The sequence below is a fragment of the Coregonus clupeaformis genome, chromosome 4, assembly GCF_020615455.1.
Source record: "Coregonus clupeaformis isolate EN_2021a chromosome 4, ASM2061545v1, whole genome shotgun sequence".
Lineage (NCBI taxonomy): Eukaryota > Metazoa > Chordata > Actinopteri > Salmoniformes > Salmonidae > Coregonus > Coregonus clupeaformis.
Window position 1 is genome coordinate 10,727,614 of NC_059195.1, and position 288,358 is coordinate 11,015,971.

The 288,358-nt window shown below is 44.2% G+C and overlaps 3 protein-coding genes across 4 annotated transcripts; 2 read left to right on the top strand and 1 right to left on the bottom strand.

The window, feature by feature from the left end:
* Window positions 1-66,026: 66,026 nt before the first annotated feature.
* Window positions 66,027-67,346, bottom strand: LOC121555983 (protein reprimo A-like). Its single transcript, XM_041869854.2, has one exon. It carries the CDS (start codon window positions 67,151-67,153, stop codon window positions 66,842-66,844), a length of 312 nt encoding a protein of 103 aa, XP_041725788.1. The 5' UTR covers window positions 67,154-67,346; the 3' UTR covers window positions 66,027-66,841.
* A 1,782-nt stretch (window positions 67,347-69,128) lies between these two features.
* LOC121551715 (polypeptide N-acetylgalactosaminyltransferase 13) lies at window positions 69,129-183,019 on the top strand. 2 transcript variants are annotated; one of them, XM_041864456.1, is made up of 13 exons: window positions 69,129-69,582; window positions 93,053-93,328; window positions 121,026-121,194; window positions 126,444-126,610; window positions 127,076-127,283; window positions 131,235-131,405; window positions 132,474-132,591; window positions 132,746-132,926; window positions 159,897-160,036; window positions 161,146-161,244; window positions 161,488-161,622; window positions 164,073-164,287; window positions 181,848-181,928. In XM_041864456.1, the coding sequence occupies exons 2-12, from the start codon at window positions 93,187-93,189 to the stop codon at window positions 164,256-164,258; spliced, it is 1,716 nt and encodes a 571-aa protein (XP_041720390.1). In that variant the 5' UTR covers window positions 69,129-69,582; window positions 93,053-93,186; the 3' UTR covers window positions 164,259-164,287; window positions 181,848-181,928. The 2 variants fall into 2 exon arrangements, with proteins under 2 accessions (XP_041720390.1, XP_041720398.1); XM_041864464.2 differs by lacking the exon at window positions 164,073-164,287 and having other exon boundaries at window positions 181,848-183,019.
* A 41,740-nt stretch (window positions 183,020-224,759) lies between these two features.
* On the top strand, window positions 224,760-247,584 carry LOC121551730 (G protein-activated inward rectifier potassium channel 1-like). Its single transcript, XM_041864471.1, has 3 exons — window positions 224,760-226,357; window positions 227,186-227,402; window positions 245,522-247,584. The coding sequence occupies exons 1-3, from the start codon at window positions 225,518-225,520 to the stop codon at window positions 246,157-246,159; spliced, it is 1,695 nt and encodes a 564-aa protein (XP_041720405.1). The 5' UTR covers window positions 224,760-225,517; the 3' UTR covers window positions 246,160-247,584.
* The last annotated feature ends 40,774 nt before the right edge of the window (window positions 247,585-288,358 follow it).

Consider the following 288,358-nt stretch of genomic DNA (forward strand, 5'->3'; position numbering starts at 1 on the left):
TGGTAGCAAAGTGAACTGTCTATGGCTTGGGTGGTGGAAGTCTGTCAATTGTTCGGGCCTTCCACTGACAATGCCTGATATAGAGGTCCTGGATGTCAGGGAGCTCGGCCCCAGTGATGTACGGGCCGTCTGCACCATACTCTGTAGTTCTTTTGGGTCGAGGGCGGTGCATTTGCCATACCAAGCTGTGATGCAGCCAGTCAAGATGCTCTCGATGGTGCAGCTGTAGAACGTTTTGAGGATCTGAGGGCCCATGCCACATTTTTTCAGCTTCCTGAGGGGGAAGAGGTGCTGTTGTGCCCTCTTCACGACCACGCGGGTGTGTGTGGACCATGGTTAAGTCCTTAGTGATGTGGATGCCAATGATCTTGAATCTTTCAACCCGCTCCACTACAGCCTCGTCGATGTGGGCGTGCTCTCCCCTCTTTCTCCTGTAGTCCACGATCAGCTCCTTGGTCTTACTGACTTCGAGGGAGAGGTTTTTGTCCTGGCACCACACTGCCAAGTCTCCGACCTCCCTGTAGGCTGTCTCATCGCCGTTGGTGATCAGGCCTACCACCGTGGTGTTGTCAGCAAACTTGATGGTGTTGGAGTCGTGCGTGGCCAACCAGGCGTGGGAGAACAGGGAGTACAGTAGGGGCCCCGTGTTGAGGGTCAGCATGGCGGAGGCGTTATTGCCTACCCTCACCACCTGGGGCCGGACCGTCAGGAAGTCCAGGAAGTCCAGGATCCAGTTGCAGAGGGAGGTGTTCAGTCCCAGGGTCCCGAGCTTGGTGATGATCCAGGAGGGGACTATGGTGTTGAACACTGAGCTATAGTCTATGAACAGCATAGTTCTCACATAGTTATTTCCCTTCTTGTCCAGGTGGGAGGGGGCAGTGTGGAGTGCAATAGAGATTGCGTCATCTGTGGAACTTTTGGGGCAGTATGCGAATTGGAGTGGGTCCAGGGTGTCTGGGATGATGGTGTTGATGTGTGTCATGACCAGCCTTTCAAAGCACTTAATAATTACAGATGTGAGTACTACAGGGCAATAGTCATTTAGACAGGTTACCTTGGAGTTCTTGGGAACAGGGACAATGGTGGTCATCTTGAAACATGTTGGGATTTCCGACGGACAAGGAGAGATTGAAAATGTCAGTGAAGACACTTGCCAGCTGGTCATCGCACACTGAGAACGTGCCCTGGTATTAACCTGTTGTAGGGACGTCGCGCTGACCGGCTGACGAAAGACCAGGCCAATTCTAAATGCCTGGCAGTTGGTAGACCGTACCCAAGACACATCTACTCGCCCATCGGCAGTACAACGGTAGAGATTAAAAGACGTGACAGAACCCGGCCACTCTTTTCCCCCTTTCCCAACAGACTCCGGATTACAAGATAATACTCCAGAGTGCCATTAAACAGCAGAACATCCAATTTGTACGTTCTATCCAGGACAGGATGACACCCTAACAGCAGGGGCCCACCAAATGGCTCACCCTGCTCTAAATGGACAGAATCCAGACCATTCTTATGGAATCAGGAGAACATTCTTGTTAACACCAAAATCCTTGCTTTTTTGGGAGAAATCATTAAATAAGGCTGGAAGGCAAGAAGTGTACTGATGCATTCTATGATCATTGTGTGCTGTAGAAATGTTAAATTATATTGTGTATTCTCCCCGTTGTGAATAACCTCAAGGAGAACATTCCATGTTTTGTATCATTATGTAGGGAACATTATGCACTGAACAATGACCCACCTTTCCCGGTTGTACAAAGGATTTATCCATCAATAACAGAACAATATTCAATTCCCTATGGAAAGGGACTCTCCTCCCTGGGGCTGGGTGCACCTCCTGGTAACCGAGACCATGGAACGTTTCAGCCAATCAGGCAAGGAGCCATGTTTCATGAGTTGAAATAAAAGATCCCAGACATTTTCCATATGCACAAAAAGCTTATTTCTCTTAATTTGGTGCACAACTTTGTTTACATCCCTGTTAGTGAGCATTTCTCCTTTGCCAAGATAATCCATCCACCTGACAGGTGTGGCATATCAAGAAGCTGATTAAACAGCATGATCATTACACAGGTGCACCTTGTGCTGGGGACAATAAAAGGACACTCCAAAATGTGCAGTTTTGTCACACAACACAATGCCACAGATGTCTCACGGGAGTGTGCAGTTGGCATGCTGACTGCAGGAATGTCCACCAGAGCTGTTGCCAGATAATTTTTTGTTAATTTCTCTTCCATAAGCCGCCTTTAGGGGGGGGGGGGGCTCACGCCCTGGACGACGGGGCAGCAGGAGGCCGGGATAGAGTGGTTCAGCGGGTTGGCAAAGGAGGCCGCCAGGTTACGGGAGTCACTGGTCACCAGGGGGAAGGAGAATGTAGAGGCACGGCGAGAGGTACTGGGGTGTGTTGCCAGTCCGGTCCGGCCCGTTCCTGATCCCCGCGTAGGGCCAGTGGTGTGTGTCCCCAGTACGGTCCGGCTTGTTCCTGTCCCTCGCACGAGCCTGTGGTGCGCGTCGCCAGCCCGGTCCGGCATGTTTCTGCCCCTCGCACCAAGCCTGTGGTGCGCGTCGTCAGCCCGGTCCGGCCTGTTCCTGCTCCCCGCACCAAGCCAGTGGTGCGCTTCGTCAGCCCGGTTCGGCCCGTCCCTGCTCCCCGCACCAAGCCAATGGTGCGCGTCGTCAGCCCGGTCCGGCCTGTTCCTGCTCCCCGCACCAAGCCAGTGGTGCGCCTCGTCAGCCCGGTTCGGCCCATCCCTGCTCCCCGCACCAAGCCAATGGTGCGCGTCGTCAGCCCGGTCCGGCCCGTCCCTGCTCCCCGCACCAAGCCTGTGGTGCGCGTCGTCAGTCCGGCACAGCCCGTGCCTGTTCCACCGGTGCCTGGTCCGGCACCGGTCAGCTGCTCCACTCCGGAGCTAGAGCAATCCGCTCCACCAGTGTTCAGTCCAGCTCCGGCCAGCAGGGCCAGACCGGACCAGGGGCGCTTTGGGGGGTTTGTTGGAGGGTGGGGGTCAAGCCCGGAGCCAGAACCGACTCCGAGGAGGAATGCCCACCCGGCCCTCCCCTGTTCGGTTTATGTATGGCGCGGTCGCAGTCCGAGCCTTTGGGGGGGGGGTACTGTCACGCCCTGGCTCTGGGACTCTGTTATGTTGATCCAGGGTGTGTGGTTTCTATGTGTTTTGTGTGCTAGGGTGATTATCTAGTTCATTTGTTTCTATGTTGGCCGGTGTGGTTCTCAATCAGAGGCAACGTGTATCAGCTGTTGCTTGTTGTCTCTGATTGGGAACCATACTTAGGCAGCCTGTTTTCCACAGTGTGTTGTGGGATCTTGTTCCGTGTTTGGTTAGTGTCTATTGCCAAGGACGTCACGTATCGTTTTGTTGTTTTGTTCGTGTGATCATTAAAAATAAAAGTATGTTCGCATTCCACGCTGCGCCTTGGTCCTCTGTGTTCGACGATCGTGACACGGCTTCTTCACCTGCTGGATCGTCTGAGACCAGCTACCCGGACAGCTGATAAAACTGTGGGTTTGCACAACCAAAGAATTTCTGTACAAACCGTCAAAACCGTCTCAGGGAAGCTAATCTGCGTGCTCGTCATCCTCACTAGGGTCTTTACCTGTACTGCAGTTTGGCGTTGTAACCGACTTCAGTGGGCAAATGCTCACCTTCGATTGCCACTGGCATGCTGGAGCAGTGTGCCCTTCACGGATGGATCCTGGTTTCAACTGTGTATGGCGTCGTGTGGGTGAGCAGTTTGCTGATGTCAACATTGTCAACAGAGTGCCCCATGGTGGCGGTGGGGTTATGGTATGGGCAGCCATAAGCTATGGACAACGACCACAATTGCATTTTATCGATGGCAATTTGAATGCACAGAGATACCGTGACGAGATCCTGAGGCCCATTCTCGTGCCATTCATACGCCGCCATCACCTCATGTTTCAGCATGATAATGCACGGCCCTATGTCACAAGGATCTGTACACAATTCCTGAAAGCTGAAAATGTCCAGTTCTTCCATGGACTGCATGCTCACCAGACATGTCACCCATTGAGCATGTTTGGGATGCTATGGATCGACGTGTATGACAGCGTGTTCCGATTCCCACCAATATCCAACAACTTCGCAAAGCCATTGAAGAGGAGTGGGACAACATTCCACAGGCCACAATCAACAGCCTGATCAACTCTATGCGAAGGAGATGTGTCGCACTGCATGAGGAAAATGGTGGTCACACCATATACTGACTGGTTTTCTGATCCACGCCTCTACCTTTTTTTAAAGGCATCTGTGACCAACAGATGCATATACAGTGGGGAGAACAAGTATTTGAAACACTGCCGATTTTGCAGGTTTTCCTACTTACAAAGCATGTAGAGGTCTGTAATTTTTATCATAGGTACACTTCAACTGTGAGAGACGGAATCTAAAACAAAAATCCAGAAAATCACATTGTATGATTTTTAAGTAATTAATTTGCATTTTATTGCATGACATAAGTATTTGATCACCTACCAACATTTACATTTTTACATTTACGTCATTTAGCAGACGCTCTTATCCAGAGCGACTTACAGTTAGTGCATACATTATTCTTTTTTATTTTCATACTGGCCCCCATGGGAATCGAACCCACAACCCTGGCGTTGCAAACACCATGCTCTACCAACTGAGCTACCTCCCTGCCGGCCATTCCCTCCCCTACCCTGGACCAATTGTGCGCCGCCCCATTGGTCTCCCGGTTGCGGCCGGCTACAGCAGAGCCTGGATTCGAACCAGGATCTCTAGTGGGACAGCCTTAGACCACTGCGCCACTCGGCCACTTAGACCCTCAGTAAGAGCATTGAAGATGGGTCGTGGCTGGGTCTTCCAGCATGACAACGACCCGAAACACACAGCCAGTGCAACTAAGGAGTGGCTCCGTAAGAAGCATCTCAAGGTCCTGGAGTGGCCTAGCCAGTCTCCAGACCTGAACCCAATAGAAAATCTTTGAGGGAGCTGAAAGTCCGTATTGCCCAGCGACAGCCCCGAAACCTGAAGCATCTGGAGAAGGTCTGTATGGAGGAGTGGGCCAAAATCCCTGCTGCAGTGTGTGCAAACCTGGTCAAGACCTACAGGAAACGTATGATCTCTGTAATTGCAAATAAAAGTTTCTGTACCAAATATTAAGTTCTGCTTTTCTGATGTATCAAATACTTATGTCATGCAATAAAATGCAAATTAATTACTTAAAAATCATGCAATGTGATTTTCTGGATTTTTGTTTTAGGTTCCGTCTCTCACAGTTGAAGTGTACCTATGATAAAAATTACAGACCTCTACATGCTTTGTAAGTAGAAAACCTGCAAAATCGGCAGTGTATCAAATACTTGTTCTCCCCACTGTATGTTTATTTATTTTATTTATTTTTATTTCACCTTTATTTAACCAGGTAAACCAGGAGAACAAGTTCTCATTTACAACTGCGACCTGGCCAAGATAAAGCAAAGCAGTGCGATAAAAACAACAACACAGAGTTACATATGGGGTAAAACAAAACAAAGTAAAAAATACAACAGAAATAAATATATATACAGTGTGTGCAAATGTAGCAAGTTATGGAGGTAAGGCAATAAATAGGCTATAGTGCAAAATAATTACAATTAGTATTAACACTGGAAAGATAGATGTGCAAAAGATGATGTGCAAATAGAGATACTGGGGTACAAATGTGCAAAATAAATAACAATATAGGGATGAGGTAGTTGGGCGGGCTAATTTCAGATGGGCTGTGTACAGGTGCAGTGATCGGTAAGGTGCTCTGACAACTGATGCTTAAAGTTAGTGAGGGAGATAAGTGTCTCCAGCTTCAGAGATTTTTGCAATTTGTTCCAGTCATTGGCAGCAGAGAACTGGAAGGAATGGCGGCCAAAGGAGGTGTTGGCTTTGGGGATGACCAGTGAGATATACCTGCTGGAGCGCAGACTACGGGTGGGTGTTGCTATGGTGACCAATGAGCTAAGATAAGGCGGGGATTTGCCTAGCAGTGATTTATAGATGGCCTGGAGTCAGTGGGTTTGGCGACGAATATGTAGTGAGGACCAGCCAACAAGAGCATACAGGTCACAGTGGTGGGTAGTATATGGGGCTTTGGAGACAAAACAGATGGCACTGTGATAGACTACATCCAATTAGCTGAGTAGAGTGTTGGAGGCTATTTTGTAAATGACATCGCCGAAGTCAAGGATCGGTAGGATAGTCAGTTTTACGAGGGCATGTTTGGCAGCATGAGTGAAGGAGGCTTTGTTGCAAAATAGGAAACCGATTCTAGATTTAACTTTGGATTGGAGATTCTTAATGTGAGTCTGGAAGGAGAGTTTACCCAGTTATGTGAAATCCATAGATTAGGGCCTAATGAATTTGTTTCAGTTTATCAAAGCGTGACACGAATAATAGCCACGACCGACCGAAATCCTTCTGCTGCTCAGAAGTCAGCATACTTGGTAACTGGAAAGCACCCTTACTTATTGATCCACCCCGATCTCAATGAGTGGAGGCCAAACACCAATATTGGAATTTGAACGATTGTCCTCTGCTCTCGCTTTGATCTCAGTTGGACGAAGACACCACCCTGGAACTGTTTGAACAGGGACCTTCTCCATTTTACGCACTGAAAGTACGTTTGGCAATCCAACCAGATATTGAGCTACTATGGAATTCCACGTGCGGCCTTTTCTCACTTCTTTAATTCCCATTGGTGTGAGCGTGTAAAACAGTGTGTACCTCAATACTGCTGAGGCTATCTCTCTCTTAAATTGTCTACTTTCTTGTTTAGAATCATCGTGAAATTATTGCTTGTCCTATTCTTGTGAGTTAAAAGAAACCATCCTCTTCTTTCCCCTCCCTTCCCTTTTTCTAACTACTTCATCATTGTTTATAATTTTCCCATAATCTGTCACTGATTCATTTATCCTGTACTGTCGTATTAAACTGTTTTTATAATAAATCTTCTTCATGTTATAAAATAATATCACTGTCTCTGAGATTTTGAACTCTACAAAACCTTCAGATTATAATTGTGACATGTAACGTTTATCCCTACTTGCTAAAAAAGTTTCCTATCAACTTAAATGATAGGTGGTACCCTGTTTACTGTAGAATATAGATACCTCCATATTCTATATTCCATAATTAATTATCCAATGAATCAGACATTATCATAACGTTAGGCCACTCTGCTACACTGTTTAAACGTTTTACTCACATCGGCCATGGAGAGCGAGAGCACACGGTCATCCGGAACAACAGCGGCTTTCATGCAGGACTCTGAGTTGTTTTCCTCTAAGCGAACATAAAAGGCATATAGCTCGTTTGCTAGTTCTGCATCACTGGGCATCTCACGGCTGGGTTTCCCATTGTAATCCGTTATCATCTGCAAGCCCTGCCACATACGACGAGTGTCAGAGCCGGTGTAATAGGATTCCACCTTCCGCCTATATTGTCCTTTTGAAGTCGAAATCGAGGTTACTAACTGTTGATCTTATGTCCAAAAGTTGGTCATATGTGATAATAGTATCAACTTTCTGTACAACAAAAGTAAAGATAAACACGAAAAAAAGTCACTAAATAGCAAAGTTGGGTTGGACCTCGTAAGATGTCGGCCTTCTCCGTCGGCGCTATCTTTCTTCAATGTTTGCTACTTTGCGTGACAGTTTGTACTGAACGACACGTATTTCCCAAAACAGTGCGTACCGTTCTTCAATAGCCTTTGAGGGACGTTTTCTCCATAGACGATAGACTGTATATGCATAGAGTTTCTAAACCCAGAGGTGCAACATCGCGAGACTGTTCCTGGAGAGCTATTGCCCTGTAGGTTTTTGCTCCAACCCTAATCTAGCACACCTGATTCTAATAATTAGCTGGTTGATTAGCTGAATCAGGTTAGTTACAACTGGGGTTGGATTGAAAACCTACAGGAGGGTAGCTCTCCAGGAACAGGGTTGGAGACCCCTGCTGTACATGTTACGGCCCTGTTACACTATAGCCGTCATCCATTGAGGAAATGCTTATTTTGAAATTAGTGAAAGCTGCTCGTGTTGCGTCACGTCCAATGGAAACGTCCAAGAACCGCCGAGGTTCAATGCTCGATGGCTGACGCATGCCATCATTCTATCTTGTGAATTAAAATAATGATAAATAATGTTGATTTTGGTTGCATATGGCCTCAACTATACACCACTGGTGATTTTACTAAGATTTATGAAGTCAAGAAGCTACTAGCTAGAAGAAACTCTACCTAGCTACATTGACTATGTTCACAAGCAAACGCTTACGTGGAATTCCATAGTAGCTCAATATCTGGTTCAAACAGTTCCAGGGTGGTGTCTTCGTCCAACTGAGATCAGTTGGACTAGCCGTTATACCTTGGCTAGTAGAAAGGGCCGGAAGCAATATTTCAACTAACCTGCACTTGCCGCTACTTTCTTAATTCTCAGTTCTATGGAAGAATTCACATGTCGCCGTTTTAATGTATAACTACACCAGACCTAGCCTGTGAAACCAACATCAGTCACCGTTGTCTAATCTTCTATCCAGTCTGTTAATTGTAAGTGTCCTGAATAACATGTGTCTGGTAGCTGTGTCGATAGCTAGCCACTTTCAGTATTTCAGACTCTTTTGATATTAATCCATATTGAATGCTGTAGTTGCTGTGTAACACTGTCTGAAATTATTTGCTGTGTTTGAGATACTTCTATTTGCTTGAATTGAAGATGGCAGACGTATGCTCAAGCCCCAAGGCCCCAGGCGGACACTGAGAGAAAACATTGGAAGACCCCACAACAGGACTAAAACAAACTGTGAGTAACTGCGTACTAGTGCGTAGGCGTTATCGGCTCTGTAAAGCAGAAGGCAGCGACCATGAAACGGCGTATGCGAACGTGAGTAGATTACGTTGAAAACAACGGTCGGCCATCTTGGATGCTGTCTCCAGTTCATAAATTATATACCTCAGTGGTTCAGACACAGCGGAATTACCTGCAGCAAGTGGTGATGATTTGAAGAACACGGAGCAATTTTCCTATAATTGGTTTTCATCATACACCTATAATCCTAGTGTCAGGGCAGAGATGGTTTCAAAGGGAGTGGGAAATTGGCAAGACGGTATAATAGAAGGCTATGTATTCCTTTATATGTCGTTGGTCCCAACTCTCTTGCACTTTTTCTGTATGGAATAGTGTTGAAAGCACAGTGAACCATCTATGTCATATTGACATAGGAATTCAATTATAAAATGTATCTTGAGCAATGGCATTATGTGCATGCAAATTTATTTAATCAATCCTCCTTTGTAATGGATTGTCACCACTAACTTTTTAAAATAACATAATATGGTAATTTAGCAGCTCACTTTTATCCATATGTATGTAACAAACTGACCATATTTTTCAGATGCAACTTCTGTGTTCATCCTGTATCCTGAAATATGTCAGCAGTGCACATGATGGTTTTTCACACAAAACAAGGTCAAGCAGCTCACCCATGTGCAATTTGTTGTTCAGACAGAAAATGTGTTAAATGACCTGATAAAAGCATGGATTTCTGAGAACAAATAAATATTTTTTCATTTGGTGGGTACCAACTGTCTTGAAAGGAAATCCATGGCTTTTCAAGTAAAGAAACATCCTCAACATACCCTGCACAAACATTCCAAAAGGATGTCAATAATAAGGCTGTACGTAACATATGTCTGTGACTAGGACTTAATGAAAATGGTGTTTATGTTCTTGGATGGTAATGGAGTGTAACTAAAGCATGCAACAGGATTGTTCTGAAACTGATGTCCCCACAAGTGAGGTAGATAACAATAGACTGATCCATTCAATGACATGTGACTCTGCAGCAGTTGCTATCCATTAGTTTACCAAGCTCAGAGCAGAGTAGTGGGCCAGGGTCATCATGCACCCATTATTTTAGAGGGGGCACGAAGTACGTGACAATGGAGGGGGGCTGATTGGAGAATATAGCATTTTTCTAACCCCTGAAATGCAATCTAGAGCATCATAATCAATGCATAATTAATGCACAAATATCATGATATTATCATAAGGTGCCAGATTAAATGTAAATATTTTTCTGAATATCTAACCACACCTCTTGAGCTGTCTGTATCTTCCTTACTGGTGGTTCTTTTTTTAAAGAAAGTAAATATGCTTCTCTGCATCTGGGTAAAATATTGAAAGGAATGTGAGTCTTATTCAGTACATTGCTTTTCTAAAGTCTAGCAACCTTGCCAGCAGGAATGCCAGCTAAGATAGTTAAACAGCCTACTCTAACCTGATTGACAGCCTGAGATGGCTTGGTAGCTAGTTATGAGGTTGGGAGATTGGGAACGTATCTAGCTGGCTAGCGAAAGCCAACTTCAGAAAAATGCTAGGGGGCTAGGATTACAGAGAAACAACAAAATATTTTTGTTTTATTTATTAATCAAGAAGGAATCAATAGGCTACATAGCTTGATCAAATTCATTTGCAAACATACCTCCTGTCCATCACTGGCAGCTAAAATCAAATCAAACACTGTGTGCAGTGGCGTCATGCCCGTAGGGGGCACAAAGGCAATGCCCCCTCATATATATATTTTTTTGTCAGATGTTAAATTAATTGCTAAACTTCATGTTTATGGGCATGGTAGACAGTGTACAGGATATGGGAGACTTTGTCCTAATTTACTCAGAAATAAAGGACACATTTGGGAAGAAAACCGTGTACCATACAAGTGTATACAATTGCACATTTCATTGCTTGGTTTCCAGCATTCAGTTACCTTTAGTTGTCACAAGCCCATAGGGACTTTTAGAGTGTGAGTGCATTGTTGCCACAGGATGCCACTTTGGAGCACATCAACCTGATGTAAGCTTTTCAGAGTGGTTTTGTAATTCATTCCATTTCTTGTCATACCCAGGTTACAGTTTGTCATCGTTTAACATCACTTTTTGGAACATATTTCTCCTTCAGTAATAAACTGGTAATACATTTGTTTTCTATATGAAACAAGGTTACTTTGCCAGGTTTCAAATGTGCCATTACGTACAAAGCTTTGTACAATGTATTCATAAAAGACTCCCTTATTCATGAGTGAATTCCAGCACAGTTCATGTGCACCTCACTGCTGAATATGGGATTGATTCACAAACAGTCAGCTGGTCAATGGCTGCCCTTGGCCTTTTTGACTCAATCAGCTTCGAGTCTCCCATGCCCTATCTGACATGCCTTGCAGGCACCTCTCTCTCTCTCGCTCTCTCTCTCATCTAACAACTAGCTTAACTTCCTCATTCCAATGTCACATTTGCCATTCAAGAACTCTCACAGCATTCTAATATACAAGCTCGTTTATCTTTAATGATGATGTCCCAGTTGGTGTGACTTTGTTCATAGATATTGTCAATGACACTGAATGCTGTTTTTACTGTTGATTCTTCCCACGGGACTAAGTAGGACTTCATAACATGGGAAATCCTTAAACGGTTCCAACACTCGCTCCCAGTTTGAAAAAGTATGACTTTAGGGCAGGGCTTATACATTTCTGGTTCACTCTACAGTGGGAGGAATAATAATAGCTCGCTGCTGCCATGGAGATGTTGCTTTAAAATTGGTGTGTCAGTCTAAAAGCGTATTTGTCCTGTGGGGAGATATTGACCTGTGCAAGATACGGGTCCATCGACCCACCAAAAGCATGGGCTCTATGTTGAAAACGTGAACGTCTGCCTAAATGCTTGAATGCATGCTTTAAGTTTTCTACATGGTGTAGAAACCACTATACTATTCAACTGAGAGAAAAGGCTTGATATTTACTCTGTGAAATTATATGTTGGGTTTTACCTACAGTTGTGCTAACAGTCTTTCAAAGAGCATTGTATGTGCATGGGAAACCTTTGACACATATCCAGGGAAGTTATTTTTAGTTGAATTATTTTTTACGGCTTGCAATTCCGAGCTCACACAAATAATCTGATTACTGAAGAGTAACAACCACTTTTGAGTCTCTTCTGAAAGTATGCCTGATTTCATGAATATCAATAATGAAGGTCCCCCCACGCGACCTGATACATACACAACTGATTAATCTAGACTTAACTCTCGCATTGGTAAAATTACACAAGCCTTTCCATGTAAATGTAGGTCTTAAAGACCATCAAAAAAAATGATTGTACCAAAGACATCCCCTGAAAAGCATGTTGCAAGTGAAACAAATCTTTCTTTTGCTTCTGAAATAAGACCCATACTGGATTATCTTCTGTTGGCAGATACGTACACATTGCTGACAGTCTCTGTCAAAAGGAATTACTGTCACATTGTCCATGTCATCTGAATATTATAGTGATGTTCTTACACTTGAGCGTAAACACCACTCCCTCCTCCCCAGCTGTATTCAGTTAAACCTGATTGTACAGTAATGTCATCATGGCACGATTGCCATCTCATTTCATGTATGTGACCAACGGGATTATCCCTGTTGGTACATATTCCTTGTGCTCTTCCAAAAGAGGAGCAGTATGTGTAAGGGAATGGATGTGTCGTAGCCACTGTCACGGTCAACGTGACTGACAGCTTCTTTGGACAGTTTATCAGTCAACAGATTGAGATGTGTCACATGCTGTCAGGTCTGAGGGACTCTCTGAAACCAGGGCAACAACTCAGATTCATACCTCCAGGGATAACTACAAAATGGCTGCTTTCTACATGTCTGTCAGACACCATAGGCCTACATAATTGATCTAGGATTTTGTGTGCTCTTCAATGGTGTGAGATATGAAGTTGGTTTAGACCAGTGGGGTCTTTCAGCGGGGACCCCATTTTCTCCGCCAGAATTTCTGGAGACCCCTTCGACCCCACCCCACCCAAAATCTAATGATACAACCTTAAAATCGGTACATTTCAATTTCTACATCAACAAACAACCTTCAATTCATTACTTTTTAATTTCTTATCAAAATGAAAAGAAACCAATAAATACATTTTACTCAACTTTTTTTTTCTTCAAATGATCTTTCTCAAAACTTTGTATATTGTCCCATACAATAACCTGTACTCTTATTTATTTTTTTCAAAACAAAAAGAATGTATAAAATAAATGTTTTTATTTTTTATTTTGCCGACCCCACTGCAGTTCCCCCGTCGCGACCCCGACTTTGAATACCACTGGTTAAGACTTTCAATCAATGAAGAACTTGTCATATTTATTTATTTAATTATGCAATTTAAATAGTGATGTATGCCAACCGCAAGGAACTATTTTATTTACCTTGACATTTCAAGCTTGCTTTGTTGTGTTTTTGGGCCACCCAGTGAATTCTGTTTTAAAATTCACCAGCTTGTGTGTAATAAAGCACAGGGGAGATTACATGTTGTACAGGGGAGATTACATGGAAAAGAGACAGGCTAGGATCAGACAGTGGACAGGAGGGCACTGGTGCAGATTAGATGGGGATGCTCAAAGGGGCATGATAAGTAGAGACTGCCGACACACATCCCGGGTACAGCACCGTGAGTGGGTGGCAAGAAAGGAGAACCGGGAAAACATGACACACTGCTTCTAAACTATGGTCATAGAGATCATATTATTCACATGAATTGTGATTCTATAGTAATTCTATGACTTTGTTGATGAATGTACACAATGGGGTGAAGAAATACAATCAGGTCCAAAATTATTGGCACCCTTTATAAAGAGACAATAAAAGACTGTATAGAATAAATAATACAAATACTGAGCTATATTGTATCCCCCCCAAAATTGGGAAATTATATTATTTTATATTAATACAATTGCTCAGAGAAAGAGATTTAGTTTAAAAAGTAATATTTATTTCACAAAAAGAAAGGGGTCAAAATTATTGCCACCCATTTTCAATACCTTTTAATGCCACACTTTGCGAGGATAACGGCACTGAGCCTTTTTCAAAATGTTTAAGGAGATTGGAGAACACATTGGGAGTGATCTTAAACCATTCCTCCATACATAATATTTCTAGATCCTTGATCAATCAATCAAATGTATTTATAAAGCCCTTTCTATATCAGCAGATGTCACAAAGTGCTAAAACAGAAACCGAGCCTAAAATCCCAAACAGCAAGCAATGCAGTTGTAGAAACACGTAGGCTAGGAAAAACCAAGGATATCCTTCGTCTGCGCTTATGGACTGCCCTCTTCAATTCAAACCACAGGTTTTCAATGGGGTTCAAGTCCAGAGACTGAAATGCCCATTGCAAAATGTTGATTTAGTGGTCAATTAACCATTTTATTGTGGATTTTGATGTGTGCTTGGGGTTATTGTCTTGATGGAAGTTTCAGCAACCAGGTTTTTGGCTAAAATGTCCTCGTGCTGGGTAAAGTTCATGATGCTGTTGACCTTAACAAGGGCCCCAGGACCAGTGGAAGCAAAATACCCCCATAACATCAAAGATCCACCACCATATTTTACAGTAGGTATGGGGTTCTTTTTAACATATGCATATTTCTTTCGATGCAAAACCCACCACTGGTGTGCGTGGCCAAAGAGCTCTATTTTCATATCAACCAGGAAATGTAAACGCCTGGAGTTTGCTAAACGGCATTGGCACTTGGATTGGAATGGGTGCTATGGTCAGATTATATGAAAATAGAGCTCTTTGGCCATGCACACAAGTGGAGGGTTTTGCATCGAAAGAAAGCCAGGGAAAAAAGCCAGGGAAGAAAGCCAGGGAAGAAAGCCAGGGAAGAAAGCCAGGGAAGAAAGCCAGGGAAGAAAGCAAGGGAAATGATTCAGACCCGACAGAACTTATCCCTTTTTTATGCCATTTTCGCTCTACGCATATTCTGACTTTGAACTTAAGCATGTGGAAACTCACGGGCCAGCCAGCTATACTGGGCTCCCGAGTGGCGCAGCGGTCTAAGGCACTGCATCTCAGTGCTTGAGGCGTCACTACAGACCCGCTGGTTCAATTCCAGGCTGTATCACAACCGGCCGTGATTGGGAGTCCCATAGGGCGGCGAACAGTTGGCCCGGTGTAGGCCGTCATTGTAAATAATTGTAAAATAAAAATAAATAAATAAGATTTTTTTCCTAACTGACTTGCCTAGTCAAATAAAGGTTATATATATATATATATATTTTAAATATGTTTGTGTGGAGATCTCAGAAACGGAGGCATGGCAGAGGTGTGTCTACAGATACACATATTATGACCTTGACTTAATTAAACCTTGAATAATACCACCACCTTTACGCGCGAGGAAAACCATAAAGCGCTGGGCATGTCGGTAGCAAGTAGAAAACACCTCTTAGGATTTTCTCCTATAGAAATTACACCATTATCCATGCACTTTAATTTATAATTTAATAAGCGCTATTAAAGGTAAATGATTAGGCCTAATCAGTTTGGAGAAGTGGATAATAAATACAAATACTGAGAAAGCATTGCGATTGCTTTAGATCATTTGTCCTTACTGGAGATTAATGTGAAACCAGTCATATGGAAACAAACTGAAAATTATATCAACATGACAGGTATTTCAGCCTCTTTTCCACAGTGAAGTAGGCTATAAATAGCTGTGCCGTTATTCAGAATTGTAATTGTATGGCTTCATAATCTGCAGGGATGGAATTTGGAGAGACAAGCTAAACATGCTACTGTAGCCTATATGGAAATCCTTAAACAATGACAGTAGAGCGGAACCTACCAAGTTGATTTGTGCACTCTAGAATGTTTTTATTATGCCCAGACTTTTCCCTGTTAAAGCAACAAAAAACTATATACACTACCAGTCAAAAGTTTGGACACACCTACTCATTCAAGGTTTTTTCTTTATTTTTTACAATTTCTTACATTGTAGAATAGTAGTGAACACACCTCCAGGCTGTGTAAAGGGTATTTTACCAAGAAGGAGAGTGATCAGATGACCTGGCCTCCACAATCCCCCGACCTCAACCCAATTGAGATGGTTTGGGATGAGTCGGACGGCAGAGTGAAGGAAAAGCAGCCAACAAGTGCTAAGCATATGTGGGAACTCCTTCAAGACTGTTGGAAAAGCATTCCAGGTGAAGCTGGTTGAGAGAATGCCAAGAGTGTGCAAAGCTGTCATCAAGGCAAAGGGTGGCTATTTGAAGAATCTCAAAAATAACATATATTTGGATTTCTTTAACACTTTTTTGGTTACTACATGATTACATATGTGTTATTTAATAGTTTTGATGTCTTCACTACTATTCTACAATGTAGAAAATAAAGAAAAACCCTTGAATGAGTAGGTGTGTCCAAACTTTTGACTGGTACTCTATATACATATATACAGTGAGGGAAAAAGTATTTGATCCCCTGCTGATTTTGTACGTTTGCCCGCTGACAAAGACATGATCAGTCTATTTTATTTTATTTTTTATTTTTTTTAGTCATTTAGCAGACGCTCTTATCCAGAGCGACTTACAGTTTATTTTTTCATACTGGCCCCCCTTGGGAATCGAACCCACAACCCTGGCGTTGCAAACACCATGCTCTACCAACTGAGCTACATCCCTGCCGGCCATTCCCTCCCCTACCCTGGACGACGCTGGGCCAATTGTGCGCCGCCCCATGGGTCTCCCGGTCACGGCCGGCTACGACAGAGCCTGGATTCGAACCAGGATCTCTAGTGGCACAGCTAGCACTGCGATGCAGTGCCTTAGACCACTGCGCCACTCGGGAGACTATAATTTTAATGGTAGGTTTATTTGAACAGTGAGAGACAGAATAACAACAAAACAATCCAGAAAAACGCATGTCAAAAATGTTATAAATTGATTTGCATTTTAATGTGGGAAATAAGTATTTGACCCCTCTGCAAAACATGACTTAGTACTTTGTGGCAAAACCCTTGTTGGCAATCACAGAGATCAGATGTTTCTTGTAGTTGGCCACCAGCTTTGCACACATCTCAGGAGGGATTTTGTCCTACTCCTCTTTGCAGATCTTCTCCAAGTCATTAAGGTTTCGAGGCTGACGTTTGGCAACTCGAACCTTCAGCTCCCTCCACAGATTTTCTATGGGATTAAGGACTGGAGACTGGCTAGGCCACTCCAGGACCTTAATGTGCTTCTTCTTGAGCCACTCCTTTGTTGCCTTGGCCGTGTGTTTTGGGTCATTGTCCTGCTGGAATACCCATCCACGACCCATTTTCAATGCCCTGGCTGAGGGAAGGAGGTTCTAACCCAAGATTTGACGGTACATGGCCCCGTCCGTCGTCCCTTTGATGCGGTGAAGTTGTCCTGTCCCCTTAGCAGAAAAACACCCCCAAAGCATAATGTTTCCACCTCCATGTTTGACGGTGGGGATGGTGTTCTTGGGGTCATAGGCAGCATTCCTTCTCCTCCAAACACGGCGAGTTGATGCCAAAGAGCTCGATTATGGTCTCATCTGACCACAACACTTTCACCCAGTTCTCCTCTGAATCATTCAGATGTTCATTGGCAAACTTCAGACGGGCCTGTATATGTGCTTTCTTGAGCAGGGGGACTTTGCGGGCGCTGCAGGATTTCAGTCCTTCACGGCGTAGTGTGTTACCAATTGTTTTCTTGGTGACTATGGTCCCAGCTGCCTTGAGATCATTGACAAGATCCTCCCGTGTAGTTCTGGGCTGATTCCTCACCATTCTCATGATCATTGCAACTCCATGATGTGAGATCTTGCATGGAGCCCCAGGCCGAGGGAGATTGACAATTATTTTGTGTTTCTTCCATTTGCGAATAATCACACCAACTGTTGTCACCTTCTCACCAAGCTGCTTGGCGATGGTCTTGTAGCCCATTCCAGCCTTGTGTAGGTCTACAATCTTGTCCCTGACATCCTTGGAGAGCTCTTTGGTCTTGGCCATGGTGGAGAGTTTGGAATCTGACTGATTGATTGCTTCTGTGGACAGGTGTCTTTTACACAGGTAATAAACTGAGATTAGGAGCACTCCCTTTAAGAGTGTGCTCCTAATCTCAGCTCGTTACCTGTATAAAAGACACCTGGGAGCCAGAAATCTTTCTGATTGAGAGGGGGTCAAATACTTATTTCCCTCATTAAAATGCAAATCAATTTATAACATTTTTGACATGCATTTTTCTGGATTTTGTTGTTGTTATTCTGTCTCTCACTGTTCAAATAAACCTACCATTAAAATTATAGACTGATCATTTCTTTGTCAGTGGGCAAACGTACAAAATCAGCAGGGGATCAAATACCTTTTTCCCTCACTGTATATATAATGTTTAATATTGGCCACTATCGGTAGCCACCCTCAGTAATACTCACATACATTTGTAACTTTCACTTTAGTTTTAGTTTCCTTCAATTTGTAGCCTACATTTCATTCCATTACATAATTAGTTTCATTCCTCTGTCACGTTTGTATAGTTGTTACTGGGAGTCGCTAGCAATAGTGGATCGTATTAGGCTAAAGTATTACAAGTTGTGCGATCATTTGGGACGTAGCCTATTTGAATCATTATGGAACGCACACAAAACGAGGCAATTTAAACCTGTAGCCTGGCGCACGATTCAAGACAACGTCATCACAGTTCCATGATTAGTGAGTATTAAGGTAGATTTATAGGACAATTGTTCAACCCCTATTGTACACTTTTTTCTTCTACCAATATTTCATGTATCGAACAATTGAATACCGCAACTTTCAGGATGAATCAAACCAATATATTTTGTGCGTAAAGGCTCTCCAAATCTGTTTTTTAATGATTCATAAATATTTTCCTAACCTTAACCTTAAATAATCTACAAGATCAGAGTATTTTTAAATTCTACCAATTGGTGCTGAAAAGGAAATTAATATGTGTGTATTTAGATGGCTTTCGAAACCTGTTCTCTCTATATTTTAGTGAGTCTGTTGAGAAAATTCAAGTTAAAGGTACCCCGTATTTAAAGGGATGGATTGTAGCACTAACTCCAAAAAGTTTTGGGACACTGTAAAGTCCATGGAAAATAAGAGCAGCTCCTCCCAACTACACACTGTCACCACCGATAAATCTACAATAATCGAGAATTTCAACAAGCATTTTGCTACGGCTGGCCATGCTTTCCACCTGGCTACCACTACCCCGGCCACCAGCTCTGCACCCTCCGCTGCAACTTTTGTCACCAAAGCCCCATATACTACCCACCATTGTGACCTGTACGCTCTTGTTGGCTGGCCCTCACTACATATTCGTCGCCAAACCCACTGGCTCCAGGTCATCTATAAATCACGGCTAGGCAAATCCCTGTCTTATCTTAGCTCACTGGTCACCATAGCAACACCCACCCGTAGTCTGCGCTCCAGCAGGTATATCTCACTGGTCATCCCCAAAGCCAACACCTCCTTTGGCCGCCATTCCTTCCAGTTCTCTGCTGCCAATGACTGGAACGAACTGCAAAAATCTTTGAAGCTGGAGACTCTTATCTCCCTCACTAACTTTAAGCGTCAGTTGTCAGAGCAGCTTACCGATCACTGCACCTGTACACAGCCCATCTGAAATTAGCCCACCCAACTACCTCATCCCCATATTGTTATTTATTTTGCTAATTTTGCACCCCAGTATCTCTATTTGCACATTATCTTTTGCACATCTATCTTTCCAGTGTTAATACGAAATTGTAACTATGTTGCACTATGGCCTATTTATTGCCTTACCTCCATAACTTACTACATTCGCACACACTGTATATATATTTTCTGTTGTATTTTTGACTTTATGTTTTGTTTACCCCATATGTAACCATATGTAACTCTGTGTTGTTGCTTTTTATCGCACTGCTTTGCTTTATCTTGGCCAGGTCGCAGTTGTAAATGAGAACTTGTTCTCAACTGGCTTACCTGGTTAAATAAAGGTTAAATAAAAAAATATATTGCTTCGTTCTGAACAGAACCACTATTTATTTTGTTCCATTCCACTGACCAGCAAAATAAAGTTCTGAACCGGTTCAAACCCAGAAAGAGTACTGGTTTATATCGTTCCTTTCTGTTCCTTTTTTAACCTGTGAAATCAACCGTTTTTTACATTTAGCTCATTAAATTACTTCACCAATCAGTGCGGAGAGAGCAGGCAAGCTAGTTGTTTACATGCGTGATAGACAGACAAGTGTAGCCTATGGCTCAAGATGCGACTGAAATTTTGCAGGTGAGGAGAGAGCAAGAGAGGGTTGAGGAGCATGCTTGAAGCGCTGGGCATCTTGTTATGACATGCATTAGGCCTATCTGAATTAGGCCCACAGAATTATACCTAGGAGGGTCGGCTTCTATGAAGGAACTTTGAATGTCCTTTGAGCTAGCTAGCTAACAAGCTTGAGCTAGCAAGCTAACAAACTTGTGTGTGCAGAGCGTCACCAGAATTAAAAACATGTCTTACATTTTTGTAGATCCAACGTGAAACATGATAACTAGGCCTATAGTATCCGTAACTAGCATTGAAAAAGTGAATCCATTCTTCTTTAGCTAATTAAAAATCTCTCTCCCTATCTTCGGAATCATGCTTGTAACGGCCTGGTGTGTAACGTCAGTACAGGAGCCTATGCTTTGAAGGAGCAGGTAGCCAAAACGCACCCACTGGAAAAGATGTTCATCTTGCAGGCAGACACTGGAATACATTTCTAGGTGAGTGAGGGTTTGAATAGGCGCTTTGTTGCGTTTTTTTCTGGGACTAGAAAAAAATGCCTAGAACGCATGCTTTTAAAATAACGGTACTGTTCCAGAAGAGTATGGATCACTTTCGTTCCACGTGTTCCACGTTCCGTTTCTGTTCCTTGAATTATTTATTTTTTTCCGGTTTTCTGTTCTGTTCCCTGAACCGGTTCCAACCCCTGCTGAAAACCCTATTGAATGAAAACTCCATGACAAAATCTGTTGGCCAGCAAGTGGGAGGGTTTTCAGCGGTTGAATTAAATGTATTCACTGCCAAGAGAGCCACACCTTCAAAGCCCGTTACACACAAGCATAAGGTAAGTCTGAATACCAACTCCTGAGAAGTGCTTAAATCAAAACGCTTAAAAAAGGCATACATTTCCTAAGTCTGAATCGGCCCCTTAGCGCACATTATGATGGTCTACCAGGAGAGAGTGCAGTTTGTCTACCAATATTAATATGCAGCAAGTGGGTTATTTCTCTACAGTGAGTATAATCAGTGCATCTTGACAGAATGTTGTGATGGAATTGATTATGTGGTGATATCTATCTACTCATCAGTTTTGGATTAAAAAGTGTCTGTTGTCAATTCAGTGTTATAAGTCCATTTGAAATATGAACTGCTTTGATGAAACAGTCGGCACTAACTTTATAATATGGTCTATCTTCTTCATCCATAGGAAAGCCCAATCAGACTAAATCAATAACCATATCGACTTCCCCTGCCAAATGTGTCCCATGTTTATGCAGTCCCTACTGCTCCCAGAACATTGTGTTCAGCACATTAATGAACAGTCAATTAAGTATTATATTGTCCATTTGTTCCTGCGCAATGGCCTGATTGTCAATTAAACAATATCAGTCTGTATACGCTGGTATATGGAGCAGATGGCTCATAACAACACAGTTATGTAGACAAATGGACCCTGCCAGCCACTACACTGACATGAATGAACCCTTTTATATCCCTTTCTATGAAGTACATACAGTATGTATAATGCTTTATAGAAAGTGTTACCAACAATTTTTCAAATAATGAGAATAAAAATGATTGAAAGATGCACGTTTAGATGTGTAAACCATTCCTTGAAAATAGCCTTATTTTGGGAGAGGTTGAGATCAGGTGTAGATCAGGTGTTGAATGGGACTCTTCTCCCAGAGGGAGTGTGCAGAACCCAGGTTGCATCCCAAATGGCACCCTTTTCTCTTTATAGTGCACTACTTTTGACTATGGCCCATAGGGCTCTCGTCAAAGGTAGTGCACTATAAAGGGAATAGTGTGCCATTTGGGGCTGGACACAGACCCACTGTAAATTGGGGCTGGATCAGCAGGTTCATTACCCCTTACTGAGTCCTAAATGCAGTGGAGAGAACACTCACCACAGTGCGCAATGAGCGTGGCCTTTGACCATCTGTTACATAAGCAAAACCATTAGCTAAATCTCTCATAGTACCATCTGAAATTATCCATCTCACAGGCAAGGAGCCATAACCACAGGTTTCAAAACAGGAAACAATATTTATTCGCTTAGTTCATTGGCTGCTCATGAGTGATTTGCATTGTATTTTCATTGTTACTACCTTACGCATGTTCATTTGGAGCTAGATGCACAGGGTTAATAAGGGTTGACTTGTGAATGTGATAAGGAAGTTAATCTTGTGTTTTATGTTCTTATATTTTTACTTTGAACTTAGAGGTTATTTGAGGGGAATTTATCCTCTGATTCACAGGAAGTTGGTGGCATCTTAATTGGGGAGGACGGGCTTATGGTAATGGCTGGTAATGGTGGAGGCCTCCATGGTTTCCATGTGTTTGATGCCATTTCATTTGCTCCGTTTCAGCCATTATTATGGGCTGTCCTCCCCTCACCAGCCTCCTGTGCTCTGATTTCTATCCTTATGAGAGTCAAATTCTGTAAAGAAGACCTGGTGTGCTTCAGGGTAGGCTGCCTAGCTGCTGACTGACATCGCATTATGATATTCACTCATATTGAAAAAACCTGCTCCCAAACTTTAATGAGCGTGTGGAGTTTGCCTCTCATGGCCCAAAAGGATGAAAACCTGATAGGATCGCTTCCTCTACAAGTAAAAAATAATAACCTCTTGGTGAAGACCAGGTGATGAGCCTCCATTTAAATTCCCCATCCACTTTAACAAGCATACGCCTTTGATAATTCATTAAAGCCCAGCTTCAGTTGCCCGCCTGCAGAATCATTCAATCTATGATGAATCCATTTCCCACAAGGCACTGACAAGATTATGCTATATTGACGATGTACTGAAAAGGCTTGCTGTGAGTGACAGCAGGGATTGACGCCTCTTATAGAGGCCATATCTTCAGTACTGTGTCGACTGTTTTTGTATTTATTCAACCATTACTTTCTCCTAGGTTAAATGGACCACCTGGGATTGGTACATACATTACTTGACTTTTAAATTAATTATATATAGCCATTGATATACTTTAGGCAATCACAGATTGCCCCTTTAATGCATAGAGTAAGCTATACAGTAATTTATTGTCACGATCGTCTGAAGAAGCGGACCAATACGCAGCGCGTGGAGTGAACATGATGACTTTATTTAATAAAGCAACCACGAAAAAACAACAAATGACGATAGTGAAGTCCTCTGTAACACTGACAGAAACATGGAACAAAAACCCACAACCACAAAGTGAAACCCCACAGTATAAATATGGCTCCCAATCAGAGATAACGAGCCGACAGCTGACACTCGTTACCTCCGATTGGGAGTCATTGACAAAACCTAGAAATAAACCCGACAGAAAAGCAAACATAGAAATACACCCAACAGAAAATGAACAACCCTGGCTCAATAATCAAAGTCCCGGAGCCAGAGTGTCACAGTACCCCCCCCTAAAGGTGCGAACTCCGGGCGCACCCAGCATACAGTCTAGGAGAGGGTCTGGGTGGGCGTCTGTCCACGGTGGCGGCTCTGGCACTGGTCGTGGTCCCCACCCCACCATAGTCACTACCCGCTTTAGTAACCTCCTCCACATGACCACCCCCCAACTAAACCCCACAGGATTAAGGGGCAGCACTGGACTAAGAGGCAGCACCGGACTCAGGGGCAGCACCGGACTAAGGGGCAGCACCGGACTAAGGGGCAGTACCGGGCTAAGGGGCAGCACCGGGCTAAGGGGCAGCACCGGGCTAAGGAGCAGCACCGGGCTAAGGGGCAGCACCGGGCTAAGGGGCAGCACCGGACTAAGGGGCAGCACCGGGCTAAGGGGCAGTACCGGACTAAGGGGCAGCTCCGGACTAAGGGGCAGCACCGGGCTAAGGGGCAGTACCGGACTAAGGGGCAGCTCCGGACTGAATGGCGGATCCTGGCTGGCTGGCTCTGGCGGATCCTGGCTGGCTGGCGGATCCGGGCTGGACGGCTCTGGCGGATCCTGGCTGGGACGGCTCTGGCGGATCCTGGCTGGACGGCTCTGGCGGATCCTGGCTGGACGGCTCTGGCGGATCCTGGCTGGACGGCTCTGGCGGATCCTGGCTGGACGGCTCCGGCGGATCCTGGCTGGACGGCTCCGGCGGATCCTGGCTGGACGGCTCCGGCGGATCCTGGCTGGACGGCTCTGGCGGATCCTTGCTGGACGGCTCTGGCGGATCCTGGCTGGCCGGCTCTGGCGGATCCTGGCAGGACGGCTCCGGCGGATCCTGGCTGGACGGCTCTGGCGGATCCTGGCTGGACGGCTCTGGCGGATCCTGGCTGGACGGCTCTGGCGGATCCTGGCTGGACGACTCATGGCTGGCTGACGGATCTGGCTGCTCATGGCTGGCTGACGGATCTGGCTGCTCATGGCTGGCTGACGGTGCTGGCTGCTCATGGCTGGCTGACGGATCTGGCTGCTCATGGCTGGCTGACGGATCTGGCTGCTCATGGCTGGCTGACGGATCTGGCTGCTCATGGCTGGCTGACGGATCTGGCTGCTCATGGCTGGCTGACGGATCTGGCTGCTCATGGCTGGCTGACGGATCTGGCTGCTCATGGCTGGCTGACGGATCTGGCTGCTCATGGCTGGCTGACGGATCTGGCTGCTCATGGCTGGCTGACGGATCTGGCTGCTCATGGCTGGCTGACGGTGCTGGCTGGGCGGCTGGCGGTGGAGGCGGACCCCAGCCTCGGAGAGTGGTCATCACCTCCAGCAGGGCGGTTCCCATCTGCAGGAGCTGCTCTTGCTGGTCCCGAACCTGGGCTTCCAGTCTTGTACGGGCTGCGTCGGCTCCTGCTGATTCCATAGCTGGTGTATGCTTCTGTCTGGCGGAAGGCTCTAGCGGCTCCTGTCTGGCGGAAGGCTCTAGCGGCTCCGGTCTGGCGGACGGCTCTGAAGGCTCATGGCAGACGGGCGGCTTTGCAGGCTCAGTACAGACGAGCGGCTTATGCAGCGCTTGGCAGACGGGCAGTTCAGGCGCCATAGGGCAGACGGGGCAGTACAGGCGCCGTTGAGCAGACGGGCAGTTCAGGCGCCCAAGCCATGTGCCCCCCAAAAAATTTTTTTTGGGGGTTGCCTCCCGTCCTTCCGACGATAGCCCTGCCGACGCTGTTGCTCCTCTCGCCGTCGCCTCTCCACCGTTTCGCTCCATGGACGGCGATCCATCCCATCCAGGATCTCCTCCCACGTCCAGGACCCTTTTCCGTCCAACAGCTCCTCCCATGTCCAGACCCTTTGCTCCTGGACGCGCTGCTTGGTCCTTTTGTGGTGGGTTTTTCTGTCACGATCGTCTGAAGAAGCGGACCAATACGCAGCGCGTGGAGTGAACATGATGACTTTATTTAATAAAGCAACCACGAAAAAACAACAAATGACGATAGTGAAGTCCTCTGTAACACTGACAGAAACATGGAACAAAAACCCACAACCACAAAGTGAAACCCCACAGTATAAATATGGCTCCCAATCAGAGATAACGAGCCGACAGCTGACACTCGTTACCTCCGATTGGGAGTCATTGACAAAACCTAGAAATAAACCCGACAGAAAAGCAAACATAGAAATACACCCAACAGAAAATGAACAACCCTGGCTCAATAATCAAAGTCCCGGAGCCAGAGTGTCACATTTATCTCTTATAGACATAGTAGAGGGATAAAACACGACCGCGACTATACAACAAATTTAAGCTTCATCAGTAAAGCTGTAGCGTAAACCATCATTGGAAGTCTTTGTATGCCTGCGAAAAATTACTATTGACAGTGGGACTTCGAAATTTACTCTTTCATCCATTCGCAAACTTTAGAAAATGCCTGAGTCTTGTGATCCCTGATTGTTCATTAGATAGTGACAGTTAACATGCCATCTCCTGGACGTATTAAATTAGTCCCATCCCAACTGCTGCGTTCTCTCTTATCTTCAGGAAACAGTTGGTCGGACGCCAGCTCGCTGCCGGCTCTCATTTAGGCTGGAACAGTCCCACTGACTTCACACATGGAGACATCCTTTTGTGCTATTTCTCCAAGGCTCCAATACTGCAGGTCTGCCTAGTCAGACTTGAAATAGACTATAATTAGCAGGCTGTCGCTGAGTTGTTTTCCACTGTCTGAGATTTAAGCTGCAGCATGACCCCTTTGATTGGGTAAGGGGTATTTGAGGTGACATTTTTTGTGATCAAATGTTTAATATTATTATTATTATATATATATATATATTTTAAATAAATGTCAGGTGAACATGAATACAGATCAACAAAGTAATTGGAGGTAAAATATAGTGGGTCTTTATGCAGCACAGTGACTTATACATATTCATATTTCATACTATGCTATGTTGACAGTAATCATACTACACATGGATTTGATATACTTTGCTCATTTGGATGATTGATTTAGAGCTTTCTTTCTCCAGTTCTGCAGTGGCTGGGTGCCAGCCAGACAGTGATGTGATTTAATAAGAGGAGATTACATTCATTATTTGCATCCTACCTCAAACCAGTCTAACATGCATTATTTTCAACAACACAAGAAAAATATGTGCGTCTTATCTTGAAAGACAGTTAGTAATGAATGGAATGATGTCTCTGCTTTAGTACAATCCCATTTATATAAAATAACTCTCACTCAACAGGTGATGCACTCTCTTCCCTTAGAATAAATGAATAAATGTGTGTACTGAGCAAACAAACAAACACAAACCTCGTCTCAGATGTCAGAAACAAATTTTAAGGCCTATCAATTTTTATACAGGGACAATTTTGTCTTCAACTTGGATTCATCACTGGTTTGAGATCTCCCTCTTTTTCTTCAGGCATGTAGGGTCCTCCTGCAGTTTCTCAAAGACCTGTAGTTTAATTGCTGGTGACAGTCTGTCAGTATTCATTTGCGTTCAAACGGCAGCAACAAATAAACACAATTGCACATGTTTACAGCCGACAGACAATACCATTTATATTCATGTCCTTTCAATGCTTTGGCTTCTGGATCGTGGAGAATAAAACACTGTACAAAATGTGACTTACTGCATACTGTAAGTCTGAGTCTCAAATGGCATTCATTTCCCTATATAGTGCAATATATTTGACCAGGGCCCATAAGGAATATAGGGTGTCATTTGGGACGTAAATTAAGTTTGCATAAATTATTTTCACTTCAAAATGAAATTAACAATTTCCAATGAACATCCATCAAAAAAGGCTATCTTGATATGATGTATCAACTCTGTTTGCAATGCAAGATTGATTTAGCAGTTTCTATATTGACCCTATGCTGCAACATATCTTGGATGCAACGGCAGTGTTCCCCTTTTCTAACCATTTCCATATAGAATCTGGGTCTATTTCAGCACTTCATCAGCACAGCAGTGGTTCCTAGAAAAGTAGAATTAGACATAATAATTTAATACTAACTGTGCTATGCCATCGACTCAAATCCATTAGAGCCAAATAAAAATACAGAGACAGGTGGTAGGTAGGAAACAAACAGACAGTCAGAAATACATGTCAAGTCCACTGTGGTGAATGACACGATACATACCTGGTTTTGTTATGAATCACTAAGCTTGCTTCCTGGTTATGGAGGGAAATATTATGGATAAGAATCTGAAATCTAATCAAATAAAGTAATTTCCAGTTTGGTGATATACGGTAGTTATTTGTTTTTACCGTGTATTGATTGCCATAGATTTCTTACACTAAGTCTTAATATTTTATTACTGTGTAATTTATACCCCACATAAGATCTGATAGAGCTGGGTTACGTCCAAAATGGCACCCTTTAGGGCTCTGGTCAAAAGTAGTGCACTACACTCTTGAAAAAAGGGTTCCAAAACGGTTCTTCGGCTGTCCCCATAGGAGAACCCTTTTTGGTTTCAGGTAGAACCTTTTGGGTTCCATGTAGAAGAACCCTCTGTGGAAAGAGTTCTACATGGAACCCAAAATAATTCTACCTGGAACCAAACTGGTTCTACCTGGAACAAAAAAGGCTTCTTCAAAGGATTCTCCTATGGGGACAGCAGAATAACCCTTTTAGGTTCTAGAGATAACGTTTTTTTCTAAGAGTATATATAGGGAATATGGTGCCATTTGGGACACAGACAGTCATGCAGTGTGGCGCACTCATTTATTGCTTCAGTCATGAGTGGCAGCAGTTCCTTATTAGAATGACTTATTACATCTTCTGACTACCAATGTGAGACTCCAGTTATAGCTGCTTCATATTCTTATTTACTAAATATACAGTATAACGCTGTTTGGCATCTCATGTCATATGCTGGCATATACCGTACCCTGCTATTTAGATAATGTACAGTATATGAAGTGCATGTCTATCTCATATAGATCTAATAATATAACAGGAGCTAGAGCTGCCTAAATATCCAAGACACTCCAAATGTCATATTGTATATGCAAAATGGTAATTGTGTGAAAACTGATGATTTTATTCCTTCATATTTCTATAGATGAATAAGACATATGTTGTCTCTGCATGCGGTGGTTAAACCACATCACAAACAAGATGAGAGTGAGGGCAAATTCATATTTAATCAGTTCCTCTCAGATTCCATTCCATTGTCCTACTCCAAAATGTATTTTAGTGTCAGTCGCCTTCTGTCAAATCTGCCCAACCTGCCAGTAATCCGAACCAGCTACTGGAGTGTAACGTCATATGACAGTCGTCTCACCCATGCTGTGGCTAGTCCTGTCCATATTCATCTCGCCAAATACAGCCCTACTCAAAGCTATTTCCAGCATTCTTTAAAAAGAAAAAAAAACTATGCGGTAGCATACTTTGTGGATTATATCTTATACACCTCTACAGTGGCGATTTTAGCATGTAAATCTTGGTGGGTCAAACTCCCAAAAAATGTTGGGGATGTATTCCAGCAAAGCCACTAAACAATACATTAATTGCACTATAACGGTGAGAAACGGTAACCGCAAACTGTTAGGGCCTACATAAAGCTATCCCAACAGCAGAGCTTTCCTTTCAGCACCATGGAGTGAATCCTTACCAACCGCTACACCTGGCTATCAACAGTTAATTCAGCCTCATTTACTGAATTCAGAGTTGGATGACCGTTCAAAATGTATTTTCCCAGTCGGAGCTCGTTTATTTCAGAGTTCCCAGTTGTCTTGAACTCACTGAAGTCAGAGATTTCCCAGTTTCGAATTTCCAGTTGTTTTGAACACGGCAGAAGTCATGCTGGATTGACAGCATGGCCAATGTATTCAACCTTTTCTGGCCTATGGTGTTGCTTGTGAATGTTTATCCTTTTAAGCTTGGAAAAGAGACCCTTAAACCCGGACTTGGACCAAACACCCTCTCCACCGAATAGCAGGGGAAACAAAAATCGTGATTGCTTTGCAACACTTGCAGTTAGCCACTGATTCCTTCCAAACCACTCATTGTTGAATTTGCGATTTCCAACTTGTTGTGTAATGTTTAATTCCAATGTCTGATGAGCACCATAAATGTTTTATCTATAATTTATCTTCATATGACAAGGATTGAAAAGGATTTGCCATTAGATTGTCGACTTGATTCATGATGATGACTGCTTGTCTAGCTTGCTAGCTAAGATTTTGAAAGTATGATGTTGACATGATCAGTCCAATCAAAGCTACGGTAGATATAACATAATTTGATGTCATTTTATCTGTGGCCAATGACCTTGAGCCTTCTTGGATAGGCACTTCTAATGTAAATCTATGGCAGCACCCAAGGGGGCTTGAACTTTCTAGCGCTCCCTGTAGATTTTGCAGTGACGTGGTGTCCCCATGAGTGACAGAACACTGAGCCAATCACGGCGCAACTAGAGAAGATTACCAACCCCTACGCTCTGTATTTTCCATTGGCTGCCCCTCCACCACAGAAAGCTCTAATCTAGGCTGAAACACCTGCATTTTGGAGCTGCCTTTCTCAAGAAAGCAAAAAAGAGACCATGTTTGTATGCGTCTTTATTAAGTCAATAAAACATTTTTTTTTACATTGTTTGCAAACTGATATGTGACACGTATTAATTCCAAAATAACATGCAAAACAGGCAACAAAAAAGTATATATATTTTTTTAGCTAAACAGGTGGGGCTCAAAACAGCTGAATGACGGGTTGCCACTGCACCTCTAACGCCTTGCTAAAACAATCTGGGGACTGCCTATTGCTGTGGGTTTAGTCATTAGTTTCAATCGAATTCAATTTCCACAACACAGTTGATCTTTCGCTCAGAGTGGGAGGCTAATGTAGGTCATTTTCCTACAGTCACCCCCGTGATGCTTTTTTTATAAAGTTGGGATTCGTTGTTCTCTGTATTTGGGATCATTAACATATTTTAAGGTGGGCGCTGTGTTGCACAGACACATGTCCCTCAGCTGCTTCTCTTTCGGCGTGACGTTTTGATAACCATGTAAATCTCTCTCGGACAAGGTGACTTTTATCAATATATTCGGCTCCATTTACTCTCAGATTCAAAAATGCTAATTAGCATCAAAGTAGACATCATGCAAAACTACAAATCCCTGCAAGCTCCTGCACGTCATCTCTAGCTAACACCTTTGCTAACAGTTATTGTGTCAATTTAAAACTTGCACAAGACTGTTCACAGAATTGTCAATTTAAAGACATTTTGCCAATTTATTCATTATTACATTTAGCTAACATTAGATAGTTAATGGAGAGATTCTTACCTTTGCCTCGATTCAGCAGTCTCGTCCAGATCATCAATGCATTTGTAGTTCTTTATGATAGCCACCTTAGCAGCTAATTATCATTTCATTTTGGGGGGTAAATACAGGCAAATATATTGATAAAAGTCACCTTGTCCTAGAGAGATTTACAGGGTTATCAAAACGTCACGCCAGGGTAAACCTACACAAAACACAGCCCTTATTTTAATTGTTTCTAAAATCCCCTATAGGGAAAATGAATGGTGGAAAAACAATTGGAATCATTTCCCTGTTTGACCGCTAAGATGCAATGGCTTGCTCCTCTTGGCTCAGAGACTTCCAAACACCATCATGGCTGAAAGCATAATTTCTTTCTCTATTGTCTAAGGAGATGACTGACAACCCAGAGAAAGGACCACTTTGATGATGTGCTTTTGAATGCTTATCAGAAAAAAACACACCATTAATTTTGCTGTTCTGTTTTGCGTTTTCTTGTTGCTGTGTACGTTGCTATGTGAATGGCCAGTCCCTGTCTTAGTGTACAGTCCTATCATTCTTGAGTAAACACATTATCACATTTATGGGTATTATTAGAGTTCAATTTATGTTCCGATCAGGAGGGAGTCGTAAGGCCATTGGTAACAGTGAGTGGAACTGAATCTGGCTGCTGGCTGCTGTGGTCTAGTAAAAGGGTGAGGATAGCTGCACCCTAAATTGCACCCTATTCCATATTTAGTGCATTACTTATGACCGGGCCCCAGGGGTTTGTTTAAAAGTAGTGTACTTTGTAGGGAATAGGATGCCATTTAGGACGTACCCGACGACTGTGGCCCTGGTCTGTGTGAAATTGGTATTTAAAGACCCGAGAGAGGGCAGAGGAACCCTGCTGTAGTCTAGATGCAGCTGATGCACTGTGACTGCAGACTGTTACCAAATGCAGGCTGAAAGCAAGCAGAGGGACATTGAAGACCAGATAGAGAGAGCGAGAGAGAGATTCTGCTTTTCAGGGAAGCTGGACTTCAGATGGAATCACACAAAGGCATGGAAGGGAATGTTTATTTGATGCTATGATTTCCCAGCTGCTTTGTTCTGCCACCACCAGGGTCGTAGCTACATACAGTGGGGAAAAAAAGTATTTAGTCAGCCACCAATTGTGCAAGTTCTCCCACTTAAAAAGATGAGAGAGGCCTGTAATTTTCATCATAGGTACACGTCAACTATGAGAAAAAAAAATACAGAAAATCACATTGTAGGATTTTTAATGAATTTATTTGCAAATTATGGTGGAAAATAAGTATTTGGTCATCTACAAACAAGCAAGATTTCTGGCTCTCACAGACCTGTAACTTCTTCTTTAAGAGGCTCCTCTGTCCTCCACTCGTTACCTGTATTAATGGCACCTGTTTGAACTTGTTATCAGTATAAAATACACCTGTCCACAACCTCAAACAGTCACACTCCAAACTCCACTATGGCCAAGACCAAAGAGCTGTCAAAGGACACCAGAAACAAAATTGTAGACCTGCACCAGGCTGGGAAGACTGAATCTGCAATAGGTAAGCAGCTTGGTTTGAAGAAATCAACTGTGGGAGCAATTATTAGGAAATGGAAGACATACAAGACCACTGATAATCTCCCTCGATCTGGGGCTCCACGCAAGATCTCACCTCGTGGGGTCAAAATGATCACACGGAACCACACGGGGGGACCTAGTGAATGACCTGCAGAGAGCTGGGACCAAAGTAACAAAGCCTACCATCAGTAACACACTATGCCACCAGGGACTCAAATCCTGCAGTGCCAGACGTGTCCCTCTGCTTAAGCCAGTACATGTCCAGGCCCGTCTGAAGTTTGCTAGAGTGCATTTGGATAATCCAGAAGAGGATTGGGAGAATGTCATATGGTCAGATGAAACCAAAATAGAACTTTTTGGTAAAAACTCAACTCGTCGTGTTTGGAGGACAAAGAATGCTGAGTTGCATCCAAAGAACACCATACCTACTGTGAAGCATGGGGGTGGAAACATCATGCTTTGGGGCTGTTTTTCTGCAAAGGGACCAGGACGACTGATCCGTGTAAAGGAAAGAATGAATGGGGCCATGTATCGTGAGATTTTGAGTGAAAACCTCCTTCCATCAGCAAGGGCATTGAAGATGAAACGTGGCTGGGTCTTTCAGCATGACAATGATCCCAAACACACCGCCCGGGCAACGAAGGAGTGGCTTCGTAAGAAGCATTTCAAGGTCCTGGAGTGGCCTAGCCAGTCTCCAGATCTCAACCCCATAGAAAATCTTTGGAGGGAGTTGAAAGTCCGTGTTGCCCAGCGACAGCCCCAAAACATCACTGCTCTAGAGGAGATCTGCATGGAGGAATGGGCCAAAATACCAGCAACAGTGTGTGAAAACCTTGTGAAGACTTACAGAAAACGTTTGACCTGTGTCATTGCCAACAAAGGGTATATAACAAAGTATTGAGAAACTTCTGTTATTGACCAAATACTTATTTTCCACCATAATTTGCAAATAAATTCATAAAAAATCCTACAATGTGATTTTCTGGATTTTTTTTTCTCATTTTGTCTGTCATAGTTGACGTGTACCTATGATGAAAATCACAGGCCTCTCTCATCTTTTTAAGTGGGAGAACTTGCACAATTGTTGGCTGACTAAATACTTTTTTCCCCTACTGTATGAAGACAATGAGGTCTGGACCTCGGTAATTATTTAAATAATAATAAAACTTACTGTTGAGAGTTAGAATAGTTTTCCTCTTGTTATGTAAGTCAATGACAGTCACTCAATTATCCCATGTCAGTAAAACATTTTTTGCCAGCTATATAAACTTGTAGTAATCATTGCCGAATTACCGACCGGCATGTGCCCATGGGCCCTGACCTCCAGGGGCCCCCCATTGATTTTGTTAGTCCCTCTCACTCAGATATCATATTAACATGGCATAAGTCATGGCAAATTGTGTAGAATTGAAGGAAATGAGCTGTAAAACTGTACCAAAAAAATAAAAAACTGTAAAGAAAGCATATTTGTTTACCTTTTGTTAATAAAATACTTTTTCCGCTAACAGATGCCTCTGTACATATAGTTTTTCATCCCGGTGTTGAGTTAATGTGAGTTAATGTGTAGCGGCTAATTGACAGCTAATAGGTGTTACATGTTTTTAGATCGACTGAGGTGAATGCAACGGCTGGGGTAATAGCTATAGCTATACAGTATTTGAGTAATATAATCTCTATGGCTCTGCCAGTCACAATGGTGATGCAAAGTTTTCAGACTTATTTTCAAAGTGCTATCTTCCCCAAGCAATATCAATATGTAAATGAGAAACAAAGGAACAAGTACAAGGCATTCCTAATAAAACTTTCCAAACTTGCCTGTGGAATGAACTGCAACTCTTCAATATAATGCCACAATTTTAAACACAGAATAAGATAGTAGGTCTGCTACCGTCTTGGTGGCATTATTATTTGTGAGGTTATGTTTTCTGCTTTCTGTGCCTTTTTAGATGAGGGAGAGACCTTTTCAAACCTCGCTGCCACGAAAATCCGGTTTGCGTTTGGACAGTGAGTAAGGTATTTCCAGCACCTGAAAAATAACAAAAAGATTGTTGCCATTTCATCGTTAAATGTTCCCCTTCTAGCAATTTTCTAAATGTCACCTGTAATTGTGTGCACACTCTTGCTCCTTAAAGCCTGAGAAATGCTCTCTGACATAACCTGGCATGTGTCGAGGTCCAATCAGTGGCCAGCAGCAACCTACCAGGAAACCTGTCTCATTTTATGATATATGGAGGGCAGTGGAGGCTGCTGATGGGAGGATGGCTCATAATAATGGCTGGAATAGAGTGAATGGAATGGCATCAAACACCTGGAAACCATGTGTTTGATGTATTTGATATAACCATTACCACGAGCCCGTCCTCCCCAATTAAGGTGCCACCAACCTCCTGTGATGGAGGGGCAGAGACAGCTTGTCACAGTACCAGTCCACCAGAAGCCCTGTCAAAGCCTCCCCTATCCCTGTACCACCTTCATTGTGTGGGGAAGAAGTGTTGCCTACATCACTACCCTTAATGCACACGATGCTCAGGGCTATAAGAGTCACAGCTGTCACTTAGCTGTCAGAGGACATTAGTCCTACAGGAATGTGTAAGATCCTAGCCTGGGAACAAGGGAGGGTTTCTCAAACCCTTGGAGAGCCATATTGATTGATATGGTGTCTCGGTTCTTTAAGCCAGGCTACCTTGCGCAATGTAAAGGGTTATTGCTATTCTGTTTCATAACAACCTAATCGAATAGGTTGGCTAATGACAATCTGAAAGCGCATTAAAGCTCCGAAACCCCAGCCTACATGGATAGAATGCTATTGAGCGAGCTATTTTGGGAAACCTTTGGAAACCAATTTAATTCTCAGATAATCTCTCAAATGCCCAGACAACATAATGTCCCTGGCTGCCAGTGGGCTTCCAGTGTTGGGATGTTCAGATGTGCGTTTCGGGGTGGCGTGACGACTGTTGCAGGCAGGAGATGGTGGTAGGGAGTGCTATGGAGTGGTGTTGTTTCCCTCCGCCCCTGGGGCACTCTCACAGGGCCCAGCTCGCTGCTACGCTGCTCCCTATTGGCTGTCAGCTGACAAAGTTGATGCCGAACTGGTCATGACAGTCAGACACAGTCTGTTCACATTTGACTAATGTCCCCCACATTCTCTCTCTCCCTCTCTCTGTCACAAAGTTTCCCTCAAAGACAAGTTAGATATCTGTTTCATCAGTACACATTGTCATTTTACCTTCTGAGTTGAAAGAAATTGTTCCTCAAACACCTCATTTCGGAATTGAAACCCACAGGGATGAATACTGGTGACTAATATTGGCAGCAGGAGGCATTGGACATTGCCTCTATTTGACAATGTGAGTTAAAATTATGCAGAAAAGACAATCAGACTGACCACTAATGACACTATGCTTTGATCATTGCTGGGTCTGAGCAGATGCTCTGATGACAGGCTAATGGTGATAATATATATATGTTTTACTATTTAATAAATCATTGTATAATGACAGCAACAAGCTGAATTACATGTCCAACTTATATTGACATTATTAGATACAAAATATTACAACTTTCTAGGGCATTTTAAGTCAAAAGCTATCAGCTGTTTAGCAGGCGAACCAAGGCTGGGATGGCACTGGAGTGTATGTGTCACGGATTCAGCCGAGGCTGCTCCTCCTCCTTGCTCGGGCAGGCTTCGGCGTTCGTCGTCCCCGGAGTACTAGCTGCTGCCGATCGATGTTTCGGTGTTTGTCTTGTTTGGTCTTTATTGTTTACACCTGTTGCCCATTATGTTTCATTGTGTTCCCTTTATAACCCTATGTTTCTCATTGTGTATTGTGCGTAATTGTTTTGGTCTTTGCGGCAGTTGCCCATGTGTGCGGGTCTTATTATTTCCTCACTGTTTGAGGTTGCCTGTGTACTTTGTATTTTGCACTGCATCCAGTAAAGTTTCTGCCAGTAGCTCGGTGTCCTGCTCTTGACTTTGCCTACCGCATACACGTCGCTGTGACAGAATTACGCACCTTTAGACATGGAGTCAGCAGGAGCGGCGGTGCCAGCTGGATCAATAGAAGAGCGCGTAGAACAACAAGCGGCTATGATCCAGGCTCTCGGCACCGCCATGGAACAGGTGGTGAAAACCGTGGAGCGATGGGAAAGAAGAAGTTGGTCTACACCTCCTCCGACGATACCACCACCATCAGCTATGCCCATCGCTTCATCTCCGGGGTCCAGTGGGATTCGGCTCTCACTCCCGAGGGCTTATGATGGCACAGCTGCCGGGTGTCAGGGTTTCCTGCTCCAGATGGAACTCTACCTGGCAACCATCCACCCGGCACCCTCGGGATACGAGAGCGTGTCCGCCCTCATCTCCTGTCTGTCCGGCAAGGCGCTGGAGTGGGCCAATGCCAAGTGGGGGGGAATAGACGCCGCTACAGTCAACTATGCAGAGTTCACCCGCCGCTTCAGGGCAGTATTCGATCATCCACCAGAGGGTAAGGCGGCGGGTGAACGTCTATTCCACCTTCGACAGGGGAGGAGGAGCGCGCAGGAGTTCGCACTGGACTACCGGACACTGGCTGCCAACGCGGGATGGAATGAGAGGGCCCTCATCGAACACTACAGATGTAGCCTGAGGGAGGACGTGCGTCGGGAATTGGCCTGCAGGGACACCAACCTAAACTTCGATCAACTGGTGGACATGTCGATTCGCCTGGACACCCTGTTGGCTACCCGCGGACGTCCGGACTCGGGGCCGTCCATTCCATCCCCCAGCACTTCCGAGCCGACCCCGATGGAGCTCGGAGGTGCTGGTACTAGGAGAGAGACCAGGAGAGAGGCCGTCCCCTGCACCAACTGTGGCCGCAGAGGACACACTGCTGGTCGGTGCTGGGGAGGGTCTCCTCTGAATCGAGGTAGTAGGCCGCGCACTGATGAGTCATTCCAGGTGAGTAGGCGCCCAACTCACCCAGAGCTCCCTGTTGCGCATATGTGTATTAAAGTTGTGTTTCCCGAGGTTTCTCCTCATTCCCAGGCGCTAGTCGATTCAGGCGCAGCTGGGAATTTTATCGATCGCCATTTCACCCATAAGTTAGGGATTCCTATAGTTCCAGTGGATGTGCCCTTCCCTATCCATGCCCTAGATAGTCACCCTTTGGGGTCTGGGTTGATTAGGGAGGTCACGGCGCCGCTCAGGATGAAAACGCAGGAGGGCCATGAGGAGATAATTCGGTTGTATTTGATTGACTCTCCTGCGTTTCCCGTGGTGTTGGGGCTTCCCTGGTTGACGTCTCATGACCCCAACATTTCATGGCAACAGAGGGCTCTCAAGGGATGGTCTGATCAGTGTGTCGGGAGGTGTGTGGGTGTTTCCGTAGGGGACACGATGGTGGAAAGTCCGAACCAAGTTCCCACCATGCACATTCCACCTGAATATGCCAATTTGGCTCTCACCTTCTGTAAAAAGAAGGTGACTCAATTACCACCCCATCGACAGGGGGATTGTGCGATAAACCTCCAAGTAGGCGCTGCGCTTCCACGTAGCCATGTGTATCCTCTGTCTCAGGTGGAGACGGCGGCTATGGAAACATATGTCGCCGAATCGCTGAGACAGGGATACATACGGCCGTCCACTACCCCTGCGTCCTCGAGTTTCTTTTTTGTGAAGAAGAAAGATGGGAATTTACGCCCGTGTATTGACTACCGTGGTCTCAATCAGATCACCATCAAATATAGCTATCCTCTCCCTCTGATTGCTAGTATGACGGAGTCATTACACGGGGCGCGATTCTTCACAAAATTGGATCTCAGGAGCGCGTACAACCTGGTGCGCATTAGGGAGGGAGATGAGTGGAAGACAGCATTCAGTACCACTTCGGGTCACTATGAGTACCTCGTCATGCCATATGGGTTAATGAATGCTCCTTCAGTCTTCCAATCATTTGTGGATGAGATTTTCCGGGACTTACATGGACAGGGTGTAGTGGTGTATATTGATGACATTCTAATATACTCCGCTACCCGCGCAGAGCATGTGTCCCTGGTTCGTCGGGTGCTTGGTAGACTGTTGGAGCATGACCAAAGGCAGAGAAATGTCTGTTCTTCCAGGAGTCCATCTCCTTCCTGGGACACCGGTTGTCTGCGTCAGGGGTGGAGATGGAGATTGACCGTGTTTCAGCCGTGCGCAATTGGCCGACTCCCTCCACGGTGAAGGAGGTGCAGCGGTTCTTGGGTTTTGCCAATTACTACCGGAGGTTTATCCGGGGCTTTGGGCAGGTAGCAGCTCCCATTACCTCCCTGCTAAAGGGGGGTCCAGTGCGTCTGCAGTGGTCGGCTGAGGCGGACAGGGCTTTTAGGCATCTGAAGGACCTGTTTACCTCGGCTCCGGTGCTGGCACATCCGGATCCCTCTTTGGCATTCCAAGTTGAGGTGGATGCGTCCGAGGCTGGGTTCAGTGCTGTACTGTCTCAGCGCTCGGGTACACCACCTAAACTCCGCCCCTGTGCTTTCTTTTCTAAGAAGCTCAGTCCGGCGGAGCGCAATTATGATGTGGGGGACAGGGAGCTGTTAGCTGTGGTGCAAGCCCTGAAGGTGTGGAGGCATTGGCTTGAGGGGGCTAAACACCCTTTTCTCATTTTGACTGACCATCGTAACCTGGAGTACATCCGGGCGGCGAGGAGGCTGAACCCTCGCCAGGCTAGGTGGGCTATGTTTTTCACCCGATTTGTATTTACGCTCACCTATAGACCAGGGTCACAGAACGCTAAGGCAGACACCCTGTCCCGACTATATGACACAGAGGAGAGGTCCATTGAGCCTACTCCCATACTTCCGGAGTCTTGTCTGGTGGCACCGGTGGTATGGGAGGTTGATGCGGACATCGAGCGGGCGTTACGTACCGATCCTACTCCCCCGCAGTGTCCAGAGGGTCGGAAGTACGTGCCGCTCGAGGTTCGTGATCAATTAATATATTGGGCTCACATGTCACCTTCCTCTGGCCATCCTGGTATTGGACGGACAGTGCACTGCCTTAGTGGAAAGTACTGGTGGTCCACTTTGGCTAAGGACGTGTGGGTTTATATGTTTCCTCCTGCTCGGTGTGCGCTCAGTGTAAGGCGCCTAGACACCTACCCAGAGGGAAATTACAACCCCTACCCGTTCCACAATGACCGTGGTCTCACCTCTCGGTGGATTTCGTCATGGACCTTCCCCCCTCCCAGGGGAATACGACGATCTTGGTCATTGTGGATCGGTTTTCAAAGGCCTGCCGTCTCATTCCTATGCCAGGTCTCCTACAAACTGCTGACGCCCTGTTTACACACGTCTTCCGGCACTACGGGGTACCTGAGGATATAGTGTCTGATTGGGGTCCCCAGTTCACCTCTAGAGTCTGGAGGGAGTTTATGGAACGTCTGGGGGTCTCGATTAGCCTTACCTCAGGGTTTCACCCCGAGAGTAATGGGCAGGTGGAGAGAGTGAACCAGGATGTGGGTAGGTTTCTGAGGTCCTATTGCCAGGACCGGCAGGGGGAGTGGTCGGAATATATCTCCTGGGCAGAAATAGCCCAAAACTCACTTCGCTACTCCTCAACTAACCTTACGCCTTTTCAGTGTGTGCTAGGTTATCAGCCGGTCCTGGCACCTTGGCATCAGAGCCAGATCGAAGCCCCTGCGGTGTACGAGTGGTTTCGGCGCTCGGAGGAAACCTGGAACGCTGCGCATGTCCATCTACAGCGAGCGATCAGGCGGCAAAAGGCGAGCGCCGATCGCCACCGCAGTGAGGCTCCGGTGTATGCACCGGGAGATCGGGTCTGGCTCTCGACCCGAAACCTGCCCCTTCGCCTGCCCTGCCGGAAGCTTGGTCGGCGGTTTGTGGGGCCATTTAAAGTCCTGAGGAGATTGAACGAGGTATGTTATAGGTTACAACTGTCCATTAATTACTGCCTTAACCCCTCGTTCCATGTGTCTCTCCTCAGGCCGGTAGTAGCTGATCCACTCCAGGTGAGTGAGGTACGAGAGGCTCCTCCGCCCCCGCTGGACATCGAGGGGGCTCCGGCGTACTCAGTCTGTTCCATCTTGAATTCGAGGCGTCGGATGGGGGGCCTGCAGTATCTCGTGGAGTGGGAGGGGTACGGTCCGGAGGAACGGTGCTGGGTCCCTAGGAGGGACAGCCTAGAACCCTCCATGTTGAGGGATTTCCACCGGAGTCATCCGACTCGCCCTGCTCCGCGTCCTCCTGGCCGTCCCCGAGGCCGGGGTCGGCGCACGGCTGGAGCCGCGCGTCAAGGGGGGGGAACTGTCACGGATTCAGCCGAGGCTGCTCCTCCTCCTTGCTCGGGCAGGCTTCGGCGTTCGTCGTCCCCGGAGTACTAGCTGCTGCCGATCGATGTTTCGGTGTTTGTCTTGTTTGGTCTTTATTGTTTACACCTGTTGCCCATTATGTTTTATTGTGTTCCCTTTATAACCCTCTGTTTCTCATTGTGTATTGTGCGTAATTGTTTTGGTCTTTGCGGCAGTTGCCCATGTGTGCGGGTCTTATTATTTCCTCGTTGTTTGAGGTTGCCTGTGTACTTTGTATTTTGCACTGCATCCAGTAAAGTTTCTGCCAGTAGCTTGGTGTCCTGCTCTTGACTTCGCCTACCGCATACACGTCGCTGTGACAGTATGAGGTCCAGTTTATTTGAGGAGTGGGTCTGACATTGGCTAATACATAATCTTCGAGGTGGAAGCATATGGTTTTAATGTGTCCAGAGCACTGTCCTGTATGCATGTAGAATTACATTTGTGCAATGTTACATTTTGATGCATCTCTTATCCATCTCTATCCAAAAAGTAGACAGTACATAAGTTATTTGTTCTTTTGTACGGTGTCCATATTAGGACAGCCTCAGTCTCAGCAGGACTTGTTTCAGTCTCAGTATTCTGACATATCAAATGGCCATCTCCAGTGGTCAGCTATCATGTAAAAGACCAGGGTAACACTGACAGGAGAGTGTGCAGCAGTAAGAGGTGCTCTGATCAGATGTTCCCCTGTTGCCTATAGCGATGAGATGACCGTCTCGCTGAGCAGGGCCAGGCATAGGTCATAGGAGAGGTCACACCACTAAGACCCGAGCTGTGGCTCCAGCTGCAGACGAGATGGACTCCGACTGCGAGCTGAGATTAATGGCTGAGGCAGTGGCACAGCGCTGTGCTCTTACACCTTTCCCACAGCAGCAGTGTCCTGCCAACTTACCTGTCAGCACCTTAAACACTGAACTGCTCTGTCACAACCACTTCCCCCCCTCGTCACCTCAGTGCTCAAGCAACACTGGAAGAACTCTGTTTCCGACTACCGTCTGCTCGGCTGTGACATCCCTTCTTCCTCCCTTTTTAAATACTGATCAATTGAATCTTTGGCCCTTTCACTGGGAGAGGAGTATAATGGTTACAAAGGGAGGAAACAATTGGAATACAGATCAAAGACTCAAACTGACCTCAGCCAGGTGCAACTCTCCCAGACTACAGCTTTGATCTGTATACCCGCTCAGATGGCTACTCTGTTGACAACAGATAGTACAATGTTAGGCGGTTTTAAAAGGGTTAGACAAACATTTAATTAATATTTCTGTATTGAATATGAATAATGTGAATAATGTGCATTTGGTCACAACAATACATGCGTAGAGGCTATTTTAAACTCTGTCAGAGGGAGAGTCTAGCAGCATTCTATTGCGTGGTGACCTTTAATTTGTAACCATAAACGTACAGGGCAACAGAACAACAGTGCTCTTTTGGAGAGCGGCTCCCTCTGTGCAGCGGACGCTGATCTTTTGTGACAGCTGGTGCACGTTTGAAGGTGTGGCAGTGCTGCGGCTGCCTGTCGCTTCACACTCCCTGCCTCTTACTCACTGTGGGCACCCGTCTGTCGACACGGCAACGGACCCGGCAACGGACTCGGCCCCGGATCACATATGCAAGGCTCCACTGCTGACACAAGCCATTAGACTGTATATGAGAGCAGAGGTAACATGCTGGAAAGGGAACTGAATCAAACTGTAACACGTGACAGGTTTTGACACAGTGGTCACATCAGGGGAATGATTCAACTAACAAGTGGTTATATGGGAAAAAACCCTACCACAATTTTCACCAAGCTTATACAACCTATTTAGTGTAAGATATATCTCAATATTTGGAAAAACACACCAATCCAGGACAAAAAGTGTATTGGCTGTATTGACATAGACAAGACTTGCAGTAGTTTATCTTGTTTTTCCAGTGGTTTCTGAGCTTTCTGTTTGTCATGTTAACTAGCCCGCATGCAGCATGTGAAGAGGTTGATTGTGACTGTGACTCACAGTCTGTGAGTGATTGAGCCTTTTTCTGTCTCCTTAGATTATATAATTTGCAAAGGCCAGCAGATCCATCCTTCCCTCTTCCTTCCTCTCTCAAACGGCTTGCTGATAAATGTCATCCGTCAGGATAACTTTCTGTTCTCCTCCTACACAGTGGTTTGTCCCATGAAGGCATCTTCCTTAGAAGGTAAAACACATGTACCTGTATCTCTGTTGTTGTCATATACACCTTTCTGTCAGTGTAGCTGTAGGTGGGTGTGGTGGTGGAATCAGGCGCAGGACGCAGAACGTTAGTCCAAAAGACTTTAGTAGATGCACAAAATAAATGCCCTGAGGCGAGAACTCCGCACGCAGGCGAAAACAAACGGGCGCACTAAACAGGTGCGACAAAACACTCCAACACAATGGAGAACAGCTCAACCGAGCAAACAGTACAAGTACTAGCCAACCGCACGACAGTAAAACAATCACACACAACACTTGACAAACACAACGAGAACTTATAGGACACTAATGACACTAAACGATAACAGGTGTAACAACAATCAGACAAAAGCAAACGAACATAGAAACATGCAACGGTGGCAGCTAGTATTCCGGAGACGACGAACGCCGAAGCCTGCCCGAGCAAGGAAGAGAGGCAGCCTCGGCCGAAACCGTGACAGTACCCCCCTTGACGCGCGGCTCCAGACGTGCGCCGACTCCGGCCTCGGGGACGACCAGGAGGACGCGGGACAGGGTGCGTCGGGTGCCCACGATGGAATTCCGTCAGGAGAGACGGGTCCAAAATGTCTCTCCTCGGCACCCAGCACCGTTCCTCCGGGCCGTACCCCTCCCACTCCACTAGATATTGGAGACCCCCATCCGACGTCTCCGAATCCAAGATGGACCGCACGGAGTACGCCGGTGCCCCCTCGATGTCCAATGGGGCGGAGGAGTCTCCCTGATCTCACTTTCTTGGAGTGGGCCAGCTACCACCGGCCTGAGAAGAGACACATGGAACGAGGGGTTAATACTTTTATACTCAACAGGTAGTTGTAATCTGTAACACACCTCGTTCAATCTTCTCAGGACTTTAAATGGCCCTACAAACAGCCGACCCAGTTTCCGACAGGGCAGGCGGAGGGGCAGGTTTCTGGTAGAGAGCCAGACTCGATCACCAGGTGCGTACACCGGTCCCTCACTGCGGTGGAGATCGGCGCTCGCCTTTTGACGACGGAGGGCCCGCTGCAGGTGGACGTGTGCAGCGTTCCATGTCTCCTCCGAGCGCCGCACCCACTCATCCACCGCAGGAGCCTCGATCTGGCTCTGCTGCCAAGGTGCCAGAACCGGCTGGTAACCCAACACACATTGGAAAGGGGTTAGGTTAGTGGAGGAATGGCGTAGGGAATTCTGGGCCATTTCGGCCCAGGGAACGTACCTTGCCCACTCCTCCGGCCGGTCCTGGCAGTATGTTCTAAGAAACCTACCCACATCCTGGTTCACACGTTCCACCTGCCCATTACTCTCCGGGTGGTAACCCGAGGTGAGGCTCACCGAGACCCCCAACCGCTCCATAAAAGCTCTCCAGACTCTGGAGGTAAATTGGGGACCTCGATCAGACACAATATCCTCGGGTACCCCGTAGTGCCGGAACACATGGGTGAATAGCGCCTCGGCGGTCTGCAGGGCAGTAGGAAGGCCCGGCATAGGGAGCAAACGACAGGCCTTAGAGAACCGGTCCACAACGACCAGTATAGTGGTATTCCCCTGTGAAGGAGGAAGGTCAGTGATGAAATCCACCGAGAGGTGAGACCATGGTCGTTGTGGAACGGGCAGGGGTAGTAACTTACCCCTAGGCAGATGTCTAGGCCCCTTACACTGGGCGCACACCGAGCAGGAGGAAACATAAACCCTCACATCCCTCGCCAACGTGGGCCACCAGTACTTAGCACTAAGACAGTGCACTGTCCGGCCGATACCCGGGTGTCCAGAGGAGGGTGACGTGTGAGCCCAATAGATCAATCGATCCCGAACCTCGAGCGGAACGTACTTCTGACCCTCCGGGCATTGAGGTGGACTAGGGTCGGTCCGTAACGCCCGCTCGAGTTCAGCATCGACCTCCCACACTACCGGTGCCACCAGACAAGACTCCGGCAGTATGGGAGTGGGCTCCACGGACCTCTCCTCCGTGTCATACCGCCGAGACAGTGCGTCTGCCTTACCGTTCTGTGACCCAGGGATGTACGTGATCTTAAATATGAACCGGGTCAAAAACATATTCCACCGCGCCTGGCGAGGGTTCAGTCTCCTCGCTGCCCGGATGTACTCCAGGTTACGGTGGTCCGTCAAAATGAGGAAAAGGTGTTGAGCCCCCTCAAGCCAGTGCCTCCACACCTTTAGGGCCTGTACCACGGCTAACAGCTCCCTGTCCCCTACGTCATAATTTCGCTCCGCCGGACTGAGCTTCTTGGAATAAAAAGCACAGGGGCGGAGTTTGGGTGGCGCGCCGCACCGTTGCGAAAGCACGGCTCCTATACCGGCCTCTGACGCGTCCACCTCTACCTGAAATGGTAAAGAGGGATCTGGATGCGCCAGCACCGGGGCCGAGGTAAACAGGTCCTTCAGCCTCCCAAACGCCCTGTCCGCCTCGGCTGACCACTGCAGGCACCGACCCCCCCTTCAAAAGAGACGTTATGGGAGCTGCCACCTGTCCAAAACCCCCGGATAAACCTCCGGTAGTAATTCGCAAACCCCAAAAACTGCTGCACCTCCTTCACAGTGGTTGGCGTTTGCCAATTACGCACGGCTGACACCCGGTCTACCTCCATCTTCACCCCTGACGCAGACAACTGATAACCAAAAAAGGAGACCGACTCCTGGAAAAACAGACACTTCTCTGCCTTGACATACAGGTCGTGCTCCAACAGCCTCCGCAACACTCGGCGCACCAGGGCCACATGCTCGACTCGGGTAGACGAGTACACGAGAATGTCATATATGTACACGACCACCCCCTGCCCCTGCATGTCCCTGAAGATCTCATCCACGAATGATCGGAAAACTGAAGGAGCGTTCATCAACCCGTATGGCATGACAAGATACTCGTAATGGCCCGAGGTGGTACTAAAGGCTGTCTTCCATTCATCGCCCCCCCTAATGCGCACCAAGTTGTACGCGCTCCTGAGATCTAATTTAGTGAAGAAACGCGCCCCGTGCAATGACTCCATCATGGTCGCAATCAGCGGGAGTGGATAACTGTACTTCACCGTGATCTGATTGAGACCACGGTAATCAATGCACGGGCGTAACCCACCATCCTTTTTCTTCACAAAAAAGAAACTCGAGGACGCAGGGGAAGTGGAGTGCCGTATGTATCCTTGTCTCAGAGATTCGTCTATGTAAGTCTCCATAGCTCTCTTCTCCTCCTGAGACAGAGGATACACATGGCTCCGTGGGAGCGCAGCTCCTGCCTGGAGGTCTATCGCACAATCTCCCTGCCTATGGGGAGGCAACTGCGTCGCCCTCGACTTACTGAACACAATAGCCAAATCCCCATACTCAGGGGGAACGTGCAATGCGGGCACCTGGTTTGGACTCTCCACCGAGGTAGCCCCTACGGAAACGCCTAAACATCGACCCACACACTGAGCAGACCACTCCATCAGAGCCCTCTCCTGCCACGAAATAGACGGGTTATGGGTACTCAACCAGGGCATGCCCAGCACCACCGGATACGCAGGCGAGTCGATCAGAAATAGCTGGATCATCTCCTGATGACCCCCTGCGCACACATCCTAAGTGGCGCCGTGACCTCCTGATCAAGCTCGCACCCAACGGACGGCTATCTAGGGCATGAACGGGGAAGGGGACGTCAACAGGGAGAAGGGGAATCCCTAAGGCTAAACAAAATCTCTTATCAACAAAATTCCCAGCCGCGCCTGAATCTACCAGCGCCTTATGCTGGGAATGAGGTGCGACCTGTGGAAAACGCACAGGTATACAGAAGTGTGCAACAGAGAGCTCTGGGTGAGTGGGGCGCCTACTCACCTGGAAGGGCTCCCCAGTGCGGGGCCTGTCGTCTTCTCCCCTAGGAGGCCATCCCCAGCACCTAGCCGCGGTGTGTCCTCCCCGACCACAGTTGGTGCAGGAGATGGACCCCCTCGTACTCCGACCCCTCCTCTCTCTAGCGCCAGCGCCCCCCGAGCTCCATGGGGCACGGCTCGGAGGCGCTGGAGGGTGAAATGGACGGACCCCCCTCGGGACGTCCGCGGGTAGCTAGCAGGGTATCCAGCCTGATGGACATGTCGACTAACTGGTCGAACGAGAGGCTGGTGTCCCGACAGGCCAGCTCCCTACGGACGTCCTCACGTAGACTACAGCGGTAGTGATCAATGAGGGCCCGCTCATTCCACCCTGCATCCGCCGCTAGAGTCCGGAATTCCAACGCGAACTCCTGGGCACTCCTCCTTCCCTGCCGGAGGCAGAACAGACGCTCCCCCGCCGCTTTCCCCTCCGGGGGATGGTCAAATACCGCCCTGAAGCGGCGGGAGAACTCGGCGTACGTGATGGTAGTAGCGTCTATTCTCCTCCACTCAGCGTTGGCCCACTCTAACGCTTTGCCGGAAAGGCAGGAGATCAGGGCGGACACGCTCTCGTGTCCCGAGGACGCCGGGTGCACGGTGGCCAGGTAAAGCTCCACCTGGAGAAGGAAGCCCTGACACCCGGCAGCGGTCCCATCGTAGGCCCTCGGGAGCGAGAGTCGAACTCCTCTGGGTTCCGGAGCGGGAAGGGGCTGACTTGCCGATGGTGAGGGCAGGGAAGATGGCGTTGGGGGTGTCCCTCGGGTCTCCCAGCGTTGGAGGGTGGTGATCACCTCCTGCAGGGCGGACCCCATCCGCAGGATCTGGTCATTCTGCTCCCGGACTCTGTCCTCCAACGTCTCCTGTGCGGCTGTGGCTCCTGCTGATTCCATTCGAGCAGGTGTGTGATTCTGTCAGTGTAGCTGTAGGTGGGTGTGGTGGTGGAATCAGGCGCAGAACGCAGAACGTTAGTCCAAAAGACTTTAGTAGATGCACAAAATAAATGCCCTGAGGCGAGAACTCCGCACGCAGGCGAAAACAAACGGGCGCACTAAACAGGTGCGACAAAACACTCCAACACAATGGAGAACAGCTCAACCGAGCAAACAGTAAAAGTACTAGCCAACCGCACGACAGTAAAACAATCACACACAACACTTGACAAACACAACGAGAACTTATAGGACACTAATGACACTAAACGATAACAGGTGTAACAACAATCAGACAAAAGCAAACGAACATAGAAACATGCAACGGTGGCAGCTAGTATTCCGGAGACGACGAACGCCGAAGCCTGCCCGAGCAAGGAAGAGAGGCAGCCTCGGCCGAAACCGTGACACTTTCAAAATAGGGTTGACACACTTTATCATATTCAAGATACACAATCAATGTCATGCGGAACTGTATCACGCTTCTCATAAATGGGTAATGCTCTTCTATTGGCTTTTAATGGACTCTATTGTGTATTGGTGCTTTGTCTCCATATCCCAAACTTGTCTCTCCAAAGGAGCATATATTTTTCATTATATCCTTTAAGAGCTAAATATATTCTCTCTCTGTCCTGTTTCACCTCTTTCTTACCACATCCAGCATCTCTGTGTCTGCTCTAGGGTTGCATATTCTGCTAACATTGTCACGCCCTGGCCTTGAGAGGCCGGTTGTGTTTAGTTGGTTTGGTCAGGGTGTGAGGATCTATGTTAGTATTTCTATGTTTAGGATCTAGATGTGTATTTCTAGGTTTGGCCGGGTGTGATTCCCAATCAGAGGCAGCTGTCGCTCGTTGTCTCTGATTGGGGATCATACTTAAGTAGCCTGTTTGCCTACCTTAGTTGTGGGATCTTGTTCCGTGTTTAGGCTTGTATGTGTATAGCCTGAGGACTTCACGTTACGTTGTTTCTTGTTTTGTTTATTGAGTTTAATAAACATGTTTGCATACCACGCTGCACCTTGGTCTGACCCGTCTCTCAACGTTTGTGACAGAAGATCCCACCAAACGAGGACCAAGCAGCGTGGCCAGGAGCAGACATCCTGGAGGAGATCCTGGATGGTAAGGGATCTTGGACATGGGAGGAGATCCAGGCTGGGATGGATCGCCGTCCTTGGGAACAGACAGAGGAAGCCCGGGTTAGAGAGGAGCAACGGCGACATCAACGAAGCCCAAGAAGCAGCCCCAAGAAAATGTTGAGGGGGGGCTCACGGGGTGGATGACGAGGCAGCAGGAGGCCGGGAAGGGGCTGACTAGAGAGGAGGAGGATGCTATTTTAGAGGTCCTCCAAGACCTGCGGATTGAGAGAGAAGAGCCCCGACCACTGCACCCGGTGGGGTTCCAGTTGGAGTCCCTACGACCATGGGAACAGGAATGGGAACAGTTTTACACTGGGGAGTCGGAGGACGACGACGACGATGAGTTTCTGTTCCCTAACTCGTGGGGGCTCCCGGAGGAGTCCTCACTGGAGGAGGATTGGGCGCGGAGAGCGAAGGACCGGAACAGTCGTACATCTCCAACGCCAGTTCCCAGCCCGGTACGCCCCGTGCCTGCTTCTTGCACCAAGCCAGGGGTGCGCGTTCCCAGTCCGGCACGGCCCGTTCCAGGACAGAAACACGCACCTAAAATGGAGTCAGCAGGTACAGTCGGTCCGTCCGGATCTTGGGAGGAACGTATCCAACGGCAGGCGAGCAGGATCCAGGAGCTCGGCAGCGCAATGGTGCGGTTGGTGAGTACATTGGAGCGATGGGAGAGAGATGGCGTTTCTACACCTACTCCAGCCACACAACTCACCCGACCTCCAGCGACGGTCCCCTGCAGGGAGCACTTTAGCGTGTCGATGCCCAGTCTGGGGCCGGCAACCAGCCCAACTACAGGGTTGGAAACCACCTCTACATCGGGGCCCAGGGTGGGCACGACGTACAGCCCCGTTTTGGAGCTGGAGCTCCTAAACGTGTCGGTGCCCAGTCTGGGGCCGTCAACCAGTCCTATTACAGGGCTGGAATTTTCCTCTGCATCGGTGCCCAGGCTGGGCATGGCCTTTAGTCCTGCTCCAGAGATGGTGATGGATATGGGTCTGGAAGTTTGCTCCACTCCGGAGCCAGAGCAATCTGCTCCACCGGTGCCTGATCCAGCTCCGGTCAGCGGCTCCATTCCGGAGTCAGAGCATTCCGCTCCACCGGGGTCCAGTCCTGCTCCGGTCAGCGTCTCCACTCCGGAGCCAGAGCAATCCGCTCCACCGGTGCCCAGTCCAGCTCCGGTCAGCGGCTCCATTCCGGAGTCAGAGCATTCCACTCCACCGGGGTCCAGTCCAGCTCCGGTCAGCGGATCCACTCCGGAGCCAGAGTAATCCGCTCCACCGGTGCCTGATCCAGCTCCGGTCAGCTGCTCCACTGCGGAGCTAGAGCAGTCCGCTCCACCGGTGCCCAGTCCAGCTCCGGTCAGCGGCTCCATTCCGGAGTCAGAGCATTCCGCTCCACCGGGGTCCAGTCCAGCTCTGGTCAGCGGATCTACTCCGGAGCCAGAGCAATCCGCTCCACCGGTGCCTGATCCAGCTCCGGTCAGCTGCTCTACTCCGGAGCCAGAGCAGTCCAGTTCGGTATGGTCCGTACCAGCTCCTCGCACCAAACCAGTGGTGCGTGTATCCAGTCCAGTACGGCCCGTGCCAGCTCCTCGCACCAAACCAGTGGTGCCTGTCGCCAGCCCGGTAAGCCCCGTACCAGCTCCTCGCACCAAACCAGTGGTGCGCGTATCTAGTCCAGTAAGCCCCGTAACTGCTCCCCGCACCAAACCTGTGGTGCGTGTATCCAGTCCGGTACGGCCCGGGCCAGCTCCTCGCACCAAACCAGTGGTGCCTGTCGCCAGCCCGGTACGCCCCGTACCTGCTCCCCGCACCAAACCAGTGGTGCGCGTATCCAGTCCGGTACGGCCCGTGCCAGCTCCTCGCACCAAACCAGTGGTGCGTGTATCCAGCCCGGTACGCCCCGTACCTGCTCCCCGCACCAAGCCAGTGGTGTGTGTTCCCAGTCCGGTAAGGCCCGTGCCTTGACCCCGCACCAAACCAGTGGTGCGTGTCTCCAGTCCGGCACGGCCCGTGCCTGTTCCCCGCACCAAACCAGTGGTGCATGTATCCAGTCCGGTACGGCCTGTACCTGCTCCTCGCACCAAACCAGTGGTGCGTGTCGCCAGCCCGGTACGCCCCGTACCTGCTCCCCGCACCAGGCCAGTGGTGCGTGTTCCCAGTCCGGCCCGGCCCGTTCCTGCTCCTCGCACCAGACCTGTGGTGCGTGTTCCCAGTCCGGCCCGGCCCGTTCCTGCTCCTCGCACCAGACCAGTGGTGCGTGTCCCCAGTCTGGCCCGGCCTGATCCACCAGTGCCTGGTCCAGCAACGGTCAGCGGCTCCACTCCGGAGTCAGAGCAGTCCGCTCCACCGGGGTCCAGTTCAGCTCTGGTCAGCGGCTCCACTCCAGAGCCAGAGCAGTCCGCTCCACCGGGGTCCAGTTCAGCTCCGGTCAGCAACTCCACTCCAGACCCAGATGTCAGCCCCTCTCCAGGGTCGGGGCCTCCCACACCAGGGTCCAGACAGGGCTTGGTGCATCGTGGGAGGAAGGAGAGGGGAAGCATCGCGCCGAGGTCCAGACCAGACCAGGGGCGCAACGGGGAGGCAGAGAGGGAGAGGTCGTCACGCCCGGAGCCGGATCCGCCTCCGAAGCTGAATGCCCACCCGGACCCTCCTCTGAGTCAGGTTGGTGCGACCGGAGTACGCACCTTTGGGGGGGGTACTGTCACGCCTGGCCTTGAGAGGCCGGTTGTCTTTAGTTGGTTTGGTCAGGGCGTAAGGATCTATGTTAGTATTTCTATGTTTAGGATCTAGATGTGTATTTCTAGGTTTGGCCGGGTGTGATTCCCAATCAGAGGCAGCTGTCACTCGTTGTCTCTGATTGGGGATCATACTTAAGTAGCCTGTTTGCCTACCTTAGTTGTGGGATCTTGTTCTGTGTTTAGGCTTGTATGTGTATAGCCTGAGGACTTCACGTTATGTTGTTTCTTGTTTTGTTTATGTTTATTGAGTTTAATAAACATGTTCGCATACCACGCTGCACCTTGGTCAACGTTCGTGACAAATTTTCCCAAAATATACAGGTTTTTCAGAAATCCTGGTTGAAGGGTCTGGATTTCCTGCTTCTTATCCTGCTTAATCTTCTAACCAGGATTTCTGGAAAACCTGGGAATTTGAATTTTGCAACCCCTATCTTTGCTCTGCACTTGCTTGTCTCATTTAGTATGATGAGGGTTCATCATGGACCAGCAGCCTTGCTGCCTTAATAACCTCTTCTGGATGTAAGCCGCTGCTTTAATGGAAGCATACATTGATGTTGTGATGGTGGTGCTCCTCCAGACCCAGGCGATAATGGATCCTAGGCCAGCCCACAATGGGGACTGCTTCCGGCACAGTGAGAAGCAATTTGAGGAAGTTCAATAAGTCATTACCTGTAGATGTTTTATCATGAAGCAGAACTAGGCAGCGGTCCATTAAGCATGGCATTCCCAAGGTAGGAGCTCTACCCTGGAGCTCTTAAACACAAGACACTTTGCTCAATTGGCAAATCAGATTAAAGTGTCTATTCTATAGCCTTTGTACTGTTGGCATGGTGTACATTGACAATTTCTTATTTTAAGAAGCTGGATCAGGCACCGGTGGATAATATGGAAATATGTATTATTTGGGTGCAGCATGAGACCAACCATAGCAGTTGAGACTACAATCTCCTGACTGAATCTGAACTGTAAACCGATACAGTCATTATCTTCGACAGAGTCTAGCTTTTTGCCAAATTCACCTAGCTGTTCACCAAATATGGAGTGCTGAAAGCAGTGAGTCTGACATGTTTTTAAAGGTTCGGAGTCCAACTGTTGTCCTTTTAGGAGGTTAGGTTTTTGCCAAAGGTTGCACATTAATTGTACAGTGTGCTGAGTGCAGCTGACAGCTGGGGAGCACTGGAGTGCACTGAAGAGCCAGCCAGGACACCACTGGTTTTCAGCCAGGTCCGATCTGTCACTAGAGATTTCCAAGGCGAGGTCTGAGCAGAACACAATTCATTATTGTAACATTGTTCATCCATGACTTCATTGTCGGGGATGTGTGGAAATATGACATTTAGTATTTTTGGATCAAGCTGTTACTAATGTTTATTAAACTTTGTTTCTGTTTGTTGACTTGTTTGTTTTGTCCTAGTTTGACTCCTGTCTGAGTTCTGTGTTTAGCCACGCTTGTGAACCACCTGTTTGTAGTGTATAATAAATGCATTATAGACAATACATTTATTCTGTACAGGTTGTTATATGCCATCGGCTGTTACACAGTGCTGAGAGATTTATACAGTAATGCACTTTGCATTATACTATGCGCTATGCAGAAGACCTTATACATTATTACACACAGCTGGCTCATAGCTATATCCTTTGTTCCTTGTTCTTTCAGTTACAAATATGACATATCCATGAGCAAAAAGCAAAACAACATTTAGAATATTAGATGGACAGCATGGAATAACAATGGTAATCTACAACGCCTTACAGGTAATATAATTTCTAGGCACAGTATGTATTTTACCTGAAAGAGATGCTTCTGTGAAAGGACTAATGCATTCTCGGACCTGCAGCATCTGTAGTAATGTTTCACCTCACACTGAACTGATCTGAGCATCTTTTGCTAGAAAAACATCTTCCTTCTGTCTAGACAGGGGCTGGATGGATGACATGTGGTGCGAGAGTGAGTTCTGCATTTCTGATGCCACGATGCACCTGTAGAGGGATGAAGGTCTCCTGGAGGGTCTCATCACTTCTACCCAGACTGAGACGGGCTGTCAGAGCACCGCTGCGCTCGGCACAGAGTGAGCTCCAGGCAGTACCAGTACCGTCTCAGAGCAGAACCTTTTGCAAATAAATACATGTTCCAACACACTTGCGTCATGGTGACAGCTCTGAAGTGGATTGAGAGACAGAGAGAGAGAGAGAGAGAGAGAGAGTGAGACGGGGAGGCAAGGATAGAAAGAAAGAGGAGGGATGGACTTCAGGCTGCCCAAATAACAGTCATCTCGGCCTGAGCATCTTTTGAAAAAATAACTACTGTATTGGAACAAAATGTATTTTAACAGCTCCCAGTTGTAAAGTTTATGCACCGAAATGTGTTGGAGTACGTGCTAGCACAGGATGGGGTCAGAGAAGGCATTGCTTTTCATGGATTCCCTCTCTCTTGAGAGATAATAAAATGCCTGAACTCCTACTACTGTGTCACGAATTCCGCCGAGGCTGCTCCTCCTCCTTGTTCGGGCAGGCTTTGGCGTTCGTCGTCCCCGGAGTACTAGCTGCCACCGTTTGATGTTATCTATGTTTGTTTGGTTTTGTCTGATTAGTGCACCTGTTCCATATCACGTCTTGATTATGTCACCTATAAGTTTCCTTTGGTTTTGTTTGTAGTTGTGTGTCGTTGTACTCCTGTCTGTTGGTGTAGGTTATTTGTTTTCTTATTGTTAGTGCTGTTCGCACTTTACGCACTGTTTTGCGTATTCGCTCGCCTCCTGTTATTGAGGCCCGTTGGATTTTGTATTTTGCTTCTGTGACTATTAAAGTCGGATCAACTAAGCTTCTGTGTCCTGTGCCTGACTCCAACACCGCATCCACATCAGCCTTGTGACAGAACGACACACCTTTACATGGAGTCAGCAGGAGCAGCGGCGGCGACCGAGTCGCTGGAGGATCGGGTCAGCTGCCAGGACGCCATGATCCAGCAACTCGGCTCCGCCATGCAGGAGGCTATGAACACCCTGCGCCGATGGGAGAGGGGAGGCCTGCCCACACCTCCTCCTACATTACCACCACCATTGGTCAGCCCCACCAGACCAGCTCCGGAATCCAGTGGGATTCGGCTCTCGCTCCCGAGGGCGTGTGATGGCACCGCAGCCGGGTGTCAGGGGTTCCTCCTTCAGGTGGAACTCTACCTGGCCACCATACACCCGGCGCCCTCGGGATACGAGAGCGTTTCCGCCCTCATCTCCTGTCTCTCCGGCAAGGCGTTGGAGTGGGCCAACGGCGAATGGAGGGGAATAGACGCCGCCACCATCAGCTACGCGGAGTTCTCCCGCCGCTTCAGGGCAGTTTTCGATCACCCTCCTGAGGGTAAAACGGCGGGGGAGCGTCTGTTCCACCTCCGACAGGGGAAGAGGAGCGCACAGGAGTTCGCCCTGGATTTCCGGACTCTAGCGGCGGATGCGGGGTGGAATGAGAGGGCCCTCATCGATCACTATCGGTGTAGCCTGCGTGAGGACGTTCGTCGAGAGCTGGCCTGCAGGGACACCAATCTGTCCTTCGACCAGCTAGTGGACATGTCCATCCGTCTGGATACCCTGCTGGCCACCCGCGGACGTCCCGAGATGGGGCCGTCCATTCCATCCCCCAGCACCTCCGAGCCGAGCCCAATGGAGCTCGGGGGTGCTGGCGCCAGAGAGAATAGGAGAGAGAACCCGAGGAGGGCCGTCCCCTGCACCAGCTGTGGCCGTGGAGGACACACTGCGGCTAGGTGCTGGGGAGGGTCTCCGAGGAATCGAGGCAACAGGTCGCGCACTGGGGAGTCATTTCAGGTGAGTAGGCGCCCCACTCACCCAGAGCTCTCTGTTGTTCACTTGTGTATACCTGTGGTATTTCCTCAGGTTGCATCTCATTCCCAGCATAAGGCGCTAGTCGATTCAGGCGCAGCTGGGAATTTTATTGATCGGAAATGTTGTTCTAAGTTAGGGATTCCCCTCCTGCCCGTTGATGCACCCTTTCCTGTCCATGCCCTAGATAGCCGCCCGTTGGGATCTGGGTTGATTAGGGGAGGTCACAGCGCCACTAAAGATGAAGACGCAGGGGGGTCATGAGGAGATTATTCAGTTGTACCTCATTGACTCTCCTGCGCATCCCGTGGTGCTGGGGCTTCTTGGTTAATCACCCATGACCCCACCATTTCGTGGCAACAGAGGGCTCTCAAGGAATGGTCTGGCCAGTGTGTTGGGCGATGTTTAGGTGTTTCCGTTGGGGCGACCACGGTGGAGAGTCCAAACCAAGTGCCCGCAATGCACATTCCCCCTGAGTATGAGGATTTGGCACTCGTGTTCAGCAAGACGAGGGCGACGCGATTGCCACCTCATAGACAGGGAGATTGTGCGATAAACCTCCAGACAGGTGCGGCACTTCCGCGGAGCCATGTGTATCCTCTGTCTCAAGAGGAGATGGCGGCTATGGAAACCTACATAGCGGAGTCCCTGAGACAAGGATACATACGGCCCTCCACTTCCCCTGCGTCCTCGAGTTTCTTTTTTGTGAAGAAGAAGGAAGGAGGTTTGCGCCCGTGTATTGATTATCGTAGTCTCAATCAGATTACTGTGAAATACAGTTACCCTCTACCTCTGATTGCGAGTATGACTGAATCATTACGCGGAGCGCGTTTCTTCACAAAACTGGATCTCAGGAGCGCTTATAACTTGGTGCGCATTAGGGAGGGGGATGAATGGAAGACGGCATTTAGTACCACCTCAGGTCATTATGAGTATCTTGTCATGCCATACGGGTTGATGAATGCTCCTTCAGTCTTCCAATCATTTGTGGACGAGATCTTCCGGGACCTGCATGGGCAGGGAGTGGTAGTGTACATTGACGACATCCTAGTGTACTCTGCTACATGAGCCGAGCATGTAGCCCTGGTGCGCCGAGTGTTGGGTAGGCTGTTGGAGCATGACTTGTATGTCAAGGCAGAGAAATGTCTGTTTTTCCAGGAGTCCATCTCCTTTTTGGGTCATCGGTTGTCCGCGTCAGGGGTGAAGATGGAGATTGACCGGGTGTCAGCCGTGCGTAACTGGCAAACCCCAACCACTGTTAAAGAGGTGCAGCAGTTTTTGGGTTTTGCCAATTACTACCGGAGGTTTATCCGGGATTTTGGACAGGTGGCAGCTCCCATTACGTCCCTGCTGAAGGGGGCCCCGGTGCGTTTGCAGTGGTCGGCTGAAGCGGACAGGGCGTTTCGTAAACTGAAGGACCTGTTCACTTCGGCCCGGTGCTGGCGCACCCGACCCCACTTTAGCGTTCCAGGTAGAGGTGGACGCGTCAGAGGCCGGTATTGGGGCAGTACTATCGCAACGCTCCGGCACGCCTCCTAAGCTCCGTCCTTGCGCCTTTTATTCTAAGAAGCTCAGCCCGGCGGAGCGTAATTATGACGTAGGGGACAGGGAGCTGTTAGCCGTGGTTCAAGCCCTAAAGGTGTGGAGGCATTGGCTTGAGGGGGCTCAACACCCTTTTCTCATTCTGACTGACCATCGCAACCTGGAGTACATCCGGGCAGCGAGGAGATTAAACCCTCGTCAGGCTAGGTGGAACATGTTCCTGACCCGGTTCGTTTTTAAGATCCCAGAACGGTAAGGCAGACGCCCTGTCCCGACGGTATGACACAGAGGAGAGGTCCATTGAGCCCACTCCCATACTGCCGGAGTCTTGTCTGGTGGCACCGGTGGTGTGGGAGGTCGATGCGGAAATTGAGCGGGCGTTACACACCGACCCTACTCCCCCAGAGTGTCCAGTGGGTCGGACGTACGTGCCGCTCGAGGTCCGTGATCGTCTCATCTATTGGGCTCATACGTCACCCTCCTCTGGACATCCAGGTATTGGTCGGACAGTGCACTGCCTTAGTGTTAAGTACTGGTGGCCAACATTGGCTAGGGATGTGAGGGTTTATGTCTCCTCCTGCTCGGTGTGCGCTCAGTGTAAGGCGCCTAGACACCTGCCCAGGGGGAAGTTACAACCTCTGCCCGTTCCACAACGGCCGTGGTCTCACCTCTCGGTGGACTTTGTCACGGACCTTCCCCCCTCTCAGGGGAATCCCACTATTCTGGTCGTTGTGGATCGGTTCTCTAAGGCCTGTCGTCTCATTCCAATGCCGGGTCTCCCTACTGCCCTACAGACCGCTGAGGCTTTGTTCACCCACGTCTTCCGGCACTACGGGGTTCCCGAGGATATAGTGTCTGATCGGGATCCCCAATTCACCTCTAGAGTCTGGAGGGCATTCATGGAACGCTTGGGGGTCTCGGTTAGCCTTACCTCGGGTTACCACCCTGAGAGTAATGGGCAGGTGGAGAGAGTGAACCAGGATGTGGGTAGGTTTCTGAGATCCTATTGCCAGGGCCGGCCAGAGGAGTGGTCGGGGTATATCCCCTGGGCAGAGATGGCTCAGAACTCTCTCCGCCACTCCTCAACTAACCTGACCCCTTTTCAGTGTGTGTTAGGTTATCAGCCGGTTCTGGCACCATGGCATCAGAGCCAGATCGAGGCTCCTGCGGTGGATGAGTGGTTTCGGCGCTCGGAGGAGACGTGGAACGCTGCCCACGTCCATCTGCAGCGGGCCATCCGCAGGCAGAAGGCGAGCGCCGACTTCCACCGCAGTGAGGGCCCAGTCTACACCCCTGGAGATCGAGTCTGGCTCTCGACTCGAAACCTGCCCCTTCGCCTGCCCTGCCGGAAGCTTGGCCGGCGGTTTGTGGGGCCATTTGAAGTCCTGAGGAGATTGAATGAGGTGTGTTACAGGTTGCAACTGCCTAGTGACTATCGCATTAACCCCTCATTCCATGTGTCTCTCCTCAGGCCGGTGGTAGCTGGTCCACTCCAGGAGAGTGAGATAAGAGAGACCCCTCCGCCCCCACTGGACATCGAGGGGGCTCCGGCGTACTCAGTTCGGTCCATCGTGGATTCGAGACGTCGGATGGGGGGTCTACAATATCTCGAGGAATGGGAGGGGTACGGTCCGGAGGAACGGTGCTGGGTGCCTAGGAGGGACATTCTAGATCCATCCCTCCTGACTGAGTTCCATCGCAGTCATCCTACGCGCCCTGCTCCACGTCCTCCTGGCCGTCCCCGAGGCCGGGGTCGGCGCACGGCTGGAGCCGCGCGTCAAGGGGGGGGTACTGTCACGAATTCCGCCGAGGCTGCTCCTCCTCCTTGTTCGGGCAGGCTTTGGCGTTCGTCGTCCCCGGAGTACTAGCTGCCACCGTTTGATGTTATCTATGTTTGTTTGGTTTTGTCTGATTAGTGCACCTGTTCCATATCACGTCTTGATTATGTCACCTATAAGTTTCCTTTGGTTTTGTTTGTAGTTGTGTGTCGTTGTACTCCTGTCTGTTGGTGTAGGTTATTTGTTTTCTTATTGTTAGTGCTGTTCGCACTTTACGCACTGTTTTGCGTATTCGCTCGCCTCCTGTTATTGAGGCCCGTTGGATTTTGTATTTTGCTTCTGTGACTATTAAAGTCGGATCAACTAAGCTTCTGTGTCCTGTGCCTGACTCCAACACCGCATCCACATCAGCCTTGTGACATACTGGGTCTGCAGTATACCCCCACCAACACAACAGGTTTATTGTACAGTCTTGTACAAATTATTACCACCCTTGATAAAGATGAGCAAAAAAGTCTGCATAAAATAAATAATACAAATACTGAGCTATATTGTATGTAAAAAAGAAAACACAATTATATTATTTTATCCTAATACAATTGCTCGGAGAAAGAAATGTTGTTTAATTAACAAGTAGTAATAGTTTTTCTCAAAAAGATAGGGGTCAACATTATTGGCACTCTTGTTTTCAATACCTTTCAATGCCTCCTGGGGCCCTTATTAAGATGAAAGGCATCATGAACTTTACCCAGTACCAGGACATTTTAGCCAAAAACCTGGTTACCTCCATAGCCGCGGGAAGCACGGGTGCCGAGGGTACTGCAGCACCCCCTGAAAATTCGGAATAAAACCAAAATATTAATAAAACAATTTTGGGGGGGGAAGAAACTTTTTTTCACAATAGTAGTGCACTGGACCTTTACTAGTCCTGTATTAACGGACCGATATAGACGTCTGTAGTGCAGGCAAAAAAAGGTACTTGTATAATTAAGAATAGTATATTGCAGGATTCAAAAGTTGGAATTGTAAGAGTTGTTGCCTCTGTGATCGTCATTCTAATGGAATCCAGAAAGAACAAAACCCTGTCCTCAAACATTTACATCAAAAGGTGCAAAGTTATGGGCAAAGACCCAAAACATCCACATCAAATTAAATTAAATATTTTTCTTGATCAAATAACATGGAAAACAACCACTTTTTGTGCAATATTTATGTACCAACCTTACAAACCACTTAATGTAAATGTACATTACTGTATTGTACATAGGCTGGTCATCTAGGTTTATACCTGTAGACTTTCCATCACCATGAAGAAAAACAATGCGCAATACAGTAATTGATTGAGTATTTGAGACATCAAGTGGTTTGTGATGATGTGATGATGTGGCTCAGTTGGTAGAGCATGGCGCTTGCAACGCTAGGGTTGTGGGTTCGATTCCCATGGGGGACCAGTACGAAAAAGTATTAAATGTATGCACTCACTACTGTAAATTGCTCTGTATAAGAACGTCTACTAAAAGGAATGAATAGACCATTTCAGTTTTGACATAGAAATAAGTTGCATTTGCAAAGTATTTCAAGAAACTGGAAAACGTATATCAAGTAAGTATTTTTTATATTCCACAAGTATTATCAGATTAACTGTTTTTGTGCAGATAATTATCAGACTCAAGTTACAAATGCTGGTAAACACTCAAATACAAACACATTTAGTTTAACTTTTTTCTCAAAAGTAGTGCACTTTTTTTTTTCCAGCACCCCCCCCCTTCTCTGAGCAATCAATTAGCATAAAATAATATAATTGTCCCCATTTTTTTTGCATACAATATAGCTCAGTATTTGTATTGTTTATTTAATACATTATTTTTTACTTATCTTTATCAAGGGTGCCAATAATTTTAGACCCACTACGCTACTTAGGTGTTGGACAACACAAGTGATCAAATATAAATGAGCGAAGGGATAAACAGCAGAAAGACGATGGTCATGTGCACTGAGAAAAGCCATGGATAAATAATGCATATTTCTATTAAACACCTTGTTGTTTGATGAGGATTCCCTCAGTCACACCATTTATTATTGATGCCACTACTGTTGGTAAAACCCGAAAGGGATTGCAAACTGAAGCTTTTCTGTTCAATCATTGTTCTGTTGTGTAACTCTAGATCTGTAAAATGATTTTATTTATAAAAAAAATGTAATGGCCACCACAGTATACATGTGAATGCGAGTTGCTGTAATCACGAGAGAGGATGTTTTGTGTAGGTTAAGGTCTGTCACTTTAAAATGGGGAGGACTGGAGGATTTTTTAGAGGTATCATGAACGTCATGGAAAATCTGTAGAAGTAGACTATGCGTAAACAGTACTCCGTTGTTCCCTAAAAACTATAAACTATAAACATATTAGTGTTTAGACAGAATAAACACCACTATGCGTTCAATCAACTGGGTGGTCTCGCCGTAGCATTCAAAATGTTTAAAAAAAAGTTTATCTGAAGATCAGAAAGTAAAGAGGCTATAGGCCCTCTCAAACAGCCAGCTGTGCTCAAAGTTATGTCCAGAAAAGGAATGAATATGTAGAAGTGTTTATCTCAAAGCAAGAGTAGTATAATATAGTAATAGTTCATTCTCTGTGATGAGTTTATGATAAAAGTGAAAACTAACTGGCACAGAGTCGGATGATCATCATGAGATCGATACACCCACAAACACTCTTACTCTAGAATTGGATTTCAAGATCAATATCACATTGACATAATAGAACAGACTTTTAAAGCAACACGCACTGATTGTTGTGTGTGATATAGTGAGGAATGGGTGGTATACTGCATAGTGTTCACTGTAAATTGGTGGGGGGGGGGGCAACTGATTTTTACAGGGGGTGCTACAGCACCCTTACTTCCTGTGGCTATGCTTGAGGGCGGTTTCCCGGACACAGATTAAGTCCTAGACTAAAAAGTAACTCCATCTGAAATTATTTTGAGTCTAGGAGGACTAGGCTTGATCTGTGTCTGTGAAACTGACTTGAAAGGGGTATCTGTATAGCTCAGCAAAAATGACAACTACATGAAGTGCAATCACTTTGTATCTATAAAGTTCAGTAGGCTACAGTATTTTTCTTTTGAATGCTTCCAAGGGTGAAATGCATTCTTTTCAATATTCTACTGTAGTCAATTTCATTTTTCTAATTTTGTGACACTTAAAACCAAGAAGTTACACACACTAAATCCCTTTGATATTTCAGTGGGAAACAATCTTCCCAGTGCTGGCACCCATCTGAGATGAGATATAATTGAATTGTCCTCCAAAACCAGTCCAAAGAGATTTGTCATCGTCGCTTGAATCCCACAATTACTGATGTTGTTGGTGAATCATTACGCAAGGAGACAAGGAGACCCAGTGCTTATTTTATACTCACTACCTCTGTCTCTCTGTGACAGGAGTCTCTGTGTATTTCTCTCTTCGACTCAGACTCAGCCAGCATGATATGGCCTTTTGGAGTAGTGTGAGAAGGGGACCCAGTGCCAATGAGGTGCAGGAGTGAACAGGGGAGATGATTGTGTCTGTCATGCCGCAATTTGGAGCTGTCAGTGACGATCGAGATCATTGACTACCTCCACCAATCAGCAGAGCTCTGCACCAATCACCAGGACTATTGCAGGCTCAGACCTGAGGCCTTTTTTTAGCCATAATCAACACCCTGGAGATGCCCTGTCCCTCAACACTAGTCATTGGCTGCGTCCCAAATGGCTCCCTATTCCCTATACCCCTCAAATTGCACTCTGAACCTCAAAGCTAGTTCCACTGCTTTTTTCATTGTTCCCCTCTCATCTGGGACTGATTTAGACCTGGCACACCAGGTGGGTGCAATTCATTATCGGGTAGAACAGAAAACCAGCAGGCTCTGGACCTCGTAGGGTAAGAGTTGAATACCCCTGCCCTATACAGTGCCCTACTTTTGACCAGGGCCCACTATGTAGGGAATATGGTGCCATTTGGGACACAGACACATAGAGCAGCAGATGCACATTAGGGCCTGGGAGGTGCACTTTGGTGATTTGATGCCCAACACCATGGGCTATAAATAGCTCTCTGAAACCAGACTGGGGATTCACTGTTTCTGGGTGTAAACGCTTCGGTCATTGATTCATATTGCTGCAATTCCTCATGGCAATGTTTTTTGACGACAGCCAGACCATGAAGCAAGAATCCCTAATGCAGTATTATACTCTCAAGTGCATGGATTCTACATTTTGCTCTGTGTATACCACCATACCATTAGATCCTCCATAAATGACTATCTTGAAACAGAAAACTGCCAGAGATTCAGGATGAGATGGGCTGCTCTCACGCCATGCTCCAGAGTATTGCTGTACTGATAGTAACAATTCAAGATGTCATTTCATCAAATCTTGATCTAGAAGACAACCAATACACAGTACGATTGTCTGTTGCTACTTTCCTCCTGTTCATATTGATCATCACCACCCTATATTATGAATTATCACCAATACATTACAATTATTAGTTGCATTTCTAGCCTGAATTAGTCCTTGTGAATGAAATCATCAAACGTGTCTGCAAAAGTATAGTACTACAGACCGTCTGCATCACAGTGTGAGATCCCCCCACTAGCTCAGTGACATCATTACAGTGATGCTACAGCAGACAGCAAATTGTTCTCTGCTGGATATTAAACTCCTGCACAACATTCTCCTGCGAGCGATTCACAGCAACTCGTTAATGAAACAATCACACTGCGCTGAAGAGGAGGTTCAATATTATATCCAGAAAATCATACAGCCTACTATTGTGATCTTAAATTAGACATCTCAACAAAGTCGCTGCATGATTATGTTTTCTGTTGGAGAAATGAGGCTCCTGTAAAATGGTGTCTCTGTGTGTGTGTGTCTGTGTGTGTGTGTGTGTCTGTGTGTGTGTGTTCGTGCGTGCGCGCGTGTGTGGACATGTTTAACTAGAATAGTAAACTAACAAAAATGTGATCAACTGGGGACGTTCTGTTAGTCCCCACAAGGTCAAATGCTATTTTCTAGGGGGTTTAGGGTTAAGGTTAGAATTAGGTTTAGGGTTAGGGTTAAGGGTTAGGGAAAATAGGATTTTGAATGAGACTGAATTGTGTGTCCCCACAAGATTAGTTATACAAGACCGTGTGGGTGGGTGTGAGTGTGTGCGTGCATGCCTGTGTGTGTGTGAGATGCGGTTCATTCAAGGATTTGGACTATAAATCCACACTAAGACTCATCAATAGGCAGAAGTGGAACTCATTATCAAAAGCGATGGACTACCTTAAGCAAGTAAGTAAACATGTAGGTGTGCTTTTATTTTCCTTAGTGGAATATCAAGTATAGCAGGGGCACTATTCAATCAAAACCGGCACCCGGTAATTGCCATTTTTCCATTAAGTTTTTTTCTTCTCATGACTCATGATTTATAATTTGAATGTGGCTCCTCACCAATTAGCTATTCAATGTGAGCTTTACACACACACACACACATACACACACACACGCACACACACACACACACACACACACTTTCAAAGGCAGTTATAAATAGGTGTGGCGTGCTCCAGCTGCCTGTTCTTTAATCAACCCTGTCTGTTGAGCCAATACCTTACTTAATCTCAGCCCTACAGGTTACAGATGCATACGACCCCATTTATAAAGGAAATTACCAAGTATTGCAATCATTCAAATAAATGAAATAAATGTTTAATAATGCAATGAATGATTATAATACAATACAATTAAATACAGGAAGAGAGAAGATGTTTCGATGAAAGTAACAAAAATTATACAATCTTAAATTCACTTTAATAACTGGATAATGCTAAACATAGCTTAGGTTAGGTCAGTTTTCACAACTCATAGGCTACCACTAATTTATTCAGGGTAATCTAATCATCCATATCTATATGACTACTGGCTGACCATTTCAACTAATGGGTAACACTTCATTGAGTTAACTCAACTTCATTGAGTTACTCAAGAGTATGGTGTTGAATGTATACTCACATTCAACCAAATTGACACTTACGCATGAGATACTATTAACATTTTTGTGCTTATAGGATTTTATCTAGGGAAAATGGCAACATCATGAATTTCTCTATAATGACTGCCCATAAAATGCTTAATGACATAGTATTAGTTTGAAAGACCATTTAACAAACAAAATGTCCTATTTGTAATTAATACGTGAGATAGAGAGTGGCTGGGGACTTTGTTCGGAGACGCACCCCGTAGGCTAAGCTGCCGTCCATCAATCATAAAACATCATAATGGGCCATGTCAAATGAAATTCAGTTAACTCTGATGGGTCGCCAGATTGATTTGTCCTCAACCACCAGGCAGGCAGGAAGCATGATTTTGGAGGAAGTAAAACGACTGTAGTTGCTTTTTAGTTTTAACTCCGTCCATGGAGCACTGGGACACAGGTGGCCTATCAGAACGCAGCAGATTGTGCTGTGGCTTCGTCCTCCTTGGTCTGGGTTGACAAGACAAATCATTTTGTGGAGGTGCTGTTTGGTTCCCCCTGGGGTGGTGCTGATGCCCAGATGAGGTGAGCCAGGAGCAGAACAACAGATGCTTTCACTGAGGGGAGAGAAGCCGCACAATGGTCTATACAGGAACAACTTCATAATGCAGACAGAAAATGTCAGTCACTGCAGTGCAATAAATAATAGTGTGCATAAAATGACATGTATTTTAAACCATCTAAACCACACAAAAAATGTATGTTTATATAATGAATGTAAATAATGTGCATATAGCCTAAGTCTAAGACAATAAGACTGTAATAAAAAAACATCAGTCCTTCACTTCAGAGAGAATGAATTGATCAAAGCAAGATAAATCCTAGCGGATTAACACCATACATTTGTCAGCTGATCATGTTTAAGGTCCCCAGACAAATGGTGGTCTAAATTCTAATTTTGGTCATACTGCATATCCTACACCCTATGAATAGTTGGGTTGTTTTTAACCCAGCATTTAGAGTGTATGTATTTCCTGAGCATCTGATATGGAACAAACACAGTCAGGCAGGTTTCCATTAAACCTCAGAATGATCAATGGGACCAGGCCGTCACACATCAATTGTGGAAAAAACAACCCTTATCATCACATTGGTTTCAGTGTTTCACCATTAGGCTACAAGACACATCTCCAACAAGGTGCAAATGTCACACATTCTCTTTCAATGTGCCCTGTCAAATGAATGACATTTGCACACTTTGACTAGAATATACAACAAATATATATTTTGCAATATTAAAATAATAAAAATAATAATATATATGTATTGGTGCTGAAGAAATTTTATAATTTGAAAGGCTTTGTAATAAGAATTATCTCAATAGAATATAATAATATATGCCATTTAGCAGATGCTTTTATCCAAAGCGACTTACAGCCATGCATTCATTTTACGAATGGATGGTCCCGGGAACCGGACCCACTACCCTGGCGTTACAAGCGCCATGCTCTACCAACTAGGCCTACTGTAGCCCTGATTGTCTCAAATTAACACTGAGAACAGATTGATGAAAATGCTGAATCAATCAAAAGGAAAACGTGAACATAATTAGGGGATTCATTTATTCCAATAAACAAAGATAGTGTTGTTGATTTAGTATTACATCTCCACCTTTCATGCATTTAACCACTCATTATTTACAAATGTTCAATAGGAAACGCGTAAGGCACATTGATTAAATCATTATACTGTCTTGCATGTGTGCAAAAACACATACGATATGCATTTTTCCCCATTGCTTTAGCAATATGAGACAGTATTTGAAGTTTAAAACGATTGTCACTTTGACAAAAAGGCTATAACAATTAGAGAGCGTCTAGATATTAAATTACACAAGTGTTTGTCAAAAAGTGAGAGCTAATTTCGGCTAATTCCTGGAGATGTGTGTCTAAAGGGTCTAAGTACAGGCCTGTTGTGTCCTACATTTTTGCCAACTGTCGAGAACAGAACAATAGAAACTAGTTCTTATGTAGATACTTGACCATTCATGTATCTCTGTCTCTGTCTCTGCTGTTGGTGAAAAGTGGATTCATCATCTGGGCATCAGTGGTAGGACAAGTCATTTTGACAAAGTCTCCCAAAGCGCTCTTTAGGCTACTAATATGCACCAACAATGACTGCTTCTACCTCTTTGGATGGTCTTCTGTCCGTCACCAAAAAGTTGATCATTCCCTCTGACTTGATGAGAAGGTTGCAGCCCAAAAAGAATATACCGAAAACCACCGTGAGCGATAACACGCACATAACTGCTATCTGGACAACTCTCATGAGAAAGAGACTTCTCTCATCCGGAGTCGCCGCCACGAAGCCATTATCAGTCACCACTGATGAAAAGTTACAGCAAAAAATCTCCTCAGTCTTATTGAAAAGTCCTGTACTGTCCGTTTGATTGAAAGCGGTAGAATTCATCTCCACTTTTCAATTTTCAGTTGGCACCACAAATAAGAGGCAAAAGAGCACTTGACAAAAATTCCAGAGAAATTCCCCACAACTGCAGAAAAAGATGATGAGTGAGTAAACACCTTTAAATCAGGTAGGCCTATAGTTGTTCTGTTGTGTATCAACCTGCTTTGGCATCGCATTACTTGTTCCCTCTTCCCAGCCTCAGTGCATTTATGATGTTACTTACAGCAACCCGTGGTTATTATACCTGGTTGGGTGAAACCATTTCAGGATGCACAGGAGACTGCTGTTTTCCAAGAGCATACAGCAATAGCGCCGCCATGAGCATGATCCATGAACCATGCGTAATGCGTAATTGGATGGCTGAAAACCATGCGCCTTGTCATTCCATCCATTCCATTCATGGGAAAAAGTCATGCAATTTGGTGAAAACGTGCAACTTTGGATTACATTTCCAAAAATGCTATGATTTTGAATAACGTAGTTGAGCAAATATTTATTGTAGCCTACCATTACAGTCTTTACCACTGTCGAACACGCGTTCTTAAGCCCTGATTTCATAGGTGCGCACAGTGTGCTTGATCTAGCTTGCACGACGCGCAGGGTAGTCGGGGTTGTTGCTTTTATTTTGGAATCATTCCATTGGTCCTAATGGACGTGAAAGCCAAACTCTGTCGTCCCTACACTTCTGGCGAGCTAAATCAAGTGCACTTTATGATCAATACTTTTATTGACATCTAGTGGATGTCATGTAGGGTATCTAACATTAATTAATTACTTATTATTATTTATAAATGTATAATTTAAGGATTACATGCATACATTTTCGTTTTCCAATGATATCCAAACGCATCAATTCTGGTCTGAACTATGCATATCTTTTAAATGATTATTATGCCCAATGTTTGGACAGAACTATAGCTCTAAGACCTAGCCTACTGTACATTTGCTGTATTGATATGAATGCCTGACTTTTAAAATACTTTTAAATGTAATGTGTTTCTGAAGCTGAAAGATGACTGGATGTTCCATTATTGGGATAATAGACACTTGAACAATATTATGCATGTTTTAGGCCTATTGTAGGCTACACCTCTGGCCATCCCTGGTTCGCAACTACCGGTAAATCATCAGCAGATGGCAGTATTTTATGCTATTTGATGGAGAAAGTGACACCATTGTATGAGAACAGAGCTGTGCCAAGAAAGTCTAGGTTACAAAGCTGGCATACTCAACACGTTATCTGAATATCAATTCAGTTTTGTTGTGATCATAATCAGGGCCAGAATGAGAAATGATTAATTATTCTGGGTAATATTGGTTTGTAATGTGCAAAATGTGCTATAATCTAGGTTTAACTGGCATATAATTATTCATATAGGCTATATTGACCCATTACTCGGGAAGCACCAAACTACAATCACACAATTTCAACCGAGTTATAACTATTTATTCATGATTTATACAGCCTACATTTGTACTAATAATTAACTGTGTATAAACTACAGTACTTACATTTTCATATAGCCAACACATCATTCATATTAAAGTTAAAAGTAATTGATAGAATATTAGAATAGATATAAACGCATTGTAGGATAGTTCTATACACTGAGCGTATGAACACCTGCTCTTTCCATGACATAGACTGAAAAGCTATGATCCCTTACTGATGTCACTTGTTAAATCCGATTCAATTAGTGTAGATGAAGGGGAGGAGACAGGGTAAAGAAGGATTTTCAAGGGGTGCAACTCAATATTAGGAAGGTGTTCTTAATGTTTTGTACACTCAGTGTCTGTAGTACAGTTTTTGAGTATTGTGCGTAGGCTATTTCCCATGTGATGGACACGGAAAGAAATACATTTACCAGACGCCCTTGATGCTCTGAGCAGGACTTTATGATCGACAAGACTTACAGCCAATCACGGATGACAAAAATGACATTTGCCAGTACTGCTTTCAAGTTAGACTGTACCAGAACGTATTGCTTGTCCGTCCGCCGTTACCCGGTTATATATGATTCTTTTGGAGAATAGGTGGATACAAAGACATCATTTTGCGGTGCATATCAAATAGAATACAAGGGAACTCGTTTACAATGTATCGGTATGTGTCGGGTCTGGACGACTGCGGTGCATTCTGAAGAGGGACAAGGAGTAATATGTATCAAGCAATAACGGTTGCCAACCAGCAACATCATAGGGACGTGAAATGATGCTCTTCATTCATATACAGGTTTCCCGTTTTCGGGACCTTTGGATTTATTCTTTGATTTAAATATAATAATATCGAAGTAGCCTAATAGGCCTAGCATTTCATGCAATCAAAAATTATTTGTGAATTAGGCTATTAGTGTTGTTAACCCAATGCAACATGTTGTTGGCAGTAGAGACTTCATCGTTGCATTAACTGATTCACAGAATACGTATTTTCTGTAAGTATTGAAGTTTTGTTATTTTTACTGTAGCCTACAAAATTACATTTTATGAATGACGGGTTTTCATCAGCATTCATACAATGTCGTAAGGTGGCTACAGAATAAATGTTCGTTTGGAATATAGCCTAGTGTTCCATCTATATATTAAGTCTAGACTGTCAATTAGATATTACAGGACATGTGGGTCTTCTTGTTTGATTGAATACTAATACATATCTGCAACATTTGTTGTAACATTGTTACTAGCATTCCAATTAGAATATCTTAGTCTTGGCTGTAGAATGCAGGCCAAAGTTGTAGCCTGGATATAGGCTACACCTGTCCTTCTGCAGCTGTTTGAAGTCAATAGCCTACTCATCCATCATAATGACTGGATTATTGTGGAGGTCAGATATCATAGATAAAATGTAGTCATAATTTACCTCTAGAGATATTGCTGTAATTTAGGGTTGGGGTCAATTCGAAGTTAGTCAATTCAGGAAGTGATTTGAATTTTAAATCCGATATTGGAAAAATTTTGAATATACAAATACAGTTGAAGTTTACATACACTTAGGTTGGAGTCATTAAAACTCGTTTTTCAACAACTCCACAAATGTCTTGTTAACAAACTATAGTTTTGGCAAGTTGGTTAGGACATCTACTTTGTGCATGACACAAGTAATTTTTCCAACAATTGTTTACAGACAGATTATTTCACTTATAATTCACTGTATCACAATTCCAGTGGGTCAGAAGTTTACATACACTAAATTGACTGTGCCTTTAAACAGCTTGGAAAATTCCAGAAAATTATGTCATGGCTTTAGAAGCTTCTGATAGGCTAATTGACATCATTTGAGTCAATTGGAGGTGTATCTGTGGATGTATTTCAAGGCCTACCTTCAAACTCAGTGCCTCTTTGCTTGACATCATGGGAAAATCAAAATAAATCAGCCAAGACCTCAGAAGAAAAATTGTAGACCTCCACAAGTCTGGTTCACCCTTGGGAGCAATTTCCAAACACCTGAAGGTACCACGTTCACCTGTACAAACAATAGTACGCAAGAATAAACACCAAGGGACCACGCAGCCGTCATACCGCTCAGGAAGGAGACACGTTCTGTCTCCTAGAGATGAACGTACTTTGGTGCGAAAAGTGCAAATAAATCCCAGAACAACAGCAAAGGACCGTGTGAAGAGGTTGGAGGAAACAGGTACAAAAGTATCTATTTCCACAGTAAAACGAGTCCTATATCGACATAACCTGAAAGGCCGCTCATCAAGGAAGAAGCCACTGCTCCAAAACCGCCATAAAAAAGCCAGACTACGGTTTGCAACTGCACATGGGGACAAAGATCTTACTTTTTGGAGAAATGTCCTCTGGTCTGATTAAACAAAAATAGAACTGTTTGGCCATAATGACCATCGTTATGTTTGGAGGAAAAAGGGGGGCTTGCAAGCCGTGAAGCACGGGGGTGGCAGCCTCATGCTGTGGGGGTGCTTTGCTGCAGGAGGGACTTGTGCACTTCACAAAATAGATCGCATCATGAGGAAGGAAAATTATGTGGATATATTGAAGCAACATCTCAAGACATCAGTCAGGAAGTTAAAGCTTGGTCGCAAATGGGTCTTCCAAATGGACAATGACCCCAAGCATACTTCCAAAGTTGTGGCAAAATGGCTTAAGGACAACAAAGTTAAGGTATTGGAGTGGCCATCACAAAGCCCTGACCTCAATCCTATAGAAAATGTGTGGGCAGAACTGAAAAAGTGTGTGCGAGCAAGGAGGCCTACAAACCTGACTCAGTTACACCAGCTCTGTCAGGAGGAATGGGCCAAAATTCACCCAACTTATTGTGGGAAGCTTGTGGAAGGCTACCCGAAACATTTGACCCAATTTAAACAATTTAAACGCAATGCTACCAAATACTAATTGAGTGTATATACACTTCTGACCCACTGGGAATTGATGAAAGAAATAAAAGCTGAATTAAATCATTCTCTCTACAATTATTCTGACATTTCACATTCTTAAAATAAAGTGGTGATCCTAACTGACCTAAGACAGGGAATTTTTACTAGGATGAAATGTCAGGAAGTTTAAATGTATTTGGCTAAGGTGTATATTGTGATGTCACGAGAGGCTGTGTCCTGGAGGGACGTTACATCCCCCTGAGGTGGCTGCAAACCCAGACAGCTATGGCTCCATCTGCTGGTATGGTCGGGAACTCCAACCCTCTGTGGCCAATCTTCCCACGCAGCTGAAACCAATCAGGGGCTGATGGGCTGGAGTTGTTTTGAAGGGAAGAGACACGGTCTGGAGTGTGGGCTCTGGGAAGAAGAGAATTGGGTTATAATTTCGTTAGTTGCCGAAGACGGTTAATAAAATCCTTGTTTTGGTTGAACCTGGTCTCCCTGCACTACTTGGGCAATCCCGCTGGAAGCTGTGTAGCCTCTCGTGACATCACAGATGGTGGAGAATACGGGCACGCTCAAGCGTTAATAGTGCATGTCAGAGGAGGATACCGAAGGTTTGATCACCCAGTTTTCCAAGTTGGCCGTAGGCTCCCCGCCGACTGAAATGGAGGACATATTGAAAGCCCTTGTTGCTGGCCAGCAAGCCCAGATGCAAGCAAACGTGGCTCTCTTGGAGGAGCAAAAGAAAGCCAACCTTCTGAAGGCAGAGGAATTGCAGTTGCAGAGACAGAGGGTGGTCCAAAATACCCGCCCAATAAAGGCAAGTGACTTTATATCTAAGATGGGAGCTACCGATGACATTGAGGCATACCTGCATGCATTTGAGGCCACGGCCACTAGGGAAGCCTGGCCCAAGCAACAGTGGGTTGGTCTGTTAGCCCCCTTTCTAACCGGGGAAGCGCTGAATGCTGTCCGGGACCTGGGCCCTGACCAGGTTACTGACTATGATGCCCTGAAGTCTGAGATCCTCAGCAGATATGGACTCACAAAATTTGGTATGGCCCAGCGCTTTCACAGTTGGACCTTCCAACCAGACCAACCTCCTCGGGCGCAGATGCATGAACTTGTCCGAATCGCAAGGAAATGGCTGGATCCGCAGAGGAATACAGCAGCGGCGGTGGTGGAGGCCGTTGTGGTGGATCGTTACCTACGCGCCCTGCCTTATGAGGCAAAACGGTTCATCAGTCAACAGGCCTTGACCACGGCTGATCTGACCGTGGAAGCTGTGGAAAAGTACCAGGCCACAGCGGAGATGCTGAATGCTTCCCGAAAAGACCCCAGGAGTGCGGCCCCACCACAAATGGGAAGGACCCGTCCCAAGGACCCCAAGGTCTCGAACCCAGCCACGTCAGGACTTATCCCGGCTCCAGGGGGAGCCAGAAACCAGGCGGGTCCAAGAAGAGTACACCAGGAGGGGGAAACTCGACAGTGTTACCGGTGTGGGGAGATGGGACATATCTCCTGGCAGTGTGGGAAACCAGCCGATGAACCTATGCCCACTGCGAGTCCTCCAGCTCAGCACCCACACACCGTGTTGCCTCGCTCTTGGGAGTCGTAGATGGCGGCCCAGATCGACCCCCCACCTGCCCGGTAACTGTGAATCACCATGATGTGGAGGCCTTACTGGATTCTGGTAGCCGGGCCACCCTGGTGCGTAAGGATTTGGTGGGCCCAACGTGTCTGACCCCGGGGAAAGTCCTCCCAGTTTCCTGTGTCCATGGGGACACCAGAGAATACCCCATTACTGAACTTACAATGACCAGCACACGGGGAACCATACACACGACGGCGGGGTGGTTGATTCCCTCCCCGTCCCTGTCCTAATTGGACGAGACTGCCCAGCCTTTTACCCACTCTGGAGAGAGTCTCAGGAGAGGATAACCCGAGTACCTCGGAAACGGAGAGGCAAGACTCATCCTGGGAAGGCTCCGGTGCAATCCTCCGAGTTACTCACTCCCGCCCGGGCTCTGATAGGGATGGCAGGTGCCCAGACCGACACCGAGACTGGTCCGGATACGGGAGAAGAGAACGCAGCCCAGGAAAGTGCTCCGTTCTCCAGTGAAGAAGACGTCCCAGGCACCCAAGAGCTTCCCCCTCTCACAGGCCAGTATGGTACGGCTCAATTACAAGATCCTACTCTTGCAAATGCCTTAAGAAATGTGCAGGTATTAGAAGGTGTAGTGTTAGGTGATAAGACAACCCCTACTTACCCCCATTTCGCAGTAAACCGGGGGTTAGTATATCAGATAGTCAAGAAAAATGAGGAAGTGCATGAACAGCTCCTCGTGCCACAGCCCTATCGGGCCACAGTACTCAACCTAGCCCACACACACCCGCTAGGGGGCCCACTTGGGGTAGAGAAGACTAAGGAAAGAATCATGCAACGTTTCTTTTGGCCAGGAGTACACAAAGAGATAGAGAACTACTGCCGTAGTTGCCCTGAGTGTCAGCAGGTTGCGCCAAAGCCCACATATAGAAACCCGCTCATTCCCTTGCCCATTATCGAAACTCCTTTTGAGAGGATTGGATTAGACATAGTCGGGCCCTTACCGAAAAGTGCCAGGGGACATCAATACATTCTGGTCATTCTGGACTATGCGTCCCGGTACCCGGAGGCCATTCCGCTGAGGAAGGCTACATCCAGACAAATCGCCAAGGAGCTGTTCCGTCTCTCAACTAGTCTGGGAATCCCAAAAGAGATATTGACGGACCAAGGGACTCCATTCATGTCCAGGGTGATGAAAGAACTCTGTGCTTTACTGAAAATCAAACAGCTGAGAACCTCGGTCTACCACCCCCCAGACAGATGGCCTAGTCGAACGTTTTAACAAAACACTAAAATCCATGCTGCGGAAAGCGGTAGGGGAAGATGGGCGCAACTGGGATCAGCTGTTACCATACATATTATTTGCGGTGAGAGAGGTACCTCAGTCTTCTACTGGTTTTTCACCCTTTGAGCTCTTGCTTTCCTACAGACCCAGAGGACTGCTCGACATCGCCAAGGAGGCCTGGGAGGAGCAGCCATGCCAACAGCGGACACTGATCGACCATGTAGGGGCTATGAGGGAGAGAATGAAGGCCATCTATCCCATGATGCGGGAACACATGGAGGCCAGTCAGCGGCAACAGCAAGCCTCCTACAACAGATCTGCTCAGCCCAGGGAGTTTAAGCCGGGGGACAGAGTGCTGGTCCTGGTGCCAACCGTTGAGTGCAAATTCCTGGCAACCTGGCAAGGACCATATGAGGTCATTGAACGCATGGGAGAAGTAAACTACAAGGTGAGGCAACCAGATAAGAGGAAAACTGAGCAGATTTATCATGTTAACCTTTTAAAGAAGTGGCACGCCAGAGAGGCGCTGTTTAGCTCTCTACCCCCACAGAGACCCAGGAACCGGCGCGAGAAGAGGTTCAGCTGGGTCCAAATCTGTCCCCACATCAACGACAGATGGCCCTGGAACTCGTGGAGCAGAACCAGGATGTCTTCTCCTCCCTTCCCGGTCACACAGAGGTGGTCCAACATGAGATCCGCACCATGCCTGGCCGAACGGTAAACCAGCGCCCGTACCGCGTGCCAGAGGCTCGTAAAGTGGTTATACAGAAGGAGGTAAGGAAGATGCGGGAGTTGGGAGTAATCGAAGAGTCCCACAGTGCCTGGGCAAGTCCCATAGTACTAGTTCCCAAGCCAGACGGTTCAGTACGATTTTGTAATGACTATCGAAAGTTGAATGAAGTGTCTGAATTTGATGCATACCCAATGCCTCGTGTCGATGATTTAATAGACTCCTTGGGGCATGCTCGTTTCATAACCACTCTTGATCTCACAAAAGGCTACTGGCAGGTGCCCTTGACCCCGGCGTCTAAGGAGAAGACAGCCTTTGCCACCCCGGAGGGGCTCTACCAGTATACCCGACTTCCGTTTGGTCTCCACGGGGCACCTGCCACGTTCCAACGCCTGATGGATCGAGTCCTTGCGCCCCACAAGAGGTACGCAGCGGCTTATTTGGATGATGTGGTTATACAAAGTCAGGATTGGGCCAGCCACCTACCCCGGGTACAAGCGGTGCTGGATTCGCTCAGGGAAGCAGGGCTCACGGCAAACCCGAAGAAGTGCAAGGTGGCCTTCAGTGAGACAAACTACCTGGGGTACACCATTGGGCGGGGGTTGGTCAAACCACAGGAAGCCAAACTGCGGGCCATACAGGACTGGCCGCAGCCCATCAACAAGAAGCAAGTAAGGTCATTTTTGGGCCTCGCTGGCTACTATAGACGCTTTATTGCAGATTTTGCTACCATAGCGGCACCATTGACGGAGCTGACGACCAAACGCCACTCACGAATGGTGAAGTGGAACCCTGCGGCGGAGGCGGCTTTCCGCAACCTGAAGCGAGCACTCTGCTCCAGTCCGATCCTGGTGGCACCAGACTTCAAGAAGGAATTCATGGTCCAAGCGGATGCTTCGGAGGTGGGTCTGGGTGCTGTCCTCACCCAGGCACATGACGGGGAAGAACATCCCATTCTCTACCTAAGCAGGAAGTTACTTCCAAGAGAGAAGAACTATTCAACGGTGGAGAAGGAATGTCTGGCTGTAGTCTGGGCCCTGGAGTCCCTTCGGTTCTATCTCCTGGGCCGACGTTTCATGGTGGTATCTGATCACGCCCCTCTGCAGTGGATGGCCAAGAACAAGGAATCAAACAGTAGAGTAACCAGATGGTTTTTGAGCTTGCAACCGTTTAACTTTTCGGTTGTCCACAGGGCTGGCAAGCACCACGGAAATGCGGACGCCCTCTCCCGGCGTGATGCCTTCTTCACTGCCTTTACCCCGACGAGGACGTCGGTCCCGAGGAGGGGGATGTGTGATGTCACGAGAGGCTGTGTCCTGGAGGGACGTTACATCCCCCTGAGGTGGCTGCAAACCCAGACAGCTATGGCTCCATCTGCTGGTATGGTCGGGAACTCCAACCCTCTGTGGCCAATCTTCCCACGCAGCTGAAACTAATCAGGGGCTGATGGGCTGGAGTTGTTTTGAAGGGAAGAGACACGGTCTGGAGTGTGGGCTCTGGGAAGAAGAGAATTGGGTTATAATTTCGTTAGTTGCCGAAGACGGTTAATAAAATCCTTGTTTTGGTTGAACCTGGTCTCCCTGCACTACTTGGGCAATCCCGCTGGAAGCTGTGTAGCCTCTCGTGACATCACAATATAAACTTCCAACTTCAACTGTAGCTTCTCTTTTTGAGCTTATTGAACAGTAATTGAAAGTAGATGGCCTTTTTTCAATTATTGCATTGGAATTTCAGTTTAATTCCTGAATAGACTGCCTTGTATTAAAACTGAACCAAACCCTTCAGTGAGGCATTGGTAACAGTAAAGTAGTAGCAGGGCCGGCGCCAGAACTAATCAGTTGGATGGACATTATAGGCAGGCATGTATTTTTCAAGGGAACTCTTATGTGTGGCTCTTGCACAATTCTTTTAAACGGGTGTTATAGTAAAGACTCAAGGCGGCTCTTGAGTTTCAAGTTTGGGGAAGCTTACAATTTATCCTACCATTTATACCTATCTGCGTGCCAGTTATGATTATATTCATATGCGCATTTTTGTGGAACAGTTTCATTTCAATAATAACATTTTCCTTTCTCAAAATCATTGTCACGTGGTTAATCATACAAATCTGAATAAAAATAATAAAAATCTAAAGGTTAAAATTCAACCAATACAAGAGCACCAGCCTCTACCATATGGACACATTGATACACCCTGATCCATTGGCGACTAAAGAAATGAGCGCATGATAGAGATGGCCTATAGCCTAGGCCAATGCAGCAGTAGGCCTATAACTTACATAGTCAACTAAGTAAAATACATACAGTGCCTTGCAAAAGTATTCATCCCCCTTGGCGTTTTTCCTATTTTGTTGCATTACAACCTGTAATTTAATTGGATTTGTATTTGTATTTCATGTAATGGACATACACAAAATAGTCCAAATTGGTGAAGTGAAATGAAATAAATTACTTGTTTCAAATCATTCAAAAAAATAAATAACGGAAAAGTGGTGCGTGCATACAGTGGGGAAAAAAAGTATTTAGTCAGCCACCAATTGTGCAGGTTCTCCCACTTAAAAATATGAGAGAGGCCTGTAATTTTCATCATAGGTACACGTCAACTATGACAGACAAATTGAGGAAAAACAATCCAGAAAATCACATTGTAGGATTTTTAATGAATTTATTTGCAAATGATGGTGGAAAATAAGTATTTGGTCACCTACAAACAAGCAAGATTTCTGGCTCTCACAGACCTGTAACTTCTTCTTTAAGAGGCTCCTCTGTCCTCCACTCGTTACCTGTATTAATGGCACCTGTTTGAACTTGTTATCAGTATAAAAGACACCTGTCCACAACCTCAAACAGTCACCCTCCAAACTCCACTATGGCCAAGACCAAAGAGCTGTCAAAGGACACCCGAAACAAAATTGTAGACCTGCACCAGGCTGGGAAGACTGAATCTGCAATAGGTAAGCAGCTTGGTTTGAAGAAATCAACTGTGGGAGCAATTATTAGGAAATGGAAGACATACAAGACCACTGATAATCTCCCTCGATCTGGGGCTCCACGCAAGATCTCATCCTGTGGGGTCAAAATGATCACAAGAACGGTGAGCAAAAATCCCAGAACCACACGGGGGGACCTAGTGAATGACCTGCAGAGAGCTGGGACCAAAGTAACAAAGCCTACCATCAGTAACACACTACGCCGCCAGGGACTCAAATCCTGCAGTGAAAGACGTGTCCCCCTGCTTAAGCCAGTACATGTCCAGGCCCGTCTGAAGTTTGCTAGAGTGCATTTGGATGATCCAGAAGAGGATTGGGAGAATGTCATATGGTCAGATGAAACCAAAATATAACTTTTTGGTAAAAACTCAACTCGCCTTTTTGGAGGACAAAGAATGCTGAGTTGCATCCAAAGAACACCATACCTACTGTGAAGCATGGGGGTGGAAACATCATGCTTTGGGGCTGTTTTTCTGCAAAGGGACCAGGACGACTGATCCGTGTAAAGGAAAGAATGAATGGGGCCATGTATCATGAGATTTTGAGTGAAAACCTCCTTCCATCAGCAAGGGCATTGAAGATGAAACGTGGCTGGGTCTTTCAGCATGACAATGATCCCAAACACACCGCCCGGGCAACGAAGGAGTGGCTTCGTAAGAAGCATTTCAAGGTCCTGGAGTGGCCTAGCCAGTCTCCAGATCTCAACCCCATAGAAAATCTTTGGAGGGAGTTGAAAGTCCGTGTTGCCCAGCGACAGCCCCAAAACATCACTGCTCTAGAGGAGATCTGCATGGAGGAATGGGCCAAAATACCAGCAACAGTGTGTGAAAACCTTGTGAAGACTTACAGAAAACGTTTGACCTGTGTCATTGCCAACAAAGGGTATATAACAAAGTATTGAGAAACTTTTGTTATTGACCAAATACATTCATTAAAAATCCTACAATGTGATTTTCTGGATTTTTTTCTTCTCATTTTGTCTGTCATAGTTGACGTGTGCCTATGATGAAAATTACAGGCCTCTCTCATCTTTTTAAGTGGGAGAACTTGCACAATTGGTGGCTGACTAAATACTTTTTTCCCCCACTGTATGTATTCACCCCCTTTGCTATGAAGCCCCTAAATAAGATCTGGTGCAACCAATTACCTTCAGAAGTCACATAATTAGTTACATAAAGTCCACCTGTGTGCAATCTAAGTGTCACATTATCTGTCACATGATCTCAGTATATATACACCTGCTCTGAAAGGCCCCAGAGTCTGCAACACCACCAAGCAAGGGGCACCACCAAGGAAGCGCACCATGAAGACCAAGGAGCTCTCCAAACAGGTCAGGGACAAAGTTGTGGAGAAGTACAGATCAGAGTTGGGTTATTAAAAAATATCAGAAACTTTGAACATCCCACGGAGCACCATTAAATCCATTATTTAAAAATGGAAAGAATATGGTACCACAACAAACCTGCCAAGAGAGGGCTGCCCACCAAAACCCACGGACCAGGCGAGGAGGGCATTAATCAGAGAGGCAACAAAGAGACCAAAGATAACCCTGAAGGAGCTGCAAAGCTCCACAGCGGAGATTGGAGTATCTGTCCATAGGACCACTTTAAGCCGTACACTCCACAGATCTGGGCTTTACTGAAGAGTGGCCAGAAAAAAGCCATTGCTTAAAGAAAAAAATAAGCAAACATGTTTGGTGTTCTCCAAAAGCCATGTGGGAGACTCCCCAAACATATGGAAGAAAGTACTCTGGTCAGATGAGACTAAAATTGAGCTCTTTGGCCATCAAGGAAAACGCTATGTCTGGTGCAAACCCAACACCTCTCATCACCCCGAGAACACCATCCCCACAGTGAAGCATGGTGGTGGCAGCATCATGCTGTGGGGATGTTTTTCATCGGCAGGGACTGGGAAACTGGTCAGAATTGAAGGAATGATGGATGGCACTAAATACAGGGAAATTCTTGAGGGAAACCTGTTTCATTCTTCCAGAGATTTGAGACTGGGACAGAGGTTCACCTTCCAGCAGGACAATGACCCTAAGCATACTGCTAAACCAACACTCGAGAGGTTTAAGGGGAAACATTTAAATGTCTTGGAATGGCCTAGTCAAAGCCCAGACCTCAATCCAGTTGAGAATCTGTGGTATGACTTAAAGATTGCTGTACACCAGCGGAACCCATCCAACTTGAAGGAGCTGGAGCAGTTTTGCCTTGAATCCCAGTGGCTACATGTGCCAAGCTAATAGAGACATACCCCAAGAGACTTGCAGCTGTAATTGCTGCTAAAGGTGGCTCTACAAAGGATTGACTTTGGGGGGGTGAATAGTTATGCACGCTCAAGTTTTCCGTTTTTTTTTCTTATTTCTTGTTTGTTTCGCAATAAAACATATTTTGCATCTTCAAAGTGGTAGGCATGTTGTGTAAATCAAATGATACAACCCCCCAAAAATCAATTTTAATTCCAGGTTGTAAGGTTACAAAGGAAAAATGCGAAGGGGGGTGAATACTTTCGCAAGCCAATGTAGGCCTAAAGCAGACTAATAAAAACAGTAGAAAATATCTTGATGAAAATTCAGGTTCTTTCAATAGCATTAATCTCTCTACTCCGCCAGTCTGCCTGCCTTTCTATCTATCTTGACGTGAGCTATCGTTATGTGAAGTGCTACATTGTATCAACTAGCCTATTTTGGCAGGCAGAGTTTCCTGTGCCAGTGAGCTCGGGACAGACAGCTGTTTTTTAATGACGTTCCACTGGATATAAAGAGACTTAATTGACTTACTATGTGATGTGAAGAAAACATTACTGAGAAGCTCAGCTTATTAGTTATGGACGTGGTGAGTTAATTAAGACAATCGGAAACCAAATCAAAACTGGTAAATTATGGTTATGCAATAAACCAAAACTTGTTTCTCACAAGTGTAGCAGGTTGTGAACTCTGCAAACAACGTTTCCACTCCGAGAATGAGAATGGTAACGTTAAATGACTGTAATTAATACATGTATTAACCTAAATAAATGTAACCAAATGATGGGGATTAACGGTACATTTACAAAGCCTACTGGTGACATATGTAATGGGGAATTGATCAAAATAAACAATCAAAGAGCAAACAATTCACACAATGAATGCTCAAGAATTGGCGGGAGACAGCTGAGCACATTCTGGAGAGTTGAGTACATGCAATCTGGAGAGAGACAGGCCATATCTACACCACACACCCCTCCCCTTCTTCTTGTCTCAACATTTAAAATTAAACTCAAGACACATTGTCGTCACACATTTTAGATGCTTTTCACTGACAGCAGCAACTCAATAATCAGCTAGCCATATTGCCACGCACGCTGCCCAAATTGCTGGCTTCCCAAATAGGCATAGGCCTATGCACTTGTGATTTGAAACAATCCACAGCAATTATTTTGCCTCCTTTTTCTCCCCAATTTCAATCTTGTCTCATCGCTGCAACTCCCCAACGGGCTCGGGAGGCGAAGGTCGAGTCATGCGTCTTCCGAAACATGACCCACCAAACCGCGCTTCTTAACATCCGCCCGCTTAGCCCGGTAACCAGCTGCACCAATGCGTCGGAGGAAACACTGTTCACCAGACGACCAAGGTCAGCCTGCAGGCACCCGTCCCACCACAAGGAGTCGCTAGAGCACGATGAGCCAAGTAAAGCCCCTTCGGCCAAACCCTCCCCTAACCCGGATGACGCTGCGCCAATTGTGCGGGGCCCTATGGGACTCCCAATCACGGCCGGTTGTGATACAGCCTGGGATTGAAACCGGCACTGTAGTGACGCCTCTAGCACTGCGATGAAGTGCCTTAGACCGCTGCGCCACTCGGGAGGCCCCACAGCTATTTTTCTGTTTAAAGAAGCTAATGATCCTCTGTGGCTAAGTCATGCTCTCTGGTGAAGTATTTTGAATAATTTTATTTAGACAGGAGTAATTATATAATTTGCCTGAAACCAGAGATCTGTAGGCCTATATAATGATGAGATGCTCATGTCTCCGCCCTAATAATGAGAGTCCTTGTATCAAAGGTGGGAATGCAGGCGACAAGCTTAGGTGTGCATCACAGGAGGTTGGTGGCACCTTAATTGGGGAGAACGGGCTCGTGGTAATGACTGTAGCGGAATCAGTGGAATGGTATCAAATACATCAAACACATGGTTTCCTGGTGTTTGATGCCATTCCATTTGCTCCGTTCCGGCCGTTATAATGAGCCGTTCTCCCCTCAGCAGCCTCCACTGGTGTGCATATTATGCCCATAGAAACACATTGGGCTTATTCTGGACAGATTATGGCGAGAGAGCCCTCTTGCTTTGCCTCTTCCTCTCTGCTGAAACTAGCAAGTGAAACAGCGCCCCTCTGTTTTACTATAATATACACTGCTCAAAAAAATAAAGGGAACACTAAAATAACACATCCTAGATCTGAATGAATGAAATAATCTTATTAAATACTTTTTTCTTTACATAGTGCTGACAACAAAATCACACAAAAATTATCAATGGAAATCAAATGTATCAACCCATGGAGGTCTGGATTTGGAGTCACCCTCAAAATTAAAGTGGAAAACCACACTACAGGCTGATCCAACTTTGATGTAATGTCCTTAAAACAAGTCAAAATGAGGCTCAGTAGTGTGTGTGGCCTCCACGTGCCTGTATGACCTCCCTACAACGCCTGGGCATGCTCCTGATGAGGTGGCGGATGGTCTCCTGAGGGATCTCCTCCCAGACCTGGACTAAAGCATCCGCCAACTCCTGGACAGTCTGTGGTGCAACGTGGCGTTGGTGGATGGAGCGAGACATGATGTCCCAGATGTGCTCAATTGGATTCAGGTCTGGGGAACGGGCGGGCCAGTCCATAGCATCAATGCCTTCCTCTTGCAGGAACTGCTGACACACTCCAGCCACATGAGGTCTAGCATTGTCTTGCATTAGGAGGAACCCAGGGCCAACCGCACCAGCATATGGTCTCACAAGGGGTCTGAGGATCTCATCTCGGTACCTAATGGCAGTCAGGCTACCTCTGGCGAGCACATGTAGGGCTGTGCGGCCCCCCAAAGAAATGCCACCCCACACCATGACTGACCCACCGCCAAACCGGTCATGCTGGAGGATGTTGCAGGCAGCAGAACGTTCTCCACGGCGTCTCCAGACTGTCACGTCTGTCACATGTGCTCAGTGTGAACCTGCTTTCATCTGTGAAGAGCACAGGGCGCCAGTGGCGAATTTGCCAATCTTGGTGTTCTCTGGCAAATGCCAAACGTCCTGCACGGTGTTGGGCTGTAAGCACAACCCCCACCTGTGGACGTCGGGCCCTCCTACCACCCTCATGGAGTCTGTTTCTGACTGTTTGAGCAGACACATGCACATTTGTGGCCTGCTGGAGGTCATTTTGCAGGGCTCTGGCAGTGCTCCTCCTGCTCCTCCTTGCACAAAGACGGAGGTAGCGGTCCTGCTGTTGGGTTGTTGCCCTCCTACGGCCTCCTCCATGTCTCCTGATGTACTGGCCTGTCTCCTGGTAGCGCCTCCATGCTCTGGACACTACGCTGACAGACACAGCACACCTTCTTGCCACAGCTCGCATTGATGTGCCATCCTGGATGAGCTGCACTACCTGAGCCACTTGTATGGGTTGTAGACTCCGTCTCATGCTACCACTAGAGTGAAAGCACCGCCAGCATTCAAAAGTGACCAAAACATCAGCCAGGAAGCATAGGAACTGAGAAGTGGTCTGTGGTCACCACCTGCAGAACCATTCCTTTATTGGGGGTGTCTTGCTAATTGCCTATAATTTCCACCTGTTGTCTATTCCATTTGCACAACAGCATGTGAAATGTATTGTCAATCAGTGTTGCTTCCTAAGTGGACAGTTTGATTTCACAGAAGTGTGATTGACTTGGAGTTACATTGTGTTGTTTAAGTGTTCCCTTTATTTTATGGAGCAGTATATTATGTAGCCCATGTATCTGATGCTGTCTGGCCATAAATGGTATGACATGCCATACTATTTTTGTCCAGACAGCATCAGATACATGGTCTACACATACTGAGACAGAGGGGCGCTGTTTAGCTCGCTCTGATGCTTTATCTGAGATTGATGCGTCTTTCTGTCGGCGTGTGTCTCTGTCAAATAAATGATCAATATTTCAATATTTTATTTGGGCAGGCAAGAGGTACGGTAGGGCGGGCCAAGCCTCCTAATGCCCACCCATAACGCCGGCCCTGAGGAGTATTAGCCTACAATGGGTTGGTTCTCCAATAGGTCAAGAAGATACGTCTCACTTAGCCTATTTATTATGGACAAGGTGTCTTTAGATCAGTTCAGATGTATAAAACAACAGATGAATCAATATGTTCCCTTTAGCCTCTATCTGTCAGTTGCTGAGTGAAAGGAGTGTGTGCTTGGCTTTCCACCAAATCACACCCTGTGGGTTGTCTCTCACTTTATAATGGTCTCAATCAATAGAGTGGTATTATACTTACATTGCACCAGGGCTGACCAACCCTCTTCCTGGAGATCTACGGTCCTGTAGGTTTTCAGTCCAACCCTAATAAAGCATAGCCTTGTACGACCATGCTGATCTCTCGAGATTTCATAAATGTATTTCTCTACAATTTCAACTGTTTTACTGAGTTACAGTTCATATAAGGAAATCAGTCAATTGAAATAAATTCATTAGGCCCTAATCTATGGATTTCACATGACTGAGCAGGGGCGCAGCCATGGGTGGCCCATCCACTGGGGAGCCAGACCCAGCCAATCAGAATTAGTTTTTCCCCACAGAAGGGCTTTATTACAAACAAACTGTCCGGGTGGCTGGTCTCAGACGATCCTGCAGGTGAAGAAGCCGGATGTGGAGGTCCTGGGCTGGCGTGGTTACACGTGGTCTTCAGTTGTGAGGCCGGTTGGACTTACTGCCAAATTCTCTAAAACGACGTTGGAGGTGGCTTATGGTAGAGAAATTAACATTAAATTATCTGGCAACAGCTCTGGTGGACATTCCTGCAGTCAGCATGCCAATTGCACGCTCCCTCAAAACTTGAGACATCTGTGGCATTGTGTTGTGTGGCAAAACTGCACATTTTAGAGTGGTATTTTATTGACCCCAGCGCAAGGTGCACCTGTGTAATGATCATGCTGTTTAATCAGCTTCTTGATATGCCACACCTGTCAGGTGGATGGATTATTTTAGCAAAGGAGAAATGCTCACTTAACAGGGATTTAAACAAATGTGTGCACAAAATGTGAGAAAAAATAAGCTTTGTGAGTGTATGGAATATTTCTGGGATCTTTTATTTCAGCTCATGAAACATGGGACTAACACTTCACATGTTGCATTTATATTTTTGTTCAGTATATATAAGCTCACGAGATCAGGATGCAATAGACGTGCGATAGAACAGCAGAATATACTGCAATAATGTTTTACTACGCTGCTCACCTCCGTTTAGCCAACAAAACAAAAACAATTACAAATGCACCTGGGGCAACCAGTGGCGCTGTTTCACCTTCCGCCGATCTCAGCTCTAACTAGCTGAATCAGTAATGTTGGGTTAGGGTTTGACTGAACCTACAGGACGGTAGATCTCCAGGATGAGGGTTGGGCAGCCCTGCATACACTAAAGAAGTGTTTCCAATAGATATGACACTAAAGTGTTCCCTCATGTACTTTAGTAGCACAGCACACACCTCTTCCCTTTGTTATTGAAGTTGTCACAGCAACCCATTGGATCGGAGCAATGGACGGACTTAAGAAGAGTATCAGTCTCTAGTCCATCCTGATAATCATTTCCTGTATCCTGAAGGTCCAACGCTGGATGATTTGTGCTGATTTCTCATATTCTGAAAATTGTGAAAGATTGTGCTCAAAGTGCTCTCTGTCATAATTGTTGACATCAGGTCTGGCCCTGAAGTGTACCTAAGTGAGCTGTTATTGAAGTCCCTGTACACGAGAGAAGTTCAGACTGCTTCTGGAGTGTACTCATGTACTTCAGATAACTCTATATTTGTGATTTCAGAATAAACCAGTCAGAAATGGTAGAGAACATTAGACCTCAATTTACCCTTGGCTAAGCCCCCCTTGGTTACTCTTGTAAGCTTGGACAACATTTTCCCGGGAAGCCCAATTACCCCTTCTAACCACTGGCGAAATCCCCTCACAATGATCTCAAACTGTGTTTTTAATACACAATTAAATTAAATACAGACTACCCCTTGCTAATCAGGAGACTCTGGTATGTTGTGGTGGACTGTCATTACAGTTGCTTTACAGGAACCTGGTAAAATGAAGGTTGTAGTGTGGCTAGCCACTGGATGGCTCTGAATGCACTGTCAGCATGCAGCCAAAGTTACTAACCACTTTTGGAGCTATGTAGTGCTCTCAAATCGTATCCTGATGTCGACAGCAGATGAGTGTTGTATTCATAACATAGCTAACTTAGCTAGCTAACATACATTTAGAAAAACGAGTTATATTAACTGGCTAGCTAGCGTTAGCAATGTTGGGTGGGAAATAAGACTGAGAACTAACTAGCTAACCAGCTGAGCTAGCAAACAATGTAACAAAAGTATAATTTTGGATTTAAAAAATACTAAATCAACAGGCTCTGCATTTCAGAAATCACAGTATTAAGTACCCCTGTTGCACTATTCAATTATTTAGCAATTTAAACAACTTGTTTTTGGATGAAAACCCTTTTATTTTGTAATGCCTCAGTGGCTTTGATTTGTTTCAAACGTGAGCTTGTCCGAGGTGTTGGACTCGATGATAGTTGCTATTTATTCATGAGCTGCAATTGGTTGTCCAAAATTCTGGCGCGAGGCTTAGCGAAGGGTCAATTGCCATTGTTTGAGCAGTCTTGTTTGATGAGTAGAAGTCTATGGATACTGTAACTGTGTCACAGAGACTGAGGTGTCAACCGATGTAACACTTTTGGCCCCGTGGGTAAAGCGCCAACGCTCCGGTGCGGTCAATAATGTTTGGTGTTGTTTCGACAAGTGTTTCAGCTGAATTGTGTGCTGTAATGAAGGGAGAGACCTTGTTGTAGTGCACTGCTCAACAGACAGGAAATATTAATCTGTGCAGATGGTTGGACTAATGACCCAGCCGCTTCAGAGGGGACTGCGAGCGTCACCTCCAGCCTGGTTGGTGGCACCAGACCCAAACATAGCGCTCAACAGTACCAAGCAGATGGCCGTGCCGAGACGCAGCAGACATTATCAGATTTCTTGCAGAAATTACCATAGAATTCAATATGGTGAAAGTAGTGTAAGTAAGGTTCCATGCCAGTGTTACTAGGTGTTGGTGTCTTTGATATCAAGCAGATTAATGGAGTTTTTGAAATAAAGGATTAGATTTAGATCTGAATACCTTATCACCGAAATCTATATATGGGTATACATTTGTATGGTTTGGGAAAATCCTTTGTGACTGATGACAACATTGCACTCAAGGGAATCTTTATTTTATTAGACTGCCATTCGCAAAGCCATTTGGGGGTGTCCAACCTTAGACAGCCTACAAATCTGGTTAAGCTTTGTAGGCCTACTTAGGTCAGTGTAGGTGTTGTTTACAGTGCCGTGATACTACTGCTACACTGTAAAAAAATGCAGTTGTTTTTACGGTAACTTACTGACATCTAGTTACCTGTAAGTTACTGTAAAAAAGGTAGTGTGTTACCGTAAATTCCAAAGAAACTTTGGTTTAACCAAAAGTTACTTTTGACATTTTCGGTAACACACTGTACTTTTTTTCTTCTTTTTACAGTAACTTCCAGGTAACTAGCTGTCAGTAAGGTACTGTAAAAACAACAGGATTTTTTACAGTGTAGATATGGCTGGACACCCAGGCTTGTTTTTGGATGAGGTAACAGTTAGCCCAGGGCAGGCTTGTCATCTACTGTCATCTACTGTGATGGACATAGACAAGGACATAGACATAGTCCCCTGTAGCTCAGTTGGTAGAGCATGGCGCTTGCAACGCCAGGGTTGTGGGTTCGTATCCCAAGGGGCCAGTATGAGAATGTATGCACTCACTAACTGTAAGTTGCTCTGGATAAGAGCATCTGCTAAATGACTAAAATGTAAATGTAAAATGATGCTGATAGTACAAAGACAACACTACACTTCCCTATGCTGCAGGAGAATGGTAAGGGGAGGTGCCTAGAAGGGTGTTACAAGAACCACCCATTGGCATGGGGCCTTGAGAATATTAGAGGATGTGGATAAACTGACACGCACAAATACACACTTATACACACACAAACATGTGTGTGGTCACACACACAGTCTTGTACAACTAACCTTGTAGGGACACACAATTCAGTCCCATTCAAAATCCTATTTTCCTTAACCCTAGCTCCTAACGCTAACCTTAAAACTAACCCTAGCTCCTTGCCCTAACCCTAAACCAAATTATAACCCTAACGCAAAGTCTAACCTTAACCCTAAACCCCTTAGAAATAGCATTTGACCTTGTGGGGACCACCAAAATGTCCCCAGTTGGTCAAACATGTTCCCGTTTACTATTCTTGTGGGAACTTCTGGTCCCCACAAGTATAGTTAAACACGTCCACACACACACACACACACACACACACACACACACACACACACACACACACACACATACATACACACACACACACCACATCAATGTACACCAAGGGGGTTTCTGTTTACATGTATTATTTTTGTGTGGTTATATGATCGCGTCCAATACTAGATTTTGTGTGTAAAAAAAATAATATTTGAAAGTCTATTATGTCATTATGGCCTCCTTGCATCCCAAAATAAAAATGTAAGACTTTGGCATCATAGATATTTTTGCTTTACAATATTTACATAGTGCAGGAGTGCAAATGTTTCAGTCACACCGACCTTACTGTACATCAGGGGTGTCAAACGTCCGACCCGTGGGCCAGATCAGGCCCGCAAACGGGTTTAATCCGGCCCGCGAGATGATTTTGTAAAGTACAAAAATGCGCTGCAATTTTTCAATAAAATAAACTGCTGTTCCAATTGCGTCCACTGGATGGCGCAATAGCAATTGTGTTAAGCAAGCAAACTGTTTATACCGGGGCAGAGCAAGTAGGTCAAGCACGTGCAGCCAGTCCGGATGAGCTACTTTGTTTTGCCCGCAATATTTATTACGGCTTCTACTTTTAACATTATGTGCTTTGGCACCCTCATTGCCCCAATATGTCTGTCAAAAAAGAGAAAAGTGGACGCAGAGTGCAGAGTGTTCCAAGAAAAATGGTCATCCTCCTATTTATTCACGGAATTGAATGGGAAAGCTGTATGTTTGGTGTGTTCACAGCATGTTGCAGTGCTGAAAGAATATAACCTTCGTCGCCACTATGTGAGTCTTCATGCCGACAAATATGACAACTTTCAAGGACAGCGGAGAAGAGAGAAGGTGAATGAACTGTTGGCGGGTCTGAAGAAACAGCAGTCTGTGTTTACTCACAGCCGAGACATCAGTTTACGCTGCAGTGAAAGCTAGCTACCTCATTGCTAATGAAATCGCAGTGGCTTCAAAACCATTTAGTGAGGGTGAATTTGTAAAAACATGCATGATGAAGGCAGCGGAGATTGTGTGCCCTGAAAAGCGTCAGGCTTTTGTAAATATCAGCCTGACAAGAAACACAGTTGCAGACAGGATTTCCGATCTTTCAGTGGATTTGGACAGCCAGTTGAAGCAAAAAGTAAAGTAATTTATTCCGTTTTCGGTTGCAATTGATGAAAGCACGGACATTACAGATGTTGCACAACTGGCCATTTTCATCCGCGGAGTTGATGACACATTGACCGTCACCGAGGAGTTCGTGGAGTTGGTGCCGATGACAGATACAACGACCGCAGCTGATATTTTTACCGCACTCGTCGGCGCGCTGTACAGGGTCGGAGTGGACTGGTCCCGCGCTGTCAGCCTGGCTACAGATGGTGCGCCCTCAATGATCGGGAAAAAAGCAGGCGTTGTGACAAAGTTCAGAGAGAAAGTGCAATCTGCAAATAGAGGACGTGATTTTTTGACTTTTCACTGTATTTTGCACCAGGAGGCTTTGTGTTGCAAGTCATTAAAGATGGATAACGTCATGAAGGTGGTCATCCAAACTGTTAATTTCATCCGATCCAGAAGCCTGAATCACCGTCAGTTTGACAGACTTCTCAGAGAGAAAGACCACATCTATGGCCTGCCATACCACACTGAGGTAAGATGGTTAAGCCGAGGTGCTGTGCTGAGGCGTTTCTTTGATTTACGAGAAGAAATTGAACAGTTCATGGAAGAAAAGGGCAAACCAGTGTTAGAATTTCATTCCGCAGAATGGATGCAGGACCTTGTATTTATGGTGGATGTTACAGAGCACCTGAATAACTTGAACAAACAGCTGCAAGGGCGCAAAAAAGTTGTCACGCAGTATTATGACAGCATACGTTCTTTCAAGTTGAAGCTGTCGTTGTGGGAGACGCAACTCGCCGGTGGTGATGCAGCTCACTTCCCCTGTCTGAAAAATGTGTGCGCGACCCAACATGTGGCAGACATGAAGCGGTTCAAGGATAAAATAACGGGACTGTTACGGGAGTTTGAGCAACGCTTTCAGATTTTTGGTGAACTGGAGAAAGACTTCAAAGTTTTTTGCTCGCCATTCACCGTGAATCCCTCTGATCTGCCCATCAGCATCCAACTTGAAATAATAGACTTGCAGTGTGACTCGGATTTGAAGGGCAAATTTGCCGCAGCTGGCTTGGACACATTTTATCAGAATCTCTTGCCAGGTTACCCCAACTTGACAGCCCTCGCTGCAAAACTGTTGTGCATGTTTGGAACCACATCTATTTGTGAGCCAGTTTTCTCTGTAATGAGCATAAATAAAACAAAGCTGCGCTCAAGGCTCACGCACAAGCACTTGAATCACATCCTGAAGTTGGCTGCCACTCAGGATGTGACGCCTGATATTGATGCGCTGGTGAAAGCTAAAAGATGCCAGGTATCAGGAGTCAAATAAACTATGCAACCCCACTTAAAGTGCTGCATGAGACACCCTGATAAAGTTCTGTGATCTGTGAAACAGTTCTGTTAATCACTGAGGCATTGTGTGTTTGTGTGTTGTTTGTCCTCAGAACTTTCAAATAACTTGAGGTGTTTTATGATTAATAGTGATGTTGTGCTTTTGGACACACTGTCCTCAGGCTCCAGCTTTATGTTTATATGTTTTTATGTTGATGTGCTATTGTTTTTAATTGATTTTATTTTATTTGTATATTTAACCTATTCTTGACTCTGTGGTTCTTGCACTTGTTTGGGGAACAGGATTTCATTATTTGTATCTACATTTCTGCCTGAGAAATGACACCCTGATATAGTTCTGTGATCTGTGAAACAGTTCTGTTAATCACTGAGGCATTGTGTGTTTGTGTGTTCTTTTTCTTTAGAATTTTCAAATAAACTTGACGTGTTTTATGATTAATAGTGATGTTGTGCTTGTACTATTTTGGACACACTGTCCTCAGGCTCCAGCTTTATGTTTTATGTTGATCGTATTAAAACAAAGAAAACAATCTGAAGTTGTTGTTTTTAAGTTATATATACCATGATTTTTCCGGTCCGGCCCACTTGGGAATAGATTTTCCTCCATGTGGTCCCTGAGCTAAAATGAGTTTGACACCCCTGCTGTACATCATTAAATTGGATTGGAGATTAACATTTGTAGAAGGAAAATATAGCATGCTCTATTTGCATTGTGATTTAATAAATCGCTATCGTGCCGGAGTTGTTGTCAGGTAGATATATAATGATTCATATTTTGAGAAAGGTGTCCATTTTGTTGTCTTCTGACTGACAGCTGCTTCTTATAGAACTGTCTTATCTGGAAGCTCCTTTGTAATTTTACATGCACACGGTTTCATACAGGCCGAATTTAATGCAGCTTGTTGCCTCTGACTGTAAGCCTATAATTCCCGTCAGAGAAAGTCATATTCCAGAGCAAATTATGGTGTTTTTCATGTTGAATACTAGCGAGGCATTAATTTCATTACATTGAGATTTCTGTTCCCCACATTGGACTGAAATCTATCTGCCTAGTCTTGGCGAAGCAGCCAATAACACCAGAGATGATATGCTGTGGCTGGTGTGACATATGCAGACTCGCTGAGGGAGGAATTAGCTTGCTGCTTTCCTCTCAAGTGGAAAAATACCAAGTCATTGTCAACAACTATGTTCCATACAAAATGTACACGTAACTGCCAAAATAATGGAAACACTTGAGTAAATGAGGGATATGAAGTATATTGAAAGCAGTTGCTTCCACACAGGTGTGGTTCCTGAGTTCATTAAGCAATTAACATCCCATCATGCTTAGGGTCATGTATAAAAATGCTGGGCAGGCCATTATTTTGGCTACCATGGCTATTCCCCCATAGGATAACAATGCCCACATCCACAGGGCACGAGTGGTCACTGAACGGTTTGATGTGCATGAAAACGATGCAAACCATATGCCATGGCAGTCTCAGTCACCAGATCTCAGCCCAATTGAACACTTATGACAGATTCTGGAGCGGTGCCTGAGACAGCGTTTTCCACCACCATCAACAAAACACCAAATGATGGAATGTCTCTCGAAAAATGGTGCCGCATACCTCCACTAGAGTTCCATACACTTGTAGAATCTATGCCAAGGTGCATTGAAGTTATTCTGGCTCGTGGTGGCCCAACACTTTATGTTGGTGTTTTCTTTATTTTGGCAGTTACCTGTACATGTTCAAAGGAGGTAAGCGGTGGAAGCTGTATGGTGGAATCATGTAATTCAACAGTGTAGATCTCTTCAGTGCCATTGTCACAATGTTCAATCTTAACATTCCGTTAGTGAAGTTTTCTTTTGCACGTTTGTTAGTGTTCTCTATCTAACCATGTTTTTTGGTTTTGCTCTCCTCTCTATGTAGTGGGATGATGTCCCTGTGTGCCCCACCCTCAGTCTCCCCTCCGCTGCCTTGTTTAGTCTCCAGAGTTCCTGCTCTCTGTCAGGGGCCCGCCTGCTGATTCCTCCCCGACACCACGTCACGTCACAGGGAGGGCGATGCGGCGGTTTGTCTACTGTAAGGTGGTGCTGACCACTTCGCTGGTCTGGGTGCTGGTGGATGTCTTCCTGTTGCTCTACTTCAGTGAATGTAACAAATGTGACGACAGGAAGGATCGCTCACTGCTGCCTGCTCTGAGAGGTGAATAAAAACGTTATTAATCCCACAAGGGGAAATTGGATTTGTCACCAGCAAGACACAACAACAACATACACATGCATACTTCAGACACACATAGACAGAGCACTGATGGCTGGTGAAACAAGCACAACTCATAACTTCTATAGAAGCCAATGGATTCAATAGAATATACTTTCCTCTGTAGATATGGGTTGGTGGCCATGCAAAGCAGTCACCATGACAGATTTGCCAACTCCACACAGTAGTCCAATACAAATTACACTATTCTTGTGCTATTACATTGCTATTACTTTTGGGAAATTTTGGAGAACAAACATCACAGTAATCTTCAAAGAAAAGAAATGGAGTTACTAACTTGTTGAATCTCAGACTGAGTGCACAATTAAGATATATTATTTTCCTTGAGAGTGGAAACCATGGTTAAGTCTCAAATCCCTGGTTCAGGGAGTAGCATTTTTCAAGCTAATTTCTTGCAGTTCTACACATTTTGTCATGGGATGGTTAGAACCTTATGCAGTTTTAATGCTGATTTTCTGCAGTTCTACACATTTTGACATGGGATGGAGATATTGTTTTCAGTTTTAAAGCACATTTTCTGCATTTCTACATATTTTGCCATGACTTATGCCATGTTCATATGATATCTGAGTGAGAGGGACTAACAAAATTAATGGGGGCCCCCTGGAGGTCAGGGCCCCTGGGCAGGTGCTGTGCGTGCGTGGTCAGTAATTAGGCCATGATTATTACAAGGTTTAGATAGCTGGGTAGACTAACTTATAAATTGTTAGCTGACATGGGCTAATTGAGTGACTGTCAGTACCTGACATAACAAGAGGAAAACTGCTGATATTGCTCGTTGTGTATTCTACTATCCTAACTAACAGTAAGTTGAAACCCTTACTTCCTGGTTGGGGGGCCCCTAGTGGCTGCGGTGTCCTAAGCGTCCGTTTATGTCACTTGTGCCTAGAAACAGCACTGCCCTGGTTAATCAACCTTATCCACAGGAGTGTCCTATCCTTATTTGGCCCAGCATTTCCTTACATGCCCTTTCCAGTAAGCAAGTTTACAAGTGGCCCTCTAAGCTGCTTTCAAGGTTAGAATGGGGAGAGAAACATCCTCCAGAAAGAAGCTACAAATCTATGTGGCCTTCTGGATTCCAGACTAATTTCCATCACAACAGTGCCTGACGTTATATACGATTTACTTATGCTCTTAGTTTAATTTAAATGGTGTTAGCCGATTTGATACATGTGCTCGGCATTGAGTTCATTTTCAGACTCTAAATATGTCAGTGTAAGCTTTTAGGGGAATTAATGGCTTAGTCCTTTGGCAGTCTGTCACCCATTCTCTGATTCACTGTTGCTTTAAGAGGCTCCAATGAACATCATCAAATTTATTTGGTTGGCTAATGGTCTTTGATCCTTGTATCACCATGTTAATATTATTTAGCTTAGGCCTTTTTTGCCATTCTTAAAGGGATAGTTCACCAATATGTAATTTTGTAATTTGGGTGAATCCCTTTAATCCAGTACACTTATGACTACAGTAGATTGAAATACTGCAGTTTCTGTGTAGTATTGTAGATTTGATATTCTATGAAAGTCCGGAGAGGACAAAAAATATTCCCTCGTTATGTCGAGGGGGAGTTGCACTCTCGCGACTTCGGTTGAAAGATCTACAATTATGCCTGACAAGGCCAATGAAATCCGCACCTCGCTGGAAGCCCCGCCTTCCACAGGTGATAAGCGTGAGGCTCAGATTAATTCCTTAAATTATTCCGCTCTTCACCTGTGTGAACAGGAACGATTCACACTACTAAAACAAACCATTGGAAAACAAGACTGTCTTACGTTGTGCCAACTAAACTGTCCCATAGTGGTAGAACGTGCTCACCCCCTGGACGTTGTGTGCTAAACGTTGTACTTGTTCTCATACATTTTCTAATAACAAACAATGAGTTATTCTTCAATTTGCTGGTGCAATGAGTAAGATGGCTAAGAAAACGACCAAGACGACGATGGCTAAGCCTTGAGATCATGCCCCCAGTCATGCGGTTGTCGTGGAAATTACCACTAAGGACTCCAAGTCAAAGTTAAATGAACAGACCTTTATTATCACGGCTAGAGAGGTTACAACAAACGTAATACTCAAAGTACAAGTCTGTCAGAAGCTCTGAAGGGATGCTCTCCCTTCAGCACTCTTTATACTCATACACAAACTAGGCGTCTCTGCTCTCAGGGTGCAATAAGCTGATGATGACCTTGCACACATAGTTTCTAGGTGTTGGGCCAAAGTAATAATGTGTTCGCTTCTTTATGTTCTTCTATCAGTCCCCTCCCTGAGAGCAAAGTCACAGAACATCCTAACACAATAACAAAAAACAATATGCTACATGTAGTCACGTATTTGCAGAGACACAGAGAACACAAAACATTTCCACTACACGGTTATACCATTTCTCTGAAAGATACTCATGATCTATGTGTAGTTTGTCTCGGCATGGAGCACGCTCAGGCGGCCCTCGCTCGAACCAGTCCGTGTGCGCATTGCCACGTACTGCATACAAACTCCTTGGAAAGACGTAGCATTCTTGAGTAAGCTTGGATTACTGATGGTGACTTTTCTTTCCCGGATGCCGGTACCTCAGCTGGGACCGATGTGCAGGAAGCGGAGATGGATTGGGTGGTCGGAGCAAATGTCTTGTCTGCCTGGGCATGGGGTATGCGGTGGCTGCTGCGCTCAACCCAGCTCCTGTGCGCTCTTTCGCCAGTTACGGGAGGCTACTCGAGGTGCACAGGGTTTGCGTGCACCTCCGATGAAGAAGCAGCCCCCCGAGCACTTGGCTGGAGTAACCCCCGTAGCGAGGAGCCTTGGCACGGGTCTGAGTGACCAGTGCGCCCCTCTGCAAAAACATTACTGTGACAACAGTGCCTCCACGTTTGTTCAACGGGGTACTACATCAGCCATTGCCAAAGCCCCTTGTGCCTGTAAAGGGGCCGGGCTTCATGCAGGCTATACAGTCTCGCTCTGTTACCCTGCGTTCCACAGTGTTCACAGGGTTCAAGGGGTATATCAATCTCCCCAGGGTGAGCGTGACAAGTTGGGTCACTGTCCACAAGGGGGTGCCCCTCCCCCATAGGTGGCTCATTACTGGGATTAATTACTGATTCCTGCCTGTACCTCACTAGTCCCTATGAGGTGTCTAGTGATACAGGTTATGGGCTCTATAGGTGATTAGTTGCTGGTAGCGGAGTCGAGGGAACCAGCAGGGTTGGACATGACCACGCTATTATCCTACATGCAGTCTCTGTGGTTCATATGAGCCCCCAAATGAGCTGTCTGTCTCCAGCTCAACGCTTTTCATTCCTGGGAATTAGATTCAATTTTGAATTGTCTGTTACAATAGAAGAGGTCCGTTTTTCAGAGCTGTCTTTCCCATTCCCAGCTAGGTTACAAGGTGCTTTGTCGCCAGTATCTATGACTGGTCAGTAGGTTAACCTCCATGATAAAAACATTTCCCTGGGTCTATTTTTTATGCTGCTGTCCAGCGCTGGGTGCCAGCCGGTTACCAGAATGCATCTTACCGCCTAAACTGAGTGAGGCTTGTTGTGACAACAGTACCCCCAAGTGGCACGGCCAATCAGGGTACGTCACTGATCTCTCCCAGTCCACAAGGTGGCATCCCGCCCCTTCAGATGGCACTTCACAGTAGTCTCGCTGTCTGCTCTGACCAATGGCGCGCATGCGCAGTGTCGCCCTGGATCATGCGAACAGTGACATCAGGGTACAGACTACAATTAGTTGTGCGTCCCCCATGCTTTTGCAGCGCCATCACATCGACTGTTCCCGAGGCCTCAGTGCCCATTTTGAGGGAGGGGATACTGTATCTCCCATCTCCAGAAGCAGGCAATCCGAGGGGTTCCTATGTCAAAGATCCGGGACTGCTTGTACTGCCGGTATTCCTGGTTACAAAAAGGGACGGGACATTGCATCCCATTCTAGACCTACGTCCCCTCAGCAAGCACCTCAGTCTACAAACTCAGAATGCTCACGAGCTGTTGTCTATTACAGCGATTGGCTGTTGTCGGCAGAGTCGGGGGGGCAAGCAGTGTTACAAACATCCATGCTACTGTCCCGTATTCAGTCTCTAGACTTCATAAGAAACCAGAAAAAGAGCTGTCTGATTCCATCTCAGTGCATTCAGTTTTTGGGTCTCGAGCTAGACTCGCGTATCATGCTTTTGTCCGGGTTCCGGCTCTGCTTAGCCAAATTTTGTCTGGGTCAAACAGTGCGTTTTCGCCAGTGCCTATGCCTACTGGGGATGATGGCTTCTGTGATGGAAGTCGTTCCTGTGGGGCTATTGTTGATACCGCCCTTACAGTGCTGAGTGCTAGCCGCTCACCTGAACGCATCTCACAGCCTAAGCCGGTCGCTTCAGGTGTCCCTGTCAGGCCTACGGGCCATGGCCCAGTGGTGGTACCCTCTGCTATTGTCAGGGGGCTCCCATCGAATGAGTTGTATCCCGCAAGGTGATCACAACAGTTGCATCCCCCAGAGGGTGTGGTGCGCTGTATGAAGGCAACTCGATTTGGGGGGTGTGGACACTGGTGCGGCATGCACTGCATGTCAATTACCCGGAGTATCTGGCGCTCAGGCACTTCACCTTTTTTTGTGCTGGTCAGAACCGACAATATGTCAGTGGTGGCGTGCATCAACAGATGGGGAGAGACTCTGTCTCTCTCCCTCCTAACCTTGGCTCGCTCCCCATAGAGTACCACAGTATGAGTCATAATACCCATAAAACCTAGAGGTCAAACAAGGAAATGGTTCCAATCCTTTTTCCACGTTTTATTTTTCCTTAGGGGATTTTAGAAACACTTAAAATAAGGGCTGTGTTTCGTGTAGGCTTACCCTGGCATGGCGTTTCGTTAACAGTGTAAATCTCTCTAGGACAAAATGTGTTGGGGACCTCCACGCGTTATCCATACACACCTGTACTCAGTTTGCCCCAGGCGACTCTAAGGTGAGGTTGCATCCAAATGCGGCCTTCGCCCTGAAAGTCACGGCTATGTCCTTCAGGTCCATTGCTTTTGAGCTATTTCCCTTTTTGCCTCCTCCTTTTGCTTCTGAATAGCAACAAAGGTTATATGCCCTGTATCCGGTGCAAGCTTTACTCACGCACATTGAACTGACCCGGGATATCCGGTTATGTGACCAACTTTTTGTCTGTTTTACTAATCCAGCTTGTGGCAGGGCGCTTTCTAAACAGCGTCTCTCCCACTGGATTGTGGAGGCTATCTCCCTGGCATATAGCAGCAAGGGGCAAGGGTTACCTAGCGGTGTACATGCCCAGTCCACCAGGGGTCTGGCAGCATCTTGGGAGTTGTTTAAAGGGTTGACTATAGGAGATATTTGTGCTGTGGCGAGTTGGGCATCACCACACACTTTTGTGAGGTTTTATCACTTAGATGTCATTGCTACCAGTATAGCACACAGTGTGCTTGTAGCTGGGACAGGGGAAAGTCACTAGGCAGCGCACCGTGTGCGAAATACCCTGCCTGCCACATCTGGCGGGGTCAGGTCTGGGTGGTCTGCCATGGGCCGTTTCATTTAGTATCTGTTGGGGTCGGCTTGGGGCGTGATTATATTTCCCCATACTATGTTGTACTGAAGTTGACTAACTGAAAGGGAATGCAACGTTATGACTATAACTACTGTTCCCTGAAGGAGGGAAACGAGGTAAAACACCTGTTTGGCCCCACACCGCCCGTTCCTAGGCTCTGTGAAGAGTGGTATTAAATTGAAGGAACAAATCCAAGCCTCACTCTTATCACCTGTGGAAGGCGGGGCTTCCAGCGAGGTGCAGATTTCATTAGTGATTGTAGATCCTTCAATCGAAGTCGCGAGAGTGCGATCCCCATAGTAGGTTGTACTTCGTTTCCCTCCTTCAGGGAACAGTAGTTATAGTCATAACATTACGTTTTGTCGAGATCACGAGATAAACTCTATAAATAGGAGTGGACATATTGATGATAGATTGATAGTATGGCTGAGGCGGCAGAGCCCACGGTGGATCAGCGCATCATGCTTTCATTTGTGTTTGGAGCTCATTAACAGTTTATAAGTAAAAATTTTAGAAAGTGAAATGTCCCTTACCTTGAGCTAAGAGCTCGTGGGGCATATAAGACCTGGTGTGACATCTAAGCCCTGGTGGGGCATTTAAGCCCTGACCGATGCATGACAGGCAGCACTGTCTCCAATCGCATGCAAGCAACAACGCAGCTAAAACTTGGCTAGTCTTGTGAGCTAGCTAGTTAGCTAGGTTATCTATGCTAGTTGTTAGCTTGCATAATTTATATATGTATAATTATAAGGGACACTTCATGTTTTGTGGATAATATTTACAGTGGTTGAGCTCCATTCCTGACCAATCAGATTCAATAGCTGCCTCAAAGGCTGATAAGTCAGGATGCTGCCGGCTGTTTCGTAGGTAAGGCATCTGAACAAATGAATGGACGATGTGTGGTACTTTTGATTATCTCGTGATCTCGACAAAACAACTTTTGTTATGTAGTGATCATGAGATAAATAAGTTGTGATCTCGAACATAACGAGGGAATCTTTTTTTTTTTTTCATATGTCCTCTCTGGACTTCTGTAATACTCTACTGTAAGATTGTTGGTAAGATATTTGATGATTAACTACAGTATCCACTCTTTTGGATTAAGCAGCCAAAGGTATTACATCAGTCTACAAGCCATTTCACAACTAAGGAATTGCAACCTATAAAGTCATTCAGCAAGCCATATGGATTGGATCAATCTAAATTCCATTATATATAATTTGGACAAGTGGAAGCCGATTCCAGGGTATACATCATCTAGTCGATAATGGCCTTTTAAAGAATGTTTGCGTTTGATTCCAAATGGAAGCAGGTACACCTCAGCGGTGGCTCTGTCTATATTGGGTACTGCATTAAGTTTATGGTCAGCCCATATGTTTATGAGCTGCCATTTGATGGTAAATCAAATCAAATGTTATTGGTCACATGCGCCGAATACAACAGGTGTAGACTTTACAGTGAAATGCTTACTTACGAGTCCGTTCCCAACAATGCAGAGTTAAAAATAAATAAAAATTCTAAATGAAAAAGGAAATAGTAACACAATAAAAAGTACCCAATTGTCATACTGTAGTAAAAGTAAAGATACCTTAATATAAAATGACTCAAGTAAAAGTCACCCAGTAAAATACTCTGAGTAAAAGTCAAAACGTATTTTGTTTGAAATATACTTAAGTATCAAAAGTAAATGTAATTGCTAAAATAAACTAAAGTATGAAGTGTAAAAGTAAAAGTATAAATAATTTAAAATTCCTTATATTAAGCAAACGAGACGGCACCATTTTATTTTTATTTTCAAATGTATGTATAGCCAGGGGCACACTCCAACACTAATTTGTGTTTAGTGAGTCCGCCACATCAGAGGCAATAGGGATGACCAGGGTTGTTCTCTTGATGAGTGCGTGAATTGGGGCGGTAGTCATTTAGAAAGGTTACTTTGGCGTTCTTGGACACAGGGACTATGGTGGTTTGCTTGAAATATGTAGGTATTACAGACTGGGTCAGGGTGAGGTTGAAAATGTCAATGAAGACACTTGCCAGCTGGTCAGCGCATGCTCTGAGAACGCATCCTGGGAATCCGTCTGGCCCTGCAGCCTTGTGAATGTGAAACAGGTTAAGGATCTTACTCACATCAGCTACGGAGAGCATGATCATACAATCGTCCGGAACATCTGGTGCTCTCACGCATTGTTCAGTGTTGCTTGCCTCGAAGCGAGCATAGAATGCATTTAGCTAATCTGGTAGGCTTGCGTCACTGGGCAGCTCTTGGCCGGGTTTCCCTTTGTAATCCGTGATAGTTTGCAAGCCCTGCCACAACAAATGAGCATCAGAGCCGGTGTAGTAGGATTATCTTAGTCCTGTATTAACACTTTGCCTGTTTGATGGTTCGTCGGAGGGCGTAGCGGGATTTCTTATAAGCGTCCGGATTAGTTTCCCTCTCCTCGAAAGCGGCAGCTCTAGCCTTTAGCTCAGTGCGGATGTTGTCTTAATCTATGGCTTCTGGTTAGGATATGTACGTGCGGTCACTGAGGGGACGACATCGTTGATGCACTTATTAATGAAGCCGGTGACTGATGTGGTAAACTCCTCAACGCCATCGGATGAATCCCGGAACATATTCCAGTTTGTGCTAGCGAAACAGTCATGTAGCTTAGCATCCACTTCATTGGACCACTTCTGTATTGAGCTTGTCACTGGTACTTCCTGTTTGAGTTTTTGCTTGTAAGCAGGAATCAGGAGTATAGAGTTATGGTCAGATTTGACAAATGGAGGGCGAGGGAGAGCTTTGTATGAGTCTCTGTGTGTGGTGTGAAGGTGATCTAGAGTTTTTTCCCCTCTAGTTGCACAGGTGACATGCTGGTAGAAATGAGGTAAAACAGATTTCAGTTTTCCTGCATTAAAATCACCGGCCACTAGGAGCGCCACCTCTGGATGAGCATGTTCTTGTTTGCTTATGGGCTTATACAGTTTGTTGAGTGTGGTCTTAGTACCAGCATCGGTTTGTGGTGGTAAATAGACAGCTATGAAAAATACAGATGAAAATAGTATGGTCCACGGCTTATCATGAGATATTCTAACTCAGGCGAGCAGAACCTTGAGACTTCCTTAATATTAGAGATTGCGCACCAGCTTTTGTTGACAAAGACACACATATATCCCCCTTCTCCTTCTATGAGTGTCGGGGATTTGGGCCTGGTCTGGGATAATCAATATGTGTTTTGCCTCCGACTTATTGAAGTAGAAGTCCTCGTCCAAATTGAGGTTATTGATAGCTGTTCTGATGTCCAGAAGCTCTTTTCGGTCATACGAAACGATGGCGGAAACATTATGTACAAAAATAATAATAATACACAAAATAGCACAATTGGTAAAACGGCCGCTTTCAAACACAACATATAAAAGTTTCCATTGCGCATGGGATTCAATGAAAACTGTGCAAGAGGGTAAGCGTTTGGTAATGGGTAAGCCATTGTAACAGACATCAGAAGTATGCAGTATTTACCGAAATCTCCTACTCACTAAACAAATAGCTTATTGATTTTATTCATCAATTATGTACACTACCGTTCAAAAGTTAGCTGTCACTTAGAAATGTCCTTGTTTTTGAAAGATGATGCTGACCTTCTAGGCAGTGTTGCAAAGAAAAAGCCTTATCTCAGACTGCCATCTTAATCTTTTCTTTTTATTGGCCAGTCTGAGATATGGCTTTTTCTTTGCAACTCTGCCTAGAAGGTCAGCATCCCGGAGTCGCCTCTTCACTGTTGACGTTGAGACTGATGTTTTGCGGGTACTATTTAATGAAGCTGCCAGTTGAGGACCTGTGAGGCGTCTGTTTCTCAAACTAGACACTCTAATGTATTTGTCCTCTTGCTCAGTTGTGCACCGGGGTCTCCCACTCCTCTTTCTATTCTGGTTAGAGCCAGTTTGCGCTGTTCTGTGAAGGGAGTAGTACACAGCATTGTACGAGATCTTCAGTTTCTTGGCAATTTCTAACATGGAATAGCCTTCATTTCTCAGAACAAGAATAGACTGACGAGTTTCAGAAGAAAGTTATTTGTTTCGGGCCATTGTGAGCCTGTAATCGAACCCACAATTGCTGATGCTCCAGATACTCAACTAGTCTCAATAAGGCCAGTTGTATTGCTTCTTTAATCAGCACAACAGTTTTCAGCTGTGCTGACATAATTGCAAAAGGCATGCATCTGGAGTACAAAGTATCAATTATGTTCATTCTGTTTCACCATTATCATTTCATAACACATTACAAAACATATCCATTAATACTTAAACATGATTTAAACATGTCATCCATAACCCATTCTCAACCACATACATTTATAATTTACCATCCTCCCTGGCCCTTGAGATTATGTGCATGTGGCCATGTGTCAGGTCATAAGGTCATAAGCACAAAGAAATGATAACACTAGTTCCATTGTTACTCCAATCTCCACACAGCCAACACGAGGAATTGTATCTCCATCACATGTCATTGACATACCCAGACCAGCTGCAGGGAGTTTATGAAAAACACATAAATGTCTCTGCTCTGTATTAACCCTTCAACTGGTTCTCAATCCATAAACATTTTAAGGCATATAGGTTTTTAATTCTACAACATATGTACTTGAAAATCATCCATATATTCCCCCCTTTGGGACATTCCAATAATGTCCCAATAATACAAAGATACTTTTTTTATATGAATGTAAGCCTGTGCATTTACTTATTCTTAGCCTTGCCATATGTGGTTACTTTTCATATACATATATTTAAACCAATATATATTCCTCATTGTTTGACCTATCCTGAGGACCCAGAGCCCAGTCAGGTATTGGATACAAGTCTTGAAGGTTTCCCTCTAAGCTAACCTCCAATTGTTGCTGTTGAGCTTTGTAACCATTGCGCCCCTTTTTGTTTTGTTGTATTTCCAATATACGTGGTAGTATCCTAACACATCAAAATATATAAGAAATAAATGCATCTTTGTTTTAACCATAATATTTAGGACATGTTAAGAATAGTGTCAACATCTTTAGCTTACATAACCTTTTTTTTACCCATATCATAATTATTATAACAATCAAAAGAATCAATATCTAATCCATTCATTGCAATGTCAACATCATTAGTTATTAACATATTAATAACTTATTCAAATCAATCAGTCACCTTATAATTCATAGTCATTATCAGATGAATTACCCAAAACAAATTTAGAATGACAATTCTTAGTTATTCACTTTGGTTCCATCATTCAAAGTTAAATATCTCACCTTGGCAAATATTGACACTGGCAGAATGTATATTTATACTATCATAATTCTAGCATTAACTTCCTCATAACAAGAATTACAACAGATCATTATCTTAATACATTCCTAGTCTAAATTACTATAAATGTAGCAGTGTATAATACCTCCTTAATCAACATACTACCTTAACTAACACTCCCTTACTCTACCGGCACTCAATCTTCTGGCGTCTTCATTATGTTCTTCAGATAGCTTCATAGTTCATCTTGGATTGCCCATGACAATGTCCCAATTCCAATGTCACACCTGAGCCACTCCACCTCCACCATCATTCTGTTTTGTCAATTTGCAAACCAGTATACCCTATGAAGAACGTTGCATTTGCATAGACCTCTCTCTTCCTCCTCACTCCACATGGACTCCTGTCACATTCCTGAGAGAAAAGGCACAAAAGAGAAGGCAATTGATTGCCTTGATTTGATGCTGGATTCAGGTCTCCTGGCAGAGGTGGTGTCGGACAGGAACGTCTTCAACGCCTTTGTTGTTCCTCTTCAGCCGGGTAGAGGGTTTTTGGTTTTTATTGAGGTTCACACCGCTCTGGACCGAATTATTTCTACTATGCATTACAACACCATCTGTAATAACATCTTGAATGTCTGGAATCTCTCGGTGGTCTGGAAGGTCTTGGAAGTCTCGGTGGTCTCCTAGTCATCAGTTCCCTCACTCTGGTACAATGGTTTAGATGACACCCGATCACGCTCCCCTCTATCCGTACCGCTGTTGGTGTAACCTGGATGATGATGTATGGTCACCTTTAGCTGTTAACCTTCCCCATCACTAGGGTCTCCAGATCAGCCAGAGTCCCTCTCAATCTATCGACATCGGTCTGCGATGAGTGTCCTTCTATCAGCCTACCCATAGGGAAGCTCGGAGTTACTGCTGCAAAGACACAAGCACAGACACACACAAAAGACAACAATGCTACCCAATGGCTGAGGTTGGAACACTCCTATAGTGGGAAACATGGATCTAAGCATCTGTCTCCACCACTTTTACCATCATTAAGGTAGCCAACAACACCTGGTACAGGCCCCTCCACATAGGGTCTTTCCAGCTCTTTCTTCTGTAGTCTTTTGCCATCACATAGTCTCCAGGGCACAGAAAATACTCAGATTCTCCTACTCAGTTGGGCAGAGTTATCTTCACCCATGAAAAGACAATCTTAAGAACATTGTTAGGTTAGGTGAGACACAGTATGCTACTTATGTCCTCTCATCCGTCAAGAGAAGCCTTGAAATTATGAAGCACACCTGCTTCCAGCTTGTTGTAGTCCACTTATTTCATGCCTCCTATCACAAAAACAAAAAGATTTAACCTAACCCATAACACATTATTACTACTGCTCATATCCTTAATACACCTTGCATATTTCCCCACAAAACCATTATAAAACATTAAAACCTCTGTAAGCCCAACTTCCCCCCTTGGACACATGCATCACATCGTGATTCATGTGTTCAAAAAACAAAACAACAACAATATTGCCTATTAAACCAAAAATAATAACTAAACTGAAAATGACAACCCTTGAGCATATCTTTACTTAACTGTATCCCATAACACTATTCAAGGAATACCTCTCCTTCAGGACTAACTCTCTCACTTCATCCTTGTCCTGTTTGCACTAATATATATATATATATATATAGGATTTTGTCCAAATTATAAACTTCTTCACAATTATCCTTAATATATCTAACCCCCTAATACAGCATGCCTCTAGAATTTATAGTGCGGGTGATCAGGTCACACTATAAAGCCAGGACAGATTTCAGAGGTCATTGAAATCATTCAATTAATTGTTTCATCCAATAGTATACTACTCCTAACAACCATCAAGACATTTCATAAATGTTGTATCCCGAGTGTACAGTAAGTCCTTAGTACAGCTCTTTTCAAAATTAATCACACATATTTACTTATCCCTCAGTAAATAAAACCCAAATTACATGCGTATGCCCCTTTAAGATATTTCACTTCCATCCTGTCAAAAAAACCAAAATAGAAATAAAAATCCTATACAGCTAACATTTCATACTAAGTAGTTTGTTTGTGGTTATTCGAACACCATATAGTAAAACAATAAACAAACAAAAATGGCCAGGCCTTATTTATTTTGGTAGCTCCCTATGACAACCTAAAAATAAAACTACTTAATTTTACTAACTAGTTCCACCCTAGCCTACAGACTTTTTTAACCTCCCAATAAAGAAATCCCCATGTCCCTGGAAGAGAAAGTATACATGTCGTTAACATATAATCAACAATCCAAAGATAGTAATTACACACAAAACATCATACATATATCCCCAGTCCTATCTCATCAACAATCATTAACCCCAGCATCGATTTAAAATTGTTTGATACGTCGTGTCCTACTTTACCCCTAACATAATATTATAGGAGACTCCCATCAATCCTTAAAAGAAAACTCCCACTTAGAAGACACTAGATAATAACACATTTTATTAAGTTAACTACACCTTCCACTATAAACCTATAACCCCTTTTTAGTAATTTAAATGTCGCAAACTGTTGCATTGATGTTTTTAAAAAAATATAAACTTATTGTTTCATAATCCAAAACCCATAAAAATATGTCTACTTAATCCATCAGGCCAACAGCAACAACTACCTCCCATCGTTCAACGTACTATAAACAAATGATCATTATCTGAAGTAATAAACAATCATCATAACTCACTGCTGTTTAAACAAACTATATAATGTCATAATAAAATGATCAATTATCAAATATCGTTCCTTATTCAACTATCGAGACATGTTCTTCATTAGTAAATTGTCTCCACAAAGCAATACTACCTAATAACATATTCTCATTCTCCTAAATATAAATAATTACTTCTATTAAACAATCCCATTCAACATCAAGTCAACCTGTCTCATCACCCAATTAACTTATTTTTTAAACCCGCTACAATATCTATCATACTCTACCGCTAATTTCCCTCATAACGGTACCTCAACAGATGACAAATTATTTTATATTTATAGTAAAAACCAATAAAACATCCAATTCACCAATATGCAATTTTAATTACTATGTTATCCTATCCAACATGGATTGGTAGGACAACATCTTTCCTATAATGTTATCAATGAAACCAGTAATTCACATCAATGTAAAAGATTTGCTTTCTGTCCCTTACTGGATTCGAACCAGGGACCCTCTGCACACATCGACAACATTCACCATCGAAGCACCGTTACCCGTCGCTCCACCAATGCCACACAAAGCATCTACTTCCAGTTCATAGAGCAAGTGACGTCACCCAACGAAAACCGCACTAGCTCTCACCGCTAACTAGCTAGCAATTTCCTGCCGATAATAATAATAATAATAATATGCCATTTAGCAGACGCTTTTATCCAAAGTGACTTACAGTCATAATATTCAACCTCCTATGACTTCCTACAAAATATGCGATCCTTGTACACCTAACTTAACCCATAATGCCCCTTATAGCGCTCTCACGTTTCAGCAAGCCCCAATGTTAACACCATACACAAAAATGTATGCACGCACGACTGTAAGTCGCTTTGGATAAAAGCGTCTGCTAAATGGCATATTATATTATATTTTTATTATATTTAACACCCACAGACAAAAATGGAAATTCTTCCATTTTTACTAGCAGACCTAATAAAACACACTTTCAAACAGCGTTCTGCATTTACCTCTATCATAGGGTTTAAAAACGAACTTAACAACATTAACCATGCTAAATTGCCATAGTAACGTCATGTTTGGTTCAGTTGATCTATTACCATATAAGACATTCACTTCTCCATGCGTCGTAAACTATATCCTATTTCTCTTGTAATCAACTAAAATCATAGCCACGCAATTAAACCATCACTCCGCCATTATCAGAATGAATTAACTATCCTTTTTAAGTAAGCTACAAGTAACACCAAACACTTGCTGTAGTTTACCATCATATATTGAAATCATCCATTTATCACAATCCAATTTATCTATAGACATATTCCACCATTGTCACTCGTTTAATCTAGCAAAACCTTATTCAATGACTACCACGTACTCTCCTCTCCATACCCGTTAATATTTTAGCAGATGCTCTTATTCCAAACAACATTATCATACTTATACTAGCCCCCCTTGGGAATCGAACACCCAACCCTGGCGTTGCAAGCACCGTGCTCTACCAACTGAGCTACAGAAGACCACAGATGAGCGTATAGTGCCTTTTTCTGATAATGTTATAATTGTAGCCTATTGCATTACTTTAGTTTAAAATATACGTTTGTTTATTTAACAAATCTAGAACCCACTATAAATTGGTACTATTCACTCAGCATAATAGCCAAAGCTCCTTGCATCCCCTAGTTCACGTAACGAAAATACATTATCATTCTACAATTCACCAACTATTCGCATACATTACTGATGTCACGCAAACCATAGAATAAAGTAATAACAATTAGAATTTTGTCAAATAAATGTTTTCCATCCAGCTATTCAAACTTGCTTCAAATATCTCCTTCAGCTCGATACAGTCAAGCAAGTATGACTCTCTTTTAACCGGAAACTAATTCATGGCATTAGTAAAGTCTATTCACATCCCAACAATAACTAATAATATATTTATATTCATACTATTATAATACCTTACTTTCATTCCAGTCTACCTAAACAATTCAAATGATGGCCAAATCTCTTATCCAAATTGCCAGTCCGCTATTCAAATGTTACTGTCCTTTCTGATTTAGACTATAGACACTCCTCCTTTCCTGTTGAATAAGTGAGTCCTTCAGTCTGAAAAGACTCAGGCTACTAGATCGTCCAGTCTTATCCTGAATGTTCCTTCAATCTAAACAACCCACAACTATAGCTAAACTATACTTAGAAAACCTAGACTATGTTCAGCGATGCAGAATCTATGCTTTATTGAAAAGACAAGTTAATCCTCCTTTATTTCAATGATAATGGTCAGTAGTTTTAGTATCTGGCACATACCACACTTTATCAGAAAATAGCTTTGAAGGACACAGATCTCACACGCTCAACGTAATCAACTTAGCAGTCAACAAGTCAAACCCCACATTCATTGATTTGGAAACAGATCTAACGACCTAACCAAATAAATTATATTTTCCCCTAATATACAAAAATTCCTTGACTATCTTACCTCTGCTTCTGAAATAATAGATAGTTTATTATAATGCTTAATTCTACCACATGTCCTATGTACTCTCTCCCATTTCCACGTACGTCTACGTGTTTGGGCAAGTCAACACCTATAATTTTATCCAATCCCTCGTATTAAATCACACTCACATAAAATTCATTATATTCCAATATATTCATATCTACCAAACCATTAATGTTTCTAATTATTCTTTATTGCCACTATCTGTTAATCACAATCTAGTCTCAGTGGAATGAACAACAAATTTCCTAAATCCTTCCCCTCAGTCATAGAATCCTCCCAGAATCATATATGCTGGTCACTATTCCCTGATCTTACAAAATTATATGACAGGCATTGTTGTACGAAACTCCAAGATATAATTTACAAGAAAAGCGTATTATTCCAACGTATATATAATTATCAAACACACCTCTATATCTCATCATTCAAACTTCAGAGTGCAACTAATTTACATCATTATACCACTCTTATTCCATATTTATACAATGTTGTTCTCAAACGCCCTTAATTACTATTTGTATAACCTACAGGAATATTTTATTCTATCAAAGGGCCCAAATTTGGAATGTTAACCCTATCCTAGTTATTATTTTACTGTAGTCAATTTATCATAATACTACATCACCTCTAAAGTTTCTAAATATAATGTCAGAAACATACCCTAAAAGATTTATCAAAATACAACGCATAGACGTCATATGACCACACCGGTACACGTGACCTGTTCCTCCAACAGGATTTATTCTACCCCTCCTGGTAACGTGAATTTTTCTACACTCAGTTGGTCAATGAATATCCACGCACCATTCACTCTTCCTCTCTTGGTGTGAGACCGGGTGCGTCCTTCCTACCAGGTTATACTCAAACAACGGTCCAGGAAAGGTGCGCCAACCTTTCTCCACCAAACACCGACACTTCAAACAACCTCAAACACAGCTTCTCTCCTCAACACAGAAAATAAGCTGTTATCTGCAGGATTTCTTATTATTCTCATTCATACAGATGAGCAGCCACTTGTGCCCAAATGAATCAGACAGTTGAATGACTCACAGCCGCCCAAGCAACCCATTCACCCATACGAGATGAGCAGACCTACTCTATTTAACACTTTCTCAATATTTTGAAGCCCTTGTAGCTATTTAACCCGTTCACCTACTCAGGATGACCGGTGTTACTCCAATTTATGCTGTCACCTACGCCGGATGACCTAACTTTTTTACCTGATCGACCCTACCTAATTTTGGCATCACCACAACACAGGATGATGCCCTACCTACCCGAGCAGACCTCTAACAATGAATTCCTCATTAGAGCGGTACCGTAGGTCCCAAATTTAGCTAGCCACCTGCCCGTTCAGACCTCTGGAGTGCTAATTTTAGCTCTCCAAAGCGGTATCCACAGGATTTCTATTTATTTAGCCCAGGTGTTACACTTCCTCTACACACCTGGACTTCTACTACGCTTTCCTAAGCGACCTGTAAATTCGGCCCTCTTTCTCTGATACACTTTCACGACACAGAGAAAGAGCGTTATTGCACAGGATTTCGCCTACCTAAGCAGTCCTCAAGACGATTCACTTCCACTACACGTCTAGAGCGGTATCTGTAGGTCTTTTTAACATGTTATTGTCTGATCGCTCAACCAGCTGGACAGCCGCCCGTGTCGAAATGACCCAGACAGAGCGATCAGCAAGATAAATCAAATGAATCAAATGAATCAAATGAATCAAATGAATCAAATGAATCAAATCAATTGAACAGACGGTTCAGACAAACAACAGAGTGATATCGACATGTATTCTTAAATTCAAAAGCTCCTAGCCTCTAATGTTCTGGTTCTTAAATTTGGAGAGACCTACTTTGGTATTTCTTTAGATGTTGCCGAGCCCCGGATCGGACCACACAAACGTTATACTATATAAGTAAGAACTTGGCTTACCTGTTAAAAGCGGCCGCTTTTGTTTGTATGGTCCGTCCAAGCCGTTTCACAACTGCAGATGTATACCGTCTCTGGTCCCTATTTTTCAACTCCTGGCAAAGCTCGCCAATTATGTCGTAGAAATATTTGACTCAAAAAGTAGTCAACTTAAAAATATTTCTCAAGAGACTGGAACTTGTGAATTTAGACTTTTATTATTTGCATAACAAAGCCGAGCTTGCTCCATGGAGCAACAACTGCTTGTCCTGAACCGGAGTGCTCCTTTTTATACAGACACATGCATAGCCACACTGATACAGCTGATAGTTCCTCCCTATGTGAATGAATAGCATCTTTCAGTATCACATGTTGGCTACTCACGAGGGCTACTTGCGCTTCTCTAAGTGGGGCCTCTGTATCTTATTAGTGGCATGACTCAAAAAATGATGTACATACGTACGTTAAAGAACAATCACACTCTGTATTGACTATATTCACTATCTAGGCATGCATCTGGAGTACAAAGTATCAATTATGTTCATTCTGTTTCACCATTATCATTTCATAACACATTATAAAACATATCCATTAATACTTAAACATGATTTAAACATGTCATCCATAACCCATTCTCAACCACATACATTTATCATTTATCATCCTCCCTGGCCCTTGAGATTATGTGCATGTGGCCATGTGTCAGGTCATAAGGTCATAAGCACAAAGAAATGATAACACTAGTTCCATTGTTACTCCAATCTCCACACAGCCATCACGAGGAGTTGTATCTCCATCACGTCATTGACATACCCAGACCAGCTGCAGGGAGTTTATGAAAAACACATAAATGTCTCTGCTCTGTATTAACCCTTCAACTGGTTCTCAATCCATAAACATTTTAAGGCATATAGGTTTTTAATTCTACAACATATGTACTTGAAAATCATCCATAGCCTCGAAGTGAGCATAGAATGCATTTAGCTCATCTGGTAGGCTTGCGTCACTGGGCAGCTCTCGGCCGGGTTTCCCTTTGTAATCCGTGATAGTTTGCAAGCCCTGCCACAACCAATGAGCATCAGAGCCGGTGTAGGAGGATTTATCTTAGTCCTGTATTTTCATTTTGCCTGTTTGATGGTTCGTCGGAGGGCGTAGCGGGATTTCTTATAAGCGTCCGGATTAGTTTCCCTATCCTCAAAAGCGGCAGCTCTAGCCTTTAGCTCAGTACAGATGTTGTCTTAATCTATGGCTTCTGGTTAGGATATATACAGTCTCCTGAGTGGCGCAGTGGTCTAAGGCACTGCATCGCAGTGCTAGCTGTGCCACTAGAGATCCTGGTTTGAATCAAGGCTCTGTCGCAGCCGGCCGCGACCGGGAGACTCATGGGCAGCGCACAATTGGCCTAGCGTTGTCCAGGGTAGGGGAGGGAATGGCCGGCAGGGATGTAGTTCAGTTGATAGAGCATGGTGTTTGCAACGCCAGGGTTGTGGGTTCGATTCCCACGGGGGACCAGTATGAAAAAAAAAAATAATAGTAATAATAATATGTATTCACTAACTGTAAGTCGCTCTGGATAAGAGCGTCTGCTAAATGACTAAAATGTAAATGTATGGTCACTGTGAGGATGACGTTGTTGATGCACTTATTAATGAAGCCGGTGACTGATGTGGTAAACTCCTCAATGCCATCGGATGAATCCCGAAACATATTCCAGTTTGTGCTAGTTAAACAGTCCTGTAGCTTAGCATCCACTTCATCTGACTATTTGCATTGTCCCCTCACCCCACCCCATCTTTTACGCTGCTGCTACTCTCTGTTTATTATCTATTCATAGTCACTTTAACTCTACCTACATGTACATATTACCTCAATTACCTCGACTAACGTGTGCCCCCGCACATTGACTCTGTACCGGTACCGTCTGTATATAGCCTCCCTACTGTTATTTTATTTTACTGCTGCTCTTTAATTATTTTTTGTTTTTACTTATACATTTTTTACTTAACACTTATTTTTCTTAGAACTGCATTGTTGGTTAAGGGCTTGTAAGTAAGCATTTCACTGTAAGGTCTACACCTGTTGTATTCGGAGAATGTGGCAAATAGCATTTGATTTGATGGGACCACTTCTGTATTGAGCGCTTCACTGGTACTTCCTGTTTGAGTTTTTGGTTGTAAGCAGGAATCAGGAAGAGTTATGGTCGTATTTGACAAATGGAGGGCGAGGGAGAGCTTTGTATGAGTCTCTGTGTGTGGTATAAAGGTGATCTAGAGTTTTTTCCCCTCTAGTTGCACAGGTGACATGCTGGTAGAAATGACGTAAAACAGATTTCAGTTTTCCTGCATTAAAATCACTGGCCACTAGGAGCGGCGCCTCTGGATTAGCATTTTCTTGTTTGCCTATGGGCCTGTACAGCTCATTGAGTGTGGTGTTAGTGCCAGCATCGGTTTGTGGTGGTAAATAGACAGCTATGAAAATACAGATGAAAATAGTATGGTCTACAGCTTATCATGAGGTACGTACTGTCCTGCCGATGCATATAAAAAACAGCTAGATGTATATTATCCATGTCCTTGTTCAGCCATGACTCCGAGAAGCATAGTATATTACAGTTCTTAATGTCCCATTGATAGGATAGTCTCGAACGGCTCTCGTCCAGTTTATTTACAGCAATTGCATATTTACCAATAGAACAGAGGGTAGAGGCGATTTATTCACTCGCCGCTGTAGTTTGACTCATCAAGGTGCCTGCACCCCGGCCTCTATAGAGCCGTCTTCTCCTTCTATGAGTGTTGGGGATTTGGGCCTGGTCTGGGATAATCAATATGTGTTTTGCCTCCGACTTATTGAAGTAGAAGTCCTCGTCCAAATTGAGGTTAGTGATAGCTGTTCTGATGTCCAGAAGCTCTTTTCGGTCATAGGAAACGATGGCGGAAACATTATGTACAAAAATATGTATAATATAGAAAATAGCACAATTGGTCAGGAGCCCGTAAAATGGCCGCTTTCCAAAGCAGCGCCATTCTTTCAAACACAACATATAAAAGTTTCCATTGGGCATGGGATTCAATGAAAGCTGTGCATGAGGGTAAGCGTTTGGTAATGGATAAGCCATTGTAACAGACATCAGAAGTATACAGTAGTTACCGAAATCTCCTACTCACTAAAGAAATAGCTTATTGATTTGATTAATCAATTATGTATATGTAGAGTCAGCATGTCAACATTATGTAGCTACTGCCCAGCTAACAAATGTTGGTTCCCAGAACATTCTGTGCTAGCTGGGTGTACAGTAGGACTGAGTAGCTCCTCCCATAAAGAAGGTCCTCTAGTCTAGACAGCTTCAAAACAGAAACGCATAATTATATAAAAAAAATAATAATACATAATAGAAATACATAATTCCGACCACATTACAGTGGGGAAAAAAAGTATTTAGTCAGCCACCAATTGTGCAAGTTCTCCCACTTAAAAAGATGAGAGAGGCCTGTAATTTTCATCATAGGTACACGTCAACTATGACAGACAAATTGAGAAAGAAAATCCAGAAAATCACATTGTAGGATTTTTAATGAATTTATTTGCAAATTATGGTGGAAAATAAGTATTTGGTCACCTACAAACAAGCAAGATTTCTGGCTCTCACAGACCTGTAACTTCTTCTTTAAGAGGCTCCTCTGTCCTCCACTCGTTACCTGTATTAATGGCGCCTGTTTGAACTTGTTATCAGTATAAAAGACACCTGTCCACAACCTCAAACAATCACACTCCAAACTCCACTATGGCCAAGACCAAAGAGCTGTCAAAGGACACCAGAAACAAAATTGTAGACCTGCACCAGGCTGGGAAGACTGAATCTGCAATAGGTAAGCAGCTTGGTTTGAAGAAATCAACTGTGGGAGCAATTATTAGGAAATGGAAGACATACAAGACCACTGATAATCTCCCTCGATCTGGGGCTCCACGCAAGATCTCACCCCGTGGGGTCAAAATGATCACAAGAACGGTGAGCAAAAATCCCAGAACCACACGGGGGACCTAGTGAATGACCTGCAGAGAGCTGGGACCAAAGTAACAAAGCCTACCATCAGTAACACACTACGCCGCCAGGGACTCAAATCCTGCAGTGCCAGACGTGTCCCCCTGCTTAAGCCAGTACATGTCCAGGCTCGTCTGAAGTTTGCTAGAGTGCATTTGGATGATCCAGAAGAGGATTGGGAGAATGTCATATGGTCAGATGAAACCAAAATATAACTTTTTGGTAAAAACTCAACTCGTCGTGTTTGGAGGACAAAGAATGCTGAGTTGCATCCAAAGAACACCATACCTACTGTGAAGCATGGGGGTGGAAACATCATGCTTTGGGGCTGTTTTTCTGCAACGGGACCAGGACGACTGATCCGTGTAAAGGAAAGAATGCATGGGGCCATGTATCGTGAGATTTTGAGTGAAAACCTCCTTCCATCAGCAAGGGCATTGAAGATGAAACGTGGCTGGGTCTTTCAGCATGACAATGATCCCAAACACACCGCCCGGGCAACGAAGGAGTGGCTTCGTAAGAAGCATTTCAAGGTCCTGGAGTGGCCTAGCCAGTCTCCAGATCTCAACCCCATAGAAAATCTTTGGAGGGAGTTGAAAGTCCGTGTTGCCCAGCGACAGCCCCAAAACATCACTGCTCTAGAGGAGATCTGCATGGAGGAATGGGCCAAAATACCAGCAACAGTGTGTGAAAACCTTGTGAAGACTTACAGAAAACGTTTGACCTGTGTCATTGCCAACAAAGGGTATATAACAAAGTATTGAGAAACTTTTGTTATTGACCAAATACTTATTTTCCACCATAATTTGCAAATAAATTCATTAAAAATCCTACAATGTGATTTTCTGGATTTTCTTTTCTCATTTTGTCTGTCATAGTTGACGTGTACCTATGATGAAAATTACAAGCCTCTATTCTGCCAACTGTGTCAAACAGGGAAGAAGGAGGCAAGGGAGAGAGAGGAAGGACAGGAGGAGGAGGGGAGCTGCCCCAAAAACACAGCGTCTACACTGAGTGTCCAAAACATTATGAATACCTGCTCTTTCCATGACAGAGTGACCTGGGGAATCCATGTGAAAGCTATGATCCCTTATTGATGTCACTTTTAAAATCCTCTTCAATCAGTGTAGATGAAGGGGAGGAGACAGGTTAAAGAAGGATTTTTAAGCCTTGAGACAATTTAGATATGGATTGTGAATGTGTGCCATCCAGAGGGTGAATGGGGAAGACAAAATATTTAAGTGCCTTTGAACGGGATATGGTAGTAGGTGCCAGGCGCACCAGTTTGTGTAAAGAACTGCAACGATGCTGGGTTTTTCACACTCAACAGTTTCCTGTGTGTATCAAAAATGGTCCACCAACCAAAGGACATCCAGCCAATTTGGCACAAACTATGGGAAGCATTGGAGTCAACATGGGCCAGCATCCCTGTGGAATGCTTTCGACACTTTGTAGAGTCCATGCCCCGAAGAATCCATGCCCCGAAGAATAGGGCAGCCTATTCCCTTTATAGTGTGCACTACTTTTGGCCAGAGCCCTATGGTGCTTGGTCAAAAGTAGTGCACTATATAGGGACTAGGGTGCCATTTGAGATGCATCCAGTCTCTAACTCACCAACCTTGCACAGGCCAAACTCCCCTTCCACTCTCCTCTACAAGGTAAATTAAGCATAGAAACGGCTTGAGGATGTTGGAAACCAAGCTAAGATAATCAGATAATATAATCAGAGCCGCCTGCAGATCAATGTGATCTCCCACCTGGATTGAGCTTTTGCTCGCTCTTTATAAGCAGGCTACCCAGCCTTTCTTTAGAGAATTAATGAGTCCAATTTGAATCTGAAAACCACATTGGGAACTGCTGATGAAAACCAAAGAGCACGGTTCTTTTGAAATGGAAAACTAAATCTAAAATGATGACTTACATAGTTGCAATAAACATATCACTGTTACTTGTGGATTGCAATACTGTATTTATACTAGGAATGTGACAAATGGAAACATTTTCGTAATGTTTAAATGGCCATTTAAAAAAATCGGTTTTCCGTTAAAACGACAAAAAGATCTTACAATTCCACGTCAATTCACAATGCAGAATAACGGTCCTACCTATGTATGACCGCAAGGGCCGGGCACTGAAGTTATGTCTACCGCAACCCTTTACAGACATAGAACACAGCTACAGTAACATAACTTTTCAGACAATTAAAAAAAGTGCTGCATCAGAAGCGTCTGTACCTTTTCAGACAGTAGAATTCTGCTCCGGCATACAATGTTCTATTGTTTCCCTGACAACAATAAATGTTGTTGATTGATGTCCTGCTGTGTTGTTTATGCAGTTTTTTTTTATGATAGGGTAGCTAGATGTGCTTTTTTGGTGGGGGAAAGAGTGGTGGTCTGCGCGCAGGTAGCAGGCAGGCTAGGATTGACAGTTATGGTCGCCTAGTGATGGAAGTTAGTCCCGGTTCAGAAGCGGCATTACTTAACAGACAAGTAAAATGCCATTCATGTCTCCAGAGAAGGTTTCGTGTCAGCGTTTCAAAGCCATAGTATAGCCTACCGTAACAGACAAACAAACATGACGTGGCTGAGGCGCTTTCAAGAGGCCACATACCATTATATTTGAAAAGGGTAATCGATACAGGCTATACCGGTAGCCTATTGTCATTTCATATTATGAGACAAAAACACCCCCACCCACTCAGCAACGAAGAGTAGCCTACCCCGTGCTCGCAAGACTGGCCTGAAGATACCTCTGTATCCCGGCAACATCGGTCACATGAATAGCCTAACTAGGATATTCTACACGCAACAGAAACACTTGCGTCATTAGCGAAGAGAAAGAGCAGGCAGGCCAGCACGAGGGAGAGAGAGGAGGAGCAGGCAGAACCATGCGCATATGTCTTGCAGTTCGCAATGCCTAATGGTCTTGCATGCCTCGCAAATTCACCAAAGTAGCCTAAAGTTTGCCTCTTCCTCGCTGGTTTAATTTAAATTACACGACTTTCCACAGGCCTTTATAGCCATATAGTCTAGTTAGGCTATAAGACGGAAAATAATGTTTTGCTATAACTGCACTGTCCTTTTAATTATGTTTTTCTTAACGTTAAGGATAATTGTTTAAACGTTCACACCCCTAATTCATACTTATTTTTCAATTTAAAATACATATTTAATAACTAACAAAAGTTTAGGTAGGCTAATTGATCTCCGTTATTTATGTCCCCCCCAAAACTGTAAAGATATGGTTCACAGGAAACAGGATTGAAATAATAGAGCACTCTTGTTTTAGCTCAACACTATTGACCATGTCTCTACAGACCCATTATATATGAGTGTGAAGACCCTATAATATAATTGCTGACAAAGTCAATGGACAGGACTAGGGCATAAGACCTATGGGCCTTAGGATATAGTTACTTTGGCCGTGGACCATGTCAGGGGGTCAATGATGTGTTTGTTGAGCTGAAGAGCCAGAGAAAGGGCAGATACCAAAGTCTTGTTATTTCTAAGCCCGAGGATACTGTTGAGCAGAGGGGTATGCTACAAAGCAGAATCAATGAGTTAGCCAGCTGACTTGCCTAAATATTCTGATTTTTTTGTACAAATAAAAGCTTGAAATGGGCTTGGGCTAATTGACTCAACAACCTGAAAATATTTTTGGTTGTTTATCAAAGTTAGCTGGCTAACTCATTAATCCTGCTTTGTAGTACAGTGAGGGAAAAAATGATTTGATCCCCTGCTGATTTTGTACGTTTGCCCACTGACAAAGACATGATCAGTCTATAATTTTAATGGTAGGTTTATTTTAACAGTGAGAGTCAGAATTACAACAAAAAAATCCAGAAAAACATATGTAATAAATTGATTTGCATTTTAATGAGGGAAATAAGTATTTGACCCCTCTGCAAAACATGATTTAGTACTTGGTGGCAAAACCCTTGTTGGCAATCACAGAGGTCAGACGTTTCTTGTAGGCGGCAGGTAGCTTAGTGGTTAAGAGCGTAGTGCCAGTAACCGAAAGGTCGCTGGTTCTAATCCCCGAGCCGACTAGGTGAAAAATCTGTTGATGTGCCCTTGAGCAAGGCACTTAATCCTAATTGCTCCTGTAAATCGCTCTGGATAACAGCTTCTGCTAAATGACTAAAATGTTGTAGTTGGGCACCAGGTTTGCACACATCTCAGGAGGGATTTTGTCCCACTCCTCTTTGCAGATCTTCTCCAAGTCATTAAGGTTTCGAGGCTGACGTTTGGCAACTCGAACCTTCAGTTCCGTCCACAGATTTTTTATGGGATTAAGGTCTGGAGACTCTCTCTCTCTCTCTCTCTCTCATGTGAATTGTCCCCCATGGAAATCACTCTGCTTTAAGAGATAATTGGAGATCGGAGCATAAATCAACTGAGGTTATTTACCTTTGGATCATTGTGAAGCAGGGTGGAGCGGTGTGCAACAGATGCAGCTTGGGATGGTGCCGCTGTTCTCAGAGCTTTAATGGATCCTCAGTAATGCTGAGTGATCAGATATATGAGCTGATATTTCTTAACAATACAGAGGGCAGCTGTTGTAATGCTCTCCTTCCTCATTCATCAATGAGAGAGAGGAGGGATAGCCCTAAGTCTCTGGACAAATATGGGATTTTCCAACAGGCTTAGATGATGCTTGACATTTTAGTCTTTGAGCAGACCTTATCTTCAGCGATTTACAGTTAGTGCATTCATCTTAAGTCAGCAAGGTGAGACAACCACATATCACAGTCATAGTAAGTAAATTTTTCCTAAAGTGAGAGGTTATCAGCAAAGTCTGTGCTAGTAGGAAATTCAAATATTTTTTATAGTTTGACTTTTTTTCAGGGGGATGGGGGGCAGGGGGCATGACTGTATTGCAGATGATAAGAGTAGTCAGGGCCGGACTACCGCATTTGGGGCCTCGGGCACCAACCTTTTGGGGGAAAAACGGCTAACTTCCTGCATTTCAACACATTTTATGTTGATAAAAAGTGTGGTTTTATAATGCTATTCTACACATTTTGTCATGAGGCTAAGAGAAAATGTTGCAGTTTTAAAGCTAATTTCCTGCTATTCTACACATTTTGCCATGAGGCTGAGAAAGAATTTAGCCGTTTTAAAGCTAATTTCCTCCAGGGGGCCCACTGGAGGTTGGGGGCCCCGGGGCACATGCCCTGTGTGCCCGTTCGGTAATCCGGCCCTGAGAGTAGAAGCATGGTTAATGGATCCAGAATACTTGGGGAAGCTGCATCAGTGTCAGACTGATCAGTATTTCATTGGCTGTTTGGGACATTTTAATGGCCTCAGCATTCAAAGGTTGATAATGTGGCTATATTCTATCTCACACTGATCTGAGGCCAGTCTTTCTCTGTTAGACACACTCTATACCATGGTTAATTTGCTCACGGTTCATTTTAAGTTAATCCACTTTCCACAGTACTGTACCTTTATTAATAGATACAATAAAATAGATCTAGTTGCATTTAACAGATTTCTTCTTCTTCGGTAGCTGAAGTTATATGTGTGACCTCCCACTCCCAATGAAATAACTGCAAAATCACATAGTGAGTATAAAATATGTAACATTTCTCCCCATTGTATTGCAGCGGTCATATTGCGGACCCACGAGGGCCCAGGGGAGATGGGGAAGGCGGTGGTTATTGCAAAGGACGAGCAGGAGAAAATGAAGGAGCTCTTTAAGATTAACCAGTTCAATCTGATGGCCAGTGACATGATTGCTCTCAACAGGAGTCTGCCGGATGTGAGACTGGACGGGTGAGCTTGACCTTTTCCCAGACACACACTATATTGCACTACTGACCTCTTTACTCAGCACGGCACGCACCACCCACTCTAACAACCCTGTAACCTTCCACTACTACTTTTTTGTTGTTGTCATTTAGCAGACGCTCTTATCGAGAGCGACTTACAGTTAGTGAATGCATACATTTTCATACTACCTCTCAGAAGCTTTGATACCGCTGGGACCAAGTCACTATTATTCTAGTCATAAGCAAGTCACAAGGTCTGAGTCTCAAGTCGAGTCCCAAATAGAACGGGTTGAGTCTCGAGTCCATGTCGTGTATTTTAAGAGCTAGTCAAGACGAGTTGAGTCACACGTTTTTTCAAGTCAAGTCTCAAGATACGTTTAAAAAAAAATCTATACATGCAATGACTTCTTCAACTACAAATCTCTGTCAATTTTTTTAGGCTTACAGACAGCCCTTTTCATTATTTTGTCTACAACACATTTGATTATGTAATTGTAAAATAGGGACCTTGTAGTAGTTGTAAAGGAATTAAATCAGCAAAAGGCAAGGCAGGTTGACGTACTCAGTGTAGATTTATTTACAGGTCTTGTTGATCCAATGGTGAAAGCACCATACCATGCAAAATATATATATGAGTAGGTTTACCAAATATACACGGGCAATAGCCCAAAGGATATAGCGTCAGTAACAGGCTTAACCTGTCCTATCTGAATGGACACAGGTAGAGGGCAAGACTGCACAGCCTCCCCTTGAGAAACCAAATCAAATCTATCTAACAGGACCTCAAACAGGTACATATTAGCACTTGGCCCCTCCCAGGACAATACAATTACCCAATTAGCAATTACAACTAATAAACTGTTTCTACGATGTAAAAGGCATTTTCCACATCCATTGGTACATTCTTCTTAATCAGACTTAATGATTATTAATGATATTTCCTCACCATTAATACATGGAACAATAATTGATTCTTATCCAAAGCGTGTCGCGCAGGCCACATAGCCTATTTCAATACACACTGAGGGACACACGCGCAACCAAAATGTCAGAGCCATAGGACACATGCCGTGTTCAAAACAACTGGGAACTCGGAAATCTCAGACTTCCGACTTCGGTGTGTTCAAGACAACTGGGAACTCGGAACAAAACGAGCACCAACTGGGAAAAATAGTTTTGAATGGTCATCCAACTTGGAATTCCAAGTCGAAAGCTCAGACTTTCCGACCTGAAGATCACTGACATCATGATTTGACCTAGTTTTTTTTCAGAGTTCCCAGTTGTCTTGAAAGCACCAATAGACACACGGAACTCCAACATAACCCGTGAAATATGAACAAAGGAAACCATACATAAATTAAATAAACAGAACTTCTACCTCAACGTTCATGTGCACAATAAACATCGCACCAACTCAGTGGCCTTGTGGTTGGAAGGGTGTGAGTTCAGTCCCTGGCCGAGTCATACCAAAGACTGTAAAAATGGGACCTGATGCATATCTGCTTGCACTCAGGATTAAGGAGACATACTGAACAGAAATATAAATACAACAATTTCAAAGATTCTACTGAGTTACAGTTCATATAAGGAAATCAGTCAATTGAAATAAATTCATTAGGCCCTATTCTATGGATTTCACATGACTAGGAATACAGATATGCATGTGTTGGTCACAGATACCTTTAAAAATATGGGCATCACAATGGGCCTCAGGATCTCGTCACAGTATCTCTGTGCATTCAAATTGCTATTGATAAAATGCAACTGTGTTCGTTGTCCATAGCTTATGTCTGCCCATACCATAACCCCACCGCCACCATGTCACAACGTTGACATCAGCAAACCACTCGCCCACATGACGCCATACATGTGGTCTGCGGTTGTGAGGCCGGTTGGATGTACTGCTAAATTCTCTAAAACAACGTTGGAGGCGGCTTATGGTAGAAAAATAAACATTCAATTATCTGGCAACAGCTCTGGTGGATATTCTTGCAGTAATCATGCCAATTGCAAGCTCCCTCAAAACTTGAGACAACAGTGGCATTGTGTTGTGTGACAAAACTGCACATTTTAGTGTGGCCTTTTATTGTCCCCAGCACAAGGTGCACCTGTGTAATGTTCATGCTGTTTAATCAGCTTCTTAATATGCCACACCTGTCAGGTGAATGGATTATCTTGGCAAAGGAGAAATGCTCACTAACAGGGATCTAAACAACATTTGAGAGAAATACGATTTTTGTGTGTATGGAGAATTTCTGGGATCTTTTATTTCAGCTCATGAAACATGGGACCAACACTTTACATGTTGCGTTTACATTTTTGTTCAGTGTAGATTGGGGGTAAGGCCCTGCGATAGAGTAGCGTCCTGTCCACGGGGTGTACTTGTACATCAAGCCAAGGCTCATGCAAGGCTACTTACTTACTTCCCACTCATTGGGTAAGAAATTAAAATGTATTGTATGAAACAGAAATGTCTAAGTGTTGCAATAAACGGTACGGGGATGGAATGATGGAACGCTACCAATGATTGTAGGATTAGATGGAATATAGATTTACCACATATTCATTTAAACGTGTGAAGTAAACAGTTAATATTGTTGATCACCAAACAGTGTTTGGAGCTACATATTTATTTGTTATGGCAATCCTCTCTCCCTACAATTTGACATTTGCGCTGCACCTGATCCTATAGCTGTACAGCAAATCAACAATCTGATCACTAGCTCACCAGACCTGTGTTGATTGACAGTTTGCTGATACAATCAAAGGGCCGAGTGTGCGTTTCACTAGCCAATCTGTAGCACGTTTTTTTTGCAAGGGCGATGCTGCGGCTACTGCCTTTGGCTGCGTGGAGAGTAATCTATGGAGACTAGTCTGTTGCCGCGTTCACGTGCTAGTCGGAACTCTGAAATTTCCGACTTTGTAATTAGTTGAACGCGGCATGTGTATAACTACAACCAGTTAGCAAGTGGGACATTTCAGCGTTTCCTAGTTCGGACTAGTACGTGAACGAAGCATGTGCCACAAAGTGAGTGACAAAACTTTACAAAATCTGGCCAGATAATTTCGTCATCAGTTTCAAGTCAAAGTTGAGTCCTGAGTCTTGAGGCTCCAAGTCCAAGTCAAGTCTGAAGTTATTTTATTTTCTATCAAGTCTCAGGTCATCCAATTTGTGACTCGAGTCCAAGTCATGTGACTTGAGTCATCAACTCTGCCCACTTCACATGGCAACATGTTCCTGTTATCAAAGGGCTGACATTTTGGATCTACTTTCTGCCTTTTTCACTAGTTGTTGTTTTAGTCTAGAGACTTCAACTAAATTCAATGGAAACAGTTACATTCAAGGAAGCACATCTGACAGCACAATGTTGAGAATAACAGCATGGGGTTCCTTTTAATGTTAGGAGCAGCCGCAGGCGGAGTATTAACAGCAATAAGAGACTTAAGTAACTAAGATCCAACAGAACATTTTGATATAGTCCAGACTAAACCAATTTGTTAACTTTGATGAAAACCCCCTTTTAAGTTCTCGGACTGTAATTCAATGATGGCTGGTGAGGGGACGAGGGCCATAGTAATGGCTGGAATGGAATGAATGGAACAGCATCTAACTCATGGAAACCATGTGTTTGATGTTTTTCATACCGTGCCATTCATTACGTTCCAGTGATTATAATGAGCTCGTCCTCTGAATTTTAAGTGCCACCAGCCACCACTGCTCTAATTTAAGAATATTAGACTTATTCTTTAGCCGTGTTGGATCCATCACAATCTTCGGCCGTTTACATCACCCGTGACAGTCTGAATGGGAGAAGGGCTTTGTTTACTGTCATCCAAGACCTACTAGAGCTAGATAATGAAAACCCAAAGAGCAATTTGTGTGAAACATGACCCACATTCATCTTGAGGCAGTCATCTCTCCTGGAGACATCGCAGTGATTCATGTTTATGTATTCCTACAGAACATTACTTATCAACTGTTCTTGAGAAACTGCTCTGCACTGCAGTCCAAGGTCTCTCATGTTGGAGGAAAATAGGACCATTTTCTATACAACTATATAAATAATGAAGCAGAGAATAAAAACATATGCCAATGCTGTAAACATTGTCTATATTGTTTGTATATTGAATGTATATTGGTGCCTACTGCCTTGACACTCAATTGTATGACTGTCCCCCATGGGTTTTTACATTGGTTTAAAATTGAGTTAATAAAGGTATCACCAAAAGGAAAATGTTCAACACATGCATGCATTCCATTTGACACATCTACCAGGATTGTGCTAAGCATAATGCGTTTAGTCATATCTAATTACCAATTCCACGTAAATGAAATTTGAGTCCCATATTGAAGAATTTGTACAAAATGGAGAGCAAACAACAATAGATCTAAATTATGCAATGCTGCATAATTGTACTAATTGTATCTCTACATTTTCCTCAAACGACTTGGCAGTACCCCTTGGAACGTTATAAAAAAATAAGCTTGGCTTTGCAAAAATGTGAACTTTTGTGAGAGAGTGCTGTGTGGTGTAGTAGCCAGTAGTTGAGAGAAATAAGATGTTCGTTCAGTGGCTAGTTTCTAGCTACCCTGGTGCCCCCATTCTGTCAGTCTGTCCTGTCACCCCCATTCTGTCAGTCTGTCCTGTCACCCGTAGTGGGGCGAATGGGATAACCCTGCTCTCCGCTCCACCATATAGGGAATGGACTTGTCATTTATCTCACTTCAATCAAAGAGGTTGTTGCGGCTCTATCTGTTTGTAGTATTTTATTACTTATTTTTGAGGGCAAGTCAAACTCAAATGAACGTTTTGTTATGGTTGATGTCATTGACATTATTGTTGTTATTTACGTTTTTATTCTGATACTCATTATTTTTGTACTTTAATCTTCTTATTTTATTCTATTGAATATAAGTTTGTTGTCTGAAGTTCCCTATATGGTCCCTGGTCAAAAGTAGTGCACTATGGAAGGAATAGGGTACCATTTGGGACACAGCCTGTGTGGGTGGAGCAGCATGCAGATGAGCGCACCAGATAAAGTCTTGTCAATGTTGGCTTTGTTGTTCCAAGCGGTTTGTTTTGTTCCAGTGCTCTAATGAGAGAATGCTCAACCACGTATAGTAGGCTATACTGCATGTACAGAAATGTCACACAACTATGCTCAGTCTTGATAGAATTCCACTGTAGACAAGCGTCAGGAGTAGCAGCACATTTGATCTCCTAACCAGAGCTCTTGTTGTCTGTCCATCAGTTGCAAGACCAAGGTGTACACGGACGATCTCCCCAACACCAGTATAGTGATTGTGTTCCACAACGAGGCGTGGAGCACCCTGCTCCGCACTGTCCACAGTGTCATCAACCGCTCGCCACGCCACCTGCTGCAGGAGATCCTGCTGGTGGACGACGCCAGTGAGAGAGGTACTGTAGCTGGGTCCAGCCTAAACCTTTCGGATGGGACGTTAAAACGGGTGTCCTGACTCTCTGTGGTCACTAAAAGAGCCCATGGCACTTATCGTAAGAGTAGGGGTGTTAACCCTGGTGTCCTGGCTAAATTCCCAATCTGGCCCTCATACCATGGCCACCTAATCATCTCCAGCTTCCAATAGGCTCATTCATCCCCCCTCCTCTCCCCTGTAACTATTTCCCAGGTCATTGCTGTAAATGAGAATGTGTTCTCAGTCAACTTACCTGGTAAATAAGGGTTAAATAAGGGTTAAATAAATAAAATAAACCCATCAACTCACTAGCTTTACTGGGTTTAAAGGGGCAATCTGGGATTAGTTCATGCAGTTCCTAGTATTGGATGATAATATAACCAAATAATGAAGTTCTTCTGGAGTTTGAAGCATGTCCTCTCTGATGTGTCCTCTCCTCTTCTGTCAGACTTCTTGGGAAAGAAGCTGGAGAACTATGGTCGGACCCTGGAGGTTCCCGTGCGGGTCCTGCGGATGGAGCAGCGGACGGGGCTGATCCGGGCAAGGCTGAGAGGGGCTGCGGCCACACGGGGACAGGTCATCACCTTCCTGGATGCCCACTGTGAGTGCACCATGGGCTGGCTGGAGCCTCTGCTGGCCAGGATCAAAGAGGACCGGTAAGGAGCTCAGTGGAGCTCAGTTTCACTACCACCCCTCTCAATGTAAATAGAACAGGCGGCAATGGAGAGACATGGTGGTGCTGATGCTAGTAGCAAATCATCTCCGCTCTGTTCTGTTCTTGCTGCCTCAGTGGGATGCAATTTTCTGTATCATCTGAAAACTGATCTGATGTTAAAGGATATTTTGTTTTATGTCTGAAGTAAATCTCTATGTAAGCGACATGTTATAGAAGTGTCCAGACCCTTTTTTTTCCGATTTGGCTTGTTTTTGAGAACTTTATCAGCAATGTTATAATCCATTTTGGTCGAGTCGCGCTGTTTCCCCCACGCAGCTGTTCAGGCCCTATAGTACACAGACACAGACTGCGCAGCACAGCTGGTAGAAGAAGCGGCTCGTTCGGAATGACACAATTTCATGTGTACAACATCTAAAGACTTACATTGCTATACTGAGAGCGTTTCCATTTCTAAAAGGACATATTTGGGTGTTTCTGGAGCTTTTGTTCATGTATTTTGCATGCCCTGATACTGCACAACGAGCAATGAGGAAGTGACTGGGGTAAGTTGGGGTATGTTTCACAAAAGTAAGCCAAATCACAAAAAAAGTGTCTGGACCCTTCTACTGTATAACATAATAATAATATGCCATTTAGCAGACGCTTTTATCCAAAGCGACTTACAGTCATGCGTGCATAATTTTTTTTGTGTATGGGTGGTCCCGGGGATCGAACCCACTACCTTGGCGTTACAAGCACCGTGCTCTACCAGCTGAGCTACAGAGGACCACATCAAAAATCGACATTTGCTTCAGAAATAGGAAAATTCTCCTTAAATTGACCTTATAGCAGACAATGAAACACTGGTAATGAACATTTTAAAGGTACGCCTCTTGGCATTGGAGAGAAAATGTTGCAGTTTTCAAGCTTATTTTCTTCAATTCAACACATTTTGTCATGGGGCAGAGAGATGTTTTGTTGTTGCAGCTTTAAAGGTAATATCCTGCAATTCTACACATTTTCCCATGAAGCAGAGAGAAAACTTTGCGGTTTTAAAGCTTTTATGTAAAAAAAAAAGAAGTAGATTAATAATATTGCATCTTATTGTATTACACCCTCTGAACTTATTCCACAGATCCCTTGTTCAAAATTTGTTTAATCTGTTGTTGTTAGTAATATTCATTGAAATGTTTTTATGTAAACAAATAAAAATAAAAAAAGTTTAAAACATATATATATTTTGTAATCTGGCCGCAGACCCCCTGCAGTACCTTATATGGGTCTTGGTCAAAAGTAGTGCACTAGGAAATAGGGTGTTATTTGGGATGCAGTTTTAGGGTTACCTTCAGCCTTCAGATTTGCTGTAAAATCCATACATTGTCATTGTCATAATCTACATGGATATATTACATTTCCTTTGACTGTAAGTAGCTTCTCACTAATGCAATATGTTACCTCCGGTTGTTGTTATTAACCTAATGTATATGTTTATAATGAGAATGGACCAGCCGATGATTGACTAATATTGAAATAATCTCATAATGAAGCCAGGAATAATGCCACCGCTGTAGAAATGCGTGGTCAGCAGAAGAAATATCGGACCATTACCTTTGTAAATGATTTATTCATTTATTATTCATTTAGTGGATGAATTAATGCTATTGGCTCTGCCAGCCAAGCAGTTTAATATAATCAGATGTGGAATATTCTTAACGGAAATAACACAAAGTTTTGGGGTTTAAGGGAACAGAGTGAATACATTTTGGAGAGTGCATAAGAGTTCTACAATGGGCTTTCTTTCACTATTTCCTGTAAAACTGTCACGATCGTCGACTGAAGACACGGACCAAGGCGCAGCGTGATAAGCATACATTCTTTATTAGTGTACACAACACGAACCAAAACAACAAACAAACGATACGTGAAGTCCTAGGTTACAACACAAACCTCTACGGAACAAGATCCCACAACCTAACATGCCACAAGGCTGCCTAAGTATGGTCCCCAATCAGAGACAACGAGCTACAGCTGTCTCTGATTGGGAACCACCCTGGCCAACATAGATCTAAACGATCTAGAACCAAAAACAAAGAAAACTAAACATAGAAAATCCACACCCTGGCTCAACATTTAAGAGTCCCCAGAGCCAGGGCGTGACAGTACCCCCCCCCAAAGGCGCGGACTGCTACCGCGCCACACCAACACAACAGGGTAGGGGCCGGGTGGGCATTCCGCCTCGGAGGCGGATCCGGCTCCGGGCGTGACCACCACTCTCTCTCTACCCCCCCGTTGCGCCCCTGGTCTGGTCTGGCCCCGCTGTCCGGAGCTGGACTGAACACCGGTGGAGCGGATTGCTCTGGCTCCGGAGTGGAGCAGCTGACCAGTGCCGGACCAGGCACCGGTGGAACAGGCACGGGCCGTGCCGGACTGACGACGCGCACCACTGGCTTGGTGCGGGGAGCAGGAACGGGCCGGACCGGGCTGACGACGCGCACCACTGGCTTGGTGTGGGGAGCAGGAACGGGCCGGACCGGGCTGACGACGCGCACCACTGGCTTGGTGCAGGGAGCAGGAACGGGCCGGACCGGGCTAGCGACGCGCACCACTGGCTTGGTGCGGGGAGCTGGAACGGGCTGGACCGGGCTGACGACGCGCACCACTGGCTTGGTGCGGGGAGCAGGAACAGGCCGGACCGGGCTGGCGACGCGCACCACTGGCTTGGTGCGGGGAGCAGGAACAGGCCGGACCGGGCTGGCGACGCGCACCACAGGCTTGGTGCGGGGAGCAGGAACAGGCCGGGCCGGGCTGGCGACGCGCACCACAGGCTAGGTGCGGGGAGCAGGAACAGGCCGGACCGGGCTGGCGACGCCGCACCACAGGCTTGGTGCGGGGAGCAGGAACGGGCCGGACCGGTTGGCGACGCGCACCACAGGCTTGGTGCGGGGAGCAGGAACGGGCCGGACCGGGCTGGCGACGCGCACCACAGGCTTGGTGCGAGGGGCAGGAACAGGCCGGACCGGGCTGGCGACGCGCACCACTGGCTTGGTGCGAGGGGCAGGAACAGGCCGGACCGGGCTGGCGACGCACACCACAGGCTTGGTGCGAGGGGCAGGAACAGGCCAGACTGGGCTGGTGACACACACCACTTGCTTGGTGCGAGGAGCGGGACTGGGTTTCCTCATAAACCTCCGCTCCCTCTGCTGCCTAACCAGTTCCTCTCGCCGTGCCTCTACACTCTCCTTCTCCCTCGTGACCAATAGCCCCCGTAACCTGGTGGCCTCCTCTCCTAGTCCGCCGATTCGCCCTGTAGCTGCCTCCAGTAGCCCCGTCGTCCACGCCGTGTGCCCCCCCAAAAAATGTATTGGGGTTGCCTCTCGCGTGTCCGTCGTCGGCACGGTTGGCGCCGTTTCTCCTCTCCTGCCTGGGCATTTACTTTTGCCCATGGCCCTCTGCCCGCGAATATGTCCTCCCATGACCACCATTCGCCCACCTGAGCCATCGCCCTCTTCTCCTCCTGGGCACGCTGCTTGGTCCTCTGGTGGTGGGATCTTCTGTCACGCTCGTTGACTGAAGACACGGACCAAGGCGCAGCGTGATAAGCATACATTCTTTATTAGTGTACACAACACGAACCAAAACAACAAACAAACGATACGTGAAGTCTTAGGTTACAACACAAACCTCTACGGAACAAGATCCCACAACCTAACATGCCACATGGCTGCATAAGTATGGTCCCCAATCAGAGACAACGAGCTACAGCTGTCTCTGATTGGGAACCACCCTGGCCAACATAGATCTAAACGATCTAGAACCAAAAACAAAGAAAACTAAACATAGAAAATCCACACCCTGGCTCAACATTTAAGAGTCCCCAGAGCCAGGGCGTGACAAAAACGAACGCTTCTGATTTCTCCATGGTTGCATTATATTCCTCTCCATGGTTGTTTAGGAGATCTGTGGTGTGTCCTATAATTGATGTGATCAGCGACGAGACGTTTGAATACATGGCAGGCTCAGACATGACCTACGGAGGATTTAACTGGAAGCTGAATTTCCGTTGGTACCCCGTGCCTCAGAGAGAGATGGACAGGCGTAAAGGGGACAGGACACTCCCACTCAGGTACACACAAGATACATACCTTTATCTGTGCCTGTGTTGAAATTAGTTTATTTGTACTGAAATACTTTGTCTACGTCCCAAATGGCACCCTATTCACTTAAGTGCACTACTTTTGTAAAAGTAGTGGATTATAAAGGGAATAGGGTACCATTTGGGATGCATACTTTGTTATCACAGTGCAGTACTGTCAAGCCAGGGGCTGGTGAGTCAGAGTCAGCAAGGAGAGGACAGTAACATTAAAGAACAGTTTATTTAAAAGACAGTCTCATAAGACAAAACAAATGTTAGCTCTAGCGTTGTCATTTCAGATGAGAATGGGTTGTTTGAAGTGCTGGAAGCTGCAGAGCTGACATCATTGATGTGGATTTCTTTAGAAGCCTTTTCCTCTGATAGCCATCAAAGCTGCAGTTTTCATTTGGACATAGAAATAGATTGCATTTCTGTCTTTATTTGTTTTAGTTTTATTATTTGATACAGCAGTTGTATTTGTAGTTTCATGTTGTAACTAGTTTCATTTTCAAATACGAAAATACTAAAGAAGGATTTAATGGAGCTGGTGCTGCAAAGTCCTCCATCAATCATATTATATTGGACAGAGCAACAACATGGTATTATGATGGTGTCACTCAATGCTTCATAAATCTGATAACTATTATCATAAAATAATATGATTATATCCAAGACCTAGCTGTGTCTGTTTGCTTTTCTTTAGCGGAATGAAAACGGCAGAGAGTGGCTCAAACAACGAGAGTCATTTTGCACTGAGACTGTCAGTTCTATGGCATCCATGTCTTTTAAATGGGACAGTCTAGGTCAGGCTTTTTTGTGTGAAAGAGTAGTTTCCAAAGTGCCTATTCGTTTGATGAAAAAATAAAAACAATTGTGCAGCTAGGTGATTAATCATGCCTTGCTAATCAAAGCATAGTTCCTCCCCCCAGAAATTGAGCAATATTACTGTATGCCATAGATATTATTATATATTTGCGAGCTGACATGTTTTTCACTGTAAGATACGTGTCTCTTGTAAGATGTGTTTCTTTATCCATACTCATTATTGTTTTCCTGCAGAACCCCTACTATGGCTGGAGGGCTGTTCTCTATTGACCGGACATATTTTGAAGAAATAGGAACATACGATCCAGGGATGGACATTTGGGGCGGAGAGAACTTGGAGATGTCTTTCAGGGTGAGTGATTGAGAATAGAGGGCTAAGCTCTGCTTGGTTATTATGACAATGATAGTGGCATGTGTGTGTGTGCGTGCGTGCATGCATGCATGTTTGTTTGTGTGTGCATGTTGTCAATGTGTGTGTGTGTGATCTCTTGCTGTTGTGTGTGCAGATCTGGCAGTGTGGCGGCTCGCTGGAGATTATTACTTGTTCCCATGTGGGTCACGTGTTCCGGAAGGCCACCCCTTACAGCTTCCCTGGGGGCACGGGGCAAGTCATCAACAAGAACAACAGGCGATTGGCCGAGGTGTGGATGGACGGCTTCAAAGACTTCTTCTATATCATATCACCAGGTACGCTACCACGCTTCCATTTCCTTTTTAATCTGTTGTCTCTCAGCGGGTGGGAATACATATGGACTGGACTGGGAATGCAGACCTGGGTTCAAATACTATTTGAAATCATTTCAAATACTTAAGCTGAGTTTGATGGAGACCCATTTGCGACCAAGCTTTAACTTCCTGACTGATGTCTTGAGATGTTGCTTCAATATATCCACATAATTTCCCTTCCTCATGATGCCATCTATTTTGTGAAGTGCACCAGTCCCTCCTGCAGCAAAGCACCCCCACAGCATGATGCTGCCACCCCCGTGCTTCACGGTTGGGATGGTGTTCTTCAGCTTGCAAGCAACCCCCTTTTTCCTCCAAACATAACGATGGTCATTATGGCCAAACAGTTCTATTTTTGTTTCATCAGACCAGAGGACATTTCTCCAAAAAGTACGATCTTTGTCCCCATGTGCAGTTGCAAACCGTAGTCTGGCTTTTTTATTCCAGAGCGGTATGACGGCTGCGTGGTCCCATGGTGTTTATACTTGCGTACTATTTTTTGTACAGATGAACGTGTTACCTTCAGGCATTTGGAAATTGCTCCCAAGGATGAACCAGACTTGTGGAGGTCTACAATTTTTGGCTGATTTCTTTTGATTTTCCCATGATGTCAAGCAAAGAGGCACTGAGTTTGAAGGTAGGCCTTGAAATACATCCACAGGTACACCTCCAATTGACTCAAATGATGTCAATTAGCCTATCAGAAGCTTCTAAAGCCATGGCATCATTTTCTGGAATTTTCCAAGCTGTTTAAAGGCACAGTCAACTTAGTGTATGTAAACTTCTGACCCACTGGAATTGTGATACAGTGAATTATAAGTGAAATAATCTGTCCTCCTGTAGCTCAATTGGTAGAGCATGGCGCTTGCAACGCCAGGATTGTGGGTTCGATTCCAACAGGGGGCCAGTATGAAAAATGTATGCACTCACTAACTGTAAGTCGCTCTGGATAAGAGCGCCTGCTAAATGACTAAAAATGTAAATGTAAACAATTGTTGGAAAAATTACTTGTGTCATGCACAAAGTAGATGTCCTAACCGACTTGCCAAAACTATAGTTTGTTAACAAGAAATTTGTGGAGTTGTTGAAAAACGAGTTTTAATGACTCCAACCTAAGTGTATGTAAACTTCCGACTTCAACTGTATGTCTGTCCTAACAGTTTCACTCCTCCTGACTGATTGGCCCTGGGATGCCCCCGTCAGCCGTGCCTCTTTTGGAGACTGTTCCCCCCTGCTCTACCTGGTTGATCCTGCCATATTCTTGTCCCAAATATGAAGCCATGAAAGTCTTAGTGCACATGGTCATTACAGTGAAACTGTGAATGGCTCATTAAATCAGTTATGGTTTCATTGATCGCTCCAATGTTACTTGGATAACTGTGGCAATTCTAGTGCCAAAATATGCCAACAAGTCCTGACCTTTGGGGACACGTACACTACCGGTCAAAAGTTTTAGAACACCTACTCATTCAAGGGTTTTTCTTTATTTTTACTATTTTCTACATTGTAGAATAATAGTGAAGACATCAAAGCTATGAAATAACACATATGGAATCACGTAGTAACCAAAAAAGTGATAAACAAATCAGAATATATTTTATTTTCTTCAAATAGTGTCACGAGCTGATGTGGATGTGGTGTTGGAGTCAGGCGCAGGACACAGAAGCTTAGTCAAACCGACTTTACTTGTCAAACACGACAATACAAAATAACGGGCCTCAAAACAACGGAGGCGAGCGATTACGCATACAGTGCGTCAATACACTAAATACAAGAGAGCCATAACAAATCACCAACGGACAGGCGGACAACAACACACAACTGCAAACAAAACCAAAGGAAACTTATAGGTGACATAATCAATACATAAAACGAAACAGGTGCACCAACAGACAAAACCAAACAAACATAGAGAACATCAAGCGGTAGTAGCTAGTAGTCTGGGGACGACGAATGCCGAAGCCTGCCCGAACAAGGAGGAGGAGCAGTCTCGGCGGAATTCGTGACAGTACCCCCCCCTTGACGCGCGGCTCCAGCCGTGCGCTGACCCCGGCCTCGGGGACGGCCAGGAGGACGTGAAGCAGGGCGCGTAGGATGACTCCGGTGGAACTCAGTCAGGAGGGATGGATCTAAAATGTCCCTCCTAGGCACCCAGCACCGTTCCTCCGGACCGTACCCCTCCCACTCCAAGAGATATTGTAGACCCCCCATCCGACGTCTCGAATCCACGATGGACCGAACTGAGTACGCCGGAGCCCCCTCGATGTCCAGTGGGGGCGGAGGGGTCTCTCTTATCTCACTGTCCTGGAGTGGACCAGCTACCACCGGCCTGAGGAGAGACACATGGAACGAGAGGTTAATGTGATAGTCATTAGGCAGTTGCAACTTGTAACAAACCTCGTTCAATCTCCTCAGGACTTTAAATGGCCCCACAAACCGCCGGCCAAGCTTCCGGCAGGGCAGGCGAAGGGGCAGGTTTCGAGTCGAGAGCCAGACTCGATCTCCGGGTGCGTAAACTGGACCCTCACTGCGGTGGAGATCGGCGCTCACCTTCTGCCTGCGGATGGCCCGCTGCAGATGTACATGTGCAGCGTTCCACGTCTCCTCCGAGCGCCGAAACCACTCATCCACCGCAGGAGCCTCGATCTGGCTCTGATGCCATGGTGCCAGAACCGGCTGATACCCTAACACACACTGGAAAGGGGTCAGGTTAGTAGAGTGGCGAAGAGAGTTCTGAGCCATCTCTGCCCAGGGGATATACCCCGACCACTCCTCCTGCCGGCCCTGGCAATAGGATCTCAGAAACCTACCCACATCCTGGTTCACTCTCTCCACCTGCCCATTACTCTCAGGGTGGAACCCCGAGGTAAGGCTAACCGAGACCCCCAAGCGTTCCATGAACGCCCTCCAGACTCTAGAGGTGAATTGGGGACCCCGATCAGACACTATATCCTCGGGAACCCCGTAGTGCCGGAAGACGTGGGTAAACAAGGCCTCAGCAGTCTGTAGGGCAGTAGGGAGACCCGGCATTGGGATGAGACGACAGGCCTTAGAGAACCGATCCACAACGACCAGAATAGTGGTATTCCCCTGAGAGGGGGGAAGGTCCGTAACAAAGTCCACCGAGAGGTGAGACCACGGCCGTTGTGGAACGGGCAGGGGTTGTAACTTCCCCCTGGGCAGGTGTCAAGGCGCCTTACACTGAGCGCACACCGAGCAGGAGGAGACATAAACCCTCACGTCCCTAGCCAATGTTGGCCACCAGTACTTAACACTAAGGCAGTGCACTGTCCGGCCAATACCTGGATGTCCAGAGGAGGGTGACGTATGAGCCCAATAAATAAGACGATCACGGACCTCGAGCAGCACGTACGTCCGACCCACTGGACACTCTGGGGGAGTAGGGTCGGTGCGTAACGCCCGCTCAATTTCCGCATCGACCTCCCATACCACCGGTGCCACCAGACAAGACTCCGGCAGTATGGGAGTGGGCTCAATGGACCTCTCCTCTGTGTCATACCGCCGGGACAGGGCGTCTGCCTTACCGTTCTGGGACCCTGGGATGTAAGTGATCTTAAAAACGAACCGGGTCAGAAACATGTTCCACCTAGCCTGACGAGGGTTCAATCTCCTAGCTGCCCGGATGTACTCCAGGTTACGATGGTCAGTCAGAATGAGAAAAGGGTGTTGAGCCCCCTCAAGCCAATGCCTCCACACCTTGAGGGCCTGAACCACGGCTAACAGCTCCCTGTCCCCTACGTCATAATTACGTACTGCCGGGCTGAGCTTTTTAGAATAAAAAGTGCAGGGACGGAGCTTAGGAGGCGTGCCGGAGCGTTGCGACAGTACTGCCCCAATACCGGCCTCTGACGCGTCCACCTCTACCTGGAACGCTAAAGCGGGGTCTGGGTGCGCCAGCACCGGAGCCGAAGTGAACAGGTCCTTCAGTCTACCAAACGCCCTGTCCGCCTCAGCCGACCACTGCAAACGCACCGGGCCACCCTTCAGCAGGGAAGTAATGGGAGCTGCTACCTGTCCAAAACCCCGGATAAACCTCCGGTAGTAATTGGCAAAACCCAAAAACTGCTGCACCTCTTTAACAGTGGTTGGGGTTTGCCAGTTACGCACGGCTGACACACGGTCAATCTCCATCTTCACCCCTGACGCGGACAACCGATGACCCAAGAAGGAGATAGACTCCTGGAAAAACAGACATTTCTCTGCCTTGACATAAAAGTCATGCTCCAACAGCCTACCCAACACTCGGCGCACCAGGGCTACATGCTCGGCTTGTGTAGAAGTGTACACTAGGATGTCGTCAATGTACACTACCACACACTGCCCAGGAAGATCTCGTCCACAAATGATTGGAAGACTGAAGGAGCATTCATTAACCCGTATGGCATGACGAGATACTCATAATGACCTGAAGTGGTACTAAATGCCGTCTTCCATTCATCTCCCTCCCTAATGCGCACCAAGTTATAGGCGCTCCTGAGATCCAGTTTTGTGAAGAAACGCGCTCCGCGTAATGATTCAGTCATACTCGCAATCAGAGGAAGAGGGTAACTATATTTGACAGTGATCTGATTGAGACTACGGTAATTAATACACGGGCGCAACCCTCCATCCTTCTTCTTCACAAAAAAGAAACTCGAGGACGCAGGGGAAGTGGAGGACCGTATGTATCCTTGTCTCAGGGACTCAGCTATGTATGTCTCCATAGCCGCCGTCTCCTCTTGAGACAGAGGATACACATGGCTCCGCGGGAGTGCCGCACCTGTCTGGAGGGTTATCGCGCAATCTCCCTGTCTATGAGGTGGCAATCGCGTCGCCCTCGTCTTGCTGAACACGAGTGCCAAATCCTCATACTCGGGGGGAATGTGCATTGCGGGCACTTGGTTCGGACTCTCCACCGTGGTCGCCCCAACGGAAACACCTAAACATCGCCCAACACACTGGTCAGACCATTTTTTGAGAGCCCACGAAATGGTGGGGTCATGGGTGATTAACCAAGGAAGCCCCAGCACCACGGGATACGCTGGAGAGTCAATCAGGTACAACTGAATGATCTCCTCATGACCCCCCTGCGTCTTCATCTTTAGTGGCGCTGTGACCTCCCTAATCAACCCAGATCCCAACGGGCGGCTATCTAGGGCATGGACAGGGAAGGGTGCATCAACCTGGCAGGAGGGGAAATCCCTAACTTAGTGCAAAATTTCAGATCAATAAAATTCCCAGCTGTGCCTGAATCGACTAGCGCCTTATGCTGGGAATGAGATGCAACCTGAGGAAATACCACAGGTATACACAAGTGAACAACAGAGAGCTCTGGGTGAGTGGGGCGCCTACTCACCTGAAATGGCTCCCCAGTGCGCGACCTGTTGCCCCGACTCCCTGGAGACCCTCCCCAGCACCTAGCCGCGGTGTGTCCTCCACGGCCACAGTTGGTGCAGGGGACGGCCCCCCTCGGGTTCTCTCTCCTCCTCTCTCTAGCGCCAGCACCCCCGAGCTCCATAGGGCTCGGCTCGGAGGTGCTGGGGGATGGAATGGACGGCCCCAACTCGGGACGTCCGCGGGTGGCCAGCAGGGTATCCAGACGGATGGACATGTCCACCAGCTGGTCGAAGGACAGATTGGTGTCCCTGCAGGCCAGCTCTCGACGAACGTCCTCACGCAGGCTACACCGATAGTGGTCGATGAGGGCCCTCTCATTCCACCCCGCATCCGCCGCTAGAGTCCGGAAGTCCAGGTCGAACTCCTGTGCGCTCCTCTTCCCCTGTCGGAGGTGGAACAGACGCTCCCCCGCCGCTTTACCCTCAGGAGGGTGATCGAAAACTGCCCTGAAGCGGCGGGAGAACTCCGCGTAGCTGATGGTGGCGGCGTCTATTCCCCTCCATTCGGCGTTGGCCCACTCCAACGCCTTGCCGGAGAGACAGGAGATGAGGGCGGAAACGCTCTCGTATCCCGAGGGCGCCGGGTGGATGGTGGCCAGGTAGAGTTCCACCTGGAGGAGGAACCCCTGACACCCGGCTGCGGTGCCATCATACGCCCTCGGGAGCGAGAGCCGAATCCCACTGGACTCCGGAGCTGGTATGGGGGCTGGCCGATGGTGGTGGTAATGTCGGAGGAGGTGTGGGCACGCCTCCCCTTTCCCATCGGCGCAGGGTGTTCATCACCTCCTGCATGGCGGAGCCGAGTTGCTGGATCCTGGCGTCCTGGCAGCTGACCCGATCCTCCAGCGACTCGGTCGCCGCCGCTGCTCCTGCTGACTCCATAGTAGGGTGTGTTGTTCTGTCACGAGCTGATCTGGATGTGGTGTTGGAGTCAGGCGCAGGACACAGAAGCTTAGTCAAACCGACTTTACTTGTCAAACACGACAATACAAAATAACGGGCCTCAAAACAACGGAGGCGAGCGATTACGCATACAGTGCGTCAATACACTAAATACAAGAGAGCCATAACAAATCACCAACGGACAGGCGGACAACAACACACAACTGCAAACAAAACCAAAGGAAACTTATAGGTGACATAATCAATACATAAAACGAAACAGGTGCACCAACAGACAAAACCAAACAAACATAGAGAACATCAAGCGGTAGTAGCTAGTACTCCGGGGACGACGAACGCCGAAGCCTGCCCGAACAAGGAGGAGGAGCAGTCTCGGCGGAATTCGTGACAAATAGCCACCCTTTGCCTTGATGACAGCTTTGCACACTCTTGGCATTCCCTCAACCAGCTTCATGAGGTAGTCACCTGGAATGCATTTAAATTAACAGGTGTGCCTTCTGAAAAGTTAATTTGTGGAATTTCTTTCCTTCTTAATGCGTTTGAGCCAATCAGTTTTGTTGTGACAAGTATACAGAAGATAGCCCTATTTGGTAAAAGACCAAGTCCATATTATGGCAAGAACAGCTCAAATAAGCAAAGAGAAACAACAGTCCATCATTACTTTAACACATGAAGGTCAGTCAATCCGGAACATTTCAAGAACTTTGAAAGTTTCTTCAAGTGCAGTCGCAAAAAGAATCAAGCGCAATGATGAAACTGGCTCTCATGAGGACCGCCACAGGAATGGAAGACCCAGAGTTACCTCTGCTGCAGAGGATACGTTCATTAGAGTTACCAGCCTCAGAAATTGCAACCCAAATAAATGCTTCACAGAGTTCAAGTAACAGACACATCTCAACATCAACTGTTCAGAGTTGACTGTGTGAATCAGGCCTTCATGGTCAAATTGCTGCAAAGAAACCACTACTAAAGGACACCAATAAGAAGAAGAGACTTGCTTGGGCCAAAAAACACGAGCAATGGACATTAGACTGGTGGAAATGTGTCCTTTGGTCTGGAGTCCAAATTTGAGATATTTGGTTCCAACCGCTGTGTCTTTGTGAGACGTGGTGTGGGTGAACGGATGATCTCTGCATGTGTATTTCCCACCGTAAAGCACGGAGGAGGAGGTGTTATGGTGTGGGTGTGCTTTGCTGGTGACACTGTCTGTGATTTATTTAGAATTCAAGGCACACTTAACCAGCATGGCTACCACAGCGTTCTGCAGCGTTACGCCATCCCATCCGGTTTGGGCTTATATCATTTGTTTTTCAACAGGACAATGACCCAACACACCTCCAGGCTGTGTAAGGGCTGTTTTACCAAGAAGGAGAGTGATGGAGTGCTGCATCAGATGACCTGGCCTCCACAATCCCCCAACCTCAACCAAATTGAGATGGTTTGGGATGTGTCAGACCGCAGAGTGAAGGAAAAGTAGCCAACAAGTGCTCAGCATTCCTTCAAGACTGTTGGAAAAGCATTCCAGGTGAAACTGGTTGAGAGAATGCCAAGAGTGTGCAAAGCTGTCATCAAGGCAAAGGATGTCTATTTGAAGAATCTCAGATATAAAATATATTTTGATTTGTTTAGCACTTTTTTGGTTACTACATGATTCCGTATTTGATATTTCATAGTTTTGATTTCTTCACTATTATTCTACAATGTAGAAAATAGTAAAAATAAAGAAAAACCCTTGAATGAGTAGGTGTTCTAAAACTTTTGACCGGTAGTGTACATTTGTCAGACCCAAAACCCATACAGGTGCTCAGACTGCTTTTGGTGACCCTTTGTGGCACTGGTGTCTCATTCGAATGTCTGCCCTATCAACTTTCGATGGTAGTTTCTGTGCCTACCATGGTGACCACGGGTAATGGAGAATCTGGGTTTGATTCCCGGAGAGGGAGTCTGAGAAACGGCTACCACATACAAGGAAGGTAGCAGGCACGCAAATTATCCACTTCCGATTCGGGGAGGTAGTGATGAAAAATAATAATACAGGAGAGTCCCTGTAATTGAAATGAGTACACTTTAAATCCTTTAATGAGGATCCGTTGCTGATGTTTAGAACTGACGTTTAGATGCATTTTTACAGTGTTCAGAAACTTCTGAAAGTGTAATTAATTATGTTTTAACAGTAAAATTTGACAACCTGTTGTGTATTGTCCATCGGCGTGACATAATGTCCTATGTGGTGATGCCAATAAATGAAAGGAAAGAAAGTTTTACAAATTGTTAAGCAAGAGGCAGGTAACATTATAATAATACACAAGTAACATAATTGCTTTTTATGTAGGTTTAGTGAAATGACTTCGATCTTACGGAAAATGTTATAGCGAGACACTTACTTATCATCATTATACAGTTGAAGTCGGAAGTTTACATACACTTAGTTTGGAGTCATTAAAACTAGTTTTTCAACCACTCCACAAATTTCTTGTTAACAAACTATAGTTTTGGCAAGTCGTTTAGGACATCTACTTTGTGCATGACACAAGTAATTTTTCCAACAATTGTTTACAGACAGATTATTTCACTTACAATTCAGAACTTTACATACACTAAGTTGACTGTGCCTTTAAACAGCTTGGAAAATTCCAGAAAATGATGTCATGGCTTTAGAAGCTTCTGATAGGCTAATTGACATCATTTGAGTCAACTGGAGGTGTACCTGTGGATGTATTTCAAGGCCTACCTTCAAACTCAGTGCCTCTTTGCTTGACATCATGGGAAAATCTAAAGAAATCAGCCAAGACCTCAGAAAAAAATTTGTAGACCTCCACAAGTCTGGTTCATCCTTGGGAGCAATTTCCAAACGCCTGAAGGTAACACGTTCATCTGTACAAACAATAGTACGCAAGTATAAACACCATGGGACCACGCAGCCGTCATACCGCTCTGGAAGGAGACGCGTTCTGTCTCCTAGAGATGAACGTACTTTGGTGCGAATAGTGCAAATCAGTCCCAGAACAACAGCAAAGGACCTTGTGAAGATGCTGGAGGAAACAGGTACAAAAGTATCTATATCCACAGTAAAACGAGTCCTATATCGACATAACCTGAAAGGCCGCTCAGCAAGGAAGAAGCCACTGCTCCAAAACCGCCATAAAAAAGCCAGACTACGGTTTGCAACTGCACATGGGGACAAAGATCGTACTTTTTGGAGAAATGTCCTCTGGTCTGATTAAACAAAAATAGAACTGTTTGGCCATAATAACCATCGTTATGTTTGGAGGAAAAAGGGGGTTGCTTGCAAGCCGAAGAACACCATCCCAACCGTGAAGCACGGGGGTGGCAGCATCATGCTGTGGGGGTGCTTTGCTGCAGGAGGGACTGGTGCACTTCACAAAATAGATGGCATCATGAGGAAGGGAAATTATGTGGATATATTGAAGCAACATCTCAAGACATCAGTCAGGAAGTTAAAGCTTGGTCGCAAATGGGTCTTCCAAATGGACAATGACCCCAAGCATACTTCCAAAATTGTGGTAAAATGGCTCAAGGACAACAGAGTCAAGGTATTGGAGTGGCCATCACAAAGCCCTGACCTCAATCCTATAGAAAATTTGTGGGCAGAACTGAAAAAGCATGTGCGAGCAAGGAGGCCTACAAACCTGACTCAGTTACACCAGCTCTGTCAGTAGGAATGGGCCAAGATTCAGCCAACTTATTGTGGGAAGCTTGTGGAAGGCTCCCTGAAATGTTTGACCCAAGTTAAACAATTGAAAGGCAATGCTACCAAATACTAATTGAGTGTATGTAAACTTCTGACACACTGGGAATGTGATGAAAGAAATGGAAGATGAAATAAATCATTCTCTCTGCTATTATTCTGACATTTCACATTCTTAAAATAAAGTGGTGATCCTAACTGACCCTAAGACAGGGAATTTTTACTAGGATTAAATGTCAGGAATTGTGAAAAGTTGAGTTTAAATGTATTTGGCTAAAGTATATATAAACTTCCGACTTCAACTGTACAAGGAAAGTATGTGTTTTTCATTTGAAATGCAAGAATATGATTACTGATTTATAGACAGAAGTAACTAAATAATGAGTAAACATAATTGTATTGTTTATTTTGGAATCATTAAACCTTTAAATGAACATGAATTGTAATGTCACACCAGAGGACAAATTCAAGGCACTAATACATGAAATGGTTCATTAGATTGGATATAAACTCAAAATTGAAAGTGGCATTTAACATTTTGAGTTGTTTAGACATAGTTTATTGTAACTATGTTTTTTTACTTTAATTTTAAAGGAAATTATACCCACATATATATGTGGATTCTGAAAATAGACTGTTTTTGTCGTTTTGCATTCACCACATGACTGTTATTCCCCTGCTTACATACATAGAATACATAATATTTGCCTATATTGGCTAGTGTAGCCTCCTATGCCAATACTATGCATGCAAGGCACCATAAGACCTATCATTATGTCTTATAGGAATATCCTCCAGATTTTTCATTCCACAGTCATTTCCTCATTACTGTATGTTCTTCAGGCTAGGGTAATTTCTCCTCTGTACTGTACTGTATGCCATGAGCTCTGTAACTAGATTATATGGAACAAATTGGTTTGAAAGGGAAGCAACCTGTACTGTATCTTGCTATATTTTACTCTACTCTGGCTCACGTTGCTTCTCCTCATGGTCTCACTGAGTCTCATGTCTTCACTCTACTGTTCTTTGCATTCGTATTCCATTGAGTTTTGATGCTGCTCTTGACGTGCCAAACAATGCATTAGCCTATGTTCAACTGCATTCCGCCACACTCTCTCTGATTTTTTATTCATTGGAAAGCGCTGTACTAAGTATCTTTCAAGATGTTCGACTGGTGCTTTTCTGAACTTGTGTTCACATATTTATGCGAGACGTTGTTTATGACACGGGTTGGAGATGTCATGGGAGGCTCGAACAATGCTGTCACCACAGCCTAGCGAAGCAATACGATTGGCAAGAGATTGGCAGCTCAGTATCCATCTGGCCGCCTGAGCCAAGTAATGTGATTAAACTTAAGCAGTGCCTCGGCGATATCTAGTTCTACAGCCAGGATCCTCAAAAAGTTCTACAGCTGCACTATCGAGAGCATCTTGACTGGCTGCATCAGCGCTTGGTATGGCAAATGCACCACCCTCGACTGCAAAGTGCTATAGATGGTGGTGCGGACAGCCCAGTACATCACTGGGGCCGAGCTCCCTGCCATCCAGGACCTCTATATTAGGCGGTGTCAGAGGAAGGAGAAATTGCCAAATTCTCCAGCCTCCCAAGCCACAGACTGTTCACTCTGCTACCATCCAGCAAACAGTACTGGAGCATCGGCTCTCAGACAAACAGGCTCCGAGACAGCTTCTACCCACAAGCCATAAGACCTCTAAATAGCCATAAGACTGCTAAATAGTTTAATTAAATGGTTACCTGAACTATCTGCACTGACCCTATCTTGCACTGACTCTATGCACACTCACAAGACTATACACTGAGTGTACAAAACATTAGGAACACCTGCTCTTTCAATGACAGACTGACCAGGTGAATCCAGGTGAAAGCTATGATCCCTTATTGATGTCACTTGTTAAATCCACTTCAGTCAGTGTAGATGAAGGGTAGGAGACATATTAAAGAAGGATTTTTAAGCCTTCAGACAATTGAGACATGGATTGTGTATGTGTGCCATTCAGAGGGTGAATGGGCAAGACAAAATATTTAAGTGCCTTTGAACGGGGTATGGTAGTAGGTGCCAGGCGCACCAGTTTGAGTGTGTCAAGAACTGCAATGCTGCTGGGTTTTTCACGCTCAACAGTTTCCCGTGTGTATCAACAATGGTCCACCACCCAAAGGACATCCAGCCAACTTGACACAACAGTGGGAAGCATTGGAGTCAACATGGGCCAGCATCTCTGTGGAACGCTTGACGCCTTTTAGAGTCCATGCCCCGACGCAAAAGGGGGGGTACATCTCAATAGTCGGAAGGTGTTCTTAATGTTTTGTACCCTCAATGTATATACACACTATATACACACTCACTCACTCACACTACACTGACACTCTCACACAAACCCACACACATTAATATTATTTATTATTTAATATACACTACATATGAACTCACACACACACACATAACACATACACTTTTACACTCATTATATACTGCTGATAATCCGTTATTTATTTTACTCTTATTATTATCTATCCGGATGCCTAGTCACTTTACCCTGCCTTTATGTACATATCTACCTCAAATACCTCATACCCCTGCACATTGATCTGGTACTGGTACTCCCTGTATATAGCTCCATTCTTGTGTATTTTATTCCTCTTGTGTTACTATTTTTATTTGAATTATTATTTTTAAACTCTGCATCGTTGGGAATGGCTCGTGGGCAAGCAAGTCTACACCTGTTGTAATCAGCGCATGTGACAATAAAATTTAATTTAATTTGTTAAGTGTTTTGCATGGAAGGCAAGGCGCCCTTTCCAGGTTTCCAGAATGCTCTTCAGTCTGTCTTCTGAGGAATAGAGGGAGGCCCAGTACCCTAAGTCATTCCTGGAAAAGCATGCTCGCAGTATCCTCTGAAGGCTGTTGCCAGCCAGGCAGGCAGCAGAGAGAGAGAGACAGTGCTGGGGCTGTGATAGATGAGCCTCCCTGTCTAGTGTAGCCCGGTCGGCATTGAGTGTCTGCCCCTCCAGGATATTACAGAGGATGATCAGGTCAGGGCTGCTCCACTGTTAGGGTGCATTCCAAATGGCGCCCTATTCCCTATATCAGGGTTGGGCAAACTTTTTAGCTTCCACATCAGGATTTTGAAATTCAACCAAAGGCAGCTCAGATAAAAAATGTGTCTGATTTGTTTGTCAAAATGAATTTGCGGGCCAGAAAAAAGTTATTTGATAATATACAGTGAGGGAAAAAAGTATTTGATCCCCTGCTGATTTTGTACGTTTGCCCACTGACAAAGAAATGATCAGTCTATAATTTTAATGGTAGGTTTATTTGAACAGTTAGAGACAGAATAACAACAACAAAATCCAGAAAAACGCATGTCAAAAATGTTATAAAATGATTTGCATTTTAATGAGGGAAATAAGTATTTGACCCCCTCTCAATCAGAAAGATTTCTGGCTCCCAGGTGTCTTTTATACAAGTAACGAGCTGAGATTAGGAGCACACTCTTAAAGGGAGTGCTCCTAATCTCAGTTTGTTACCTGTATAAAAGACACCTGTCCACAGAAGCAATCAATCAATCAGATTCCAAACTCTCCACCATGGCCAAGGCCAAAGAGCTCTCCAAGGATGTCAGGGACAAGATTGTAGACCTACACAAGGCTGGAATGGGCTACAAGACCATCGCCAAGCAGCTTGGTGAGAAGGTGACAACAGTTGGTGTGATTATTCACAAATGGAAGAAACACAAAAGACCTGTCAATTTCCCTCGGCCTGGGGCTCCATGCAAGAACTCACCTCGTGGAGTTGCAATGAACATGAGAACGGTGAGGAATCAGCCCAGAACTACACGGGAGGTTCTAGTCAATGATCTCAAGGCAGCTGGGACCATAGTCACCAAGAAAACAATTGGTAACACACTACGCCGTGAAGGACTGAAATCCTGCAGCGCCCGCAAGGTCCCCCTGCTCAAGAAAGCACATATACAGGGCCGTCTGAAGTTTGCCAATGAACATATGAATGATTCAGAGGAGAACTGGGTGAAAGTGTTGCGGTCAGATGAGACCAAAATCGAGCTCTTTGGCATCAACTCAACTTGCTATGTTTGGAGGAGGAGGAATGCTGCCTATGACCCCAAGAACACCATCCCCACCATCAAACATGGAAGTGGAAACATTATGCTTTGGGGGTGTTTTTCTGCTAAGGGGACAGGACAACTTCACCGCATCAAAGGGACGATGGACGGGGCCATGTACCGTCAAATCTTGGGTGAGAACCTCCTTCCCTCAGCCAGGGCATTGAGAATGGGTCATGGATGGGTATTCCAGCATGACAATGACCCAAAACACACGGCCAAGGCAACAAAGGAGTGGCTCAAGAAGAAGCACATTAAGGTCCTGGAGTGGCCTAGCCAGTCTCCAGACCTTAATCCCATAGAAAATCTGTGGAGGGAGCTGAAGGTTTGAGTTGCCAAACGTCAGCCTGGAAACCTTAATGACTTGGAGAAGATCTGCAAAGAGGAGTGGAACAAAATCCCTCCTGAGATGTGTGCAAACCTGGTGGCCAACTACAAGAAACGTCTGATCTCTGTGATTGCCAACAAGGGTTTTGCCACGAAGTACTAAGTCATGTTTTACAGAGGGGTCAAATACTTATTTCCCTCATTAAAATGCAAATCAATTCATAACATTTTTTACATGCGTTTTTCTGGATTGTTTTGTTGTTATTCGGTCTCTCACTGTTCAAATAAACCTTCCATTAAAATTATAGACTGATCATGTCTTTGTCAGTGGGCAAACGTAAAAAATCAGCAGGGGATCAAATACTTTTTCCCTCACTGTATAGGTCCATTATATAGGTCCAAATAATCATTTGCCCGAATCATTTTTATTTTATACTCAAACCTCCCACAGCCCAGATTAAATGGTCTTGCGGGCCGGATCCAACCTGCTGGCCGTAGTTTGCCCACCCGAAAGTATTCACCCCCCTTGGCATTTTTCCAATTTTGTTGCCTTACAACCTGGAATTAAAATTGATTTTTGGGGAGTTTGTATCATTTGATTTACACAACATGCCTACCACTTTGAAGATGCAAAATATTTTTATTGTGAAACAAACTTGAGCGTGCATAACTATTCACCCCCCCCCCAAAGTCAATACTTTGTAGAGCCACATTTTGCAGCAATTACAGCTGCAAGTCTCTTGGGGTATATCTCTATAAGCTTGGCACATCTAGCCACTGGGATTTTTTCCCATTCTTCAATGCAAAACTGCTCCAGCTCCTTCAAGTTGGGTGAGTTCCGCTGGTGTACAGTAATCTTTAAGTCATACCACAGATTCTCAATTGGATTGAGGTCTGGGCTTTGACTAGGTCATTCCAAGACATTTAAATGTTTCCCCTTAAACCACTCGAGTGTTGCTTTAGCAGTATGCTTAGGGTCATTGTCCTGCTGGAAGGTGAACCTCCGTCCCAGTCTCAAATCTCTGGAAGACTGAAACAGGTTTCCCTCAAGAATTTCCCTGTATTTGGCGCCATCCATCATTCCTTCAATTCTGACCAGTTTCCCAGTCCCTGCCGATGAAAAACATCCCCACAGCATGATGCTGCCACCACAATGCTTCACTGTGGGGATGGTGTTCTCGGGATGATGAGAGGTGTTGGGTTTGCGCCAGACATAGCGTGTTCCTTGATGGCCAAAAAGCTCAATTTTAGTCTCAACTGACCAGAGTACCTTCTTCCATATGTTTGGGGAGTCTCCCACATGCCTTTTGGCGAACACCAAACATGTTTGCTTATTTTTTTCTTTAAGCAATGTCTTTTTTCTGCCCACTCTTCTGTAAAGCCCAGCTCTGTGGAGTGTACGGCTTAAAGTGGTCCTATGGACAGATACTCCAATCTCCGCTGTGGAGCTTTTCAGCTCCTTCAGGGTTATCTTTGGTCTCTTTGTTGCCTCTCTGATTAATGCCCTCCTTGCCTGGTCCTTGAGTTTTGGTGGGCGGCCCTCTCTTGGCAGGTTTGTTGTGGTGCCATATTCTTTCCATTTTTTAATAATGGATTTAATGGTGCTCCGTGGGATGTTCAAATTTTCGGATATTTTTTAATAACCCAACCCTGATCTGCACTTCTCCACAACTTTGTCCCTAACCTGTTTGGAGAGCTCCTTGGTCTTCATGGTGCCGCTTGCTTAGTGGTGTTGCAGACTCTGGGGCCTTTTAGAACAGGTGTATATATACTGAGATCATGTGACAGATCATGTGACACTTAGATTGCACACAGGTGGACTTTATTTAACTAATTATGTGACTTCTGAAGGTAATTGGTTGCACCAGATCGTATTTAGGGGCTTCATAGCAAAGGGGGTGAATACATATGCACGCACCACTTTTCCGTAATTAATTTTTTAGAATATTTTGAAACAATTTCACTTCACCAATTTGGACTATTTTGTGTATGTCCATTACATGAAATCCCCAAAAAAATCTATTTAAATTACAGGTTGTAATGCAACAAAATAGGAAAAACGCCAAGGGGGATGAATACTTTTGCAAGGCACTGTATAGTTCTACAGTACTTTTTTCCAGAGCTCTGGTCAAAGGTACTGCACTATTGGCCTGATTCCAATTTAGGAAATGTATGCCTTTCCTACGCACACGCCTTTCATATGCACTTCTCAGTAGTTGGAAATCAGATTTTCCTTATGCAGGTGCGTAACGGGCTTTGCAGGCGTGGTTCCCTTGCACGCTCTGAATACATTTAATTCAACTGCTGAAAATCCTCCCACTTGTTGGCCAACAGATTTACTTGTGTAGTTTTCATTCGATAGGGTTTTCAGTACATTTATCTGAAGCCATCCCTTTAAATAGGGTGTACCTTTAATTAGAATTTTGGTAACAGACTAGAATACATCGAGATAACACAAACAATATATTGATGAATCAAAAATACAGTGGTTTGATTAATCCTGAAATGTATCATATTCAAATCCAATCCATTAAATATTGGAAGGTGAAAAAAGTGTACAATAGGGGTTGATCAATAGTCCTATAAATCTACCCGAATCCTCACTAATCATGAAACTGTATGACAACGGTCCAGTTGTCATGAACCGTGCTCCAGGTTTAACCTTCTACGCGTGGTCTGAATTCCATTATGATTAAAATAGGCTACATGTCCCAAAAAATAGCACAACATCAGCCTAATATGATCCACTAATGCTAGCGACCCTCAGGAACAACTATACAGACACAAAAAGCTACAATTTGAAGAAAACTCACACTAAAGTGACAGTTGTAAATGTATGTTCGTATGCATTGTTGGTTAAGGGCTTGTAAGTAAGCATTTCATTGTAAGGTCTACACCTGTTGTATTCGGCGCATGTGACAAATGAAATGTTATTTGATTTGATTTGATTACTGACAGTGGCTCCCGATAGTGGCTAATATTTAACATGATACAAATTGTAAAATAAAATGGGGAAAAGCCCGGGTATATCATTAAAACATTCTAAAGCGCATATATCAACTCGGCAGGTTCAGCTTTACAGAAACCTATAGCTTGGGTCTCCAAATTTCATCCACGCAAATTATGAGGGCACACAATAAATCTGAATAATGGCACAGCTATTTATAGCCTACATCACTTTATACAATGGGATGGCTCTAATCCTGAATGCTGATTGGTTAAAACCGCATTCCAGCCGGTGTCAATTCCACAAATTACCACCGGCTGAATCTATGACGTTAAAATGTATATTTATTCTGTTCCATCTGACTGCGCAATACACTGTCTCATCAGCCCAGCCAGGAAATGTATAAACTTGATCTCCACTATAAAAAGCATCTAGACATGATCTCACATTTCTTTTAGACTAACATTTAGTTTTCAACAGCAGAGATTTGTATAAACCTTGCTGTCTGTCTCTCCGACATTTGCAACATTGTTTCAATATTCAAATTCGATCTCCAGCTGTCCCATAGTAATGAACGTGTCGGGATGAGACAGACAGGCAGGCAGCGTTTCTCGGGCCAGTCTAAATCATGAATCAGCTGGCATTCTTTTTATGGATATATACAAAGAAATGTAAATTGAAAAAAGGTCAAATGAAACAAAGTGCAGGTAGTTTGCAGTCTTTCCAGCTTCAGTTTGAAGTGATTGTGTTAGCTGTGTTGTTGGCTAGGTCCTCTGAACAACAGTGTCCTGATGAGAGAGCACATTTTCTCTACCGGGTGAAATCACGCCTCATTAGCTCATTGTTATGGATGTGTCAAAATAAATGTCACTAGAAAACATCTTAAACAAATGCAAATGCAGCTACTGTTGTTATTCTGGCTACACTGTTTGATGTGACTGTAAGTTAGCCGTAGTTGGCTAGCTAGCAAGCAAGGGATAAGAACGTTGCCAGCCAGTATGGCAATGGAACATTTAGAACAAAAAAACTGAATGACTGGGTTGCGTCTCTGGCAACCGAACCGATAGAACGAACGAACAGCAGGCTTGGGGAGCAACCCTAGATTTTTGTTGGGACTATATCTTGTGGAAGGATGAAATAGTATGAATAAATTCATAAAAATAAAGTTTTTAATGACAATATGTCAATCGTTATTTGAATATGTTGGAAACCCATTGTATAAAAGTGATAATGCCCTCGAAGCCGGTGTTTGGATGATATATTGGCACGGTTTGCCAGCCCGAGACGAACAACACCCATGCTTATATATCCTGCAAAAACCGGTTTCTCGGGCATTATCACTTAAGTGGAAAAGGGGCCACAATACATACAGTGCATTCAGAAAGTATTCAGACCCCTTGACATTTCCCACGTTTTGTTACGTTACAGCCTTATTCTAAAATTGATTAAATATTTTTTCCTCTCATCAATCTACACACAATACCCCATAATGACAAAGCGAAAACAGATTTTTAGAAATGTTTGCAAATATATTACAAATAAAAAACAGAAATACCTTATTTACATAAGTATTCAGACCCTTTGCTATGAGACTCGAAATTGAGCTCAGGTGCATCCTGTTTCCATTGATCATCCTTGAGATGTTTCTACAACTTGTTGGAGTCCACCTGTGGTAACTTCAATTGATAGGACATGATTTGGAAAGGCACACACCTGTCTATACAAGGTCCCACAGTTGACAGTGCATGTCAGAGCAAAAAACAACCCATGAGGTCGAATACATTTTCCGTAGAGCTCCGAGACAGGATTGTGTCGAGGCACAGATCTGGGGAAGGGTACCAAAACATTTCTGCAGCATTGAAGGTCCCCAAGAACACAGTGGCCTCCATCATTCTTAAATGGAAGAAGTTCGGAACCATCAAGACTCTTCCTAGAGCTGGCCACCCGGCCAAACTGAGCAATCGGGGGAGAAGGGCCTTGGTCAGGGAGGTGACCAAGAACCCGATGGTCACTCTGACAGAGCTCCAGAGTTCCTCTGTGGAGATGGGAGAACCTTCCAGAAGGAAAACCATCTCTGCAGCACTCCACCAATCAGGCCTTTATGGTAGAGTGGCCAGACGGAAGCCACTCCTCAGTAAAAGTTACATGACAGCCTACTTCGAGTTTGCCAAATGGCCCCTTAAAGGACTCTCAGACCATGAGAAACAAGATTATCTAGTCTGATGAAACCAAGATTGAACTATTTGGCCTGAATGCCAAGCGTCACGTCTGGAGGAAACCAGGCGCCGCTCATCAACTGACCAATACCATCCCTACTGTGAAGCATGGTGGTGGCAGCGTCATGCTGTGGGGATGTTTTTCAGCGGCACGGACTGCGAGACTAGTCAGGATTGAGGGAAAGATGAACGGAGCAATGTTCAGAGAGATCCTTGATGAAAACCTGCTCCAGAGCGCTCAGGACCTCAGACTGGGGCGAAGGTTCACCTTCCTACAGGACAACAACCCTAAGCACACAGCCAAGACAACGCAGGAGTGGCTTCGGGAAAAGTCTCTGATTGTCTTTGAGTTGACCAGCCAGAGCCCGATCAAACATCTCTGGAGAGACCTGAAAATAGCTGTGCAGCTACGCTCCCCATCCAACCTAACAGAGCTTGAGAGGATCTGCAGAGAAGAATGGGAGAAACACCCCAAATACATGTGTGCCAAGCTTGTTGCGTCATACCAAAGAAGACTTGAGGCTGTAATTGTTGCCAAAGTTGCTTCAATAAAGTACTAAGTAAAGGGTCTGAATACTTATGTAAATATGATATTTCAGTTTTTAATAAATAATAAATAAATTAGCAAAAAATAAATTAAACCTGTTTTTGCTTTGTCATCATGGGGAATTGTGTGTACAGTCGTGGTCAAAAGTTTTGAGAATGACACAAATATACATTTTCACAAAGTCTGCTGCCTCAGTTTTTATGATGGCAATTTGCATATACTCCAGAATGTTATGAAGAGTGATCAGATTAATTGCAATTAATTGCAAAGTCCCTCTTTGCCATGAAAATGAACTTAATCCCCAAAAAACATTTCCACTGCATTTCATCCCTGCCACAAAAGGACCAGCTGACATCATGTCAGTGATTCTCTCGTTAGCACAGGTGAGAGTGTTGATGAGGACAAAGCTGGAGATCACTCTGTCATGCTGATTGAGTTAGAATAACAGACTGGAAGCTTTAAAAGGAGGATGGTGCTTGAAATCATTGTTCTTCCTCTGTTAACCATGGTTACCTGCAAGGAAATACGTGCCGTCATCAATGCTTTGCACAAAAAGGGCTTCACAGGCAAGGATATTGCTGCTAGTAAGATTGCACCTAAATCAACCATTTTTCGGATCATCAAGAACTTCAAGGAGAGAGGTTCAATTGTTGTGAAGAAGGCTTCAGGGCGCCCAAGAAAGTCCAGCAAGCGCCAGGACCGTCTCCTAAAGTTGATTCAGCTGCGGGATCAGGGCACCACCAGTGCAGAGCTTGCTCAGGAATGGCAGCAGGCAGGTGTGAGTGCATCTGCACGCACAGTGAGGCGAAGACTTTTGGTGGATGGCCTGGTGTCAAGAAGGGCAGCGAGGAAGCCACTTCTCTCCAGGAAAAACATCAGGGACAGACTGATATTCTACAAAAGGTACAGGGATTGGACTGCTGAAGACTGGGGTAAGGTCATTTTCTCTGATGAATCCCCTTTCCGATTGTTTGGGGCATCCGGAAAAAAGCTTGTTCGGAGAAGACAAGGTGAGCGCTACCATCAGTCCTGTGTCATGCTAACAATAAAGCATCCTGAGACCATTCATGTGTGGGGTTGCTTCTCAGCCAAGAGAGTGGGCTCACTCACAATTTTGCCTAAGAACACAGCCATGAATAAAGAATGGTACCAACATATCCTCAGAGAGCAACTTCTCCCAAACATCCAAGAACTGTTTGGTGACGAACAATGCCTTTTCCAGCACGATGGAGCACCTTGCCATAAGGCAAAAGTGATAACTAAGTGGCTCGGGGAACAAAACACATTTTGGGTCCATGGCCAGGAAACTCCCCAGACCTTAATCCCATTGAGAACTTGTGGTCAATCCTCAAGAGGCGGGTGGACAAACAAAAACCCACAAATTCTAACAAACTCCAAGCATTGATTATGCAAGAATGGGCTGCCATCAGTCAGGATGTGGCCCAGAAGTTAATTGACAGCATGCCAGGGCGGATTGCAGAGGTCTTGAAAAAGAAGGGTCAACACTGCAAATATTGACTCTTTGCATAAACTTAATGTAATTGTCAATAAAAGCCTTTGACACTTATGGAATGCTTGGAATTATACTTCAGTATACCATAGTAACATCTAATAAAAATATCTAAAAACACTGAAGCGGCAAACTTTGTGAAGACCAATACTTGTGTCATTCTCAAAACTTTTGACCATGACTGTAGATTGATGAGGGAAAAAAGCGGATTTATTAATTTTTGAATAAGGCTGTAACGTAACAAAATGTGGAAAAAGTCAAGGGGTCTGAATACTTTCCGAATGCACTGTATGTTGATAAGATTTTCAGTTTGCTTCCATATGACTGGTTTCACATACGTCCCCAGGGATCATAAGTAAAAATCCTCTAAAACAATTGTTTTGTGTATTTACAATCCCCTTCTCCAAACGGATTACTCATTTACCTAGTGCTTATCAAGTTCTTATCAATTTATAAAGTGCAGTGCATGGAGAATGCTGTTATTTCTATCTGAAAAAATAAGGTAGAAGCTTTTTCCACTTGGAACCAGCACGTTTGATCAACCTTATTCATGGTTTCCTTGCATGTAAAGGTGGTGGATTTATGAGGGAATTTAGTCAAGGTCAGAATACGGCGTATCTGTAGACGCTAGGGCTGTCCCCGACTAAAATAAATCTTGGTCGACCGAGAGTTGTCTGTTCTTTTGACCAATCGATTAGTCTAAATTTTAAAACTTGTATTTTTCCATATATAGACACACCCTATGTTTGAATAAAATCAGCTATATGTAGGCTACTGTGCTTGTCTGATGCTTTAAGCACTGCAATTAAAAATTACGACACACATATTACTAGAGGGAGCCAGAGGTCAACATAGCTTAAAACTTTTCCCTACCAGACCCTCCTCCTCCCGCTGCCTGCTGGCCTTTGCAGAATCTGAGTTATGCTCCTTAGGTTGCCCGTAATAGGCTACACCAATGGTCGGCAACCTTTTCCATTTAGAGTGCCAAGTTATCGTACCGTTTCTAGTGATCTGCGTGCCAGTTATGATTTTCATATGCACATTTTTGTGGAACAGTTTCATTTAATTTATAATAAAGTCTTCATATCTCAAAATCAATGTCATGTGGTTAATCAAAATTTGATCTAAATGAAAATTATACAAATCTAAAAGTAACTTCTATTGCCATTGCCAACATGTAAAAATAGCCTACATAAAACCAACAAATAAAAACAATACAGGTTGAAAATATCCTGATAAAAATATATATCCTATAAATCACATTGGCTGTGCATGGCCTGTCTGCAAGGAACTTGAAACATTGTATCAACTATTAACTTGGTCTGCCCCCAAAGCTCATGCTAGCAAACTTACAACATTGTATAAAATATTCTGGGCCCTCAGAGTTTCCTGCAGCAGTGAGCTCCTGACAGACAGAAAAACCCAGCAGCATTGCAGTTCATGACACAAACCGTTGTGCCTGCCACCCAGTGGCGATTTTAGCATGTACAGTTGAAGTCGGAAGTTTATATTCATTTAGGTTGGAGTCATTAAAACTCGTTTTTCAACCACTCCACATATTTCTTGTTAACAAACTATAGTTTTGGCAAGTCAGTTAGGATATCTACTTTTTGCACGACACAAGTCATTTTTCCAACAATTGTTTACAGACTGATTATTTCACTTATAATTCACTGAATCACAATTCCAGTGGGTCAGAAGTTTACATACACTAAGTTGACTGTGCCTTTAAACAGCTTGGAAAATTCCAGAAAATGATGTCATGGCTTTAGATGCTTCTGATAGGATAATTGACATAATTTGAGGTAATTGGAGGTGTACCTGTGGATGTATTTCAAGGCCTACCTTCAAACTCAGTGCCTCTTTGCTTGACATCATGGGAAAATCAAAAGAAATCAGCCAAGACCTCAGAAAAAAATTGTAGACCTCCACAAGTCTGGTTCATCCTTGGGAGCAATTTCCAAACGCCTGAAGGTACCACGTTCATCTGTACAAACAATAGTATGCAAGTATAAACACCATGGGACCACGCAGCCGTCATACCGCTCAGGAAGGAGACGCGTTCTGTCTCCTAGAGATGAACGTACTTTGGTGTGAAAAGTGCAAATCAATCCCAGAACAACAGCAAAGGACCTTGTGAAGATGCTGGAAGAAACCGGTACAAAAGTATCTATATCCACAGTAAAATGAGTCCTATATCGACATAACCTGAAAGACCGCTCAGCAAGGAAGAAGCCACTGCTCCAAAACCTCCATAAAAAAGCCAGACTACGGTTTGCAACTGCACATGGGGACAAAGATCGTACTTTTTGGTCTGATGAAACAAAAATAGAACTGTTTGGCCATAATGACCATCGTTATGTTTGAAGGAAAAAGGGGGCAAAATGGCTTAAGGACAACAAAGTCAAGGTATTGGAGTGGCCATCACAAAGCCCTGACCTCAATCCTATAGAAAATTTCTGGGCAGAACTGAAAAAGCGTGTGCGAGCAAGGAGGCCTACAAACGTGACTCAGTTACACCAGCTCTGTCAGGAGGAATTGGCCAAAATTCACCCAACTTATTGTCGGAAGTTAAACAATTTAAAGGCAATGCTACCAAATTCTAATTGAGTGTATGTAAACTTCTGACCCACTGGGAATGTGATGAAATAAATAAAAGCTGATATAAATCATTCTCTCTACTATTATTCTGACATTTCACATTCTTAAAATAAAGTGGTGATCCTAACTGACCTAAGACATGGAACTTTTACTAGTATTAAATGTCAGGAATTGTGAAAAACTGAGTTTAAATGTATTTGGCTAAGGTGTATGTAAACTTCAGACTTCAACTGTAAATCTTGGTGGGCCATCTATAATGTTTTGTACACTCAGTGTAGACTAGAGGCAATGATTAAAGATGTAATAATGGATAGGTCCCTCTAGTGTACAGCTTTGGCGGTGCAGTCAGACAATAGATACCAGAGGACTAAAGTCAATGGTGTTGCAGCCACAGCTGCCACACTCACCAACCAAAACAGTGTTGCTTTTTTTTATGCATGCCAGCAAAGCAACTACACAACACAACACAACACTAAACAATACATGAATTGCACTATAACGGTGACAAAAGGTGCCCACAAACTGTTAGGGCCTACATAAAGCCGTCCCAACAGCAGAGTCCCAACAGCAGTCCCAACACCTTACCATTGCTACACCTGGTTATCAGCGGAGCCTTGTCTGGCAGCGAAACAGTTCATTCAGTCTCATTTACTGCCTTATAAAAAACCATAGCTTATATGGCTGATTGCTTAAACAAATGTGGTTTCTACTGACAATTGAGATGTACAAACTATGGCATAAGGGGACGACGAGCGGATAAGAGGCAATCCGCAATTTCGATTGAGACATTAATGAGTGAGCTAGAACGGACGTAGTCAATATAACTATTTGTTCAGCACTTTTGAAATGTACAGCGACAGAATTCAGAACATGGGCCGTTCTTTCAGTATTCTCCCTGTACACCAAGTCAGAACCGTAGGATAAATAAAGGGGGCAGACAATGATTACATTTCGATGATTACATTTCTCTATAACAGGCTATAGGCTACATGTGCACCACCAAGTCAGAACAGTAAGCTGAATTATGAGGGGAAAATGGACCAAATTATTAGGGTGAGGCACATGGGCTACTAACAGCTTACTACACAACATACACTTAGTATTACTTTCTTAGCTACAGTATACATATCTCCCTGGCATATTACATCATTTATGCAGCAGCATGCAAGACATTTTTGGACTCACCTTATTGTGCTGTGCTCACTTGAACAGGAAGGTGGTATGGCGGTCCTTCGTGGGCAAATTTTGTCATCAAACTTCGTCATCAAAGTCTGGCATTCTCTGGATTTATGGTGCTTTCAAGACAACTGGGAACTCTGAAAAAAACAAGGTCGAATCATGATGACTTCAGGGATCTTCAGGTCGGAGCTCTAGAAAGAGGCCCGAGTTCCCGACTTGCAATTCCGAGTTGGATGACCGTTCAAAATGTATTTTCCCATTCAGAGCTCGTTTTTTTCTGAGTTCCCAGTTGTCTTGAACTCACTGAAGTCAGATTTCTCAGTTCTGAGTTTCCAGTTGTTTTGAGCGCGGCAGAAGTCATTCTGGATTGACAGCATGGCCAATGTTAAATGTTTATCCTTTTAAGCTTGGAAAAGAGACCCTTAAACCCAGACTTGGGACCACACACCCACTCCACTGAATAGCAGGCTAGTGATCGCTTTGCAGTGCTTGCAGTTAACCACTGATTCCTTCCAAACCACTCATTGTTGAATTCGCGATTTCCAACTTGTTGTGTAATGTTTATGTCCAATGGCCGATGAGCACCGATACGTTTTATCTATAATTTATCTTCATTATTTCTCTTCATATGACAAGTATTAAAAAGCATTTGCCAGTAGATTATCGATTTGATTCATGATGATAACTGCTAGCTTGCTAGCAATGATTTTGAAAGTATGATGTTGACATGATCAGTCCAATCAAAGCTATGGTAGATATAACGTGATTTGATGTCATTTTATCTGTGGCCAATGACCTTGAGCCTTCTTCGATGGGCACTTCTAATGTAATTCTATGGCAGCATCCAAGGGGCTTGAATTTTCGAGCTCTACCCTTGGATTTGGCGGTGACGTAGTGTCCCCATGAGTGACGTAGTGTCCCCATGAGTGACAGAACACTGAGCCAATCACGGCGCAACAAGAGAATATTATCCAGTCACGGCGCAACTAGAGAATATTACCAACCCCTACGCTCCGTATTTTCCGCTGGCTGCCCCACCACCACAGAAAGCACTGAGCTAGGCTGAAACACCTGCATTTTGGAGCTGCCTTACTCAAGAAAGCGAAAAAAGAGACCAAGTTTGTATGCGGCTTTATTAACTCAAAGTCAGTCAGACAATAGATACCAGAGTACTAAAGTCAATGGTGGTGCAGCCACAGCTGCCATACCCACCAACCAAAACAGTGTTGCTTGTAAGCAGTAAGGGCTCTTGTTGTCTTTAGTTGATATTTCAATGCATGTGTCTCTGTACTTGAACCAGGTGCTGTATGTATCAATCCTCTCAAAGTAGGAGTGCTAATCTAGGATCCCCTCTGTCCATTCATTATAATCGTACATTTAAGAACTGATCCTAGATCAGCACTACTAGTCTGATATGCTCGATACATATGGCCCCATGGTCTTGGTTTGTGTTGCAGGTGTGGCCCGGGTGGGCTATGGAGATGTGTCCTCTCGTAAGGCCCTGCGTGAAGCTCTGCAGTGTAAACCCTTCTCCTGGTACCTGGAGAACATCTACCCTGACTCTCAGATCCCCAGGCGATACTACTCACTTGGTGAAGTATGAAGTATTTCAGATACTACAGCCCAATGTACCTCTCATGACCATGTATGCATCCCAAATAGCACTCTATTCCCTATATGGTGTACTATTTTTAACAAGGGCCCATATGGAATTGGGTGCCATTTGCAATGCAGATCATTCATTTGATATCATAAGACAGTAGTCCTACTTCTCTTTAAAGTAAGTCAGGGATGATAACTGGCGTCATGGGTTTAGTTGTTGACTCAAACCCAAGCACAGGCTAGAGTTAGCTAACAACATTCTAGATAACAGGTTAGCACCAGGCAAAGAGGGGAATGATCTTGATAACATATGCCAATAAAAGAGGAAGGCCATGATTGATAAAGAGCATGTTAAATAATGTGACGGGTTGGGAGTTTGGAGAGGAGGTTGTAATCCCCAAGTTTAATTCTGATGAGGCTCCACGATTTTACAGCCTGCATCCAATGTACTGCAGTAAAAGCTGCCTATGGCAGGGAACTGCAGCAGTTGCAGTAGCAGGAGTACCCTCAGTCTTCCCTTCCCCTCTCCTGCGCTCCCGTCTGTTCCATGATTAACTCACTCCACAGCACACATCCCACTTTTAACAGCTCCAGTCATTAGCTTTTATATCATTTAATTATGAACGGTACCATTCCTGCATAGTAAGCAGGTTATACAACACATAGTACATAGAGCATGCCCCTATGAGTATATTAGTTAGACATTAGATGGCTCATTGGATTATGGAATCATTAAATAAGAATTTGGGTTGGGAACATAGATCACAACCGGTCTGATTTATGCAGCCATTTGCGTTGCTAAGCAAGGTCCCGAATTATGACTTACATCACCGGTGAGGTAATGAGTTAGATTGCTAGTTTTATTGAATAGTAAATATTTAATTAGATTTGACATCTGGGCCACAGAGACAGGAAGCAGGTGCTTTTAATTTTGTCACCTGGAAATGATGTGCCAGTGTTTGATGAGAGGGATGCCATTTCTTTCACCTCTATAAGCGTGGCTTTTGTTAGCTGTAAATATTCCAGGTTGGATGGAAGGATGGTAATTATGAATAAGTATGAATCCAATGTTGAATCTCTCATTTTATTCCTTTCTACCCCTAGATCAGAAATGTTGAAACAAACCAGTGTGTGGACAACATGGGCAGAAAGGAAAATGAGAAAGTTGGCTTCTTCAACTGCCATGGCATGGGTGGGAATCAGGTAAGGAGACTGCAGTAGAGAGTAGAAAGAGCAGAGAGCTATGGACTTGGTTGCAAAATACCTTTCCCATATTTCCTAGGTTTTCCAGAAATCCCGGTTGGAATGGAGAGAATTAGCAGGAAATCCAGAATCCTCCAGCCAGGATTTCTAGAAAACCTAAGAATTTGGGAAAATTACCAGAATTTTGCAACCCAAGGAGCTATGGACTAGTAGGTACAGTAAATGTATTGTTCTCTCCGCCAGGTGTTTTCCTACACAGCTGATAAGGAGATCCGGACAGATGACCTGTGTCTGGATGTGTCTCGTCCCCATGGCCCTGTGGTCATGCTGAAGTGTCATCAAATGAAGGGGAATCAGATGTTTGAGTATGATGCAGAGGTAAGATCAAATTCAAGACTCCTCCTGTACTGTGTGAGTCATGACAGGAGTGTGATAACTTGTGATTATGATGCCTTTGCCACACACTGATTGTCCAGAGTAATTTCTGCACTATTACATAGGAAGAGATTTCATATGTATAATGACACACCTGTCCTAATACATCTATAAATCTTCAAAAATTGTATGATTGTTTTAAGCCACCAGATGGTGCTACATGTCAGGAGTTGGGCTTCCGGTCAAATCCTGTACAGTAGCCTTCATTCTGTAGCTCTGTGCACATTGCAGCCCATAGTATTCCCCATTTATTAAAATGTTCTTCTCTCATGTAGTATGTTGGCAAGTGGGAATATGATTTTGAGGTAAGCTTTCTGACCTGGTGCTCTTGAATGTTGTCATCTAGTTGATGTAGACAGTGTATAAGTCCTGTCTTTGGCAGGTAGTAGTATCTTGTTCTTAGTGGTTGTGAGGCCAGTGTTTTTTCTCAGTAGTCTACGAAGTCCTGTGTGAAGTTGTGTTAGTAGTTAATTGAAGAGGTTATGTTAATGCTCTGAGGAATGTGACTTGTTAGCCAGACCAGTGGACCGAACAGACGCCACTGTCCTGTTTTGAGCCTAATGACGTGTGTCCCACATTGCACTCCATTGACTCAGACATAGAGTTGCAAAATTCCAGTAACTTTCCAAAAATTCCATGGCTTTCCAGAAATCCTGGGTGGAAGTTTAATGGAATTCTTGTGAATTTTGGGAAAGTTGCTGGAATTTTGCAACCATATGACAGCAATGTTAGACACTACTGGATGGCCCATGATATTCCAAAAGATTGGTTTTCATTTCAATGATCCAGGACTTGATGAATTGAGTGCACTTCTAGATCAATCCATAATATATCTATCATGAAAACCATCTATGCTAATACAAGTGCCATTTTGATGGCACAGCACCAACAATAAAGCATATACATTCTCATAGGGAAACTGTAGCATACAACAATTGTGTATTCTCAAACCAGCCTTAATATTAACAATTAATATCGTTATATTTCTTCCACTGGGACACATTCATATCAGATATCAGCTATGTAAAAAAAACTATGATGCTATATATTTTTTTAGAATATAATCTTTGAGAACTAACAATCACCTAAATAAAAGCTAGACAGTCAGGGAGAATTTAAAATTAAAAAACATTGAACTTAGCAGTAAATATGTTGTTATTATACAAAATAACACAGCATTAGCCATGGCAAAAATAGAATTGCAGGAAATTAGCTTTAAGACTGCAACATTCTCTCTCAGCTTCATGGCAAAATGTGTAGAATTGTAGGAAATTAGCTAAAAAAACGCAAAACCTTCGCTCAGTTCAATTAATACTATTTGTAGAATTACAGTAAATTGGCATAAAAATACAAAAATGTCTCTACGGGGCCTTTAAAATGTTCTCTAAAATTCCAACGGCCGACCGTGCCCCCTGCCACGCCCCCTGCCATGCCCACCACCCCTTTCTGATCCAGAAAAACCCTGCTACCTGCTCCAGTATGGTGTCACCTGTCATTGATTAAGATCTCTCATGTCACTGTCAACTTTGAAAAGCCCCCAGGCTCATCTATTTCTGGACAAACCCTCGGCGAGATCCAGGCATTACACTTTGTACTTTAGTTAAATATGTAATATGAAAACATGAATAATTCATGCATTAAGAAATGTCGCTGACATATACAGCAGTGGGGTTTCAATGCCGCTGTCAACGGCCTGATTATTTTTAGCAACAGTGTGACGGGCGATACTGCTGATCCCAGCCGTACCATTAACATTTCATATGGTCATCATTTTCAGCATCCGAGAGACAGAGAGAAATACCTGACTTCTACATAATCTCCATATTCCAGGTGGTCAGAGCCTGAGCTTGAAGTGGACTGAAATAGCTGTCGGTACACATTTTGGGTACCTGTTTATATTTAGGTGCCGGTACTCTGCAATATTTTTAAGCCAATATTCTTCAAGAGGTACTGGTACTCAAGCAGTAACAAATTTGAGGTGCCGGTACTCAGTACCAGTGTGTAACAGTCCAATTCAAGCACTGGTCAGAGCCATCTCTCTTCTCACCTCTATTCTCAATCCCTCCCTGCTCATCCTTTCATAGGACTATAGAATATCAGTGTCACCATCCCACCAAGTCCCATCCACTTTTATCAAACTAGGTCTGGTTGAAGGTTTTCTGATTGTAGGAAAAGGTGGTTCCATTCTGAGCAACACTCCAACATAGTCCTTTTACCCTTTAGATGGGTTGTGTAGATTGTGTTTTTTTGGAATAGAAGTATACAGTACTGTTGGTGATCTTGTTGTTGGGCCTGCCTGGCCTGAGTCTGGATCTGTCCTAGCGTTTCTCACTCACCACTCCCATCTCCTCATGTCCCTCCATGACATCCTCCATCCGGATGTCCATCCACAGAAGCACACGTTCCTCCACATCATCACACAGTCGTGTCTGACCATCAGCAGGCTGGAGGACGGCAGCTGGCGCCCCACGGTGGAGTACTGTAATAATAGCCCCTTGCAAGCCTGGGTCCTGAGGAACTTCACCAGGCTGGAGGTGTTTAGGAAGCTCTACTACAGCCCCACTGATTACTTTCTGTAGGGGCTGTCTTCCTGCATGGGCCACCGCAGGTCAGTAACTCACTGTACAACCAGACCTTGTGGAGGTCCTAATGTGTAGTAGTCTAGTGTGTAGTGTTCTAGTGTGTAGTATGTCGTCTAGTGTGTAGTCCAGTGGTGGCTGGTGGGCGGAGATATCGGAGGAAGGGGTTATTGTAATGGAATTCCAGCCATTAAAATTAGCCCGTCCTGCTATATCTCTGCTCACCAGCAACCAATGGTGTAGTTGGCTAGTGTGTAATTGTCTAGTCTAGTGTCTAGTCTGTAGATCTGGAGTTGTGTGACTGTGGTGGAATAGGCTGTCACATTGCTTTAGTAAGTAGCTTCTTACCTCACAGTATGTTTGTTTTCGTTTCTTTTACCTCCGCATTGAGATGTTTTTGGATCTTCAGCATGTTGCGATGCTGGACTTTTCCAACGTTAGTAAAAGTGTACCATGCAAAGCAGTTTCAGTAGCGATTACCACTGACCTTTTGATATGAATCCATAACGACAGGAACACAGAGGCACACAAGGCAACAATAAACGTCCCTTGACAGCTTTAGATGGTGCTGTATACATGCCGCTATCTACAAGAAATGTATCCAGCCTTCCGCCGCACCAATTTAGATCTCATTTTACATGTATTTTCCTACATCAATAATTTATTTTGATACGGAAATTCACTGCCGGTCCTCATTGGATGAGAGCCGAGGAGGCAAGGTGGTTTTATTTTTAGCTGATCATCTATGCGATGGGCAGATTGAAATGGGCTCGCCTTTGTTTACAAGCTCTTTTGAAGTGATCCCTCATTGTGAGCTGTGCTTTCATGGCGCTGGCCTTGGGAAAGTGAGGGCTGCATTTTGAACACACTCCTATGGCCTCATAACAGCTGTGTTCAGTATGCAGCGTGTTCTCATTGTCTGAGGATTGAATTGCAATCACCACTCATTTCCATTTTACCTATATACATCTACTAAATCAAGTCTGGATGCTCGCTGCAATTAACTACCGGCTTCTGTTTGATATATGGATTGTATATCTATTTGTCAGTCCCTTAACTTTAGCCATTTACCGCTTTCCAGTACCTCTGTAATTAATTGGAGTTTATTTGTCTGTTAAACAGTCGGCGTCTGCCTGGTAAAGAACATATTCATTGCTGTGTGCTCTCCTTTTCGGACTACTGTTGGTTAAATTAGGTGAGTTGCTTTCAGGGCTATTGCTCTTTGTAAACATGACGGTGTTAGAGCAGCCTGCTGTCAGATGGCCTTATTCCGTGTTCTGTTCCTACCGTGTTCTCTGTCCTTGAGATTAACACTGCAAGACGCTCTCTGAACAGACAAAATTGGGACCACAATTATTCAGTGGCTGTGTCCCAAATTGCACCCTATTCCCTTTATAGTGCATCATTTTTTTTACCAAAGCCCTATGGGCCCTGATCAAAAGTAGAACACTATAAAGGCAATAGGGTGCCATTTGGGATACAGCTTGGCCACTGTACTGAACAGCCACAGTATCTGACCGTCATGGCTCCCTCCAATGGCAGAATGCCAAAATACACATTTCCATTAAATCTGTTGGTACGGTGTAGATTTTTTTGTTACACGCCAGACTCTGTTTTTAAGCATTATTGGTATCAGAACAAATACACATTTAAAAGGGATCCTGCATCTGTCAGGAAGTCGTGTTGCCGACTCCTCTTTGTGACATAGCGGATAAATGTTCTTCACCCTGGGCCGGCTCTTGGAAACCATCTTCATTTAATTAGCAGGTCTCAGCTGTGCACACACACGGCACAGAGCTCATGAGCCACTCTCTGGGACTGCAACAGCTGTAATGGGAGTTTTTACTGCCACTGAGGAGCAATGAAATAATTATGAGCAGAGGACACGTCCCCCACATGTCTAATATTTTCATTAAATATGGATTGGTTTTCGTCCTCTCTTATATTTTCTTCATGCTGTCTTTTCTGCACTGAAGTATGGTGGGATCTTTCAGGGATGGCAAAAATAGCATCTCCATTATTGCCCCAGCCATGTTCTTATGATTAATAAATAAGCTTTAGTGTAGTGGAGGTTCATAGGCCTACTTGAATTTATTATCAGGTACAGTACTATAATGGCAGATATTACAATTTTGCCTTGATAATGTAATACTATTTGGACAGCTATGGTTTTGAGGACATCAATACATGAATTTGTTTTATACATTTAAAAAGCAGAACATTGTATTTTTGAAACCTTTGCACCAAAACCTGCCTGAGTGGTTGGTTTTACTGTAATGCCCGGTTCATCTCCCCTCCCCTCCAGTGAAGTAATGGTGTGAGAGAGAGAGAGAGAGAGAGAGAGAGAGAGTGAGAGAATGAGATGCTGTGTGTGATGCTCTGTATGTACAGTGCCTTCAAAAAGTATTCATACTCCTTGACTTATTCCACATTTTGTTGTGTTACAGCCTGAATTCACCCATCTGCACACAATACCCCATAATGACAAAGTGAATTGAAAATGAAATACAGAAATATCACACCCCTGAGTCAATACATGTTAGAATCACCTTTGGCAGTGATTACAGCTGTGAGTCTTTCTGGGTAAGGGACTGTACGTTATTTATAATGAGGGATACTGTACCTGGAGAAAATCGGACCTCTCTGAAATGAAAATGGATGGCCCTCCCTTCAGTAAAATATATTTTTACTGACCTTCCCTGAACATTAAAAAAACAAACATAATAATTCAAACATAAAGTGGATAGCAGAGAACATGCCTACCATTTATCCTCACTCCTAGGACAGACCAGAGACTTAGATATGCAGTTTCAGAAACTGTTCTTTGTTTTGTAAGCGTTACATGACAAAGTAACCACAAGGTTGTGGCTTCGAAGACCACTGCGGACAAGGGTAGGGGTGAAAAGATCTCCATTATAGTAAAAGCACTACATTAATCTATTGTCTTATGTGCGGTCTGAGAAAATTCTACGTCATTTTACATGACTGGAGACAAGCAGAATATTTTTTTATACCACAATAGAGCATGACAAAGAATGAGCGCATGCTGCAGCACCAAAGACGTTTTGATTTATATACAAGCTATTGTTAAAAAAGAGGATAGTCTCAGTTTGGAACAGTTTTAAAGTTGTCTATCAACTGTAAAAATTGAGCGCAACGGAACCAGTTACAACTGAAGTATCTGATCATCAATGAATGAGAGAAAAGGCCATTCGTTTTTTAACACAGCAGGTGGGCCTATATGCATTTGTAACTTTTTTTCATTTGGGAAACTATCATTTTCTAATTTATTTTATTTTATTCCATAATATTGTTGTTACAAAATAGATTTGTGTTGACTGTGATTAGGGCATGGGAATATAAGACCATCTGCTAGGCTAAATTAACAAACTACATAGGCATGCATAGCTCACCGCATGATACTCAAACCAAAGTATAGCCTAATAAGGCATTTTTCATTTCATTATTATTTAATTCTAACTAATTATATTTTTGAAGTTCATTTTATACAGCCTAAATGCGAAATGTATAGGCATGTTGTTGAAGTGCTGTTGTTGTGTTGTTGAAATGCTGAGCATAGCATAAATATATTAATTTTAGTTATTTCTTAGGCTACCTGGCTTGCTCTTGACTGATTTAGAATAAGTATGTTGTTTAATAGCCTGTTGAAATGTTGAACGTCAATTGATAGTGACAGAATCACATTACTTCCCAAGCAAAGTACATGTTTTGTCTCATCGGCTATAGAAGGTTGTAGAGCAGCATCTGAATGTCATAGAGACAAACAAATATATCCCATATGCATCAGAGTCACGTCTTTCCCCGGCATTTTACAGCTTTTTTCTAGCATAAAGCATTGCGGACTAAAGTGTCGTTATAGATTGCTTTATATAATCAGGTCCATTTAATTATTTTCAAAATCTTAAGCTAACAAGGGGTAGGCCTATGCTTTTAGCCATTTCTTTAACAAAAGCCACAATACCCTCACATACCCCCTCAATCAAAGCCCTGGTTTTAACTTAACACACCAAGCCCTTCAATGACACTGAGATATTTAAGGAGTGCATGGTGACTGATGGAATTGTCTGACAAAATCTATGGATGGTAGACTATAATTCTGTCTGTCACACAGGTAGGCCTACCTCTTATTTCTTGAATATGAAGAAATAGGCTCCAACACAAAGCCCTCTTGTTAGTATCCTAAAGTCAAATTAAAATGAAGACTGTTTAAATGAATTAGGCCTTCTCGAATTAACCTTTCAGCACCCATGCGCTGTTCATTTCCGCGGCTGCCGCTTGCTAATAATGTAGGTTATGTAAATTACTTGAATAAGGTCAATAACTCTGATAAATAGCTTCATTATGGGCAACGAAACATATTGTTTTTATTAAAATCAAATATAGTAGTAGCAAGCTTAACTCCTGTCCTCCTTCTCATCTTCGCGCTCTCCCTTTCAAACTGAACAGGACATCAGTAGGCCTAGTCCACGCACACAGATATTGAACTTTTGGGACAAATATAGTACCACCATACTAAAGTGCCACCGTACACAGCACAGCCATTGGTTAGGCAGCACAAAAGGCTTTAGGCCTACATCATCAAGAGCAGTGCAGGCCAGGGCTCATAATTGGGATAGCCTATCCATTGCAGTGTGTAATGCAGTATAGCCTAGTTTTACACCATCCCAGCAGCACCAAAACTCGGGAGGGAAGTACATTTTCTTAGAAATATAACTTTGCCCTGTGCTTCTCCGAGCATGCTCTTCGTATAGCCTAGGCCTATAGCCTATAGTACAGTGGGGGGAAAAAAAGTATTTAGTCAGCCACCAATTGTGCAAGTTCTCCCACTTAAAAAGATGAGAGAGGCCTGTAATTTTCATCATAGGTACACGTCAACTATGACAGACAAAATGAGAAAAAAAATCAAGAAGATCACATTGTAGGATTTTTTATGAATTTATTTGCAAATTATGGTGGAAAATAAGTATTTGGTCAATAACAAAAGTTTCTCAATACTTTGTTATATACCCTTTGTTGGCAATGACACAGGTCAAACGTTTTCTGTAAGTCTTCACAAGGTTTTCACACACTGTTGCTGGTATTTTGGCCCATTCCTCCATGCAGATCTCCTCTAGAGCAGTGATGTTTTGGGGCTGTCGCTGGGCAACACGGACTTTCAACTCCCTCCAAAGATTTTCTATGGGGTTGAGATCTGGAGACTGGCTAGGCCACTCCAGGACCTTGAAATGCTTCTTTTACGAAGCCACTCCTTCGTTGCCCGGGCAGTGTGTTTGGGATCATTGTCATGCTGAAAGACCCAGCCACGTTTCATCTTCAATGCCCTTGCTGATGGAAGGAGGTTTTAACTCAAAATCTCATGATACATGGCCCCATTCATTCTTTCCTTTACACGGATCAGTCGTCCTGGTCCCTTTGCAGAAAAACTGCCCCAAAGCATGATGTTTCCACCCCCATGCTTCACAGTAGGTATGGTGTTCTTTGGATGCAACTCAGCATTCTTTGTCCTTCAAACACGACGAGTTGAGTTTTTACCAAAAAGTTCTATTTTGGTTTCATCTGACCGTATGACATTCTCCCAATCCTCTTCTGGATCATCCAAATGCACTCTAGCAAACTTCAGACGGGCCTGGACATGTACTGGCTTAAGCAGGGGGACACGTCTGGCACTGCAGGATTTGAGTCCCTGGCGGCGTAGTATGTTACTGATGGTAGGCTTTGTTACTTTGGTCCCAGCTCTCTGCAGGTCATTCACTAGGTCTCCCCGTGTGGTTCTGGGATTTTTGCCCACCGTTCTTGTGATCATTTTGACCCCACGGGGTGAGATCTTGCGTGGAGCCCCAGATCGAGGGAGATTATCAGTGGTCTTGTATGTCTTCCATTTCCTAATAATTGCTCCCACAGTTGATTTCTTCAAACCAAGCTGCTTACCTATTGCAGATTCAGTCTTCCCAGCCTGGTGCAGGTCTACAATTTTGTTTCTGGTGTCCTTTGACAGCTCTTTGGTCTTGGCCATAGTGGAGTTTGGAGTGTGACTGTTTGAGGTTGTGGACAGGTGTATTTTATACTGATAACAAGTTCAAACAGGTGCCATTAATACAGGTAACGAGTGGAGGACAGAGGAGCCTCTTAAAGAAGAAGTTACAGGTCTGTGAGAGCCAGAAATCTTGCTTGTTTGTAGGTGACCAAATACTTATTTTCCACCATAATTTGCAAATAAATTCATTAAAAGTCCTACAATGTGATTTTCTGGAGAAAAAAATCTCAATTTGTCTGTCATAGTTGACGTGTACCTATGATGAAAATTACAGTCCTCTCTCATCTTTTTAAGTGGGAGAACATGCACAATTGGTGGCTGACTAAATACTTTTTTTTCCCCACTGTATAGGCTAAGGATCATTTGATTGAGACCACACTAGGCGCACTTGATATTGCACACCCAGCAGAGAATCAGGGATGAGGGGCAGCATCGGGCACACATCGAGATACTATAATAAGCAACTAATTCTCAAACACTGAGCAATATGACATTTGATCGATTACAAATTACAAGACCCTCCCCTGGACTAAATGAAAAAAATACTAAACCCTCCCCCTGACTGAAATTGAAAAAGCATGACCCTCCCCCATTTTCCTCTGCGTAACAATTGTTTACATTTCGACCACTCCCTAAGTCTCTAAGAGCTTTGCGCACCTGGATTGTACAATATTTGTGACCGACCAGCTCGATTCAGTCTTATACAGCAACATTTTAAATGCTGTTTTTTACCAGGGATAAAAGTAGAGACTCAGAGATAGAAAATGGTATATCATACACTACAGTTGAGGAACAATGGGAAAGTAATTCTGCTTTGAAAGTTGATAAACTTGTAACCCCACTTGGCCCTTGAATGTTTTGGTACACCTACTGGAGAGCTGTTCTTTGTCTACACCCATTCAGCATCGTTCACACCCTCTTAAGCCCCACCCATCTCTTTAAGGATTGGCATGAGGCCATGTGCTATACAGAGTGAGTACGGTAGTGTACTAAACAACCAAAGATTTCAAGACTAAAGGCTGGTTTATACTACGTCTATCGACATGTCTGTATACAGTTGTCGCAGTGACATCATTAACATTCTATTGTCGTCCGACATCAAACTTGTCGTTGTTGTTATGAAAAAATATGAACACAAAAACAACAGGCTGCATGACATCAGCAGCCTGGTGGTCCAAAATAGCATAATTGGTGTATTTTAACACCAATGAACCCATCTATTCAAAAATTAATTTAGTATATGTCAATCTAGCAAACCAGGCAACTAAAAGCAACTTTCTCAACAATGTTTTGGTTCGTTTCTAGCTTGTTAGCTAGCTAGCTAACGTTAAGTTAGCTGGCTAGCCAGTTCAAATAATGACCATATCATATAGCTGACAACGTCTTAACTTTAGCTAATTTGTATTCGTTATTACAGGAAAATAAACTCACTTAAATATCATTATTTACAAGTTACTGGCGAGCTATTTACAGAAAATAGCTTACGGTTGTGAGTGTGACAAAATAAAAGCAGGGTATTCTACCGGAGAATTTTAGAACTTGGACACTGTCTCGTTGGCCTAACATTATATCCTAATTTGACTTCGGTGCAGGTCATGTTGTTCTTCACATTATTGTCTCTGGTAAACACACACTATATAAAATAAAATCTACGTTTATTTGTCACATGCACAGGATACAGAAGGTGTAAACTGTACAGTGAAATGGTTACTTGCATAGTGGAGTCTTTTGTTTAGACATGTAGCTAGCTAGCTAGCTAAACAATGACCCATAATCCCAACTCATAACGTTACTACCCTGCATGAATCTGCAGGTAGCTAAAGCTAACCAACTAGCTAGGTTCAATGTTAGCTAGCTAGCTAACATTAGGCTATAACTAGCAAGGCAAATGGCTCTGAGAAACGTATTATATATGAAAATGTAGCTAGCTAGACTCTCTTACCCGTATACATGGATGAACGCTTCTCCCTCTCAGTCACGGATGCCATGGTTGCCCTTAGTTTGAAGATGTAATCCGGAGACAGGTGTTTTATACAACAGCCTTCTTCTGTGTGTTCTCTTTTCAACTCCCTCTGCATTATATGCAATCAAACGCCAGAATTTTCTCCATCTGCTTAGCTAGCATACTCTGCTTCCACTGAACATTCCTCTGATTTCAAAACTCGGTCCTCCAGAAAGTGGAGAGCATTAGCAACACTTATGCAGTTCTTCGTGATTTCTTTAAAAAATCTGCATTAGAAATGATTACCTACACATACTGAGCAGCTCATGTTATAGACAGTAGTGTGCTACATGACAGACCAATCCGAATTCATCTCTTGGCATGTCCAGCCCATCCATTATCTCAGCCAATCATGGCTAGCGGGAAGGTTCCTGTCTTTTTCCGTGGCTAAACCAACTAGGCTCGTAATTCAACAATTGTATTTGTATTTACAGATGGTATACACATTTGTTATTAAGGCACATGACAGTTCACATGTTCCAGAAGGCATTTCTGCCCAAAAAATGCATTTTCATAAAACATTTATGTTTACATTCAAATGCCTCTCATGTGAAGTAGTGACGCGCGACATACACCTAGTTTCCTGAAACAAGTCATATTTTCACATTATTCCTTTTAATTCTTCAAGCTCTGTCAAGTTGGTTGTTGGTCATTGCTTGTGGTCATTACTTGACACCAATTTTCAAGTCTTGCCATAGATTTTCAAGCCGATTTAAGTCAAAACTGTAACTAGGCCACTCAGGAACATTCAATGTCGTCTTGGTAAGCAACTCCAGTGTATATTTTGCTTTGTGTTTTAGGTTATTGTCCTGCTGAAAGGTGAATTTGTCTCCCAGTGTCTGTTGGAAAGCAGACTGAGACAGGTTTTCCTCTAGGATTCTGCCTGTGCTTAGCTCTATTTTGTTTATTTGTTTCCTAAAAAACACTCCCTAGTCCTTGCAGATGACAAGCATACCCATAACATGATGCAGCCACCACCATTTGCAAAGCATACCCATAACATGATGCAGCCACCACCTTTTTCCCCAAACATAATGCTTTGTATTCAGGACATATCAAATCAAATCAAATCAAATTTTATTTGTCAAATGCGCCGAATACAACAGGTGTAGTAGACCTTACCGTGAAATGCTTACTTACAAGCCCTTAATCAACAATGCAGTTTTAAGAGTCAATAAATTTAAGTTAATATTTAATAAATAAACTAAAGTTACACAATAACAATAACGAGGCTATATACAGGGGGTACCGGTACTGCGTCAATGTGCGGGGGTACAATGCAAATAGTCTGGGTAGCCATTTTATTAATTGTTCAGCAGTCTTATGGCTTGGGGGTAGAAGCTGTTAAGGAGCCTTTTGGACCTAGACTTGGCTCTCCCGTACCGGTTGGCATGCGGTAGCAGAGAGAACAGTCTATGACTTGGGTGGCTGGAGTCTTTAAAAAATGTTGGGCCTTCCTCTGACACCGCCTAGTATAGAGGTCCTGGATGGCAGGAAGCTTGGCCCCAGTGATGTACTGGGCCGTACGCACTACCCTCTGTAGCGCCTTATGGTCAGATGCCGAGCAGTAGCCATGCAAGGTGGTGATTCCACCGGTCAGGATGCTCTCGATGGTGCAGCAGTAGAACCTTTTGAGGATCTGGGGACACATGCCAAATCTTTTCAGTCTCCTGAGGGGGAATAGGCATTGTCGTACCCTCTTCACAACTGTCTTGGTGTGTTTGGAGCAGGATAGTTTGTCGGTGGAACTTGAAGCTCTCCACCCGCTCCACTACAGCCCCATCGATGTGAATGGGGGCATGTTCGGCTCTCCTTTTCCTGTAGTCCACGATCAGCTCTTTTGTCTTGCTCACGTTGAGGGAGAGGTTGTTGTCCTGGCACCAGTCTGCCATGTCTCTGACCTCATCCCTGTAGGCTGTCTCATCGTTGTTGGTGATCAGGCCTACCACCGTTGTGTCATCAGCAAACTTAATGATGGTGTTGGAGTCGTGCTTGGCCACGCAGTCGTGGGTGAACAGGGAGTACAGGAGGGGACTAAGCACGCACCCCTGAGGGGCCCCTGTGTTGAGGATCAGCATGGCAGATGTGTTGTTGCCTACCCTTTCCACTTGGGGGGCGACCTGTCAGGAAGTCTAGGATCCAGTTGCAGAGGGAGGTGTTTAGTCCCAGGGTCCTTAGCTTGCGAATTGGAGTCTAGGGTTTCTTCATGGCTACAGATGTGAGTGCTACGGGGCGGTAGTCATTTAAGGCAGGTTACCTTGGTGTTCTTGGACACAGGGACTATGGTGGTCTGCTTGAAACATGTAGGTATTACAGACTGGGTCAGGGAGAGGTTGAAAATGTCAGTTAAGACACTTGCTAGTTCGTCCGCACATGCACTGAGTACACATCCTGGTAATCTGTCTGGCCCTGTGGCCTTGTGAATGTTGACCTGTTTAATGGTCTTGCTCACATCAGCTACGGAGAGCGTGATCACACAGTCGTGCGGAACAACTGGTGCTCTCATGCATGCTTCAGTGTTACTTGCCTCGAAACTAGCATAAAAGGCATTTAGCCTGTCTGGTAGGCTTGCGTCACTGGGCAGCTCGCGGCTGGGTTTCCCTTTGTAGTCCGTAAAAGTTTGCAAGCCCTGCCACATCCGACGAGCATCAGAGCCAGTGTAGTAGGATTCAATCTTAGTCCTGTATTGATGCTTTGCCTGTTTGATGGTTCGTCTGAGGGCATAGCACGATTTCTTATAAGCGTCTGGATTAGTGTCCCGCTCCTTGAAAGCGGCAGCTCTAGCCTTTAGCTCGGTGCAGATGTTGCCTCTAATCCACGGCTTCTGGTTGGGATACAGTGGGGAAAAAAAGTATTTAGTCAGCCACCAATTGTGCAAGTTCTCCCACTTAAAAAGATGAGAGAGGCCTGTAATTTTCATCATAGGTACACGTCAACTATGAAAGACAAATTGAGAAAAAAGAATCCAGAAAATCACATTGTAGGATTTTTTATGAATTTATTTGCAGATTATGGTGGAAAATAAGTATTTGGTCAATAACAAAAGTTTCTCAATACTTTGTTATATACCCTTTGTTGGCAATGACACAGGTCAAACGTTTTCTGTAAGTCTTCACAAGGTTTTCACACACTGTTGCTGGTATTTTGGCCCATTCCTCCATGCAGATCTCCTCTAGAGCAGTGATGTTTTGGGGCTGTCGCTGGGCAACACGGACTTTCAACTCCCCTCCAAAGATTTTCTATGGGGTTGAGATCTGGAGACTGGCTAGGCCACTCCAGGACCTTGAAATGCTTCTTACGAAGCCACTCCTTCGTTGCCCGGGCGGTGTGTTTGTGATCATTGTCATGCTGAAAGACCCAGCCACGTTTCATCTTCAATGCCCTTGCTGATGGAAGGAGGTTTTCACTCAAAATCTCACGATACATGGCCCCATTCATTCTTTCCTTTACACGGATCAGTCGTCCTGGTCCATTTGCAGAAAAACAGCCCCAAAGCATGATGTTTCCATCCCCATGCTTCACAGTAGGTATGGTGTTCTTTGGATGCAACTCAGCATTCTTTGTCCTCCAAACACGACGAGTTGAGTTTTTACCAAAAAGTTATATTTTGGTTTCATCTGACCATATGACATTCTCCCAATCCTCTTCTGGATCATCCAAATGCACTCTAGCAAACTTCAGACGGGCCTGGACATGTACTGGCTTAAGCAGGGGGACACGTCTTGCACTGCAGGATTTGAGTCCCTGGCGGCGTAGTGTGTTACTGATGGTAGGCTTTGTTACTTTGGTCCCAGCTCATTGCAGGTCATTCACTAGGTCCCCCCGTGTGGTTCTGGGATTTTTGCTCACCGTTCTTGTGATCATTTTGACCCCACGTGGTGAGATCTTGCGTGGAGCCCCAGATCGAGGGAGATTATCAGTGGTCTTGTATGTCTTCCATTTCCTAATAATTGCTCCCACAGTTGATTTCTTCAAACCAAGCTGCTTACCTATTGCAGATTCAGTCTTCCCAGCCTGGTGCAGGTCTACAATTTTGTTTCTGGTGTCCTTTGACAGCTCTTTGGTCTTGGCCATAGTGGAGTTTGGAGTGTGACTGTTTGAGGTTGTGGACAGGTGTCTTTTATACTGATAACAAGTTCAAACAGGTGCCATTAATACAGGTAACGAGTGGAGGACAGAGGAGCCTCTTAAAGAAGAAGTTACAGGTCTGTGAGAGCCAGAAATCTTGCTTGTTTGTAGGTGACCAAATACTTATTTTCCACCATCATTTGCAAATAAATTCATTAAAAATCCTATAATGTGATTTTCGGGATTTTGTTTTCTCAATTTGTCTGTCATAGTTGACGTGTACCTATGATGAAAATTACAGGCCTCTCTCATCTTTTTAAGTGGGAAAATTTGCACAATTGGTGGCTGACTAAATACTTTTTTTCCCCACTGTATGTATGTACGGTCACTGTGGGGGCGATGTCATCGATGCACTTATTGATGAAACCAGTGATTGAGGTGTTATACCCCTCAATGCCATCGGATGAATCCCGAAACATATTCCAGTCTGTGCTAGCAAAACAGACCTGTAGTTTAGCATCCGCGTTATCTGACCACTTTCGTATTGAGCGAGTCACTGGTACTTCCTGCTTTAGTTTTTGCTTGTATGTGGGAATCAGGAGGATATAATTATGGTCAGATTTGACAAATGGAGGGCGAGGGAGAGCTTTGTTCGCATCTCTGTGTGTGGAGTAAAGGTGGTCCAGAGTTTTTTTTCCTCTGGTTGCATATGTGACATGCTGGTAGAAATTAGGTAAAACAGATTTAAGTTTGCCTGCACTAAAGTCCCCGGCCACTAGAAGCACCGCTTCTGGATTAACATTTTCTTGTTTGCTTATGGCCTTATACAGGTCGTTGACTGCAGTATTAGTTCATAAAGTTAATTTCTTTGCCACATTTTTTGCAGTTTTACATTAGTGCCTTATTGCAAACAGGATGCATGTTTTGGAATATTTTATTCTGTACAAGCTTCCTTCTTTCACTCTGTCATTTAGGTTAGTATTGTGGATTAACTACAATGTTGTTGATCCACCCTCAGTTTTCTCTTATCACAGCCATTAAACTCTGTAACTGTTTTAAAGTCACCATTGGCCTCATGAATCAATCTCTGAGCGGTTTCCTTCCTTCCTCACTATCTTTGTAGTGACTGTGTGTATTGATACACTTTCCAAAGTGTAATTAATAACTTCACCATGCTCAAAGGGATATTCAATGTCTGCCTTTTCTCTTTTTACCCTACCAATAGGTGCCCTTCTTTGTGAGGCATTGGAAAACCTCCCTGGTCTTTGTGGTTGAATCTGTGTTTGAAATTCACTGCTCGACTGAGGGACCTTACAGATAATTGTATGTGTGGGGTACAGAGATGAGGTTGTCATTCAAAACTCATGTTACGCTATTATTGCACATGGAGTGAGTTCATGCAACTTATTATATGACTTGTTAAGCACATTTTTACTCCTGAACTTATTTGGGCTTGCCATAAAAAAGGGGTTGCATACTTATTGACTCAAGACATTTCAGCTTTTTTGTAGAAATGTCTAAAAACATCATTCCACTTTGACATTATGAAGTATTGTGTGTAAGCCAGTGACATTTAATCCATTTTAAATTCAGTCTGTAACACAACAAAATGTGGGAAAAGTCAAGGGGTGTGAATACTTTCCAAAGGCACTGTAGGTAGAGTAAATGCCAGGCTGTTCTGTGTATTTTTGCATTGAGGGAAGCACAAGCTCAGACATGGCCTCTGCTTTTTTGTGTTTCAATTAATGCAAAAATCCTCTTGAATAAAGCAATACAGAACAAAGTTTTATTAAGATTTACCTCACTACACAAAAGCGAACAGTGCACAATCACATACAAACCATCTTGGTTTGTGCTACCCATTCAAAATATAAAGGCTGAATATGGAACTGAAAATGTCCTATACAGCTTCAGGACAATCTTACCTCAAAGCAGTGGCGTGTATTCATGGGTGCCAAGGGAAGCCACGCTTCCCAAAAAAATAAGAAACAAAAAAAACATACAAAATAATTTTGCTTTCATCTCTATGTCTTTCATAAATGTCCTTCAATTCGCAAGAGGCTGAATGTATCTCACCGGAGAAAGCATCCGAGCAAACGAAACAGCGCCCCTCTGTCTCAGTATGTGTAGCGTATCTGATTCTGTCTGGTCAGAAAGAGTATGACTTTGTTGCCGCCCGTAGTATTGAATGCAAGGGACGCCAGCGAGCATTTGGCCTCCCTTATTAAAAAAATAATAGCCAATCAGCGTTGAGCTAAACTGAATGAGCTCAGCTGTGAATGGTCCTGGCGCACCAAAAAAAAGTGTCAAGGGAAGCCAGTTTGGATTTGATTTCAGACCAATCACATCACAAGCCAAACGTCAATAATTTTTGAATTGTTGAATCTCGTTGTGTTATTTTCCTCTGGTGGCTAGCTAGCTAGCTAAAATCATCCCTTTCCTAAATGATCCATCGATCGAGATAGGGATTTGGACTTCTCCGTACTGGCCAATGATTATAACGGCGATTCTGATCCAACCATAAATTCATACGTTGTGCCCCTGGCCTGAGAGGATGGAAGTTCAACATGTAACTAGATGTAGTATGCTAATGTTAACTAGCTGGCCTGACCAAGAAAGGAAGTTAGGGTAGCGAGCAAGTATTTTAGCCAGGTAGACTAGGACAACAAAAACTAAAAGCGTGTACAGTATAATAATATAATAATATGCCATTTAGCAGACGCTTTTTATCCAAAGCGACTTAGTCATATAATAATAATATGCCATTTAGCAGACGCTTTTATCCAAAGCGACTTACAGTCATGCGTGCATACATTTATTTTTTTTGTGTATGGGTGGTCCCGGGGATCGAACCCACTACCTTAGCGTTACAAGCGCCGTGCTCTACCAGCTGAGCTACAGAGGACCACAGGACACATATGACAGACTCATATGACAGACTCATAGACCATTTAGGCAACATGAAAGAGGAGGATGGCAGTGGCATTTCTCTATAAGTAGGGTGAGTCAACATGTTTTTTCTACATGCACACACACACACACACACACGCGCACACACACACGCGCACACACACACAAACACACACACACACACACAGAAATCAGTACCATGGACAGCCACATCATATTTATGTTACATTAATTGGACTAAATTGTTTTAGGTATCAGTCACACCTTGTTTTGGAAAACACCTCTGGGATGTGTGAATGATGAGCCTAAAGAACATAAAAGAATCTGTCTTCCTCTGCAATTTATATAATATATATTAAAAGTTTAGCTATTAACGCCACACACTCTATTACCTTAAAGTTGCGAGCTCATCTGATTGCTATTCTACTGTACGGTACATTAGGAGGGACATATTGCAGGTTGAGCATTCTCTCTACTGTACTTCTACAATGGCTCTGCGTGATGACTGGTGTCCCAACGCACGCAGAGCTGTATCACATTAACACACACACACACACAGCTGCAGCACCTGACACCTTTCAAGTCGGTCTGATTCCCAACCATTTCCTCCCATCTCCTCTCAGTAGCCTACCTATTGATTTTCAAATCAATAGCACCTTTCACAGAAACCTGTCCGTGTGAAATTTAGTATGTGAGAAGAACAAGAGAATCAGCCTCATAGGCCACGGGCTTAGAGGCCAGAACACAGGGTGTAAATGGGGGGAATCCCTTTCTGTTACCAATAGGTAATCTAATTTTTTTAATTTTTTATTTCACCTTTATTTAACCAGGTAAGCCAGTTGAGAACAAGTTCTCATTTACAACTGCGACCTGGCCAAGATAAAGCAAAGCAGTGCGATAAAAACAACAACACAGAGTTACATATGGGGTAAACAAAACATAAAGTCAAAAATACAACAGAAAATATATATACAGTGTGTGCAAATGTAGCAAGTTATGGAGGTAAGGCAATAAATAGGCCATAGTGCAAAAATAATTACAATTTAATATTAACACTGGAATGATAGATGTGCAAGAGATGATGTGCAAATAGAGATACTGGGGTGCAAATTAGCAAAATAATAACAATATGGGGATGAGGTAGTTGGGTGGGCTAATTTCAGATGGGCTGTGTACAGGTGCAGTGATCGGTAAGGTACTCTGACACCTGATGCTTAAAGTTAGTGAGGGAGATAAGAGTCTCCAGCTTCAGAGATTTTTGCAGTTCGTTCCAGTCATTGGCAGCAGAGAACTGGAAGGAATGGCGGCCAAAGGAGGTGTTGGCTTTGGGGATGACCAGTGAGATATACCTGCTGGAGCGCATACTACGGGTGGGTGTTGCTATGGTGACCAATGAGCTAAGATAAGGCAGGGATTTGAGAAACCAAATGTCTGCCAATAAGAATGCGGTGGTTGACAGAGTCAAAAGCCTTGGCCAGGTCGATGAAGACGGCTGCACAGTACTGTCTATTATCGATCGCGGTTATAATATCGTTTAGGACCTTGAGCGTGGCTGAGATGCACCCATGACCAGCTCGGAAACCGGATTGCATAGCGGAGAAGGTACGGTGGGATTCGAAATCGTCGGTGGTCTGTTTGTTAACTTGGCTTTCAAAAATGTGCGAAATGAGGAATATTGACTATTGACCTGAATTTAATTGAAATGGTGATGACAAGAACAAACACACACAATGAGCTGGAGATTCATGGTAGGGTAATCTGTTCTGACGGGTTACACTACTGGTTGGGCTGTTGCCTCCCCCCAAAGGCCTAAATACTTTTTTATGTCGTTTTACAATGTATGTCATGGCTCTTTGACAGACAATTGCATTTTCCTTCCTGAAGAAGTGAAAGATGGCCATACGGTAAGAATTGGATTCTGCCATCTGCACTCTGTATGGTCATTATGACAAGAGCAACGACCGCCGACGTAGGTATAAACTGGCTAAGTACATTACCTCTGAGAGAGAGTGGCCATAAGTGGTTAATTAAGAGCTTTTATGTCTCCTCTCCTTGCCATTAGTCTTGGGGCTTAGGTATCGACATGGGGAATACAGCTATCGCTGTGACGGCACTCAAAAGATTGATTTCTACAAAACGAGTCCTCTTTAAGGTGAAAAGTCCTCAGGTACATTCAGAAGCATTTATTTTTATCACAACTTTTATTTAGAAAGGCTTGACACTTATTTAGCCAAACATAAGCCAGCGTATTTTTTCAATACCCAATGATGATGTTCCGGTAAATGAAATGTAATCCACATACAAGCTGCTGTGGAAGATACTGCAAAATCTGTATCGGCGGGTGGAAAACATATATTTTGAAATTATGTTGAAGTGGTGCTCATCTCTAATCTAATCTACCCAGAAACCATCTCTCTAGCTGCAGGTGGAGCAGAGGCCAAGAACTCGGCTCACTTCTTGCAGTGCCCTTGTGTTTAGTGCATAATGCTCATTCACCTATGTGTGTGTGTGTGTGTGCCTGTTTCTGCCTGTCTGCCTGCGCCTCTCTCCCCAGCGGCTGACCTTGCTGCACGTCAACAGTAACCAGTGTCTGGACATGCCTACTGAGGAGGACAAGATGGTGCCCACCCTGAGAGACTGCACAGGCAGCCGCTCCCAGCAGTGGCTCCTTCGCAACATGACACTGACGCTCTGATCTGACCCAGGAGTAGGACCTCCACATTCACTCACCACCACACCGGCCAGCCTCGCCCCCACCTAAACTGGCCACTACCTCACCTCGCTCCACCAGGTGTCTTTTATCATGAACATGCTCCTGCCTCCTTCAGCACTCGCGGGTGGGGATGAAGCAGGCAGGCAGCAGCCTGTAGTATTTTATTATGGGGCTTCTGAGGCTCTGCAAGGGCTTTATCTGAGATGCTGCTCCTCTCATTCAGTCAATATTACACAAAGTGGTTGCCTAGAGGTTGACCTGCACACTCTCAGCCAGAGCTCTCTGTATGGTTGAATCATATGGGCGCGTCTGTAGTGACGGTGACTAACACTTTTACATATGGAGGAAGCTGGAATCAGCGATACTGTATATGTCTGATGGCTCTCAGGACTGGTCATGTGTGAGGTCAGAGTTCAGACTTTAGTACAGCAGAAGCACCAATAGCAGGACAGCATTTCCTAGACAGAGCATTGTAGTTTGCGTCTGTGGGGCTTCACAGACGATCTACTCTGGCTCTGTACATAATTGTGTGTTTAAAGTGCAACCCTGCAAAGAGATGATTCTGTTCTATGATATTGTACAACCCCAATTCATATCTATGTTGGAACCACCTGTAAATCTGAGGGTGAAGGGTCTAAGGGTAAGGGTTGTTGTCAGGGTTGTGCACAGACCTTTCAGGGAGCAGGTGCTCAAAATGAAAAAAGGGCACCCCCCTCTCTCTCTCTCTCTCAAAAAAAGAAAATACTTTCATAAATCAGATCTCGAAATTCATAACATACTAACTGCCTCTGTCTCTTTAGCGAACATTTTTACATTTTTGAGCATAGGCCTATTTATTTCAGAAACACACTCACTTGTCAAAAATTGTAAGCAAGCCAGTTAGCTACAGTGCCTCCTAAAGACATGATTGACATCGGGAAAGAGTGTAGGCTATCAGTTGATGATTGATGTTGATGATTGATGTATATCTGCTAGATAGCTAACTTGATATTTTTTTTTACTGATTGTGATTTATCTTCAATGCTCTTAAATAATAACTTAATAATATAATATTTATAATCTAACTCATGATATACACTGAGTGTACAAAACATTAGGAACACCTTACTAATTTTGAGTTGCACCCCTTTTGACTCAATTCGTCAGGGCATGGACTCTACAAGGTGTCGAAAGCGTTCCACAGGGATGCTGGCCCATGTTGACTCCAATGCTTCCCACAGTTGTGTCAGGTTGGCTGGATGTCCTTTGGGTGGTGGACCATTCTTGATACACACAGGAAACTGTTGAGCGTGAAAAACCCAGCAGCGTTGCAGTTCTTGACACACTCAAACCGGTGCGCCTGGCACCTACTACCATACCCCGTTCAAAGGCGCTTAAATCTTTTGTCTTGCCCATTCACCCTCTGAATGGCACACATACACGATCCATGTCTCAATTGTCTCAAGGCTTAAAGTGGCTTGAAGTGACCTCTATTACGGGATCATAGCGTTCATCTGGATTCAGTCTAGTCAGTCTATGTCATGGAAAGAGCAGGTGTTCCTAATATTTTCTACAGTCAGTGTATGGCTGGCTGGCTGGTGGTTTGTGTGGATATTTTAGTATATGGTGGTTAGCTAGAGTCTAGACTACCTGTGTTCAGTGCTTAATTTGTAAATCTGGAGTGCCGGAACAAAAAGTGAGCGCAAGAGAGAGGGGTGACCTGGGGAGCTCTGAGGTACCGGAACTCATGAGAAAAGAAATCACCTTTATAATAAAGCATTGCATTACAGAAGTCCAGAGAGGACATATGAATTTAAAAAAAGAATTCCCTCGTTATGTCGAGATCACAACTTATTTATCTCATGATCACAACATAACAAAAGTTGATTTATCGAGATCACAAGATACTTTTCTTGTGATCATGACAATACAAAAGTTGTTTTGTCGAGATCACGAGATAATCAAAAGTACCACGCATCATCCATTAATTTGTTCAGATGCACAATAACCAACTCACCAAGGAGCCCTATGGCTGCATTGATCGCAATGCGGGCACTGAATGATGCCTGACAGGCAGCACTGTCTCCTAGGCTGCGTGCCACAGCCAATCGCATGCAAGGAACAACGCAGCTAACTTGGCTAGTAATTGTGAGCTAACTAGGTAGTCTTGTTGGTTAGCTAGCTAGCTTGCTTGTTATCTATGCTGGTTGTTATATATATATATATAATTATAAGGGTTATTTCATGTTTTGTGGATAATTTTACAATCGACAGTGGGTGAGCTCCATTCCTGACAGGCTGACCAGATAGTTCAGCTTCAGAGGCTGATTAATCAGGGTGCTGCCTTGTATGCTGTTTCATAGTTAATCCTCTGTGCAGGCAGATTAGCTGTCAAGTGCTTAATACGGTGATGCATATAATCCAGAGTGGGTGAGCTCTATTCCTGGCAGGCTGATCAGATTCAAAAGCAACCTCAGAGGCTGATAAATCATGCTGCCTTGCAGGCTGTTTCATAGGTAAGGCTCCTTGCAGACTGCCTACAAGGCAGCATCCTGATCAGCTATTGAATCTGATCAGCCTGCCAGGAATAGAGCGTACCCACTCTTGATCATATACATAATGGACTGACTGTTAATCTGCCTGCAAGGAGCTTTACTGATGAAACAGCCTACAAGGCAGCATGCTGATTTATCAGTCTCTGAGGCTGCTATTGAATCTGATTGCCTGTCAGGAATGGAGCTCACCCACTCTGTGCATTTCTATATTATCCATAAAACATGAAGTGTCCCTTACAATTATACACATATCAGTTATGCAAACTCACAACCAGCATAGTTAACAACACTACATAGCTAACCAGCTAGCTAGCTCGCTCACATGATTAGCCAAGTTAGCTGCGTTGTTGCTTGCATGCGATTGGCAGTGGTCTGGGCTGCCTGTCAGGCATCATTCAGGGCTTAAATGCCCCACGAGGGCTTAGCTCAAGGTAAGGGACATTGAGCTTACTAGCATTCTAACTTATAAACTGATAATGAGCTCCAAACACAAACGAAAGCATGATGTTAACATGAAATGTACTATCCCTTAGTGTAGCAATCAATAAAAACGTATATGCTGATCCACCGTGGGCTCTGCCACCTCAGCCATACTGTCAATCTATCATCAATACGTCCACTCCTATTTATAGAGTTTATCTCGTGATCTTGACAAAACAACTTTTGTTGTGTTGTGATCATGACAAAATCATCTTGTGATCTCAAAGAAACTACTTTTGTTATGTAGTGATCATGAGATAACTAAGTTGTGATCTCAACATAACGAGGGAATTTTCTTTTCATTCATATGTCCTCTCTGGACTTCCGTATTGCATGCATATTATCGCATTTGCCTAGTGGCATAGAGGTGCTTACAGAAGTTGCACACATGGGGAACATTTTTAGTAACCTAGGGTCCGAAAACAATTGGGCCTTTTATAAATCCATTTCATGCAACTGTACCTACATTTACATAACTGGAGACTTTGGCAGAATAATTTTTAATACCACACAAATGACCAAAATTACAGGATACTTTTACACTGACAAACAGAATCTGAGATCAATAAAAACAACCTTGTCTTGAATCCATCTATAGCCTAGGCCTAGGTGTGTGGAGACAGACATATTGTACAATATGTGGAGGAAATGATAGTTCTAAAAAAGCTTTCCAGTTTAATTGACTCACCCAATGATTGGCGATGGCCGATGCACTCGTGCCAAAAGCCTATCTCTCTATTGTGAACAATGTTCGCTCAATAGGCCTATTTGGAAGTTGAGATTAGATTTTAGATTAGAGATTTTAGAACAGATTAGAGTTTTCTCTTTTCAGCCAGAGCCATTTGCTTTCCAACCTATGTTTCCCGCAATTGTATTTGAAATATTGCGAATGGCCTGTTTTGTCTATATGCTGTTCACAGTCAGATTTGCAGCGCCGACTGTAGACTATGCCTTGTGATTGGGCTACACACAATCCACAGCTAAGCAATTTTTAAAAAGACACTATTGATCCTTTGTGGGTAAATTATAGGCCTACTCATGGTGCAGTAGGCTATTCTGAATTATTTCATTTATTTCTGAAAAGACAGCAGTAATTCTATAACTTTGGCAAATGTATTTCAATTCATCAGGGCTGCTGCAGCACCTCCAGCACCCTGCCCGTGGCTATGATTCTATAAGGAAATAAATGATGAAGTGCTGCTGCATATCAGCCAACCAGACCGAATATTGATGATGATGTCAATCAAGTGTTATCAAGTGTTAATCAAATGTAATGCTGCTATGGTGTGGCAGTACTGTTGATATTGAAACTAGATAGCTTGCTACACACATTTGACTGGGGACCCGCATCACAAGCCATGCATGTTTGGATACCGGGTGCGCGCAATCTCCGTACAGGGTAGATTGGGTAAAAGGCACAACCAGGTGCACATGAGCTCCATACAGGGCAGGCCAACGGATGGGTGGGGGGTGGCGAACTTGACGACTTGGGGTCAGTGGGTTCAGAACAACAACTACAAAAACTATATACAAAATAATTATAAGTGACCACCCAATATTGAGTGGAAGGGCAAAGGCGCAGGTGCTCTGGTACAGGTAGACCTCTATCTGTACACATGTCTTGTTGTTGTTGATGGGTACATATTAAGAGGCTGAAAAAACTCTGAACATTGGAGATGATACAGAACTCATGTATGGAGGCATATACAGTTGAAGTCGGAAGTTTACATACACTTAGGTTGGAGTCATTAAAACTTGTTTTTCAACCACTCCACAAATTTCTTGTTAACAAACTATAGTTTTGGCAAGTCGGTTAGGACATCTACTTTGTGCATGACACAAGTAATTTTTCCAACAATTGTTTACAGACAGATTATTTCACATATAATTTACTGTATCACAATTCCAGTGGCTCAGAAGTTTACATACACTAAGTTGACTGTGCCTTTAAACAGCTTGGAAAATTCCAAAAAATGATGTCATGGCTTTAGAAGCTTCTGATAGGCTAATTGACATCATTTGAGTAAATTGGAGGTGTACCTGTGGATGTATTTCAAGGCCTACCTTCAAACTCAGTGCCTCTTTGCTTGACTTCATGGGAAAATCAAAATAAATCAGCCAAGACCTCCACAAGTCTGGTTAATCCTTGGGAGCAATTTCCAAACGCCTGAAGGTACCGCGTTCATCTGTACAAACAATAGTACGCAAGTATAAACACCATGGGACCACGCAGCCATCATACCGCTCAGGAAGGAGACGCATTCTGTCTCCTAGAGATTAACGTACTTTGGTGCGAAAAGTGCAAATCAATCCCAGAACAACAGCAAAGGACCTTGTGAAGATGCTGGAGGAAACAGGCACAAAGTATCTATATCCACAGTAAAACGAGTCCTATATCGACATAACCTGAAAGGCCGCTCAGCAAGGAAGAAGCCACTGCTCCAAAACCGCCATAAAAAAGACAGACTACGGTTTGCAACTGCACATGGGGACAAAGATCGTACTTTTTGGAGAAATGTCCTCTGGTCTGATGAAACAAAAATAGAACTGTTTGGCCATAATGACCATCGTTATGTTTGGAGGAAAAAGGGGGTTGCTTGCAAGCCGAAGAACACCATCCCAACCGTGAAGCACGGGGTTGGCAGCATCATGCTGTGGGGGTGCTTTGCTGCAGGAGGGACTGGTGCACTTCACAAAATAGATGGCATCATGAGGAAGGAAAATTATGTGGATATATTGAAGCAACATCTCAAGACATCAGTCAGGAAGTTATAGCTTGGTTGGAAATGGGTCTTCCAAATGGACAATGACCCCAAGCATACTTCCAAAGTTGTGGCAAAATGGCTTAAGGACAACAAAGTCAAGGTATTGGAGTGGCCATCACAAAGGCCTGACCTCAATCCTATAGAAAATTTGTGGGCAGAACTGAAAAAGCGTGTGCGAGCAAGGAGGCCTCCAATCCTGACTCAGTTACACCAGCTCTGTCAGGAGGAATGGGCCAAAATTCACCCAACTTATTGTGGGAAGCTTGTGGAAGGCTACCCGAAACGTTTGACCCAAGTTAAACAATTTTAAAGGCAATGCTACCAAATACTAATTGAGTGTATGTAACCCACTGGGAATGTGATGAAAGAAATAAAAGCTGAAATAAATCCTTCTCTCTACTATTATTCTGACATTTCACATTCTTAAAATAAAGTGGTGATCCAAACTGATCGAAGACAGGGAATTAGGATTAAATGTCAGGAATTGTAAAAAACGGAGTTTAAATGTATTTGGCTGAGGTGTATGTAAACTTCCGACTTCAACTGTAGCTGCCAAGAAAATCAAATGTATCATTATCCAGTTTGCTTTGCCTCAGAAAGTCAAGCAGAGTATTTATCACAGAATGCAATTATTCGTTTTGACCATTTTTACATGGAAATTGTTTTTCCAAAATGTTTCTACTGCACTATAGCACTGTCAGCTCCCCAAACCGTTGGATTATTTTTTTGTTATATTTTATTTTGGATACATTTGTCTATTTTCAGGTTTCCTTATACATCATGTTCATCACTTTTATTATCATAGTTTACTCATCATTAGCACGATTCTTTATAACGAATCTTTTGCCCGATCTAAACATAAAGCAAACATGATCAGTAGACATAAAAAGGTTGTGAATGCTTTTAGAATATTGATTGAATATCACGTTTCTAGTTGATTTAATTAAGCTATTGTGAAAATGAATAATGTTTAATATAAAGATCTGCGAAACATCTTAGCATTAGTGAATAAATCAATAGAATGATGTCAACAGTATAATGGTATATAAACTCATCATATTATTTAACCACTTTACTGTACCATTTTGATCGTCAGTCAAACATGCATCCCAAATCGTACCCTATTCCCTATATATCACACTACTTTTGGCCAGATCTCATAGTAGTGCACTATATAGGTTATAGGGTGCCATTTGGGATGCATACAAAATGTCTTGATATGGTCAACATGTTAGCTCCTTTAAGAAAGTGGAACAACTATTTGTTCTTCAATGGATTGTCAAACTGACATGTGTAGTGGAAATAACTAATGCTGTCAATCATCAACTGTATGTACAGAACCAATTATTTTTCTAAGATGCTGTAAAACTTGAAAGCCCCTTTGAAATGTAAAACGTGGTAGGGTTATGTATTTAAATGCATTGCTGTGCGCTGTTAAGAAATATCAATGAAACACTGTTAATGCTTTCTTGGGGTTTATGAAATGTGCAATGTGTTTAGAGGTTCATCAGCTTTCCCATAAACACAAACCCACAAACGACCTAATGGACATTACTGTACATGAGAGAGATATTACTCTGTTTCATTAGTTTTTATGTTGAAACTATATCAATGCTTGAACGCTGTCATATCTATGTCTATTGTTTGTTTGGCATTCAGACTCGAATTGAATGAACTTCATATATACAGTATGTATTGTTTATATTTTTACCTAGGTTATCTTTATGTGCATGGTACTACAATAGGAATGTACTATAGATTGTGTTTAAACTTTGAACTGTTACACTGTACATTTATTGGTCTAAAGTGATGTATGTTCCTGTTTGTACATTTTTGTAAAAAAAAAAAGCAAAAAAAAAAAAAAAAGGCTAGATGGAATCTGGATTTACCACACGTTTGGTTACTAGTGATGATACGCACAAATAAAACTGTGAACAACAATAAATCTGTTGTTGATCAAACCTTTCTGTTGAAACTTTTAATGCCCCTGTGTGTCTTCCATCTCCTCCTTAGCTCTAATCTACTAGGAATGCATCCAAAATGGCACCCTATTCCCTATATAGTGCACTACTTTTGACCAGGGCCCATAGGGTTCTAGGTCCCTGGTCAAAAGTAGTGCACTATATAGGGAATAGGGTGCCATTTGGGACTCAACCCTAATATCTGCTACTAGGAGGCTGGCAGCACTTTTAACCATGGCTCAATAATAGGCTCATTATACTGTAGGTGTTAGGTCAGGGCTAGGGCTAGGGTTAGGCTATGGAGGAAGTCCAGATACGATGGGCCGGGACAACAAATCTCTTGACAACAAACGATTTCACACTAATTTGGTTTATAGAGGCCTTACATGGCTGTATAACTGTCTCAAAGTCAATTTGCATAATGTTAATGTAACATTTTGATGCCACAACTGAATTGCTTTACTGTATATTTCTATTTTCCACTCCCACATCAGAGTAGGGGAGTTTTTTTTTTTATAAACATTTGTAAACCTCTCCAAGGCAACCACTCCAGTGTAATTAACGACTCCTCATGGGGCCAAATCTGAGTTAGGCTGAGCAACACTTCAGCACCTCTGCACAGCGGTAGGCAGCAAGGCACTCCGAGGCAGGCAGGGAGGCAGGCACACTAAGCCAGCAGCAATCAGCCAGGCTCACACCTTTGGGCGGCTGCAGGGCCTGGACAGGGCCTGGACAGACAGATCAGGACATATGGGGATAAGATAGCCAGGGACCAGGGCTGCCAGTCCATTACAGGGTGAGATGGTTTAAAATAATGGCATAATGGAGACGTTATCTGACTGGGCTCGCTGTGGCTCTAAGAGGTACTGCATGATCAGTGGCCCTCACCATGGAGACAGCCATGGATTTAACGCTTTCACGTCTGTGTTCGTCTCCTGTAGCATCAGGGACACACTGTAACACAAAAAGGATTGCATTCTGACATGCCTGCTTTGAAAAGCCTCAATACTCACACGATTCATGGACCATTATACACCAGCTTCCTTGGTTGTGATTATAGAGACGTTTCACATCCAGTATCCTGAATCATATCAAAATCTAATCAAATGTTATTTGTCACATGCTTCGTAAACAACAGATGTAGACTAACTGTGAAATGCTTACTTACAGGTCCTTTTCCAACAATGCAGAGATTTGAAATAGTAACACAAGGAATAAATACACAGTGAATAACGAATAACAATCATGAGTAAAAAATAACATGGCTGTATACAGGGAGTACGTACCAGTACCGAGTTGATGTGCAGGGGTACGAAGAAACGGCAGTGCATTAGCTACTACAGCACTTGACTACTACATTCACCATTCCCTTTCCCAAATATAAATAACTGGATGCTTGCATCTTCTTATATTATATGTGCCGCTATTCACACGATTCATTTTCTTTTCTTCCAAACATCAAGTGGGTGTAATGACTACTATATGGCAAGACAACAACATCCTCACGATTTAATGCATGGGAGGAAGGCCACGGTCCTATATGTGTTTGTCCTCTCTTTCTCCTTGTGTCTGATATATGCTTGATTGTGTGTGGGTCTGCCAGCCTCTCTCTCGCTGCTAGTGCTCGATATATGGGATTCTATTCAGTCAGAGAAGTGAATCCAATAATGGGGAGAGTGGAGGGATAATCAGTACTCTGGATGGCCCCTTTCTTCTCACAGAGGACCAGACGAGGAAGCCTGCCCTTAATTGTTATGGGGACCTGCGCTTCCACTGTGCCCGGAATGAAAAGTAGCTTTAATTAGAGATGGTGAGGCAAGACTCTGTGGGAGACTGGGGAGCCTGATCCATTGCCACAGGAGAGGTGTCTGTCTGTAGTAGTACGTCAACTCGGCTTGGCTGCGTCCCAATTCAAATGGCCTAAAGGCCTAGGGCAGTGGGCCCTGGTCAAAAGTAGCACACTATATAGGGAACAGGGTTGCCATTTGGGACACAACCGCTAGATAATCTGCAATTTACGCAGTTGTGCAATCCTTGGTGCAATCTGGATATTGACATGTTGAAGGGAAGTTATCATAACAAAGAGGAGCCTTGTGATAATAGCCATTTAAACAGGAAAGCAGTGATTAGGAGGAGGAGCCTTGTCATAGTAGCCATTTAAACTGGAAAAGAGTGATTAGGAGGAGGAGCCTTGTGATAATAGCCATATAAACAGGAAAGCAGTGATTAGGAGGAGGAGCCTTGTGATAATAGCCATTTAAACAGTAAAGCAGTGATTAGGAGGAGGAGCCTTGTAATAATAGCCATTTAAACAGTAAAGCAATGATTAGGCAGAGAAGTATTGCTTCTAACCACAGTTATTGTGTGGTAATCAATCTTAAATCAACAGTGCCCAGTTTTTCAAAAGTTATCTGATCGGATTTCGGCATTCGGATAGGATTAAATACATAGAAATAAAATGAAATGAACCGGCGTCCCCATTCAAGTCAATGATGTTCTATTTATTCTATTTCTATGCATTTAATCCTATCTGATTGCTGAAATCCAATCAGATAACTTTTGAAAAACTGGGCCCAGGAACTGCTGCATTAGCAACAAGCCCTGTGCTGATATTGTAGACAATGATAAAATCCATATACAGTGGGGAGAACAAGTATTTGATACACTGCCGATTTTGCAGGTTTTCCTACTTACAATGCATGTAGAGGTCTGTAATTTTTATCATAGGTACACTTCAACTGTGAGAGACGGAATCTAAAACAAAAAACATTGTATGATTTTTAAGTAATTAATTTGCATTTTATTGCATGACATAAGTATTTGATCACCTACCAACCAGTAAGAATTCCGGCTCTCACAGACCTGTTAGTTTTTCTTTAAGAAGCCCTCCTGTTCTCCACTCATTACCTGTATTAACTGCACCTGTTTGAACTCGTTACCTGTATAAAAGACACCTGTCCACACACTCAATCAAACAGACTCCAACCTCTCCACAATGGCCAAGACCAGAGAGCTGTGTAAGGACATCAGGGATAAAATTGTAGACCTGCACAAGGCTGGGAATGGCTACAGGACAATAGGCAAGCAGCTTGGTGAGAAGGCAACAACTGTTGGCGCAATTATTAGAAAATGGAAGAAGTTCAAGATGACGGTCAATTTCCCTCGGTCTGGGGCTCCATGCAAGATCTCAACTCGTGGGGCATCAATGATCATGAGGAAGGTGAGGGATAAGCCCAGAACTACACGGCAGGACCTGGTCAATGACCTGAAGAGAGCTGGGACCACAGTCTTTTTTTATTTATTTTTATTTCACCTTTATTTAACCAGGTAAACCAGTTGAGAACAAGTTCTCATTTACAACTGCGACCTGGCCAAGATAAAGCAAAGCAGTGCGATAAAAACAACAACACAGAGTTACATATGGGGTAAAACAAAACAAAGTCAAAAATACAACAGAAATACATATATATACAGTGTGTGCAAATATAGCAAGTTATGGAGGTAAGGCAATAAATAGGCTATAGTGCAAAATAATTACAATTAGTATTAACACTGGAATGATAGATGTGCAAGAGATGATGTGCAAATAGAGATACTGGGGTACAATTGAGCAAAATAAATAACAATATAGGGATGAGGTAGTTGGGCGGGCTAATTTCAGATGGGCTGTGTACAGGTGCAGTGATCAGTAAGGTGCTCTGACAACTGATGCTCAAAGTTAGTGAGGGAGATAAGTGTCTCCAGCTTCAGAGATTTTTGCAATTTGTTCCAGTCATTGGCAGCAGAGAACTGGAAGGAATGGCGGCCAAAGGAGGTGTTGGCTTTGGGGATGACCAGTGAGATATACCTGCTGGAGCGCAGACTACGGGTGGGTGTTGCTATGGTGACCAATGAGCTAAGATAAGGCGGGGATTTGCCTAGCAGTGATTTATAGATGGCCTGGAGCCAGTGGGTTTGGCGACGAATATGTAGTGAGGACCAGCCAACAAGAGCGTACAGGTCACAGTGGTGGGTATTATATGGGGCTTTGGAGACAAAACGGATGGCACTGTGATAGACTACATCCAATTTGCTGAGTAGAGTGTTGGAGGCTATTTTGTAAATGACATCGCCGAAGTCAAGGATCGGTAGGATAGTCAGTTTTACGAGGGCATGTTTGGCAGCATGAGTGAAGGAGGCTTTGTTGCGAAATAGGAAACCGATACTAGATTTAACTTTGGATTGGAGATTCTTAATGTGAGTCTGGAAGGAGAGTTTACAGTCTAACCAGACACCTAGATATTTGTTGTTGTCCACATACTCTAGGTCAGACCCGTCGAGAGTAGTGATTCTAGTCGGGTGGGCGGGTGCAAGCAGCGTTCGGTTGAAGAGCATGCATTTAGTTTTACTAGTTTTACTAAGAGCAGTTGGAGGCTACTGAAGGAGTGTTGTATGGCATTGAAGCTCGTTTGGAGGTTTGTTAACACAGTGTCCAATGAAGGGCCAGATGTATACAAAATGGTGTCGTCTGCGTAGAGGTGGATCTGAGAGTCACCAGCAGCAAGAGCGACGTCATTGATATACACAGAGAAAAGAGTCGGCCCAAGAATTGAACCCTGTGGCACCCCCATAGAGACTGCCATAGGTCCAGACAACAGGCCCTCCGATTTGACACATTGAACTCTATCTGAGAAGTAGTTGGTGAACCAGGCGAGGCAGTCATTTGAGAAACCAAGGCTATTTAGTCTGCCAATAAGAATGCGGTGGTTGACAGATTCGAAAGCCTTGGCCAGGTCAATGAAAACGGCTGCACAGTACTGTCTATTATCGATCGCGGTTATAATATCGTTTAGGACCTTGAGCGTGGCTGAAGTGCACCCATGACCAGCTCGGAAACCGGATTGCATAGCGGAGAAGGTACGGTGGGATTCGAAATGGTCGGTGATCTGTTTGTTGACTTGGCTTTCAAAAACTTTTGAAAGGCAGGGCAGGATGGATATGGGTCTGTAACAGTTTGGATCTAGAGTGTCACCCCCTTTGAAGAGGGGGATGACCGCGGCAGCTTTCCAATCTCTGGGGATCTCAGACGTTACGAAAGAGAGGTTGAACAGGCTAGTAATAGGGGTTGCGACAATTTCGCGGCTAGTTTTAGAAAGAAAGGGTCCAGATTGTCTAGCCCAGATGATTTGTAGGGGTCCAGATTTTGCAGCTCTTTCAGAACATCAGCTGTCTGGATTTGTGTGAAGGAGAAGCGGGGGGGCATGGGCAAGTTGCAGCGGAGGGTGCAGAGCTGGTGGCCGGGGTAGTGGTAGCCAGGTGGAAAGCATGGCCAGCCGTAGCAAAATGCTTGTTGAAATTCTCGATTATTGTAGATTTATCGGTGGTGATAGTGTTTCCTAGCCTCAGTGCAGTGGGCAGCTGGGAGGAAGTGCTCTTATTTTCCATGGACTTTACAGTGTCCCAAAACTTTTTGGAGTTAGTGCTACAGGATACAAATTTCTGTTTGAAAAAGTTAGCCTTTGCTTTCCTAACTGCTTGTGTATATTGGTTCCTAACTTCCCTGAAAAGTTGCATATCGCGGGGGCTATTTGATGCTAATGCAGTACGCCACAGGATGTTTTTGTGCTAGTCAAGGGCAGTCAAGTCTGAGGAGAACCAGGGGCTATATCTGTTCTTAGTTCTGTATTTTTTGAATGGGGCATGTTTATTTAAGATTGGAAATTACTTTTAAAGAACAACCAGGCATCCTCTACTGACGGAATGAGATCTATATCCATCCAGGATACCTGGGCCAGGTCAATTAGGAAGGCCTGCTCGCTGAAGTGTTTTTGGGAGCGTTTGACAGTGATGAGGGGTGGTCGTTTGACCGCGGACCCGTTACGGACGCAGGCAATAAGGCAGTGATCGCTGAGATCCTGGTTGAAGACAGCGGAGGTGTATTTAGAGGGTAAGTTAGTCAGGATGATATCTATGAGGGTACCCATGTTTACGGATTTAGGGTTGTACCTGGTAGGTTCGTTGATAATTTGTGTGAGATTGAGGGCATCTAGTTTAGATTGTAGGATGGCCGGGGTGTTAAGCATATCCCAATTTAGGTCACCAAGCAGTACGAACTCTGAGGATAGATGGGGGGCAATCAATTCACATATGGTGTCCAGGGCACAGCTGGGGGCTGAGGGGGGTCTGTAGCAAGCGGCAACAGTGAGAGATTTATTTCTGGAAAGGTGGATTTTTAGAAGTAGAAGCTCAAACTGTTTGGGCACAGACCTGGATAGTATGATAGAGCTCTGCAGGCTATCTCTACAGTAGATTGCAACTCCACCCCCTTTGGCAGTTCTATCTAGACGGAAAATGTTATAGTTGGGGATGGAAATTTCAGAATTTTTGGTGGCCTTCCTAAGCCAGGTTTCAGACACTGCTAGAACATCAGGGTTGGCGGAGTGTGCTAACGCAGTGAATAACTCAAACTTAGGAAGGAGGCTTCTGATATTTACATGCAGAAAACCAAGACTTTTACGGTTACAGAAGTCAACAAATGATAGCTCCTGGGGAGTAGGAGTGATACTGGGGGCTGCAGGGCCTGGGTTAGCCTCTACATCACCAGAGGAACAGAGGAGGACTAGAATAAGGATACGACTAAAGGCTTTAAGAACTGGTCTTCTAGTGCGTTGGGTACATAGAATAAAGGGGGCAGTTCTCCGGGCGTTGTAGAAAAGATTCAGGGCATTATGTACAGAAAAGGATATGGAAGGATATGAGTACAGTTCAGGTAACCCTAAGCGTTGGGTAACAATGAAAGAGAGAGCGTCACTGGAGGCACCGATTGAGCCGGTCTCGGCGTGTATGGGGGGTGGAACAAAGGAACTATTTGAGGCAGTTTGAGAGGGACTAGGGGTTCTACAGTGAAATTGTATAATAAGAACTAACCCAAACAGCAATAGGCAAGGCATAATTGACATGGGAGAGAGGCATAAAGCAGTCACAGGTGTTATTAGAGAGAGCTAAGACAACAACTGGAAATAGCGATAACGTTTGGGCTAAGGCTAAACAGAATAAACAGGACAGGGTACCGTGTAAAGGAACAGTCCAGCAGGCATCAGCTGTGCAGCTGAGTGATCATAAGGTCCAGTGAACAGCAATATGTGAGTCCGAGAGCAGTTCAAATTGGTGCTTCAGCACAGCTAGCAGGGAGCACAGTTGTAGTTTGCGTGTGCTAGCGGGCCGGGGCTGGCAGATGGATCTTCGTGGTCGTCGCAACGAGAAGCCTGTTGAAACCACATCAGACTATTTCGTCGGCAAACCAGTCGTGTTGGATCGGCGGGGCTCAGTGTCAACACTAGGAGGTCCCGTCCGGTTGACAGAGAGGTAGATATCCGGGAGATGGGCCTGAGGCTAGCTCAAGGCTAACTGGTGCTTGCTATAGGGCAATGGTAATCAGCCAACAACAGGTTGCAGCTAGCTAGCTGGTTGCGATGATCCGGCGCTAGGGTCCAGTGATTCCGGCAGAAAGTCCAATAAGCTCTGGGTCGATAGCACGCTGGGTCGATAGCACGCTGTGCAGACTGGCCGACGAATTGTCCAGGCTAGAGCTAGAGCTGGCTGGTGGATAGTGTAGGCCACGGACAGTGGTGAAGACGCTAACGGTGACTAATAGCAAGTAGCCATTCAGTTGCAGCTACACTAGTTTCAGCTAGTTTCAGTTTACGGTTCTTGATGAAAGTTATAAAGAAATAATAGAATCCTTTCCACGTTGGGTGAGGCGGGTTGCAGGAAAGTATATTTAGTTAAAGAATGAAAAGTAAAAATTGAGAAATATATACAAAATAGACAAAAAAACAAGAAACGGGATATTTACACAAGGAGAATGAATAAAAGCGACCGCACTGCTACGCCATCTTGGATTAACCAAGTCTCAAAGAAAACCATTAGTAACACACTACGCCGTCATGGATTAAAATCCTGCAGCGCACGCAAGGTCCCCCTGTTCAAGCCAGCGCATGTCCAGGCCCATCTGAAGTTTGCCAATGACCATCTGTATGATCCAGAGGAGGAATGGGAGAAGGTCATGTGGTCTGATGAGACAAAAATATAGCTTTTTGGTCTAAACTCCACTCGCCGTGTTTGGAGGAAGAAGAAGGATGAGTACAACACCAAGAACACCATCCCAACCGTGAAGCATGGAGGTGGAAACATCATTCTTTGGGGATGCTTTTCTGCAAAGGGGACAGGACGACTGCACCGTATTGAGGGGAGGATGGATGGGGCCATGTATCGCGAGATCTTGGCCAACAACCTCCTTCCCTCAGTAAGAGCATTGAAGATGGGTCGTGGCTGGGTCTTCCAGCATGACAATGACCCGAAACACACAGCCAGGGCAACTAAGGAGTGTCTCCGTAAGAAGCATCTCAAGGTTCTGGAGTGGCCTAGCCAGTCTCCAGACCTGAACTCAATAAAAAATCTTTGGAGGGAGCTGAAAGTCCGTATTGCCCAGCGACAGCCCCGAAACCTGAAGGATCTGGAGAAGGTCTGTATGGAGGAGTGGGCCAAAATCCCTGCTGCAGTGTGTGCAAACCTGGTCAAGACCTACAGGAAAAGTATGATCTCTGTAATTGCAAACAAAGGTTTCTGTACCAAATATTAAGTTCTGATTTTCTGATGTATCAAATACTTATGTCATGCAATAAAATGCAAATGAATTACTTAAAAATCATACAATGTGATTTTCTGGATTTTTGTTTTAGATTCCGTCTCACAGTTGAAGTGTACCTATGATAAAAATTACAGACCTCTACATGCTTTGTAAGTAGGAAAACCTGCAAAATCGGCAGTGTATCAAATACTTGTTCTCCCCACTGTACGACTAGCTGTTCCATATACGACATCCCTGCAAAATGACTGTTTACTAAAGTATGATTTCCTTTAGTATCACCAGGTTTTTATTATGTCTTGATACAGTCTCTTTGTATGAAACTGATATGTGAAATTGATATGTGAAATGTATCTGTGATGAGTGTGATTAGAAGGAGTCAGGCGCAGGAGGGTAAATCACCGAATACAGAGTTTACTCCGTCGTACACAGTTGCGCTGGATAGCGACAACAAAATACAGGCACAGGGGAAATAATTTACCCCGGCAATACAAGGTACGGGTAGCTCCAACAAAATACAGGCACAGGGGAATAACCTACCCCGGCAATACAAGGTACGAGTAGCTCCACCAAGCTACACTCAACTCACATAAAACAATCACCCACAAGGACAAGGGGGCAGAGGGAACACTTATACGAGGACTAATAAGGGGATATGAACCAGGTGTGTGTAATTGACAAGACAAGACAAATGGAATGATGATATATGGAGCGGCAGTGGCTAGAAGGCCGGTGACCACGAACGCCGAAGCCTGCCCGAACAAGGAGGGGAGGCAGCCTCGCCGGAAGTCGTGACAGTAACTTATTTCAATATATTTTTCAAGATGTTTTACCTTAATCGTCATTTTAAGATAAAATATATTGAAACATTTATTGAAATAAAATAAATGACTTGTATTAAGCTGTTTTTATGTTAAAATCAGCAAAATTGTCTGCCAATGATGTTAGATAATTTAGCTTGGTAAGAAAAAACACACACAAAAAAAAACATTTTAAGCTAATTATCACTCAATATAAGATATTTAGGCTTGCTTAGATGCCACTTTTTACAGTGCAGTAATTATTCACTGTATTCAACAATACATGCTATATATAGTATATTATGCATTATATTATATTAATGAAGGATGGATGTTCTATATAACAAAATCATCTCAACTCTTGGACAGATGTCATTTGATAACCACAATATGTTGACAGTTTCTTGTGTGCCTTAGTTGCTCTATCCATTTGACCCAGCTGTGATGCTCCATGGAATCACTCAGGGATACTATAGTATCCACCACATGCTCTCATGTTATATGACAGAAGAATGTATGATGGCCTATTATTGCTTCAATATGGAGTTGGCATGGTTGCATCCTATTTGGCACCCTAGCCCTAGGTAGTGCACTACTTTTGACCAGGGTCCATAGGGCTCTGGTCAACAGTAGTGCACTAGGGAATAGGGTGACATTTGGGATGGAGATCATGTTCCAGATAAAGTTAAAATGCCATCTTTGCTGAGAAAATCACAACCCATTTCTTTCATGGATAGAGGATTGTTGATTAACCTTGATCTGCATTCAGAAATCAATATTGTCCCAACGAAACAAGGTTGTATAGTATTTCAAATTGAGTAAAACGGCATTGGTGAGAAATAGGGCTCCAAATCCATCAAACATCAAACATTAAACCAGCAACACGGCCCATGCAGTATCCCTGATCGGAGAGATTATGGGGTGAGATGGGAAATTAGAGAATATCTTGTGAAGTGATTGGCTGTTCTTCCCAGCGAATGACCTCAAGTGCCATCTCTGCTGATATAAAGTGCACGATAAGTGCATCTCCCCTACGTCTCTCTGATTAGATTATTAAATCAATCCCAGCCCTCCTATCAGGCCTTGCCCAGGCTATTTTTATTAAATGGGTTACACAAGAACATCAAACTCTCTTCCATCAAGCTCTGATGGGAGACGGTATATTGGCAAAAAATCTAAGTATCTTCAGTAGCAAGTATAACATGCCCTCACAGGGTTTCTCAATGATGTGAATCTGAAACACCATTCACTTGAAATGGAATAAGAAACCCTGATATCAATCATACTTTTATATGTGCGATCACAACTAGCTAATGTTTTTCTCTGTCCTTCTTACAATGTGCATTACTCTCAACCCATCACCCCTTCTAGGATAATCTTGTGACGAGAACAAATCTGCACATCTTCCAGTTTAGTGCACAATGTTGCACAGCTCAACAGCCTTTCAGCGTGTTCTGTGAAAAGACTCAGATCAACCTCTAACCCACATCTTCTAAGTACTTTTGAGTGACATGCAATATGAAACTTAAAATTGAAAACTAATCGTGTGTGAGTGTGAGGGTTAAAGGGATTTCTCACAATTAAAGGGATTATTCAAACGGCATTTTCTAATTGTTCCTTGTCACTGATCTAGCTGGGGCCAGGCCATAAATGTGACACTCTGGCTCCATGGACTTTGATTTTGAGCCAGGGTGTATTTTGTTTTGTTGGGTATTTGGGTGTATTTCGATGTTGGTAGTTCTGTTGTGTGTATTTCTAGGTTTGCCTTTCTGTTGGGTTCATTTCTAGGTTTGGTCTATGACTCCCAATCGGAGGTAACGAGTGTCAGCTGTCGGCTCGTTATCTCTGATTGGGAGCCATATTTATCTGTATGTTTTCTTGTTGGTTTTGTGGGTTTTTGTTCCTTTTGGTCAGTGTACCGTAGGACTTCACATTCGTCATTTGTTTGTTGTTTTCGTGGTTGCTTTTATTTAAATAAAGTCATCATGTTCACTCCACGCGCTGCGTATTGGTCCGTTTCCTCAGACGATCGTGACAGAAAAACCCACCATAAAAGGACCAAGCGGCGTGTCAAGCGGCAACAGGATCCACCTACACAGGATTTATATCCACCCATAAAGGATTCATGGACATGGGAGGAGATTCTGGATGGTAAGGGGCCTTGGGCACAACCGGGAGAATATCGCCGTCCTCGTGAAGAGCTGGAGGCAGCTAAAGCCGAGAGGCGGCGATATGAGGAGGCAGCACGGAGGCAAGACTGGAAGCCTGTGGGTACTACCCAAGAATTTCTTGGGGGGCTAAGAGGGAGTGTGGCGAAGTCAGGTAGGAGACCTGCGCATACTCCCTGGACTGACCGTGGAGAGCGAGAGTACGGGCAGACACCGTGTTACGCAGTTGAGCGCATGGTGTCTCCTGTACGCAGGCATAGCCCGGTTCGGTACAGTCCAGCTCCACGTATCGGCCGGGCTAGATTGAGTGTTGAGCCGGATGTCATGAAGCCGGTCCCACGCAGCTGGTCACCAGTGCGTCTCCTCGGGCCGGGCGTACATGGCACCAGCCTTGCGCATGGTGTTCCCGGTTCGCCCACATAGGCCGGTGCGGGTTATTACACCTCCCCGTACTGGTCGGGCGACGGGAGCATCAACCCAGGGAAGGTTGGGCAGGCTCAGTGCTCAAGGGAGCCAGTACGCCTGCACGGTCCGGTATTTCCGGTACCACCTCCTCGCTCCAGCCCAGTACCACCAGTGCCTACACCACGCACCAAGCCTCCTGTGTGTTCCCCGAGTCCTGTGCGTCCTGTTGCTTCTCTCCGCACTAGGCGTTATGTGAGTCCCCAGGGTCCAGCATGCCCTGTTCCGGCTCTCCGCACTAGGCGTTATGTGAGTCCCCAGGGTCCAGCATGCCCTGTTCCGGCTCTCCGCACTAGGCCTTATGTGCGTCCCCAGGGTCCAGCATGCCCTGTTCCGGCTCTCCGCACTAGGCGTTATGTGAGTCCCCAGGGTCCAGCATGCCCTGTTCCGGCTCTCCGCACTAGGCGTTATGTGCGTTCCCAGGGTCCAGCATGCCCTGTTGCTTCTCTCCGCACTAGCCCTGAGATGCGTGTCCTCAGCCCGGTACCTCCAGTTCCGGCACCACGCATCAGGCCTACGGTGCGTCCCCAGGGTCCAGCATGCCCTGTTGCTTCTCCCCGCAATAGCCCTGAGATGCGTGTCCTCAGCCCGGTACCTCCTGTTCCGGCACCACGCACCAGGCCTACGATGCGCCTCAGACGGCCAGAGTCTGCCGTCTGCCCAACGGGGCCTGAACTGTCCGTCTGCCCAACGCCGTCTGAACTGTCCGTCTGCCCAACGCCGTCTGAACTGTCCGTCTGCCAAGCGCCGCAGGAACTGCCCGTCTGTACTGAGCCTGCAAAGCCGCCCGTCTGCCATGAGCCTTCAGAGCCGTCCGCCAGACCGGGACCGCTAGAGCTCTCCGCCAGACAGGAGCAGCCAGAGCCTTCCGCCAGACAGGATCAGCCAGAGCCTTCCGCCAGACAGGATCAGCCAGAGCCTTCCGCCAGACAGGATCAGCCAGAGCCTTCCGCCAGCCAGGATCCGCCAGAGCCGTCCAGCCAGGATCCGCCAGAGCCGTCCAGCCAGGATCCGCCAGAGCCAGCCAGCCAGGATCCGCCATTCAGTCCGGTGCTGCCCCTCAGGCCGGTGCTGCCCCTTAGTCAGGTGCTGCCCCTTAGTCCGGTGCTGCCCCTTAGTCCGGTGCTGCCCCTTAGTCCGGTGCCGCCCCTTAATCCAGTGGGGTTTAGTTGGGGGGTGGTCATGTGGAGGGGGCTACGGAAGCGGATAGTGACTAAGGTGGGGTGGGGACCACGACCTGGGCCAGAGCCGCCACCATGGACAGACGCCCACCCAGACCCTCCCCTAGACTGTATGCTGGTGCGCCCGGGGTTCGCACCTTTAGGGGGGGGTACTGTGACACTCTGGCTCCATGGACTTTGATTTTGAGCCAGGGTGTATTTTGTTTTGTTGGGTATTTGGGTGTATTTCGATGTTGGTAGTTCTGTTGTGTGTATTTCTAGGTTTGCCTTTCTGTTGGGTTCATTTCTAGGTTTGGTCTATGACTCCCAATCGGAGGTAACGAGTGTCAGCTGTCGGCTCGTTATCTCTGATTGGGAGCCATATTTATCTGTATGTTTTCTTGTTGGTTTTGTGGGTTTTTGTTCCTTTTGGTCAGTGTACCGTAGGACTTCACATTCGTCATTTGTTTGTTGTTTTCGTGGTTGCTTTTATTTAAATAAAGTCATCATGTTCACTCCACGCGCTGCGTATTGGTCCGTTTCCTCAGACGATCGTGACAATAAATAGCCATGCAATAGCAGACTCCCTTGCACCACAATGCCAATGCTAGCTGTGTCATTGACTTGCTTTGATTCTGATGTCTGTGTGGTTAGAGTGAATCCACATGGAAACAAGTAGATGTTTTATGCAAATTATTTTTGAAATAGCCTAACACAGTCTGAATTGGACAGAAACAATAGGACAGAGGAGGGTAACAGTTTACAGTCTTCTTATTCCTGCTAATGAACATTTTACTATGTATCTATTCTTCCACAGGGTAGCAAATATCATAATCATTGCTTGATATGCTGTACAATAATAATTACACAGTAATAAGAACACAATAGGGTAATATAGTGGCTCAATAAACATGGACACTAATTTATTCGGTTAGGCCTATGTAGCATGTTCTCTACTAAAAGTGCAGACCTAGTCAAGACAGTATAAGGATGTCTAGCCTAAGTTTAGCTCTGTCTGAAAATATAGCAATTAAAAATCTCTAGCTCACAGCACAGAGCAGACGTTGTCCAGCCAAAGCTAATGGCTTGGTCTTTACACAGAAAATAATCTAAGTAGCCTATTCATCTTAATGAGGGGAAGAATACATACAAGGTGACCTGTGTCACCCCATAGTCATTATAAAACGACTGAATGCTGCAGTTTGCTTTTCTTCCTCTTCTTCTTCTTCTTCTTCTTCTTCTTCTTCTTCTTCTTCTTTTTCTTCTTCTTCTTCAAATCAAGCTTTATTCATACAGCACATTTCAGACATGGAATGCAACACAATGTGCTTTACAGGAAAAAACTAATAAAAAACAATGAAAATAAAAGCTGAAATATTTACTACACAACAAACATAAGATAAAGATTATTCTTCAAATCAAATCAAATCAAGCTTTATTCATACAGCACATTTCAGACATGGAATGCAACGCAATGTGCTTTACAGGAAAAAACAAATTAAAAACAATGAAAATAAAAGCTGAAATATTTACTACACAACAAACATAAGATAAAGAATCTTCTTCTTCTTCTTCTTCTTCTTCTTCTTCTTCTTCTACCTGGGTATAATGAAGGCATTGGTGGCTGCTGTCTGGCCTCGAGAGGCTTGAATTATTGCTTCAAACACATTATGCTATTGTAGGCACATTAAAAGTGCACTGACATACAGGTTCGGCCCAGTTAGCTGTTACAAGTGTTTTGTTGGTGTTAGCCAGCCCCAGCCTCTGTGCTGTTTTTAGAATGTGATCATTTGTACTATAAAGACGTGTATGGAAAGCCGTGTTAACATACTGTACATTCAAATAATGTTTTATATCAATAATAGTATTTTTTTATATAAAAAATGGATTATCGATATCAATAAATCAATAAATATATGTTAAAACGGCTTTCCATACACGTCAAATAATTCGAATGATTAATATCTAAAAATATATATATACACAAATTCAAAATATTGATATCGAAAATTCTAAATATTGATATAAAAAATACAATTATTTATATCAAATATTCAATGAATATACAGTACCAGTCAAATGTTTGGACACACCTACTCATTCAAGGGTTTTTCTTAATTTTTTACTATTTTCTACATTGTAGAATAATAGTGAAGACATCAAAACTATGAAATAACATTTTAGTCTTATACAGAGCGACTTACAGTTAGTGAGTGCATACATTTTTTCATACTGGCCCCCTGTGGGAATCGAACCCACAACCCTGGCGTTGCAAGCGCCATGATCTACCAACTGAGCTACATGGGACCTAACACATATGGAATCATGTAGTAACCAAAAAAGTGTTAAACAAATAAAAATATATTTGAGATTTGAGATTCTTCAAAGTAGCCACCCTTTGCGTTCATGACAGCTTTGCACAACCAGCTTCATGAAGAATGCTTTTCCAACAGTCTTGAAGGAGTTCCCACATATGCTGAGCACTTGTTGGCTGCTTTTTCTTCACTCTGCGGTCAGACTCATCCCAAACCATCTCAATTTGGTTGAGGTTGGGTGATTGTGGAGGCCAGGTCATCTGATGCAGCACTCCATCACTCCCTTCTTGGTCAAATAGCCCTTACACTCTAAAAAGAAAAGGTTCCTGGAGTATCCTTTAGGGCAGGGTTCTTCAATCCTGGTCCTGGAGGGCCGAAACACTTCTGTTTTTTATTTCTACCTGGTAGTTAATTGCACTCACCTGGTTTTCCCAGGTCTGAATTAGCCCCTGATTAGAAGGAGAGGATGAAAAACAGAGGTGTTTCGGCCCTCCAGGACCAGGATTGAAGAACCCTGCTTTAGGGGTTCTTCAAATTGAAACTGTGGGGGAACCCCTATAAATTCTTCAAATAACTCATTTTAATGGATCCTCGAAGAACCTTTTGAAAAACCTTTTGGGGTTAATTTTTTAACAACTCCCCCCCATTATTATTATTATTATTATTATTATTATTAATAATACGCATAACAATAACACAATATTTTAGTTGTCCGTGTTTATTATGATTTTAGTGGCAAAACAGAAATACTAAATCAAAATATGAGGTAAACTCCCAGCAGAGCCCCAAGTCCAATGCGTATATCCTCTGGCGTGTACCTTGTCCATAATGTAGAGGCCTATGGGATTTTATTTGAAGAGGTAAGGGAAGAGGATGGTACATGTGATCTGCATAACATACCAATACCAATTGACATACCTTTGTATGCCTCCTCATCTGTATACCTGCAGACACAGACACAAAAGTGAGCAGTTCAGTCATCTGCACCCAATACAGCTAGCCTTCAACATATTCTTATAGCATACATATTCTTACCTCTTTGTTGATTGATATCCATTGAATTGTGTCCATTTTCTGTTGTAGAAAGATTTACACAAATATGAAAAGATAGATGGTATCATAAAACAATATCGATTTAGATCATATAAGGGACAAACCATACCTTAAATTGAGGAGATATTTACATTTTTCAGTTAAGTGCCTGCACCTGCAGTCCTTTCAAATTCAAATCCAAATGTTTCAGTTGGGCAGTTCGGTTCCTGCGAAAACCCCCACCAACTAAGGAGGTTCCTCGATGACCCTAAGGTTCTTTGAAGAACTTTTAGAGGATCTTAGAAGAACCCTTGTTGAACCCCTAATTTTTAGAGTGTACACAGCCTGGAGGTGTGTTTTGGGTCATTGTCCTGTTGAAAAACAAATGATAGTCCCACTAAGCGCAAACCAGATAGGATGGCGTATCGCTGCAGAATGCTGTGGTAGCCATGCTGGTTAAGTGTGCCTTGAATTCTAAATAAATCACAGGGTCAACAGCAAAGCACCCCCACACCATCACACCTCCTCCTCCATGCTTCACGGTGGGAACCACACATGCGGAGATCATCCGTTCACCTACTCTGCGTCTCACAAAGACACGGCGGTTGGAACCAGAAATCTCAAATTTGGACTCATCAGACCAAAACACAGATTTCCACCGGTCTACTGTCCATTGCTCATGTTTCTTGGCCCAAGCAAGTCCTTATTGGTGTCCTTTAGTTGTGGTTTCTTTGCAGCAATTCAACTATGAAGGCCTGATTCACGCAGTCTCCTCTGAACAGTTGATGTTGAGATGTGTCTGTTACTTGAACTCTGTGAAGCATTTATTTGGGCTGCAATTTCTGAGGTGCAGTTAACTCTAATGAACTTATCCTCTGCAGCAGAGGTAACTCTGGGTCTTTCTTTCCTGTGGCGGTCCTCATGAGAGCCAGTTTCATCATAGTGCTTGATGGTTTTTGCGACTGCACTTGAAGAAACGTTCAAAGTTCTTGAAATTATCCGTATTGACTGACCTTCATGTCTTAACGTAATGATGGACTGTTGTTTCTCTTTGATTATTTGAGCTGTTCTTGCCATAATATGGACTTGGTCTTTTACCAAACAGGGCTATCTTCTGTATACCACCCCTACCTTGTCACAACACAATTGATTTGCTCAAACGCATTAAGAAGGAAAGAAATTCCACAAATTAACTTTTAAGAAGGCACACCTGTTAATTGAAATGAATTCCAGGTGACTACCTCATGAAGCTGGTTGAGAGAATGCCAAGAGTGTGCAAAGCTGTCATCAAGGCAATGGGTGGCTACTTTGAAGAATCTCAAATATAAAATATTTTGATTTGTTTAACACTTTTTTGGTTACTACATGATTTCATATGTGTTATTTCATAGGTGTGATGTCTTCACTATTATTCTACAATGTAGAAAATAGTAAAAATAAAGAAAAACCTTTGAATTGTAATGAATACTCAGGGAGAAAAAGGTGTAGATTCACACGCAGAGCGCGGCAGGTGTTTATTTCGCCTTCGCAAAAGGCAGGAATCGTGGTCACAGGCAGGAAATTGTCATACACAGGTAGGCAAACAGGCAGGAGAATCAAAAACTAGGACTGAAGGCTATAACTGGTTCTCACAGACGAGCTAGAAAAAGGCTTAGTAGAGTCAAAACAAACGATACCTCACAACGCACAAAAAGAATGAACTGAACTAAATAAGGAGCTAATGAGACCAGGTGAGTAACAAACACAGGTGAAATCAATTAACAAAAATGAAAGACAGGGCTACGTTTAAGAACACAAAGAAACAGGGCTACGTTCAAAAACACAAGGTTGACTAAGAAAATAAATACAGAAGCTTACATGAGTAGGTGTGTCCAAACCTTTGACTGGTACTGCATGTTAAACTTGCAAACATACAGCCTCAACACTCATATTGATCTTGGAGAACCAGGCGGAGAGGTTGTCGGGAGAGGTTGTGTTTTTCTCTAGCTGGAGGTAAGCAGGAGGTAAGCTTCTCATATGGTGTTGAGTAAAGCTTAACCATGTATTAGATCGTAGGTAGGTAGTTAGCTGTAGTTAGGTATCGTATTTATTATAGGTTAGTATTGTTGTTATTGTAGGTTTCCGTAGGTAATTGTAGGTTAGTATCGAAGCACGAGGCTAGCTAGCTAGCGGGTAGCTACTGGTAACGATTAGCAACGCTGGAGAGCTGTTTCCAATGTTAATGTGCTGCTAGCCAACGTTTAATTTTTTTGCTGCGTTATGCGTTATGAAAGGAACTAGACACGGACATGAATTATCTGTTTAGTGTGCTAACACACTCTTGGCAGTTTGTTGTAACCAAGTATTGGTGCTAAATTGTGTGTTAATGGATGCTAGCTTGCTAGTTAGCTACGGCGTCATAGCTAGGCATCGTGGGTTGTTGTGGGTAGTTACTGTGTCTTGGCAGTGTCTTCGGCCGTGCCGGCTGTAGCACGAAGCGAGCTAACTAGCTGTTTTTCGAACAGAGTCAGAGTCAACACAGTAGCCATTGTGTGCCGGGTGTAGCACGAATCTAGCTAGCTAGCCGTTCTTCAAACAAAGTCAACACAGTGGCCATTGCTAGCTACCCAACACGACCAGCTAACTGTACGGTAGTAGCTAAATACAATATACTTGTCCTAGCTAGCCAACGTCTAATCATTGCTGCGTCATGAAAGGAACTTGACACAGACATGAATGATCTGTTTAGTGTGTTATCACACTATTGGTGGTTTGTTGTGACCAAGTGTTGGTGCTAAACGGTGTGTTATTGTTATTGGATGCTAGCTTGCTAGTTAGCTATGGTGTCATAGTTAGCTAGCTGAATAAAGTGGGTTGAGTCTATTCCTTTAAACATTGAACCGCTGTGGTTCACAACAATTCTGATTTCTAAAGGTGGAAGTTGGGAGAGTTTTTGTTCGGGTGGTTCAGTGAAACAATTTTAGTTTCTGAGGTAGAAGTTTTTGGTGAGGGAGGCCCTGCTCTCTCCTCTCCCAGATGCTTAGCTCATTTCATTCCGATCTCCTCTGCATTTTTGTAGCCATTTGCTACAGCCTGTCAACTATGCCTCTGCCTATCCCTGTTCTCTCCTCTCTGCACAGGCTACACAAACGCACCACACCGCGTGGCTGCTGCCTCTCTAACCTGGTGGTCCCTGCACGCACCACCCACGTGGAGTTCCAGGTCGCAGGCAGCCTCTGGAACTGCCGTTCTGCTGCCAACAAAGCTGACTTCATCCCAGCCTATGCCAACCTCCAGTCCCTCGACTTCCTGGCGCTGACGGAAACATGGATCACCACTGAAAACACTGCTACTCCTACTGCTCTCTCCTCGTCTGACCATGTGTTCTCGCATACCCCGAGAGCATCTGGTCAGAGGGGTGGTGGTACAGGAATCCTCATCTCTCCCAAGTGGACATTCTCAGTTTTTCCCCTAACCCATCTGTCTATCTCCTCATTTGAATTCCATGCTGTCACAGTCACTAGCCCATTTAAGCTTAATATCCTTGTCATCTATCGCCCTCCAGGTTCCCTTGGAGAGTTCATCAATGAGCTTGACGCCTTGATAAGTTCCTTCCCTGAGGATGGCTCACCCCTCACAGTTTTGGGGGATTTCAACCTCCCTATGTCCACATTTGACTCATTTCTCTCTGCCTCCTTCTTTCCACTCCTCTCCTCTTTTGACCTCACCCTCTCACCGTCCCCCCTACTCACAAGGCAGGCAATACGCTTGACCTCATCTTCACTAGATGCTGCTCCTCTACTAATCTCACTGCAACTCCCCTCCATGTCTCCGACCACTACTTTGTTTCCTTTTCTCTCTCGCTCTCCTCCCACACTACTCACTCTGCCCCTACACAGATGGTAATGCGCCGCCGCAACCTTCGCTCTCTCTCTCCCACTACTCTCTCCTCTTCCATCCTATCATCTCTTCCCTCTGCTCAATCCTTCTCCCTCCAATCTCCTGATTCTGCCTCCTCAACCCTCCTCTCCTCCCTTTCTGCATCCTTTGACTCTCTGTGTCCCCTATCCTCCCGGCCGGCTCGGTCCTCCCCCTCCAGCTCCGTGGCTTGATGACTCATTGCGAGCTCACAGAACAGAGCTCCGGGCAGCGGAGCGGAAATGGAAGAAAACTAAACTCCCTGCCGACCTGGCATCTTTTCACTCCCTCCTCTCTACATTTTCTTCATCTGTTTCTGCTGCTAAGGCCACCTTCTACCACTCTAAATTCCAAGCATCTGCCTCTAACCCTAGGAAGCTCTTTGCCACATTTTCCTCCCTCCTGAATCCCCCCTCCTCTCTCTCTGTGGATGACTTCGTCAACCACTTTGAAAAGAAGGTTGACGACATCCGATCCTCGTTTGTTAAGTCTAATGACACTGCTGGTCCTGCTCACACTGCCCTACCCTATGCTTTGACTTCATTCTCCCCTCTCTCTCCAGATAAAATCCTGCGACTTGTGACTGCAGGCCGCCCAACAACCTGCCCGCTTGACCCCATCCCCTCCTCCCTTCTCCAGACCATCTCCGGTGACCTTCTCCCCTACCTCACCTCGCTGATCAACTCATCCTTGACCGCTGGCCATGTCCCTTCCGTCTTCAAGAGAGCGAGAGTTGCTCCCCTTCTCAAAAAACCAACACTCGACCCCACTGATGTCAACAACTACAGACCAGTATCCCTTCTTTCTTTTCTTTCCAAAACTATTGAGCGTGCCGTCTTTAGCCAACTCTCTTGCTATCTCTCTCAGAATGACCTTCTTGATCCAAACCAATCAGGTTTCAGGACTGGTCATTCAACTGAGACTGCTCTTCTCTGTGTCACGGAGACTCTCCGCACTGCTAAAGCTAACTCTCTCTCCTCTGCTCTTGTCCTTCTAGACCTGTCTGCTGCCTTTGATACTGTGAACCATCAGATCCTCCTCTCCACCCTCTCCGAGCTGGGCATCTCCGGCGCGGCTCACTCCTGGATTGCGTCCTACCTGACCGGTCGCTCCTACCAAGTGGCGTGGCGAGAAGCTGTCTCCGCACCACGTGCTCTCACCACTGGTGTCCCCCAGGGCTCAGTTCTAGGCCCTCTCCTTTTCTCCCTATACACCAAGTCACTTGGCTCTGTCATATCCTCACATGGCCTTTCCTATCATTGCTACGCTGATGATACACAACTAATCTTCTCCTTTCCCCCTTCTGATAACCAGGTGGCGAATCGCATCTCTGCATGTCTGGCAGACATATCAGTATGGATGACGGATCACCACCTCAAGCTGAACCCTGGCAAGACGGAGCTGCTCTTCCTCCCGGGGAAGGACTGCCCGTTCCGTGATCTCGCCATCACGGTTGACAACTCCGCTGTGTCCTCCTCCCAGAGTGCGAAGAGCCTAGGCGTGACCCTGGACAACACCCTGTCGTTCTCCGCCAACATCAAGGCGGTGACCCGCTCCTGCAGGTTCATGCTCTACAACATTCGGAGAGTACGACCCTGCCTTACACAGGAAGCGGCACAGGTCCTAATCCAGGCACTTGTCATCTCCCGTCTGGATTACTGCAACTCGCTGTTGGCTGGCCTCCCTGCCTGTGCCATTAAACCCCTACAACTCATCCAGAATGCCGCAGCCCTTTTGGTGTTCAACCTTCCCAAGTTCTCTCACGTCACCCCCCTCCTCCGCACACTCCACTGGCTTCCAGTTGAAGCTCGCATCCGCTACAAGACCATGGTGCTTGCCTATGGAGCAGTGAGGGGAACGGCACCTCTGTACCTTCAGGCTCTGATCAGTCCCTACACCCAAACGAGGGCATTGCGTTCATCCACCTCTGGCCTGCTGGCTCCCCTTCCTCTGCGGAAGCATAGCTCCCGCTCAGCCCAGTCAAAACTGTTCGCTGCTCTGGCACCCCAATGGTGGAACAAGCTCCCTCACGACGCCAGGACAGCGGAGTCACTCACCACCTTCCGGAGACATTTGAAACCCCACCTCTTTAAGGAATACCTGGGATAGGATAAAGTAATCCTTCTAACCCCCCAAATTGTAAAGTGGTTATCCCACTGGCTATAGGGTGAACGCACCAATTTGTGAGTCGCTCTGGCTAAGAGCGTCTGCTAAATGACGTTAATGTGCCCTTGAGCAAGGCACTTAACCCTAATTGCTCCTGTAAGTCGCTCTGGATAAGAGCGTCTGCTAAATGACTAAAATGTAAATGTAATGTAAATGTATGAATATTTACAGCATATGAAGCATGCAACAGTATAATTGACTTTATCATATTGGGGAATGCTTGACTTCCAAGAATGTGTAATGGGTTCGCACTCAAAAAGATGTTGCTTGACTTGCTGCAAGATCGTTCAAGATTGACTTCTTAATTGGATGCCTGTCCATGTCCTGAGAACATCTGGAAATGCCTTCAAAACCGGCCACTAGGGGCAACAGTGAGCGCTATTCCCATTAAGTAGGCTTGTGTTTTGTTAGGGTGTTGTGGACAGGGGAGGCAGATGGGCATAATCCCATGAATCTGGATCTGAAGGTCATGTTCAATCTCAGTGGTAGACTATCCCAAACCTTAGCCCTTAACTTAAAAACTATTCAAAATGTGATGTTTGGAGAAACGTGGATAAATGTCTGAATCTGAAGTCAAAATGGGAACCGTGAGATGTTGTTGTGACTTCACATTATATCCAGAGTGTATATGAAGAGTTTAATTCCAAAATGCTATATATCAATTTTCTGAAATGTTAGTAAATTAGCTTTTATTTTTTAAAGAAATTATTAAAGGTATTGCTGTGTTTTTTTCAATATCGAATCATGGCATGGGGTTGTTCAATGAGACATGTATTTGTTTAAAATCTATTGCTGGATGGTTTCATTTTAGAGACAAATAATCAAGTTTTTTTGCAAAACGCTATACTGTATATCCACCTCACTCTCAGAGAAATAAGTATACTGCTAGGTTTTACACAGTCAAATGTAACAAATAACTACAGTTTTAATAAAGAAATGTACAAATGATACATTTGTGACATATATATATATACAGTGGGGAGAACAAGTATTTGATACACTGCCGATTTTGCAGATTTTCCTACTTACAAAGCATGTAGAGGTCTGTAATTTTTATCATAGGTACACTTCAACTGTGAGTGATGGAATCTAAAACAAAAATCCAGAAAATCACATTGTATGATTTTTAAGTAATTAATTTGCATTTTATTGCATGACATACGTATTTGATACATCAGAAAATCAGAACTTAATATTTGGTACAGAAACCTTTGTTTGCAATTACAGAGATCATACGTTTCCTGTAGGTCTTGACCAGGTTTGCACACACTGCAGCAGGGATTTTGGCCCACTCCTCCATACCTTCTCCAGATCCTTCAGGTTTTGGGGCTGTCACTGAGCAATACAGACTTTCAGCTCCCTCCAAAGATTTTCTATTGGGTTCAGGTCTGGAGACTGGCTAGGCCACTCAAGGACCTTGAGATGCTTCTTACGGAGCCACTCCTTAGTTGCCCTGGCTGTGTGTTTCGGTCGTTGTCATGCTGGAAGACCCAGCCACGACCAATCTTCAATGCTCTTACTGAGGGAAGGAGGTTGTTGGCCAAGATCTCGCGATACATGGCCCCATCCATCCTCCCCTCAATATGGTGCAGTCGTCCTGTACCCTTTGCAGAAAAGCATCCCCAAAGCATGATGTTTCCACCTCCATGCTTCACGGTTGGGGTGGTGATCTTGGGGTTGTACTCATCCTTCTTCTTCCTCCAAACACGGCGAGTGGAGTTTAGACCAAAAAGCTCTATTTTTGTCTCATCAGACCACATGACCTTCTCCCATTCCTCCTCTGGATCATCCAGATGGTCATTGGCAAACTTCAGACGGGCCTGGACATGCGCTGGCTTGAGCAGGGGGACCTTGCGTGCACTGCAGGATTTTAATCCATGACGGCGTAGTGTGTTACTAATGGTTTTCTTTGAGACTGTGGTCCCAGCTCTCTTCAGGTCATTGACCAGGTCCTGCCGTGTAGTTCTGGGCTGATCCCTCACCTTCCTCATGATCATTGATGCCCCACGAGGTGACATCTTGCATGGAGCCCCAGACCGAGGGTGATTGACCGTCATCTTGAACTTCTTCCATTTTTTAATAATTGCGCCAACAGTTGTTGCCTTCTCACCAAGCTGCTTGCCTATTGTCCTGTAGCCTATCCCAGCCTTGTGCAGGTCTACAATTTCATCCCTGATGTCCTTACACAGCTCTCTGGTCTTGGCCATTGTGGAGAGGTTGGAGTCTGTTTGATTGAGTGTGTGGACAGGTGTCTTTTATACAGATAACAAGTTCAAACAGGTGCAGTTAATACAGGTAATGAGTGGAGAACAGGAGGGCTTCTTAAAGAAAAACTAACAGGTCTGTGAGAGCCGAAATTCTTACTGGTTGGTAGGTGATCAAATACTTATGTCATGCAATAAAATGCAAATTAATTACTTAAAAATCATACAATGTGATTTTCTGGATTTTTGTTTTAGATTCCGTCTCTCACAGTTGAAGTGTACCTATGATACTGTCACGATCGTCTAGTAGCGAAGTAGACCAAGGCGCAGCATGTGAAAGAAACATGACTTTATTATATTAAAGTACTAACAAACCAAACAAAACACGACTCGTGAAGTCCAACGGTTAACACTGACCGTAAAGGAACAAAAACCCACAACACCCAAAGGAAAACATACAGATTAAATATGGCTCCCAATCAGAGACAACCAGCCGACAGCTGACACTCGTTGCCTCTGATTGGGAGTCATACAGGCAAACATAGAAACAGAACAACTAGAATACCCAACATAGAAAACGAACACATAGAATGCACACACCCTGGCTCAACATATAGAGTCCCCGAGCCAGGGTGTGACAGATACAAATTACAGACCTCTACATGCTTTGTAAGTAGGAAAACCTGCAAAATCGGCAGTGTATCAAATACTTGTTCTCCCCACTGTATATATATATATATATATATATATATATATATATATATATAAACATGTTTTATTTTTATTCCTCAATACAGTAATATGAGATCTGCATGTAAAACATTTACATTTCACATTTTAGTTGAGAAGATGCTCTTATCCAGAGCGACTTACAGTAAGTGCATTCATCTTAAGATAGCTAGCTGAGACAACCACATACCACAGTCAAATATACAGGATATGAACTTTCCATTCCAGGAACAGTTGAAGTCAGAAGTTTACATACACTTAGGTTGGAGTCATTAAAACTAGTTTTTCAACCACTCCACAAATTTCTTGTTAACAAACTATAGTTTTGGTAAGTCGGTTAGGAGATCTACTTTGTGCATGACACAAGTAATTTTTCCAACAATTGTTTACAGACAGATTATTTCACTTATAATTCACTGTATCACAATTCCAGTGGGTCAGAAGTTTACATACACAAAGTTGACTGTGCCTTTAAACAGCTTGGAAAATTCCAGAAAATTACATCATGGCTTTAGAAGCTTCTGATAGGCTAATTGACATCATTTGAGTCAATTGGAGGTGTACCTGTGGATGTATTTCAAGGCCTACCTTCAAACTCAGTGCCTCTTTGCTTGACATCATGGGAAAATCAAAAGAAATCAGCCAAGACCTCAGAAAAAAATGTGTAGACCTCCACAAGTCTGGTTCATCCTTGGGAGCAATTTCAAAACGCCTGAAGGTACCACGTTCATCTGTACAAACAATAGTATGCAAGTATAAACACCATGGGACCACGCAGCCGTCATACCGCTCAGGAAGGAGACGCGTTCTGTCTCCAAGAGATGAACGTACTTTGGTGCGAAAAGTGCAAATCAATCCCAGAACAACAGCAAAGGACCTTGTGAAGATGCTGGAGGAAACAGGTACAAAAGTATCTATATCCACAGTAAAACAAATCCTATATCGACATAACCTGAAAGGCCGCTCAGCAAGGAAGAAGCCACTGCTCCAAAACCGCCATTAAAAATACAGACTACGGTTTGCAACTGCACATGGGGACAAAGATCGTACTTTTTGGAGAAATGTCCTCTGGTCTGATGAAACAAAAATAGAACTGTTTGGCCATAATGACCATCGTTATGTTTGGAGGAAAAAGGGGGTTGCTTGCAAGCCGAAGAACACCATCCCAACTGTGAAGCACGGGGGTGGCAGCATCATGCTGTGGGGGTGCTTTGCTGCAGGAGGGTCTGGTGCACTTCACAAAATAGATGGCATCATGAGGAAGGAAAATTATGTGGATATATTGAAGCAACATCTCAAGACATCAGTCAGGAAGTTAAAGCTTGGTTGGAAATGGGTCTTCCAAATGGACAATGACCCCAAGCATACTTCCAAAGTTGTGGCAAAATGGCTTAAGGACAACAAAGTCAAGGTATTGGAGTGGCCATCATAAAGCCCTGACCTCAATCCTATAGAAAATGTGTGGGCAGAACTGAAAAAGTGTGTGCAAGCAAGGAGGCCTCCAATCCTGACTCAGTTACACCAGCTCTGTCAGGAGGAATGGGCCAAAATTCACCCAACTTATTGTGGGAAGCTTGTGGAAGGCTACCCGAAACGTTTGACCCAAGTTAAACAATTTAAAGGCAATGGTACCAAATACTAATTGAGTGTATGTAAACTTCTGACAAACTCGGAATGTGATTAAATAAATAAAAAGCTGAAATAAATCATTCTCTCTACTATTATTCTGACATTTCACATTCCAATAAAGTGGGGATCCTAACTGACCTAAGACAGGGAATTTTTACTAGGATTAAATGTCAGGAATTGTGAAAAACTGAGTTTAAGTGTATTTGGCTAAGGTGTACATAAACTTCCGACTTCAACTGTATATAGCGTTTTGGAACTATGCTATACTGTAAGTGGCTGTATTCCTGGTGATATGAGCAGTGCTTCAGTTTTGCATAGTGACTTGTGTTCCCTCTATGTTCTCCGTCTCTGGGGAACAACAGTTTGCAATGAGTTTCAGCAGGTGGTGTTGTCTGCATAACCTGTTACTCTGTTCAGATTATGAAAGATATCCGCAGCTGTTGCGAGGAAGAAAAGCAATCTGGGAATAAAAGTGGAAGGGATGGGGTCGAGGGGGGGTGGAGGGTTGTCAGTGCCTGTTAGTGGAGGTGACCGAGAGTAATAGAGAGTAGAAGAGATATCAATCATTGTCTCCAAAAACCGAGTTCATGTGGAGATCAGGGCCGGTATTTGTCAAGAGCCTCAGAGTATAGTGCTGATCTAGGATCAGGTCCTCCCTGTCCATAATAATCTGTTTCATTATGATCTAAAAGGTTCTGAGTTGCTGAATACAGGCCCAGGTCTGCTTTCCAGTTAGCTAATAGCTACAGTGGGACTGGAGAGAAAGAGACATTCCACAGAGTTTTTTAATATCCTCATTTATCCTTGTTAAATCCCAGACATTACAGAGGGTTTGCATTAATTTAAAATGTAAATGCATTCAGTGTATCGTATGTATTATATAACACAATTGAGGAATGGATGCATTGTTTTACGTCTGATAGCACATCAATTCCGCCTGCACTGATCTGTCTCGTATCTCGCAAAAATGAGATAGCTCGAAAGTAGTCTGGCTACAATGGGCTGCCATAACATTAGAAAATATTACCTAGGTGACATCGCCTTATATATCAAATTTCACGCTCAAATCGTCCAAATTAATATAAGATAAAACAGTAAATCCGTAATGGATTGTGATTTTTTTTGGGTTGAGGAACAGTCCATCTTAATTTTGGGGCAGCATGTCTACAACTTCAGGTCAAGCTAAGCAAGCTGTTTATTTTTTTAGTAGAGGTAGAGCTAGCTATGTTATAGGGTGTCCATCCACTCTTCCCAGAGTGGATGAAAACGAACTTTGTTGATCAATTGTCACTTCCTTATGTTATAAAATACATTTGACCAAGACAATTGTTCAGTGGGGTCTTTCTCATTACCATAATATCCAAAAAGTCTGATTTGTTTGTAATCTAATACATTCGATAATAAGCACAGAGCTCTACTGATATAGCGATGCAGGTTTCTCGTAACAATTTTTGAGGATTTTACATTTTGTGGTCGTCTTCAAAGTTGTTTCGCCGGGTCACAAAAAGCAAAATTAGCATGACACGAGCTGAATTAAATGTAAATGGCTTTGAAAATGAAAAGCTTGGTATATGCTCAGTGCTCCGTTGACATTTCACAGATATACTCTTGTTTTTGTGAGAACTTTTTGAAAAAGAACAGGAATTTCAAATTAATATGAAAAGCGTTTACTTAAATATGAAAATACTACATGTCTCAAAATCGATATCCATCTTACCTCTATATTGTTTTATCTTGTGGATTCGAGGAGAAAGATTACGAGTTCAACGCAAAAGTGAGCCTGTCAAGTAGACCGTAGCCATAATTCTTGAATCCAGCCTAGGTGACCCAACGCAATTTTCCTGATTTAGACCACTTTTTTTTCAATGGCCTACATTGAGCTGATTATGATAGAGACAGAGTTTGAACCAATGGTTTTCTTAGAGGATTATCTACACAATTAACATCATTTTTTACCAATTGGTCAAAAGATGCGTTTTTGATTGGACACCCTATATCTTAGTAAGCTAGCTAGCAACAAGTTGGCTAAAGGGCTCCACACAGTCTACGCAGGGTTACCGTAATGAGTCCGACGGAGCTTTGTTTGCGTAGCTCTCCACGTAGTTCTACGTACTTTTGTGCGGCTGAATTTTTGGAACGTAAACGGAGCTCCGTAGCTCGGTTAGCATAGACTGTGAAATCACTGTCATGGCGACCAACGTGGTTGCACATATTTTTAGCAGGACCTAGCCACAGCTTTGTTTTTATTTTCTCGTAAATTGAATGGCAAGCTATTAAATCAGTATCACGACGTGTGTAATAATGTAGCTAGCTATTCTGCCTATTTCATAGAGAGTCATACGAAAGCACTATGTTTTCATTGTTCAATGGCTGATGTTCGGGAAAGCTACGTTTTTAGGATGAATTCCACATCCTATAAGACAGATCGGTTGAGTCAGAGAGGAAGCGGCGAAGTGATAGGGATAACTGGGCCCAAAACGTGTCTTTTCCAGCAGGTGGTGTAAAAAAAAAAAAACGCTCACCAAGCGGGGAGTTTTTTATTGGAGGTCAATGAGTGTGTCGGATTTGGTAAACAAAAAATGTAATGGCTTATTTGCTACATGTGGCTTATTTGATCTAATATACGTTTCGTAATGATTAGGTTGTTAACAGTGTACTGATATGAGTAGGACACGTGACATCCTGGCAACTTTGAGAAAAAACACTTTATATCGGAGTTGTGCCTTGTCGTGACTAGTTACCACAGCCACAAAGTCATAAACCCTGCCTATTCTTAAAATGTGATTTTAAACGTAACCTTAACCACACTGCTAACCTTATGCCTAACATTAAATGAAGACTTAAGAGCACATTTTACTTTTCATGAATTTTTAAGATATAGACAATTTTGACTTTGTGGCTGTGCTAACTAGTGAAAACCATTATTACTGCTTTTCACACGCGAATCTGCCCTCTCATTGGCTAGAATGGTCCTCCTCCTGCCTTCCATTTTTGAAGACATGTATTTTCATTGTTAGAGAGGCCACTAAAGTCTCTAGTCAGTATAATGGATAATATTTTGTTATGGGATGAGCGTCACGTGGGAGTGACGTGATCTGACATAAGACAATGGAATGGATGAGACTGATGGTGGAGGTATAGCTTGTAAATATCTATCATGATCATTACAAAACGTGTAGCAGATGAAAAACTATTTGTGTTCAAAGCAGAAAAATACATCAGTGATACATTTAGCCTAATATGTAGAGTGACTTATACCATGTCATTGTTGAATACTTGTTTCCGATTGGCTTGAAGGGCATTCTAGATGCGTGCATTATTTCCTTTTATAAACTGGGTGGTTCGAGCCCTGAATGCTGATTGGCTGAAAGCCGTGGTATACCACGGGTATGACAAAACATGTATTTTTTCTGTTCTAATTACGTTGGTAACCAGTTTATAATAGTAGTATGGCACCTCGGGGGTTTGTGGTATATTGCCAATATACCACGGCTAAGGGCTGTATCCAGGCACTCCACTTTGCGTTGTGCATAAGAACAGCCCTTAGCCGTGGTATATTGGCCATATACAACACCCCCTTGGGCCTCATCGCTTAAATAACGCATGTTAGATTTCAATGGCTATAGTTAATTCTTACATGTTCTATGTTTGAGCTGCTTTTGAAAGCAAAAGTTGAATTGAAAACATTATTGGCATTGTTGAATTCGATTTTCATAATAGCAAGCTAGGACTGATGGTTTGGTTAGCTAAACTGGCAAATCTGTTTGTTTGGTTACCAAGGCAACTACTGTAGCTATCTTGTAAACTTTCTAGCTACTTCAGTGGATGTTGAACACATTTCTACCGGCAAATGAACACATTTTGCATAGCCCCTAATTCATTATTCCTTACTAATACCATAGATATTTATAACTAACCCAAGATAGTTCATCTGTGTTGTTTACAGAGTTAGCAAATGAAGCATAGTGGACAGAACAAGCAAGGAGATGGGCAAAGCCAAGAACTAGCTAGAAAGATCCTATATTGGCATGTTGCAGCATTTATTTGCATATTTCCATTAGGGAATGCCTCATCTGTGAAGTGCAAATGTGCACAAACTCAATTCGACCTTGCACCCCTTCTAAACAACGTTTTTTTTTTTTTTACTTTGGCAAAGCTTCAAGTCTCTAAAACTTAGTGCACCAGGGCTGCCAACTTTTGAAGAAAGCTTGAAGTGAGATTTGCTATGTGAATTTCATTGCCCCCTGGCACTACCCTTAGACAAAGATTTTACTTTTTTTAAAGCTAATTTCCTGCAATTCTATCTATGTTGACATGGCTTAGGCCTATGACCAGGGTGGACAATTGAAAAATTAAAACCACAGGTCAGGTGTATTCAGGATGCTTTGAACATTAAAGGAACATTCAAAATTCGACTACTTTGAGATTTTTGAGGGATGAAATGTAAACATTTACATTTACATTTTAGTCATTTAGCAGACGCTCTTATCCAGAGCGACTTACAGTTAGTGCATACATTATTTTTTATACTGGCCCCCCGTGGGAATCAAACCCACAACCCTGGCGTTGCAAACGCCATGCTCTACCAACTGAGCTACATCCCTAAAGTATGCTAATATTTGTTTAAACATATTTTTTAGGTGGTTTGAGACTTTATTCAGACAGGGATGAAATGAGATAGGGAGACAGGCAAATGCTAGAAACGTGGGAAGGTTGGAAGCAGGGATTGATCCCTGTTCTCAGGTGGAAAGTTGTATGCGGCATGTGCTGGGGAGTGTTACCACTAAACTAAGGCTCTGCACAGGACATTTTAAATGTTAATATTAATGGCTAATGGCAGTTGGTAACCAAATCATAGATTGCAGTCTCCTTGTCCATAGACTGATTTCAAGGTAAGGTCACAAACATTTAGTATTTTGTAATTTGGGTGAACAATGTCTTTAAAAATAGGGATGGAAGAACATGTTGCTTGCTCTCCATGAGGGTTGGCCACCCCTAATCTATGTTTCCCAAGTGCTGGGTGTTTGAAAATGTTCTTGTTATAACAATTAACTTCTCAAAAATCTAATGAATACCAATATTCAGGTGGTTTATGCCTACTAGTTGAAGATCCTTGCCATCATCTTACTCTACATAGAGAAAATATGATCTGTTTATGAGTTGTGAGTCCCCCTAAAATGTCAGTAAAAAATATTTGATTCCTGGAGAATTTAATATCCAATGCTTATTTGTATGACTTATACAAAACTGTCCATGAATGGCTGCAAAAATACATAGCGTCATATAATACATTTTCAAAGACACAAGCATCAGATTTCAAATACAGTGCATTCTGAAAGTATTCAGACCCCTTCCCTTTTTCCACATTTTGTTACGTTACAGCCTTATTCTAAAATGGATTAAATAAAACATTTTCCTCTTCAATCTACACATAATACCCCACAATGACAAAGTGAAAACAGGTTTAAAAAAATAATAATTGCACATTTATTCAAAATTTAAAACAGAAATACCTTAATTACATAAGTATTCAGGCCCTTTGCTATGAGACTGGAAATTGAGCTCAGGTGCATCCTGTTTCCATTTATCATCCTTGAGATGTTTCTACAACTTGATTGGTGTCCACCTGTCTATATAAGGTCCCACAGTTGACAGTGCATGTCAGAGCAAAAACCAAGCCATGAGATCGAACATCTCTGGAGAGACCTGAAAATAGCTGTGCAGCGACTCTTCCCATCTAACCTGACAGAGTTTGAGAGGATCTGCAGAGAAGAATGGGAGAAAATCCCCAAATACAGGTGTGCAAAGCTTGTAGCGTCATACCCAAGAAGACTTGAGGCTGTAATCGCTGTCAAAGGTGCTTCAACAAAGTACTGAGTAAAGGGTCTGAATACTTATTTAAATGTGATGTTTTTGTATATTTCTCTATAAATTTCCTAAAATTTATAAACCTGTTTTTGGTTTGTCATTATGGGGTATTGTGTGTAGATAAGTTACAAAAAAATCAATATAATCCATTTTAGAATAAGGCTGTAACATAACAACATGTGGAAAAAGTAAAGGGGTCTGAATACTTTGCGAATGCACTGTATGTGATTACACTGGCAAAATTGTGAAGAAGTGGAATAATAAAATAAGTGTGGGGAATAACAGTAGTGTTCTTGCTGACAAGCATGGTAATTACCCTATATTTTAACCCACTGTTAAGAATGTGAATTGTTCCACTGATCAGACTAAATAAAGTAAATAGGTAATACAATCTCCTGAAGACAGGATGACATACATCTGCCCCTACACTCTAACCAAATAATTTGTCTATGTATTGTCCCCCCTCTAGACTCAAATTTACACTTTTGGGTTCACAATCTGTTTGACAAAATGATTTTCATAGTTACAAATCAGGTCACCCTACCAAACATCCCTGCTAAAACATACTGTAGGTATGTCTGCTACCTTTTCGTTGTCACAGCCTCCATGCCAATCACCAAACGAGGGGACTAATGCAAGTGTGGATTAAATCGATTTTAATACATGCTGTCAAAGGGCTTTTTTGTGCCGTTCTCTCTCTCAATTCAACTCAATTATAATCTTAAGGGGCGTTTCTTTAAAACATGCATCCAATCCCCTTGATCCCTTACATAACTAGACCAATCATATGCTTCAATGTGTCACGGTTCACAGTGCTGTGACAAGACAGTACAATGATAGAGGTTCCTCTCGTGATGTTAAATTGCAGGCGCAGATGCTCCGATTTCAAAACGATTTGGAGCACAGATGAAAAGTTAACGCGCTGACTATACAATGGACTAATTAGAAAAATAAAAACTGTACTTTCCAATGTGTGAGATATAAGAGGTTTGCCGTGAGAGCGTGAGAACGGTCAAATGCGTGCCTCACGGTTAATGCATGAGAGTTGGCAGCTCTGGTGAACTGTGTTCGTAACAGAATCTAGTTTTTGGAACAGAAAAATTTATTGAGATCAGACTTCATCAATGAGAATTAGCAGAATGTCGGCCCAGTTTCACCTAGTTCAATCCTCTCCCACTACTGGACTTCCCTCTGACTACCATATTTGGTGGTGAGAACATTCTAAATGAATGCTTCAGCTTTATAACCCTTGTGATGTGTCTGGGTTAACCCTTCTGTCTGTGCTTATACCATGTCGTTGTTGAATACTCGTTTCTGATTGCCTTGAAAGGGATTCTAGAGAGTGCATTATTTCCCTATAAGGCACGGTATATCAACATAGTATAATTAAATGGCTATAGTTCATTCTTACATGTTTTGTTTGAGCTGCTTTTGAAAGCAAAAAGTGATTTGAACACATTTGAACACATTATTATGCAACTCTGTGGAAGGTGTGTTCCATGACGCACTTGCGGAGTGTTGGAACTAACCTTCCACAGAGTTGCATAATTTTCCAGAGAACACAGAGCCCCAAGTTTTTTATCCCTATTATACAAGAGCTATAAATGTACAAATGTGCCTAGAAATGTGTTCAAATGTGTTCAAATCACTTTTTGCTTTCAAAAGCAGCTCAAACAAAACACGTCATTCATTATTCTCCATAGAACGCATAGCCCCTCCTTGATTATCCCTTACATAATTGTCTATCCCACCATCAATGTACCACTACAGAAAATTCACAACTGGTTAAAAAATCAATGGCACAGTAGCCTGCTCTAAAACCCATGAATCAATGGTAGGCTCATTTGTTATTATTTACATTATATCTTAGCAAATTGTGTTAAAGTAAATTAACTGCATACCTCTTCCCTCCCTCTTCTTCTAAACTGTATGTCTGTGTAGTACCGCTAGGCAATAGTGAGTGCATCATAGCATACGGAACGTGCAGTGTGCAGGAGCAGTGAAGGGGAAAATCGAGGGGAAAGAACGAAACAGCCGCTGTCGGATTCTTATTACATGCGTCCATAAGAACACCAGTAAAATTCCACCAGAAGAAGAAAGGGGGGACAGGAAAGACAGCTTGCAGGCATCATCATTGAGGGGAACCACAGAAGTATGACTGGACAGTAAACTGTTCCACGAATTCATAATTTCCCATCATATTCCACTGTCATAGAACTGAATGCAGATCCTATGTGCGCACGCAGGAGCACAAAGCGGAGGTTTGGGAACCAAATTGTGTCCAACACCAACACTGAAATCGGATGTGCAGTATGTATGAAGCCGTTTAATCTTGACCAAGGGTTATAATCACAGTAACCAACGATTAATTAATTACCTACAAAATCCTAATTGCTGGATGGGGCGTGGAAACAATTTCAACCTTTAACCCAAGGTGTGGACTTCACAGATGAGGACAGTGTTGAGCCAACCTGCATTGATTGCTCTAGCCTGGGAGGGGGATGATCAGCAGCGACGCACGAAATAATAAACTGTTCAAAACCTGAACTGCGACGGACGCGTTTGGATAGAAGATGATCCTATGCGTAATTGTTTTTTAGCAGACTACTTTTTGGATGAAGATCTGTTTGTAGTGATTGAATTGACATTATTCCTTTATTTTCATGGATTTGAAGTGCAGTAGTAGTAACAGTATGTGGAGAGAGGGGACAGTGCATGATTAGTTCGTTACAGAACGCACTTTCCACGCCTTATTTCCAATTCCGAGATATTGCGCACAACATAAGGTCAATTACTGCAACTACAACGAAGTCCTGTACAGAAATATACTTTATATTGAACCCTTCAGATTATTTCTCTCGCTGCTGTCATCATAGTATGTCTGCACTTCGAAAGAAATTTGGGGACGACTATCAGGTAGTGACCACCTCATCCAGTGGGTCTGGATTCAACCAGCCGGCACCAGAGAAGAAGAAGAAGAGGCAACGCTTTGTGGACAAGAACGGGCGATGTAACGTCCAGCATGGAAACCTGGGTGGTGAAACCAGTAGATACCTTTCCGATTTATTCACTACACTGGTTGATTTGAAATGGCGCTGGAATTTATTCATCTTCATCCTAACATACACGGTGGCATGGCTCTTTATGGCCTTCATGTGGTGGATCATAGCCTACATCAGAGGAGACCTCCATCGAGCCCACGATGACAAGTATACGCCATGCGTTGCCAATGTCTACAACTTTCCCTCAGCGTTTTTATTCTTTATAGAAACGGAAGCCACAATAGGATATGGCTATAGGTATATCACGGACAAATGTCCTGAGGGGATAATTCTCTTTCTTTTCCAGTCAATCCTGGGATCAATCGTTGATGCTTTTTTGATTGGCTGCATGTTCATTAAGATGTCCCAGCCCAAAAAAAGGGCAGAGACATTGATGTTTAGTGAACATGCAGCTATTTCGATGCGAGATGGAAAACTAACTCTCATGTTCAGAGTCGGCAACCTGCGTAATAGCCATATGGTCTCGGCACAGATCCGCTGCAAATTGCTGAAAGTAAGTGGCACTTCTACGGCCCCATGCCCAATAATATATGTGTATTAAAACGTTAGTACCCCATTTACTTCTGTCATGAGTGTTTAGTTTTCTTATTGTTTAATTTCGCCACAATTACACATAAAATACTTTATTATAAAGTTAATTATTCTCTGCTGATATGATATTTTAATACCAGTATTGCTCTTTTATCGCGTTAGAGATATTTATAATGATATGAACGTAGGCCTAATTAAACATAGAATAATGGATTTCTAGAGCCTACTTTTATGAACAATCGTTTTTTCACTTTCTTTGCAAATAGGCCTACCAATGTGAATTAACAATTAAAGCAATTAATTCCAGGGAAGTTTAGTGGCAATGCTATTCATATAGCAATAATAATGTTACCATTATACAGGCCCCCTGAAGTAGAAGAGAGTCACTGGGTCATCAACATCTTAAGATGTGCCTTTGATGTGGCTTGATGTGCCTGATTAGCTATAGCCAGAGCTATATATATGGCTCTGGCTATAGGCATTGATTTACTAACTCTGTCTATTTACAGGTGATTGATCTCACAAAATGTGGATAGCTTTCAGTAGGGCTCACTGGGTTGCAGTAGTTAAACTGTTTGTTGTCCCCCCCTATCTATCTATCTATCTATCTATCTATCTATCTATCTATCTATCTATCTATCTATCTATCTATCTATCTATCTATCTATCTATCTATCTATCTATCTATCTATCTATCTATCTATCTATCTATCTATCTATCTATCTATCTATATCTCCCTCTCTCTCTCTCTGTCTCTCTGTCTCTTGCTATCTCTGTATACTTCCATAGTCTCGTCAGACGCCTGAAGGTGAGTTTCTTCCACTGGATCAGTTGGAATTGGACGTGGGCTTCAGTACCGGGGCGGATCAGCTCTTCCTTGTCTCACCACTTACAATCTGCCATGTGATTGACACTAAAAGCCCATTTTACGAACTCTCCCAGAGATCCATGCAAACAGAGCAGTTTGAAATTGTGGTCATATTGGAAGGAATAGTGGAAACCACTGGTAAGTTATCACAAATACCTTGTTTGTTTTTCTTTCTTGCAGTATTATTAAAGACCAGAGGCCTTTCGGCCTATTGTATATCTATGCCCTGAGATAAACTAGTGGAGAATGTTTGGCTCTGGCTAAAGTATATGCCAGCAAATTAATGCGCTAGTATGAGTGTTATAATGATGAGTATAAAGTGAATCAGTATAATGTGAAGTTGCAGGTGTTTCTGTAAGTGGGCCATGTTGACCCAGATGGGCCTCTCCATTGACCCCTGGATGTTAGTGGATGTCATTGATTGCATGCTATTGATTTTCTGTGGCACAACTGGATAGGTTTATAAATCATATATGTTCTGATTGATTTTACGTTTGCAAGGGAAATGACAAAAAAACTAATTGCAGTTGGATATGCTCAATCTCTTTTGAATTTGGTTGGCCTGTGTTTAATACAGTACATCACCATGGCATGGTATGCAATTATGTTTAGTTTATCTAAAGAGCCAGTCCCTTGATAGATTTTTATAAATAATTTACAAAAAAATTTGAGATCTCCTAAAATAGTTGCTGTCTAGGGAACAGTTGTGCTGTTTTACAATACAAACCTCATACTCTTCTGGGGGTATACTTTGCTTTCCTCATTGCTTTTTGAAATTGGAAATGTCAATTCAATAAAAACAGTAATGACACTTGAGAAACATTTTGGTTACTGTGATCATATTTCAAATTCAACTGTTTCATTTGAGACAGTTAATAAAGGGCTGCAGGGAGTCCTTTAAGATTGTGGAATGACATACCAGTCCTGTCTGATGCAATACAGACCACTGCAGAAAAAAGTTATGTTGATCATGAAAAAGTTGGGCCTGTACCGTACTGTATGTATGTGGCAGTAGCATACGGTACACATCATGTCATTATATATAACTTTACAAAAAAAGTAAAGTTGTATCTCAAATCTGAATTTTTTTCGGTCCTCAGATTTGTTCAGAATCCCTGTTTTCAATATAGATTTTTAAGTGTTGATGAAAAATCAGTAACAACTGACATGCAACTTACTGACACAACTCATGTAGTATATGAACATTTAATTGGACTATTTTATTCATGAGGGGTTACATATTGATGTTATATAGAAAAAAAGGTGCAGAGAAATGACTGTATGATGTGTCTGACATAATGGTGCTGCCCTGTAGAATATATATTTAGAACTAGAAATGTCATCATCTTTTCCCAAAGTTTTGATTAATCGGTCAGTCATCAACACAAAAAATTCTAGAATGCGGATAAGAATTCCAAAACATACACTTTGGAGGTAAAGGTTCACATGTATCATATGCACTGGGCACAACAACAAAATTAGACAGCAAACACATTTTGTAATTGTAATTTAACATATTTTTGATATTTTCTCAATGTCAATGTTAATTCTAGATACAGTAGTAGTGTAATCTCGACTGTGTCAATGCAAACGTATGTGGTCGGGTTAGGTTAAAGAGCAAAAAGAGAGATGTCGATGTGAAAACAATATGTGGTTAAAAATGTATGTACAGTGAAAGTCTAATCCTCAGCCACTTTCATTTCAGTCCAATGTAACTCTGTTTCCATGGCAACCTCTCTTTGAGCGTTCAGGATTGCAGCACTGCACCTGAACTTAGATTTTATTCCTATGGTATGGAGGAAACTGTAATGCAATGTAATTTTCAGTAATACACCAGTGAACATGTGGTAACTGTACACAAAACAAAAGAGGTCTACTGACAAAATAACCTGATATTAAGAGAACTACTTTTTCTGAGCTCAAATTAGGAGGTGGAATCGTGAGAGCTACCATGAGGTGTTACAGGGCTTAATGGGTGCCAGAACAAGTGAATAAAGTCTGAGCCAGATAGAATGTGTGATAAAATATTAATTCAGAGACTTGGCATTTACTGGTTTTAGCTAACATCAGCATGTCCAAGTTTTACAGGTACATTGTTTTTTACGTGTTCATAGAAAATCAGCTCTCTCACTCAGTATTTCTCCATATTCACATAATGAGCTTATGAAATGACATCGTCATCACAACCTCTCATGAAATCATAAACTCAAAGTCAGCACCACATGGCTTCCCATCTGTTAGATTATCAGAGATTTGAACATAGTCACTGCATGCATGAAAGTATTTTATGAGAGTGTTATAATAATATAAAAAACGTACGTTTCAACATATCCTTCATCAGGGAGTACTGATTCAAGTATTATAACATTGTCATGTACATATTTGAAATTGATATAACAGATAAGATTGTTTAATCCAAATTGTTAAGGTTTAGTTAACTGTTCCTTCTATAAAAGTTTTTTTTTTAAAACATAGCGGGGAACACTATACGGAAACACTGAGTTGCAATAACATTTTCTTTGTATTATGCAGACGTGAAATTGCTCAGACTGCAATTGCTTTACCACTCTTCTGTTCGAATGGTACGCCAATTATACACAGTACATCTAACATGCAATTTTGTACTTTAGTCCCATTCTCTATCTTTGATCAGCTCAGTTACATTACAAACAGGCTGGGATTTTAATTTCATGGCAAGCTGACTTTGAATGTGTGATTGACTAGAGGAAGAACGCTGTCACCAACACGTTTCTCCCTGAAAAGTTGTGTGTGGTACTTTATTAACAAGACACTTCGCAGTTCAGAAAAACAAACATTTTGTGATGCACTTAATTTAAGTTTTGTGTTCGCTCATCAATTATGTTTAGAAAAGCAGTGGCTGCCACATCAGCAGAAAATGAGCTCTGTGAGAAGACTGCGATGTGACTTTCATGCAAACGCTAATGATTGATGGGCTATTGGGAACATGCTGTTGCATTTACATGATGCTAACAAGGCGTTTACAAATATTTTCCGAACAACTCCAGCCGAAAGCTACAGTGGAACACTTTGTTAGACTATTTGAAAAGAGCAATTCCCATATTATTCTGGTCAAAGGTAGTGCACTACATAGGGAATAGGGTGGCATTTGGGACATGGTCCATAACTAGTTAGCTGTGCGTTGACGTGGCATATTTTCTTGGCTTCCTCTATGCCCCCTTCATGGCAGCCCGAGCCTTTTTCACGATTCACTGGTATTGGAGAAAAAATAGAATCTCCCTTGTTATTGTTTTTCTGCTATTTGTTCATGCTAAGACGTGTGGGTGGCATGAGACTGTTGTGGACTTGAATTGATTTAAAGTACACTTGATGTTTATTCATGTGTATCTGTGAGCATATAAATACAGTATGTTTGTCTTGTGGAAATTCTAGTATTGGATAAAGAAAGTGTTTTTAGAGTTACACGTAGTCTCACAGTTTGGCTTATCCTGTACCAAATATTTTGCCAGTTGAATCACTTCACTAGTATAATGCATTGGATATGGAAACCTTGGAAATTATGTTATTACCATGTTTCAATGTACATCATGATTTATGAGCCTCTTGAATTATATTGCTGTACTTGCAATGGATTTTCCCATCTTTGGCTCAATGTTGAATATTAAACAGAAATGCTGCATATTGGACAAAAAGTATGAAAAAGATAAATGTGTAATGCATAACTAAGACAGAGCGGGTATATTGCCTGATGTCTTACGTCATGTCGCTGGCTGCTCTGTCCCGAGAGAGCCCGCTTCCCCGATCTATCCAGACTGACTTGCTGCAGCCTAGTAGAAGCAACGACCAGTTCTATGAGGGCCCAGGGAGACCTCATCCCAAAACACGATGACCACGCCGTTTGGGGTTGAAGAGCTGATACACCCACCAAAAATTGGTTAATGCCGTATGCTTTCCCTCATCATCTTCAAGCCCCTCAATGACCAGTGATAGAATAAAAAGTAAAGAGACAGGCCCGCGACTCTTGAAAAACAGTGCCAACCCCTTATGCACTCTCTCTGTTTTACAGTTGGCCCGTCTTTTCGTGGAGAAGTGGTGTGACTATACAGATTGTTCTTTCCTACAATCTGTTTTTCCATGGTCCTATGTTCCTTGCAGGAACTTGCTCTACCAGCCACTGTTCGCGCCCGCAGCCTGTCCAGGGTTTTTTCATTCAGGTTAATGTGCCTATGGCTTTTCACCTGTCGGCTTCCCTAGAAGAGCGTCCACGTCGTTGTCCAGTATGCACGGTGGGCGTCTACTTGAACTGTAGGAGAGCTCGGGCAAGAGGGTCATGCTCTTCGCTCATTGGGCAACCACCCTCAGAAGATATCTGACGATATCCTGCCCGGATCATGGGACTATTATATTGATTTATAATAGCAAGGGTGACAACCTTTGGAGGGGCCTGGAAGGGCCCTCTCCCACATAGGAGTTTACCTCTTGGGCACTGTTTTAGGGACATGTCCCATTAAACTAAGATTGTATGCGCTTTGTATTGTGCTTCCCCTCACTTTGTTATGAGTTTCTTAGTTTCGGGACTTCTGAGGGTTGCTGATGTTGGGAATACTCTGGCTTCGGAGGGCATGTTTCGAGATATGGGAGTTGGCCATATCCCCACATTTGAGATATCGAAACGAATAATTGAAAGAGAACTTATGGTTACTTGCGTAACCCTGCTTCTCTGATATCATGAGTGAGATGTCTCACCGCATTCCCCTGCTCACAAGAGCGTGAGGAAGAGAAGTATGCTTGAGAATAACCAGAGGGCGGGAGAGTGGCTCCTTTTAAGGGAGGTGAGGGTCTCACCTCATTCGCCACTCTACCAATCTGTCCCCAACAGAAGCTTTTGATACGTCCTTCCGTGAGCAGGCGATCCTTAGCGAATCCCCCAGCTGTGAGATATCTCACTCATAATATCAGTGAACCGGGTTTACGCAAGTAACCTCATGTTTTGCGAGGGCATGTAGAACTTTGCTTTGGCCTAAAAGCAAACAAAGTTGTGTCTCTTTTTGATAATATTTTAATTGTTGTAATTAGATATTAATAGTATCCACATATTGCATTATGAATAAACTTTTCCGTTATAATCTTGAAAGTAAAACAAGCAAAGAGGAGTTTGTCGTGCACAAAGAGTTGCAGCAGAATAATTTATTCAGAAAATGGATACATCTCGTGTAGCAGATTAGCCGAGAAGTCAGAGGCATGCGTTGGTCCGAGGTAAATAGTGGCAGAATGGAGCTTGTGATTACACATCACTGTGAAAGGATAGACAGGCCCCTGGAGAAAGTGAGCATAATTCATTCTGAATGATTATACTCAGAGCATGTCCGTGCTGATCTTCGCTCTCCATTCCGTGCCGCACTCAAGCACTCTGCGGTTCAAAGGGTTAATGTGGGTTCAGCCGGGGAAGTCGGCCTTCTGAGCAGGTGAGAGCGGGAGTCTCCAATTAAATCTAATGTGCCCAGGGTCAGAGTACGGCAGAGTCACGGCCCTCCCCAAAGGGTGCGCTGATAAGACGCATATTTAATAGCTTCCTGTTCTCCAGTGGGTTACTGTGTTTTTTATTCATTTGTTTAATTTAACTTGTTTTTTTAACTACCCGTCTCACGCATTTCATTGCATTAAGAAGCCGCGTTGGAGCTTTGTGTTTTTCCAACGCAAACATTAATTGTGATCAGTGACCAAATTTAGTGCGAGAATCTTTGTGGAATGTCATTTTTTCTCAGTTTATATTGTAGTACATACGTCTCATGCTGGAATTGTTTTTGCTAACTCAGTTCAGGTACTGTACTTCCTGTAATAGACTAAATCTATATTGTGTTGAATTGCACATGACCAGTTTGCTTTAAGAGAGAACCACTCAGTGACAGCGTACTTTTGTCTAAATTTGTCCCACTGTGAGAGAAAGTGTCGATTCAGACAACACACTGGAGAGCTTTACCATTTCTGAAGATATAGTAATTGCACTAGGAATGAACTCCACATAATGGGCATTGGGTTAAACCAGCTATGACATGGATTATTTATCCCCTTTAGAACTTTCCCAAGGGGAAACAAGCTTAAATTGTGTCTTTGGGGATTTGTCAGGTCTCTGTTGGACTGTAATAAATCCTGGGGGGGAGGGAGGGGTGTGGCGTGGCACTATTGGACTGAACTCATTTGGTGACGCTACTAGATCCAAGGTAACAGTCAGGCCACGATGTGGAGAGCCGTCACTCTACTTAAGAGTTGGAAATAATTGTATCTTTCTCTCCAAGGACTTGCATGTGTTTTGGAATTAAAATGCAAGTCTAATAATAATGTATTGTGTATAGTAATATTGCCAATGTTACTGTTTAATGCCTACCCCCTAAGAAAAAAAGGTTCCAAAAGGGCTATTTGACTGTCCCCATAGGATAACCCTTTTTGGTTCTTGGTAGAACCCTTTTGGGTTCCAGGTAGAACCCTCTCTGGAAAGGGTTATACCTAGAACCAAAAAATGGTTATTTAAATTGTTACCCAAGAAACATTTTAGGTTCTAGATAGCACCTTTTGTTTCTAAGAGTGTATAAAGGGTCAGTTAGATCGTTGATCATGGTATCATGTTGCCGCTTTCGTCACCCAGAACTAAAAGGAACCCGACAAAGATCTTGGTTATATAAAAGACTCACAAAGGATGGGTAGGCTAGAGCTTGGTCAAAACTGACTAAAGAGGGTGGCTCCTCAATAACCATCTGTTATCGTCAAGTGATAAAGGTTGTGCTCTGCTTAAAAATATATATATAATTTTTGTGTCATACACTGGATAGGTGCAGTGAAATGTGTTGTTTTACAGGGTCAGCCATAGTAGTATGGCACCCCTGGAGAAAATTAAGGTTAAGTGCTTTGCTCAAGAGCACCTCGACAGATTTCCACCTTGTCAGCTTGGATATTCGAACCAGCAACCTTTCGGTTACTGGCCCAATGCTCTAATCGCTAGCCTAGCTCTTAGTGTTTTGGTCACTTTGCAGTATTGATTGATAGCGTCTGAGTGTCCCTGAAGCCCACGTTAATCGATCTAGGTCTAAACAGACACAGCCACATTTACATTTTGTCTTTTGGATGCGCTTCTAGCGAGACAATCCTTGGGGGATGCATGCTTTCTATTTCAGTCCCATTGACATGCTGTGGGGTATTGGACCTCACTCAAACCATAGTGAGAAAACACAAGCTTAACTGAACATGCGATATCCCTATTTAAATAGCCACACTCCGAGTGTGATTTGTCTGCCCACCATTAGTTGGTGTTTGGCTTCAAGGCTATCGATCGTTTGCCCCTCTTCCCCCTCTCTTACTCCTCACCACCAACACCCTCTTTCCTTGATAATGTTAGTTTTTTTTCCTGTAGCTTGTTAATGGTCAGCCGTATGTTCCTGTGCCTGGTCTGTCACCTCACCCTGTGTAGAGGCTTGGCAGGCAATGACACTCTCCTCTCTCTCTCTCTCTCTCTCTCTCTCTCTCTCTCTCTCTCTCTCTCTCTCTCTCTCTCTCTCTCTCTCTCTCTCTCTCTCTCTCTCTCTCTCTCTCTCTCTCTCTCTCTCTCTCTCTCTCTCTCTCTCTCTCTCTCTCTCTCTCACAGCCCCTGCTCTGCTCCTCTCTTCTCTGCTCTGTCTACCTCCACACTGATGTTATTGTCTGAGTGTTCTGGCTCCCTCAACACCCATCCCCCATAGCAGTACATTTCTACACCATTTTTTATCCGCCAGTGTATTTCCATCTCTGTGTTTTTTTTGGCACACATTTTGCCTACCGCATGTTGTATAATGTGGAATAAACATCAGAGCTGGAAGCTCGGGATGCAACCTTAACAAATTGATTGAATACTTAAATGATATTACAGCTGAGAGCTTTATATTAATCTACGAAGAATGAAAGAGGAAAAAGCAGGCCCCTAAAATAATACTGGGTTTTTTCTCAGCCTACCATTTGATGGTGGTCACCATAGAAACAGATTATCTCTCTTAGAGAGGAATTGTGCCCATAACAGATGTATCTGTATCAAAATGAGCTAAACATTTTTCATATCCTCAAATAGACACAATTTGTTGTGTCCTTTCAGGCATTTCATTGGAAAATGTGAACATTCAGTTGTTAGGAACCCAAAGTACTGTACTCAGCACAGTATTATTGCTGTACTGTATGTCCTGTGAATTAAACTGTTCCTTCTCCATTAAAGAGGACATCGCTTATTCCCCCTCTCTTTTGTCAGTTGTCCTCAATGTCGCTCTAGCTCAGTGCATCTCTTTAATATTTTATACCACTGGGCCAAAAAGTAGTCAAGAAGGGATGGTTTCTTCTGCTTTTCAGCAACAACCTTCCACATGATGCATTGTTATTGTGTTGTTGTTGCTCACCTTTTGGTAAATAATTAAACTATTCATATGTTAATGTCATTTATCACATAAAATAATCTTAACGGTGCTTGGGTGCAAGCATAAGAGGGTTGAGTTGTGATTCTCTGTATTCACTGTCCAGAGCGCAGATTCGCCATCTTGCTTCCGCCACTGTTTTCTTCATAGATAACACTTCAGTTGCTTCTAAAGCCCATATACTGTGTCAGGGGATTGTGCTGACATCCATATACTGGTGAGTGAGGGTGCGTGGATGACTGTTTGTTGTGTGCGTAAAGGACGTCACGCTGCTTTTAGCGAGTACCACTTCCTCCTGATTCGTCTCAAACCGAGGCGCGAACCCAGGACCTCTGCCTTGCTAGCACACCTGACCACCCTCCTGCATCTTACCAGTTGGCGCTACGCGAAAAGCTAGCCATTCACTGGCGCAAGTGCGGACACTTCAGGCTGAGGAGTAAGTTTCACACATCTCCATGTGCTACACTTGCATGCATGCATGTGTGTGTGTGCGTGTTTGTGAAAGAATGTCTTACATCTGCAGATCCTTGTCTGTGAGAGAATTGAGAGGTCGGGGAGGACTCCTTACGCCCACCTGTCTCCCAGTGACTTGGGCTGTGAGAGTCGAAGTGCAGAAAAAGGCTAATCTGAATAACGGACAATCCTCCATTTGCATAAGTATGTAAATTCTTTCCTCAATTTGCATTGCTCTATTTTCCAAAGAGTGCAGGTGGTTGTGAGTGTTTTGTAAAATAAGCTGTTTTCTGAAGTCAAATTATGTGTATGGATTTGTTGATATGTAAGAACTGGATTGAATAAAACAGGCATCTATCTAAAGCCAGGATGCAGGACTCTGGTCCTTGAGGTGTGGAGACAGTGGAGTTGTGCAGCCCTGATCTCCAGTATACGACTGAGCAATGCAGCAAACAGATATAATCCTCAGCTCCTGTGGCTTCTATATCCTGGATAAGCTTATGTTAGCGACTCTGCTCCATGAATGCCAGTAAGCTTAGTGAGCCACCATCAAGCAGAAACTACTGGCAAGCTTCCCCCTAGTTTACGTTCCATTCTTGCCACCCAAAGAATCAATTTTATCTCCCTGTCACCTTAGTGACTTGGCTGCTTCTCGACTTTGTTATTTGAACCACAAAAGCTAGCTCAGTGTTATCCTGCAGTACTAGCTAGCTTCATTCATTCACAAAGTACTAGTTTTTGATAGACTCCCAAACATACAACCCCAGAGAGATTAATGTCCTCTGCCCTTAATACTCTCTCAATGGCAACACGTTATTGCTTGAGAAATATAGTGTATATTCAATTTGAAGAGCAAAATTCCTTTGGTATGTTGTAGATTTACCAGTTGTAAAAAGAAGGGAGATTGAGTGTTTTGTTTGCAGCTCAGTTTTCTTTCCTAATAATCGGATATTTGATATTGTGTTTTGCAGGGCTTTCACGCTTCAAATCCAGTTTATGATTAAAGCAGTCCCTGTCATTATCTGATTTCACCATCTAATTAAAGTTAAATATTCCTTACATTAATTAATAATCCTGCAGTAGGCCTAACATTGATGGCCACGTCCAATTTATTCAGAGAAGGCATGATATAAAGTAATGGCTCTAAAACAGACTGACACCACCATAGGTGATGTTTCTTTCTCTAGGACTTGTTTGGACCTGGGATCACAGGAGGTTGGTGGCACCTTAATTGGGAAAGACAGGCTCGTGGTAACGGCTGGAGCGGAATCAGTGGAATGGTATCAAACACAGGTTTCCATTTGTTTGATGCCATTCTATTCGCTCCGTTCCAGACATTATTATGAGCAGTCCTCCCCTCAGCAGCCTCCACTGCCTTGGATAGACTGTGCCCATCCAGCAGTACACATTACAGGGTATACATTGGAAAATCAAAGAGAGGTCTGTACACAAAGCACAGTCTGTGTCCGTGAGGATGAAAGAGCCCGACAGACGGTAATAAAGGAACCTTTCACTGTGCTTATTAAATATGGCATTTGTAATATGAGCTCACGTCAATGATAAGATACTACATATGATTCGACCAAAACAAATACACTTTGAGGAGCAGTGATGTGCTGGAAAAGGTCAGGGGCATACAGGCATCCAAACCAGTTCACTGTGGTCAGGAACTAGGGGTATAATGCATCATCCAATATTGAGTGATAAAACCAATGGTTGTTTCGATTGGGATGGTCAAAGACAAGAAATATACTTTTGTGTTTACTGTATGTCCGCCACATTTGCCTCGAGTTGCACTCAAAGGTGACGATCCAAATAGACTTCATATGGTGTGTTTATACTCACGTACCATTGGTAGATTTGGTTTCCATAGGAACACACCATTACAGGCAGGTGAGATGATTACGTGATGTTTTATGCCTGTTGGTACACTACATGACCAAAAGTATGTGGACACCTGCTTGTCAAACATCTCAGTTCAAATTCATGGGCATTATTATGGGGTTGGTGCCCCCTTTCCTGCCTTAACAGCCTCCACTCTTCTGGGAAGGCTTTCCACTAGGGACTTAATTCCATTCAGCCAGGGGCAATAGTGAGGTTGGGCACTGGTGTTGGGCGATTAGGCCTGGCTCGCAGTCGGCGTTCCAATTCATCCCAAAGGTGTTCGATAGGGTTGAAGTCAGGGCTCTGTGCAGGCACGTAAAGTTCTTCCACACCGATCTCGACAAACCGTTTCTGTATGAACCTCGCTTTGTGCACGGAACAGGAAAGGGCCTTCCTCAAACTGTTGCCACAAAGTTGGAAGCGCAGAATCGTCATTGTATGCTGTAGCGTTAATATTTCCCTTCACTGGAACTAAGTGGCCTAGCCCGAACCATGAAAAACAGCCCCAGACCATTATTCCACCTCCACCAAACTTTACAGTTGCGATTATGCATTCGGGCAGGTAGTGTTCTCCTGGCATCCGCCAAACCCAGACGATGAAGCATGATTCATCACTCCAGAGAACGCGTTTCCACTGCTCCAGAGTCCAATGGCGGTGAGCTTTACACCACTCCAGCCGACACTTGGCATTGCACATGGTGACCTTAGTCTTGTGTGCGGCTGTTCTGCCATGGAAACCCATTTCATGAAGCTCCCGACGAACAGTCCTGACGTGCTTCCAGAGGCCGTTAGGAACTCGGTAGTGAGTGTTACAACTGAGGACAGACTATTTTTTTTGTGCTACGCACTTCAGCACTCGACGGTCTCGTTTTGTGAGCTTGTGTGGCCTACCACTTCACGACTGAGCCGTTGTTGCTCCTAGAGGTTTCCACTTCACAATAACAGCACTTACAGTTGAACGATGCACCTCTAGCAGGGCAGAAATTTGATGAACTGACTTGTTGGAAAGGTGCATCCTATGACGGTGCCACGTTGAAAGTCACTGAGCTCTTCAGTAAGGCCATTCTACTGCCAATGTTTGTCTTTGGAGATTGCATGGCTGTGTTCTCGATTTTATACACCTGTCAGCAACGGGTGTGGCTGAAATAGCCGAATCCACTAATTTGAAGGGGTGCCAACATACTTTTGTATATAGTGCATTCGGAAAGTATTCAGACCCCTTGACTTTTCCACATTTTGTTACGTTACAGCCTTATTCTGAAATGGATTAAATTGTTTTTTCCCCTCATCAATCTACACACAATACCCCATAATGACAAATGTATTAAAAATAAAAAACTGAAATATCACATTTAAATAAGAATTCAGACCCTTTACTCAGTACTTTGTTGAAGCACCTTTGGCAGCGATTAAAGCCTTGAGTCTTCTTGGGTATGACGCTACAAGCTTGGCACACCTGTATTTGGGGAGTTTCTCCCATTTTTCTCTGCAGATCCTCTCAAGGTCTGTCAGGTTGGATGGGGAGCGTCACTGCACAGCTACTTTCTGGTCTCTCCAGAGATGTTTGATCGATTTCAAGTCCGGGCTCTGGCTGGGCCACTCAAGGATATTCAGAGACTTGTCCCGAAGCCACTCCTGCGTTGGCTTAGCTGTGTGCTTAGGGTCTTTGTCCTGTTGGAAGGTGAACCTTCGCCCCAGGATGAGGTCCTGAGCGCTCTGGAGCAGGTTTTCATCAAGGGTCTCTCTGTACTTTGCTCCGTTCATCTTTCACTCGATCCTGACTAGTCTCCCAGTCCCTGCTGCTGAAAACATCCCCACAACATGATGCTGCCACCACGATGCTTCACCGTAGGGATGGTGCCAGGTTTCCTCCAGACATGACGCTTGGAATTGAGGCCAAAGAGTTCAATCTTGGTTTCATCAGACCAGAGAATCTTGTTTCTCATGGTCTGAGAGTCCTTTAGGTGCCTTTTGGCAAACTCCAAGCGGGCTGTCATGTGCCTTTTACTGAGGAGTCGCTTCCGTCTGGCCATTCTACCATAAAGGCCTGATTGGTGGAGTGCCGCAGAAATGGTTGTCCTTCTGGAAGGTTCTCCCATCTCCACAGAGGAACTCTGGAGCTCTGTCAGACTGACCATCAGGTTCTTGGTCACCTCCCTGACCAAGGCCCTTCTCCCCTGATTTCTCAGGGAAAGAGCTGGCCGGCCATTTTAGAATAAGGCTGTAACGTAACAAAATGTGGAATGCACTTTCCGAATGCACTGTATATAGTGTTGTTTATTATACTCTTATTAAGCGCACAGCAAAGCTGTTTGGCTGTGTTTAATTGTACTCATATCACCTCCAAGTTTCCAAATGGTTATGATAGCAATTTGCCTGTAATTGTGGCTTTTTCCCTATTGGTGAAAAGGAAAGCACAGAGCAGCCTCTTCAGTGAGACTGTTGATGGCCTTTAGTGTATGGATGCAGGAATGTACCCACTTACATATCACCAATTTACCTTTTTGCCATGCTGTCGATGGTGCTATTACAAAATTGCTGGGCTCTCCTCCAATATGAGGCCGCTCAATAGGATGCAGATCAGAAAACAGAGTTACCCAACAGTGAATCACAAGTTGATTATCTGATTTCAGATGAACAGTACGATTATCCTTACGTGTGCCAATCACTATAGATCACTGAATATGATTATGTTACAGAGTTAATGGAGGAAAGTTTTATTTTTGTTTATTTGTGCTAGAATTAATGGAGAAAAATTCTGTTTGTTTGCTTTAATAACCTCCTGTCATGCTCCGGGCCAGTTCTGCTGAACTTTGTCACAATATTTGAATATCCTCTACTGATTATTTTCCATTGAGTGGTGTGTGATATTGACTGTTTCTCTGGCAGTCTTTGGGCTGTTTCTCTTAGCCCACTGTTGACTAATATAGCAGAGCGGCTCAGTTGATAGAGCATGGAGCTTCCTACACCAGGGATTTGGATTCGATTCCCGCTACCACCCTTACGAAAATGTAGGTACTCACTGCTGTATTTCGCAATGGCTAAAAGTATCTGTTAAATGGCATATAATATTATTATTATATAGGGAGAAAGTACAAAATCTATATAACAGGCAAGCTGTTATTGGTGGTAAAATTATACAAGAATTACTGAGGGTTTAAGCAAAATACCAGTGTAGAAGAAGTGTGCTTTTGCATGTGTACACCAACACTAGAGCTTTGAACTTACAGTATATGCATGTTGGTAAACATGTGGTGTGACTATGCTTTGGCAGATTATTGCAGAGTGACAAGTTCATGATACAAATGACTACAAGGTTCCCTGCACTTTGCCCCAATTGGCTTCTCAGCCTCAAGTCCCTATTATTACTGTGGACCCCAGTCATTGAAGCATATTTCCATATGCCGAGAGCACTCAGAAGTGCAGAGTGATAGGGCAGAAATAATGCCCAGAATACCCTGACCATACTCAATGTTAATAACTCTGGCACATCTGTGACTTGACTGTGACTGTTAAAAGCTGTTATCAGCGCATTATTGCATGGACCTTGGAAACAGTGACAGAAACAAAGATGATCATAGCTTCAATTAAGATTCACAATACCTACTGTACCATGATCTTTAGTCTCTTTGAATGCTTATGCTTATGATTCATTTATTGCTGCCAGGGCATTATTACGCTAGCAATTAGTATATGTGGTATTTATATCAGGGCAACCAATCAGCTTTTAATGGACTTCAACAGACCTTCAAGAACACAAGTGCCTCCAGCTTTGTAACAGCTTGGATACTTAGTTAAAAGGAAAAGGAAGACGTGGCTCAGTTCAATGTTCCGGACTGACAGATGATAAGTGTGCATCTCATCTCTGTTAGAATTTGTTTCTATTGATTCATGAATTGTGGGGCAGCTGTGCAAAATACTGCTTTCAGCAGCCATGTTTTCATAGACATTCCAAAGAACAAAAGGTTGCATTGAGCTCTGTGCAGGGTGAATTGATACAATGCAAGTATTCAGATCATGTAATAATAATTACGATAGCATCTCCCGAATAACAGTGATGAGAGGGTTATCACTGAAGATGAACCCGTAACTTTATGTAAAACAAATTAATGTTGTTGCTCATAAAATGTATCCTCATCATTTGACTAATTGTATTAATTTGTTTACGGGGACACGGGTGGAACGTTTGTTAAGCATTCATTTAATTCAACGTCTCCAGTAACAAAAAATGAATGCCTGGTGCTCATGATCGAGTGTATGTTGTTTAATCTATGGAAACAAACCTTATGAACTTTGAACTTTCCTTCACGGACCTTGACAGGCAACATGGCTGACCAAACTGACCTTGCTAAAAGAGTATCCCACAAACCTCTCTTATTTTAACTCCATCTTCCTTTCTTAAAAGCAACTTTTAAATAAAAAAATAAATAATGCATGAAATCTGCTTTGGTCCGGCTGAAATTCTTTAGGCAGCACTATGATGACCTAATTAACCACTTGTCATAGGCGCATTAATATTTTGAGACCAAACATGTTATATAACAGGCTTTGAATTGGAAGTCCCATACATGGTGATGAATATTATTTTCTCCAAAAGAGAAATGAGTTGTCAGGAAAGCCCATTGGACCCATTGCACCCTTATCTTTGCTAAGCCTCCTGTGGTCCACCACTTAAGTAATTTGATTATCTTAATCTGCTCTTTTGTAGTTCCTTACCAAGGTTACGATGTGGACTAAATTCATAAGTAGCAAAAGACACCGGGTGGCTTAGATAGAAGACATCTACTTATTTAGGAAATTGTTTTTAAAGTGTCTTAACATGATTCAGTGCCTCTGAAATAGCAATTGTTTCCCTGTCAATGCAAGACGAAATTAAAACAGTATTTTAGGATAAATGGGGCGGCAGGTAGCTTAGTGGTTAAGAGCGTTGTGCCAGTAACCGAAAGGTCGCTGGTTCTAATCCCCGAGCCGACTAGGTGAAACATCTGTTGATGTGCCCTTGAGTAAGGCACTTAACCCTAATTGCTCATGTAAGTCGCTCTGGATAAGAGCGTCTGCTAAATGACTAAAATGTAATAAATATTTTTTATGTTGTACTCCGCCAAAGACAATGAATCCCACTCGTGTGACCTGTACTGTATGCATTTTGTATTAGATTAATGCTTGTAGTTGCTTATTTTCATTATCCCAGTATTGTTGCTCATCCATTACCAGTCAAAAGTTTGGACACACCTACTCATTCAAGGGCTTTTCTTTATTTTTACTATTTTTTACATTGTAGAATAAAAGTGAAGACATCAAAACTATGAAATAACACATATGGAATCATGTAGTAACCAAAAAAGTGTTAAACAAATAAATATATATTTTATAATTGAGATTCTTCAAATAGCCACCCTTTGCCTTGATGACAGCTTTCACACTCTTGGCATTCTCTCAACCAGCTTCATGAGGTAGTCACCTGGAATGCATTTCAATTAACAGGTGTGCCTTCTTAAAAGTTAATTTGTGGAATTTCTTTCCTTCTTAATGAGTTTGAGCCAATCAGTTGTGTTGTGACAAGGTAGGGGGGGTATACAGAAGATAGCCCTATTTGGTAAAAGACCAAGTCCATATTATGGCAAGAACAGCTTAAATAAGCAAAGAGAAACGACAGTTTCATTACTTTAAGACATGAAGGTCAGTCAATACGGAACATTTTAAGAACTTTGAAAGTTTCTTCATGTGCAGTCGCAAAAACCATCAAGCACTATGATGAAATTTGCTCTCATGAGGACCGCCTCAGGAATGGAAGACCCAGAGTTACCTCTGCTGCAGAGGATAAGTTCATTAGAGTTACCAGCCTCAGAAATTGCAGCCCAAATAAATGCTTCACAGAGTTCAAGTCACAGACACATCTCAACATCAACTGTTCAGAGGGGACTGTGTGAATCAGGCTTTCATGATTGAATTGCTGCAAAGAAACCACTACTAAAGGACACCAATAAGAAGAAGAGACCTGCTTGGGCCAAGAAATACGAGCAATGGACATTAGACTGGTGGAAATGTGTCCTTTGGTCTGGAGTCCAAATTGGAGATTTTTGGTTCCAACCGCCTTGTCTTTGTGAGATGCGGTGTGGGTGAACGGATGATCTCCACATGTGTAGTTCCCACCGTAAAGCATGGTGGAGGAGGTGTGATGGTGTGGGGGTGCTTTGCTGGTGACACTGTCTGTGATTTATTTAGAATTCAAGGCACACTTAACCAGCATGGCTATCACAGCATTCTGCAGCGATACGCCATCTCATCTGGTTTGGGCTTAGTGGGACTATCATTTGTTTTTCAACAGGACAATGACCCAACACACCTCCAGGCTGTTTAAGGGCTATTTTACCAAGAAGGAGAGTGATGGAGGGCTGCATCAGATGACCTGGCCTCCACAATCCCCCGACCTCAACCCAGTTGAGTGAAGGAAAAGCAGCCAACAAGTGCTCAGTATATGTGGGAACTCCTTCAAGACTGTTGGAAAAGCATTCCAGGTGAAGCTGGTTGAGAGAATGCCAAGAGTGTGCAAAGCTGTCATCAAGGCAAAGGGTGGCTATTTGAAGAGTCTCAAATATAAAATATATTTTGATTTGTTTAACACGTTTTTGGTTGCTACATGATTCCATATGTGTTATTTCATAGTTTTGATGTCTTCACTATTATTCTACAATGTAGAAAATAGTAAAAATAAAGAAAACCCCTTGAATGAGTAGGTGTGTCCAAACTTTTGACTGGTACTGTACATTGATGAGAACAAGGAGGTAGATAGATACCTGTTACAGAATGTGCGTAAAAGTGGCACCTTTAGTAGTTGAGTATTTTAGCACTTACATAGTGAATGTTGTACCAACAACAGAGTGGTTAATAAGTTAATTGTGTGTTTTTTAAGTTTGTTACCATTGTTTGGGAGAAGTAATGGTTGAGTTATTTTCTCATCAGACAAATCTATACAGGATAAAATCTCAGAAATTAAACAGTGTTATTATATTATATTGTAGTGCTTTTCATCTTAAAAGTAATTACCTGATGGACTCCTACACTGACTCAGCTATCCTCTGCGTCTTTCTCAAATTACTGAGGAACTTGCTCATTAGTGTTGTATGGAATCTGAAAATCAATTAAGTGTTTTTTGAGGCAACTTTCTGTGTTATATGTACAAATTAACCATGTCAGTTTGTGAGTGATATTGTTTGTTGAATGAAAATAATATTTGAGGAACACCACTGTTGTGACTGAGCTAAGGGCACTGCGTCAGGCATGTAATTGAATCAGGGTTCATCTTTGATTCTGAAGTGTTTGCTTAATGCTATGCTAGACAAATATATAATCTCCACAGCATTAGCCTTGTGTGCCTTGTCCACAGAAAATTGTGCATAATTCTCTGCATGGAGTCGAAGTCGTCAAGTAAATTTCCTGAAATAAAGACATGGAGACAATCAAGCCAATCAACCATTATCTTTTTGTTTTTGTTGTTTTGTCTGTGTTCGACAGGGATGACTTGCCAAGCGAGGACTTCTTACACTGAGGACGAGGTTCTATGGGGACATCGTTTCTTCCCAGTCATCTCCCTGGAGGAGGGGTTCTTCAAGGTGGACTACTCCCAGTTCCACGCCACGTTTGAGGTAAACACTCCCCCGTATAGCGTCAAGGAGCAGGAGGAAAACCTGCTCATATCCTCTCCTCTCATGGCCCCGTCCCTGTGCAACAGCGGCGAGGGGGGGAAGAACAGCTCCATGGACTGCCTGGAGACCCTGGAGGACAAGGAGAACACCACCACCAAGCTGCCGTCTAAGCTGCAGAAGATGCAAGGGGGTGGCTGCGGCCGGGACGGGCTACCCATGCCTAGGAAGCTGCTGAGAATGAGCTCCACCACATCAGAGATGATCTACCCCGGGAGCATGGGGGACCTGCCCATGAAGCTGCAGCGCATCAGCTCCGTCCCCGGCGTCTCCGATGAGAAACAGGTGAACAAGATGGCCTCCAAGATCAGCTCCGATCACATCAGCCAATCCATGGCAGACTTGCCCCCAAAGCTGCTAAGGATGCAGGGGGGAGGGGGAGTAGGGGGCCGAATGGACGGACACCTGCCCCCGAAACTCAGAAAGATGAATTCCGACCGCTTCACGTAGAATGGACGACCAGTTTAAACTTATTATACCCCAACCCTTTTCCCCAACCCTTTTATTATTTCTAATTTATTAAAGGACATGATTCTTATATTCAAGAAAATGTAGTATATAAATACGTACAGATTAAGTATACCTTATATAAAATAGGGTGATAGATTACCGCAGATTTGTTCCTGGATGTAAGTATACATGCTATGATGAAAGACAATGTATGATAAGCACAATCTGGCAAGTACAATACATTAAGCGCATGTAAAACATAGTCTCTCTAATTTCTGGCATGACATTTATAGATATATTATTTTACAGAGATGATTTGAACAGTGACTTTACTTGCAATGGATCCGAACAGTTGCACAAAGCCATATGGTTTACGAAATGGAAAACCTACACAACATTGGGACTAATTTGCGGTGGAGAAGGGTACATACATTCGATTTGAGTTGGCTGCTTTTGTTGTTTAATGTAAAATTGTGTGGCAATGTTCTGTTAAATGCATGCTACTTTTATTGACTTAGCTAGACAAAGGTAATAGACACAGATGTTTAGCCTTAACTATATTACCTTGTTTCCATTTCCACGTTTGTTCACAGCTGTATTTTTGGTATTTTCATGTATAGGATGATATTTTACCATGTGCAATTTTAAGAATTTCTTAGTTCAGCAAGCGTACTGTATGTTGCTGGATGATGCAATCTATATTTGAAAATGTATGATCCACATCATATGACATATTGGAACTGGGCACAATCTTATTAAGCAACGTGAACTCACTTTTCAAGGTAACACTTACGTTTTAAGGGCCAATATTACAGCCTTATAAGCACAACACACAGTACACTGTTTATGGCACTCTTTATGGCAGTAAGCATTTATGGCTTTATGACATAAATGTCCTGAACAGTACTGTAAATTACTCTTTTACATGGAAGTAAAACAACTAAATACATGGTCACGCATGCCTTATTGAACAGTAGTTTGGAAGTTCAAATTATTATTCATTCTACATTTAATTTAATGAACATGTGCACCAAAATTTCAACTTAAGTGTTACTGAATAAATATAGATTTAGAGGTGGACCTATATTTAGGAAAAAGTCACCACCTTTGTCTTAAGAGTCCATATGCTCCCTGTTTAACTAAAGCAATAATGTTATAATGACTAATCTTTATATAGCCACAGGGTCTGCAGCAGTCCCATAACCATTATATTTACTGAATCCATGGAATCTGGTTAAACTAAAGTCATCAATGATATTGTATGATCCTCAAACTCTTCAGGAATAAAGATCTAAGATCAATTCTTGACACATTGATTTAATGGGACACAGGTAGCTAGCTTTTTGTGGACACTATCAAAAAAATAAAAAGGCTTGCATAGAAAACAAAAACATTAAAAAAGCCTTACTTGTTATGGATATTATATACAGTGCATTCGGAGAGTATTCAGACCCCTTGACTTTTACCACATTTTGTTACGTTACAGCCTTATTCTAAAATTGATTAAATACAAAATGTTCCTCATCAATCTACACACAATACCCCATAATGACAAAGTGAAAGAGTTTATTTTTGGGGTGTGCAAATGTATAAAAAAAATAAAAAACAGAAATACCTTATTTACATAAGTATTCAGACCCTTTGCTATGAGACTTGAAATTGAGCTCAGGTGCATCCTGTTTCCATTGATCATCCTTGAGATGTTTCTACAACTTGATTGGAGTCCACCTGTGTAAATTAAATTGATTGGACATGATTTGGAAAGGCACACACCTGTCTATATAAGGTCCCACAGTTGACAGTGCATGTCAGAGCAGAAACCAAGCCATGAGGTCGAAGGAATTGTCCGTAGAGCTCCGAGACAGGATTGTGTCAAGATGTCTGCAGCATCGAAGGTCCCCAAGAACACAGTGGCCTCCATCATTCTTAAATGGAATTAATTTGGAACCACCAAGACTCTTCCTAGAGCTGGCCGCCCGGCCAAACTGAGCAATCGGGGTAGAAGGGCCCTGGTCAGGGAGGTGTCCAAGAACCCGATGGTCACTCTGACAGAGCTCTGGAATTCCTCTGTGGAGATGGGAGAACCTTCCAGAAGGACAACCATCTCTGCAGCACTCCACCAATCAGGAGCAAGACGGAAGCCACTCCTCTGTAAAAGGCACATGACAGCCCGCTTGGAGTTTGCCAAAAGGCACCTAAAGGACTCTCAGACCATGAGAAACAAGATTCTCTGGTCTGATGAAACCAAGATTGAACTCTTTGGCCTGAATGCCAAACGTCACGTCTGGAGGAAACCTGGCACCATCCCTACAGTGAAGCAAAAAACAGGTTTCTAAAAACCTGTTTTTGCTTTGTCATTATGGGGTACTGTGTGTAGATTGATGAGGGGAAAAAACAATTGAATCCATTTTAGAATAAGGCTGTAATGTAACAAAATGTGGAAAAAGTCAAGGGGTCTGAATGCTTTCCATATGCACTAATAATTTCTAAAGGTATGTATTGAATGTATGAATAAGCACATCTGGCTTTATTTTCTAGAGTTACCTAAAATGGTTTATTGTATACAGTAAGTCAATGCAGTATCATGTCAAGCTTGACATTGGGTTAAGTCTGTTCTCTATCCAGAGATAAGCCTTTGTTCAGAATCTTAAGTAAGCCTATATGACATGGATCATAATTTTAGAGCTCCTGGTGCCATTTTCCTCAGTGCTCCTGAAGTATAGTCTAAATCCTCATAATGCACCTTAAATCAGCACTTAACTCAGCTGAGCCAATTTCCTTTTATCACCAAGGAAATCTTTGCACCAGGTGCCATTTGCCTTTATCATCTGCCCTCAGAACGTCGGTGTCGCTGAGATCTCTATCCATTAAAGGTCTCATAACTGCACCCAGAAAAATTGCACCCTTACTGTATTCATTGACTTACTGTATGTGAACTTTGAAGATGTGTAAATCTTTGTCATATCTCTCCTACTGTAGAAGAGGCAGGGAATAGCAGAAACTCTGAATTATAATTATGCTCAGACGTGTTGGTGGAATTAGAATTAGCAGAGCAATTGAGTTGAATTTAATGGCTCTGCTGATGTGTCTCTTTGTTTTATTGGCATTGGCTGTATCTGTTGGTACTAACTGTAAAGAGGGTACTACAATAAAATACAAAATCGTTGTTGATATCTGAAGAGTTAAACATGTGAAGGCGTTTTGGAAATGCTTTTTCATACTATATCCTGTAAAGTGAGGCTGCCTATTGCAAGGACACTGCAATCATTAGCAGCTGATTATCCAAATAAATTAAATTTAGAACTGGCTGGTAATGCACTTAAAATTACTAAATTCTCCAGTTGCATCCATCAGCGGTTCCATAGAATCCAAACGAAACTAAAACAAACACCCTTTCTCCATCTATTTGTTTGCTAAATAACAGAAATGTTCTTGCATTCAGCCATTTGCAATTATAATCCCACTTTGTTTTCATATCACAACAACAGTGGCACTGAGTTGAATATTCCATGCTAAATATAGTCTGTAGACTTATGACGACTGACTGTTTGCACAGCTCTCTCTCGCGCTCTCTCTCGGTGAGTGACAGCCGAACAGACACTTTATGAATTCTAAATATAAATCAGCTGCACCATAGTTATGTTATTCCCAGTGGCGTGTATTCATGGAAGCAAAGGGAAGCCAGGCCCTCCAAAAAATTACCAAGAGAAAAACATATAAAATAATGTATCTTTAGTCTCTCTGTGTTTCATAATTGTCCTACAATTCGCAAGAGGCTGAATGTATCTCACTGGAGAAAGCATCCGAGTTAGCGAAGCATGACAACGACCCGAAACTGGTCAAAAATAGTATTGATTATTGTTGCCGCCTGTAACATTGAATGCAAGGGAAGCCAGCGAGCATTTGGCCTCCCTTGATATTTGTTTTTACAATTATAGCCAATCAGCGTTGAGCTAAACTGAGTTAGCTCAACAGTGAATTGTGAATGGTCCTGGCGCACCCAAAAAAACTGTCAAGGGAAGCCAGTTTGGATTTGTCTTCACACCAATAACTTCACATGAAGCCACACCTCATTGACAGAAAAAACGTTAATTGTTGCATCTCGTTGTGTTGTCCTCCGGTGGCTGGCTAGCTAAAATAGTTAACTAGCTGGCTAGTCGTTGCCCATGAAAGGAAGTTAGGCTAGCGAGCAAGCATTTTAGCCTGGTAGCCTAGGACAACAAAAACGAAAAGCGTGTACTGTATGACAGTCACAGATCGTTTCGGCAACATGAAAAAGAGGAAGATGGCATTGGCGTTTCTCTATAAATAGTGTGAGTTAACATGTTTTTTCTACTTACGCACACACACACACACACACACACACACACACACACACACTCACACACTCACACACAGAGATCAGTAACCATGGACAGCCACATGATATTTAGCTTCTGTTGATTGGACTAAATTGTTTTTGGAATCTTTTAGTTGTCACTGTATTAAGGCGTCAGCATGCTTCAGTTCGTCTGGCGGCTAGCTGAAGTCGGCTTGGCGAACCGAACGAGTGTGCTTGCATACTCCCTTAAAAGACCTTTGCTTGAAAAACAAGAAAAAAGCGGCAATAGTACTGTTTGTCCATTTTGAGACGCCGTAGCCAGTATACACTTCCTCAAAATAGTCAGAATTAATCTAAGATAACTCAAGAAATCTGTCATTAATTTTGATGTTTTTGCCTAGGACAGCTTAGTCACACAATTTTACTTCTAAGATCTTTGGTGCAGTATTTTTCAATGAAAGAATGTGCTGAAAAAAAGCTCACCAAAGTTCAAAACAAACGTCACAAAGTGTCGTCATAATAAATGCACAAACTCTTCCGAACTGTTTTGGCTGTGAATCATGCAGACGCCTTTAGACTAAGCATAGGTGATTTGGTGATGTTGACACGTTGAAGTTGAAATGGTGCTGAAATAGTGTAGGCATTTTCAGTTTTCTTTGCGACTTGCGGTAACTCTCTGGTGTTCTAAATCAATAGTTGTTTAGTAGTCCGAAAATCTTGGAAACATTAACTTGGTTGACCATGCTGTAGGTCATGTACAGTGGGGAGAACAAGTATTTGATACACTGCCAATTTTGCAGGTTTTCCTACTTACAAAGCATGTAGAGGTCTGTCATTTTTATTATAGGTACACTTCAACTGTGAGACGGAATCTAAAGTAAGATTTTTAAGTAATTAATTTGCATTTTATTGCATGACATAAGTATTTGATCACCTACCAACCAGTAAGAATTCCGGCTCTCACAGACCTGTTAGTTTTTCTTTAAGAAGCCCTCCTGTTCTCCACTCATTACCTGTATTAACTGCACCTGTTTGAACTCGTTACCTGTATAAAAGACACCTGTCCACACACTCAATCAAACAGACTCCAACCTCTCCACGATGGCCAAGACCAGAGAGCTGTGTAAGGACATCAGGGATAAAATTGTAGACCTGCACAAGGCTGGGATGGGCTACAGGACAATAGGCAAGCAGCTTGGTGAGAAGGCAACAACTGTTGGCGCAATTATTAGAAAATGGAAGAAGTTCAAGATGACGGTCAATCACCCTCGGTCTGGGGCTCCATGCAAGATCTCACCTCGTGGGGCATCAATGATCATGAGGAAGGTGAGGGATCAGTCCAGAACTACACGGCAGGACCTGGTCAATGACCTGAAGAGAGCTGGGACCACAGTCTCAAAGAAAACCATTAGTAACACACAACGCCGTCATGGATTAAAATCTTGCAGCGCACGCAAGGTCCCCCTGCTCAAGCCAGCGCATGTCCAGGCCCGTCTGAAGTTTGCCAATGACCATCTGGATGATCCAGAGGAGGAATGGGAGAAGGTAATGTGGTCTGATGAGACAAAAATAGAGCTTTTGAGTACAACCCCAGAACACCATCCCAACCGTGAAGCATGGAGGTGGAAACATCATTCTTTGGGGATGCTTTTCTGCAAAGGGGACAGGACGACTGCACCGTATTAAGGGGAGGATGGATGGGGCAATGTATTGCAAGATCTTGGCCAACAACCTCCTTCCCTCAGTAAGAACATTGAAGATGGGTCGTGGCTGGGTCTTCCAGCATGACAACGACCCGAAACACACAGCCAGGGCAACTAAGGAGTGGCTCCGTAAGAAGCATCTCAAGGTCCTGGAGTGGCCTAGCCAGTCTCCAGACCTGAACCCAATAGAAAATCTTTGGAGGGAGCTGAAAGTCCGTATTGCCCAGCGACAGCCCCGAAACCTGAAGGATCTGGAGAAGGTCTGTATGGAGGAGTGGGCCAAAATCCCTGCTGCAGTGTGTGCAAACCTGGTCAAGACCTACAGGAAACGTATGATCTCTGTAATTGCAAACAAAGGTTTCTGTACCAAATATTAAGTTCTGCTTTTCTGATGTATCAAATACTTATGTCATGCAATAAAATGCAAATGAATTACTTAAAAATCATACAATGTGATTTTCTGGATTTTTGTTTTTGTTTTAGATTCCGTCTCTCACAGTTGAAGTGTACCTATGTTAAAAATTACAGACCTCTACATGCTTTGTAAGTAGGAAAACCTGCAAAATCGGCAGTGTATCAAATACTTGTTCTCCCTACTGTAACTGTTTGTTACATGCAATATGCTTTGTGGACTCCTCCAGACAGCTGTTGCTCTGTGTTTCTTCTGATTGTCTTGCCCTTAGGTCTGTATATCACGGTGGCAAGGCATATGAACTAACAGGCTATAGAGCAAACAACGCAATTAAATGGCATTTTTTTTCCTGGCTTGGCTTCCCCAGTGATTTTACCCACGCACCGCTACTGGTTGTACCTAAATAGATTTTGGGAGTAGTTTATATCTTACACATCTTAGATACAATGACAGAAAAGTGATTCCATCATCATCAAATTCCTAGTTAGTGACATACAGTGGGGTCTGAAATTATTGACATCTTTGATAAAGATGAGCTAAAATGACTGTATAAAATAAATAATAAAAATACTGAGCTATATTGTATGCTCAAAAATGTTTTATAATATATTTTGCACTAATACAATTGTTCAGAGTTCAGAGTTTTTTTTTTTTATCTCAAAAAGATACGAAAATTATTGACACCCCTGTTTTCAATACCTTTCAATACCTCACCTTGTGAGGATAACGGCACTGAGCCTGTTTCTAAAATGTTGTATGAGTTGGAGAACACATTGGAAGAGATGGAGATATCGTGGACGTAGATCGGGTGTCACGATCGTTGACACATGATGAAGCGGACCAAGGCGCAGCGTTGAAGGTGAACATATTATTTATTTAGAATGATCACACGATCAAACAACAACGATAACGTGACGTCTACGGTATAACACAAACCAAATCAGAACAAGATCCCACAAAGAATAGCTGAAAACAGCCTACCTAAGTATGGCTCCCAATCAGAGACAACGAGCAACAGCTGCCTCTGATTGGGAACCACCCTGACCAACATAGATCTATATGATCTAGAACAAAACCCAAAACATAGAAAACACAACATAGAAGCTACCCCGAGAAACTAAACATAGAAAATCCACACCCTGGCTCAACATTTCAGAGTCCCCAGAGCCAGGGCGTGACAGTACCCCCAAAGGCGCGGACTCCGACCGCGCCAACAGAACACCACAGGGGAGGGACCGGTGGGCACTCCGCCTTGGCGGCGGATCCGGCTCTGGGCATGATCCCCACTCCCTCTCTAACCCCCCACAGTACCCCTGGTCCGGTCTGGCCCTGCTGGCCGGAGCTGGACTGACCACTGGTGGAGCGGATTGCTCTAGCTCCGACGTGAAGCATCTGACCGGTGCCGGACCAGCCACCGGTGGAACAGGCACGGGCGTGCCGACTGACGACGCACACCACTGGCTTGGTGTGGGGAGCAGGAGCGGGCCGAGCCGGGCTGTCGGGCGCACCCCCTGACTTGGTGCGGGGAACAGGCACGGGCCGTGCCGGACTGACGACGCACACCACTGGCTTGGTGTGGGGAGCAGGAGCGGGCCGAGCCGGGCTGTCGAAGCGCACCCCTGACTTGGTGCGGGGAACAGGCACGGGCCGTGCCGGACTGACGACGCACACCACTGGCTTGGTGTGGGGAGCAGGAGCGGGCCGAGCCGGGCTGTCGAAGCGCACCCCTGACTTGGTGCGGGGAGCAGGAACGGGCCGAGCCGGACTGACGACGCACACCACTGGCTTGGTGTGGGGAGCAGGAGCGGGCCGAGCCGGGCTGTCGAAGCGCACCCCTGACTTGGTGCGGGGAGCAGGAACGGGCCGAGCCGGGCTGACGAAGCGCACCACTGACTTGGTGCGGGGAGCAGGAACGGGCCGCGCCGGGCTGACGAAACGCACCACTGACTTGGTGCGAGTGGCAGGAACAGGCCGGACCGTACTGGGAACACACACCACTGGCCCTACGTGGGGATCAGGAACAGGCCGGACCGGACTGGCAACACACGCCAGTACCTCTCGCCGTGCCTCTACAACCTCCTTCCCCCCTGGTGACCAGTGACTCCTGTAACCTGGCGTCCTCCTGCTGCCCCGTCGTCCACGGCGTTAGCCCCCCTAAAAAATTTATGGGCTTCACTCCTACCCGTGGCCAAGGCCTCCATCCCTCTTGCCAGACTCGCACTCATCTCCTCCCCACGTCCATCCTCTCTCCTCGTCACGCTGCTTGATCCAGTCAAGGTGGGATCTTCTGTCACGATCGTTGACACATGATGAAGCGGACCAAGGCGCAGCGTTGAAGGTGAACATATTATTTATTTAGAATGATCACACGATCATAACAACAACGATAACGTGACGTCTACGGTATAACACAAACCAAATCAGAACAAGATCCCACAAAGAATAGCTGAAAACAGCCTACCTAAGTATGGCTCCCAATCAGAGACAACGAGCAACAACTGCCTCTGATTGGGAACCACCCTGACCAACATAGATCTATATGATCTAGAACAAAACCCAAAACATAGAAAACACAACATAGAAGCTACCCCGAGAAACTAAACATAGAAAATCCACACCCTGGCTCAACATTTCAGAGTCCCCAGAGCCAGGGCGTGACATCGGGGTGCCTTGTAAGGATCCGACGGCGAGCGAGTAAACTGCCTCTTCCATCAATCCTATTAGCCAATCTTCAATCATTGGATAACAAATTGGATGACCTAAGATTACGGTTATCCTACCAACGGGACATTAAAAACTGTAATATCCTATGTTTCACCGAGTCGTGGCTGAACGACGACAATGATAACATACAGCTAGCGGGCTATACGCTACATCGGCAGGATAGAACGGCTGACTCCGGTAAGACAAGGGGTGGTGGTCTGTGTATATTTGTAAACAACAGCTGGTGCACAAAATCAAATACTAAGGAAGTCTCGAGGTTTTGCTCGCCTGAGGTAGAGTATCTTATGATAAGCTGTAGACCACACTATTTACCAAGAGAGTTTTCATCTATATTTTTCATAGCTGTCTATTTACCACCACAAACCAATGCTGGCATTAAGATTGCACTGAATGAGTTGTACAAGGCCATAAATCAACAGGAAAACGCTCATCCAGATGCAGCGCTCCTAGTGGCCGGGGACTTTAATGCAGGGAAACTTAAATCCGTTCTACCTAATTTCTACCAGCATGTTAAATGTGCAACCAGAGGAAAAAAAACTCTAGACCACCTTTACTCCACACACAGAGACGCATACAAAGCTCTCCCTCGCCCTCCATTTGGCAAATCTGACCATAACTCTATCCTCCTGATTCCTGCTTATAAGCAAAAACTAAAGCAGGAAGCACCAGTGACTCGGTTAATAAAAAAGTGGTCAGATGACGCAGATGCTAAGCTACAGGACTGTTTTGCTAGCACAGACTGGAACATGTTCCGGGATTCTTCAGACAGCATTGAGGAGTACACCACATCAGTCACTGGCTTCATCAATAAGTGCATCGATGATGTCGTCCCCACAGTGACCGTACGTACATACCTCAACCAGAAGCCATGGATTACAGGAAACATCCGCACTGAGCTAAAGGGTAGAGCTGCCGCTTTCAAGGAACGGGACTCTAACCCGGACGCTTATAAGAAATCCCGCTATGCCCTCCGACGAACCATCAAACAGGCAAAGAGTCAATACAGGGCTAAGATTGAATCGTACTACACTGGCTCTGACGCTTGTCGGATGTGGCAGGGCTTGAAAACTATTACAGACTACAAAGGGAAGCACAGCCGCGAGCTGCCCAGTGACACAAGCCTACCAGACGAAAGCTAAACCACTTCTATGCTCGCTTCGAGGCAAGCAACACTGAAGCATGCATGAGAGCACCAGCTGTTCCGGATGACTATGTGATCACGCTCTCCGTAGCCGATGTGAGTAAGACTTTTAAGCAGGTCAACATTCACAAGGCCGCAGGGCCAGACGGATTACCAGGACGTGTACTCCGAGCATGTGCTGACCAACTGGCAAGTGTCTTCACTGACATTTTCAACATGTCCCTGACTGAGTCTGTAATACCAACATGTTTCAAGCAGACCACCATAGTCCCCGTGCCCAAGGACTCTAAGATAACCTGCCTAAATGACTACCGACCCGTAGCACTGACGTCTGTAGCCATGAAGTGCTTTGAAAGGCTGGTCATGGCTCACATCAACAGCATTATCGCAGAAACCCTAGACCCACTCCAATTTGCATACCGCCCCAACAGATCCACAGATGATGCAATCTCTATTGCACTCCATACTGCCCTTTCCCACCTGGACAAGAGGAACACCTACGTGAGAATGCTATTCATTGACTACAGCTCAGCATTCAACACCATAGTGCCCTCTAAGCTCATCACTAAGCTAAGGATCCTGGGACTAAACACCTCCCTCTGCAACTGGATCCTGGACTTCCTGACGGGCCGCCCACAGGTGGTAAGGGTAGGTAACAACACATCTGCCACACTGATCCTCAACACGGGGGCCCCTCAGGGGTGCGTGCTCAGTCCCCCTCCTGTACTCTCTGTTCACCCATGACTGCATGGCCAGGCACGACTCCAACACCATCATTAAGTTTGCCGACGACACAACAGTGGTAGGCCTGATCACCGACAACGATGAGACAGCCTATAGGGAGGAGGTCAGAGATCTGGCCGTGTGGTGCCAGGACAACAATCTCTCCCTCAACGTGACCAAGACAAAGGAGATGATTGTGGACTACAGGAAAAAAAAGAGGACTGAGCACGCCCCCATTCTCATCGACGGGGCTGTAGTGGAACAGGTTGAGAGCTTCAAGTTCCTTGGTGTCCACATCACCAACGAACTATCATGGTCCAAACACACCAAGACAGTCGTGAAGAGGGCACGACAAAGCCTATTCCCCCTCAGGAGACTGAAAAGATTTGGCATGGGTCCTCAGATCCTCAAAAAATTCTACAGCTGCACCATCGAGAGCATCCTGACTGGTTGCATCACCGCCTTGTATGGCAACTGCTTGGCCTCCGACCGCAAGGCACTACAGAGGGTAGTGCGTACGGCCCAGTACATCACTGGGGCCAAGCTTCCCTGCCATCCAGGACCTCTATACCAGGCGGTGTCAGAGGAAGGCCCTCAAAATTGTCAAAGACTCCAGCCACCCTAGTCATAGACTGTTCTCCCTGCTACCGCACGGCAAGCGGTACCGGAGTGCCAAGTCTAGGTCCAAAAGACTTCTCAACAGCTTCTACCCCCAAGCCATAAGACTCCTGAACAGCTAATCATGGCTACCCGGACTATTTGCACTGCCCCCCCACCCCATCCTTTTTACGCTGCTGCTACTCTGTTAATTATTTATGCATAGTCACTTTAACTCTACCCACATGTACATATTACTTCAACTATCTCAACTAGCCGGTGCCCCCGCACATTGACTCTGCACCGGTACCCCCCTGTATATATAGCCTCCCTACTGTTATTTTATTTTACTTCTGCTCTTTTTTTCTCAACACTTTTTTTGTTGTTGTTTTATTTTTACTTTTTTTGTTTAAAATAAATGCACTGTTGGTTAAGGGCTGTAAGTAAGCATTTCACTGTAATATCTGCACCTGTTGTATTCGGCGCATGTGACCAATACAATTTGATTTGATTTGATTAGACCATTCCTCCATACAGAGTCCCTCCAGATCCTTGATATCCTTTGTCTGCCTTTATGGACGGCCCTCTTCAATTCAAAAAACAGGTTTTCAATGGGTTTCAAGTCCGGAGACTGAGATTGTCATTGCAAAATGTTGATTTTGTGGCCAATTAACCATTTCTTTGGAGATTTTGATGTGTGCTTGGGGTTATTGTGGAAGATCTACTTGCGGCCTCCTGGCAGAGGCAACCAGGTTTTTGGCTAAAATATCTTGGTACTGGGGAAGTTAATAATGCCGTTGTCCTTAACAGGCATTTGCAACATAGGTGGTCACCTAGGAACTCAGTCAGGGTCTCAACTGACTGTTGACAGTTAGAATATTAGAATATACAAGGTGCAATTTCGAAATGTAGTTGTGCAGCAGTTTTTCTTGTTATGTCAGTCACTGACAGTCACTCAATTAAGGCCTAAACTCACCAAAGGCGAGCATGCGAGGCGTGTGTGTGATTTATTTTAGAATGCATTGTTTTGAATTATAAATGACCCAACTAGGTAGGTTGTACGCTTTGACACCTCGCTCAATTCGAACATGTCTCCATTTTTGCATTTTATCCCTGGCGCTGTAGACACACAAAACAATACAAATGTTCTCATTATTCAGATTTTTTTTGTGCTCATTTGAATTGGAAGAGGTAGCTAAGGGTTGAAGCTTTACCATACATGCTCAATTAGACCAATGCTTCCACTTATGGAAAAACAACAGCATACAGTCACTGCTCTGCCTGTCCCTTCCTTTCCACCTGCCTCGTTCTGCTTGCTCCGCCCTGCCCGCTTCTAGTGAGTTTTTCGCTTTAGCCATGTCAGCTAACAATTTTGTTAAATTGTTAAGATTGGTAAGTCTAGCCAGCTATCTTAACTTGTAGTAATCATGGCCAAATACCGAATGGGCATGCAGGGCACGTGCCCAGGGGCCCTGACCTCCAGGGGGCCCCACTGATTTTGTTAGTCCCTCTCACTCAGATATCATTAACATGGCATAAGTCATGGCAAAATGGGTAGAATTACAGGAAATTAGCTGTAAAACTGCCAAATATTTCTCTCTGCCCCATGGCAAAATGAGGACCAGTGGAAGCAAAATAGCCCAATAACATCAAACATCCACCACCAGATTTTACAGTAGGTAAGTGTCAGCTTCCTGCCTCCTGTTTGTCTCCGGGCCTCTAGAGGTCATCTGTGTTCCCCTCTGCCTTAGTTCTTCCTCGTGTGTGTCAGCTTCCTGCCTCCTGTTTGTCTCCGGGCCTCTAGAGGTCATCTGTGTTCCCCTCTGCCTTAGTTCTTCCTCATGTGTCCTAATTAGCTTGATCCAGGTCACCTGTGCCTTGTTTCCCCCTTGTGTATTTTAGCTGTGTGTTTTCCCCTTGTTTCTCACTTGGTTATTGCGTCCTGACTATGTGTCTCCTGCTTTGTCCCACCGTGTCTGTCCTAGTAAGTTGTTCAAAGTTATCTTTAGTTTGTTTTTCTCCCCTCGTGGAGTTGTTTTGTTTTGCCTCCTGTTTTGGAACATTAAATCTACTTGCCTGGAGTATTGCCTTGGGTGTTTCATTTGGGTCCTACAACACCTCCTCTGTGGCTAAGGGGTAGTACCCCCAGCTCTCCACATCTGAGACCGGAGTTTCTAGCCGGGTTTGTGACAGAATAACCAAGTCAATCATGGACCCAGAAACACTCAGTTCCCCGGACCTGTTGGCGGTGATCACTCGACATGAGGCTTCTTTCCAGCGCCATGAAGCCGTTCTCAGCCGACAAGAGGAGCTGATGGCTAGTCATTCTCAACTCCTGGCCGAAATGATGAGTTCCCTCCGCCAGCTCTTTGAACGCCTCCCTGGTCCTCTCCCTTCCCCCAGGTCACCCCCCAGTGACGACAGGTCGTCTCGGTTGGCGGAGCCCCGACTACCACCTCCCAAGCCCTTTTCTGGGGATCCAAGCTCTTGCCAGGGTTTCCTCACCCAATGCTCCCTCACCTTCGAGCTCCAACCCTCAAGTTTTCCCACAGACCGTTCCAAGATTGCCTACATCATTACCCTTCTTTCAGACAAGGCGCTCGCCTGGGCTTCTGCGGTGTGGCAGTCCCAGGAGGCCTGTTGTGACTCCCACGCTGCATTTGTAGAAGAGTTCAAGCGGGTGTTCGATCATCCTGTCAGTGGGCGGGAGGCTTCCAAGCGCCTACTGTCTCTCCGTCAGGGGCCCCGAAGCACGGCAGATTTTGCCATTGATTTCCGGACCATAGCAGCAAGGAGCGGATGGAATGATGAAGCGCTGAGGGTCTGCTTTCAGGGAGGGTTATCTGAGCCCCTTCAAGATGAGTTAGCCACCCGAGAACCAGCTGGTGATCTCGAGTCCCTCATAGCCTTGGCCATCCGCCTGGACAATCGTCTAAGAGAGCGGAGAACGGCTCGCCGTCAGGTGTCTCATTCCCAAGTTCCTCTGAGCAGCTCTGTTTCTCCTGTTTGGACTCCGTCATTCAGAGCTGCCCCGGCTCCTGAACTGCTCCAGGATTCCCCGGAGAGCATGCAGTTAGGCCGTTCCAGGCTTTCTCCCAACGAAAGGGAACGTCGCATGAGGGAACGTCGGTGCCTCTACTGCGGGGTTGCCGGCCACTTCCGCTCCACTTGCCCCGAGCTTTCGGGAAACGCCTGTCCCCGCCCAGCTACAGGAGGGCTGTGATGGGGAGAGTTAGAACGCCTCCTACTAACGCTGTCCTGGCTATTCCAGCCACTCTGTCCTGGGGGGGCCACCAGCATCGGGTCCAGGCTATGATCGATTCCGGTGCCGCAGGTGATTTCCTGGATGTAACCTTGGCTAAGGAACTTAAGATCCCTACCCAACTACTTCCTCAACCCCAGGCAGTTACAGCCTTAGATGGCAGACCTCTGGAACCAGGAAAGGTTACCGAGGCGACTCAGTCCCTGCGACTTACCATCTCTCAACACCAGCAGGAGGAGACCTTCTATCTCATTGACTCTCCCGAGTATCCTATTATCCTGGGTCACCCTTGGCTATGCAGACATAATCCCCAGATCGACTGGCCTACGGGCACCATTCTAAGCTGGGGTCCCGCCTGCCAACTCACCTGCATGCTTCAGAGTCCCTCAGCCCCTAGTACCCAGTTTCAAGAGTCTGTTGACGTCTCCCGAGTCCCCAGTGTTTACCATCGGTTCAAGGCAGTGTTCAGCAAGGCCCGGGCTACTTCCTTACCGCCTCATCGCACGTATGACTGTGCCATTGATCTACTCCCTGGGTGCTGCCCTCCTAGAGGTCGGATCTTTTCCTTGTCCTCCCCCGAGCACGCAGCTATGGACACCTACATTAAGGAGTCCTTGGCAGCCGGCCTCATCTATGCCTCTACTTCCCCGGCTGGGGCGGGCTTCTTTTTTGTTGAAAAGAAAGACGGGGGTCTTAGGCCTTGTATTGATTACCGGGGACTCAACAAGATCACGGTTCGGAATCGATACCCCCCTTCCTCTCATGGCCACTGCTTTTGAGCTGCTTCAAGGGGCTTCCATTTTTACTAAGCTGGATCTCCGCAATGCTTACCATCTCGTGCGGATCCGGCAAGGAGACGAATGGAAGACGGCGTTCAACACGCCCACGGGGCACTATGAATATCGGGTGATGCCGTTCGGGCTCACCAATGCCCCCGCAGTATTCCAAGCCCTGATTAATGATGTTCTCCGGGATATGCTTAATCTGTTCGTCTTCGTGTACCTGGACGATATCCTCATCTTCTCGAGGTCACTGAAGGAGCATGAGGGGCATGTTAGCAGGGTTCTCCAGAGGCTCCTTGACAATCACCTCTACGTTAAGCCTGAGAAGTGTGAATTTCATGTTTCTCAGACTCAGTTTCTCGGGTTTATTGTCACTCCCGGGCACCTAGAGATGGATCCCAAGAAGGTCAAGGCGGTCCACGATTGGCCCACACCTGCCACGGTCAAGGAGGTTCAACGGTTCATTGGCTTTTCTAACTTCTATCGGAAGTTCATTAAGAATTTCAGCTCGGTGGTAGCCCCCTTGACGACGCTTACCAAGGGAGGAGGGACCAAGATTCACTGGGGTCCGGAAGCAGCAGGGGCCTTCGAGGATCTCAAGCGCCGCTTCACGTCTGCTCCGATTCTGGTGACCCCTGACCCAGAGAGACCTTTCGTGGTGGAGGTGGACGCCTCAGAGGTGGGGGTGGGAGCCGTCCTGTCACAGAGGGGTGCGGATGGGAGATTACACCCTTGTGCCTTCATGTCTCGCCGCCTGTCTGAGGCCGAGCGCAACTACCACGTGGGGGATCTAGAGTTGCTTGCGGTAAAACTGGCATTGGAAGAGTGGCGCCATTGGCTTGAGGGGGCTCAGCACCCTTTCCAGGTTCTCACAGACCACAAGAACCTGGAATATCTCCAACAGGCTAAGCGGATGAACCCTCGGCAAGCACGATGGTCCCTTTTCTTTAATCGATTCCAGTTCCTCCTGACTTACCGACCTGGCACCAAGAACGTCAAGCCGGATGCTCTGTCTCGAGTCTATTCTCCCGAGTTACAAGAGAAGCCCTTGGCATCGATTATTCCGAGGTCTAGGATCGTCGCACCTCTTCAGTGGGAACTAGAAAGAGGGGTACGAGAAGCTCTTGTCCAGGAGCCCGATCCAGGCGGTGGTCCTGCCGGTCGCCTGTACGTTCCTCTCTCTGTTCGGGGCCGCGTCTTGCAGTGGGGTCATGAGTCGCCCTTGACATGCCATCCAGGCAGTGCTCGCACACTGGAGTTCCTCCGGCGGCGGTTTTGGTGGCCGTCCATCAAGAAGGACGTGCAGGTCTATGTTGAGGCCTGCCCTGTGTGCAACCAGGGAAAGTCGACACGCCAGCGACCCCAGGGACTGCTCCATCCCTTACCTGTTCCTCGAAGGCCATGGTCACACCTTTCTCTGGACTTTGTTACGGGACTTCCTCTATCCCAGGGCAACACCGTCATCCTAGTGGTGGTAGACCGGTTCTCTAAGGCTGCCCGGTTTATTCCCCTGCCCAAGCTGCCCTCGGCTAAGGAGACTGCTGAGCTCCTCATGAACCATGTCTTCCGGATATTTGGTATTCCCCTGGACGTGGTCTCTGACCGAGGTCCCCAATTCTCGTCCCGGTTTTGGGGGGCCTTCTGCAGGCTTGTTGGGGCCACAGCCAGTCTATCGTCGGGGTTCCATCCAGAGTCTAATGGCCAAACGGAACGGATTAATCAGGATCTGGAGACCACCCTGCGGTGTATGGCGGCCAGTAATCCCACGTCTTGGGCCACCTATATCATTTGGGCTGAATATGCCCACAACACCCTCCAGTCCTCAGCCACCGGATTGTCCCCCTTCGAATGCCAGTTCGGTTACAACCCTCCATTGTTTCCAGAGGAGGAGGCGCAAGTTGGTGTTCCCTCGGCCCAGCGCTTTGTCCAACGCTGTAGGCGGACCTGGAAGAAGGCCAGGCGTGCCCTCCTTCGGACCTCCCAGAGATACCAAAGTCAGGCTAATCGCCACCGCCGGACGTCCCCTAGTTTCCGAGCTGGTCAGAGAGTTTGGTTGGCCACAAAGAACCTGCCCCTCCGGGTCGAATCCAGGAAGCTTTCCCAGAGATACATCGGGCCTTTCCGCATTGCTAGAAAGGTTAACCCTGTGTCGTATCGTTTGGTTCTCCCTCGCTCCCTTAGAGTTAACCCCACTTTCCATGTTTCACTCCTTAAACCTGTCTTGTCTTCTCCCTTTGCCCCCCCCACGCAGACCCCCGCCACCTCCCAGGATCATTGACGGCCAGCCAGCCTACACAGTCCGCCGGATACTGGACTCCCGGAGGGTCCAGAACTCTCTGCAGTATCTGGTGGACTGGGAGGGCTACGGGCCGGAGGAGCGCTCCTGGGTTCCAGCCAGGGACATCCTGGACCCAGGTTTGATCCGAGATTTTCGCACCCTGGGGCCAGGGTGTTCTGGAAGGAACGTCAGGAGTCGTTCCTAGAGGAGGGGGTCCTGTCAGCTTCCTGCCTCCTGTTTGTCTCCGGGCCTCTAGAGGTCATCTGTGTTCCCCTCTGCCTTAGTTCTTCCTCGTGTGTGTCAGCTTCCTGCCTCCTGTTTGTCTCCGGGCCTCTAGAGGTCATCTGTGTTCCCCCTCTGCCTTAGTTCTTCCTCATGTGTCCTAATTAGCTTGATCCAGGTCACCTGTGCCTTGTTTCCCCCTTGTGTATTTTAGCTGTGTGTTTTCCCCTTGTTTCTCACTTGGTTATTGCGTCCTGACTATGTGTCTCCTGCTTTGTCCCACCGTGTCTGTCCTAGTAAGTTGTTCAAAGTTATCTTTAGTTTGTTTTTCTCCCCTCGTGGAGTTGTTTTGTTTTGCCTCCTGTTTTGGAACATTAAATCTACTTGCCTGGAGTATTGCCTTGGGTGTTTCATTTGGGTCCTACAACACCTCCTCTGTGGCTAAGGGGTAGTACCCCCAGCTCTCCACATCTGAGACCGGAGTTTCTAGCCGGGTTTGTGACAGTAAGGGGTTATTTTCTGCTCATTTCGATGCCAAACCCATCACTGGTGTGCATGGCCAAAGAGCTATTTTCATGTCATCTGACTAAAGCACCGGTTCCAATCCAAGTGCCAGTGCCGTTTAGCAAACTCCAGGCATTTACATTTATTGGATGACATTAAAATACAGCTCTTTGGCAACGCACACCAGTTACCTACTGTAAAATATTGTGGTGGATCTTTGATGTTATGACACTATTTAGCTTCCACAATAACCCCAAGCACACATCAAAATCCACAAAGAAATGGTTTATTGGCCACAAAATCAACATTTTGCAATGGCCATTGCAGTCTCTGGACTTTAAACCCATTGAAAACCTGTGGTTTGAATTGAAGAGGGCCGTCCATAAAGGCAGAAGAAGGATATCAAGGATCTGGAAGGATTATGTATGGAGGAATAGTCTAGGATCCCTCTCAATTTGTTCTCCAACTCATAAAACATTTTAGAAAAATATTCAGTGCTGTTATTCTTTCAAGGTGAGGTATTGAAAGGCAATGAAAACAGGGGTGTCAATAATTTTTACCCCTACCTTTTTGAGCAATTGTATTAGTATAAATATAATTTCCCTATGTTTTGGAGCATTCAATATAGCTCAGCATTTGAATTAATTATTTTATACAGTCATTTTTGCTCATCTTTATCAAGGGTGTCAATAATTTAGAACCCCACTGTACATACAGGTAACTGACAAAATAAAGGAAACACCAACATACAGTAAAGTGTCTTAATCGGGCGTTGGGCCACCACGAGCCAGAACAGCTTCAATGCACCTTGGTATAGATTCTACAAGTGTCTGGAACTCTATTGGAGGGAGGCGACACCATTCTTCCACAAGAAATTCCATCATTTGGTGTTTTTTTTATGGTGGTGGATAACGCCGTCTCAGGCGCCACTCCAGAATTTCACATTTAGGTTAAGATCTGGTGACTAAGACAGCCATGGCATATGGTTTACAATACATCATTTTCATGCTACTAATCCATTCAGTGACCACTCGTGCCCTGTGGATGGAGGCATTTTACTTTTAAACTTGGACAAAACAGAGATGTTAGTTCTAGGTCCCAAGAAACAAAGAGATCTTCTGTTGGATCTGACAATTAATCTTGATGGTTGTACAGTCGTCTCAAAAAAAAACTGTGAAGGACCTCTGCGTTACTCTGGACACTGATCTCTCTTTTGATGAACATATCAATAATATTTCAAGGACAGCTTTTTTCCATCTTCGTAACATTGCACAAATCAGAAGCTTTTTGTCCAAAAATGATGCAGAAAAGCTAATCCATGCTTTTGTCACTTCTAGATTAGACTACTGCAATGCTGTACTCTCCGGCTACCCGGATAAAGCACTAAATAAACTTCAGTTAGTGCTAAACACGGCTGCTAGAATCTTGACTAGAACCAAAAAATGTGATCATATTACTCCAGTGTTAGCCTCTCTACACTGACTTCCTGTTAAGGCTAGGGCTGATTTCAAGGTTTTACTGCTAACCTACAAAGCATTACATGGGCTTGCTCCTACCTATCTCTCCGATTTGGTCCTGCCGTACATACCTACACGTACGCTACGGTCACAAGACGCAGGCCTCCTTATTGTCCCTAGAATTTCTAAGCAAACAGCTGGAGGCAGGGCTTTCTCCTATAGAGCTAAATTTTTATGGAATGGTCTGCCTATCCATGTGAGAGACGCAGACTCGGTCTCGACCTTTAAGTCTTTACTGAAGACTCATCTCTTCAGTAGGTCCTATAATTGAGTGTAGTCTGGCCCAGGGGTACGAAGGTGAACGGAAAGGCACTGGAGCGACAAACTGCCCTTGCTGTCTCTGCCTGGCCGGTTCCTGTCTCTCTATTGGGATTCTCTGCCTCTGACCCTATTACGGGGGCTGAGTCACTGGCTTACTGGTCCTTTCCATGCCATCCCTAGGAAGGGTGCATCACTTGAGTGGGTTGAGTCACTGACGTGATCTTCCTGTCCGGTTTGTCGCTCCCTCGAGCTTGTGCAGTGGAGGAGATCTTTGTGGGCTATACTCAGCCTTGTCTCAGGGTAGTAGGTTGGTGGTCTGTTGATATCCCTCTGGTGGTGTGGGGGCTGTGCTTTGGCAAAGTGGGTGGGGTTATATCCTGCCTGGTTGGCCCTGTCCTGGGGTATCATCAGACGGGGCCACAGTGTCCCCCCCCCGTCTCAGCCTCCAGTATCTATGCTGCAATAGTCTATGTGCCGGGGGGCTAGGGTCAGTCTGTTATATCTGGTGTTATTCTCCTGTCTTATCCAGTGTCCTGTGTGAATTTAAGTACGCTCCCTCTAATTCTCTCTCTCTCTCCCTCTCTCCCTCCCATCCCGGAGGACCTGAGCCCTAGGACCATGCCTCAGGACTACCTGGCTTGATGACTCCTTGCTGTCCCCAGTCCACCTGGTCGTGCTGCTGCTCCAGTTTCCACTCTTCTGCCTGCGGCTATGGAACCCTGACCTGTTCACTGGACTTGCTACCTTGTCCCAGACCTGCTGTTTTTAACTCTGTCTCCCTACCGCACCTGCTATTTCAACCTCTAAATGCCCAGCTATGAAAAGCCAAGTGACATTTACTCCTGATATACTGACCTGTTGCAACCTCTACAACCACTGTGATTATTATTTGACCCTGCTGGTCATCTATGAACGTTTGAACATCTTGGAGAAAAATCTGGCCTTAATGGCCATGTACTGTTATAATCTCCACCCAGCACAGCCAGAAGGGGATTGGCCACACCTCAGAGCCTGGTTCCTCTCTAGGTTTCTTCCTAGGTTTCTGCCTTTCTAGGGAGCCACCGTGCTTCTACATCTGCATTGCTTGCTGTTTGGGGTTTTAGGCTGGGTTTCTGTATAGCACTTTGTGACATCTGCTGATGTAAAAAGGCTTTATAAATCAAATTTGATTGATTGATTTGATTGATTGATTGTCATCCTATGGGGCATGGCCATGGTAGCCAAAATAATGGCCTGCCCAGCATTTTTATACATGACCCATGTAATGGAATGCTTTGAGGTCAGAATGGAAATGTCCATCATGTTATTGGAATGATACTCTCAGATTAGCTGATCAATAATTTAATGGGGTTCCGCTATTATAGGAAAACATGCTATTGTAGTACTGTACTTGTATTTATGTTCCATCTGTAATGAGTAAGTCTGAGGTGGCATAGAACTCAAAACCAACCTTTACCAACATGGTATGGCTACTAGGGGAAGTTGGAACTTAGGTCCTGGACACATAATACTGCGGGAAATCACACACTATTAAAGGCCATGACCTGCTTCTATCCAGGGACATATTACTGAAATCCATTTGCCTTGAGTATGAGTTTAGAGGACTGTATAGGGATTTTCCATTCATTTAGACATTTATGCAGTCCCTCTGCATTTAGACTCATAACTCATCCAATCTGAATGTGAAGACAATGGTGGTAGTTGTGTCAACAAAGCTAGCATGTGGGTGTGATCAAGGCATCACTGAATAGCATACAGGTTCATCTATTGCTATTATCCTAATCCTAAAACAATGTTGAGCTGCTGCATAACTCACTGTTAGTATATGAGTAAGTAAGCATTTCACGGTCAAGTCTACACTTGTTGTATTCGGTGCATGTGACAAATAACATTTGATTTGATTTGATGGGAAAAAATATAGTTATTCAAATTTCATCCATTTTATTCTGCTGCTGGGACATGACAATCAAATCTTAATTACATAATTGAAACAGATGTTGCCTTGGGATTTTTCCAGTGTTTGGTTGACGTTGCCTCTGGATTGAACTCAGATTTACCCATTCAAATACATATGACTTCGTTCAACAAAAGCCAAGACTGACAGGAGAAATACAATAATTGTATTACAGACAGCTGAAGCTGAGGAATAAATGGTTGGGTAGGATGAATAATGTTTTTGTCACAATCCCTATAATCCAGTAAATTTGCAGAGTGTCAGTGATCAAAGTGACCAAAATTGAGTTAGCAATGCAGGGTATTACCGTGAGGGAAAGATTACAATGGTTGGAGAGAGTGAGAAGACAGACAGAGAGAGAGGACCAATATTTCCTCAGTGAAAATAATGTCCTGAGCAAATGTCAGATTGGCTTCTTACCAAAATACCGTATGACAGACCACATATACACCCTGCACACCCTTATTGAGACACAAACAAAACTAAACTAAAGCAAAGTCTTCTCAGGGTTTGTTGATTTAAAAAGCTTTTGACTCAATTTGGCATGAGTGTCTGCTATACAAATTGATGGAAAGCGGTGTCGGGGGAAAAATATATGACGTTATAAAATCACTGTACACAAACCCGGCCTCAACCTACTGGACTCGGAAATCAAACGTCTACTGTTTGCAGATGATCTGGTGCTTCTGTCCCCAACCAAGGAGGGCCTACAGCAGCACCAATATCTTCTGCACAGATTCTGTCAGACTTGGGCCCTGACAGTGAATCTCAGTAAGACAAAATAATTCCAAAAAAAGTGTTCCAAAAAAAGTCCAGTAGCCAGGACAACAAATTCAAATTCTATCTAGACACCATTGCCCTAGAGCACACAAATAACTATACCTACCTCGGCCTAAACATCAACACCACAGGTAACTTCCACAAGGCTGTGAACGATCTAAGAGACAGGGCAAGAAGGGCCTTCTATGCCATCAAAAGGAACATAAAACTTGACATCCCAATTAGGATCTGGCTAAAAATAATTAAATCAGTTATAGAACCCGTTACCCTCTATGACTGTGAGGTCTGGGGTCCACTCACCAACCAGGAATTTACAAAATGGGACAAACACCCAATTGAGACTCTGCCTGCAGAATTCTGCAAAAATATACTTTGTGTACAATGCAAATCCCCAAACAATGCATGCAGAACAGAATTAGGACTATACCCGCTAGTTATCAAAATCCAGAAAAGAACTGTTAAATTCTACAACCACCTAAAAGGAAGCAATGCCCACACATTCCACCACAAAGCCCTCACTTACAGAGACATGAACCTAGAGAAGAGTACCCTCAGCCAGCTGGTTCTCAGGCTCTGTTCACAAACACAAACAGACCCCACAGAGCCCCAGGACAGCAATACAATTAGACCCAAACTAAGTATGAGAAAGAAAAAAGAGAACTATTTGACACACTGGAAAGAATCAACCAAAAAACTGAGCAAATTGGAATGCTATCTGGCCCTAAACAGATAGTTCATAGTGGCAGAAGAATAACCACTGTGACTGACCCAAAATTAAGAAAACCCTTGATTATGTACAGACTCAGTGAGCATAGCCTTGCTATTGAGAGAGGCCGCCATAGGCATACCTGGCTCTCGAGAGAAGACAGGCTACGTGCACACTACCCACAAAATGAGGTGGAAACTGAGCTGCACTTCATAACCTCCTGCCAAATGAATGACCACATTAAAGACACATATTTCCCACAGATCACAAACAACATTGTAAATACCACCAATATTTATCTGTTTATTTATCTTCCCCTACTATTCGTACTACAACTATTTTCTCATTGCTTAAACACTGTACATAGCTGATAAAAATGTTTAACCTTTGTGTGAGAGAGAGAGAGAGAGAGACTTTCCTGTCTTCTTGTCTGATTCTGTCAAGGCTTGTTTCACAGATTCACACTTCTCCAAACTCCTATAACACAAACAATGCCATCGAGGCTGAATTGCTATTTTAAGTTTATTGATGAACAAAACCTTAAAGCTCCAATGCAGCCGTTTTTATCTCAATATCAAATCATTTCTGGGTACCTGACCGTGATTGTTTTCCATTAAAATTGTAAAAAAGAAACTAAAATGGCTTGCTTCTTAGCAAAGAGCAATTTCTCAAGCAAGAATTTTGCTAAGAATCTCTGGCAGTGGTTTGAGTAAGGAGGGGAAAACCATAACTTAGCTGTTGTTGGCAGACAGGTTTGGAACTCTCCCACTGGGCACACCACGTCATTTCAACGTGGATAATTGGGTAATATTTCCAATGTGTTATCACTATGCTTTCAACCATCTAAAAGCACAACCAAATTCCAATGGAAAAGTAATGTCTGATATTTGGTTTAGTTGTCACCCAAATGTCTATCACTGTGCTTTCAACCATTTAAGCAACGTTCAAATGGGAATACAATGTCAGATATTTTGTTTATTTATACAACAGATTAATGTGTCATCATAGAGCTTCATCTAATAGCAGAACCAAATGACCTGGATTGCAGTTGAGATTACATTAAAAGTACATGGTGCAAGTGATCAATGCCATTCGAGATTCTGCGTAGATTATTACAGCAATTGTGAAGATCTCCACAGACCTGCAACGACCTATGCATGCTATCTTGAACATGCACACTTTATATGATTACATAAGAAGAACTTTATAGTTACAGTAATCTCAAAATGTGACCATGGATGTGTTACTCATTTTAAGGTTGAATGTTACATTAGTTTGTAAAACTTTAGGCTTTTTACTGTATTACAAAATTAATTTTGAATTGTGCTTGGTTGACATTGCATCCAAATTTCAACATTTAAAGGCGATGTATCTACTGCTTGGATAGTTCCATCTGAGCCATGTCTTAATCCCATTCCTTAACTTTTATTTTTGGTTGAATTGGAGAGGTGAATCCAACATGTAATTTGTTAACTTGTCGTTCAGTTGATAGGATATTTATTGTATTTCAAAAGTGATATTGAATTGGGTTTGGTTGTCAACGCAACCAAATACAACATTTGAAGGAGATTAATCTCCTGCTTGGATAGTTCCATCTGTGCCACTGACTTAGTCTGTCTTTAATTCCAGTTTGTCAGTCTGTGTGATGGGTGATTTGAAGGAGTCAGGCGCAGGAGGGTAAATCACAGAATACATTTATTCCGGAATACAGAGTTACGCAGTAAAGCGTCAAAACAGTCCAGTGCACAAAACAGGTGCACTGGAACCAACAACGCACACGGGGAAAATAACCCGGCGATACAAAATACAAGGAGCTCCACCGAGCTTCACTGTCCTCACAATAAACAATCACACACAAAGACAAGGTGGCAGAGGGAACACTTATACAGGTACTGATGAGGGGATATGAACCAGGTGTGTGTAATAAACAAGACAAAACAAATGGAATGATGAGATGAAGCCTGCCCGAACAAGGAGAGGAGGCAGCCTCGGAGGAAGTCGTGACAGTACCCCCCACCCCCCCCTTTTGACCCGCAGCTCCAGCAGAGCGCCGACACCGGCCTCGGGGATGACCAGGAGGATGTGGAGCAGGGAGAGCCGGATGGCGACGGTAGACATCCCGCAACAGGGAGGGATCGAGGATATCCCTCACCGGGACCCAGCACCGCTCCTCCGGACCGTACCCCTCCCAATCCACAAGGTACTGAAGGCCCCCCACCCGACGCCTCAAATCCAGGATGGAACGGACGGAGTACACCGGGGCCCCCTCGATATCCAGAGGGGCGGAGGGACCTCCCGTACCTCAGACTCCTGGAGTGGACCAGCCACCACCGGCCTGAGGAGAGACACATGGAACGAGGGGTTAATACGGTAATCTGGAGGGAGTAATAACCTATAAGTAGCCTCATTTATTCTCCTCAGGACTTTGAATGGCCCAACAAACCGCAGGCTCAGTTTCTGGCAGGGCAGGCAGAGGGGCAGATTCCGGGTCGAGAGCCAGACCCGATCACCCGGTACTAAGACCGGGGCCTCACTGTGGTGGAGGTCAGCGCTGGCCTTCTGGCAATGCACGGTGCGTTGGAGGTGGACGTGAGCAGCGTTCCACGTCTCCTCCGCACGCCGAAACCAGTCATCCACCACAGGAGCCTCGGTCTGGCTCTGATGCCACGGTGCCAGAACCAGCCGATAACCTAAAACACATTGAAATGGCGTTAGGTTAGTGGAGAAGTGGCAGAGAGAGTTCTGGGCATATTTGGCCCATGGCAAGAACACCGACCACTCCCCCGGCCAGTCCTGGCAGTAGGAACCTATCCACATCCTGATTCACCCGTTCCACCTGCCCATTAGACTCGGGGTGAAAACCAGAGGTCAGGCTGACCGAGACCCCCAGACGTTCCATGAACGCCTTCCAGACCATGGATGTGAACTGGGGACCCCGGTCAGACACTATGTCCTCTGGCACCCCATAGTGCTGGAAGACGTGTGTAAACAGGGCCTCCACAGTCTGCAGGGCCGTGGGGAGACCGTGCAGAGGAAGGAGGTGGCAGGCTTTGGAAAAGCGGTCCACAACAACCAGGATGGTGGTGTTGCCTTGAGAGAGGGGAAGATCAATAAGGAAGTCAATACACAAGTGTGACCATGGCCGTTGTGGAACTGGTAAGGGCTGTAACTTACCCGCTGGCAGGTGCCTAGGTGCCTTACTCTGGGCGCACACCGAGCAGGAGGAGACATACACCGTCACGTCCTTAGCCAAGGTAGGCCACCAGTACTTTCCGGTCAGGCAGCGCACTGTACGACCGATACCTGGGTGACCAGAGGAGGGGGACGTGTGTGCCCAGTAGATCAGACGGTCAAGAGAAGGCACGTACTGCAGCCCAGCTGGACACTGAGGTGGAGATGGCTCTGTTCGTAACGACCGCGTCCATCGCCCATACTACCGGCACACACAATGCGGGAGTATGGGGGTGTTGTCTATGGGCATCTCCTCTGTGTCATACAGCCGTGACAGTGCGTCTGCCTTCACGTTCTTCGTACCCGGAATGTAAGATCTCCGATAGTAGTTGGCAAAGCCAATAAAGCTCTGCACCTCCTTAACCATTCTTGGAGATGGCCAATTACGCACGGCTGAAATGCGATCTCCCTCCATCTCCACACCTGAGGTGGTAATGCGGTATCCGAGGAAGGAGACGGACTGCTGGGAAAACAGACACTTTTCTGCCTTGGCATAAATGTCATGTTCCAACAGTCAGGCCAGCACTTTGCGAACCAGGGACACATGCTCGGCGCGCGTAGCGGAATACAACTGAATGTCATTGATGTAGACCACTACACCACGACCAAGCATGTCCCGAAACACCTCGTTCACAAAGGCCTGGAAGACACATGGAGCATTCAGCAAACCGTAAGGCATCACCAAGTATTCGTAATGCCCCGTGGTTGTGCTGAATGCTGTCTACCACTCGTCCCCCTCTCGGACACGCACCAGGTTGTACGAAGAAGTGCGTCCCATGCATTGACTCGATCACAGATGGAATGAGGGGTAGAGGATAACTATAAAGTATTGTCCCCTTGTTCAGTGCTCGGTAATTAAAATTTTTGTCATTTAGCAGACGCTCTTATCCAGAGCGACTTACACTTAGTGAGTGCATACATTTTTTATTCATACTGGCCCCCCGTGGGAATCAAACCCACAACCCTTGCGTTGCAAGCTCCATTCTCTACCAACTGAGCTACACGGAGGGCGCAGACCTCCGTATTTCTCCTTCACAAAAAATAAACTCGAGGAGGTGGGCGAAGTGGAGGGACTTATGAACTCCTGGTGCAGGGACTCAGAGACGTATGTCTCCATAGCCTCTGTTTCAGCCTGCGACAGGGGATGTACATGACTCCTGGGAGGCACAGCGTCTACCCGGAGGTTTATTGCGCAATCCCCCGCCTGATGAGGTGGTAATTTGGTTGCCTGCGTTTTGGAAAACGGGGGGAATGCGCACGGTGGAGGTAGTGTCTGGACTTTCCACCGTGGTTGCACCAACGGAAACACCTACAGTGGGGAAAAAAAGTATTTAGTCAGCCACCAATTGTGCAAGTTCTCCCACTTAAAAAGATGAGAGAGGCCTGTAATTTTCATCATAGGTACACGTCAACTATGACAGACAAATTGAGAAAAGAAAATCCAGAAAATCACATTGTAGGATTTTTTATGAATTTATTTGCAAATTATGGTGGAAAATAAGTATTTGGTCACCTACAAACAAGCAAGATTTCTGGCTCTCACAGACCAGTAACTTCTTCTTTAAGAGGCTCCTCTGTCCTCCACTCGTTACCTGTATTAATGGCACCTGTTTGAACTTGTTATCAGTATAAAAGACACCTGTCCACAACCTCAAACAGTCACACTCCAAACTCCACTATGGCCAAGACCAAAGAGCTGTCAAAGGACACCAGAAAAAAAATTGTAGACCTGCACCAGGCTGGGAAGACTGAATCTGCAATAGGTAAGCAGCTTGGTTTGAAGAAATCAACTGTGGGAGCAATTATTAGGAAATGGAAGACATACAAGACCACTGATAATCTCCCTCGATCTGGGGCTCCACGCAAGATCTCACCCCGTGGGGTCAAAATGATCACAAGAACAGTGAGCAAAAATCCCAGAACCACACGGGGGGGACCTAGTGAATGACCTGCAGAGAGCAGGAAACCAAAGTAACAAAGCCTACCATCAGTAACACACTACGCCGCCAGGGACTCAAATCCTGCAGTGCTAGACGTGTCCCCCTGCTTAAGCCAGTACATGTCCAGGCCCGTCTGAAGTTTGCTAGAGTGCATCCAGAAGAGGATTGGGAGAAAATCACATGGTCAGATGAAACCAAAATAGAACTTTTTGGTAAAAACTCAACTTGTCGTGTTTGGAGGACAAAGAATGCTGAGTTGCATCCAAAGAACACCATACCTACTGTGAAGCATGGGAGTGAAAACATCATACTTTGGGGCTGTTTTCTGCAAAGGGACCAGGACGACTGATCCGTGTAAAGGAAAAATGAATGGGGCCATGTATCGTGAGATTTTGAGTGAAAACCTCCTTCCATCAGCAAGGGCATTGAAGATGAAACGTGGCTGGGTCTTTCAGCATGACAATGATCCCAAACACACCGCCCGGGCAACGAAGGAGTGGCTTCGTAAGAAGCATTTCAAGGTCCTGGAGTCTCCAGATCTCAACCCCATAGAAAATCTTTGGAGGGAGTTGAAAGTCCGTGTTGCCCAGCGACAGCCCCAAAACATCACTGCTCTAGAGGAGATCTGCATGGAGGAATGGGCCAAAATACCAGCAACAGTGTGTGAAAACCCTGTGAAGACTTACAGAAAACGTTTGACCTGTGTCATTGCCAACAAAGGGTATATAACAAAGTATTGAGAAACTTTTGATATTGACCAAATACTTATTTTCCACCATAATTTGCAAATAATTCATTAAAAATCCTACAATGTGATTTTCTGGAAAAAAAATTCTCATTTTGTCTGTCATAGTTGACGTGTACCTATGATGAAAATTACTTCTTAAGTGGGAGAACTTGCACAATTGGTGGCTGACTAAATACTTTTTTCCCCCACTGTAGATACCTACCCTGACACTCTCGTGACCACCCCGTAAGAACCCTCTGCGGCCATGAAAAGATGGGGTTGTGTAGTGCTAACCAGGGAAGACCTAACACAACAGGGAAATCAGGAGACTCAATAATAAGAAAAAGTTACTTGCTCTCGATGAGTCTCGTGCGTAACCATAGTGACTGGTGCTGTAACTTCCCTAACGAACCCGGACCCTAATGGTTGACTGTCAAGTGCTCTGATGGGGAGTGGAATGAATAAGGGAACCAATGTAATACCTAGACTACTGTATGTGCAAATGACCTGTCCATAAAGTTCCCAGCTGCGCCCGAATCGACCAGCGCCCTACACTGGGGAACTACTGTGTAATCAGGAGGCTACAGTGCGCAGCATAGGGCTCTGAACGAGTGTGGGTGTTCGATACCTGGGGTGACGTGAGAGTGTCCTGCCTGCCACCTCCAGACCCAAAAGAATGCAGAAGACAGCGTGCAGGAGAATGTCCTCTCACGCCACGAGAGTGACATGGGCGCTGTCGTCCTCCGCTCTCCCGGATCGCCGCTCCACCCAGCTCCATCATCTCGTGATCTGGGTTTGGGGGGGCGGGGGGTGGAACGGGCAGGCCCCTTCCAGGACGTCCTCTAGCAGCCAGCAGGTTGTCCAACCGGATGGCCATGTCCACCAGTTGATCGAAGGACAACATGGTGTCCTGGCAGGCCAGCTCCCTTCGGACGTCCTCTCGTAGATGGCACCGGAAGTGGTCGATGAAGGCCCGCACTTTCCACCCGGACCCAGCCGCTAGAGTCCGAAACTCCAGGGCGAAGTCCTGCGCGGTCCTCGTCCCCTGCCACCAGCCATAGCTGTCCAACATGGCTCCTCCTTCACTCTAAGCCACGTTGGCCCACTCCAGGGCTTTCCCCGAGAGACAGGAGACGAGGGCGGACACCTTCTCCCGCTCCGATGGAGCCGGGCTGACGTTCAAATTATATAGCTCCAGTTGTAGGAGGAATCCCTGGCAGAGAGCAGCTATCCCGTCGAAATTCAGTGGTCGGGATATATGGATCCCTCTGGGTGATTTGAAGGTGTCAGGCGCAGGAGGGTAAATCACAGAATAAAATGATTTATTCCGGAATATAGAGTTACGCAGTAAAGCGTCAAAACAGTCCAGTGCGCAGAACAGGCGCACTGGAACCAACAAGGCACACAGGGAAAATAACACAGCGATACAAAATACAAGGAGCTCCACCGAGCTTCACTATCCTCACAATAAACAATCACACACAAAGACAAGGGGGCAGAAGGAACACTTATACAGGTACTGATGAGGGGATATGAACCAGGTGTGTGTAATAAACAAGACAAAACAAATGGAATGATGAGATGAGGAGCAGCAGTGGCTAGAAGGCCGTTGACGACGAACGCCGAAGCCTGCCCGAACAAGGAGAGGAGGCAGCCTCGGAGGAAGTCGTGACAGTCTGGCTTTAATTCCAGTTTGTCTACAAATTAATAATTTATATGTTGGATTCACGTCTCCATTTCAACTAAAAATCAAAATGAAAGAATAGGACTAAATCAAATCAAACTTTAAATGCACTTTTACAAAGTCTGATTTGATTTAGTCCTATTCTTTAATTTTGATTTTTAGTTGAGATGGAGACGTGAATCAAACATATGAATTATTAATTTGTTAATAATTTGTTAAAGCCAGACTTAATCAGTGGCACAGATGGAACTATCCAAGCAGAAGATACATCTCCTTCAAATGTTTATATTTGGTTACGTTGACAACCTAACACAATTCAATATCACTAAATATCATTACATTTGAAATCAACCAGAGCTTGAAACACTAGGCTTATTGTTTTTTCTATTTTTAGCTGAATTCTGGATTCAATTCAAATATAGCTGTTGATGACTTTGCAAATGCTATATAGGCCTAAATACCATCATTGATGATATATGAGTGATACATTTAATGGTCACATTTAATTTGCTCTGTTAAACCTACCCTTTGGGATGATTTCGATAGCAACAGTGAATCTATTTCATTTTCAAGTGGAGATTTCTCAACAAGCATACTCATTATAGCACATTGGTAATAGTCCGTGAAAAATATCACAGCTATGCAGAGCTGGGCTTGGTTAAAACCCTGGATGGAAGACCAAAAGGTAGCTGTAGATTGATCAATTCTCCAGTAGGAGGTGCTGCTTAGCCTAATGTATCTGACATTGTTTTAAAGGTACAAATTGAAAGTATTTTATACAAGGTTTGTCTATGTTGAAATTTGGTTACCATGATGACACAATCTTGTGGTTGAAATTTCACTCTCAAAACACGTCACAATACGTTGACAAATTAAGTTGATTCAACCAGTTTGTGCCCAGTGGGCCATTTCTTATTGGTCTATTAACTAATTTACCGCATGGTGATGTCACCCAAATCTCCCTCCCTCCAAAAAAGGCTGAAATTTCAGGCGGTTTTTCAATCCGCTCTTACACAAAAGGGCATTATCATAATTGTAACCATTTCACAGTATTATTCTAACCTCATAGTGTGGAAATATATATACAGTGCTTCTGAAAGTATTCAGACCCCTTAACTTATTCCACTTTTTGTTACGTTACAGCCTTATTCTAAAATGGATTAAATTGTTTTTGTCCCTCATCAATCTACACAGAATACCCCATAATGATGAAGCAAAAACAGGTTTTTAGAAATTTTTGCAAATGTATTAAAAATAAAAAACGGAAATATAACATTTACATAAGTATTCAGACCCTTTACTCAGTACTTTGTTGAAGCACCTTTGGCAGCGATTACAGCCTGGAGTCTTCTTGGGTAGGATGCTACAAGCTTGGCACACATGTATTTGGGGAGTTTCTCCCATTCTTCTTCAGATCCTCTCAAGCTCTGTCAAGTTGGATGGGGAGCGTTGCTGCACAGCTATTTTCAGGTCTCTCCAGAGATGTTCGATCTGGTTGGGCCACTCAAGGACATTCAGAGACTTGTCCTGAAGCCACTACTGCTTTGTCTTGGCTGTGTGCTTTGGGTCATCGCTCCAGTCTGAGGTCCTGAGCGCTCTGGAGCAGGTTTTCATCAAGGATCTCTCTGTACTTTGCTCCGTTCATTTTTGCCTCGATCATGACTAGTCTCCCAGTCCCTGCCACTGACAAACATCCCCACAGCATGATGCTGCCACCACCATGCTTCACCGTAGGGATGGAAAATCAGGAAAATCAGATTTTTGACTGCACTGGGCCTTTAAGACCTAAATGCTCAATTATAAGACAAATCTCATGAACCCACGTGAAAGACACAGACAATTAGACACACAATTCACAGGATCAATATAAGAGAGAAAAATCAATACCTCCCCTCACCCCCCACTTACCCCCCACACACCCACGTTTTACTCTTTCTCTATATCTTAGAAAAAATCTCTCTCTCACAAACATGTGCCCCGAACTCCCTCCACATACACACGCATATGTGCACGAGTGTACATGCAGCCTAACAGATGCCTCGTCTCTGGTGTATTGTATTTGTAAGATAACTCTGGTGTAGGCGTCTGCAAAACAGCTTTGCACCTGAGTCAGAATCCATCTCGGCTCGAGTCGCCAGCAGCAAGTGTGGTGAAAAAGAGCTGAGGAGAGAATCACACCAAGCCCACTCTCTCTGGAATACTTTGTCTGCATCCCAAATGGCATATGGGGCTCCGGTCAAAAGTAGTGCACTGTATAGGGAATAGGGTGCCATTTCGGACACAGCCTGTGTCTCACTGCTCTGTTGATGCTCTCTTTATTTTCTCTCCCACATTACATGTTTGCTGTAAGAACTATTGTCCTCCTCTGTAGCATGATGTACTACAGTACCCATAATGCTCTGTAACTATATCAAGTTGTATCTTACTAAACATGTTCCTAAAGCTAACACTATGGTGTCCCATCTCCTTATTTTTGAGGGCCCGGCGTTGCCTAGCAACCAATACACAGTAGGCTCATAGACACATGATGCTGTTGGGTTTCCTCCCCACTTAGCTAGCCTGCCATCTATGTCTATTTTTTTATTTTTTTAATAAATCATTTGGACAGTAACCCTCCAAAAACTCCATATGTACTAGGAAGCTAAGTGTTTGTTTCTTGGGCTTCAGGAATGTGACTGAAAAAGTGCCTAAGGCTTGAAAAAGAAAACATTTTACTGATTGAAAGTATAAGAGCCAATTTATTCTTCATCCGAAAATGTGGTTGGAGGCAGCATATGGATGTGTGAAGCAATTGCGAAGCCTCCAGAGGCATGCAGAGGCCAAATTGAGCATGTGCATCTCAAATTTTGGAACAATGCAGAGGGCTCCATATACAGTAGCTCTGCATTGACATGATTGGTTGATGGTAGGTGAGGGCCGGAGGTCCTGTATAAACACAAACTCACTTCCTTGACAACTTCCTTCACAACAGCTCTGCGCTGCTCGAGGCAAATTAAGTATGAATGCCCTGACTTCTGCAGAGGCCATATCTCCGTAAATGCTGCATGGCCAGTGCAGATCAGACCGGGAGCCTAATGCCGCTTAGGTGGATTTATGAGTTTTAGTTTAAAAAACGATCTCTCCACAGAAGCGACAGTTACAGGGATGGTAAAACAGCTTGATTGCCTTAGAAACATCAGGGAAACTGGGCTGAAGAGAGTGGTGCTTCAAATACATCAATATATTTAATTGAGCCTCTCATTTTCCTTAATTGCCGGCCTCAACACGTTACATAATAAATTAACTGTATAGGAAGATCTGGGGGCAGGTCGCCTGGATATTGGACAGCCAATAAATTGGCAGATACAAACAGATTATCGTCTTTAGCGGAAAACAGTTCTCATGCTTGAACAAAAAAAGTGGTTTGCCATTTCGTTCATACTGGTGAATCGGCATTTGAGTTGTGTGCTTGCAATGTCAACAGTCCCTTAACTCTGGTAGGCCTATATCTTGTCATGCATCATTCAAGACTAAGTTTAAATTGTGTGCAGCGCAATGGACAATATCTCAGGAAACCCACTGGGCACACACTAGTTGAATCATTTCAATGAAATTGCGTAGAATCAATGTGGAATAGATGTTGAATTGACGTCTGTGCCCAGTGGGAAGACTGTCTGGGTTGGCAATAGCCTACTCAGTATAGAAAACTATCGATCCCGCAACCTGGACCTAAAGGCTGTGGTGAAAACATTTGCACACACAAAAGGAGACCAGAGGAGTCTCTCAAGTTGGATTTAATTTACCTTGAAAATTGCCCGTTTGTGTAGGCTATTAGCCAGACAAAACCCGCTGAGTTCAACAATAAATAGTGGCTGAATTGATCCTCAAGCCTACTTTTCCCCTCATTGTTAGGCTATTTGATGTGTAATTTTTTAGAAAAAGTTTATAAATAGCAGCTAAATACGGTATATCCTAGCTATAGCTAGTACACGTCTCCCGAGTGGGGCAGTGGTCTAAGGCACTGCATCGCAGTGCTAGCTGTGCCACTAGAGATCCTGGTTCGAATCCAGGCTCTGTCGTAGCCGGCGCACAATTGGCCCAGCGTCGTCCAGGGAATGGCCGGCAGGGTTGTAGCTCAGTTGGTAGAGCATGGCGTTTGCAACGGCAGGGTTGTGGGTTTGATTCCAAAGGGGGGCCAGTATGAAAAAAATTAAATTATAATGTATGCACTCACTACCTGTATGTCACTCTGGATACACTGCATAATAAAACAATCCTGGACTGACTGTATGATTTGGAATTAATAGGCTGGTTTTATGCAAAACAACTTTCTATCCGAGCTGGAAGAGAGCAGAGGACGATTGTGTAATGCAGGTTCAGCTAGCCTATACAGGACAGTTGCATATTCAAAAAAATCTATTGGTAGCTGATTAGTATGATGTTGCATCGAACATTTATTTTACAACCTGCGATATTTGAATTTCCAACTTTAATTACATTATTGCCACCAGCCAGCAGTAAACAAATGTCAGCACTGCGACACCATGTATAGCTTCGTGAAATGTTAGGCTTAACAAGGGAAAAATGACGACCAAATAGGCCTACCAATAAACATTTATCCATAGTTAAAGCAAAGCTCTACATGCCATGACACCACAGAAATCATTGATTCGATAGGCATGCAGCCACATAGACATGTCGCAATTTCAGCACCATGGACAGCGATCGGTAGTCTATACTTTGTGAGTAGCTGTCTGGCTGACATATTCGATTTTTTTTAGGGAGAGGGGAGGGGGGAGGGGAGGTGAGGGGAGGGGGAGGGGGGAGGGGGGGGGGCTAACTCCAACCTTGCGGAGGTCCAGAGAAACTGCGTTACGCCAGTGGCACAGACACTGTTCTGGAAAGTAATACATCGCAATAGAGAACATGAATAAAAAATGGGTGACGGCGATGATCTAAACAGTTGTTTATCATCTTTGTTCTATTCAGAAACCCTTGCATGCCACACAGTATTTACCACTGAAGAATGTACTGCAGACATTACAATAATTATTGATCGTTTGGCTGTCGTATTGTGATGATGCTCTAACTATGACTTCGTGTTCTTGCAGCTTCATACTGGCACAAAATAGCATACAAGGACGAGTATATTGAATAAATTGAATTAAATTGAATTAAATTAAATACTTCTACGAATTGGGGCTGCATTTCCATGGAATCTCATATTACCTTCCATTACGGAAGCCACTGATGAGATTTCTTCAGAATAAGCAAAAGCAGGGCATGCTTTATCAAATACATCGCCATGAGGAATCTTATTCTGCAGGCTGCTTGAGCAACAATAAATAACATCAGTGTTTAGCCACCCATCTGTTGTAAAGATACTGAAGGGAGGGAAATGGACTTTGTGCATACTGAGAGTATCCTAATAATTGTGGTGCTTGAAGCAGAGCCGCTAGGACTGAAATAAAACAAGTGCTCTCAGATAATCCATGCTTGCTAAAAATACGCCTTTTCATACGCTGGTGGGACTCACTCCACTGCATCTTCGGGTGCTCTCTGTTCTGCTGCTATGGAAGCACCATGGTTTCATAAGCCAGTCCCTAGTTGCATGTGTCACATTCTTTAAAGTTCTATGCACATGCATATATATAGTCATTCACACATACATACATAGAAATAACAAATGATCCAAGGAAGAATCACATACTGTAAGCTAGTTATATGTACAGTAACAATAATAATCATATTTATTTTGAAACATGGACAGGCATGTATGTATGTGATGAAATTAAGTCAAACAAGTTCAAATACTATCCTACAAAATATAATATTGAGGAGGAATGCTCAATGTCTTGTGTGAGAATTAATAATTAATGATGCATTCTAAATACTTCATGATGAGGATTTTCCACATATACTTGCTACCTAGCAACTGCAAACGGCATCTGAATTAAATTATGTTCTCAAAGTCATGCAAGGACTAGGAATTATAGGCCTCAATTTGAATTCAACAATTATTGTAAATGTTTTAAGAACATAAATATTAATTTCAATTTCGCTTAGGCATTTTCCTTGCTACAGAGATGTACTTTATTCAAGTACCACTGTAGGTCATCCCAGGCTCTGCACACATGGCTATTCATTTCATATGAGCAAACACTGACTTTGCCTGTCATGAAATATGATTATGTTGACTTACATATTTTATGTGTTTACCTTTACCATGATTGTGCTATTGATCTCAGACGGTCAATGTTAAAGCAGGATGGTATATCCATAGAATTACATATAGAACTCGTATTATTCTAATTACATGTAGAACATAGTCATTTAACAGGATCTCTGTGCCTATATCTCCCCGATTTTCTTTGTCTCTGGCTGAAATGGCCTGACATTGCTGTAAAAAGCTGTTGAGGCATTTTTTGGCATTTTTTTTCTCCAAAAAGACCCCAGGCCCTTGTACTGTTATTGTATAATGAATATTTAAAGAGTCCCCATTCTGTATTGTGCTTGATTACATCCCCTGGTTGTAAGGTGTAATGTGCTCTACTTCAGACCATCCTCCTGGGAAAGTCTACAGCTCAACACAGCTTAGTACATTTTTCCTGGGCACTTGACTTTTCACCTCTCTCTCTCTCTCTCTCTCTCTCTCTCTCTCTCTCTCTCTCTCTCTCTCTCTCTCTCTCTCCCTCTCTCTCTCTCTCTCTCTCTCTCTCTCTCTCTCTCTCTCTCTCTCTCTCTCTCTCTCTCTCTCTCTCATATTGCATATCTTTACATCTTAAGACAGTGTTAGAAAATACCAGATATTTTTGTTAAAAACAGTGTGCCTAGACTTTAGCTCAGCGGGCTAACACAGTCTTGTGGCCCAGGAGAAGACCCTGGTTTAAACCCGGTAGGCTTCAGACAATCCATGCACTGTTGTCACATAGAGTTCACCTTGACATGACTAGTCAGACTCCTGAGGCCCTCTGTCTCTCAAAAAGATTTTCATGCAACACAAGTACCTCATAAATAATAGATGGCTGATGGTTTAGTCTGAGTCCAGTTCTATACTGGTATGGAAGGATAGGGTACCCACTGGGCACAGATGTCAGTTCTACATGTAGTTGTGATTTACATGTGGTTGAGTTGTCAACTAATTTGAATTCAACGTGAAATCAATAAAAATGTCACCATGTCACTGGATTTAGATTAAAGGACGAAATTCCCTTATGTTGATTACATTTTTCAAATCCAATCAGTTTTCCAAGTTGATTCAACATTATCACATTAAATGTTTTGGTTGAAATGACGTGGAAACAATGTTGATTCAACCAGTTTTTGCGCAGTGGGTAGCTTCTTTCACTTCAGGGCTAAAGCACTTATAAGATAGACCTCACCTACATTTTCTAAAATGCTATTAAAAGAAAAAGAAGAAGCAGCATTCACACAGCATCCACTTTGGTTAACTGCTGGAGCCTAAACCTCTCTAACCTTTAATCCACAGGGAGCTAATTCAATAAATATAGGGCGTTGGTCAAAAGTAGCACACTATCAAGCAAATAGGGTTCCATTTAGGACGCAGCCAAATGTCTTCGAATAAAATGACAAACCCTACTGTTATTGTAGCTTTCTACTACTGTCGAAAGTGATCCTAACCTAAAGAAGACCTGCGTCTGTCATTTATGGACAGGGGAGACCTGATCCTAGATCAGCACTTCTACTCTGAGGTGCTCAATAAATATACATCCCCTGGATTCATCAACCATCAAAAAAGTAGAACTTGTCTCCTAGCTGACAAAATGACTGAAAGAGTCATTTTAATTCTGTTTATACAAACCCTGTAATTGGTCAGCTCAAATTTGAAATGGACCCTTATTGTTGTTTCGCCCTCTGCCCTATTTTTCCTGGCTGGAATTTATTTTCAAGGCAGTGGTGGAATGGTGAAACAATCTTAATTAGGGTTGGAACTTGGAGCGTTCGGGAGTTGGCTTACAGGGCGGAAAGAGAACTAGAACGTGGGTGACTCTGACAGCCTTCTCATCACGGCAAATGACAGGTACATTAAATTATGGGGCTACTTGTCAGACGGAATGAATCACTCTATATCTGTAATGTACAACACTGTCGAGCCAAAATAAAATGCCTACCATGCCATTTATTTTTGGATAAATCATTTAGATTTAGATTTGGTTTGTTTAACTTTCTATTTTACCCTCACGAATAGGACAAAACAGCACAGTAGGACTTTTGATGGATTGATTTGTCAAAATGAAAATAAAGTAAGGTACGTTTCTGAAAGATATCTTCACTACACATTTACAAGCATCCATTATTATCTGGATACGGCGTGGCTAGTGATAAACCAAGAGGGAACTGTCGCTGAGAAAATCACTGATATTTGACTGCATACATTATCTAATTGATCGGTGGGCTATATCGATGTCTGGCCTGACAGCTGCAGTGGTGGTGCCTGTTGGAGACAGGATAGCTAGGAGACTTCCAGTGAGCCTGACTTTCTATGGTAACAGGAATGATGAACTCCTTAGGGCAGCAGCTTGACTCACCATCTGAATCAACACACGGGTCAACATTTTTCAGGTATAGTCTAGTCTAGTCGGTGTGAGCACAGCTTAACATTATTAGAGTTCGTACCAATGAGATTCAAATTAATTTGTTCGGGTTGTTGTTGCCAATATGGTTGACAACGATATAAACCAAAGAAATGACCAAATAGACATACAGTAAGACTTATCTGGGTTAGTATATAAGAAACACAACAATGCACAAAGGAAAGATTTCAATTCAACAATGGGCATCATCTATTCTCTTCTTTCCTGACATTACAGATATGGCTTTGGACAACTATCCCATCAAGGACAAAAGAGCAGCACAGTTATCTCAGCCTAGCATTTGATCCTGCTGCCATCATATCACATCGGCTGATTGAGGTAGACAGACAGCATCAAAACAGATTTGGACAAAGGGACAGAAGTCCAGAACCAAATCACGATGATTTGAAAACATCAACAGTATCTCTGCCGGACAAACATTGGTGGTGATGGGCAATTAAAAGTGGTGGTAGGGGCCATTTTAGCAGTATCCTCCGTAGGCTGAAATGATTCAGTCTGACTTTGCTCAAAATATGCTAACAATCTGTTCCCTTTTAATCCAGTGTCCAATGCTTAGCTCATGTTTAATTTATCTGTGCTAATTACATCATCAGCATACACAAAAGCCTCCCTGCAAACTAGGAAAACAGTGAAGGTAATGGAGGAGACCCCTCCTTCCCTAGCCCTGTTAGATGCTCTTTTATAGATGTCTGCATGTTTAGCAAAGCAGAATAATTATTTCACTCCTACATTTTCTATTATTTCCTACAGGTATAGGATCTTAATTTGACCAGTATTGTTGCAACAAAATAATCCTAAACTTTTAGTCCATAATGTTGCTTGATCAGGGGTTAGGCTATTGGCTGGCCAAAATTAGAATACACGAAAAGTGCAATACTGTTAATATAACAGTTTGTTCCTGCAGAATTTCAGTGAATTCTACATTTGTTGCGGTACAGGAAAATTCTCAGCAACAAAAGAGTGATCAAATTAAAGATCCTACTGACTGAATATTGTCACTTGGTAATTTTGTCTTCATTTGTTCAATGTGTCCTCCTCTGTAATTGTCACCATGACACTATATGACACTGAGTAAGCATACAGTACATAGCACACATATCAATGATTTGACCATATTTGTGGAGTATTTATTGTCCATTTAAATCTTCTGTATGGGAAGTCAAGTGTGACTCACTCTAATATGATTATTCCCCCAAGGAAAGTGGATTCAAATGAGAGGAGAACATATGGAAGTGGAATATGTAATGGGCTTCTCTCTGTCTCTCCCTTTCACATGCATGCATGCACGCACGCACACACTCACACATACAGACCCCTACTTGAATGAATCAGCCACAGGCCAAATTATCCTGATGGACTTTTACAGTAGGTTGTGTTTCAACAACATTCTGCCTCTGGCACCCACAGTAACAGAGTAACTGACATGTTACTAATTATAAACTGGGTGGTTTGAGCCCTGAGTGCTGATTGGCTGACAGCTGTGGTATATCAGACCGTATACCAGGGGTATGAAAAAACATTTATTTTTACTGCTCTAATTACATTGGTAACCAGTTGATAATAGCAATAAGGCACCTCGGGGGTTTGTGATATATGGCCAATATACCATGGCTAACGGCTGTGTCCAGGCACGTTGTACATAAGAACAGCCCTTAGCCGTGGTACATTGTTCATATACCACACCTCCTCGGGCCTTATTGCTTAAATAAGCTGAGTTATCTTTATCTATGATCAGTTATAAACTAGAAGCAGGAGAAAGGCATCACCACACAGAGAGGTGGAAATTACATGGGGAAGAAATTAATAAACTCAGCATTTACGCACCTGGCTAAGTGCTTGAGGTCAATATAAAAGTTAAATGTAAGCCTACACCGTAGTGGGTAGTCAAAAGTAGTCCACTATAGAGGGAATAGGGTCCCATTTGTGACAGAGTCAAACACTCAATTTGCTGGAACAGCTACTGCTGCAGTTCCAGTAACATTGAGGCACACTGTTCTAACTCAAGTAGTGGAGATCCTCACTATAATTTCATTGTAAAACATTGCAAAATATACGCTCCCAACAATATTATATGTTATAGCTACAGCAATAGTCTGTGTATAATTGCATGCACCTAATTTCAGTGGTACCCCTCTG

What these genes read in the sequence shown, in the direction of transcription:
- LOC121555983 (XM_041869854.2), bottom strand. Translation starts at nt 67,153, where the DNA reads ATGAATTCTACCGCTTTCAATCAAACGGACAGTACAGGACTTTTCAAT.
- LOC121551715 (XM_041864456.1), top strand. Translation starts at nt 93,187, where the DNA reads ATGCGGCGGTTTGTCTACTGTAAGGTGGTGCTGACCACTTCGCTGGTC. An exon ending in CCGGATGTGAGACTGGACGG is followed by an intron (nt 121,195 to 126,443) that starts GTGAGCTTGACC and finishes TCTGTCCATCAG; the next exon opens with TTGCAAGACCAAGGTGTACA. An exon ending in GGACGACGCCAGTGAGAGAG is followed by an intron (nt 126,611 to 127,075) that starts GTACTGTAGCTG and finishes CTCTTCTGTCAG; the next exon opens with ACTTCTTGGGAAAGAAGCTG.
- LOC121551730 (XM_041864471.1), top strand. Translation starts at nt 225,518, where the DNA reads ATGATTAGTTCGTTACAGAACGCACTTTCCACGCCTTATTTCCAATTC. An exon ending in TCCGCTGCAAATTGCTGAAA is followed by an intron (nt 226,358 to 227,185) that starts GTAAGTGGCACT and finishes ATACTTCCATAG; the next exon opens with TCTCGTCAGACGCCTGAAGG. An exon ending in AGGAATAGTGGAAACCACTG is followed by an intron (nt 227,403 to 245,521) that starts GTAAGTTATCAC and finishes TGTGTTCGACAG; the next exon opens with GGATGACTTGCCAAGCGAGG.